This window comes from Anas platyrhynchos, chromosome 3 (assembly GCF_047663525.1).
Source record: "Anas platyrhynchos isolate ZD024472 breed Pekin duck chromosome 3, IASCAAS_PekinDuck_T2T, whole genome shotgun sequence".
Taxonomy (NCBI): domain Eukaryota; kingdom Metazoa; phylum Chordata; class Aves; order Anseriformes; family Anatidae; genus Anas; species Anas platyrhynchos.
In genome coordinates this window covers 51,697,429-51,953,030 of record NC_092589.1, presented here as the reverse complement: position 1 = coordinate 51,953,030, position 255,602 = coordinate 51,697,429, and the positions used below count along the sequence as shown (strand labels likewise).

General features: G+C 39.0%; 2 protein-coding genes across 4 annotated transcripts; both read right to left on the bottom strand.

The window, feature by feature from the left end:
- Positions 1 to 2,626: 2,626 nt before the first annotated feature.
- RAB32 (RAB32, member RAS oncogene family) lies at positions 2,627 to 21,078 on the bottom strand. The gene is made up of 3 exons (XM_005021551.6): positions 20,702 to 21,078; positions 5,654 to 5,931; positions 2,627 to 4,184 (listed from the first exon to the last, which is right to left on the bottom strand). Exons 1-3 carry the CDS (start codon positions 20,919 to 20,921, stop codon positions 4,035 to 4,037), a joined length of 648 nt encoding a protein of 215 aa, XP_005021608.1. The 5' UTR covers positions 20,922 to 21,078; the 3' UTR covers positions 2,627 to 4,034.
- Positions 21,079 to 61,798: 40,720 nt separating this feature from the next.
- On the bottom strand, positions 61,799 to 246,444 carry GRM1 (glutamate metabotropic receptor 1). Of its 3 annotated transcripts, XM_072035894.1 has the most exons (11): positions 245,884 to 246,444; positions 244,473 to 245,358; positions 211,276 to 211,525; positions 127,851 to 128,086; positions 107,310 to 107,556; positions 101,449 to 101,617; positions 99,700 to 99,826; positions 93,648 to 94,578; positions 77,023 to 77,061; positions 75,830 to 75,914; positions 65,496 to 65,629 (listed from the first exon to the last, which is right to left on the bottom strand). In XM_072035894.1, exons 2-10 carry the CDS (start codon positions 245,233 to 245,235, stop codon positions 75,854 to 75,856), a joined length of 2,823 nt encoding a protein of 940 aa, XP_071891995.1. In that variant the 5' UTR covers positions 245,236 to 245,358; positions 245,884 to 246,444; the 3' UTR covers positions 65,496 to 65,629; positions 75,830 to 75,853. The 3 variants fall into 3 exon arrangements, with proteins under 3 accessions (XP_071891994.1, XP_071891995.1, XP_071891996.1); XM_072035895.1 differs by lacking the exon at positions 77,023 to 77,061; XM_072035893.1 differs by lacking the exons at positions 75,830 to 75,914; positions 77,023 to 77,061 and having other exon boundaries at positions 61,799 to 65,629; positions 245,884 to 246,440.
- Positions 246,445 to 255,602: the final 9,158 nt, after the last annotated feature.

The following is a 255,602-nucleotide window of genomic DNA, read 5'->3' as shown; positions in this document are numbered from 1 at the left end:
TAGACAAAAACAGAGACATAGCGAGCTTACAGAGCTTTATAACAGTCACATATGATACAGACAGTTTCTTTAAAATAATCTTCATTAGATAAATCTGAATCTAGCACGTTCCTTATTTTCACTAGTGGGCTGCTGCAGAACAAAGAGTTCTGTCTGAAGTGACCTTTCACATACTGCCAAGTGAGTATTCCAATTCAGAATCATTACTTACATCACTGGCATTTTCCTAATGCACTTTTTTATTCCTGTCCAGTGCCACCTCATTTTCTTACATTTTTCAGTAATTCATTATACAAAGGATGAATGCGTATGCACATTTAGAGAACCATTTCCATAGCAAGTAAAGCGTTCTATAAAGGAGGAAACAAGCAGCCAGTTCTCCATTTTAGAATAAAGATCATTTAGATACTAAAAGCCAGAAGATAAAGGAACTCCATTTAAAAGAAAAGTATTTCACCATTCAACACCACAATTTTACTACAAAAATTCATTTTATAACTATTTATTCTTATCACCACCTATCAAACAGTGACTCAGGCACTAAGTCTGTAAGAATTGCTCAAAGTATTCCCCAGCAATTAATCACTAAAAATAAACAAGGATTTGCACACTTTGAGGAGACTGGATGCTATTAAGACTCAGTCTAACATTTTAAACAAAATTCCAAAACCTAGATCATAAATTAGCTCATACTTTTCTACTACTGCAACTAAGTGATCCTTCTCTATGTAAATTTTCTAGATGTAACTAATTGCTCCAAGTCCTTTATAGTTTTTTTCAGAAGTTATGAAGTCTCATTAAACTTCTTAAACAAATTAGCTGCACAGACAGACTGCACAACTACAATACAGAATGACTATTTGCCATTTCTAGCCTATATGAAATAAGATAATGGAAATATGCCAAGTAAGATATTTACTTGAAGCACTGGCTTAGATTTTTACTCAAGTTCTTTATCTCAAAATGATCCCTTAAATACAGGGACTACACACCAGGTACTTGCTCATTTAAGATTGACATATTTCAAATTGCAAGAGGTAATGAAATACAACTACACAGGGCCTCTGCTCATCTGATTAGATTGAGATGAATCACTATATGATATATCCTGTAGACATAAAACAAGTGTTTGATACTTCCTACTTGCCAGTCTGAAGTTAAATCAGGTCTGTCTAAATTTCAGATATCTTTCCAAAACAAAGATCTTAGGCAAATTACAACAGGTTTTTGTGCCTAGTCTAATTGATCTTTGTAGATTGTATTTCCTGAACATCACTCAGGCTCAACTTCTCCAGCCAGTGACATAATAAATCAAAATTACTGTACTCCACAGTTTGACAGTCATGGCCACTCTATATTCATATGGAATCTCAGAAGAGAGCAAGCCACGAAGATAAGGAAAGTGCTTAAACAGAACAGCAACAGCTCTTCAATCAGCAATTTAGACATTTGAAAATTGATCTGTACAGGATTACATTGCCAAGACACAGTGAAGATTCACACTCTACCAGAGTCCCAGAGCTTCAGTCTGGTTTTCATTCTGTTGCTGAATTTGAGAACTAAGAACAGAAAAGAGCAAGCACCATAGCTGCTCAGAAAAAAAAAAAAAAAAACACTTTACTGGCAATTTCTCCAATAAAAAAAAAAAGAAATTAAGGAACTGGACCATGAACTTACTACACAAACTTTTAATGACATAATTCTAGAATTCAAAAATTGGCCTTATACCATTAGTCAGTGTTTATGTTAATGCATTGGTCCAGTAAGCTTACTCATTTGAAACCAAATAAACAGAAATTTCATGTTTACTCAAGAATTTTTGTCATGTATCTTTATCTATTCAAGAAGTATAAAAAACCAGACTTCGCAAATGCTCCACTGGCTAGTTACCACATCTGTACAGATGTGCTTTAAGTAGTTTAGGAGATTAAATAGCTTTAACAAGCAAGTTTACAGTCCGAGTGGACTTGTAGAAGTGGCTGAACAGGGAGATTATGGTAATTCCAGGTTAGCTTGAAAGGCTAACAACCCATACAAACCAAGAGGCAAGAAACATGGTTGGGATGCAGCTTCCTTTCTGATGTGCTAAAGGCTTTCAGAGAAGTTGTAGGAAGCAACCAAGGTTTAAGTGTCCAGTTTTAAGCATCAAGTAAGTCTGCATGTCTAATAGATGCATCCCTCCTAGTGCTCCAGTGGAAGGATGACAGACCATGGACATAAAAATAAATCAAAGTTAGAGGTTCAGACTAGACAAATGCTCATGAGGATGGTTATGCTTTGAAACAACTTTCCCTGAGGTCAGTCTGTTGCTGAAGGTTTAAGAGCAGAAGGCCACATGAAGGCCTGAGCTACTGTGTATGACCTTGCTTGGAGAAGGATATTAAGCTTGACAACCCAAGAACCCTTTCACAACCTAGGAACCCTTTCATCTGAATTACTTTATAATCAGAAACTAGTTAAACCCTGTTTTAATTTATGCCAAACCTTACTATGATAAATTAAAACAAGCCTTTAACACAGTGACTACTAGAATACACAAACATTTTCACTGACATTTGAAAACAAGTTTATACAGGATAGCACACAGGAAATGAAGATTCATTCTCAAAAGCATACGCCAACAACATAAGATGCCCAAATATATTTATTGGTCTCTTAAAAAGTATGTTACTCTTTAGAAAAAAAGACAGCTTAGAAAGTTATAATGCAGATTAGAGTACATCCAGTCTGGCACATACTTCATGTGAATGTTTAAACATCAGTACCATCAGACCAAACAAGACAAGACTTCTGAAGCCAGTAGCAATAAGATACCAGGACAGAAGAAACCTTTAAAATTTAAAAGGAGCTTCAAAGCCTTTCAGCCAGGCAGAGCCAGAGTTCCAGAATATATTCAAGAACTGTGTCGTCTCTCTACTCCTTTTGATTTTCATTTGCTGCCAGAAATGCATGAGTTCTAAGGAAGCTTGAGCACAGAGAGCTACAAACTGGTAAGCCAGTTCACCAGCCCTGAGTAGTCAGAAGAGTGCAGCACTGTTCTAAAATTGAAAAAAAGGTAGAGCTTTGTGTTTGATAGACTACAAAGAATCAGTTTAACCATTTCTTTCATGACATCTCCCCTTCTCCTCTCAGTATTCAGAACTATCTCCAGGCAGAATAAAAAAGAAGCAAGTTGATTATCACAGGACAGTAAGATATTTACTTTATGAGCTCTTGCTAAAGTTTTCAGTGTTAGTGCATGAAAGGGTTTCTGAATGTTTATTTCTAGGTGTGCATATGGGTGAAGCTACCATGATTACAGTTGTGTCAGAAGTATAACTGTATTCACTAATGTGTTTCACAGGTAAAGCATTAGCTGAAAATTTTCTGCTTTAAGTAGCTGGAGATGCATTTTTGCTATTATCTTTAACCATGCCTTTCCCATTAAACAGTCATTTTTCCAGCTTGTTCTTACTCTGTGATAAAAGCAGTCTACTCCACTCAATCCTGGTGAGCCCACTGAGGATGATATCTCCTGTCTGTCATTGTCCACTTCAAGACTTCTGGAATGTCTTGATCCAGGAGAACTAGCAATGAGACAGACCCTCATGGTGGGGATAATAAATAAGGACAAGTGTGTAGGTGAGAAGTCAGGCTAAAGTCGGACACTACTGGTGACAAAGGAGAAGTATTCAGAAAAGGTGCAAGTGTCTGTTCAGCTAAAACCATGAGTGAGTCCTATTTGGAATGTAGCATATGTCCTAGAAGGAAAGTAGACACTGAATGTAACTTTATTCCTTTTTCAGGCGTGTAACCACTACCTTATGTTCTCAGGTAAGAAACTAATCAGACTTAGATGCAGCCACTCAAGCAAGTGGAGTGACAATTCATAAGTTCCAGGTTAAACAAGAGTATGTAAATGCCCACGTGAATCACCTGTTCAGATAACACCAGACACCCCATATGAATTGTCACAATGCAGCACCATAGCAGCAGTTGAATTTAAGGAACAGTCTTGCTGCTCATTCCATCACATTTGCTGAACAGCGGTAGCATTAGCAGCACTGTGATTTACTCTCTGCTTTCAATGGGTCTAGGTCCAGTTTTGGTTTTCCCACATCATTCTCTTCATTAGGAAAGGTTTTATAGTTGGCAAGGATGTTTTCCACCAAGAATCGAGCAGCTTCATCTATGTTGATGTTGTCCTAAAAATATTGAAAGCAAAGAAGTCAGTCTTATTTTAAAAAGGGTCATACATTCCTGTTAGAAGCTGTCCAAATACAAACTTCTCTACAGTCACCAGTATGATGCAAACACCTTAGATGCATGAGGTTATGGCTCAAACACTTGTTCTTTTGTAAAAGTCAGCCAGAAAGGTTTGATACAAAAGTTATTCACCCATATTACATATTACATTACAGAATACTTGGACTGTAATCTAGTGTGCAGTCTGGGAATAAGCTTCATCTACATTGTGAGAAGTCACAAGTGCTGAGTTGCATTTTTGCATCAGGAAAGACAGATGGTTACAATGCTCATAGTAGTGAGACACCTTCTAGGGTCTTTTCCTGTTTCTGCTGCAGTTTGGATTTTATCACTTATCTAAAAAGGACCTTTTGAATCAGCCTTAAACCCAGCTAAATTAGGGTGCCTTATCTAGCTACTCTACATTTTCTTATGCACACTTTGAAAAAATAATCTACACTCCAAAGAAGTCATGTATGCAGGATGCCTAGAGCTGTATTCCGGCCTGGTACCTCAGTTGCTGTGTACTTTCCTTATTTTAAAGGCAATCAGCTCTTACAGAGCTTTTAAGGAAAAGCATCTGAGCATCATGCCAAAAATGTCTATCACTTACAAGGTAACACTCTGCCAGTTTGTCAGCAGCAGCTAAAGGAAGTGGGCAAAACAAGGAAAGAAGGACCTTGAGGTTTAGCTTACTATGTAAGAGTTATCAGCCAGACCAGTAACTTGGTATGCCAGACACATTGTCTTCATCTAGAAGAAAAGATTCCATTTCAAGCAATCAGGTTTCTGTTGGATTTCACTTCCAACTAAGTTGCTGCAAATTTATATGTACATTGACCAAATTGGCAGAGTAAAAACAATGCAAGACATTACTCATTTGAGTTACTTATTTGAATAAAGCAGCTATCTTAGCTTAAGTTGCTACACTGAGTGATTTGCTTCTCCCTAGTTCAGTCTTGCTACTGCCTGATAAAATAGAAGAGTGGTTTAGTAACATTATCTGGGTGGGTAGTAGCAAGTGAGCAAATAGCTTGTTCACTTCTGAAGTCTTACCACTTCCTTCATGCAACACCAAAGAAGAGCTGCAATATGAAAGCCAGGACCTAAAGATAACTTGTCTTTTTCAGTAGTTCAATCAGGAGAATTAACATCTACTGAACAATACTGATCCTGACACACACAAGATGAAAGCAGCTTATTGAACTTGGTTAATTAAGGCTTCCAGTTAGTTTTAAGGCTCTGAGTTTATAGTGCAGTTCTAATTTAACTCATGTATGTTGGAAGCTTTCCGTAGCAGTAAGCTATCCTGCATACCACATCCAATTTTTGTGGAACAGTCACATCCTCTTATTTTTCTTCCCCACATGGCATTAGAAGAGATGAATATAACCAATACTTAACAGTTAAAACTTTAATTTATGCTTACCTTGGCAGATGTTTCAAACCACCCAACGAAGCCACCTTCCCTGCAGAACTGGTCCATTTGAGAGGGATTTTGGCTGCCATCTTTCTTCTGGTCACACTTGTTTGCAAGAAGAACAGCAGGGATGGGGCTGCCATTGGGAAGTAATACTTTACTGTCCAAATCATGCTTCCATTTTGAAACAGCCTCAAAAGTAGAGCCTCTTGTGACATCAAAGACCACAAAGGCACCAACTGCCTCTTTGTAGTATACTCTTGTCATATTTCCAAAACGTTCCTGGCCTGAAAAAGAAGGGAGTAGCAGTATTTATATTCATTACAGCTCATGCTAAAATATAAGTAGACTTCTGTACCAGGTTAGTATATATCAGTTTAGCATTTCACTCTAATAACCTCATCTCCTCCATCCTATGTAAGCTGATTACAACAGGGTCATTATGTACATCATACATGACAAGCCAGATGCTAAAAGCAGCCTGCAATTCCAGCTACCACTTAAACTTTTAAAACTTATTTGTTAAAAAGTGATTATAGGCATTACTACTCAAACAGCGCTATCAGCACAAGTACACAGAAGTTACTCTTTCCACAAAAGACATTTCTGCATGATTTATATAAACCTAGTGACTTCAGTTACACATTTCAGCAAACCTAGAGGCTTTACCACGGGGACTGATGCAGCTTTCTACAAGCTCTGAAACCTAATAGCCTTCAGTGGATCTTATGAAGGAATCACCTACATTCTAGATTTTTTTTCTTAGGGTCAAGCTTAGAAAGAGCTAGTTTAATAGTTCAAGCTAAACCTCTCAACTTCACCTTTCAAGTTGAAGACCTTCTCTGTAATAATTTCCAACTATAGGAGTCCTACAGCAGTCCAACAATTTGGTGCAAGGTGACCAGAATAGTTTAAGTACAATTGAACATAATAAAAATCTGGATGAAAGCCAACATCCAGTACTAAAAACCCTTTTCTTCATAAATACGGCTCTTTAAGTTAGTATGCTTGAGATACAGAATTAGAATACAGCTCAGCTTTTCTTCTGTTTGGAAGGTCACACTATGTTTATACCTGAGTGAGCAAAACAGTATCTAGTGCAAGCATGTCACTTGAAGTTTGGGCTACTAAACTTATTTTCTGCTTTGTTGAGAAGTCTCCAATGGAGAAAGCAATCCTTGCACTATACCACTTCATACACTGTAACACTACTTTAGCTGTTAGCATTTAGTTCACATGCAGTTTTAGAACAAAAGGATTTTAAATTGGGAACATCGCTGTCCTTTGTTTATAAACATTTAAGTCTGCCTTTGATTATCAAGGACAGTTTTATCTTCTCAGAAAGAACCAGAGATCACTAAGTAAAAGAACTGGTGAAGTTCTGCTGCTCAACAGGATGCTTTTCTAGCTCAATTGCTTCATTTTCGTGTCAGTACTTCAGATTAGTTCATTCTTTACAGAGATTTTCAGAACAAAGTATTTGCTAGAAATGCCTGAAACCAGCAGTAGCCACAAGCAGTAGCTTCCATAGAAGTAGTAGAAAGGAGTTTTTTTCCCAACTGTTCAACTTTTAAAGTGTAATACTGCATAAAACAGCATCACTAGCTGACATCCTGAAGAGAACAAGTTGCACATGAGTTTCTTACTACCAGCAGAGTATCCCATGTGAGAACAAGGAGCATGTATAAGGGGAAAGATGCACCAAGCCTGCATCTCAAACTGTCGCTGGAGGAGGCACATTCCTTACACACTGTTTAGGAAACTTGTACACAACTTATGTTGCCTTTCAAGCATATGAATAAGCCTGGAAAGGCGTAGCAAGGTAGATTTGGTATCACCACCAATTCCTGTTATGCAGGCGTGTTTCCCTGCTGAAGTGCTAAATGCTAGAGGGCTAAATCTTGTCTTCAGTTCAGGAAGCATATTCCTCTGCACCACAGGATGGGCTCACAAAACAAAAAGCATTCTCTGCATATTCTTCTGTAATTTAAGTTGCATGAAAGCAGACAAGAAGACACAGTGTAGTATTACAGATTAATACCTTTTTTAGATCAAATACTCCCATCTGAAAGCTGCTCTTTTCTAAAGTGGCCTCAACTCTAGAACAGTTCACTACAGAGCTGCCTTCCCCTCTGGAATTCACATATGCTATGCTATTAACAGACCTGTATACTAGCTTCTGACTGCTCTTTCATCCTGTTTGAAAGTCCTGTAAAGATGAGTAGGATCTTCCTATTCCATAGACAAACTAAAATGCATGGCCTGCCTAAAAGATAAGTTGTTTTTTCCTGTGTTAACAGGTATGTGGCATGAGGCAGGAATAGTTCAGTATAAGCCAGGTAGACTTTCTGTACAATTCTGGTACCACTGACAATGCACAGGCTTAAGCTTTCAAATATAAGAGGCTCAGGCTAAACAGGAATTTGACAGAAAACAAGTGCTTTTTTGCTTGCAGAAAAGCAAGCCATAGAATGCTACGAGTCCGAACATTATTCTCTATGTAAGTATTAAAACTGATTTTACTAAAATTTTGCCATGCTCAGTTCAGACAGGGATTTCTCATTTCCTAAGTCCAGCAAGATTTTTGCCATAGTAAACTTACACTGTGACAACAATGTTGCCAGTACAGAAAGAAGATTATATCCACAGAAGGGAAGAGGCTAGAAATGATCAGATGAAACTAGACTTAAAGCCTCTAGTACATAGAGTTGCAGAAGGAAAAGGACAGCAATGTAACTGCTTAGTACAGCACTGTGGAAAAAGACATTAGAGGATAAGTCATACTGATAGGTCTGTTGTTTTGCTGTAAACCTGGTGGTAGCACTGAGGTATCCTTTCTGTTTCAGGGGTTCAGGTTAAGTTGCAGGGCAGTCATGGGGATCTGAGGTTTTATCTGGGGGTACTTCCATTTATATGGAAGTAGCTGTGTGCAATGCAGAGTTCTGCATTCTCTAACCACAAAGTTTTCACATCTAAATGACTCAGCACATGTTGTCACTGTATTTTCCAGTAATTGCAAGAGCATCAAGTGAAATAATTGCATAATGTCCTGCACTGGGATCTAATGCAGTTCCCTACAGTAGCATCACAGGAGTGAAGTTCAGTTTAAACCTGCATCAGACCTTGGCAGCTTCTCTTGCTTCTGAGTTTACATCAAAACAGACCTAAAGCATATCTAGCTACTTGGGAAAAAAAAAAGTTAGAGCCTGGTCTGATATCTGAAGCTTTCTGTCCTTTACTTGACAAGAGATAAAGTTATCACCATAAGATTCGGGAAGTGCCAGCCTTGCCTTGAAGTTTATTTTTAAAAATTTCTACAGCAATATTTCCCAGTGCAAGGAATACACAAGAGTGTCTTGTTTATCATAGCAGCGTGACTTATCATTCTGGCTATTCTTGCCTTTAGTTAGTGGGAGATGCCCCACATTCCTACCATTATTGGAAGTCTTAATTCATGCTTATGAGATGGAAATCGAGGCTAGAAGCAGCATGTTAAATGTGCAAGTGACTGCTGGATATGCATGGTATTGGACATGTCTGGTTCCTTCCTCCAGAAAAATCCCCCCATACCTAAAGAGTTAATAGTGGTTAATATGAACAGGAACCTACTCACTGACAGTAAAGATGCCCATGTAAAATTTCCCCTCAGCTATGTTTTCTGCTAGGAAAGGAAGTTTGTTTTACCTCTGTCAATATCAGAAGTACAGCACAGGTTCCCCTACCTTGTAAGATCTACTCTTAGTCTACTATGAAGCCACACTACTCTGACAAGCCAGAGCTCTGTTACTTGCATTTAAACCCTTTTCTTGGCATGAACACTATTGCTGGAAAGAATCTAACCTCTCTCACAGAGAAAACTAACAGTTCTAACATACTCCAGGAACTGTCACTAATGAGGAAGAGATGTCAGGCTTTTATAACCTGTGGTCAACTGGAAGAATGATGAAACCGTTTCTCTTGTTGAGATCTGACAGGCTAATCAGCTTAATGGATGGCCAGAGCTCGAAATTTGATTTGAAACGACTCTGGCAGTTCCACATCAAATAATCCTAAACTGGAGAAGTAGGCTACAGTCACCCAAAAGTGAACACAACTAGATGAAGAGTTCTATTTCTAACTAACAAACAACTTTGAGGACCGCTGCCATGAGTTTTGCAGTTTTTCCCCTGGACACAGTAATACTGATTTGTCAGAATTGCAACATAGTCAAAGCCCTCAGTTTATGAATAAGGCCAAGCAGCTATTTCAGCATTCAGCTCTGTGTCCAGTTAGTTTAAAAGGCAGTTTAAGTAGTAAAGGAATATACCACACAAGAAATCTTTATAAAACCATGCCAAGAAATATCCAGCAGTACCACAGTAGCAAAGAAAGTGAGAGACCTAGTAAATCAAATTAGGAGAATTCAAGAAGCCTAGAAGTAGCATTCTGCTGAGGTCTTCCTTTTCTATCAACAGGTGAATCTCAACTACAGTACTATATATACACACTATATCACAGGATGCTTAATTAAATCATAATGAACAGTTGTAATTGATCAGTGTTAGTCTGGGAATACTTTAATGTCCTCCTTCCCTTGTGAGAAGGGTTATTAATGATCAGGTATTCACCATGACCACCAACAGTCAATAGGAGTCAAGCCAAAATTCAAGAAGGGTCACAAATGGCAGCCTGGTGAAAGGATTCCTCAGTTGTCTTGGCTGATGGTCTGAACATCAGGGTAAGACCCCATGCACATACAGAGAATTCTGGTTTCTCTCACCACAAAGAAGGAAACTCATGGTCAATGTTTAACAAGTCAGATTTGGAAATACATAAGTATCTCAAAGTTGATACATGCTTCCTTCAAAACAGAGAAGTCCAGTGCAAGCCACAAATGAAGTCCTCTAAGTAATGATTCTGCTCCACTGTTAGCATTTATCAGTGTTACAGGAGTTAGCAACAACATAGCCTAAAGTCTGTGAGGACACCAACAGGGGTACCTGCAGGGGCATTGCAGAACATCTAAATGCAAGTTGAAGACAACTTTTACTGAGGATAAGAGCTTGAACTGAACTATTTTGATATAAAAAGTGTAAACACATCAGGCTATGCTGCAGTCCATATGGGATGTTGTGTCCATGCATGAACAATAGACCACTGAAAATACTTCTGAAGTAGAAAAAATAAGTAACCTCTAATGAACTACTCAAGTTTTAACCCAGAGTTCTGTGAACATTTAGGATAGACTCAGACTGGCACTATGCTCAGGTTTTGGTACCTATCTCCCTTGGGGAAGTCCTAAGTCCTTTATAATGCACTAAGGATCTCAGATTTAGATCAGGAATATCCATTTCACTTCCTAGGTAGCCACTACATTTTGGCTGTTTGATGGCCCTACAGCTAGATGTTTGACACCAGATAATAAATAGTCAGGACTGCCCTGAGAAGGGACTGCCCCATTCTCCAGACATTTAATGTACATTTTGGCACCACTGGGTTCAGGTATGAGCTGTCTGGGGCTGCTTTTTAGTGATATACTGATGTTACTTGCAAGCCACCACTGCTGATGGTGGTTCCCCCACCCGCTCCCCAAGCCAGGACAGCTTGTCCCAGAACTGTCTTACCCAATTAGATTGAATTTGTTATTCAGCAGGAAGTAGGTTAACCAAACCACTATCAATATTACAGGACATGCTCAAGTGACTGCCTGCTTTTTCACATGGGCAGCTGTAGATTGAGAAAGAGGAGACAGACTCCAAAACTGCCAGTACTAGATGTCTTCCTGTTCCTCATCCTTTACCCACATAAGCAATCAGCGCAAGACTGTCAAGTGTTTAAACTACAAAAGGTGTTGAGCAAGATCAGTAGCATAGTAGGTATTAGGAACCTGTAAGAGTTGCAAAAGGCACATCGAGCTTCACTCTTGCTTTTCACCACAGTGAAAGTAATACTTGGTATTTGTGGTTCTGATGACAAATGCTAAGAGGTTAAAAGAACAAGAATGACATTTTCCTGTATTAGACAGTACTAGAAATAGTTCCACTGCAGCTCTTGCAGTTGATTAAACAAAGCAAGTCTCAGGTAACTTATGTGAACTGGTAGTGCCCTTTCTTACGAAGGGTGGTATGAGAAAGTTAGTGACCACTGGATGGGCAACTTATTGTCAGTAAGTGTCCCACACCCTTCAAAGAAAGGCTTTTCACTTTATAATTAGCCAGTCAATCTCTACTTGACTGACTCCCACTTCACTATAAGAGATGACCTTTGGTATTCTGGTTATGTTTACATTAGGAAGCAGGAAAGGTGTAATAGAAGCAACCCTGTTGAGCAAGACAGTATTGGAAGTTGGCATCCACAGTGTACCATATGCTACAGGTACAGTATGTATGAGAGTTGTTCCGGACTATTTGGGGTCATTGAAGTCACTGAATAATGACAGTTCAGGTGCAGCAGTATCCTGACTATTTAGATCAGGACTTGAAGCATTTTCACAGGTTCCTAGAAGGAAGTGTTTCTTTCTTTAACAGAAGGAAGTAGCTCGCTCTAAAGTTTCATTGTACAGCACAATGAGAATCTGAACTAGTCATTCATTTGCTAATCTTTCCATTTGAAAATTTGGGTAGCTAGCCTCACCAATTTGTTTGCTATTTCTACACCTCAGGATAAAGTAGAACCAATGCAACAGCAGAATCACCGAGGTGCAAGCACTCAGAAGCTGGACACCTGATTGCTATCAGGAAAACTGGCATCTGCCATCCTGATATATGTGGAATAGAATGGTGTGCTTTTCCTAAAGAAAAAGCTTACACATAGGATGAACTTTACCTCAAGAACCTGCACAGCTCACGGGGAGGTTTACAGGAAGACTGAAACTTCTCTTTGCTGCCTGTAGCCTTAGGCTAATCCAGTGATTTAAGACTGTCTAAACTAGCTTTAACAGTTTAATATCTTGTAATCTAAGATTACCTCCTCTAAGCTGAGACAAGATGCATTTGCAATTCAGCTACCTTTATCCACAATCAAATCTACTGTAGGTTAGAGTATGACAGTCCTGTTCATACAGGAAAGTTTCACAGGTTAGTTTTCACTTCTGCTTGCAACTTTGACAAATTGAGAAGTTCCCAACTAAGCAGTAGATTTCTGTCCATAGAAAAGTATAGTCCAACCAAACTAAATATTTTCTAACTAAACAAATAGAGCATGTATGGAAAAAAGCTCCTTGCATTAGAATTCACTCAAAGTTGACAGCCCAATTATTGCCAGTAACAGCATGAACGGGTAACTCAAATTTTGTTCTAAAAAGTCTTAAAATAAGTCACCTGCCAGAGTTAAATTACTTCATGTCCAACACCCCCAATCCATCTCCTTCAGTGCACTGCCATGCAGCCAGAGCTGTGCTGTGTACTTAGTGATGCTGCATGGCACTGTGGCATTTCACAGCACAAGAGAACAATTCTGAAGTCAGTTTGTCTCGAGATCAACTTTATCACGGGACTGAAAAAATTTTAATCTCTAAAACAGTCAATGTGTCATGGCACACTGTGTGCCACTGGAATTTTATATCAAGTAGCTGCCACTCTGCTCTGCCCAGCACTCTAGTTGGGGAGCGCTCAAAGAATAAGTTCCCATAGCTTTAACAGTGACACTCAAAGGCTTCTTTAAAAATACTTTTTGAAAACCTGCCAAGATCCACACAATAAGGGATATTGGTTTGCACTTACTGCTAATCTAGAAGCTGTCCCTACTGAAAGAGTGCTAGGGTTTTTCTAGTCCGAGATAAGATGTTTATTTCTAAACAACCTCCATAAAGCCCTGAAATCCTATAATTCTTCAAAGCAACACACCATCGCTTCTATTTTCATAATGTGAAATGTTGAATATTTTACCACAGGCAGCTTGAGAAGCATGCTGCACTTCAGTCACTGCTTATTGCCATTTATACTAGCTTTAACACCTGCAAAAACCTCAAAGAATTATTCCTATGCTTTCATAGCAAAATTAATAAATTTCCTTACTGCCAATCACTTCCTTTTGACCTGGCATATCACAAATTCTAGTCTGAGTACTTGGAGGGAATAACCTGCAAAGACAGATCAATAATTGCTGCTGCAGGAAAATATTTCCAGCAGCTCTGAAATTGAATCCCAGGATCCTCGCTCACTACTGAAGAGAATAAACTTATTTTATACAGCATGTTGGAGACTTTTGAGACAGGCTGCTAGGATTACCTGTTTTATGAAACACAGGAAAGAAAAGGAGTTTTGAACAACCCCTGTATAGCATTTGTCCACTCAAACTGTACTTGTGACCACACACTTCAGTGACACCCAAGCATGGTGTGCACATAAAGAAAACTGAACTGGTAAAAGGCCAAGTGTAGATGAATAAATAAGGCAAAATTACCAAGATTCTGAGCTGGAACACTCATGCAAGGCAAGTTGATAAAGGTCCGTCTCCATTCATGTAAGTTCACACGTTAAGAGAAAAGTGTGTATTTAATGCAGTCTACATTGGTTTCTCTCTGAAGGGTAATATACTTGTCAAGTAACTTCATTTCTTACTACCTGAGCTAGTATTACTGGAATGGCAAGAATTCAGACAATACTTGCCTCAAAAAAGCTTGATGATCAATGCAAGTTAATGGATTTCTGCACGGATTTCTAGTTTGGTTTATGACTTGACCCAGAATTCAGTTATGTTGCATGACATATGCTATTCTTCCTTGTGTCTGCCTTCCCTTTCCCCATTTAATGGGCCCATCCATCCTTTGCTCCTGTACCACAGTGCTACAGAACTATTTTTATGACCTTGTAAAAAATGTAAGCTTTCTGAACAACTGCTATAAAACATGAACCTTATCTATTTCAGAATAAGACTGAAGCTCCATTTAATCCATCGTGATTAGAAGCTCAATTACTAAGTGATGCTTTCATTGTGAATAGAAATTAAGAGTGATTGCAAAAATAAAAATCAATACAGTAATCTTTCCTTTAAAGGTGTACTAGATCAGATAGCCCCATTACATTTAAGAAACACAGAAAAGCCTATGAAGGAATTCTAAGCTTATTTCCAAGATACTGAAAGAACATCAAGTCTATTACTTAAATGAAACAAGTCTGATTGTGCAAGGTACAACTGTTCAGTTATTATACTAAAACTGCCTAACACCAATTTCAAGACTATAATATTTCCCATGTGCTTGTGGAATTCCTAGTTTTAAACCATCAGCACAAAGGGTTTGACAAGTTCAGTTTAGGACAACATACAGTGTTTGGTGCTGCTTAGTACTACATCATACAGCATAAGAACCTTCAGCAGTCCACACTGGTAGGACAAGGAAATTGCTTTCAGCCAAACAACCAACCATAGCTTGCTGGAGGGCATCTGACAAGCAACTACTTAAATAGAAGAATTCTAAGGAATAAAGCACATTGACATCCAGAATCTGTAGACCATAGAGAATCTTTTCACATCTGTGGTGCCCAGGGATGTCTGAAGGCTGAAGACACACCAAAAAAAAACAAAAACAAGTTTAACATGTTTAACATGTTTAGCAGCTACTTGGACCACTTAGTAGAAAAGTTCCAAATACAGTAAGTCATTCTCAAGTAAAAGTTCATAAACCTAGTTCTGCTGTTCCAGAGGAGTTACAGGAAAGGACACCCACACAAGATTTCCCACAGTGGGGTGGTTTCTGAAAGGAAATACATAGCACATCTTCAGTTGTTTCTCGTCTCTACTGCATTTCAAAAGCTTTCAAAACGAGCAGAACTACTTACCCCCACCACCACCTTTGCTAGTCCTGCAAGTTTTCAGCCAACATCATTAAATAATCCTTCCTCTATAAAATGTATGTTTGCATGTGCATGAAAGAAGCATCCAGAGATCAGTCCCAGGTCTTTCAGATCTTTGTCAGTCTGAACTTGATCACATGAGGGTCTGAACCTGACTTGGAGCTTTCTGACCTGCCTCAGCTGTTACCAGAGGGTTAGAGCTCCCACCTCCATCACCAGATGAACCAGAAAATAGCTTCAAATGATTTGCCTTTTTTTTTTTGAAATAAAAGTCTGAATCCATTTCTGATACTGCTATTTATATGCACATTTTTCACTCTTCCTTTTTCATTGCACTCAGTAGATTTGCTTACTAAGAGTGAGGAAAAGCATAACTGTGGGCATGTTATGCCTAGACTCTCCAGCCTCCATCCTATGCTCACCTTTTCTAGGCACACAACTAGGCAATTTCTTCACAATTTCTTTGCAAGACCTGCCATTTAAATCCCTATTCTGACCTTTAAAACATGTTGTGGGTAAGGACAAGTTGTTACAAGACTATTTATAAGGATTACCACCTCCTAACTCTATGCCTTCAACAGGCCTCTCTGAAAAATAATTGAAGTATGCCTCTCTGGCAGAGTTAGGTACATATGGGAAAGTTTTGTTACCCCCTACGGGTTTTCAGGGATGCACTAACACCACTTAAGGCTTACTTTAGACCTTATTTATAAAAAGGTTAATAACACAAGAAACAAGTTGTGCTCTAGTACACTGAAGCAGCTTGGCAGTCTTCAGACACCTCAGCAGCATAAGTACAGACAAAATAAAGTATACAGCTGCTCGAAGCTAGAATATTTCTCACATGGAAGCACACTATCTCACATACCCAAACAACCTGAATGCCTTTGAAACTCAGCCAACAAAACATGCAACAGTCCAAAGTTATTGTCCACAGGGAGCACATAGCTACTAGCAAGAACATTGCCTCTCCAGCAAGATGTTATTCCTCTGGAACAGGAAAGATTATTGGGTGCAGCCTCACTCCCCTGTATCTAAGCTAAAAGGTTTAGATTTTGCTTTGTCTTGCTTTGCAAATCCTCATTTCAGTTTAGGTTTTCTACTTTGAAATATGTTTGAGCATTCTCCTTCTCTTCTACCACATCCATTGCTTCCTGCACTCACTTTTCCCATTTCTCATGGTTTCCTATAGATGTGAACAAGTTAAGCTCCTGAATAAACTGAAGTTTTAACATCTACTTGCATATCTAAGATCCACTTGTCTTTATGGAAAAAAAGAGGGTTATTCCAGGTCTTCCTCAACTTAGTATTTGAGGAAGATATTTCATCCAATGTCTCCATCATCTTCAGCACTGGTTTACATTCTAACAAGATAGAGTTCAGATCTTTTCAAGTATACGGGAAATAACAAATTTGCATGCTACAAGTCTTATCCATCAGCTCTTGAAAGCTTTTGCATTGCATGCTTAGAATACCTAAGCACAACTGCTCCTCTTCTGTTTGTCCCATTCATTCCACAGCCACACTCCTACAGTTAGAGCAATACTTCATTTTTAAATACTTATGAAGAAATTTTAATCAAGTCCTGGAAGAAGGGTACTACTGCCAAAGTTAATGCAGAATGCCTCACTCAAAGCTTTTAATGAATTTGTCTACCAGTTGTCATTTGTGACATTTTTCAGGGGAAGCCAAACTCAGATGGTCATCTTTGACTTACCATTATTACCCTCTAGAGAGTTGCATGTTTGTATAGGCTGGTGTGAGAGACAATGCTGCTCTTACTAGTTCAAATCAAGAGTTTGATTGAATCAGGAGAAGTCCTTATGGTGTTCCTTCAATCAGAGTTGAAAGTTACATCAATACACTATATTCACCTCCTACACCGCATTGTGGTCAGTGTACTGATGAAGGGAGAGCATGCTTGTCAAGTATGAATCTCTAGTGTATTGAAATTGACTAAAATACTTCCCTGTCATTAAGATGCCTTTGATTTTTATCTCTTTAACACAGTGAGTCATTCCTATCTCCTACTTATTTCACCAATTATTTATGTCTTTTGAAGAAGGAGGTTAACCTTTTAACACTCCCAGAATTTATCCTGGAAGAGAAACTCATCATAGTTTTACATGCTGAGTTAAAAAAACAAGACTAATGCACGAGGGCAGCTAAGGTTTAGAAGTTTTGCTCTGTACAGACACGCATATGAACTGTTCCTCTTTTCAGAATACTTCACACAGCAAACAAGATTTGACATTGACTATCAGTATCTCAAGCCTTTTCACCTCCATTGTCCAAAAAGCTACAATATCCGTATAACTAAAATGCTTGAGTATTTATTGAATACATAAGTATATGCACAACAGTTCCCTTCTTCCCCCTTCACTATTTCACCACCTGCATCCCCACACACACCTTGATCCTGCAGCAGGAATCTGCATTACTTTGTACCCTACAATAGGAAGGTTATTCCAGGAAAAAAAAGAATTGGCAATGTAACATTGTCATGGCCTATTAGGTAATTATATGGATTTATGACTAAAAACCTGCACTAGCAGAGAAATTGAATCCATTCATGAACCTGCTGCATTGCAATATACAGCACAACATTCATCAGCTTGATGTTTGGCTACATTCACACCAGAAGCCAGCACAGTATCTGCATTATAATCCTCAGCTGATGGATTGAGCTAAATGGTTAGTTTTTAATCATTGATTTAGTGACACGACCTTAGATTGCAGCACACGGCTCTTTGAAGAAAGCTTTTTATGATGGACTTTAAGTACAAGCTTTGATCTTGCGGGGAAAAAAAATGCTTTACTATGTTTAAGGGTTTGACTTCAATTCAGAAGCCTTTTTAAAGGCATCAAAATCCATTCAGAGTGCCAGCATCATGTTGCTTGCAGGGAAGTCACATGTAGTGTTACTTACCATAAGATTTAGATCTCTTGAAGAGATCTAAAGCTGTTTGTCTGCACATACCAGAAGATAAAGTTATCTACATGAGCTGTTGAAAGCCAGAAGACAGTTGGGCTAATGAGTTAAGAGGGAATGACTATCACATGCTCAGATACTTCATTACATACTTTAATAAAGTGCTTTAGGGAACATAATAAAATGCTTTAGGGAACATATGCTAGGACTATGTAGAAGCCATCTTCAACCCAGTTCTCTAGAACTAACAACTTATACATAAACCTCATCCTCAGGTATTCAGAATGATTCATTAAGTAAAGAAAGCTGCAGAACACATTTCCAGCTCAATTACATTGGCAGTAGTATCTATGAGGGTTTCATGGTGTTAATAAAATCCCTTTGATTTTATTTTTAACACAAGTCTAAACTATTGCTCTCATACTAGCTGAGCACAGCCCAATCAAATATCACTAGAAATACAATTACTTCTGTTCTTGGTCTCATTTTTCTACTGGAGAAGGGCTCCCAGCCCCTTGGAAAGAGAACAGCCTAAGCCACCAGAGTCAGAAGAATCTGGATTGCAACTCGCAAGATTGTTGTATTTAACTTCATTTTTGAAAGGGAAAGGCTAGTGAGGAAATTCATGTGGAAGCATGTATCAAACTGTAAGACTGGGGAAGCGTTGCCCATTTAGTTTAGTAGGGCACCATCTGCGTAAGGCCTAGAATTGTTATGAATAATATATAAACAGTGACAGGAGAATAACAGAATTACTCTTCACTTTGTTGGCAATATTAGCACAAGCCTCTACAGATTTATCAGCAACTCCAAGATGTGGTAATGGCAATAATCAAGAGTGAAAAAGATGTATTCTAGGTCTTGAAATTAATGCATGGCTATATTATTAGAACTTCCCATAATATAAAATAGTTTGTTACAAGTACAGCTAAGTTTCTGCTTAGCCTGTTGAAACAGGTTGCTTTGGCAGAGCACCAGTCTGCCCGCGTCTCAGAAACCAAGGGCTGAGGAGAAGTTAAACAGAAGTGTGGCAGCCTGCCAAACACCAGGACCCTGATCAGCCTTCTCTCTTATCTTCACAACCCCAGACTTGCTAAATTACAGCCAGAGTGTTGTAGCAGCTTGCACCAATACTGCCAATTGACTGGGGAAAAAAAAGTTGAAAACTGATTTGAGAAGAGAACCTATCAGAAGAGAAACCCTGCCAATATTTCTCTTGCTCTCCAAAACAGCAATTAGAAAATATTTCAGTTTGCCCTACAGCAGAAAGATCTATTTTCTGTTTCAGCATACTGCAGTGAGAAGCAGACTTTTTAGTTTGAGGAATTCTATGTGAAGTGTTTTAAGACCGAGATGCAGCAGCTTTGTGTTACCCTTCCTGTTTCATGAACTTCCACTTAACAGAGAAGAGAGATCACGGAAACAGTAACTACCAGTTGTTACCCTAGTATCCTCCACTAAGTTTTAAAAACAGTAATTGAAGTTAACAGCGTACTTGTTTTCATATCTGAGGAAATATTCTGAAGATGGTAGAAAGGGAAGAGAACTGCAGGTTAATACCCAGGCCACACACAAACCCAGAAATGCTCTGCCAACTTCAGATGATTAACAACTTGAGGATACAGGCTTCTTACAAAACCACAGCAAAATAAATTTTACTGTGTCATTTAAAACCTCAGCATGAGCAGTTAACCAAGATATGTATGCAGTTTGATTCTCTAAGACACATGCTAGAGAACAGTTCTTAGTTATACACAGGAAAGGAATGCTGTGCTGTTTGGGCATGCCAACAGGGCTTTTCACCCTCAGCATGCTCAGAGTATCTTTTTAATACACAAACCCACAATCTGAGCGCAGAGCTAAGTGTGACACAAGTCCCCTTTGCTCACCCCATGCTGCAGGGACACAAGTTACATTGAAATTAAGTGGACGGCTCCAAACAATTAAAGTTTGAGCATGCCTTACATGAGGCCAATGGTAGCTATATGAGCACCTTGAGCCCGTAAGGCATGCCTGCTGAGCACAGCCTGCCTGGAGGGGATATGTATTTCCTCCAAAAGCAACATGGAGCAGGGGCCACAAGCAAGCTAAAGCAGCAAGCAGCTGGAGCAGGGGTCAGACAACTGCTAGCAAGCGGAGCAAAGCACAGCAGCTTTTTGAGGACAGCTGCAACAGCCTGGGACAAGCCAAGAGCCACCAACACCAGCGGGCAGAGGCACCTGTGGGAAGCCAAACCAACCTCCCTGACAGAGGCCTCGCTCTGCTCAAGCCTCAAATTTAGACGGGAGCTGCTGAATGCAGCAGGGAAGGGGAAAAACAAGAAGCCAGGCTTGAGCACACCCCATCCCTCACCTGCGATGTCCCAGAGCTGCAGCCGCACCAGGGTCTTGCTGTCCCAGTTGATGACTTTGAGCGCGAAGTCCACCCCGATGGTGGCCCGGTAGTGCTGGGAGAAGAGCTGGTGCACGTACCGCTTGATGATGCTGGTCTTGCCCACACCCAGCTCCCCGATCACCAGCACCTTGAAGAGGTGCTCCCGGCACTCGGCCACCGGCCCTTCCCCACCGGCCATCCCCGCTGCCTGCCTGGCCTCGGCGCGGCTCTGCTCAGCCCCAAAACTTTCCCGGCCGGGATCTCGCCTCCAGGCAACGCTGCCCGCCGGGCCGGCCCGCGCCGGGCGGCAGAGGGGAGGCCTCAACCACCTGACTGCAGTCACAGGACGCGGAAACTCCGCGCTTATAAATGCCCGGGGAGGGAAGGGGCGGGCGGCGGGGAGGAGCGGCCGGGACGGGCCCCGGGGAGCGGCCGCCAGACCCGGGAGAGGCAGCGGCGGTGGTGGCTGGGGCCGCGGTGCCATAGCCCCGTCTGTCCCTGTCCCTGTCCCGGCCCGGGGCCCCAGCGTCCCGCTCCCAAACTGATCCCGATTCGTTTCGTCCTCGGTCTGGCTGCGGTTCTTCTACGAGCCGCACCAGGCCAAGCAGTACATGGGCACGCACGGCCCTGAAGTCAGCAGCAAGTGGAGTGTCCTACAGAGCGCGTGGTGCCACGTCTGCAGGTTGCTCCTGCTGGGAAAGATCAGCAGCAACAACAAAATAAATAAAATAACAAACAAAACAAAAAGTCGTCTTTGGTAACTTGGAGCCACAGCATCCATCCGAGCCCCAAGGGAGGCAGCTGGGTGGCTCGGTCTCAGTGTCACGGCTGCTCCCCTACACCTGCGGCTGTCCGGGCACCAGTAGGGTTGGGAGCGAGGGGATGTCACCAGCAGGGTAAAAACCCCTGGCAGCTAATCTGGCAAGCAGTCGTCTGTCACGCTGCTTTTATACTGCTTTACTGCGTATGGTGATTCCTTTGCCATGCTTTCAGTTGGTGGCTTGAGTGAGACAAGCCCGGCTTCTTCAGTCAGCCTGGAGCATGCTCACTTCCTTGTCACACAAAGGTGATGCATGGAGTATAAAGGGAAGCAGGTGGAGAGACTGGCAAAGCGAGGCAAAAGAGTTCTTGAGCAAAATTTGTATTTAAACGTTTTGGTCTAAAATTATTAATTTAAGCTGTCATGCTGTATTAACCTGAAGACAATTGCTTTAATTAGAATTTACTTTCCAGCAGCAGCAATAACATCAGAATATAAACCAAGGACAGATTGGTACTCAACAATGAGATTATTATTTATTTTTTATTTTTATTTTTTCTAGTGGAGTGTGGCATGGAGTAGCATCGGTTCTCCGGCAAGAGGTGGGATAGACAAGAAACACAGTCATTAGTTAGGAGGTTGGTAGTGAATGCGGGAGACGTTACTTCAGGTATACACACCTTAACCAGCATGAGTTCTGGTAAACGTCTCTAACTGTATCAAGATTGACCTCTGTGTGCCCAGTTGTTCTCTGTTCAGGTTGGGATTTGGCTGGTTTCTCTCCTTCTGGCAAAATCAAGGTGGGATGGGAGTACATTGTCACATGCTCAGGTGGTGGTGTGGCTGGGGTTTAATATGGTTGCAGAGGCCTAGTTCCTCAGGTTGAGATACACACTTTGTGTCTTCATTCCCTACATGTCAGAGGGTGATTATGGTACTTTCCAACCTTACAGGAGCATTTCATTAATGGATTACTAGGCACACTCTGACATTATGTAGCCCAGGGTGCAGTGCTTGCTTATTCTAATTGCAGGCTTCTGATAATATTAGATAATTTGGTTTTGCATGCATAGATGGGATGGAACTTTAAGGCATTTCCTACCATTTGTTAGGCCTGCCTACTACCGTCTTTGTCTTACATGCCACAGAAATTCATTACTGCCATTATTTTCTTCATTCCTCCTCCTCATTTTGCAAAAGTAAGGGAACATAGATCATATCAGACAACTAAGTGAGCAACTATACTATCATTAAGAAGCTGAATACAAGTACTTCAGTATACTTGAAACTTGATATCAACAGTTCAAAAGAAGCCTGTAGGTTGTTGTTTTTTGTTTCCTTTTTTTCTTTCTTTCTTTTTTTTTTTTTCTCACGTACTGATTTTAAGCAATTAGAACCAACATCAGAAATAAAGAAGTCTGTAAAAGTCATGATCTGCTCACAGAAGACTCACAAACAGAAACAAGGGCAAAATGTGACTGATAATTTTACACAATTAATAGCTTGATCAGTTCTAATTACATTACAGCGTGCCAAACATATAGCAGTAGATCTTGCCTGAACTAGTAATTTGCCTTAATTTCATTATTATTCATTTCATTCAAGCTGGCTGATATCTATGTGGAACAGCTTGGCAAAATCCAGTCATTTGCAGTCCTGTTATTACTGTTCTGCCCCTCTATGGTGCAGTATAATCAACCATGCATGAGGTTATAGAATAAAGTATAATCACCATCTGCCTAGCACAGGGTAGATAATCTTTATTCTGTGAGTTAAATTTTGGTGTCACTTGGTCTTTTGCATGTAATTCTACTTTTTCATTGACTCCACTTTACTAGCTGAATGTCAGCAAAATTCCCCTACTGAACAAGGGTTGTTGGCATCATGGTATGGTAATTGGGATTACATTAAATTATATTGTTGCCTTCAGTTGCCTACACTGGCAGACAAGGTTATTATCGTGCCATTTTCACTAGCTTAGCTAGCTGGTTGCCTTTAAGTAAGGCTTCATATTTCAAATAGCAATTGTAAAAACTGCTTTTTTTTTCTTTCTTTTATTTTTTTTTTCTTCTCTTTTCCATGCACGGAAGATGTCAAAAATGAGGAAGAAGAAACATAAATCTTACAAAACAGGCTTTTGGTATATTCTCAACTTTAACACTGAAGGCCAGTCTGAATAAAAAATAGCTATTTTTTCTACCCTTACTGTTTCCTGAATTAGCCTTCCCATCCACTGAAGTTATTTGCTAAATTATCAGTTTATCCCCATTTCAGAATACTGTCTTCCCAACGCAGTGGGGTTTGAGGAGCTGGATGCACAATGGAAAATTTTTCAGACTTTTAGTAACCTAATGGTCATTACATGATGAATACCAAAGGACTGGTAAAATAAATAGCTTTACTTGTAATAAGACATTTTGGCCTCCTTTTTTTTTTTTTTTTTTTTTTTTTGATCCTCAATGTTTTTGTTTTTGTTTGTTTGTTTGTTTGTTTGTTTTTTGTTTTTTTTTTGAATCTCTCTTCCTTCAAGACAGCCTCTTCTAATCTTTCCCAGATATGTTAGTCTATCCTCTACTTGCTCTACAACATCATTTTGCCTTATCAACCTTCTATTTTCATCATACCAACAGTAATTCTTCAATATCTTCCTACTTTGTCTTTGTTGTTGCTGTTTTCTATTTATATTTCCTTTTCCCTTAAATGTTCCCTTAAACCTCACCTCAGTTTAACCCTTTAATTTTTTAATTTTCTGTTTCATGATTTCTCCCTTTCATACTCACCTTCCTGTTCTTCTGAGCTTTTTATTCCCTGAGGTGAATAAGGGCTTCTCCATATTTCTTTGTGTCAGACTGCAGTGCGGAAGGGATAGCAGGTTCAGCCAGCCAGGTCAAGAGAGCTGCAGGAGGTGCTTTATTACCTGAAGTGGAGGGATGCATTTTGATTACTCTCTCCCGTAGTTGCATTAGAAGTGAAATTTGTAGCTGAAGGGGTGGTTAGGAGCTTGAAAAGTGGAAACTTTGGGCATACAGTGCAAGGAAGATTTCTCCATGTCCAGACAAGGAAACACAGCTGCTTGGGTTTGAAGACTGGGCAGACTTGCACATAACATTATAGGTCTCCATGCGCTTCTTTGACCAGGTAGAGCATACTTCCTCTTTTCTGTGTAGATTTCCCAACAGTCATGAGGAAAGGAAAGGAGAGGAGAGGAGAGGAGAGGAGAGGAGAGGAGAGGAGAGGAGAGGAGAGGAGAGGAGAGGAGAGGAGAGGAGAGGAGAGGAGAGGAGAGGAGAGGAGAGGAGAGGAGAGGAGAGGAGAGGAGAGGAGAGGAGAGGAGAGGAGAGGAGAGGAGAGGAGAAGAAAAAAGAAAAAGAATGTGTTGTAAAATAATATTGCTATAAGAGACAGATTGCAGATTGTACTGCCTGGAGCAGTGTAGGTGACAACGTTTTCTTTTAACTGTGCTTTTCTAGGAAAATAACCCAAAGTACTACTCTTAGTGATAGTAACATACAAACAGCAGAAATCAAAAAAAAAAAAGGCACACAAAGCTGGGGGTTGGTCAGAAAAATACTGTGTCCAGTAATAATATGGCTAAAGCATACACACAAGAGGATTGAATTGAAGTTTCATGAAAATTACGTATGAGTTTACAATCTACAAACACATAGTTAGGTTTTGTCCACTGAAAATATTCTCCTTCAGTTATCAGAGAGCACCCATGAACATAAAGCTAAGATTATATGTAAGTGTTAGCCTCTCTGGGACTTCACTTCCTGCATGTTAATATGATATACTATCATCTCCTGACCACAAATGTAACTGTATTATGTAGACTTGAACTTGTAATGAGCACACAGCCTACATATATAGGACAATTCTACTTATACTTGAATGATGTGACTGTGGTAACACAGATGCCATATCTCTGTCAGTTGTAGAATGTAGCTTGGATTCCTGCAGGCAAAACTATTATTAGACAATCTTAAATGTATACTGGAAAATCTAGAAGAATAAAAATATTAAGCTTTTGTTAAAACCCATAAAATGAGCTATACGCCGAAGTAACAGATGAGTGCTTTTGTCTGGAAGAGGAAGAGAAACCAGCCACGAGGAAGCCATGTCAAGCACAGTCCTTGGTAAACCTCTGGAGAGAGGCCTGATGGTCTTCCAAAGTGGACAGGATATTCTCATTGAGACCAACTCCTTTGCAATCCGTGCAAATAAATGGTGCAGATCTTGGCCTGCCATGGCAATTGAGTGTGCTTGTTCCCCACTTACAAGCCTCCTGGTAATCAGGTTTTGGGCTATGTTTGTTTTACCATGAAGTCTGCTCTTTGAGACAGCCTTTTGTAATAGTAATTTGCAGTAGTCAGGAGGTGAATGGGTACAGTACTACTGGGGCTCGAAAAGAGACTGAGAGACTGTCTAGTCTTCTTGCTGTGACTGCTTCTGTTGATGTTGGGATAGGCAACAACAAAAATGTTAGTATCTGCTGAAGTTTTCCTTGCCTTCTTTTGGTAAATTTAAGTCAAGGTGGACAACAGAATAAGAGAAACAGATTTTGAATTCTCTCTACTGCATTTTTTTCCTCTTTGCATCCTTTGCTTTCATTACAGCACTCTGAAAAAGTTAGTGGTTCAATCCTCCATTGGTGAACCAGTGTAATGCTCCCCAAATGTCATTAACAGGCAGATTTGTGGAAAAATTGGAGTACTTGTAGATTATTACTGCAGGGCTGAAGACTGAGGACCAAGAAGGAGGAAAGCAATTGAATGGAGTTCAGAGAAGCAAGACGGAATAATTTATGAAATACTGAGGGAAATATTGTTTGTAGGGGCAGAAACCTCTTCCCATACTAACTGTTCTCTTCAGTTTGTACGGGGATCTTATTTCCCCAAATTCCCCCAAAACCTTTTCCAGTCTTCACTAGTCATAACACATGTTTGTCCTCAGTACTGCCAAGCCATGTGCTGGGAAGAGAACAGAAGTTCTTCCATGCAAGGCCCTTACTTTCCATCCACAATGCCTCTGCCTGGTCTCCTCCACAAAGTCAGGGTCATTTTGATCTCTTTTCAACACAGAACACTAGACGTTGGCCTACCTGATGGTGACTAATGGGACTTACAGCCAAATACCATGGCTGCAAGTAGCCAAAGGTGGGGTGAGGTGAGGAGATTTACCCTAGCAGCACTGGTAACATATCCAGCTGTGCAATGGAGGGCTCTGCAGTAGGCACCAACCAGACATGAACTGCCCTAGGCAAACACTTTTCATATGTTTTAAACCAGCTCTGATATTTGAGTTACCAGAAAGCAGTAGAAACTCCCAATTATTATGTTTACATTGATGAGTCACCATAATGTTTTGTGTCAGTCTTATCTAAAATCCTTATCATTCTTAGCTCTTCTTGGTTGCTAAGTGTACTTTTCCTGTACTGCACTGAACAATATCTGCAGCTGTAGAAGTATGACAGAAGTAAGCTATGACTTCGATACACAGATAACAAACCACAACCATAATTAATGCAACAAGAATGAAAACCAGACTCTACTATACATACATATTGGAAATACATATTGGTACACATTTTTAATTGTAATTTGTTAAAACTTATTTCACTTGTAACAACCCTTTAAAGCAGCGGAATTTGTTATGTATTACATGTAGACCAAAATAGAAAAATTGAAATGAAAAGTATGTAAACTATGTTAAGCTAACTCCCCATTCTGCTTGCACATCTAAGCACATGTAACACTTCCGACGCTGTGAGTCATCCCATAAGCTCCACTTTCTAGAGGTTATTCATGTGCATGAGATTCATCACATGCAGCCAGCTTCTTGTTTTTTGTGGTGAAACACCAGAGAATAAAGAAGATCAATATTACATAAACCAGACCTGCAAATATAGCTAATACACATGTAAGCATAAATATACATCATACTTACTCATCATGGATTCAGCAGAAAATGTGAGTGCTTTCCTCTGCATCCTTTGCTACACAGTTTCACGGCTATGATAGGAGAAATGAAGATGTATGACTGAGGTATAAAATAGTTTCAATGTAATTTATATAAAGATTATGATGGAAGTTAGGTTGTAACTGTTTCCCCTTCTTACGACCGATTTTAACTGCCAATCGCTAAAATAAATGTTCAGACTGAGGTGTCTAAGAAGCATCTGACCAATTTTGATATTTTTTTTTTAATAAAGATGTTAAATTCAATTTATACTACCTCTTTGTCAGTGTTCAAGATCCTGCTGCTTAGTGTGGGAGTTCAAACCTTTCCAGTAAAAAGAAAGGTTTTGTTTTTATTTTTGTGTTGTTGATTTTTCCTTAACTTGGGACAGTCATTTTTTTCCTCTAATTGAAATGGTTGAACAGGTCTTGCTGACAAGTTCTAGAGGTTTTCAGCCTGAGGCTGACACCTAGCATGGATAAAGCTTGCTTAACTTTCATTCAGCCTACACAGCAGTAATGAAGATTGCCAGCTTTCATCATTGGGAAAGCCAGTAGCTTCCTCTGCAACACCATGTCACCTTAAATCCACTGCTTCTCAGGGTTTTAGGTATTTGGATAGTGGTTTTGTAGGTGTGTCACCACTCCCATATATATACATATATAGAGATGAAACAACAACAACTTACCTGTTTCCATATTGCATCCAAATATTCTATCTGTTATTCTTTCTTCTTCAAAGACCTCCAGGACTGATGTATCTACATTAGCAAAATGTCGTCATATTAATTTTACATTCAGCATTCTTTAAGTGTGGAAATAATATATTTGGAATATAAATAAATTGTGTGACTGTGAGAATGAAGCTGGGTTTAACTCCCCAGTTGCTCTACGTGTATTTGGAGACAAAGCAGTCTACAGGCTCTATAACATTCACTGAATAAAGCACTTTTAGTTTGTTTGTTTGTATGTTTATTTTTCTTTTCTGTGCAGGGTTAGAGTGTCCTTGAAGCCATATTTTTTTCTTTTCTTGAGTGCATAATGCATCACAGTGCTCCAGTTCTTGACTTGCCCCCAGCAATAAGTGCCTTGCTTGGCAGATCCTTCCTGAGGAGCAGTGCCACTCAGTCCATGGAGAGCTGGAAGACAGGAACTGGGGCTGGGAGCTTCTGCCAGCTGGCTGATCAGCTGAGGGACAAAGACAATAGTTTATCTGGTTGGTTCCCAAGACATTCTTGTCCTTCAGACTGGCATGACTCTTGGATCCGTGACAACATTCATACTGTACTGCTGACCTATCTACATTTTGCTCTTTCTCACTATAGATACTTATCATTTTTCCATAATTTTACTTTCATTTGTGGGGACTATCCCAGACAGTGCTGCCTTTCATCTGCATTGATACAAAGATAGTTACATTTAAGCAACCATCATTTCAGCCTGCCTAAGGTGCAGCACTGTTCCCTCAACTTCTTACTTATTTTGTGGATAACTCATTGCCTATGCATTCCTGAACTGTCTGAACATAACAGAAAATAAAGAATTTACTCTAGGCAGAAGTTTTGGCAACTGGAAACCTGTGTTTAATGTTTACAATATATTCGTTTACAATATATTCTTCTAAAAGGTAACTGCAGGATTTTATTATTATTATTTTTAATAATAGTTGTACACTTTTCCATACCTAAGTTTTCAAAAACTCTGGTTCATTATTTTTTTATTTTTATTTTTTTGCTTGCCTTTTTTTTTGTTTGTTTAATTTATTGAACTCAACAACTAGAAGGTGAAAGAACTAATTAAACAAATTATTAAGCCTAATTTTTGGAAGCTGAATAACAGTTATGTAAGAACAAACATTAGGATGTAAATGTTGCTAAACCCATGAGCAGCAATGAGCAAGGAAAAGGGGATCTGGTTTATTGTTTGTTATGAAGTTATATTACAGATTATTAATGACTGATTATTTATGCTGGTTTTCAAACTACCATCAAGACAGTATGTAAAACTGCCAAGTTACGTTGTTCGATTTTAGGATTCCAACTGGACAATTAGAATCCTGACCTTGCTTTCCATCTCACAATAATAAGATTAATTATGTAGCAAATCTCTTTACTTGCAAATACTTTGTTTTGTGAATACAGTCAGTTTATGTCTGAGATAATGTTCTCAGGCTTTACACTTTACATAATTCACAAGCAATAAATTCAGCACAGCCATCTCACAGTTCAATCATAATGGTTCCCTAGCAGCCTATGAACAAGCTTTTGATTCGCTGCAAGATTTCCAACACACATTTGTCTCTAGGTTTACTAGAGGAGACTGATCACTCTTTATTAAGGAGACAGCAATTGCCTTTTAGCCTAGGAATCTGGAAGACAGTGTTTTCCTAGAGCTCTTTTGATGGGGGAAGAACCTTTCATCCCATAGTACTTCAGGATAAACCTAGGGCAGTTTAAAGGCCTAGCAAAATTTGAAAAGATAGCAAATATGATGAATTCCTAAATTTGGACCAACCAACACTGCAAACAAATATGGTAGAAATGGAATGTATTCAGTTACTGGCAGTTTTCAAGAAAATCAAGGGAAGAAAGACAGACAAGGGAGAGCAAAATAAGATAAGATGCACACTTATTCCTAATCTCATAATCTTCAATTTCAGAAAGTTATCATATTGTGAAGAGGGACCCAAAACACACAAATCGAACACAGAAATCAAAACCACAAAAGAGACAGAGACAATTGTACCAGGTTCCCAAAGAAAGTAGAAAGAGAACAAGATTTTTCTGTCACTCAGTGTAATTCATCACAGATTTAAAAAAAAAAAAAAAAAGTTATCATGATGTTTGCCTGGCTCTCAGTCCTTAATAATCTCTCATTTCTAGGAAGCCACCACAGTGTGAAATGTCAAACCCAGAATCTTGTTTAGTATTTTATTTTCAGCCACTATCAATTAGTCTGACATTTAATTTACAGAAACAAGAAGTTCTGGAATACTGCAGAAATTGTGCGGTGTCTGTGGTTTGTTCCCTAGTTTGTTTAATCTACTCTTCTAACTGCTGGTATCGATCTCAGTTTTAAGGGCATCTAACCACTTTTGTCAAAGAAAAACTTCCCAACAGCACACAGTAAAATCAGTGGGACAAAGTATTTTAGGCTGCAAAGCACAAACCCACTCCTTTCCATGCTTTGTGTCTAAGACTTGTCTCTGTGATGGAGATACTAAAATCTTTGCACATGGCTTCCAGATGACATACATTTATTTTTCTCCTGACAACAAGCTGGCTGCTTGTTGATCTCAGGTATCAGCCCTTCTTAAATACTTTTGCAGCTTCTTAACAAAGAAACAGGTGTAAAACATAAAAGAATCTGGTTCTTGGCAGAAAGAAACTTGCTCAGTTTTTTGCTTTCTATACAAAAGTTCCATTTATTACTAAAGGTGTTTATTTTAAATGGTCCAGAGCTGCACTCAGAATTATTTCCTTTTGCTGGACCTAGCAAATGGTTTCTTTCTTATTTGCTTACACGTGCCTTGCAGATCAGAGAGCCCTTCTTCAAAAATAGTTTCTCAAATATGTATGAAGTCTTAACAGCCATAAAAAGCCTTTTTACATAGCACATTGTCACATGACACTAGATACCAGCCAAGATGCCTTTTTTTTTTTTTCTTTCTTTCTTCTTTTTTAAGTCTTCTTGTTTGGTTTGGTTTGGTTTGGTTTTCAACTGACCTACTATTCTGTTTCTTCTCTCCAGAGAAATACCCAACATATTTGAAATTTGAAATGTTTAACCTAATAGTAATTTTGATTTTTGAAAATTACAATGTATTTTGAGATTCCTTATTTTAATTCCAGTGATTTTTCAGTTAATATCTATCAACTACTGTGAAGATCTATTCAAAAATATGGCTGGAGCAAATTCAATAGTTTTTGAAAACCACAAGGCTAACAAAGGCTAGTCTTGATCAAACAATATGTTTCCATAAGCTAGGTATTTAGCTATTTAGTTATTCAGGTAAGCTGAGGTGGTGCTTGAGACTCATGCCTCAAAGTTTACATGTATTTAAGTGCTTTATCAAATGACCTCTGAAAGAGCAAAGCCTACAGTTAGACCACATACAGCAATGGGTTTTCCTCCCATTTTACTCATTTTCTGGATTGAAGAATCTTTCATTCAGTGATGTCTTCACCTCTTTGTTGAATATGCCATTAAGTAGTGCCAATTATACTTAATGCAAATTCTAACCAATTGTTGTCACTTTAGTGGGTATTTTTCAGTGGACTTTGATGCACAGTACAATTGACTGAAACTCATTTTTGCTTTTTTATTATTTTTTTTTATTATTATTTTTTTTATATAGAAAATCCACCAAAAAACTTTAATTAAGAAATAAGGTTTCATTTGAAAAGTAAAGCTTTCAAAGTTTTGAAAAATGAGGCTGTTCATCCAACCTGAATTTGGAACCATATACGTACATTATAATATAGTCTTTAATAACACAACCACCTCCTTCCCTACCTTCCCCTATTCCCAACTTCATTCACTGTAGTAGGCTGTGCTTAGAAAGTCCTGCATCTGTTCAGTGTTTTTATCCATATCGCTTAACTAGTGGCTACACCATATAATGAATGCAGAATTATTCCACTCGTTGTAATCCTTTCTAGAGCATTCTTCACAATAGTGCCCAAGTGAATCATAAAATTTAATGATTATATCTCTGCTATGAGATGAAATGCATTTTATCTCTATTTACAGTCTGTGGAAGTGGAAAAAAAATCCCTCTCTGGCGGCCATGCAGAGAATCAATAGCAGAACTGGAACCACAATAGAGGGCCCAATCCAGTGCTTGTTTTCCTGGATCAAACCACTTTGCTCTAGGAACTGCCAAGAAGCCTCAGCTCTCATTGACTTTGCAGTTTTGAGCATTTGTAATGCCTATTCATGCTCACAGCACTGGTAATTTGAAAAAGGTTGACCAGAAAATAAAAGCCCTAACAGGTAAATTTGTACCTGAGCAACGAAAATAAATACTTAGACTAAGCAAGTTTTTTCAATGAACTGACGAAACTCGTTTAAGTTCTATGTTGTTGTTGTCATTGTCATAATGATTCCCTATTCTCATTTCAAAAAATGCAGTTCTTCCTTGTGATTCCTGCAGTGTGACTGCTGGGGAAGAAACCACATGTGCTAGGGCTGGCAGAGAACTACACTTGTGCTCTCAGGCCAGAGCAGATGTGACAACTGACCGGCACACCACTGACAAACTGAATGAGGGGTTGATGACCGTCATCTGCTTTTAATTATTTTTATTTTTATTTTTTTGGATCTAGGGCATGTACTCTGAATACAGTTCCTGACTTCCATGTGACTTTTCAGGACTTACCCCTGTAATGTCACTTCCCTTTTCTTCATTTCCATAAAACTAAAATGAACCAGCTTGTTCAACACCTAGCATGTTCAACACCATGAGCAAATGAATACATATACAATGTAAACATGTAAGATGTCTTTCTGTAGCAAGCCAGAAGCGATATCAATTTCTTACCAAAAATAAATAAATAAATAAAAATCTACAGTAAGAGTTTCTAGCCCTGAGAAGGCAAAAATATCTGCAGTCACATAAAGTGATTTTTTTCTTTCTGCCTTCTTTACATGGAGGCTGCCCATGTACTTGCAGGGATAACAACACTATAATGTTTTGGGGTAGAAAAATAAAAGTAGTTTTCTTTCAAGTCTTATGTTGCCAACCTAGACAATAGAGTGTTGTTTTCAGACATAATAAAATGACATAAATTGGTCTTAAAAAAAAAAAAAAAAAAAAAAAAAAAAACAGTCTAGAAACCAAAAGCTTTATACTTTAGTACCTATGACTGATGTCATGCAGTTTTTTAACTTTAGAATTTCTGATAAAATATTCCTTTTGATTCTTATAATATAGTTCAGTTAAGCTTTGTTAAAAATAAATATAAAATTTCCTATGATAATCTCTGTATGATAACTGTACAGTGACCCTGCATTTTTTTGCTAAAATGCGTTCCCCAGTGTGATTAGAGTTCATATTTTTCAAAGGAATTTCAGACAGTCAACACATTTCCTGGGCTTGTCTAGAATTTACATGTTCATGGCATAAGAGCTCAGCCAGAAAATTAGTCAACCCTTCATCTTTCTGGAAGCAGATAATTGGGTTTGATGTGGTATATGCCTGAGAGATTTTTCAGATGAGACATTAAAACTCAAAATCAGATCATATGTGCTTTGATTTCCACACATTTTTAGTAGCCGTAACGGTTACATAAAAGGAAGCTTTAGTGGAGACTGGCAACACTCAAGACCAATTCTGGCTGAAAGATATAACAAGAAGTGAAGTCATCTGGATCTTCTCCCTGTTTATCACTGACTAGCAGGTTCATTTGCTGTCTGTCTCATGCCATGGTCACTGCTCTTCCAAATAGTTCATTATGATCAAAACTTGCCACTGAATAATCATGGAATTGGATTCTGAATTTAAGTGCTTCATGTGCCATTAGATATTGCTCAAAGTTTGGATGATAACTCTGTTTGCCTTAAGCTATCACTGTCTTACTTTAGTATTTTTCTTTTTTCATTTCTCACACAAGAACTCTGAACAGCTGTGAGAACAATAATTTTGGGGCTACTGGTATCGCTACAGTATTTTAAACAGTCCAAAATGAAACATCTAAATCATTATTTTTTAAGTACCTGCAGCCTGTGTACAAAGAGTGGAACTAGAGACTGTAGCATATGTGTGACATATAATTAAACCTCTTTAGTGACACCCGCTAAGTTCTCAGTGGAGAAACACCTCGCAGCAGTGGAAATATTTTCAGTTGCAAGGGGAAATTGCTTGCCATTGTATCTGCCAAGAACATGCCGCATGCTTGCGCATAGAGAAGACAGCAAGGAAGGCAAATGTCCCACAGTACAAAGTCCAAAATCAAAACAAGGCCAATGCACAAGCAAAGAGGAACTACAAAATGATTTTTACATAAAGCACATCATCTATTATAATCTATTTTGCTTTGTTCTGTGTTTTGCAAAGTAATAAAAACTCACTCCCTTAGTGGAGGCTCATGGATATAATAGTAAAAAGGGAATTCTAAAGAGGAAATGTTCCCAAAGAACTTAAGCAGAGTATTATTTGAAGAGAGATTGTACAATGCACAAGGAAGCATTTAAAATAATTATCACACAGCATGACATGCAGATAGGTTGTTGTTCCTTGACAACTCTGACTATTTGCAATGAAATAAATCCATTCTGAACCTAATGAGCAAGATGTGGTTGTCCTTTCTTTTCACCTCTCCTTTCAGCTAGCAATGACTGTTAGGACAAGGAATGACTTTTGCTGAATTACGGAGCTTGCTTGACGTTATTCCTTGCTTGACAATGGGTTTCTTGAATTGTAGGGTTGCTGTGAAATGTAATGAGCAGACTGTGCAGATATGAAACTTCACACCAGAAGATCTAATTCCTTTATGTAATCATTCATTTCAACTCTGCAAGCTTTTGCTTGTACACCATGTTTCTCATCTTTGTCACCCTGAAATTAAAAACAAGCCTGCAGGGACCTATTTCTATTTAATAATGATCTGATTTAGATGAGTCTCATAAGGTATAAGTCTACAAAGAGTGTAAATCTTTCTTACATTTTAGTTCCTCTCTGTAAACTAATCACATTTTTTTTTTTTTTTACTTGTTAGAAGAGGTAGCTGTAGTTATTTGAATGAATCAGTTACTTCTTCAATTCTAAAGAGTGATGATAAACCTTGTTCATAATTTAAAGTACTTACACTACATTTTACACTAAAGAGCGTGGATCAATAAGGATATCATGTCTAATTGCACAGGCGAATCATTGTAAGGCTCAGGATTCTTATTGTCACAAATTCTTTCTGGTAATCTGATATTTTCTTCCTGTGACCTAACTTACAGAAGACTGAAGCACCAGTGACATATCTAATTATCATGTTATCATAGCACATTGTCATTTCATTACCTGTGTTCAAAGTCTGTGTGCATACATCCAACTCTTGAGCTCTAGTCGAGATCTAGGCCAGGAGAGCCATCAATTATTTTTTTTCCATATGGAAGCTGTCAGGCTATTATAATTTTTAATATATCTAAAACAGGTGGAAACAAACTTGTGCCTAATCATAATGGAATATAATAAATTAGAATCTATTTTCACTCTAACAACATTTTATAATTTATACTTCCCATTTCTGCGATTTTTTTTTTTTTTTTTTTTTTTTTCCCTGAGAGCAAGACAATGTTACTGAAAAAAGCAATGGCAGCATTAACTATGCACCGGTTTTCTTCCATTTTCCCATCTTTACTTCTGAAAATAGTGTAAAAGTTTTTATTTTTCTAGACTATTTTGAGATACATTGAGTCTCTAGCTCAGATTCTTTTTCCTACTTATTGACAATATACACAGAGGGTTTTTCCCTTGACCACACACCAAAAAGACACAAGATCTTCAGACAGGGGCATGGTTCCAGTTTTATGACCAATCATAGCAAAACTGATTTATAACTTTCTATTGTACGTATCAGAAAAAAAGTGTTCTTCATCCTGTGTTTTTTTAACCATCATTTCTTTGGCTTTATTCACACAGTATCAGTTTTGAAGAAAGGGATACCAGCATTTCTGTTTGATCAATGAAAATCTTTTCTAAACTATTATTTTACTTCACCTCACTACATTTTTTCCTATTGGCTAAAACAGGAAAAGGATCTTCTGCTGAAGCTAGGTCAGCCACTGCTGTGCTAAACAGCTCTTCCTATTGATGTATTTGAACACAGGATTTGAACAAAAATTTTGTGTTTTTTTTTTTTTTTTTTATGGGGTAAGTTCTAGTTTCACAGCAGTCAGGTCAAATACGTAACAATGATTTTGAGAATAACTAATCATTTATGGTTGCTGGTTTTATAGGCTGACTTACTCCTTTGCTGTGAACTACCAAGGTTAAAGATGTGTCTTAATCCTGCGGATGCAGAGAGATATGTCCAGACTGAATGCAGCTTTTTGGCAGGGCAGGTCTAGTGTGAGCTGCACAGCAGTGTCAGCTGGTGTTGCAGAGTTATACCACCTTGCTGGATAACCCTATGCAGCCAGCCTCTCCTGGCAGATGCACAGAAGGGAGTTTTTGTCAGCTCTACTTGTGTTTGTGTAGCTGATACAACCAGATCAGCAGGGAAGCTATTCATATATGCTCTGTTTCCTCTCAGGGGCGTTGCAGAAAGTCTTGCTCACAATTCAAAAATTTTGGTACTGCTTCTCCCATCAAAATCTGTGTGTGTGAAACAACAAGGATTGTCATGTCTAATTACATATTCACAAAGTATTGTTTGTATACATCAAGCCATCTGTTCTGATCTTTTTTTTTTTTTTTTCACCTATGTGTCAACTCAGAGCAAGACAAGGTTATGACTATCTTTATTTATAATATTACCCTCTTTTCTCTATCATGCTGACATTCATTTGTCATCTGACTTCCCACAATGCAAATTAGTTATAGCAGAAGGAACTCTGTAGTGTGAGCAAGAGATCCTTGCCACACTACACACTATTCCCAAGATCTGAGGGATGAGCAACAGCTCAGTCAACTCTGTGCAGCACATCTGGTGTGGAGCTTCAAAAAGACAAGAAAGTAGCCCATGTGGGAATGAGGCAGGAGCCGGGCCCTGGGTGGCAAAGATTTTTGACAAAGGCACTTTTCAGGTGAGGCTGAGCTACACGAAGATGAAAATCCATGACTTAGCATTTTGGGTCATTGCTTTTGTTATTGGCTCTATTATTATTTAAACTTTGTGAATAAAATTGCATACTGCTTCCTGCGAGAATAAATATTTGAACTTTCTTATTCTTAAACAGTCCAACTTAGGTATTATTTAGGAGGTTCCTGGACTCTGAGGGTATAATGGAAGTAATTTCTGAAGCTAATAAGGAGACAACTTGCCACAAGCAGTTGGAAAGAAAAGAGGGAGCTAAGGTACAGCAAGAAACAAGTACTGAACAAATGAAGTTGAAATTGTCTGAAAGAAGGGAGTGGTTGAAAATGTTCAGCTAAGATGCAGAGTACAATCTATGGTCTTTGCACTAAACCTATGCAGTCTTTGCACTAAGCTAGATCAGCTTTGTACCATGTCCAAAGAAAGAAATTGTGAACCAAGTCACCAAGTCACCTTCTTTTTCTTTTTCCTTTTTTTTTTTTCCCTTTTTTCCTCTTTTTTCTTTTTCCTCTTTTATCTTTTTTCTTTTTTTTTTTTCCTCTTTTTCTTTTTTCTCTTTTTTTTTTTTTTTTCCCCTTTCTTTCTGCTTTTCCACAGGCATTTTGATCCACTTAGTGAATAAGGTAACCCAGCAATGTCCTGTATACCGCTGGAGTTTATTTAGCAGCACACTGTGCATATCTTACCAAGAATCCACAAAGTCCATTCTAGTCTATAGACACTTATGGCACTGCAATGGGCACCTTAAAGAAGGTCTCAGAGACAGTCAATAAATACAGAACTTCACAAATGATGATAACCAGATTTAATCAGTCTTACCCTTTCACATGTGAATAGATTGGTATTCAAAATACAGAGCAAGTGTAAAGAAAATATGGGAGCAGGACACAGCCCCATGTTATAACCACTGGAAAATCACAAGAGGATCCAAGGATAGGCAGTGCTTGTGTCTTCAGGTGAGCTTTGTGTGTATGCCTTCTGGTACTTTTTAATATTGCTGCTTTTATTTCCATAAGTTGTTTACTGCTAGAGCTTATAGGCATGAGTGGCATTAAGAAACTGTATTTCTTATCAGTGGAGAGAATCTTAAAATTATTAAATAATTAAATATTGCTCTAAGCACAAAGAAATAAGTTTACCATGGAAATATTGTTCGTGCCATTGTGATACTTGTATCTCTTAACCTAAGGGAATCAGTTTAATAAAGTGAAGACTCCATGTGGTTTAATGAAAACCTATATGACAAAGTCTTAACTGCATTATGAAAATAAGGTCAATAGAAAGTAGCTTTAGTTTGGAATGGCTGTCTCAGGAGAAAAAATGAAAGCTTTATACAGTTTTAAATATACTGAGAATCTCTATGAAATTACATTTGCCAGATCAAATTTTAGGTTCTCATAATTACCGTAATTATTAACCAAAAGAGAAAGGCTTTTTTTCGTTTGTTTTTTTGTCTGTTTTTCTCCACTTGAATGATACTAAATTTATTATTATATATAGTCCAATACCACTTGCAAGATGGGCATCCCACTGTGCCAAGTGTGATACCTGGGAATAATGAGGAGGAGTCTCTCCAGCAAAGACAGACCAAGGGTTACAAGTCAGGATTGTTGTTCTCGTTTGATATGAAGAACTGAAAGTCAGATCACATTGTTTGCAGAAAACCAGCTCTCACCAGAAAAAAAAAAAGAAAAAAAAAAAAAAGAAAAAGATATTAAATTCACTTAAAGTTTGGACGAATTGAAAAAATGTTTTCCAGCAAAATAAAAATATGAAGATTAAAAAACAAAACAAACAAAAACAAAACAAAACCAAAAAAAAAGGAAAGAAGAAAAAAAGACTATTATGAACATTTAGAAAATTAAGTAGAAGATAATTTAGGGAAAATATCTTTATATCAGAAAGTCAGACTATTTAACTATCAGAAAATTAAGAGAAAGTTCTAACAGTTAGATAATAAATTTTCTTCTTAAAATACATTATGTAAAATGTTTTTTTCTGTCCTAATATTTGCTTCTTTTTCTTGGAGCAAATAGTAAACCAGTTAAACCCATATATGCTTATATAACATGGATATGTACCCAAATCAAACAATTTCACATCAAAAGTGTGTTTATTTATGAACAAGAGATAAACTTCAGTGCTAGGAGCTGAATGCCGTATTGACCTTCGAGTTCAAGGATGTCTTACAAACATGGTGTTTCAGCAAATTCTGAAGTTTATGTATATATTTCCTGAATCTTGATAATATTCATTTTTAGATAGCACTGACTGAGAACATATTTAAGAAAAGCGTTGTAGTTGGAAACTAATTAGATGTAACTGTAAGTTGATTAAATACTTTTGGTGAAACTTAGAAAGAAAAGAAAATAGTCAAGCCTGGGGGTAGCTTGAAGAAAATAGTCAAGCCTGGGGGTAGCTTTTCTGTCAAAAATCAGAATAATATCACTGATATATAATTGCCAGGGATTAGGTATAGGCAGCATAATATGAAGAAGATCCCCTTGATCTATAAAAGGGCCTTGACTGAAGATCCTGCACAGCTTATTATCATGTGATGAATGTTAGCCAAGGACTCGCCTGGGGATGAGTATAATTTTGTGTAAAAAAAAATCAGTAACCAAGTAACTAAAGATAGGAAAGACAGAGGTTTCCTTGTCTACTGGTATTGGTCGCATATGTCTTGTCCTGTCACTGTAACCAGAAGTGTTTTTTTTTTTTTGTTGTTGTTGTTGTTGTTGTTTGATGATTTTTTAAAAAATATTGTTTCATCTTAAATTTAATAAGGAAACTTCAAAAATGTGCACATGAGAAAACACAATGAATTTGGCCATTGGTAAGCGCTGGACTGTTCAGCACTAACTGCAAGTACAAAGCCATACAGCCCATTGCATGATATGGCTCAGAGGGAAAGAGTTGTTGCAATGAATTTCAACTTAATGCCCCTGCTTGTTGATTTCTAATCCAAGTATCTTGTAGGGCTCATTTAACTTGAGAAAAGTCTCTAGAGATGCTTTCTGTGGGCTGCTCCAAATGCACACTATCTTTGAACACTGAGAGACATTCACATGTCTTTGACCTCTACCTCTTGGAAAAGGAGCAGATAGAGTTTTGATATAGAAACAAACAAACAAACTAGTATGGGTAGTTTTTGCTGAAAATCCACACCTTTTGAGGCCAAAGGACAAAAAAAGCCCCCATGCTGAACCTCAGGCCTTGGCCTCATGACGCAGGTGTCTGGGCTGTGGGCCCTGGGGTAAGAGGTAACTTGTAAACATTGCACCTGCCTCCATGCACAGTCACAGGCTTCAGCTCGTAACTTCACAAAGGGCGGACAGGCTCTGATTTAGTTTTAGGGTAAAAGCTGATAGGGGGGGATCACTTTTTGCAAAATCACCAATGAGGAACGTTCAGAGTGTTTTATCCAAGCAGAGTCAAAAACAGGAGTATCTAATTGTGAGGCCTGTGTGTGCACCAGGCCTCTGCTGCTGGACACCACTGCTTTCCTGGCTGTGCCACCTCCTGCCCCTGTATCCTGGTCATACATGGATAATCTGTCCCTTACACCAGGCTTTCTTTCCTGCACTTGCCTCCCTTTCATACCTCCAATTTCTCCTATGTCTAGGAGATTTGTATCAAGCTGGCCACTTTTTTTTTTTTTCTTATTTATTTTTTTTTCCAGAACTTCAACCTCTTAACAAACCTTGAATGCCTGCAGTGCCAATAAAAAATATATCTAAGCAGCAATGTCCATGCATTAAGAGATTTATAGACTTTCAGGACATGGAGAGTATCTGATCAACTAATCTGGTCCTTGTGTAGCATCCACAGGTCATAGTAGCTTTTCAGTATCAAGCTCAGTAACCAATTTTGACTGGTTCAGAAAATAAACTGCTTTGCTCTTGACACCAATTGATTTGGAAGTGTGGAAAAGTGCTAAAATATATCTCCACTAAGGAGAGAAGAAAGCGTTAAAAGAGAGAGGCCTGGATAGCTCAGAGCTTGAGTAAGCACAATCTATAGCATTTCCAGCTGTCTCCTTTTTTTTTGTCCAGATGTCTGCCACTATCTAGGTCCTGCTGGCACCCTTGAGCTTGAAAATATTGTGAAATGTAAATGCCATTATTCTGAATGAAAATGATGCAAATGAGATAAGGCATAGATAGTGCCTGAAACTAGGGCCAGAATAAAGCAGGCACTAACAAACCACCATCTGCACAGCCTGAAGAATAATAACTCTGAAATGCTAATCTATGGATTGGTGTTGCTATCTGCTGTGGTTTCCAGCAAGCTTTCACTGAATTTTTCATTGCAGCTGATACCTATTGTCATGTATCCTTTAAAAAAGGCCAGTGATTAAGCAGAATTAAATTTTGATTTTGTGCATGACACTAAAAACACAGCAAAGTAGAGAGCATCATGTTCCTACCACCATTCAGGCACAGTCCTTTGCTCAGTTTGCTTCAGTGATTTTTGCATTTCCTTGGTTTGCCAAGCTCAAACCAACTAATTTAAAGGAATAAGGAACACTATGAGTTGGTTTGGTCATTTTTATTTATTTTTTTTTCTTAAGAAAAGAAATTAAGGAAGAAATCATTTCAACATTTAATATGAGAGCCTCTGGGAATTTTAAGAATATTTTATTTTTAAAATATTGAGCAGTGTAAATTAAATAGTTTCCCATTACTTTTCAGCATCAGAAAGACTTTATTTCCCTTTGAAATTTGTTCTTCACAGCACTTTTCAACCAGCTCAAATATTCTGTATAGCAGGCTCTGGCAGGGCTACAATTCTTTCAATCTACTGTGGGAGTTTCTGAAAGTAATCTGCGATGTGTTTTACTCTGCACACCTTTAAATCCTGGCTGCCATGGCTCACTTGGCACTTTTAAAACCGACAGACAACACCTTACGTCTGAAATTACTTCTTGGCATTACTGGGCAGCAGCAAATGCTTCAGTAACTTTTTTTTCCCAGCAGGACATGGCTTTCAACAGTCTCTGACTGGGGCTGAGCTTCCTGTGATGCAGCCTGTGCTGAGGCATTAAAAAGAAAAACTGGTGTGGCCATCCTGGATAAGGGAAAGGGGAGGCGGGGACAAAGACAAAAGTCCAGGAACATCCTGGCTTGGAGCAGGAGAGAGTAGTGCCAAGCTGTGGCAGATGAGCCTGTACCTGGGAAGGCTGAGATCTCTGCCTTCATCCCCTCCTGGAGCATGGTGGTGCAGACCAAGGCAAAGGCATTCCTCAAGCTATCCCTGAGCATGGGGCATGGGTCAGCACCATCCAGGAACCATTCCCCAAGACAACCTGAGTGCAGCTCCTTCATTATGGAGAGTAACGGACTTTAGCTGTGGGGCTGGAGTTTAGGTCTGAGTCAGGTCATTAAGCACCCCTGCATCCCTTCTTGCAGGGCAGAGAATGTTTGCCTGCTATGTGCTGCTCTCTGACACTTGGACCTAGTGAATGCAGTGGTTACCTGTGCTGCCTGGTTTCGGACAGCATGCTCTGAAAGCTGCTGGCTGGTTTTGTGTGGTGACTGTAGTGAGGATGAAATGAATTTGAGACGTTGTATGGTGCCACCTACACCAAAAGCAAGTCCACTAGAAGTGGTCAACCTTGGGCACTTGGGAAGAAGCAAGATCAGACTCATGTTGTCTCCTGAGCTCTATGACACTGATTCAGGAAATGCCACCCTCTTGCCTGAGACAGACTTTCTCCTCACCCAAACACAAGGGCAAAACTGAAAACTCATTTTCCAAGCGCAAGAAGAAATTGTCCTATAGGGTAATGTAGAGGGAAGAAACATGACTAAGAACACATGTGAAATCAGATTCTTCGAAAGCAGTTGGTGTGTAAAAGCTAATGACCCTTTTTCTACAAAAAAAAAAAAAAAAAATTGATTTGTCATCCTATGCTTTTTGAATCATGTTATAAATTGTTTCTTTTTTGGAATATTTGGAATCAGCATTCAGGGGATACTAACACCATTAATAAAAATGGTAGTTCAGATGCCACTATTAATTATGCGCTTTGATCTTCGACATTTTCATATTAGTATTACAATCTATTGAACTGACATTGCAAAGACAAAAGCTTTTGACAGCTGATTTTGTTCAGCTTGGATTCAAATGAAACAGTGTTTTATTAAGAATCCAAAGAGATCTGTGCCTTTTTTCAATCCTTCTGTGAAATTAATTGTCTTATAGCTAGCAGAAGCTGAATTCTGACTTCTTCCTCTTTTTTGTTTTGTCTTGTTTTGTTTTATTTTGTCTTACTAATCTGAACACAAAAATAATGGTTGAATCAAAAATTGAATGCTTGCATTGTGGTCTAAATTAGAGCACATAATTAAAACACACTCACCTTTAGTAAGACTAGCATTGAAAATTAGAATGCTAATAATTTATATTCTTTTACAGATTTTTTAGAATTATTTAATTTAAATTACATCAATGTTTTGAAACTTCATTTGTTAAACTAAAAAAAGAATGTGAAATTTGTTTCTCTCTACTCGTTATGCAGTTTGTAGACAGGATGTGTAATATTTGCCTCAGTATCTCACCATCAGGATCACATGGTAATTTAGTAAATATGACCGATGGTAGCTGAGGGTTCCAGTTAGATTAATCTCCAAAAGCAATAAGATCATCCATCATTTCTGCCTCATATTCAGGCTAGATTGGCCATTTATCTTGTTTGTTCTCAACAGGTATTCTATCTAATACTCTGTCAATAGTGTCATTATAAATACCAATTTCCAAGAGTTTACACAAAGACCATCTTTCAGTTTCTTACATCCCACAGATCTCTGCTGAATTTTATTTTCTGCTAAATCCATGTAGCCTCCATGGGCTGCTCAAAAACAGCAACACATGTTGGGGGAGAGATGGAAGATACCTCCTTTATGTTACCTAAAAAGTGGGGAAAGGAAATTGTGGCTTATCAGTAAGGTTCAGGTCTAGCTATGAGGCTTTGCCTGTAGAGAATACAGAAAGCTCAAAGCATGCAAACTACAGATCTCATCAGGTACAGACAGATGCAGACTAACAGCAAAACCCTTCTAAAATGAAGCACTCTGATAGTTTTTCCATGGAAAGTGATGATAGATAGCTCCTCAGTACCGAGGAATATTCCACATGGACAATTTTAATTGCACTGAAAATTCATTTTCCTCAAATTAATCAAGGTGTACTGTTCTCGGCAGCTCTTCTCACAGACACTCCCCTGTGCACTCTGTGCACCCTGTGCAAAGTCTGGACATATGCATGAATTTTTACAATTAAACATTTTAATGGAGCAGCTAGTGGTCTGCTTGGCCTGGAGCATTCTCTGATTTACTTATCCTTTCATTATTATATATATATATTTTTTTTTTCAGTTATCAGTATTCAGTTATTCAGTATTATTCAGTCCTATCTCATAAGAAAGTGGTAAAGTACTACAGTGGTATCTCCAAGTGTTATCATTTCACGGACTGCTCTTAATCTTCCCTTGAATATGTTCTTTCACCTCTCAGGGTTACAAAGGCATCCAAACAGGAAGGTCCATTTTCTATTTGTGTATATTTCAATCACAGACCTTGATCCAGTCTTCACCAATAGAAACTCTATCAGCTGTACTAAGTTCACATTTAATTTTTTGTCTTCAGTCTGACCCTGACAGAATTACTCCAATAATCTTTCTATGATGCTTTGCATAGAAAATCTACACAACTTAATTATTTGGACTAACTTTGATTACTGGAAAAAAACAGCAGCTCAAAATCCCTAGAAAACCATCTCTTTCCTTCAGCTGTTATTCCACATGCAGCTGTGGAAATGTCTATTGTGTTCTTTTGACAAAAGGTGCCTACCAGTGCAAAGATCTAGCTGTGCTGGTTTTACCAGCAGCCTCTTTCAAGTTAGTCACTGTGCTTAACAACAGAGGAGAGCTCAAGCCTCTAGGCTCAATTAAGAATACTGCTTGTTGCTGAATATTCAGGATATTGTTGGCTACTAATAATGCCCACCTACAGGAATAATTATTCTTTTATAATTCTGAAATGTCACATGATGAAATTCAACTCTTACTCGTTTCTTCTCAGTCACTCTGTGCAAGTTATTTTGCTAGTTAGCACCAATGTTCCCATCAAGTTTCTGAATTTTATTAAATCATCATGTGACTTGCAAGTGACTGAAGCACATGGAGCTTTTAATGAAGTATTTAATTGGAAGGAAAAGCTATTGCCTTTTCAGTCCCAGCTCCCACCCTTCTTTGCTAAATCCATGATCTCTCTCTCGTAAGTGTAGAGGACAGCAATTTAATAAAGAACTAGGTAGTATGATGCTAATGGGCTGCCATTACTCGGCAGCTTGCCAAGCTGGGCAGCTGTGTGTCCCAGCCAAAGACCGATTTTGATTAGTTACCACAACCACACTTGCTCATGCTGCCTAGTATCATTTTTATGAATGGAAGAACCACTCATGCCTTTAAACAGTATCCCTTTGTCAGACATCTGTGGTGTTGACTCCCTTTTCAGGAAAACAGGATTTTTCAGAGGTGTCATAGTAAAATGGCACTGGAAACTGAGTAACGGTAAAAGCAACAAGTGACTTCAGAACATACGTAGCAAATCAAAAATAATTAATAAATAAACTCGGAGCATTTTTCCAGAATTATTAAATCTAATAGCTGAAAAGTAGGCTCACGTGTGTTTGCAGTCTCTTTACCACTGTGAGAGATAAGCTATTGCAGGGTACATGTTGGCCTAAATCTGCAAAGCACTTACAAGCCTTGCTGGAAGAGATATCTCCAGTGCTGTGGTAGTATCACAGGAGATGTGCTCAGACCTTTGTGTTTACAGACATTGGGTATCCTCACTTCGGCAAAGTTTCTATGGACCTCAGATACCAGGGCAAAGCAACACTGCTATTGTGGGATTGACATCCTCCCTGTAGTCTTCACAGTTGTGTCAGTTTGAATCATTTAATATTACTTGAATAGGTTTTTAGATATACATTGGATATTTGTCTATGTATACAGATATTTTTATCCTACCAGAGACTTAATCCTTTGGCAGTAAACTCTAAAGTGCTTTGGAGCGCAGCCAAGATAATACTTTCTGAAATGTTTTTGAAGTTCTCCTTCTCTTCAGAACTGTGAAAAAAAAATAAATATATATATATATATATATATATATATATCACCTCAGACTATCTTTTCTTTCTTTCTCTTATTTTTTAAAGGATACTGGCAGCCTTGTCAGCTTTGCATTATATATCACCAAGCATGCTTTGTGAACAAACCCAGATGTAAAGACGTCTGGCATTAAACTGAGTGTGTACTTTGGCATCCTACAGAGAGGACATTTTCAAGGACTCCTTATAGATGACTGGGATCTGTGTGTATCATTGCAGGATAATAGAAGAGTAGCTTCTTTAATGATGTTACAACACCAGAGCACCTGATAGATGACCTTTTTTTATTAAGATTATTGAATGTCAGTGATTTACCTGCATCTCCCACTGACCCTGTAGACCCAGAGATGAGACATCAGCTAAAGTGGATTTGTGCAACAGACTTGGCCTTCTATCTTCCAACACCAGCAAGTTCAATTATTTGTGCAGGAATGAGCTATGCATTTATGAAATCAAAAATCTTCTCTGTCTATGGGATGAAAACTTGTGTTTCAGGGAGGAGAAAAGAAGGGAAGCAACACTTAAGCAAATGGCAGAAGCTCACGTTCTGGTTCTTTCTGATTACTGCTAGACTTCTCTGTTGCTTCTGGTGCTGCTTGCTGTGTTCTTACTAATTACATTAAATGCTTTTTCTTTTCTTTTCTTTATTTATTTTTTTTTAAATAAGGGGGAGGCACAGGGGCGACACTATTTAATTTCTTCCTATTAGATGATATATGCATCTTTTTAACTTCAAACATATAAACCAAGGGAGAGTTAGAATAATTATAAGCTCATGAAAGATTTAATTAAAATACTTTCAAACTCCTGATCTTTGTGTCTTATTTCAAATAGGTTGCTAAAGCTATAAGGAAATGGCCTAAAATACCAGATTTTTCTAATTATTATTATTTTATTTTTTTTCCAGACAGATGCTTGTCTGTCTTAACAAACACAGGACATGATTTATCCCACTTTTGACCAGAAGAAAAATGTACTTGGATTTTCCTTGTTTTCAGATTGCAGATGGAAAGAATTTTCATTTGCCATGGAGAAGCTCACTGAATATTATTCTGGTTGTGAGAAAAGATTGAGCTGGCAACACTAATTATTTGTCATTCATAAATGATTCATTACGGACTCTTTTATCACATTACATCTATCTGCATTAGATAAGAAGCACACCCTCACAAATAATGTGAATTAAGGGTTAAAATATTAGAGCTTTTTGATGTCCTCATAAATCTGCCTTTTATTCCACCCCCACACAGACACCGGAGACCCAACAGCCCCTCTGTGGCTCCTTCCCCCCTGCCACCCACAGCAGTTTATGCTCCTTTCCACAGAGATGTACTCAGAAAACTAGGCCCCCACCACACAAGTACAGATTTAAAAAATAAACGGACCTGGCACCAGATATATGACACTGTCCCACACAATATCCTTGTGTCTAAATTGGAAAGACATGGATTTGATGGATGGACATGCAGTGGGTAAGAAAATTGGCTGGGTGGTCTCACTCAAAGAGTTGTGGTCAATGGCTCTATGTCCAGGTGGAGATCAGTGACGAGTGGTGCTCCTCAGGGGTCAGTCTTGGGACCAGCATTGTTTAATGTCTTTGTCAGTGACGTGGACAGTGGGATGGAGTGCACCCTGAGCAAGTTTCCCAATGATGTGAAGTTATGTAGCGCAGTCAGCACACTGGAGAGAAGGGATGCCACCCAGAGTGACCTGGACAGGCTTGAGAGGGGGGCTTGTGCCAGCCTCATGAAGTTCAACTAGGCCAAGTGCAAGGTCCTGCACCTGGGTTGGGGCAATCCCAAGCACAAATACAGGCTGGGAGGAGAATGGATTGAGAGCAGCCCTGATATAAAGGACGTCGGGGTGTTGGTAGATGAGAAGTTCAACATGAGCCAGCAATGTGCGCTTGCAGCCCAGAAAGCCAACCATACCCTGGGCTGCATGAATTCAAAGAAGCATGGACAACAGGGTGAGGGAGGGGGTCTCACAAGACCCCTCTACTCTGGTCTTGTGAGACCCCACCTGGAGTGTTGTGTTCAGCTCTGGGGCCTCCAGCACAAGAATATGGAGTATTAGAATTAGTCCAAAGAAGGGCCACATGTATGACTGGAATCCTGGAGCACCTCTCCCATGAAGACAGGCTGGGGGAGCTGGGGTTGTTCAGCCTGGAGAAGAGAAGACTCTGGGGAGACCTTACAGCAGCCTTCCAGTATGTAAAGGGAGCCTACAGCAAAGCAGAAGAGGGACTCTTTGTCAGGGGATGTAGTGATAGGACAAGAAGTAATGGTTTTAAACTAAAAGAGTGGAGATTTATATTAGAGGTTATGAGGAAATTATTTACTATGATTGTGGTAAGGCACTGGCACAGGCTGCCCAGAGAAGCTGTGGATGCCTCATCCCTGGAGGTGTTCAAGGCCAGGTTGGATGGGGCTTTGAGCAACCTGCTCTTGTGGGAGGTGCCCTTGCCCATGGCAGGGGGTAGGAACGAGATACTCTTTAAGGTTCCTTCCTACCCAAACCATTATGTGATTCTGTGATATGGAAAGGGGCTGCATAGGTGCCCTGATAGTATGTGTGGGGAGATGCGGGATAGAATAAGCTTTCTCAGTCTTCACTGCATGTTTTTTGTATGTCCTTTGTTTTGTGTCTTGTATATTGTGTCTGGGTATGTGACACAATTAAAAGCTGCTATGGAATTGTCTTTGCTAAATTGGTGAGAAGTGACCTTATAATGGAACAGAGTATCAAAATTAGCACTGCCTAGCAAAGGAAGTTGCCAGATTTCTTAGATGAACTATAGCATAAGAAAAAAAATGTGATTGTCTCTCATTTGATTAATTGTAGTGGCAACAAAAGCCCCAAATAACACCATTTATATTGTCAAATGATTCCTTGATGAAAAACTTTTCTTTCATCTAAATAGCACACAGTCACAATAAATGTCAGGGGATAATGGATGCATCTAGATTTTCAGCAAGACAGGCTGCTTGACAGTGGCTTAGAACTGCAAGAAATATACTGCTGAACAGAAATCAGAACAGCAAAGGTGCTTTTCTACACTTATGAGTCTGGCTGACAGTCCACCCCAACACGTGTCACTGAGGACTGCTGCCCTGACACTGAAAGCTTTACGGCATCTAGTGATATAAGGCTTTGCTTGCTGCTGCTTGAATTTTTTTTTTTTTGAACTGTTTGGGCTGAGATTTTCCAACAGCCCAATTCCAATTTACTAAAATTTTAAAAGGCAGAATAAAATATTTCATTTTGTCAGTTAAAAAGAAAGTCCAGCAGCTTCTTTAACAAGAGCTGAAATTCAGTCTGCATTGACTATGGAGACCAGGCCTGCAAAGTGTGTGCCACAGGGATAGGACATAATAGAGATGGAAACTAGGACCCTCTCCCCTAAGCAGGGAAGTTTTAGGAGGTCAGTGGGGAAGGTGACAGATGTGTCAGGGAGATTAATTCTTCCAGAGGGAGCCAGAGACCTCAACACATGCCTGCAAATTCCCTGATCAAGTGTCCCACTACCTTTAGTTACTGGGGTGAGAACCCCTTTTTGCCACCTGGTTACTGTGAGAATTCTACAATGAACCAGCATATTCCAGATCACAAGCAGCAGCCTCTGAGGCTGTCACTGCTCTGCTGCTGGGTGCAAACTGCAGGCTGTGTTGTGGATTGAAAAAGATGGTAAATTCTGTCCATAGGAACAACATTAACATGGACCATCTGCAAAATTAAACTCTTAAAATGCATAACATTGTTTTGCTTCCTTTGCACATACGTGTGAAGACAGCTTTAAAAGATGGAGCAGACAGTATTTTCCCATGGGCTACTTTCTATTCAATAACAGGATGAACTTGTTTTAGGAATGAATAAGGTTCATGTGGTAAATGAAATGTGTGCACTAAATGATGAGGGATGATTAAGGTAGACAGAAAGACTGTCTTTCATCAACTTGAAATACTAGGCTTGATTTTCCAGCTTCGGGCAGTCATATGAAGTACTGAAGTAACTGGAAGCTGTGCTTTTATGTATGACTTCTATATAACATTATAATGTGATGTAAATTGAAGTAGGCTGGCCAAACTGAGGACCTAAATGGTTTGACCTTTCTTACCCTCTGTCTCCACTTTACATACAGCTTTTTGGGACTAAAAGTGTCCTTGTGTCTTACAGGAGAGTTCTGAAATAAAATTTATTTGGTTAATTTGAATGATGCATAGTAAAGAAAGCTTGCTCACATTCTCAACAGTGAAGAGCAAGAAAATATTGAGAAGCTGTTCACTATCTGAGCACAGTCCAACTCCTGCAATGAAAAAGAGATCCTGTAAAAATCAGCTGGTTATGTGGTGACGTAATTAAAGGCTTTGTCCCAGTGAATGTCTGAAAAGAAATCAGAACTATAGGTGAGTAAGCAGTCTGACTTTGGGCACATCTTATTATAGAATGCTAGCTGTGGGGCTAGATGGTACCAAGCTACATTACTGTAGCTTTTAATGTTCAAGATCAATATTGATAAATAATCATCCACAAGATGAAAGAGGAGAATCACTCCTGTTTCTGCTATGCTATAGGTCCCCATTTGTGCTACTGGATCCTTCTGTTGGGGCAGTAGTTTGACATATTTGCTCTGAGAAGCATCTAAATCTATTTGAAGCTAGATCAACAACAAAAATTTTATGCATGTGCTTAATATCTGCTGCTGCCATTAACTCCAGGAGAAGACGACGACTGAAACAGTATTATTATTTTTTTTCTTTAAATGTCAAAATAAGAATTTAGTGCTTAGCTTTAGGAAAATATTTGCAAATGTTGGTGTTAGTATGTGATGCATCAGCCTCCTCACCTGCCAAATGGGGAGGACAGTGCTACATCCCACACAAGCATGCTACATTGCAGACAGACTGAATCCATGATTATTTATGCTCTGTAAATCTGTAGGAGAGGAGCGCTTGTGGACATCCAGTCTTTGAGGAGCACAAGTCTAAGATGTTCTTCAAGGCTGAATAATGACATAGATCTCAGAGGCAGAAAAGACCTGTGACTAAGCTGCTTATACGTGAACGCAATATTTTGGAAGATACAAAGTGGTCAATTGAAAAAATCTTCAATGCATTTGTGAGAGAAAATGTAGATATTCATGAGGCTTAAATCTGTCTTGAGTAACTTCAGTGTTTCACTGGACATGATGGTAAATATTGGGTAAATATTTTTGCTCCTTCTTATGTTTTCCAATAAAAGTGCTGCTTACTGACAACCAAAAGGTGGGCTCATGTGTCTTAGTGATTAATTAAGACCAGTAACTACATTTTCTGCTTGGCTTGATGGGAATGTCGATGATGAAGACTGACCGGTACAACCATTAGCAACTGAATATTGTCTTGTAAATGTCAGGCTTTCTTACTAGAATGCAAAATCTCTCTTTCCCACCAGGGAATCAGCTTTACCCTTTTTCTTTCTGTAGGGCAAACATGTCTTGGAGGTGGTCTGTTGCTGACAAACATTGAGCATATTTGTAGGAAAAGATGCAGCAGGGTGTGTAATTTTTCCATGGGTTTACACACAGCAGTCCTCTTGAAATAAAGGAAATAAATCAAACCTACTCTTCTGTTAAGGACTATTTTTCCTTGTCTGAACCTGTTTCAATGCATATCAGCCACTCGTGACAGTTATGAGTTGCCAGAAAAGGAGCTAAAGGGAAAGTTAGCAAAACCGGCCTGACTGGGTGATTCACACCAGGCATTAACTCACTACATCAGGTGTTCAACCTCAGCCAGGCAGCACAGAAAGACTGCAGACTGCATCTTTAAATGGAGTTGTTTTAGTAGAGAGTCAAATATTACCAAGGGCCTCAGGAAAAATACAAGCGGAGAATCATCTCCATTTTCTCCTTTAAGTCAAGCAGTACAGAACAGGTGACCAACACCTGATGTAAGAGCTGTGAAACAATTTCTGTACATACCTGATGATCTTCAGGAGGCTTAGTTTTGCAACATGTAAACTAATAATAAAATAAGCATCTCAGTGCTTGAGAGAACCTTTCCAAATAGGGAGTGATACAAGTTTCCTTTGAAGTATTCTACAGATGCAGTGGTGCTTTCATATTTAGGTTAAAGAAGAAAAAGACTTTTTGCCACTATCATTCTATAACTTTCATATTAGAAACTGGATCCTGATGCCACTGTCCTGGCCACTTCACATTAATAACCCCTTTGAAACCTGGGGGTTTGAGTACCACTCAAAAAAAAAAAAAAGAAAAAAGTTCAGATTTCCTCAAAAGTGACAAAGATGAAGAAATCCTCAACACAGTGCTATTGCAAAACAAATATGAGATTTCTTGTTCCTTGATACCCTGCTAAACGTTGCTCGTAGTTTTTGTTTTGTTTTGTTTTGTTTTGTTTTCTGGACTGAACCTAAAGCGCTAGGAGGAGAATCTTGAAAAACAAACAAACAAAACAAAACAAAACAAACAAACAAACAAACAAAAAACGTAACTCTTCAGCTAATGAGTTCAGTATCTGATATGGTCCCTTTTAAGAATTAGGTCTTCTAGGCAAGAGATGCACTGCTTACACTGATAGGGCTTCTTCTCCTTTTGTGTTTTGTTGTCATTTCCAATGTGATCCACCACAACAGTGGGTACTAACTCAAAGAAAATCCCCACTGACAGGGCCATCTGAGCTCAGCCCATCAGGGACAAGACAGAAATGTCTGATGGACAGAGTGCACCCCTTCACCCATGCAACCTAGTCCAAACTCTAAATATTCATGATGTAGCCCTGCTTTAATACACGCCAAAGTGAAACAACTTGGAGTGGCCTTTCATGCAGCACATACAACCTCTCTCCCTTTGTTTCCACCTTTGTGCTGTCACTACAACACCCACATAGTGGCCAGCACCATTGCTCTCTATTCTCAGCTGGGACAGTGACAGCAGACCACCCACTGCCTCTTGTGACCTCAGGGGCAAGCAGCACTTTTGATTTTGGTTTGTGTTTTGGTTAGAAATGTTAGTTGCATTTTGGCCAGATAATGCATCAGCAGAGACCCCTGGAGCAAACAAAATAACCAGGCATCTTCACCCAGGGCAGAGGAGAAGCCACAGAGACCTCAGGAGCTGCTTGGGCTCCTGTGGGCATGGGGAACCCTCCTGAGGGATGGGTTGCACTTCTGTAAAACAGTGTTCCTGTGCCACCTGTCCTTAAGTACTGAGAAGACGTCTCTGCACAGCGTATCTTCTCTATTCCCTGTTTTTTCATTTAGGCTAGCTTCTTTGTGTTATAGGTGAAGTTATTTGTGACAGAAAGATGACACAGAGGTAAGGGAAAGTCCAAGCAATTGTACTAGGGAATTGAGGTTAAAAGGTAAGTATTGCTGGCTGCAGTGTTTTCTGCCAGCTGCCTGTTTTTCATGCTGTTGTGAGCAGAGGTGCTGAGGCTCCCAGCTGCCAGCAGAGCTTAGAGGGCTCCAGATGTTGGAGGAAAATGTGCACAACACAAATTTCTCAGTACAGTGTGCTGTGCAAGGCAGCTTGTTCTCTCCTTGGGTCCTGCTCCCAGGCTGCGCAGGGCCCAGTCTCTTGCGAACAGAGTGTGCCCTACCTTGCAGGAGATGACAACTGTCTCAAAAAACAGTAAGGAGAACAAAAAGGCTCTGAGTGTTTTGCAAGTGGTGCTATTGCAGCTGGCAATGCAGAGTTATGCTGTCTGGGCTGGAGCTGGGGCTCAAAGCCTAGTTCTCACAGGGAAAATTACTTCTCTTATACCTACTGCCTTTTCTGTCCTCTTGGGAGTTAACTGTGCTGTGGGTTGTGGCTTTATTTGATTATTTATATAGCTGCAGCACCTGAGCCAGCCCGAGCTGATACATCTGCTGTGTTTTGCTTGGTGTGGCCTTTTTATCCCACAAGTCTTCACAGACCTCCAGCGTCTTGCTTTAACATTGATCATGAGGTAACTGGAAACATGAATGAAAGTGAGGGATCTGACGTCCAGCCAAAACTATTGAACTAGGTGGTACGAGTTCTGCAGCCATGCTGTACATGCTGTTGAAAAAGGCTGGAAAAGGTAACTAAGAATGAGAAAAATTGAAGTAGCATTCAGATGAAGCTGTGAAAGAGAATAAAAGGGCTATGGAAACCCTAATGTCTTTATACACCCCTCTCTTGCATCTGGACATGAAACGGAGGGAAAGACAGTGGATGGTTTCTCAAAGGTGTCTAAAGGATTTCCATACCCAGCTTTTACTTGTATTATTTGTAAACTGCCATCCAGCTCCCTTGTTCAGCTTTGAAATACCTCTCTGTGGATGGATGGATGTCCTGAAGTCATTAAATGAGTCAACGGCTCTAATGGGGACAGAGCTTGTGGCCAGGCAGTGATGCACCAAATTTGTCCCCAGCAGCACGGCTGCTGCCATATATTAGCACCATACTAATGGTTCTGTGCAAATCCTGCTGTCAGGGACCATGGAAGGGCAAAACTTTCACATTCAGCTCCCATGACAGCTGCTACTCCCAGAGGTGTTTTTTACACATTTGCTTTAGTAGTTATGTAGTCTGTCCATCTGAGTGTTAGCTAGCAAGGGCAGGCAGAAGGGCCACCTCTTCAGATCTGTCTGAACACGAGTCACAGCAGCACAGGGGATTTTGTCAGATTGTAGGACCTAGCTGAACCTTTAGGCATACGCTCTGGTTCCCTCTATTCTCCTTTCCCATTAAGGAGGGTGAAGGCTACAGGTAGCCCTCTGGGCTGCTCAGACCTCCCAGCGCTGGCAGCTCAGAGGGCAGCAGGCGGGACATTCCCATTGAGTGCAGGTGCAGGATCTGTGCACATGCCACAGGCATTTATGTGGCAGCCTGTGCTGCTGGGCATTCGGGAAAGTGATGGTCCATCACCCCCCAAATGAGGAGAGGGGCAGACAGGTCTGCTCGGCTGCAGTGGGGGAGACTGGTCTCACCTCAGTCTTCATGGACTCTGTCGAAGGGAGCTGGGGAAACAGCTCTTGGTCAGATATTGTCTTCTTTTGAGGCCCTCCGCAGCACTGAATCCCCCATCATACATGGTGCCTGCAAAGAGAATACACTCTTGGTGCATTGCAAAGATGTGTACTGAAAACGGTGCATCAAAGGAGTGGACCAGAGCTTCCTCCATGCCAGCCAATCCCCTGGGCAGACCACCTCTCCGGGGAGGAGGTCCCCCGGGGCCCTACCCCAACACAGATGCAGAGCAGCACAGGGCGCTAGGAGTCCCACGCACCATACCGTGATGTGGGTGGGGGATGGATCTCATGCCACCTACACATTGCATGGTGTGCAATAAATAAGTAGGTGGATTGAATGTCATAGATGCATACCACTCCTAAACTCTTATCTGTCTGCACTGGTATCTGTGCCAGCTGCTTCTCCACCTACCTAGAGGCCTTCTGGTTATGGAAACCCACAACTCACAATGATATTTTACTTCTGTAGAGATACACTGTTTACGCCCACCCTTACAATTCAGTAGATAACAGATGCTCTTTCTTGGTACCCGTGACCTGCTTTCTCAGGTTGGAGCAGTCCTTTTCTGAGTGATTTACTGGAAACTGGAAGCCGAATTAGCAAAGACAAAGAATACTTTGCTTGCTTATTGAGTTGGATAGGATTTACCTGTAGCACTGGAAATGGCAACAAGTCCAATCATACTGTGGGAAAGCATTGGAAGTAGAAGGGTGCTGTATGGAGTCCTACACAAGAGTCTGTGACACTAAAGAACAGCAAAACAACCAGCAAGTGGATCAGGCTGCTAAGACTGAAGTGAGTCAGGTGGACATACACTGGCAACATAAGGGTGAATTATTTATAGCTCAATAGGCCCATGACACCTCAGGTCATCAAGTCAGAGAAGCAACATATAGATGGGGTCGTGACTGAGGGGTGGACCTAACCATGAACACTATTGGACAGGTTATTCATGATATTAAAGCATGTCCTAGAGCAAGTCGTATGGCGACATGGCACTCTGGAAAGGATCAAGTCAAACAGGATTCATTTCTGAAAAAAATTCATGGACAGCTGGGCCAGACAGCATGGCACTGAGTGGGTATATCACATTCCTTATCATGCACCAGCCTCTGTAAAAATCAAATGATACAGTGGACTGTTACAGCAACTACACTACACTGAGAGCAATGGGTGTGGGGACATTCAAACGTTGGGATACACGTTTCAGCAAAAGACACCTGGTTAACTAGTTAACACTAGGGGATCTGCCAATTGAGCTGGCCTTACCCAATCAAAACTCTTATGTACTACCCAATCAAAACTCTTATGTACTGTAGAAGGGAAAAAAGTCCCTACAGTGCACATAAATAACATGCCGAGGAAGACAGCTTGGTTTATTCCTGCCTCATGCAAAGATAAACCCATCCAGGGGATTGTTTTTGTTAAAGGACCTTGGTGCACTTGGTGGGTAATGCTAAAGGATAGAGAAGTCCAATGTGTACTTCAAGGGGGTTTGATATTGGGTGAGAATAGCCCATGATTTGAATTGTATGAAGTTAAGTGCTACGTAATACTGTATGTCATCACTACTATGGTTGCTATATGCCATACCAACAGTACTGCAGTAAGAATCACCCAGATTAATGAAAAATGAATTTTGACAGAACTGGAAAAGTGCAGCAGTGATGGAACCAGAACTGGCTTCAGCATTCAACAATCCAACACCACATACCTTCTCTCCTGCCCTGAAAGACTGTTATGACAAATGGAGCTCAAAGTCAATTCAACAGACATTTTAGGGGGGTGGCCCATAGACTAGGGGAACGATATGTGTGTGCATATATCAAAAGACAGAAAACATGGTGGTGATTAATTGGAATGTATTGGAAAGTCAAATAAAAAAGGGTCTAGAGCATGATGTAGATGGCACTGAAAAAGGGGTGGGTATTGTTCTGGTTTCAGCTGGGATACAGTTAATTTTCTTCATAAGGGCTGGTATGTTCTGCGTTTTGGATTTAGAATAAAAATATTGCTGACAACACACTGATGTTTAATTGCTGCAGAGCCATGCTCACACAGAGCCGAGGAGTTTTTAGCTCCTTGTGCTGCCCTGCCCACAAGGAGGCTGGGGGTGCACTAGGAGCTGGGAGGGGACAGAACCAGGACAGCCAACCCAGGCTGTCCAGAGGGATATCCCATGCCATGTGGCATCATGCTGAGCAATAAATTTGGGGGGGTTGCCTGGGAGAGGAAGGCATTTCTCAGGGACATGCTGGGTTTCAGTTGGAGGGTGGTGAGCAATTACATTGTGCATCACTTGATTTGTATATTCTTTTATCATTGTCATTATTATTTATTGCTATTATTTGCCCATCCTTTTCTGTTCTGTTAAAGTGTTTTTATCTCAACCCACGAGTTTTCACCATTTTTTTGATTCTCTCTCTCATCCCACTGGGGGCACTGAGCAAACAGCTGTGTGGTGCTGCATTGCCTGCCATGTTAAACCACAGCAGTTTTGGAGTTGTAGCTCTGGAAATGGCAACCAGTCACTCCTGCTCTCATCCACCATTTGGAATCTCATCCACTGTTTGGAATCTCGCAGCATTTGCCAAAACATGGGCTCAGGGCCAGCCATGGGGCCTGTGGCAGTACCACGCGCCTAGCTGCATGACAACCCGTCTCCATTTTTGCTAATATCCCTTTTGAAAATCTTTTGCAGATAAAAATAGGCCTTGATATTCACTAAAGAGTCTGCTTCTTCTTCCAAGTGATTTACAGACAGGTACTTGCCAAGTGTCTAGTGACTCATTTATTTGGAAAGAAAACCACCACAACAATACAATCTGCAAAACCACGCTTCTCCCACTCTCATGTAAGAAACATTTTCCACAGCCGCCCAGACCTTGGGCAGGACAGCTATTAGCAACCTGCTTCTCTCTTCTTCCCTACAGAGTGACAAACACAACTCCAGAGGCCAAATTCCCATTGCCATTTGCTGCTGGTAGCCTTTTTGTGAGAAGTGGAGGCAACACACTTATCCTGGGCCCAGTGACCCAGCTTACCAACAGGAGCTGAAGTCGTGTGGGCCTATCTGGTGGAGACTCCAACACATTGTGCTTGACAGGAGGCTGAGACTAAAGCAGAAACATGCTAAGCTGCTTTGCTGCTCCATGGTCCTGGACGATGATCTATTTGCTCAGTGCAAACCTTTTTTAGATGAGCTTTTTTGGCAGCTTGTGAATATTGTGTCCATTTCATCTGACCCCCCCCTGCATAGTAGAAGCCTAGCAAGTATACTCTGTGAATTCTTCCTTAGTTTGAAAACTTGAAGGAACTTTGCTAAAATCTCCTAGCCATCTGCTGCAGTGCCCAATTATCTTGACAATTCAGATTTGCTTATTTCTAATTGAAAGCTTTCAGATTTGTGTCTCCCCAGTCTTGTATTTCATTACGCCTTTTCTTAGTTTAGATTAAGAGAAGTGCGGTTGAAGGCATGTAACTCTGTTGCCTTTCTACCAGTCACATCACCTGCCATTGAGGCTGGGGTCAAAGGACTTTGGAAATACTATGTAGCACCAGAGTAGTCCTTTTCTTTGTCAGACTAAAGCACATTTAGAACTGTTCTGGAAATCTAGAGCCTAATAAAGCAGCTTTAGCAGGCTAGAGCATCTGGCCTTCTACATATTTTCCCTTAGCACTTCCACCAACTGTTGTTTGCTCATATCTGCTGGAGTCTGTTTACATAGATTTTGCCCAATCTGCTCTTTCTGGTAATGTTCATATCGTTGTATGTTTATGTGGAAAAATTAAAAAAATAATAATAAAAATGAGAGAGAGGGAGAGAGAAAGAGAGAATATGAGCTGAAATATTTATGTGGTCTAAAATGACTTCAACTGAAATGATCCTCATCCATGCTGGAGGCTCAAAGCACAACAATACAAAAACTGAAACTGTTGAAAAAAGTAAGACTTGCTGGGCTCATTACACTAGTCAGGCTGTTTGGAAAGCCATGCATAAAACAATTAGTACTAACCTCCTATGAGAATACTGCAATTTGAAAATGAAATCATTTGCACAGCATATGTGTAGCTAGTTAGAGACCAGATAACAATTGTTATAATATTTCTTAGATAATTCTCAGATGTTACCATCATGGTTATTCCTGCATTCATTGTACTGGGTTTACTCTGGATGTTGATCTAGTGACAGAATGAGTACAATTTAACATTCCTCAAGGTAAGTGAAAAAGGATTAGGCCCATGATTTCAGGCTGTTTTTTAAAATACATATATATTGAAGGAGGAGAGGAGAGGAGAGGAGAGGAGAGGAGAGGAGAGGAGAGGAGAGGAGAGGAGAGGAGAGGAGAGGAGAGGAGAGGAGAGGAGAGGAGAGGAGAGGAGAGGAGAGGAGAGGAGAGGAGAGGAGAGGAGAGGAGAGGAGAGGAGAGGAGAGGAGAGGAGAGGAGAGGAGAGGAGAGGAGAGGAGAGGAGAGGAGAGGAGAGGAGAGGAGAGGAGAGGAGAGGAAGGAAGGAAGGAAGGAAGGAAGGAAGGAAGGAAGGAAGGAAGGAAGGAAGGAAGGAAGGAAGGAAGGAAGGAAAGGAGGGAGGGAGGGAGGGAGGGAGGGAGGGAGGGAGGGAGGGAGGGAAAACTGCAACAAAAACTCCTGCTCCTAATTAAGCAACTTATATTTGAAAATGTTATATTCTAATGTAGAAGTGTAAGTATATAGTACTGTTCATTTTCATAGGCATTTCTACAGTAGTTTTTCTCACGGATAATACTCTGTTGTATATTAAAAGTATTAGGACCTTATCAAGTACAAGGAACTGAAGAGCTGATTCCGATACCAGATCTCTATGTCACATATGGTAATCAGCACTGAATTAGGTTTTAAGAGTTTTAGCATAGACAAGGTGAGATAAAAGCAAGATGAAGCATAAACCAGCAAAACCAGAGATGTGCATCTTCACTATTAGGCTATGTTTCACATATTTTCCAGAAATGCATTGCAGGAAGCATACTTTGTTGCTAGAAGGAGCAAAGGCTGTGGGACTGGTTGCTGCTTCACCACAAATAATTGCAGTCTGCAGGGGGTTTCACCCTGTGGGTACTGCAGCCTGTGGCCACCCCCCAGCCCTCTCTGCTCCTGCCCAGGAACTTCAGCCCAGCACAAGTCTCTGTCCCCAGCCCACACTTGCCTGTGAGTAGGAATAGCGTGCAAGGAGTGTGTTGGGATCCCATCCTGGGGGATGTCACCTACAGCCCCTGTGATTAAACAGCTACGTAGGAACAGCCTCCCCAAATGCTGCAGGTGAATACTTATACATGCAGCATGGACAGGATCAGCTGCTGTAAGCTGGCTCCCCCAAACTGCAACTGGTTGCAAGGGTGGTGCTGGCAGCAGACTGGGTGCTCCGGAAGGGAGTGGCTCTGCTGTGTTAGCCTGAGGATGTGTTTATTAAAAATCCACTTGATCATCAGAACCTTTACTAAGAAATAGATTGCCTACTCTTAAATAAATAAAATGGGGGAAAGGAAACAAAGCAAAACAAAGCAAAAAATTCAAAACCTCTATGTGAAGAGACCAAACTTGTTGGCACTTACCGCTGAGTCTAATGTCATTCTCCGTACTCCAGCAGTGCAGCAATCATAGGTGGACTGACTCCTCAGATGTGGGCTTCTGCAAGGCCAGATCCAAAACAGGGAACCTCTACAAAAATGCCTAGTCGCAAGCCTAAAGAGAAAAAGAGCTAGATTTTCTGTTTAGTCACTTGGGCCTAAAAAATCTCAGTTGTGCTCCTGAAATATCTTTTATACTCCCATGTTAGCGAGCCCCTAGATGAGGCATATTGCAGTTCAGGGGTCACCAAAATGCCACATTGTGTGTGTTGCAGAACAGGAAGGAGTCAAGAGTCCCAGTACTTTGCTCTAAACAGTGTCACTAAAGGAGGTACAAGATGTCTGGGATGGGTCAATGCCTATCACTTATAGCTGTCAAAAAAGCATATTCAAGCTTCTCTAATGGGAGCTGACATCACACAGAGTCAAACATACATAGAGGACTTCCGGCAAAGGGCTGATATTTCTCTACGTCCTTGGGAAGCAAAATTTCCTGTCATTTCCCATTGAATTTTCTTCCACAACTTGTCAGCCCAAATGTGCGCCTCTGTTGCTCTTGCTTTTTATGAGGAAGCCAAATAGCTGGTTTTGTTGTTGTTTTCTAAACAAAAATCCCCCAACCCTCCACTGTCTCACCTACATGTCATAATCTAATCAATACCTACCTGCATTTGAGCATCCCACCGTCTCTCTCACAGGATGCTGAAAAGCCCTGGAACAATGTATTACTACATTGTAGTAATGAAATTTCTATTCCATAGTTTGACTAGACATTTCTATTTTATACTTTGGAAGCAAAAATTAATAATCTTGGCATTCTATTTTTAAATAATAAATAGAAAATATTTATTTTACAGCATTTTCAAGATCATTTTGACAAAAAGGCAGTTTTCATCAAGCATTTGACAGACCAAAAGAAAGAACTTTTACAGAAAGCTTCATAGCTCATACAACTACATACACAAGGTGAGTTCTTGCTCTGTAGATATATTTATGTATGTGTATGTTTCCAGTTTCAACAGTTACAAACTAAAAGCTAATATACTGAATTTCAAGAAAACTCCTACTCATGATATAGTTACATTGCAGTAATAAAATCAGTGCTTAATATGTTCAAAGTAGACAGATATGAAAACCATAATACTTTGCCATGTTACCATCTCCTCACCTATATGAGCCTTTTATGTTTCTTTTTCTCCTATATATCATTTATTCAAAGATTGGCTTCCTATTACTATCCCTGTGCTACTGACAACATATGTTCTTGGAAATAGCACAAGATATCTTATACTAAGATTGTAAGAAGACAGAATTCATTGCCAGTGCAGTGATCAGCAAAGAAAATACAGCATTTTTCTCATTGTTTTCATGAGTAATGTGCATTAAATAAAAATAAAATAAAATAAAATAAAATAAAATAAAATAAAATAAAATAAAATAAAATAAAATAAAATAAAATAAAATAAAATAAAATAAAATAAAAAAGAAACAACAATAACACACACACAGAGACACACAAAAAAATAATCCCCCTAAAAGCTCCAAGCAGACAAAAATCAACCAGCTGACCCTCAGGTGTCTATAGTTCATAATAAAGTAGAGACATCAATCTACTGACAAAGACATAACTGTGCCTTTGGGCAAAGTCAATTCATACTTTCCACATAGGGTTGATGACAGCAAATGGCCACTAGTCATATTGAAAGGAGCAAACACTGTGAAAAGAGGATGAGGAAAAAAAGAATCCATCCCATTTTGAGAATCAGCCAAATCTCCCAGTACCACTATTATATTAGGTCAAAGTAAAGAGATTTGGATTTTAAGAGAAGAATTGAAGACCGGCAGCATGACTTATTACAATTCAAGTGAAAAGAAAGAAAAAGAGTAGATATATGATGAATTTAGGGAAAAAAGGTTGGAATACTTACAATAAACATGTTTTAAAATATTCCTTTAAAATATCTTTGGAAGTAAATTATAGAATTATGGAACATATACTCAGGTAAATTCAAGATCACAAAGTTCATAGCAGCTAAAATTCTGTCCTGAATATATTTAATATGTACATTTATAAATTGGGTAATAACAATTATGATTAAATTCAAGCTGCAGCAGTTAGATCCAGACTTTGAACATGCCAGCCATTAGGGAACTTTGGATTAGGTCCATCTCTAGGAAAATATATGAAGGATAGAGAAGGAGGAATGAATGGCAGAGTACAGCTCCCTCAAAGTCACCTTTAAGATACAAGATTGTATATTAAATAGAAGTGAACATGTATAGAAAGAGCACAAAACTGAACACAACAGATTAAAAGAATGATTTAGAACAAACCCTGGGAATTTATGCACACATTAAGCACTGATGAAAGTTCTTGTCCAGACATGATTTAATTTTTAATTATCTGAAGCAACAAAAATATTTTAAGTACTTCTCCTTTCTCACCTTTATAGACTTATACTGTTAAGTGCAAGATTCCTAAAACTTTTTGCTTTTTCTTTTTTTCCTTTGTTAACCACACTTGCTACAAACACATAAAGTAACAAGTTCTCAATGCACTGGTTATAAATACTGTAGGTCTACTTCATAAAATATCTGCAAAATAAAGCACCCTATTATAAGGGTAACAACTGTCTCAGCTTGTATATGAAAAAAATGTGTTAGCACAGCATACAAACCTCCAAAGATCTATTGAATATTTGTAACAATGAGATATAAAACATGATTGAAACATAAAAATATTCATAGTATATTTATAAGACAATCTTCCAGTGGTAGTTATTGGACATTACATTTCACACATACTGTACACACGCATACAGAGACACATACGCTCACTCTTGCTTCAAGACTGACTCTATAGCCCCCAGTGAAGAATGGCCTTTCTTTCAGAATAATAGTTTTTGCTCTAAGTATACAGCTATTTTCCAATGCATTTGATTCCAAAGTAACACAAAGGAATGATGTACTCACATGGCAAATATGATGTATTATGAAAAGTTAGTCAATAAATATTGTTCTGCTACAGTAAATGTTGTGTAACAGTTTAGCCAACATGGTTCGCAATTGTATACAAAAGGGCAGTTTTTCTAAGTCCTTATCATATTACAAGTACTACAGCAAGGGCTTTCATCAGAAACCTCTCAAGTGTTGGTGATATTCCTCCGTTTGTTCACAATCAGCCTTAAAAAAAAAAGCCCAAATCCCCCAAAAAGCAGCCTAGAATGAAGAATAAATTGTTCCAACAAATGTCTTTAAGAGCCATGTGCTTTCACATTATCTCAGCTTCCCTCTCCCTAACACGTTATGCATGCATACCACCTGCAGAAATCAGAAAAAGATGATGTATGCATATATGTGTTGTATACAAGGAGCTTTTTTCCTCCTCTCCGCACTCCGCCCTTCCAGCTCCTGGACCAACTGGTGGTGTAGCAGGAAGGCTGCAGTCATGAGATGCACTAGGGACTTCTCCCAGGTCACAATTCCCAGAGTCCTATTCAAGCATTGTCAAGAGAGGGTGTGTCTAAGTGTGATTTTTTTTTTCCCAATGTATTTATTAATTTTTTGCTATAGAAGTTGTCTTTTGGGTTTGTGCTTTGTTTTTTCCTGTCATTTTCTCAAAGTACAGTATTTTTAACAGCTAGAGAATTTTGAGCCCTCAGAATGGATTTTTTTTCTTTATTTATTCTTTAAGTGCAGGATAAAGTTTTTGCCCTGTCATATGTGACTTTGCTCTCCTCTCCCTCCACTGCCTCCGGGGAATACATCTCCCCAGGACCTAACAGCAGGCAGCTGCCAACATCCTTCCCATCACGTCTCTCGCAGTGTCTGTGCTCTACAGGGTGGACGAGCTTTGCTTATAATCCCTCAGGATGACAGAGGCATAGGTCATGTCTGGGGGGGTGCAGAGCACCGACTCTGACACGGGGGAGCTGGGCACGGAGCTGCCCGAAGCCACCGAATCCCGGAAAGGGGACGGGGGCGTCAGCGCCGGTGAGTCTTCCAGGGTGAGCTTGCTGGTGGCCGGCTCCTCCTCCTCCTCGTCCTCTGGGTTCTTCTCATAAACATATCCCTGAATGAGCTTCAGCTTCTCACTTTCTGCTTCCTCAGACGAGGGAGACAGGGGCTCCCCGCTGAAGGAGGATGCCTGGAGAGGTGGCAGGGGCGGCTGCTGAGGAGGCCGCACGCCATTCCCTGAGCCAGGCGTGGGGAGCACGGCGTTGAAGTCGGGGATGCCAGTGGCCAACTTGTTGACCACCCCTTGCAGCTGCTCCATGAGAGATCGAGGCTGCAGGGGCAGGGTCTTGGGGGACTGGTCAGGCAAGAAGAGGTGGGTCTCCTCCGCCGAGGCCTGCAGTGGTGGTGTCGTTGCCACCCGCCTGTGCACCACCATTGAGGGGCTGCCTGGCTGGTTGAGGCGGACGGGCTCTCTCTCTTCTTCCTCCACCACATTGTACAGAGTCTTGCTACTCATATCGGTAAAAGTCAGGCTCTTGGTTTGGCCGTGGTAGCTTTTAGTGAGGGGTTTGATCACGGCTGTCTGATTGCACCCTGTCTCCTGGCTCTTCACATGCACTGAGAGTCTGTGCCACATGTGCTCGCCCTTGGGAGCTTGTCTTCCACCTGGTTCAGACCATGACACAGACTTTCCATTAGAACTATGAATAAAATAAAGATGGGTTTATTTGCATTTACATTACACAGACATGGACAATACAGCAAACAAGCCTACATAAATCCAAATTGTTTTGCCTCTTTAACATGCTCCCCAACCCCCGCCCCTCTTCCAGTTCTTCATATCCTCCCAGAAATACTACAGAAGGAAACAACAGCATCTTTTAACAGCAGCAGTTACAGCAATTTTCATCCAAAGGAAATTACTCCACAATGGTTATGTGCCCTATGGCCATCCTGGAAAGCCCAGCCTATGGAAAGGGCTCTGGGGAAGACTGGCTGTGGTTTTGAGGACCCTTAGCCTTTTCATTTTTTATCTAGGTTTGCTGACTGCACCTTGCAGGGGAAAGAGAAAAAGAAAAATAACATCACAGGAAGAGCTTTAATTAAGCCTGATTTACAGCTTATAGGAAACATTTTCAAACTGCTGAAAGATAAACATCCCACAGCCTTAGCCTTTGGCACCCTATATAGCAGGAGGAAGCATTAATAACCCCTCTTTTTATTCCCTACTCCCCGTCACACTTGGGAACACATTAGCTATCACAGAAATGACAGGCACTCACCAGGGCCTCCTTCAGGTAGAAGGCAAAAGCATGCCCAGTTCCTCTGCCTGCCCATCCCATGTGTCAGCCCTTTTTCACCTTCCCATGTCCAAATAAAGCCCCAGACAATGCCCCCTACTTAGGGACGTGCTGACACTGCAGGGACCCCTTGCTGGCAGTCAGGACAGACAGAACACAGTTATTCCTCAGTGACCACTATTTACAAACCAGGATAAAATGTTGGGACTGAAAACAGTCGGTTTGTGTGGGCAGTGGGAGGAACAAGCAGCAACACGATCACAGTGAGTCGAACCCTCCGACTCCTCATGTGGGCTAGATCCCAGTGTTTGGATGTTTGGCTGAGGGGAAACTGAAGGGTCAGATCCGTAGCTGAGGAGTGACAGTGTTTTTACAGCTCCCTTGGCCTTGCAAAGAGCAGCACTCAAAGCAGTGATACCTCATTAGCAGCTGGTGGAACGCGGAGCTGAGCTTCAGAGGACCAAGCAATTGTTTAATTGCAGGTCAGGCAGTGGAGATCATTCATAAATTACAATATGCATCACCTGGGTGGAAACCAAAGACTAGAGAGAAATTCTGAGATTATGTGTATGAAGCAGCCTTATCTCAGGGTTTCATCCCTCAGGGGGCAGAAGTAAACAAAGGATTAAAATTCAGGCCCTGTGATTGCAGTGCAGGTGGGAGGCAGGGGTGGGAGGCTGGCACAGCAGTGCTGCCTCGTGGTGCTGCACACACCAGGGGAGATCACTTCCCTTACATACAGCCTGCAATATTTTTCTGAGTATTTTGCTTTTTCTTGCACTTCTCTTTCTCAGGGAGTAAATAATTACCGGTTGAATTTTGTGAAAATATTGTTGGCTAACTTTGTCGTAACTGGGAGAAATTGGTACAACACAGATAATGAAAAACTGGCAAAGGGGAAAGAAATGTATATAATAACATGGCACTTTTCTGCTTAGCAGTAAATATTCCTAGAGAAAAAGAGAATTTGTGCAGGATCCAAGCAGTGAGGTTCATCTCCAACTCCAGACTCTGGACCTATGACTCATTATCTTGGTAGGAACTGGTTCACCAGAAGAGGCCAATCTAAAAAATTCATAACTCCCCCAAGCACGTAGCTGGTAGGACCTGGAGATGTTTGGATTTAGAGCTTTAACATGGAGAAAAACAAAGTAGATGAGTTCCCAGCTGGCTAGAATGAAACCTCTTTATAGTTATTAATGAAAAGATAAGAATGAAGGTTTAGAAGCACACATTTTTGATCAAAATGAGGTCTGATATGACAATTTTTTGAAGTGCTATAGAGATAAGCAAATGACTATAGCTGTTGGGTGTGAAAGATTTTTAAAGTAATGTTTTAAAATATAGAGTTTTGCAAACTCTTCACACAGAAACATTTTGTCTGCTTTGAGTTCAAAACAAGTCTGTTCTTGTAGAGAGGAAAATAAGTCAACCGCTCTCATTGTATTTTTGCTGATGCTATTGCTTACAAGTACTGCAAAAGGCTTTTCTGGAAAAACATGATGATTATCTGCTGTCTCTTATGCTAAGTCCACTTCTGCATCATTTACTTCTTCATATCTAGCTCTGGTGCATCATCACACTTTCGAATCCCTCCTCACACCATCTGTTTAGTATCTATCTTACTTTGTTCCCAAGATCTTGTATTTTACATCAAAGGCAAGCGCTGTTATTTTAAGGAGCTCACTACCTCTGCCTTCAGATCTTCCTCCTATTCAGTTCATTTTCCTCCCCCTCACTCTCAAATCCTGCTCTCCTGACTTCTTTCTTCTGTAGCACTCTCCATAACATACTTAATTGAGCCCAAGTCAACAGCCGTACTTAAATCAAACTGTGCTGGGACTACAATACCCACCCGTGAACAAACCACTTAATCAGGTTTCATCTGTTACCAACTTGCTCTACAGGGAAAGCTGGTGCTGCTGGCACCTTGCCTCCACCTGCCAGGCCTCCAATAGCCTTGTGACAAATAGCTTTAGAGCCTCAGTGGCTCTTCACGGGGTCATTCAGGCGATTTCCACCAGGAAAACCTCTTTCTGTTATGACTCTCCTCAGTTTTTTGTTCTGGCTCTTTCCCTCAACTTACTCTGCTTGCTGTGTCCGTGCACCACGAACCTGTCAATGAGTTGTATTTCAGATGGAGTCAGGCGATTGTCGTGGCAGTACCTGGGCTCTATCTTGCTGGGCAGCAGGCAGGCAGTCATGCAGTTGGTGCATTTAGGCAGAATTAACCATTAACATACAAGAAAAAAAAAGCCTGCTATCCTGAAACAAAGACTAGTCACCTTGAATGGTATTAATTGACACTTAGGCAAAAAGTAAAGATGGGGCTGAAAAAGCTCTGACCAGAAGTGAATATTGGCTGGACATTAATCAGCTCACATGTGCAAAGCAATGTGACAGTCCTAACTGCATGGTCACCATTTGCTAAGTGATCATCACACTTTTTTTGAAGGCTGCACCAATGGAAGAAAGTTAAAATCAAAATTATCTTTCATAATGGGGGAAAGGATGCTTTTCAACACAAAGGACAGTGTCATGGCTGGGTTATAGAAAACATGATACTCTCTGCTCAGTGAAAACTGGTGTCTTCTTGCTTTTGTCAATAAGAGATGCCTATGCAGGTATTTATTTGCCTTTCCTAACTTTCTCTCTCCATTATAAAATTTCCTACAGAGTTTAGACTTCACACACAGTGCTTGGCAGTCTCAAGTGACATTAAGGTTTATAGTCATGTTTATCCAGCATAACTATTTCTTCATATCTTTGTATCTAGCCTAGATGTCTAGAGATAGGCCCTTGGATACCCTTTTAACACATAAGATGGGTTTGGTTTTACTAGATAGGAAACAACATATATGGATTTTTGCTGCAGTTTCTGAACTTTCTTCACAGCTTTGTCTAGAGCTTTTGTATTTTAGGGGAATAGGCATGAGTACATTACTGGTGTAAGTTTGTGTTACGTGTGTGAGTTCCATCAGCAAATCTATTGCTATTTTTCTTCAGTAATTCAAAGTGCTATTTTTAATACATGTACCAATTCTTACAATGTTTTCACTGCACGACTCTGGGCTAGTCACTTTCACATACTTCCAGCTGATGATTATAGACACTAAACAAGCCAGAAAACAATTTCAAACCTTAATAGTTACTTACAGAAAGTCTTTAAAAGAAATGATGTGCCCAAATCTGAAACAGCAATCCAAAATATCCCTGCCCAGCCATTCCTCAGCTGAGGACATGCCTACAGCTTTTTAGGTGGTTCACTGTTTTTTGTTAAGGGTCTCCATATGCCCAAAATCTTGCTCCTGCTTGTGACTAGGACTGCCTCAGTCTGAAGTTCCATCACAGTCAAAGAGGAGAGTCCTGCTCCTGATAGTGCCTAGGGTATTCGACCTTGTTGGCTTCCTTGGAGTGAAACCTGGGAACCCTGCAACAGTTAGTTCTTCCTCATACAGCATGGTCCTGAAGATGTCTTAGTTCAGACATTGGATGGCAAAGGTTTCTTCATATTTTAGAGACCGAATGTTCCTGAGGTAGAAGATGGTTGGCCCATCTCCAAATACCAGTGGTATATAGTAAACTAGTCTGTACAACTCTCTGATCCTATTACATTTTGCCAGTGAAGTTATAGCCTGAGACCCAGAGCATAAAGAATTTGGTGAACTTTCCATCCCGTGTGCTTGAACCTTTGTCTTTTTTGCCTTGATTTTTTTGTGCATAAAAATCCTTAAATGACACCATAAGGAAGAGTTAAACAGTGATATTCCCAGGTTGCTTCAATGAGGTTAGCTTTAGGAACCTATATGATATTGAGAAATGGCTCCTCATCTGATGTAGTGTTTGTCACTGCCAGAGTGAAACAGCTGGGGATGCAGTTAGGCAAAGTGCTTGAGGATGAAAAAGAAGGGACATTTCAGGAAATGCTAGATTTAATTCCTTGTTTCCTTTTGAGATACAAGAGCTTTGTTTGGTTACCTTTAGAGGGCAAATATATAGGATTGTTTGTTTGTTTGTTTTTTAAGCAGCAGTGGCAATCAATCAGCAGAAAAGATTACAGAAGAAAGAAGTTCCCTTTCTTTCATTGTCAGACTGATGTTTTGGTCAAACCTACCTCCTCATAATCACTATAGTAACTGTTTGAAATGCCACTGCTGGTAGGAGGCATTGGGATAACCTAGTGTGAAACTAAAATTTTAGGAATGAACAATAAATGCAAGGGGCTGTCAATTTTGTAAACAAAAATTAGGTCCAAACCAAACCCTAAACTATCTGATCAGCAACCAGATAAGGCCAGTGTCAAGTGCCGCCCAGTCAACGAATGATGCTCTCCCCTTCACAGATTACCCTCCTAGGCAGGGGAATTTCTGCACTGCCTACAGAAAGGCAAGTAGCCATTGACAAGCTTTCTTCAACTCTGCAGCCATGTAAGCAGCAGTAATGAGCCCAAGCAGAGCTCTGTCCCACTGCAGCCTCACCGCTCCCAGGACCCAAGCTAAATAGTTTGATTTAAGGCTAGTACCTGCACTGCAGCACACTGCAGTGTTTCGCTTCTGTCTCCAAGGTCTCCTCCATCATAGTATCCACTGCAGTAAGGCCGCTGTGGCATGAAATTTGACTTACGGAGTGAACTGGCTTTCATGCAGCTTAGGGATATCTCCCTGTGCTAAGGAGGACCCTCTCCTTCGGGCCTTTAAGCCAGTGGGAGCAGCCAGCCCCGCCACTCGTTAGCAGAGCAGGGCATGTTGGTTAACATGTTCCTGCAAGCCTGATTTTTAAAAGCATTCCTTCCAAGGGCTTATCTTTTTTTACTAACCCAGGTTTAACCTCTCTGTGGCTCACCCTAGAGTGAGGGGCCCATCACCCTCCCACCACACTCTGGGCATACACAGTCTAAGCATACACAATCTGGTGTATGCTCAGGATTTTTGCTGATAAATATCACTTTTTATCACCTAAAAAAAATAATAATAATCACAAAACAACTTCAGCGTTAGTCCATCTACAATGCAATCTCTGCTTCAGTGATAAGAGGATCTTACAACAGTTCTCACAGCGTGACTCCAACTCTTTCTGTGGTGCTGTATAATTAGAGCAAAGTTTAACCTCCCACTGGTGTTTCTGGAAATTCAAATTACTGAACTAACTTTTCTGTGTCGTTCCCCTCCCTTCCTTCAGGACAAAACAAATTGCTTGCCTTGCACATGGGACACAACGTTCTATGTAAATTAGAGAGCTATTTTAAATGTACCATGGAAGCAGCTACACAAAAAACAGGTATACACAAACTGCAGGAAAACATAACGCTGTCCCACTATACCACAGGGGCAGAGCCTGATGAGACCTGGGGTTGCAGTGGGTGAGCACAAGCCCAGAGCCACCTTTCTAATCCTCTGCCAGGCTTGTGTCAAGTAAATCTAACCTAGTTATTCCTTGTTACTCCACTGCAAGAGGTAAATGTTACTTTCATAATAACATTTCAGAGAATAATTTCAGAGAATAATTCACTGATAATACCAGCAAATGTAATTATAATTGCTAGTATTAATTTTTAGTCTCATCTGAAAATGCAGAAGCTATGTCACACTTCAGTCATCTATCTAATTATTAAAGACAAAACTTTTGGTTCACCAGTATGTTTTGCTACACAGAAATGATTAAAAATAAGTTACTGCAAATAATTTGGAGAAATATATTTGCAGAACTTGCAAAGTACTCCTGATCTGATAGCTTTGACATTATTAAAATGTCCCCAAATTGCAAAGCAGGTTGCAGCTTGCAAACTGTTCATTAAGTATTTTGAGAAGAATAACAAGTAGCTACTAAATAAATATGTGTTGCTTGGAGAAAACAACTTATTATAACAGATAATACAAAGTTCAGGATAATGAACAGTTTGTCCTAAACAGCAGGCAAATTCTTCCAGTGTTCAAGAAATGAAGATCAAAAACCTGCAAATCAAAATGAATTTAAAAAAGTAATCTTATTATTGAAAAAAATAATAATAATGAAATCTGTTTATTTTGTTGTTACTGATAATTTAAAAACAGCCAATATTCAGAATGAGTACATCCTACAGGATGACCATTGTATTGTTTTAAGGTTTTCAGAGTTAGTGCACAAGAAATGTGTGGTGTAAATCATCACAGATTCTCTGTGGAACCTCTATCAATGGAGAAGCACATTTGTATTACCTGAAGATGTGCCTCATGCTGCACACTTGAATAAATGTATACAGCAGTGTTGTCATTGACAATACCTTAACTGAAACATTTTTTTTTCAGATAGGCTTGAAAAGGAACACAGCTAATGCAACCTGAAAACTGAAAATTACAATGTGTTGAGCAAAGGAACCTGGAAAGCTGAGGAACACGGGAAGAAAATGATAGAATGAAATTAATTTAGGAAAAGCGTAGGCAGCAATAACTAAGACAAAATAGGCTGTAGAACTATAAAGCTATAAAGATCAACAACCTTCAAATACATTATTTTAAAAGAAGTATTGCAGAAAAAAGATTTAGAGCTGCTGTTGGATCAGAAATTAATGGGTTTCGTATACAAACAAGCCACAAAATAGTTGACAAATTTTGTGTTCCCCACTCAAAAGCACCATACCATGGTACAGAGATTCCTTTAGGAATGCGTAGGGAAGACCTTTCCTATAAATGCAGATTAATATTAATTAAGATTATGGTAGATTTTTCCTTGCTTTCTTTAATTCCTCTGTGGTTCTGTGGACACCACATTTTTAACCAGAAAGATATTGGCAAATGGGATGCCATATAGAGAACGGCAATAAAAAGCCCCATCGGGAACAGAGAAAATTCATGAGAGAAAGCTGAACTAACTGAATACGTTCAGTTTGATGAAAGAGCTCAGTAACAGATTTCAAACATCTGAACGGCATTAACACAGAGAATGGAAGATATTCCACATAATGAGTAGATGCACAGCTGAGAACCCTAGGTGAAGTTACAAAAGGGAAAATTATTCTGAAAATCCAGAATATTTCCTAGCCAATAGCTGTATCATGACAGGAATAAATTCCTAATGGTTGCTCTGGATATTTGTTGCCAAAAAGTGTGCAGCAGTTTTATAGCAGTAAATGAGGTCTTTCTTCACCATAACTTGGCAGATTCTCTGGTATATTTGTGAATAAAATAAACTCCCATCAGTTTAAACAGCATTCAAAGAGACACCAGACTTGTTGTAACATGCTGCTGGTGGGAGGGCCAGCGTTTCGAATGCAGCCTTAACCCAGTTGCCACAGGAAGCTTAGTCATGAGGCACCCCGTTTTTAATAGATCTAGCTCTAATATGCTGCAGGAGATAAACCAGCGAGCAAGGGCTGTGGCTTTTCTGGGTGTATCTGGACATTTCCATGGCAACGAACGTGCAGCTTCAGGAGAAAAGAGCCCTGAAGCTCAAAGCTGATGTTTCTGAGTTTATTAAGATGACAATCAGTTTTTATTATTCTATATTTTCATGGCTCTGCATTTTTCGCCTTCTCCAGGATCACACGGAAAATGGAGATCAACGTTAGCACAATAACTAATGCTAAGTATTGCGTGCATCAAACACAAAAGAGTTTGGGGCCCCTCCAGCTATCTGTCTGTAACTGGAAGGTGAGGGAAAACGTAACACCCTTGGTGATTTCTAGCATGTCGGGACAGCAAAGTGAGGCTTCCCCGGTGAAATCCAGACTGGCTGACTGCTGCGGTTTTGCTGGCTGAGGCCTGGGCATGAGGCCAGGAGGTGGTGATGGACATCCAGTGAGATGGCGGATGCCTGACTTTGTGCAGCTCAGCCTGGCTGCCAGGCCATGGGTTGCTGGAGGAGGATGCCCCTTCCCCTGGCCGCGGTGCAGCACTGCTGGGCCTCTGAAAGCACTGATTCTGCTGGAGGGAGAGGGAAGCCTGAGGGGCAGGGGAGGCGGAAGAAGCCAAAATAGCAAGCTTCATGCTCAGGAGGTCTGAAAAGCTCAGCTGCTTTTTAAAGCCTTTCTTATCTGTGCTGCTGCCACAAGTGTTTGAAGTCCCATGGACTGCTTGGCATTGCACCAGAGGTGCTTCTCAGGAGATCATGTGAATGAGGATTTTTTTTTTTTACAAACTTAAAAAAAAAAAAAAAGAAATCCCAAGCACTGTCATGCAAAGAGCATGAGCTTCAGCCTTCCCCATGCTCAGGAATTTTATTCTTTGTATCCATGCTTTTTGAATATAATCTGTTGTTGCATTTGCCTTTCTTTGATTCCTAATGGTCAGATTCCCATTTCATCACCCATTTCTGTCTCCAGATATACAGTTGGCAATCTGTGCCCTGCAAATCTGCAGCATTAGCTCTACACCAGAAAAGAAGGAAGCATTGTTAGACAGAAGTTAATAACAAAATGTTTGTAGTTCTCCTTACACTGGCTTTGCAAAATTTTTGTTTCAGGGAGGCAAATCTGGTTGCTGCCCAGGCCCTGCATAACCATCACTGCTGCAACAAGTCTATGATGTAGACTAACTCTGTTTCTTCTGATCTGCGAGTCAGAGGGGCAGATTTGATTGAATTAACATCACTGCTACCTGCTCACAAGTTGCACAGCCTGTGCATTCCAGAGGCTGGAATGTTTTGTGGCTGATTATAGGAGCTGAATGGCAGCTTGGGCTGCACAGGGACTGTGCTGCTCAAAATGCTGGGTAAGTGCCTCAGAGGCGGATTTCCACCTCATCACTGCACAACCTTCCCTGGGGCAGGGAGCAGGACTGCTTCACATCTGCAGTTTATCAGATGGAAAAGATCATAAATCTGTCCTGGAAAAAAAGGAGGCGAGGCCTTTCCGTTTCTGCAAGAGCAAGCATGTTTTCTCCACTGAGTTTGTGTATGCTTAAGAGAAGGCAGTATTTGCACTTTTATTTCTGAACAGCTGAACTTTGTTCCTGTTCACTGAATGGAGAATATTCAGAAGCTGAACGTCTTTCAAGAACTGTAACAGTAAAATTTTCTCTGCTATTCTTTAGAGATATGCTAGGGCAGCTCTTTGTTCCTGTGTCAGATTCTGCAGTTTTTATTTACTGCACATCATTTCCCTACTCAGTGAATGCCACCAAACCAGCGTTTTCTGTGTTCCCTCTGCTGGCTTTGGAGCAGCAGTTCACTAACGAGAGCAGTTAGTGAGAGCTGTGCACAGCAAAGGTATCTTGCTATGAAACAGCCACTGGATTTTTGTTTAAAGCACGCAGAATAATGTCATCTCCATGCAAAACTGTAAAGAAAAAAAAAAAGTTGGCTAAATGGAAAAAAGAAGATACAATTAGTACAAAAAAGGATGTATTTGCAAAGTTGCAAGCATTTACAAATAAAAGTGAAGGCTTTTTTTTTTTTTTCTTTTTTTTTTTTTTTTTCTTTTAAGTAAAAGCTGTAAAAAAAAATGTTGAGTGTCCTCTTCATCACATCTGGACAATCAGATTAAGGCATTGTGTGAAACAGGGGACATAAGCAAATTTCCCATCTTTAATGGCATGCACCACATTTGTCCCATCATTAGACATGATAAACCAATGAGAAAGAGAAAGCAAGGGGTAAAACCACTCTTTGTCATGCAGCTTCTCTTACACATTCACTGCAGTGTGGGATTTTTCAAAGCTGCACATGTGCCGACGGACACTGGCTGGTGGGCGAGAACTCTGGCTGCCTCTTCCTGAAGATTGAAAAGAAAAAGACACCCAGTGAGTGGTTATACACATGTGCACACATGGTGGTTTTACCACTCAATAGGGTGCCTGTCCCTGACCTACGTCTAAGGCTCACTGTGGTCCTTCCCATATTTTTTCTTCTTCCTTGGGCCAGTCACCTCAACCTCCATATAGGTTTCTCCTTGGCTCCAGCATGGTATTGTGTAAAATGGGTTCTCATGGTGGTTGACCCCATTTTGTTTGCTGAGCCCTGATGCACTTTATGCCCAGATGGCAAGGGCTGCTGTGCACTCAGCTGTCAGTGGGAATTCTCCCCTGGTATTCTCAACACAGGGTTAAATGATGAAAAAGGAGCATCTGCATTTCTCATCTTATCTACAAAAGCATCAGCAAATTTTTTGTTGGTGTAGTTTTTAATATATACAGCTCCTGATTTTTCTCTGTGTCTCTTATTCCCACAATATGGTTTTCTAACTGTTTGGATTTTTTTGTTTGTTTGTTTGGTTTGGTTTGGTTTTGTTTAGCTCTAGTTAAACCTAGTCACTAGGTTTCATTATATGTGATTTCATCGTATGTGTTTCTTTTTTCCTATTGACACATTGGCCTTTTTGAGGTAGACGTGAAATGAAGTCTCCCAGCCACTCTATTTCTGAAGATAATTCCAAAAAGGATTGCAGATTTCAGTTTTGGACATTAATGTAAGACAATTTCCACTATATTTTCTCCTCTCCCTTGCCCTATAAAGCGGATGCAAGCTCTCATTTATGTTCCCCAGTATCAATAAAAATATATTAACACACGCGTGCTTTAACAAAAATGTCAGGTATTTTTGCACATGAAATGTGTCAATGAATTTCTGAAAAAGAAAAAAAAAAAAAGTTGTCATTGTATTGCAAATAAAATGCAAATAAAACTCAGCATTTCTCCCCATCAAACAAATAATCATTGTGCATGCTTGCCAGACTTCTGTTTACCTCAAAACAACAGATTCATGGATGGTATGTGCACGTACTACATACTCAGTACAGCTGCCAATAAGCCAAAAAAGCCATTCTTTTCACCACATACTAAAGCACAGGAGCACAGCGTGATGTACACAGAATACATGCATACCCATTTTGGAGAGGTAGATGCCTTGAGATGACTTCTGAACTATTATGAATAAAACACAAATAAGACATACTGCTGAGCAATTTTGTAAACCTACTCATTTTGAAGCTTCTAGAATAATTAAATTCTTTACCAGGAGTAATGACATCTCTGAGATTTAACAGTTTAAAGGAGATACTAATTAGGAACTTATCTACTGTACTCTCTCCTACATCCTATTGAAGTTACAGAGATTATTAAATTTCTGATTAAACAGAACATCCAACATAACTACAGACCTTTGCTTTTCTTCACCTATTGACAGAACAAGAGCTTCCTACTTTCTGTGGTTGGTTTGTAAAAAGTTGAAATTAGTAGTTTATTCAGTCACAGGAGATAAATTTACAAAACATGTAGCAAGATGAGATTGATTATCCAAAAGAAAAATACCATTCTGAACATATTTCACATATACACACATGCTGTATGCACAACAGAGGGCACACAGCCACAGATAACCTTGCTCAAGGACCTTGGAAAAGGTGGAAAACTTCTGTTTCAGAGTACTTCTCTGAACCTGGGTCTTTGTGAGGCAACATGCTTTACCAGTCACTGTTCTTCAGCTAGTGCCATATGCTGCCACTTCTGGCTTCTTTAGCTGCATTCCTTGTTTCCCACCCTGTACTTCTTTTTATGCAGATACATCCCCAGAGTGAGCCCAGAGCATTTTGCTCTCCAAGCTCTGGGCTTCTGTAGGTCTTGTTTTGAAATCCTGCTATGTGAAAGGAAGAAAGAATCCTGCTTCCTTAGTCCAAAATGCTTCCTACCATTCAAAACACAGTGAATTATTTTCTTACTGTCATTGCAGATGTGCTCCTCGGCCAAAATCAAACACATATGTTACATATGTAGCAGCATGCAACCTCCTAAATGCCTTGTCAAGTTTGCATTTGGTGGGAGACTGCTGTTTGAAGTGCTGCCATGCTCCACCAAAGCAGTGATTTGCCTGTCGGTCAAAGTCAGGGGCATCCCCACATGGTGATACACAGGATATGCACTACAGAAATCATAATCCCAAGGTTCACACTTCAGTAGAATTTGGATTTGGATTTAGAGCGAAATTTAGATATATAGTGTTGTGGGAAATTCAGTGCACGTGCTAATTATACTTCAGTGAACTATTTTGCCGTAATTAACCATTGTCAGCTGCATAAGTAATAATAAATGCTCTTGAAATATTCAGTTTGAAGTATCCTCATAGGCTTGCTTGCTCTTACTAGTTGTGTGTGGCAATACTCTCTTTACTTTTTTTTCATCCTATTTCTAATTAGGATGTATCTCCTCCCTTCTTCCTCCTGGCTTTGCAGGCAGTGATGACATTTCACACATTCCTCTGGTTACCAAAATTCAGATAGCCTGCCCACCTTTAAAAATTCTGTTTAAAGGGCCATTTTGGGGGGCTGTCTTCTAAACAATAAAGGTAATTCCCATTGAGTCAATGACACTTATTTGTTTCCTGAGCCCAGAGGCAGGATGGATCTTCTGTGTGTTTGAATGAGGAGTTGCCATACCATAGCAAAAGCATATGAACCGCTTTCTGATGAAATCCTGGGTGCAGTAACAGGGAGTCTGCCAGGGAAAGCAGGGTGACAGTGCAGAGGGGTCCTGAAGGAAGAGGATTAATTACTTTACATTCTTTGAAGCAGAAACATGCTTCTAGACAGTTGGTCAGAACTCAGGCTAGGGAGCAGGGCTGTAGAAATCTGCAGTGAGGAAAGTAAAGGGTCTGAGGGAAAAGTCACTCTTGCCACTATGTTTTCTCTTAAGTGTAAATGAATCATCCCATGAGGCAAAGAGCTGTGTCAGGATTGTAGGAAAGTGTAAAATTGCTATCTATAGTGTTTTCTATCCGAATAACTATGAAACATTCACCTTCTGCCCTGGAATTACTCTCTCTGTCCATCCAGACTCTCCACACAGACACAGACTGAATGAATCTGTCTGGTATCCAAGATAATATAAATGCGGGATGCTGTGTTACCTATCATCTGAAGCCAGTAAAAGATCTTCCACACTAGATGTTGTCTGAGCCGTAAGAAGGACTTTCACATCTGATTCATAGTCAAAAATATACAAGAAAACACAGCTCCAGGTTTAACACAACCTAATTTGAAACAACTGAGCATTGATTACATTAGGAAGATAGTAAGTGGACAGAATTAAAGAGAAGTGATGGTGGCATCACGCTGATACTTACAGTGGCATGATTGCCCTGAATCATTTCCTAGTTTTTATTTTTTTTTTATTAATTTATATGTAACCTTTAACTTCAGTGGAGGGAGGGAGAAGGCTTGTGCCACCTGCCCTGTGCAGACTACCATCACAGCCTGGACTATTGCCTGCTCTAGCATTCAGACTGACTGCCCTCCTCACCCCAAAGGGGCAGCTCTGCAACAACACAAACTTTCCAGCCTGCTGTCTACTTCCTTGACTCTTTAGCAGCCTATGAGGTGGCTGGGGAGGTATGCAGACTTTGCATGTAGAATCAGATCAGTAAAGTGCTCAACAGAACACCCACCCCCAATTCTCTTGCCAATCTAAATCTAACATCTTCTGAAGCAGAAGCATCAGCTTCTGATGTTTGTGTCCTTTAAAGTTCAGGTTTTATGTATAGTTGTCATAGCTGGATCAAAAGCTATCCATTATAAAAGAAGCAAGCCCAGGTCCTTCTCCTGTAAGAAGAGGAGTTGAATTTCAATACCTTTTGCAGGAACCAGAATCTGATAGAAGATTTCTGCAATATTTAAAGCAATAGATAAAGTTGGGAAGATAAACTGGTTTTCAGTACAGATTCCTTTTTAAAACACAAACCCTGCCTTCTAACCAAGTGAAGGTTAGAAATAATTGCTCTGAGTTTTAACTTAATTATGCTAATCAATTGGACAGTGGCAGTTTTTGGAAAGAAAGAAATCATTAACAGCTGCAGAGCAGAGAGAGCTGTAAGTAGGAGGGAGGCTACATCATCATTTGCCCTTGCCAGGCAGGGTGAGGCACACGGGTAGTTACTACCCATGGAGGACAGAGGAGCAGGAGAGATTTTTGCAATGCATTTTCTCTGTTGAAGGGTGGGCATCTGCTGAAGAGGACAGAGGGGTCACTGGGCTGAACACAGTCCTAGTGAGATGCTCAGAAAGACTCAGAGCAGAGCTAAAGCTGCACCTCGTGTCACCCCAGGCCAGCACGAGCCAGCTGTGTGCCCAGGGAAGTATCCAGCCCTCCATGCCAGCACAGCCCTGGGTGTGATTGCTCAATGAACTGGCAGGGTATGATGGGGACAACTAATGTGGGTTGCAACTAAACCAAAAAAAAAAGAAGGGGGGGCTGGGGGAAAGATGAGTTCCCTGCTCCAGTTAACAGCATCCAGGCACTTGTCTCTGTGTAAGTGAAGGGGCAGCACGGGGTAAGGAAGGCTTTGTGTGTCATTTCTGGCTTAGGGCAGCTTAAAGCATTTGTGGATTTATAGGCTATGATAGTCCAAAGCAGCTGCAGGCAAATCTCTCAGCTGTCCAGGATGGCAGCAGGAGAGATTTCTGAGGTAAGATATAAAACTGAAGACTGAGCAATGTGTATAATGGACGTTTCAGAGAATATTAGAAAGTAAAGAAAATCCAAACTTCCTGTTGACTACAGATATCCCTGGGGCCATACATTGCACCTGCCTGAGTCAACACTTCCCCTCCACAAGGTCCCAGGGTGCAGAGGCAAGCCCCCGCTGTGCACACATGAGTTTCAAGGACCCTTGCGGAGCTGCTGGCCTGTCCCTGCACACCCATGGCATTAGCCTGCCACCGGGGCACAAAAACTGGTGACAGTACCCACGAGCCAAGAGCTCACAGGGCTCTTCCTGCAGTCATCTGTGCTGCTGTGTATACTTTCAAGCATAGCCCCTCATTGCTCCCAAGTCTGCTCAAGGTAGCTAATCCCTTCATAGGAGGTTACTCAGACTCTGGGATGTGTCTGGTTTTTGGTGGTGGTGGTGGATGGTTTGAAGGTATTTTGCTGCTGGGTTTCCTTGGCTGGTTTGGGGGCTTTGGGATGTACAAAAGGGATAATGTGGAGCAAGTTCCAGTTTCCAAGCCATCCTAGATCTGGGAATGTAGGGCTTGTAAATCAGCCCAAACTAGCTGGACCAAACCATCTGAAGGGCCCTAGGTTATGCCATGAAAAGAAATGGACATAAGAGAACACAAAAGGAAGAGTATTTTCTACAGAAGTAGAGTGGAAGACTACTGTCCTGAGCTTGAAGAAAGTGACAAGAGCAGAAATTCCTGCCTTTAACACACCCCAAGGATATGGAAAGATTAATATTTTACAGACAGCTCTGGGTTGAAAGGAGGATGGTGTTCTGGATGGAAGGTGGCTCCTGGATGGTCATTTACACCGAATCTGTGATTCTCTGGGGATACCTGGGACTGAATGGAGTGAAATTGTGAATACCAACAAACCACTGGCCAGTGAAAGGCTGCCAGAATCAGAGCTGGGGCACTTGTTTTGCTGGAGGGTAAGATCAGTGTTGACATCTCCAGCTGTGGTGCTGCAACAGAGCTGAGCTAACCTGCTGGTTTGCTGCTGAAAGGGACAACTCTCACCCATGTTACCCAAACCAGGGGCAGCAGGGACAGCCTCTCTGTTGCTGACATTAATGCTTATCTGACCCTGAGGAGATCAGGCTCAAGGACAAACTTCCTGGCAATGACTCACTTGACTCACGTTTTTTTCTTCTGTAAAGTTAATTTTGCAAGGTGGCAGAAAAATACATCCTGCACGCCACAAAAGAACCACACAACAGAGAAGGGGAAATGACTTAAGAAGAGATAACTGAAGCAGTAAGCTAGAAATGGTAAATTGTTTGTAATGCAGCAATAAGGATCCTGGAGCTTTTCTTTCTCAAGTGGGCTTTTAAGTGACAAATTGTGTGATTACTTCTAGCCTGCACAATTGTTCGCTGTTTATAGTGATAATGCCTTTTAACCTGTGCTTGTCAGGTGTGGGAGGCTGAATGCCAGAGCACATATATGCTTTGAAGAATTAGCTGACTTGTTATTTCAAAATTAAATACTCCTTAACAACTCTAATGTGGAGGCAGATGTTCTATTGATGCAATATACTTTGCTTTCAATTTCAGCCTTACTTAAAGTGGTTTCTTAAAGTCCTTTAGGTCTCTGAGAGAACATAACCCATGTTGTTGGCCACAATCATTAGTCATGTTTTGATAGTGGATGTCCTTCTGTGTGGACATTAACTCTGTCATAATGTCTGTTCTGCAGGCTTCCAGACTCGGGTCTGGAAACCCCAAGGAAATATCTGGTAGTACTAATTTTGCCAATTCAGAGTCCTCAGGATGCAAATCTAAAAACCAGGAGAACACAGAAGAACATGGTCATATCTCTGCTCTGGATGTAAATGGTACTCTGTGCACTTGGTGCTGATAGAGAACTGTATCAGATGGGTGGAAAACAAACCTTATTGTCTAGAAAAAGTATCAAAGTCAAGCAGGAAGTGAAGAAGGAAGTTTTATAATTCCTCACTATTCTGCTTACAAACTCTTAAATCACCACAAAAAAAAAAAAATCTACAGCCAAAAAAACTTCTCTATTACAAATAGCAGTAGGACAGGCACTTTAGCAAAGACTGCATCCCGATTTTAGGCTGAATAGTGCACCCGGCGTTAGCTTCTGCTTTGCCACGCATCATAACCAGCACAAATCTCTGCATCTTCTTCTGTGTTCAATGAAAATAAAATGAAGAATGTAAAACTTTTGGATGGCATAAAATGTCAGGGGAGGTAGTACAGTTATCTGTAAATAAATGTGTCTGCGTTTTGAAGTATTTTAGAAAAAAATGAGCTTCTGCAGGTACCTAGATAATGTGCCGTGGCCTGTCTCTGCAATAGCTGGAATTCAGCTGATAATGATAAGGCACAAATGTTTGGAGGTTGTGGTCTCACAAAAGCTGGTGGAATTGGCAGTGGTTTGTACTGCTGGGACATATGTAAGCTGAGACTACTTGGCGTTTGTTTCCAAAGTTTAGTAATACTCCCTTTGCCATAAATACTTGTAGCTCTGAGAGTACCATGTGGGACAGGGGCTGTGCTACTGCTGGTGAGATTTTTTTTCAAAACCTTCCCTGAGATGTGGAAGAGCCTTGGAGAACATCCTAAATTTACACTGATGACCTAAGTCAGCATAGACAGGTTTTTGTGTCTTGGTAACAGTGGGCATCATCCCGACAAATTTGCTCCCAAATACATTACTGATCAACTGATAGATCAAAGTGTGGACCTCTTTATTGCAGCCAACAAAATGTATGTGCTGGTTTCTTCCACCAAGGTCTTCAAAGAAATTTCTTTAATAAAATATAGAGTGATATGGTGCTGAGACTAATTCTTTATTATCAGGATTAAACCCTGCTCAGATTTCATTTCTAATAGTGTGGTAAACCATACGTGCTTGACCAGGGAATTCTACAGTCCCTTAGCAGAGGTGGACCATCTTCTCTCTCCAGGACTGTGATTCACCTATGCATTACAAGGACTTGATAAAAATCAGGTGCTCTGTCAGATGTTGCAAAAACATGCTGTAGTTTGCTTTGCAGCATTTAGCTATATGAGGGAGTCCTGCACTAAGAGGGATGCTCATTGCCGGCAGGTATATGTTTCGTGGACAGAATATGAGATGCCTTTTTACATCAGTGGAAGAGGTGGAACAGGTGACATATGAGATGTGGTCCTCTTTGTGGGCTCTCATGCTCATGTATCCACAAGCACTAAAAAGGATTAAATAAATTAGCAGCAGTTCTGCATTTCACACTAGCAACTTTGCACTAAATTATCATAGAATCATAGAATATCCTGAGTTGGAAGGGACCCTTAAGGATCATCAAGTCCAACTCTTGACACCGCACAGGTCTACCCAAGTTCAGACCATGTGACTAAGTGCACAGTCCAATCTCTTCTTAAATTCAGTCAGGCTCGGTGCAGTGACCACTTCCCTGGGGAGCCTGTTCCAGTGTGCAACCACTCTCTCTGTGAAGAACCCCTTCCTGATGTCCAGCCTAAACTTCCCCTGCCTCAGCTTAACCCCATTCCCGCGGGTCCTGTCGCTGGTGTTAATGGAGAAAAGGTCTCCTGCCTCTCGACACCCCCTTACGAGGAAGTTGTAGACTGCGATGAGGTCTCCCCTCAGCCTCCTCTTCTCCAGGCTGAACAGGCCCAGTGCCCTCAGCCGTTCCTCGTACGTCTTCCCCTCCAGGCCTTTCACCATCTTCGTAGCCCTCCTCTGGACACTCTCCAACAGTTTCATGTCCTTTTTATACTGTGGTGCCCAGAACTGCACACAGTACTCGAGGTGAGGCCGCACCAGCGCAGAGTAGAGCGGGACAATCACCTCCCTCGACCTACTAGCGATGCCGTGCTTGATGCACCCCAGGACACGGTTGGCCCTCCTGGCTGCCAGGGCACACTGCTGGCTCATATTCAACTTGCTGTCTACCACGACCCCCAGATCCCTCTCTTCTAGGCTGAAATTGTTGGAATGAATCAAGAATATTTTTCAGACTACATCTTAACTTCAGGGGAAAAAAACAAAAAACAAAATAACAACAACAACAAAAATTGTATTTACTCTAGACAGTTATGTATAGTGCCTATGCTTTATAGCTTTATCTTCATCCAGAGAGTATTAGAGATAGCAACTCTATCCTTCACTACCTGAATTTTTGTTCACCTCTACATTAGCTCAAAGATGTATGAAATTGCAAAGTGTCTCAGAGATCCCCACAGAATAAACACTTACAGAATATCCTATGTGTTTATTCTAGCAAGTATTTGTAAATGAATTATCATGTGTCCACGAAAAGTCACAGCTCAATTTCCTTCTGCTGAGGAAAGGTGAATAACTAAAGCCCAGGGCTGAAACATCACACCTTTGAGGATATGAAGGAGGTAAAATGCAATCTTGACTTAATCTTAAAATCTTAAAATTAGATTCTAGGAGACTTTTCATTTTAGTTCTTTATGCTGTTTCCATTTTAACATGCTGAATTAAATGGATAAACCTCTTATGCTTTTTAAAATGATATTTTAGTCACCCCCCCAAATATCTTTTTTTTTTTTCTTTTTTTTTTTTTTTTCCCCTTAGTATGTGCTTATGGGAGTTAGAGTCTGATATATGTAATACAAGGAAATATCTAGGGTTTTATGTACTTACCAAGATGCAACCTGCAACACCAATTTATTTACCTGATGCTCTGAACAGGAGAATATTCCTTCCTTATTATTCTCACTGAGAGAATTCTAACCAAAACGATGTGAGATTATGGTGCTAAACAGATGAACAGCATTTGCTTATACCTACAAGTGAAGGCAATTGTTTGTATCACTCACTACTGAGTTGGTGCATTTTTACAGCATCCAAACTGGATTGTTATGACTGCATTTCAGAATAAAAAAGCAATAAATAATACATACAAATACAAAAATACAAGGAAATGTAATAAGTGATCCAGTCAAGCAAGAAATTAAATTACAAGTGATGTTCCTATTCCTGTGTTTTATTCCAAAAAAGATACTATCCTCCCTCAGGCTTTCTGCAGTAGTGTGTTTGCTCCTCTTACAACAGGAAGCAGAGAAAGTGGTACATAGCTGCAAAGCTCCCCTCTGATATAATTGTGCATCTATGCATCATTGTGTTTGGATAGTAAAATTCATTATACAAGGCTGTCTGGTGCTACAGCAGTGCCCATAAGTAAAACAACATTTTATGATTCAGCATTTTGAGTGCAGCAAAATGAGACAAGCTGTAAAGTGAAATTCTCCACAACTCCTTTGATAAGAACCAGGCTGTATTCAGAGACCATTCCTTAGGTCTATCTCCTGTCAAAAGCCCCTGGGAGAACAGAGTAGTGAATATCCATGAAAAGAAAGTGGCAAAGCTGCCTGGGACAAGTACTTCTGAGAAAAGGAGGAAATCACAGAAAATCTTACACAACAGTCCTTTCACCTGAGGGAACTGACCAAATGTAGTTCTGACTGGTGATGAAGAAGCGGAATGCTGGATGGGAGCCCAGGGTACAGGTTCTGTGCTCAGTACACTGAATAATATATCTTGGGTTTTGTCTGTGGCTGGGCAGAGTGGGGAGGCTATCCTCACTGCCCTTACTGGGAGGCCACTGCAGAACCTCATAATTTTTCTATTTCTCTAAAATATAGTCTTGGCTAGCGTTTGCTTGATCACAGGAGTAAACCCAGAGGAATAAGCCTAGATCACCAGAACCCTTGTGCTGCACTGCATGTAAGCACAACTGTCCCAATGGTGTTGGATATCTGATCCTGTCCCCTCTCCTCAGGTTGTCTTAGGAGTGACTTGTAATTGTGCATGTGTTGGGATGTTCTTTAGCTGGGATAACTTGCAAGGAATACTTACAGTGACTTACTCAGCCTCCCCCTTATTTGTCATTAGAAGGAAAAGCTAAATTCTCTATCTTCATACTGGCTATATTACATATATATAAGCAGGTACATAGCTTGGTATATAATTTGGTATACACATTTGCCATGTCTGATTTTTAAATAAATATGATTTTTAGTATTTATTTAAATCACTAGGAAAAAAAATGTAAGTGTGGAAGACACATCTCTGACTTATTTATCACCAATTTTACGGTTTTTTCAGATGCTTGGGATAGAATTACATCATGTCTATTAAAGCAAATGCAAATTCAAGCTACCTAGCACAATGTTAGATATAACTATATAGCTCAAATTTAATAAACAATGTTTTAGCAAGGCTAGAAGAGATTGCTGTTGGATTATTAAGTTTCAAATTCCCTTATTCTGTGTTTCTTTCCAATTCTTTCACATCAATTGTAAGAGTCCCTTGGAAATAAGTAACTGTCTTCTGGGAGTTTTAAATATTCACTTAAATCAATACACTGACAAGGACTGAACAGCTTGACTGAGTTTGTTGAATTTTCTTATTTGAAATTCACATCACATACAAGAGAGAACAGGGTAAGGGCTGTTACCTGTCACAGTGCTGTGTGTCCACAAAATCATTAATGGTTTAATCCTAGTAAATAGCCCAGCAAAGCCAGGAAACATACCAACTGCTGAGAGAGAGGTTTGGCATTAAAAACCTTCAATTATCCCTGTGAGCCTGAAAGATGCTTTCCCCAAAAGGCTCTGTGACCTCAGAAAAGGGAGAAGGACTCAACTGCATAAGAATCTAGATGATCGTTGGGGAGGGCTGCAGTGAGTGCAGCAATGGGTGCAAGTTGGCCTGCAATGGGTGCTGCCTTCCTTCCCTGGGACAACTGTGGCACCAGGGAACCAGACAAGAGCTGCCACATCTTCATCACTGCTGTGAAGGAAGGTGACTGCTCTGTGATATTGCCTGGATGGGACGAGGCAGCACACTGAGAGCCCTGTGGACATGGTGCTCTGTGTCCTGACAGGGAGACAGGGGCCACACAGCCACATGCATGCTGCCATGGAGCAGCCCTGCACCAAAAACTGGGCCTGGACTACATAGTGGTTTTTGTTTGTTTGTTTTTATCTCTGTATTATTTCCCAGTTGCAGGAGCTTACAGCCTCTGCTGTTTCAAAACTCTCTTCTATAATCTGCCTTACTCCTCTGGGTAAACCTTAGCAGGATGGCTGTGCAGACACAGCACATTTAAAGACTTTCTTGTAAATGCCTTGGAATGCAGTGTATTCCAAGGTCTGTAATGGTCAAAAAAAAGAAAAAAAAAAAAAAAAGGCTGTTGTATTGTGCATGCAATACTATCACAGTATATGGAAAGTTTACCCACAGCATCAATTTAATTCTCTGAACTGCAAAGCAAGCTGGCGTACCACTTCCTTTTAGATTCAGTGATTGTCTCTGTACAGACCAGCTGTATGATAAGAAGGTAAAATTACAACATAAGTTATCTGTACAACAAATATTTAAAGATAACTCTTACAGGCTAGGAGTTGCAGTTTAGGACCAAAGAAAAAACTCTGTATTGCAGACATCTCAGATTGGGCTCACGTCCTAGAGTACAGAAGTTTATATATATATATATATATATATTTTTTTATTTTTTTTTATTTTTTTTTTTTTTATATATATATTTATTTTTTTTTGTAGGAGAAGGTACAATGCTTATTATTAGTCCTCCTTGCACTTTCCACTAAATCCTTATTTCGGATCTTTTGATGCATTTCAACCAGACAGAGTGAAATTCTCTCTGTACAGCTGTGCCAAGTTGAGATTGTTTTTTATTTGATTTCACACATTTTAGCCTGCAGAGGTCAGAACAACAGCCATTGTTTTCCTTACATTAAAAGTTTTTTCATCTTCTGTTCACACTTCTCTCTGCTGCCCCTTTGCTTCCGTAATACCCTACTTAAAGATAGCGTATTGGCTGCATGGAGTAGTAACCTGAGAATGAGAAAAGGGCATACTCCCACACATCTCCTCCTGTGATGAGGTGCTCCGGTTGGATCAAGTGAGAGGCTGTGAAAGATCTGCATTTGTATGACTGCAACTGAACATGCTGAACATTTACTCTCTGTTTCTGGAAGCTCCAACTCCTGCCATGCTGCACAGTGCAGTTGCCTCCTCCCACCACCATAAAAACAGTGAAACAAAATGTCCTACCTTCTGGCCATACTTATGCTAAGATTCCCCTCACTGCTTTTCTGTGGGAGGCTATGAAACGGAAGGAGCTGAAGAGCCCCAAAGCCTTTTTGGACTGTGAGTCGCCAAGTGAAATGCGTCCCAGAAAAACGTGGCATGTCAGCACAGCTTGCTCAAGATGAAATGGCAACTCAGCAAGTCAGTTTAAAGAGAAGGGGTAATTTAAGAATACCTGGAGAGAATTTTATAACTAGCAAGACAAAAAAGCAGATGGTTTCTAAGTCCTGGTAAGGGAGTACACGAGTTACTAGAGGTAGCTGAGAAACATATTTCCCAGCTAAATTTCCCAGTACACACAAAAAAAGGGTGAAGAACAGGAACAGGCTCATGTATAGCAAACCAGAGAGAATGTACTAGGAGATGCTGGGTTGCCTGACTCCCTTTTATTGGAATAAAATACAGCCACTTTGAAAGACTTTTGGCCCAAGTAACTGCCTGGACACTGTTTAGAGATGCCTGGGTGAGCAGACTAGAGGCATGGACAGCCAAAACAAGTCAAAAGCATAAATAAAAAGTATGGGCTTAGAAATATTAAAAAACAACCATTCATTTCTCAGTGCAGGCAGCTGGAGGAAAAATAACTGAATGCAAGTGTATTAAAAGGGTATACAAGGGTATACAGGTGGCTCAAGCACTAATGTGGAGTCCTGGCCACAAAGTGAGTCTTGCTAGTTGGCCTTCCCATCACCTCAAATTTTGCCACACGACTTATGCTGACAGCTAAATCCTTGCTTATTCTGATTCAAAATGCACTAAAATGGTGTCCAGACCTGGGCTCTTTACCAAAAATTTAAAATAATTTATGTGTGAGGACTGAGGCAGTAGCTCAGCATTACCACCAAAATGGCAGCTAATTACTCAAAGGTGCACAAAGAACTTAACTCCTATGTCCTCCTCAGCAATCCTCCTCCACTGATCCTTCTCTTGTGCAACCCACAAGAAGTCTCAGGTCTTGCTGAGTGTCTCAAGCTCTACCTGACATGCATGTGTGGACTACAGAAAAGCCATGCAAGAAACCCTACTCCAGCCTCCTGTACCTGACCAGCGTCCATTTGAAGCAGTGGCTGGAAAAGGCTGGAGAAGATCAGTATCTTCAAAATCACTGGCTATTTTTTTCTGCATGTAGCCCAGAAAGGAGCACTGCTTCCTTGGGGAGACATGTTGTAGGCTAGAAGCAGTTATGATGAGGGTGGAGGGAGCTCACTACAGAGTGAGAGACACACCAGGCAGGGCTGCATCCCACCTCAGCCCTTCCTCCCTTATATCTGCCCTTGATATCTTGCAGGCATTTTCTTAGAGTGCTACTCTTCAGGCTGATTGAGCCTCATAGACCAAAGTACGATTCATGGTCAAGTACTAGGCTAATGATCACAGCAAGACCCATATTAGAAAGTTCCAATCTCACAGCTGGAAAAAAAGAGATGAAAAAGGCTCTCCTAAAAATGCTGCTATGTCATCATCCTGTAACAGCCAAGATCTTATAATGCCACCAAGCTGCACACTCTAACAATAACTGCCCTGCCCCCAGCCTCAATAAATGCAGCAGAGATCACTCTCTCGATCTCTCCTGATGGAGCTGTTCCATTTTTTATAAATATTTAAATATTCATTTGACAAGAGGAAGAGACTGACAATATCTTAGTACTGAAGACATTCACAAGGGATCTCTCAGCCCCAGATTTGAGTTGTCTCACAGAATAATACAGAGTATTTCTCTAGGGTTTGCATTGGGATTTTTTTCCTCTTTTCCAGGACACATTGCTGGTCAAAAACAGAGAGAAAGGGGGAGACTTGCCCTGGAGCAATGTGTTGTCCAGCTATAGGACATTCATCTGGAATGTGAAGGAGATGTTCTTACCCTAAGTGAATACCTTAACTAGTGTCTGTTGGGGTAAAGATCCCTCACACCTTACCAATTCCTTCATCCCTACATGGGGAAAAAAAGTCATTCTGGCCCAGAGAGGATCTTTCCCATCAAAATCCAATTCTATGAAACATTTTGAGAGGCTAGAATTTTCTGATGGGAAACATACCCTACTGGAAAGTTCCCAGCAAGCTCTATTTAAAACAGTGTTGTCTGTAATCGCTCACAGTTCAACTCAGCCAAGTAAGAGAGAGTTCACACCTTCATGATTGCACACAGCATCTTCAGAGTGCCACAGATAATAAAAGCAGCACACTTTGTTGTTTATGTAAAGACCAATGTTACCGAACAATTTATTTTCATTGAAATGGTGTTGGTAGTTCAGCTGGGACAGCCATTTTCCAAGTTGACCTCTGTAACAGCACCAGATATAGCTGAAAGTTTTCTATTGACTAACAGATCCTATGTTAATGGATTTCCCTAGTTAATTCTTCTGCTCTACTTTACAAAGGAGAAAGGAAGAGCAGGTTGGCTGGCTCTACTTCTAAAGCTAGTAGTTAAACTAAAAACACAACATTAAAGATTGGTCTTTTAACAAGGTTTGCATAAGTTTGATTTGCCCTTGTAAATATAAACTAGCTTCCTCTATTAAAGTTAACTCAATTTAACTCTATATCTGCACACTAATGTAATTTAAATGGATGCCACTTCTCTGTTTAGAGGAAAGAAACGGAATTCACTAGATTAGCAGAGGAGAGGTTCAATGCAGACAGAAAGAGAAGGGTGAAAATTGAGGAGCAGTAAAAGAAAAACAATCTGGCAAGAGAAGGAAGAGATGACAAGAAAACTGAAAGTTTGTGAAAAACAGCTGGAAAACAGATTCTTTATGTGAAACTGATAGCCATTTACAGGGAAGGACATGTGGCTATATGGGCAGACAATTACAGTATCAAGAAACATCACCACACTCAGGGATCTGACTTATTGAAGGAAAACTAAAAAATAAATCCAAATTTCAATAGGAAAATAAAAACATTTAAAATCAGTCTGCAGGCCATTCCTGTTGGCATTAAGCATGTTTCAGTTCTTTCAAACCCTGTTTTAGGAAGGACCTTAACACACATTTTAGTTAGCTACGTGCTTGCAAAGCTCTAACACATTCTACCTTTTCCTTCTTGGTTTCCTCAGTGGCTCCCAGTTCTGTGCCTGTCAGCACAATGTCTTTAGAAACTTTGCAATAGTTAGGAGCTAAAATATCCTCCAAAACCCTAAAATGACCTTTTGTACTTCTTCGTGACCATGTATGGAGAGGTATGCTGTCCTTCCTCATAAGCAAGCCTAGCATGCCCCTACCTCTGTGTTGGTTTAGGTGAGGAATATAGCAGTAACTGTGCAAGAGGTTTAGATCAGAGATTGACATTTTGCTTTGTAAAACAGCTGGCTGCTTGACCTGAGACTAAAAAGCAAAATTCATAGTAACTAGGTTGAGAAGAGTACCGTAAAACTCTGTATTGGCTTTCTGTCTCTGTTCCATTCACTGGGGCTCATCAGAGGCCAAGAAATGCTTATAAAAATTATGCAACAAAGAATTTGATAAAAAGCTCAGGAAAGCTCCATTGTTTTATGAAGGTGACGATGCTTAGGGGAAGCTGTTTTTTCAAGTAGAAGAAATCTTTTCTTATATTGTGAACTGTATTTGAAATTTACTAGATTTAGATATTTTTAAGCAGAGGGTGGTTTTATTATTATTATTATTATTATTATTATTATTATTATTGTTTGTTTGTTTTTGTTTTTGTTTGTTTGTTTGTTTTCAGGAAGGTAAAAGAACAGTGAGGACTCCGTGGCACACTGAGTTGCATATTTGGGTTATTTATGTCTCCGTTCATTTTTTTTCCAACCCCTTTTCTGGTAACAAAATAAAATGTACTGAAGTAGCATAAAGGAGAAGTTAATTACAGCATCAGTTCTGTATGGTATTACCTTCATCCTTATCCTTTTCATCTCCAGGACATATGAAAACAGTTCTTATGCAAACGTAATCAAAACCAATACTCAAGTGACTCAGAGAAACCTACAGATCCTAAAGAGATGGAAATTAACCAAATTTTAATTCTCTCAGGAAACTCTCTGGTTCTTCGTTATTTTGATAAGTTTTTTCAAATTGTGACAAAAATAATCTAAGCTTATGTCTAGCCCCATGGTGCTTCTTTAAAGATTAAGAAGCAATAAGATAATAAAGATTGCAAACATTCTGACAGCTGCTCAGAGGGAGATGATGTTTAAAGTTCTCTCTCCCCCTCTGCTGCAGCATGGTTGTTTTTATTCTTTAACAAGGAGAATAACAGGCTCAACAGATGTGGATGCAAGCTCGTGTTCACCTTCAGTTGACCTCTACAAATTTTCACACCAACACTGGGTTTGGGAACATGGACAAGTTTACACTGCTGATGATTAAGAGACTTGTTCATAATTCTGAATATTAAATAGAGCACAGGCATAGTATGAAGGGTGCTTTTGGATGACAATCATGAGGACTGTAACAAAACACTACCTTACAAACTAATGTTCAAACCCCAACTTTCACACAGATCCCAATGGTCTCAGACAAGTACATGTGATTTACAACCACTCAGACACAGATTTCTGCTCCCCTTTCCCAAAAGGCTACGTTTGTACTTCAGTTTGGAGAGTAATGCAGAGCATCTGCTCATAGGGGTTTGTGACCCCTGTCTCATGAAGAGAGATGGGAGAAGATGGAATTGGAACTTGGTTACTCTGCAGCGTAACCCGCCTGAGTCACCCCAGAGGTAGAAGGGGTTGTGTACAGGGCTGCCTTTAGAGCAGGAGAGAAAATGAGAAGCAACATGTCAACATCCATCTAAGATTTAGATCTAAAGGATCATTTCTACCTTTTCTGCTACATGTGAGATGAAAAAACTTTACATACCTTACTATTCAGCAAACTATGGTCAACCAAGAGAGGATGGCAAAGAGAGGGACATAAAATACAGATAGATCTGTACCTGCAGTCAATCACTTACTTTGGATTTCCAGCCCCTGGTTTCTTTCTCCGGAATATGTTGAGGAAAGTGTTGGACTTGCAAGGTGCCTTGCCGTCCCCGACATGCATACGCACCACGTCTGAGGTGGTGAAGGCACTGCGGACATTCCTTTCGGGCTTGGCTATGATGATGTACATCTTAGGAGTGAACATGCACCCCAGGGCCACTGTCACACTCAGGCTCACTGCGAAACAAGTGGTGATAATCTTGTAGTTGCTCCCAAAATAGATAGGCACAAAGGCCAGCCAGATGATACAAGTGGTGTACATGGTGAATGCAATGTACTTGGCCTCATTGAAATTGGCAGGCACATTGCGAGTCTTGAAGGCATAGTATGTGCAGCTCATGATGAGGAGTCCATTGTAGCCCACAGGAGCCACAACTCCTAGGTTGCTGGTGTTGCAGATAAGGTAAACTTCCTTAATACTGGGGTAGGAGAGGATGGGCATCGGGGGCTCCAGGATGATCAGTGTGACCACCAGTGTCAGCTGCACACTGATCAAAATGGAGGCAATGACCACTTGGGCCCACGCACTCATGAAACGTGGCTTGCGGGTACAGATCTTCTTTTTGCTGCCTGCCAGAATGCGTGCAATGCGGTTGGTTTTGGTCACAAGGGCAGAATAACACATGGCAGAGGAGAGACCCACCAGAAGGCGCTGGAGGTAGCAGGATGTTGTGGTGGGTTTAGCTATAAGGGTGAAAGGGCAGACGTAACCCAGAAAGATGCCAGCAAGGATTATGTAGCAGAGCTCCCGGCTGGAGGATTTGACAACAGGGGTGTCCCTGTAGAGCACAAAGATAAGGGTGACAAACATGGTGACCAGGATCCCCAGGCAGGAAAAGACCACAGCCACAATAGACTCTATATTGCTCCACTGGAGGTACTTTACAGGGATGGGTTCACAGCCTGCAGTGTACAGAAAAGAAACAGAGTGTTAGAAAAGTATCTGCTTGAAGAAATCACATTTTTTTTTCTGGCTTCTAATATAATCTAAATATTAGCTTATGCCTATGTGCCATCGATTATTAAAACCATTTTACAAATGGCTGAACTGCAGCATGAAAAGGTTTAGATGAAATATGCTCAAAAACATAGCCATCAATTTTGGGTGACCCAAACATTTGCTTATGATGCTACAAAGGGAAATGAGATTTAGAAAATATCTTCTTATCCATGTTGGAAGGACTGCTGACAAGCCCAGCAAATCAAAGGCAGAACCCAACACCATCGCTTCATTTCAGCATGGATGGGATTATTTAAAGTCAGAATGGCAGCTTTTTAACCTCTTCAGATTAATTTATTTTAATCTGCATCAAAACAAGAATAAAAACCCGCTACATTTTTCTGAGGTGATTTTATAAAGAAAATAGAGTATTTAAATATCTTACAGGCAGAAAAATCATAAATCCAAAGTCATAATGGAACTGCACCATGGATACCATACCTTCTCATATATTTCTGCTTCTTTTCTTTTTTTCCTTAACATTACCTTATTTTCACTTTTTCTAACCCTCTGCTCTTTGTTTTTCATCTACACTCCTTTCATCAGCTCTATTAAATAATGTAATTCATTTCTTATGGAAAAGTCAAACCCACAAAACCTCTCTGCCTTTAGAAAATAAATGGAAAAGGAGTCCTTTATGACTAGTACAGATGTGCAAGTATAAGTATCAGTTAAAATGGTGCTTAACTGTCAGAGCTCTCTCCCACAGCTCTCACCACATAAAGGAATCTGTGCTGGAGATATAATATCATCAGAAAATATTACATAGCAAATAAAATCCTTTATGTTAATGGGATGTTGAGGTTGGGAAGCTGAGCTACTCTGAACTTTCATTCTGGCATTTCCTGATTTCTGTTCTTGACTTAGCAGTGTTAACATGTTTTATGGTTATTTTCTGAAGTTTAAAATAAAACCAGAATGAACAAGAGATCAGTACCTCCATGAGCCATTGGCAGAGCTGGGGATGTCAAGCCACCAGACTAAAGGTGGTGGTATTTACCTCGCAAGAGAAACACTTTTTAACTCGGTTTCATTGCTGAATCTTAGCAAGTGTCCCAGTATTGTGATGAGCAAGAGTCATGCTCAGCCTTTTTCTCTTCAATATGGAGTATATCTTCAGAAATCATCCTGTATGAGCTAAGAGCTTCTGAGGCCCAGAATTCTGTCCAATCTGAATGTATATTCCACATGTTGACAAAAATTTACCAATACTTATAACAAAATGTAAACTCCTCCCTTCTAAATACAGAATAAGTAAGCAGAGGTATGGATCAAGGCTGAGCAAACAGAGTTTTGCTGTAACCCCACCATGAGAAAGAAAAAAGTTTTTTTTTGTTTAAATTAAAAAAAAAAAAAAAAGAGTAAGCCTGAGGCAAAGTCCTGACATGGAAAATTTCTGCACGAACTTTTAATGTCTTCCAATGTCATACGAACTGAAACAATGCCTTATAATTCTGTACTCGTTTTATCTAAGAGTGCCAGGTTGACTTAACTACAGGTAATGCTATCGTCTGTAACATCAAAAACAACAGGAATAATAGTGTGTGCATCTGGGTGTCTTATTTTATAAAGGAAAGGGATTCTCTTTTGCTCAGAAAGATCTGTTCAAGACTCAGATGGGTGAGGAAAAACTATTCTTCCAATCAGTATGTTTCTGGTGAAATGTAATTAATAAAAAGCTTTTTATTAGAAGTAGGAGCCTCTGGCCATTAGCTGCAGCAGCCCTGAGCAGGAATTAGCTATTATTTTCATTTAATAGTGGACTAACAGTCAGAAGCTACTGTTCTTTGATTAATACATGCAGAGCTCTTTTCTTAAACCAGAAGAAGGTCTGTGGTTGCTGGAAGGCTTCAGTTTTAATGTGTGTTTTAAACTTAGCAACATAAGCCATACTCATATTATTCTATCTTAACGTGTTTGAAAACTTTGCCCTGATTCAGCATGTAGGTAAGTCTATTGATCGCTTTAAGCTTATCCTGTGCAAGGTTTTAGAAACCTGTTTTGTTATATCAGTGCAATTCCTGCGCACTGTCAAGCCCCAAGAGCCACATATGCTACAAACATTGCAAAAAACAGCCTGCACTGCTTATATCAGCAAACAGTTGTTGGTTGTCAGCATCTGTGAAGGTGGGTCGTTTCCCAGCTAAGAGACAGTAGGCTCAGGAAGCTTGTCAAGATAGGGGGAGGATGCTCAGGAAACAGTGTACTTACAAGTTGCATACATGAAATAAAAATAAAATAACAAAAATAATAATAATAATGATTTAAAAAGAGAGAGAATCATTGGCAAAAACTTCACAGTTAAAAGTTTCTAGTAAAAAGCTTTTTGGTAGTTTTCATCTTCTATTGCACTTTAACCATGAGTCATTTCCCAGAGCAGAAGGCTAATCAATTTTTCTTTTCAAAATTTTATTTTTATATTATGTTCATACTTCAAGGCCAATAAGACACTCCTAGATATTTTCTGAGGTCATTAACACATCCCAGGTAGCTGATAGCCCCAAACCTTTGTAACTCGTTTCATAATAGGTCTATAAAACTTCTTCTCTTATCTTGTTTTAGTGCTTGTTTAAAATGGAGAAAAGTGGGTTTACTAGCTTGACATTCATTGCTCTTATACAACTTCTATTACTATAAAAGATCTCTCTTCTTCTTTGCACAAGACCTTAAGACACTAGTTTTAGTGATGATTTCAGATCAGTTTAAATGTACAGTTTACATCATTTATGGTGAGAAATTTCTTTGTGCCTGCTGACTCCACTTCACTGAATGCATATTTAGCAGATGTAATCTAAAAAATATTTTATATTTAAAACTAACATTTAAACCTCTGGAAAGGGTTGCTGAGCAGCAGAGACTGATTTCAAATGGAGAAAATGAACATCTTGAAAAGTCTTAGGAAATAGGTTAGTATGCAATCCATGTTTCTTAAAAGGACTAAGGATTTTAAAACCTCCATCTGTGATGGAAAATAAGACTAAAATTGCACATGTGTAGCATTTATGACTTAAGGTAAAGGGAAAAACAATCTGGAATGCGAGATGTTAACGTCTGTGTCTAGATGCTACAGTGACTGGCAGGGTATGAATACAACACACAAAACCAAATTATAAAAACATATTTGATGGGGGAAATACTGGCAAGGAAAAAGAATTTCATACTAAATATCACCAACAGTGACTCAAGCAAAGCCCAAAAGTCAGAGTTTGTCTAGCTCAATTTCCCTTTCTGTAACCCTGATATAAGGGTTAAAGAATCTTTCTCCTCGATTAGAAGGAATGAAGAAGCTGTACAGAAACAGACTGCCATTTTGATGTTCTCTAGGAAATCAGTCGATGGCTATGGTGTCATTTGACTGATGCCACTGATTTTAGAATAGCAGCAGCCCAGTCTCCTTGCTGAGAAGAAACACAAATCAGCAGGTCACTTACTGATTTCATTAAAAGTTAATAGATTGCAACATGCCCCTGAGATTTTTTCCAGCACTCATGCTTTCTTCAACTCCTTTCGGCAGTGTCTGTCATTTTGACATGCCCCCTTTTGAGCTATTTTGGGCAGCTAGTAGCACTGAACCATATTCGCTCAAGTGCACATTGATCTCTCACTATGTTCTTGTTCTGCCTTATTGATTAAAAAGAAGTCCTAGTTTTCTTCCCTGAATAGTAGATACAAACAATTCTGTGAACCTCCAAGAATGTGGTTCTCTGTGGATATCTGCTTTAATATTAGCAGACATTGGTATCCCAGAAAGTGGGGGTTGAATCTGAGCTTTTCCAGTGATCAGGACATTTATAAAGGATGTTGTAGATTTTCTAGTGTCTAGAAAAACAATATGTTTTTCCACAACTGGGGCCCTTATGGAGGTGTTTATTAAAAATTCCTCTTCTTTCAACCCATTTACATGAAACTTAAAGGAACCGAATGATCGTTGAGATCTCTGTATCCTGATAAATATGTTTGAAATAGGTTCTGTTGCACACCACAGAAAAAGAGGGAAGGAGACTGTTGGAGTCAGAGGTATGGGGTACAGACACACATATGGGAACTTGGAGAGCTCCCAAAAGAAAACCCCTGAAAGTTCACTTGGCTTCAGTGACTAGCTATGTGTTTGGTGCTGTGGAAACATCCAGTTGCCCCCCAGTTATATTGAAGGACCATGATATGATAAGTTGTATAGTTGATCGTCAGCTAGGTAGTGAAATCGTTTCTCTGACTATACTCTGCTGAATACTGGCAGCAAAATTTTGCAGATGCAGCATGAGGCAAGGTCTTTCATAGATACAAAGTAAACCCCAAGGTCAAGGTGGTGCTTCTGAATGCATTATGTGTATTGTCTTGAGGTAATAGTTACTGTAAAGCCCAGAGCAGGTGTGAGCAGTTGACCTTGATAGGTAGAAAAGATCAGAAGGATGCCATAGCATACAACTCATTCAAAGCATATTCACAGGGGAGACAAAGTCTAATTTTCCCTTTCCAAATTTTCCCTTTCTTCTGCCAGCCTTTTTTAAGATTTTGTTGATGTTCCTTTTGCTGGTGGATGTAGAAAGAATGATCTTTATACAAAAGGAAATTCTGATAATTACTGCAAGCCTAGAAATCCCAAATAAATTATTACTAATTGCAAGATAGAACAAGAGGAAAGAGTATCATGCCAAACTGACAAAGATGCACCGAGCTCTTGTGATATTCACTGCTAAAATTGCAGCAAATACTGCTAAGTTCATTGGTAGTTTTAGCAGCTTTATTAATGCTTTTGCTACCTAAAGGGGAGGAACAGACAAAATATGTTATTTCTTCTTGGTAAAATTTCACTGTCTTTATTTTCACTGCTGTTGAACTGAACCAAAACATGTAGCACCTTTCACCCTAACCTACACTGGGATGTGTGCTTAAATATGTCCCTTTACTATCTTTGCATACTATCACCTTACTCTCCACCACATGCCCTGTTCTCGTTGAACAGGTCACTTAATTCTCGTTGTGCCCTGTCAAATGGGAATGCATTTGGAGGGACACATCCCTACCTGTCAGTTCAGCATTCGGCCACCAGCCAAGCTCACAGGCTTTACAGGTGAATTCATCCTGAACAAATTCATTCTCCTTGCAAGCAGTGCAAATCCAGCAGCAGCTCACTTCTCCTTTCCTGATCACCTGTAATGCAAAACATATCCTCAGCAATGAGCCTCTATAAGAGAACACAGAACCCCCCACAGCAAACAGGCACCACCTGCATTGTTTAAATGACAGGATTCCTGCATATGGGACATTGCAAACAATTAAAAAATGTGTCCTGGATTTATGTTTACCCCTTTGTATTAAAAATTGTGCTTACAAGTTCAAAGATAATCTCTTAGGACAATTTATTTATTTATTTTCCTGAATTGGAAGTGCAAAACCATTTTCCCTTTTAGTACAGTGTCACAGTAAGTGTTATATTTTCAATAAAACTTGAGAAGAGGTTTAGTCTGAGAGATGACTCAGGTTGGGACAAAGTCCTTCAGCTCACACTTAATATCTGTTGAATAGTAAAAAGCAGTAAACAAAGTCAAATATTAGAAAGAAGACTGATTCATGCATTTACATGTATATTTTATAATATTATTTAATATATTTTATATATTATTTAATATATTTTATATATTATGTATATATTATATATATATACACACACACAAGCACAAGCACATAATTTCTAATTTACAATAAAAATTGTAAATTAGATTCTGTCTCTGTCAGAAAGGAAGAATCCAGCCTTCTCTCCAGAATCTTCCTATCCATCTATATGCAGAGCTAAGAAAAATACAAAATGTTTTTGTTTTTTTTTTTTTATTGAATGATGTATATATATTTTTGGTTAGCATTTCCTCCGGCATTCTGTGGAAAGAGTCCAATAGACTTCAATGGGAGATGAAGCTGGCATTTTGTATGCATGTTGTTTACATATACACACATACACAAACTGCACAATCTCAAAAACAGAAAAGATATTTTGGAGGGCAGTAAATACCAGTACTGTTTCCCCTCCAAGACTGCTGGAGTATGTCACTAAGCCTTTGCCAAATCATCAATCATCTATGGCTCATAGTAGCAATATACAATTTAAAAGCTGCAGATATGTTTATTAAGTGAAATTAGAAAGGAGAATCTTTTTTAAGGTGATATTCCTGAATGGGCTTCTTGATATTTTAAACTTACTGTGTCCATAGCATTTTAATAGTGGTAAAACATGTCTTTATGTCATCCAGATATGGCAGGTGGCAAAGTACTTGTAGCTTGATACAAGTGCTACTGTTTGGTAAACAAAGAGTGATTTCATTTGTTTTTCCATACCTCCTGTTGTGAACATGAGATATAAATGTGCTTTTTAATTATTATTTTTTTTCTCACAGGTGCTATTTTTGGAACAAATTACTGGATTCCCATGGGTTACATTATTTTAAGGCCCCTGAGTGAATCCCAGCCACTGATCAGTGTAGGCAATGACTAAGTGAAAATCTTGTTCTTTCTCACATAAAGTGAAATTTAATTCAAATCTTGTCATACTGAAATATTCTGCATCAATGGCAATTTTAGAAAGCATGGGCCTTTATATGGGATTTTAAGAATAAAATGTTGATCTAGGAGTCTTTCTATAATTTCGGCTTTCCTGCAGAAAAGAATGTTCTAAGTAACACCCTCTGTTTCCCTTGGCTTGAAAGAAGATTGCTTGGATTTAGTGAAAAAGCACTGCCTGGTTATTCACATTTCTATGGAACAAAGGATCTGATGCAAACCTTAATTTGCCCCTTCAAGCAAGGCTCGCTGCACACTGATCGGACCATCCCACTCTTGTTCATCTGAATCCTGTAGTCATCAATGTTGAGCACACCCTCGTGCCAGGTTCCGATGAGGACATAGTCATAGCGGTTGGGCTCTATGTACTGCAGGTTCATGATGTCATACCTGAAAGGGAAAAAATAGGAAGCTAGTCACTGACCTGCGATAGAAAGGATAAAACTCCCTATGGACTAGGGTTTCACATTGTCAGCAAATACTGTGAGATTTGCAGTAAAATCATGGTAAATAACAATTCTGATTGTCACATAATTACTGATCGACTGCCCCATTCACATAAAACTGTGCGTAAAAAGTTGTGTGTCCAGGAAGAACTGTATACCAAAGAAAGCAAGCTCTGCTGAAGATTCACATACATGTATAAGCACTGTTTGGATGATGTGCAGTCTGGCCATTTTTCAGAACTTTAACATACACTTGGTGCCTACATATAGGTTGGTTGCAGTATTGCTTCTGCTGAGAACCGTGAAGTAATCATCCAGTATAAATATTTGAACTAACTAAACTGGTATGCCATAAGTTAACTGTAAGCACTAGTTCACTATTTTCCTTACCTAACTCAGTGAAACTGTCAGGAAAAGTTAGCAGCCCAGAAACAATATTTACTTCCTCACCCTAGGCATACAGCATAGAACTTCCCAAGGCTAATATAAAAGAACCATAAAACACTGTTACAAAAGCATGCAATTTCCCTACTTCCATCATTGTCCTCCATGTGATGTACCTGATGTGTGCACATCCCTTACTGCTAAGTGTTTGTCTCCTTCTTTTACCTACAGAATGTGCCTTGTGCAAAGCAGTAATTAACTATGGTAATTTCATAATAGGAAATAAGCAAGAATGGGAGAATGAATAGTGGAGAGAAGGGAAAAAAAAAAAAAAGAAAAAAAAAAAGAGGATGGACCTACAGGCTGGCCTCTTCAGACGAGAAGGTAGGTGACAGGTATGTGTGGGAGGGCTTTAGAAAAAGAGGATTGCAAACCAGAAATCAGTATTGGTGCTGAAAATAACAAAGCGTCTTCTGTTTTACAAGCCCAGGAATTAGTTACTACCTTGTTTTTCTCTACTGGATTGTCTCAGTCTCTGGACAGAAAATTCTTTAGGTAATAATGAGGGTTGCTAATCTGTATGCACACTAGGAATGAAAGGCAAGAAAAACATGAGCTGTAAATAAAACCAGGATTCTTGTTTGCGGGCAAAGTGGGAGAAATATCTTTTCCTTTATTGAGATTCAAAAACGCAAAATTTCAACTCTGCAGTTCACAGAGGAAAGGTGCTCAAACTACTCTCTAGATGCCTAGTTTTGGTAATTGAATCTTTGAGATCTCTCTAGTGAAAGATAGCTTAATGAAGTGCTTACTTACAACTGTATTTAGATCTCATTCTTGCCAATGTGCATGCTCAGACGATGTCAGTGCCACTGCATGGCTCCACTGAACCATGTAGGAAATGGGACTCTTGCCATTGACTTCAATGGAGCTCCAAGCAGGTGCTTAAAAAGCAGCTCTATAGCTCCATGGTTATCACCTGGGTCTTAACTGAGGAGTTGCTATGGAAAGGGGTTAATTTCAAAGTCACCAGGAAACAATTCCTTCTCATTTCACATCTCTTACAAAGGAATAACATAAAAAGTCATTCTTTTTTTCAGCATTATGAAGAGTCAGAATAGCAAGAAGCAGTAACAGCAGGGCACTTTATAATGTAGATTCAACAAACAGGAGTAAAATTGAGCAGGGGTGTACATGCTTCTTGCTAGCAAGCAGAACCTAATTGTTTTTTAGTGTGATGTTGAATTAGACCAATACAAAATCAGTTAAAATGGGCTGGAAAATGAATTCAGGAAGGGGAATAAAAGATTACTAAAACTTCATATTTCCTTAATGGAACTTTCTAGCCTACACAGATTGTTTTATTTTTTGCAAAAATATATTATAAGGCACAAATGGGCATTAATTTAATATCATTCAAGAGCTGGCAAATTCAGGAATATGATTTTATTTTAGGTTGGAAGCCATTCTTATGTTTTCCTATAACACTGTTCCCTTTTCTATCAGTTAACCATCAAAGAATAAAGTATGCAGTCTAAAAGATCTTAACACAGTCTTGCATATGACAAGATGTAGTACAATACTTGCAGCTTTGATATGCAGCTTGAATTTTAAGTGGAAAAATGTGATCTAACAAATATACTCGGCATGGAGGCATGCATAAGTTCTTTATCCTTTCCTTCTTTTCTTAAATGAAAAATTCCATCTTTGAGTAAGGACAAATTCAGTGCTTCAGTAACTCCCTGTCACCATTCCTCCAGCTACACATATACAACTTTAACACTTTGGGGCTGCGTCCAAGCTACAAATGATTATCCCAAAATAAGTGAATTTGACAAGAGTTGTGAAGCTCCAAGAAAGTGAGGACTGTGGAGGCAGCTGGAAGCCACACGCATACAGCAGCATTTACAGAAGCTATGAAAACATTCTGCACATAAGAAAATAAAACTTTATTTTAATGTAAGGATAAGCTCTAATGTATATTTGGAAATGTTATGACCAAGTCATTGAGGTCATATGAACAAGTTACTTGTGAGCCAAACTGTGATCCAGCTGGTCACAGACACACTCATACCCTGAGGTAAGTGCTGATTAGCCTGAAATAGCTGAAGTTACCTTTCTCCACAGCTGTAACACAGAGCTGGCAGTAAGTTCGGTATCCTGGAAGGGAGAATGGCAAACAAGATTGCTGAACCATGCTGGGATGTAACTTGACAAAACAACTACCCGTGGAGCCAAACTCCAGAACAAGCATGTATATTTGCCTCACAGTTCTTTATATACTATGCGTTTTAAGTCTCTGCACTATGCATTAATAATTTACACAAAGCATAACAGTTGATTAAGTCACCAGATTTGAAGCCAGAACAGCTACTGGGTAGAGTTACATGGGTCTATATCTAAGTTTAGTTAGGGTAAAATGAACAACAATACTTCTGTTAGCTTGTGAACACGAGCATTTCTCCACACATGAAAGGTCAAGCATTGGTGCTGGACACTGACAGCTCCTGTCAGTTGTCCCGTAGTATTTTACAGTCAGAGGCCTAAGCACATTGTTTGTCCTTGAGGCGTAAGCTTCCTCCTACTAGCCATAAGGTAAAAGTAAGCAGTTACTCTAGACCAGACAAGAACTTGAGATGTTCTGTCCTGAAATACATGGCTGTCCTCTGCCCATTGCATAGGCCCAAAGAAGGATGTGGTGTAGACTTCTTCATCCCTCACAGCTTCTCCAGCCATTTCTTGGAATTTTGGTTATATGATTAATACTGAGCAAGCAAATGGGATGTACTCTATGAAAGTCAAATGTTGACAAAGCTGTAAGGGATTCAAAACAAAATTTTATGAGTGTCTGCCAAGTATAACTACAGGCATCTCTACCTGATCTACCCACGACAAGCATAAACAGGGGGTTATGAGGATATATTGCTCAAAGAACCTTACTGATCTTGCAAGTAACTCCAGGCTTTTAAGAAGGAACATTGCCTTATTCCATCCTGTGAAGCTGATTTGTTTACATTATATGGTAACAAAACACTGAAAAACTGTGCATATTTATGATGCATTCTTTCACTGGCATAGAAAAGCCAACAAACCACATCTGTCTCTCTCTGCTTTATTTAGGTGTCATATGTGGTGTATAGTTTTTCATTTAGCTGAGGTACACAAGTTCTTTGGGGTATTCATAGAGTGGTGTGGCACATTCACTTACCCACAAAGAGCTTTTCTGTGTGGGACACTAGAAACACTAGGATGATTCTAGAGTGACATACTGATACATACAGTTCTACATGGGCTTAACTACTGCTGGTGTACAAAGACCTCACCAGCTGTACAGATATAAATGCCACAGACTGATACAAGGATTACAGGATGAATAACAAAAAGATTGTCTGAATTCTCTTGCCCAAACCAATGTTAACTTTCCAGCTGTGAAAATATATTTAAAAAAAAAAAAACACCTTTACCAAAAATAACTCATCAAATTCTAAATAGGCCAGGAAAGCAAGAGAAATGAACCTTGCTACAGACCAAAATTATAGAAGGGAGAAATTTTATCATCCTGACCTACTCTGGAAAATATCCTGATATAAACCCTCCTATATTTTGAATTCAGTAAGTGTTTGTTCTAATTCTGGAATTTATACTGATGAGAGTTGATGAGAGTCTCAGGTTACAAGATAATGTATAATATGGGACAAAATTGGAAAATGACACATAAACATCAAACTACATAGCTAAAAACTAGATAATGCAGCATATGCAAAGCTTGAGTAATGCTTTTATGGAGATAAATAGTGCATAAAAATTTTAAAGATATGCTAAACAGTATTTTCTCAATATTATCTAAACTATATGTACAAATATCTGATTTATACTTTTGTGTTAATAAGTATGTGCAAGAATGTAAGGGAATTGCTTGCCTCTAGTTTCAAAGTCTGACCTAGCTCATTTATACCTTTGACTAAAAAAAATACTGTATGCAGCACTTTATGAGAAACAAGACCAAACTGACCACGTTTTTCTTATTTTAAATGTAATGAGCTGATTAAATGTATATGCTGTGTTAATATAACAAGAAATGTAAATAGAAAATGGTAAAAAAGTTGGTCATTTTTGATAACAAAAGATAGCAAGAGGAGTAAGAGTTGCTTTAAGGCCACCATGTCTTGCAAATACTCTTTGAAGGCATACACCAGGCTGCACACTCTTGTTTATTCCAGAGCTCTCTCTTTGTGCAGTGTTGGCACTCAGATGCATTTATGCAATAAGCCCAAAGATGGAGTGAGAGAGTCTTTTATAACACTTTAATAACTCAGTAACAAAACTAACTTAAATGAAGTAACCCCTGAGTAGGATTCAGTTAATAATGAATCATGTACACCAGCAGCTGAATTAAATTTATTTAAAACAAATAAATAAATAAATTCATCTGGGAGATGCCTCACTTAAAAGAATTGGACAGAGTCCACAGACCTAAATGAAGAGGAAAAGATTTATCAGCTGGCTCCCTTAAGAGAAACAAAGGTGATGTCCAAGTTCACCAAATTGTTGTCTCTCTCCTTGCTTGGGTACATATTGTGTCTTCTAGGGAGGGGTAGACAGTAGCAACTAACAAAGCTGGAATTTACTGGACCCCAAATGAGTGAAACACTGTACCTTCTGGCAAACACTATTACTTATCCTGTTCTGTTGTGACCTATCTTTGAACTCTGGGACAGCTGAGCTTATTTGAAGCAAGATAAGGAAAGCACACAGGAGTTCAGCAAGCAAGACTAAATACTGTCTGGCACAGATGTACAGCTGTCTCCTGGGGCACTTGGAGCAGCTGAGATCCAGTTGGAAAAGGATGTGTTCTACGGCCCTACCTTCAAAACCTCAGCAAGCAAATGCTTCGTTAAATTCCAAAAAATTGCATTAGATCTTTTATGTAATAAAGCCCTGGTGGTGAGCCCCAGTGCTAGCATAGACACCAAAAGTCTGTGAGATACATGGTCCATCCTCTCCCAAAACACTAGAAATGTTACAGGGTTTATTATAACTCCTGTGTCGGTACAAGCTGTAGCTATCAATGCATTATGTGTTACCAGTGTTATTCCTACCTGCTAGTAAGACTAACCCAGATAACTCTGTTTCTGTCTCACAATATGCATGCTTTTAGCAAAGCAGCCAGAGAAATCTCCACCACCAAATCCAGGAACATTGCCTCCTTCCTAACGTTTGGTACAAATAATTGAGATAAAAAATCTCTTTACCTTCCAGGAGCATCTCCCTTTTCATCAAACCAAACTTCTTCTCCAGAAACACCGATGAATGTGGACTTCAGGAGAAACTCCAACAGCTTGCTGCCGTCAATTGGCTTCATAGCATCACACAGCCCAACGTGTCCAGGACAAAGGGAATGATGCATATTTTGGAGTCCGTGAGCCATAGCATATATAGCATTGATGACAAATCCCATTTTACTGTCCTGAACATAGTTTTCTTCTAGACTTTCATTGCCTATGTTTGTAAAAAAAGAAGTTTTAAACAAAAAAGGAATGTGAAATAACAGGAAATATGAAAAAAACAGTGAGAAATAAAAAAGGGATATCTTATTTCTCTTATAAAGTTTTAGATATTTAAAAAACATAAACAAGGTGCCAGCAAGGAATTAAAACAGTAATTAAAAAATGAAATAAAGTGAAATTGGCTCTTCAGAAAACTCCTTTTTAATCAAATTGTCAGCTTTAATTTGTTCATTCTGGAATTTTTTGCTTGTCATTCCACAATGTTATTTATGGATAAAAGGGTTAAACAGCCCAGCATCAGAATAACACATGTAATCTGGTAATCTGGTACAATTTTTGTAAGCAATTTGCTTAAAGTTTGATTTTTTGGCACATTTGAATGTTGTTTTTTTTTTTTTATTATTATTATTAGGGCTAAGATAGCAGTGTCTATTTCAGTGTAAGCAAGCAAACAATGTAAATCAGCATCACTTCTCAAGTTATCAGAAATAATCATGGTAGATAAAAGTAGTAGTAGGCGCACCAATTTGGGATTGCTACAGAAAGCCATACAAGGTTGGTCACACTAAGAGACATTTTATGTAACTGCGGCTTAGAAGATCCGGCCTGAGCTGGCATTGAGTCTCTGTCCATTGATTAGGAACAATGTGGCAGTGAAGGCTTTCCCTTTTCAGCCCCAATCTGCTGACATTCAGGCCCTGCCAGAGGGTGCCATTAGTGGCTGTATTCCAAGCCAGGGCCCGCCGAGGCTGGGCTGTCCCCGAGTTTCCCGTCACGAGCTGCTGGACGCTGCCAGTGCCAACCCTGAGTCACGGAAGACCTGAACCGCATGGGTCCTGCGGGCATAAGAAACCTCCCTGCTTTGTTTCCTTTCCCCTGAGTCATCCTATTTCAATATGCTCAAAACTGCAAGATGCTGTCATCTGTAGGCCTCCCACGTTACGCAGTGTTAACAGGCGTTTGCAACCCAGTCTCTGGTACTTTGTCTAAGTAACACCTTGTCTGTGCTAGGAAAGTAGGATGTGTGAGAGACTAGGTGTTAACTGACACTTCTCAAAGCCAGGTTGGAGAAGGTAGCTGTCATTTTCATATGAAGAAAAGAGGAAAAACTACAAGTTCACTGAAACTTTCAAGTTAAAAAACAGTTCCTTCTCCCAATGTAGATATTGTATGGCTTTCAAAGCAGGTAATCAAGACAATCCTTACATTCATCCTTGGAAAAGACTCTGATTTGGGAGGTCTTCTCCATTTGTTTGCCAGAAAGGTCATCTGGGGATTAGCACAGATTCTGGAGAAAGGGATTTCTAGGTTTTGTTCACTGGGTTTCCCTTGTGCAGGACATTGGTTGCAACTGGGCAAGGAAGTCCTGCTTCAGTAGCTATTTTCCAGATGAGCAGAGCATAGCAAGCAGTTGTGATGGTGAAGAAAGAAAGCATTGTGAAAATACACATAATCTGACTGACTGGGTTTGTATGCTCCTCACACTGAGATGCACTCGCTGCCAGTACCACCAAACAAGGAGCAGCCAGATAAATATTTCCCAGAGGTAACATATCTGCCACTTTCCTAGCAGGAAAAGATTCGTAACTCCCATTCAAATCACACCCCATTCAGAACCATGTTATAGAACACAGTGAGAATAGAAACCCTATATGTACACTGACAGAATATTTAACCAGGGAAACAAACATTATGGCACTGCATGTACTACTCACTTACAGTACGTATGACATAGTCTAGACATTTGTTCCCCAAACTATGTTATGTGTGGCCTGAATATATTATCTCCAGGTGTGATTTATCTGCTGATTAGTCCCTTAGGACTAACACAGTGTGAATTTACCACTGCTTCTGCCTTCTTGTAGAGGAAAATGAATGTAGAAAAATGAATGTGTTCTCCATCCTGACATGAAAGAGAGGTGAAAAGCCCCTGAACTCAGCACTTCAGTTCTCTGCCATGGTAGCCTCTTGATGGCCAGCAGCTGAAGAGATCACAAAATGACCGATAGGTAGCAATGGTTTTCTACCTGAGAGTTTATCTGAGATGCCTTCCTAATTTCTCAATAAATGAGAAAAGTATAGAAACATACACTTCAGTGACCCTTTCAAGAGATAATGGCAGTATCCATATACTTTTCCTGAGACGAGCATTCAGATGGCTGCCAGAGGTAGAAATGTTTTAAAATGAGACTATTTTCCTCAAGTATGTATGACCGCAGCAAACCACAGATTTGGTTTCTCGTATTTCGTTATAATATACATACCTCCTAAGAGAATAAATATTTGATGGTGGAAGGATTTGCTTTTGACTAAGTAGGAGTGAATAGCTTACATTGAGGCTTGAAACGTAGCCACACACTGCACAGGTGACTGCCTTTCTGCACTTGCAGAAAAAGTTGCACTCTAGTGGAAAGTAACATAAGAAACCTCATCTGGTAATGAATTGTCCACAGATCAGTAATATAAAATTCCCTATGTGCAAATAAGCTGTTTCACAGTAAATCCACCGTGAGAAGTCATGCTTTATCTAAATTTAACTTCCTGCTGGCAAAATCCAATTTATTTCATTTTCACCATTACAAGTTATTGATATACTCATGTATTTGGGCTTGTAAAAATTCACTTATGACAATAAGTAAGAACTGCTTTTTTAAGAAAGTGAGATCATGTAATTATGTTTAGCCAGAGATAATCAATGATCAATTACACTTTCACGGGGCAGCTTTTTAAGAAATGCGAGAAATATATATTGTTTGTTATGGGCCTTATCTATAAAGTTTCTATTTTTCCCCTAATATATCTTTGAAAAGAGCAAAGCAGAATTCTGGACTGTGAAGCTTCCACTTTAACTTCTCCTCTCTCAAAAGTATCACTGATCTGCAAAAACTAACCTGAACACTAGGGTGAACTAACATTAAAAATATAAAAGTATTTTGTTACTTTTCTTATTTATTTATTTTTTCAAGGGACATAAGTTTTTACTAAGCAAAGGAAAATTGTAAGTCATGTTAGTACCAGATTAATTGAATCACTTGAATTAGGACATAACCTTTCTGAATGACATTGAAGCATTCAGCTGTCCTGAATTTCACACTTATTTTTGTATTGGATACAATGCAAATTTTTCTTTAATAATTTCCTTTAAACAGTTCCCAGAAACAAATTGTGAGTCTTTCCTTTTACTGTAATGTGCTTCAAATGTAACTAAAATTATCTTCATATACTAGGTACTTATGAGGAGCTGAATGTAAAACAACCATGAATATAGTCTAGTGCCTTTGCTGTGTAGTAGATGTGGGACTATCGGTATTCTCGAGAGCAGAGAGAGTACTCATACAATCTCATTTGATACACTGAAATTAAGAAAAAATATACTATCAAATGAGGGCTAAAAGTGACGTAAACTTTAAGGTAGAAGGTAAAGACAGGAAAAGCCTATACTAATATTCAACAAGAAATTAAGCACGAATGATTATTTGTTTGTGGTCCTCAGAAAGGTTAGGGCAGGAAGGAATTTGGGATGGAAAGAAATGTAAAAACATTTTGGTTGGAGAATCGGATCAATACCTAGCCAGTTGGTAAATTTTGAACAAATATGCACATTTGATAAAGAACACAGTCTGTTCACAGATGACTCTTGATTAGAGTAAAAAGCCAAAATCTGTTGAATAAAATTGTTATAAATGCTAATGTTTGATCTGGAATAAGCAGATATTTTTATAGTTTATTTCAGACTCCAAAACGAACTGTCAAATGCTGAATATTTAATATCATATAAAAATATATTTTGTTCTCTTAGTCCAGTTATTATCTATTATCAAAGCTATCATCTTTTCTGGCAGTCATGACAGAGGGCTGAATATCTTATAGATGGTATACACTGCGTTCTTCAATTGTAGTGGTCCTTCCCAGGACTGAAATGTTTTGTGGGTAAACCATATGAGATTTTAGCTTTATTGCCAGTTGCATGGTGGGGGGCTACATTCAATATGAGTGCTCATTTAAGCAAAGAAATTATTTTGGAAGTACAACCAGGGCTAAAGTTCCCTGGGAAGACGTAAAAAAGAAATCTGCCGTACTTGGGCTGTGTGCAAAACAACCTGGCACAAAGCCACGCCAAAGACTGAAGAGTTCTTTCCCGACAAGATGCCAGGCAGCAGATCATGGTAACTCCATGATCTGGTAGAGTGGTACCCAGGTTTGCAGCAAATGTCCCCATGTGTTGGAGAAATTGTGGAGGCAGATTTCCCATCCTCTCTTTCAGTCCCAACATACACTGCCTTACCAATGACTCCAAGCAAACATGACCATCTGGCTCTGTACAAGTCTGTGAGTGACATAACTTGCCCTTGGCAAATAACAGAAGTCACATATCTTGCAGTGTCTCATAAGAGAAGACCTGACAAACTTGGACCACACCAAATTTGTGCCATAGGATCTTGCAGGGAGCAGGGCAGAAGGCCAACATACTGAAAAGTTAGGTCATTTCAAATCTGGGACCCCAACAGCAGCAGCTACATATTATTTTGTCAACTAAACAGCACATGAAAGGTGATGAACAGACTTAGCTCAGTGTTGTTGGCTGTGGCTTTTTTTTTTTTTTTTTTTTTTTTTTTTTTATGAATTTTAGGATATTTGTCTCCTTGGAAAAATTAGAGCACTCTTATTTGGATGCATAACTGTCTAATTAGAGCTTTATCTTTGGACATATAGGAGAGAAAAAGCTATTAACTCTACATTTCTCTTTTGTCACCTATTCCCTGAATATTTTTTCTTTTTCTTTATTGGGATGATTTTATCTTGTTCTTTATCAGGTTATTAAGAGACAAATTAAGATTCTATTAAATAACTTTTGCAAAAGGCTTCTTTTATTTAAGCTCATTTGGCATTATGGGTTCAGGTATTTTACAAATATTGCCAGTTCTTTCTTTCTCACATTCTATTTATAACATCTCTTATGTTATCTAACAACAAAGATAACAATATAATTGTTTAACAAAATTCACCTTAAGGCATTGCAAAATGGGTACTAAAGATTATAATGCCTCTAAATGTAATTAGTATAGAGATGATGTGTTCGCAACCTGCACACTAAATGGCTTTCTCTGCATATCATCTTTTTAAAAACAAATGCATTCTGTTCATTAATATTATATGGCAATGGAATCTGAATAAAATCTTTATCTATTGATGGTATAGAGAGGAATTTGTTGACTCCACTGCTCTCATTAAGTCCAAATGTAGTCAGAGCTAAGAAGTCAGATTCATAAAAGTTATTTCTTGTATACAAAAACATCCAAATGCCCATATGTTTCAGCCCACAATCAAATAAGCAGCTACAAAAAAAAAAAAAATCTGAAGTTGTTTTCAAAAGTAACTGCCTGTTATCCAGGCAATTCCAGCTGTAGCTGCCTGCCTGAGAAGGGGAGGCCAGTAAATGTTAGTGAGTGATCAGAACAAGTAATTGTGGATCAGGGCTGCAGGCTTTGCTTAGATAATTGTAATGGACTGTCTCAATGACCTTGGTGGCTCTATGTACAAGCTAATGCGACTGCTGGAAATTTGTGGAAAACTGATTTTGTTTGTTTGTTTCACCAACCAAAAATAGGATAAGAAAATAAAAGGCTTTGTTTCAATATGAATTTAAAAATTACTTGCAATTTTCATGAGACAGAATAATAGACTGAAAAATTTGCCACGGACCATAATAAATGTTTCATGTAACCTACAACAGATAATCCTATCAGAGTAAATTATTGTTTCAAGTATGGTTTCTGCCCCAGAAAGCAGCTCTTTTATTGTTTTCAAACAAAAGCGGACCATATGTGTAATGGTCACTTCCCACGTTGATGTCCGTGTGTTTGCAGCAGGGAGGCAAGTTCTAGAAGCAGCTAAATACAGAGAGATGAGAGGGTCCTGCCTGATAGGACACACAGGAAGGATGGTAGAAGAGCTATCAAAAAGACACAAGATAAAACAGGTAATTGATTCCCATTGTAATGTAAACTATTTGTTTGACTGGATGAAACTCTACTACTTGTCAGGTAAGGGTCAGGAAGGAAGTATTATTTAAGAAAATGGATCTTTCCCTAACTGCCTCCTGTCACCAATCTATACAAAACACTGCAGTGCTCTCAATAGAATAGCAAGTGGCTCTGCCGTTTGGCAAGAGTACAGGAAGCTTTCACCAGGTAAAAGAGGGGGAATATCTTACAATGTGAGGGTTTGATTTGAAAACACACCAATAAACATTGGAAATTTTACAGTACTCGTGAAGCAATAAATGGAGTTCACAGGGTTGCAGACTTCATTTTCAGGCTGTCATTAAATCAGAAGGGTTTCTCTTCCATTCTCCAAATGTTTTTTATTTCCCCAAGCAAAGAGATTCTGTTCATGCAATTATATTTGATGTATTTTTTCTTTCCCTGAAAAGCTAGGATACGATTAGTTACCAGTTGAGATACCCTGCTATTTTCTTTCTGAGCACAAGGAAACCTACAGGTCTCCCAGATACTACTGCTGCACCTGGTGAATGTTGCCTTTTAATTGGGATTGGTGTATTACTTTTTTTTTAGATAAAACTACAGAGAAGTGAAAACAATTCAAAGGCCAAGGCATTAACTGGATGCTGACTGCAGCAATATTTGTGTGCAAGTAGTTACATATTTTCACTAGCAAAGTTAGACAAATAACTAATAACTTTTTTCTTCTCCTGGAATAAAGCTGATCTGATGAATATATGAGGGTCTCTTTTTCCTTACTTTCACCTATGTATCTTTCACGGATATCAACTCAGTCACTAAAGAAAACCAAAATAAGAATTCAGCCATCAAGAGGTGCAGGTTCCTCTTTGGTGCAGATGTCTAACACTTAAACTTTAAAAGATCAGTCCTGTTTTTAGACACACTATACACCATTGGTGTCTTCAGCTTCCCTGCCTGTTTTTGTGAGGATGCCACATTATCCTTCAGTGTTCAAAAAGACGTGTCTTCCTTTTGTCTCTCCCTGTGTGTTAGAAGCAGTAGGGAAATTTTTAATTAAATTTACTTTCTTGGTTCTCCATATCACGTTATGTAAGCACATCAGAGCTTTAAGAGCTTAGTGTCAAAGACTCTAGAATGAAGCTGGCATACACAAATACAACAGTGCCACAGTGAAGCTGAAATGTTATGAGGGGAAATGTCTGCACAAGCTGCTGACTCACTCATTAATCAGATGCAGGAGAGTCTCAGAGTCACTAGGCTCTGGGCAGGGGACTGAGCAGCGCTGCCAGCCCTGAGCTGATGCTGAACTCACAGGTCCAGCCCATACACAACACAACTTAGGAGCAAAACAAAAGGAAACAGATCTCCTAACTGCGTTTGTCTTCCACAGTCTGCAAACTTTGCTAAGCAGGCACAGGAGCCTGAAGCTCCCTTCCCCTCCCTGCCTTTTCTGCCTCTCTCTATGGACATCCAGACTCTCACACAGCCATATCACTCCAGGAAAAGCAGATTTAAGATGTAAACACCAAGTGACAATGCACATAACTCATGCTCACACTGTGGGAGATGACAAACCCGTGCTCCAATGTGCCTGTGCCCAAGAGAGCAGAGAGAACTTTCCTTTTACATCTCCTCTTTACTGACCCACACAAGCTAGGCAGAAGATGAGACTCATTTCCCAAAGGCTGGCTGCAGCTTCACACAAAGAGGAAGCAGGGCCATGCCTGATGTCTGTACGTGACAGTGCTCGGGTGAGCAGGCAAGCATGCCTGGGTGAGATATTATACATTCACTGACACTTCCAGATGATGTGCAGCACTACAGCCTTTCTCTGGCTTTGGGAGAGGCTAGGGGGAAGCTGGAGACCTCTGAGCAGCTAGCAGCATGAATGTGCCAGCACTGTGTCACTGGAGAGGGAGGCAGGGGAGTGAAAAACAGGCCTGCAGTAGAGAAAAAGATCCTTTTCCCTTTCTCCATAAATCTGCATTGCCTGCCCCCTCTCTTGTGTTGGCTAGCAGAAAAGAGAGGGCTCAAAAGGAAATATAGTGTGCTACCTAAGGGCCATGCTAACAGCAGAGCTGCCTGTATGGCAGCCACACCAGGAGAGGTCTGCCCCCGGCAAGGTTGTTGCTACCAGTAAGAGCTAAAAGAACCTGGTCACACTGGTCACACACACCAAAAAAAAAAAAAAAAAAAAAAGAGAGAGAGAGAAAAATAACTTTCTCTACAAGTTAATGAATATGGCACGTGGTGTTAAATACAGGTCTGGAGATAAATCCTTACACCAGATGGCTTGAGAGAAGCTCAACAGCCTAATAAAGCTTCTGCTGGGGATGACAGTATGGCCCAAAGCCTCTCTGTTTCTTCCTTCTGGGCTAAAATTCTGTTGATGTTAAGAATTTTACTGAAGAAAAAAATTAGGGTATATGGCCATATGAGGATGACTTGCTAAGATTCTTTCTCCTCTAAACACATCTGCAAGGCAGTGTTTGAAACCTCTTCTGACACGACTGTACTTATCCACTCCTATAAGCTGTCAAAGACCTAGCAGGAAATCTTTGCACTGCTTCTCTTTGTTCCTAGCTTTTAGTAGAATGACCATCATGAAATAGCTCTGCAGTGATGACTGTTTTTTTTAATGAAACAGACTGATAGATGTACAGAGTATAGCTCAGTGAAGGGAAAAAGAAAAACAGGCTCCCTTAGCCCCCCCCCCCCCAACCCCCCCAAATAAAAAGGATCCATGCTCATGACCTTTGAGTGTGTTCTTGCGAGGCAATCAGCTTGAGAAATTCAATTCACATAATGTCCAGTAGTGAAGGAACATTACCAAAAATTGACAAGAAGGTTAATTTTTAAGGTTATTGATTACCCCATTTAGGCTATTATCTTAATTCTAGTACTTTGGAATTAATAGACTGGAAAACAACAGAAGAAAATACTTGTATTTATTTGAGATAAATCAATTTCTGTATCTTGGACTCCTAGGTAAACACAAGTCAGATTTTTTAGCATCAGTTCAAATGGTTTGAAAAGAAATATTACTTTGTATTTATGTGCTACCTTTTTCATGGCTGCCTTATGAGCCAAATTGAGACAATACATACAATTGCTACAATAAATATAAAATAATGAACTTTCATTTTTATGCATTTTCTAGTGATGATGATTGGAATTAATTCTATCATGAACAGAGTGAGCTGTAGATACTTAATCTATTCAATGGTTAGAAAAACATCTATATGTGGCCCTTCTACCTTCTGGTCATTCATCACCAAATGAAATACTGTGATCAACTATTGGAAGACTCATGGAATTGTCAAGAAATCTGGCATGAAATTACAGTGGCTTATTAGTACCTACGGTCAAACCCCAAATGTAGTGAATGATCAGATTCAAGCCTTAAAACTAGAAATCAATAAAACTTTCAATTCTGATCTTGGGGAATTCAGCAAGTTAAAAGCAGTTTAGGCTTAAAAAAAAATCTACTCTAATGCAGATAGTTAGGACATTAACACCGTGCTTGTTAATAACACTAATTGACATGTTTATTAGAGAAATAGGCAACATAGGAGATAAACTGAAGTAATTCCAGTGCCTTTCTTAGAGACAGACAGTAATTATTATTAGAGCTTGACAAATAATTATTATGATTAATTTGTTTTTCTTAAAAGCTGGACTGCATACAAACTGCCTGCAAAATGACCACAGCATGTTCTATTATTTATTCAAGATTATTATTTAACTTCTACAGCAAGTCATTATTTCTCAGCTCCTATTTTAATTAGAAATGAATATTTCATCTTATAAGCAGGAATAATATATGCAAGCAGATTTTTGTTGTTGTTGTTCCTTGATTGAATGGTTTGTACATGCAATCAGCAAAGACACTGATTTCAAATCCAGCTATAGCATTTGAAATCCATCTTATTATTTCACTAACTGACTAAAATTTAATGCTGACAAAGATATTTTAGCAGCCAAGCTCAACCTATGATTTTATAGGACATATGCAATAACAATTGTTTTAACAGAAGATTCAAAACAGTATGAATGGAAAGGAGGCCATTTACCCCATCTGATCCAAAACAGACCATACTCTGATCAGGCATCCCAGTCCCCCCATCCCAAGACATTCTTTGACTGCTTTTTGTTTGTTCGTTTGTTTGTTTTAATTCTTTTATTTTCTTATGTCCTGTTTCTTGACAGCAATTCAATTTGTTACTCCTACTGCATATTCTGTAGTTGCTTCTGTCATTCCCAGTCCAACCATAACCTGTCTCTGAGCCCCTTTTTCAGACTCTGCAGGGTTCCACGAATGCCCTCAATATGCACTCAAAGCCTCAGGCACCATTTTAATATGATTAGTTATTATCACAGAGACCTTGAATGCATCTGCTTTTCTTGCTTTCTTTACAAATTGCTCAGCTAACTTCTTCCTCTATTGCCATCCTGGATCCTGACACAGGCAGGATTCTACAGAGAACATTTTCTAAAAGACCTATGGAGAAACGATTTAAAAAAAAAAAAAGGAAAAAACAACCTTCAGTTTTCCCCTCTCCCTCAGGTAACTATGTAACTATGTAACCTTGCTGCCTTACTTGCATACTCCATTAAAGACATATTTAGAACTACTATTCTTAACAGGTCTGTTATTTGGAACAAGTCTAGCAGATAATGAGTTGCTGCTACTCTTACAGGAGGCAGGAATGAGCACACCAAATCTAAGTAATTTAGAAATCTAAAGAAATATTTGCAGATTTTGATGTTATTTGGCTAGCTCAATCATGATTTTCATCATTAATAAATGAAATTGTTGAGTCAGATGCCCTTACAGATATCCTATTATAGCATACAGAGAAGGAGCAATTGAAAAGGACAGGAAGCAGGACTGATTAAATCTCAAGTGTCATGCTATTCATACAAAGCCTGAGACTTATCTGCAAGAGGAAGACAAAACTCAGTAATTGTGCTGCAGCTTTCAGAACATTAACCATCCTGGATACTTAAATTAGGAACCTGAATACATACTCAGGCAACTAATTAATTGATGTGATTAATACCTGAACTTCTCTAGTTGCTGTTGATTTCTGTGGGAATTACAGGAGATCAGAACCTTCAAAATCAGGCCAATTTATCTAGGTCTCAGAGTGTGCACTTCAGGAGCCTAATTTTGAGCATGTTCATCAGAAAATGCAGACTCAGAGCAGAAAACAAGCAACTTTCATATAAAGCATAGAAGATATTACCACTGAACAGGGCAAAGAAGTAAACAAGAATCCAGTATCATTATATGTTAAATATTCTACACCAGTACAACACACAAACTACTAATCACAGTCTTTACATAAGGGTAGAAAAATATGATGAAATAATGAAATACATGTTATTCTTTAACCTATTCTCTCTGAAGATCTCTGCTCCAATCTGACATGGAGATGGCAAAACAGAAAAAAAAATGCACAAACTATTCTGAGTTCATTGATCTAGACCTGTAAATAACTAAGTTTTAGTTTCCAGTTGTCAGTATATGGGCATGAGATCCTAAGACCGTCAAAGGTGTGGGTCAATAATACATGTTAACATTGGGCGAAGTACTTCATACATGGTAGGAGACTCTGTGGCTGGCAGGCACAGAGTGGCTGGCCTAACAGATCTTTTCTGAATTTAAATTCCAGTGGTTCTGTGTGAGTCTGAAAAACAGTCAGGAGAGGTACCTAATATTTATCAGTGTTAGGGACTGATCACAGCCGCCATTCCCCATTCCCCTGTGCCGCTCAAGTAGAGGAGGTAGAGGAGGGTGGGTGGGCGACAGTGTTTCTGGTTGTTTTTTGTTTCTCACTGCTCTAGCTTGATAGTAATAAATTATATTAATTTCCCTCTGCTCTGTCCATTTTGCCTGTCACAATAATTGTTGAGTGATCTCCCTGTCCTTATCTCAACCCCTGAGCCCTTTCCATTGTATTTTCTCCCCCTTTCCCACAGCATATCTCTCATTGGCCAGTACTAGTGGTTTTCTTTTTTCTTTTATTATTACCATGAAAAAAAAAGAAAAAAAAAACACTTTTTCCTCATTTCTGTTCTTAACATTAAGGTGGTATTAAGAACACCATCATTAACTTACCATGAATAAATTAATGTGAACACCAATGTGTATCACTAATTCCCCGCATTTACTGATTATTTTTTTATTTTATTTTAAATACACCATTTCCTCACACAAGAAACCTCTTGTTTGTGGGACTGGCTTCCTAGGACCACACAGTTGCATGCTGATGGGTGGACTTCACATGTGCTAAGTAACTGCTGCCCACCCAGACAAGGCTGCAGCCCTGCAGCCACAGTTGCTCTCAGAGACTGCTGTTGTATCCTGCGATCACAGGCAGCTGCTGCAGCTGCTCTGGCACTGGGGATGAACAAAGTGTCCTCAGCTACCCTAACCAGAACCTAGTTGGATCATATTATAACTTAGCAGAGCACACTCACAGTTTTCTTTTTAAATTAAGGGTGGGTTTCAAATGCCTGGTAGAGATATCCAGATATTTCCTTGCAACTCTTGCAATATGCAGTGCATTAGTCACACATGCACAGATCGCAAAGATCCACTATATTTTCCCCTTAACAAGCCGACTGGACATATGCCCAGAGTTGTGTTTAAGTACCGTATCACAGAAAAAAATTCATTTTAAAGAAAAGCTAAGATTAGAAGCTTCTGAGTGACGTCTGCACAAGGACAATGCAGCACTGATTAGTAGCGAACTAGAGCTAAGCAAATCAGAAGACAGAATAAGTGGGCCTAATCTTTATTCATGCATTTAAAAAAAAACAGAAGCTGGTCTTTCAGATCTGAAAGATTTTCAAAAGCATTTATTTTAGTGCACCTCCTTTTTTCCTCAGTGTAGTCAGATATGACAATGCAGCAAAAAAGGTCTATCTAGCCCAGCCAAACCCAAATTACTAAAGTACCTGGCATTTCATAAGAAAACTGGTCCTCATGATGTGAACTCCTAGACAAAATAAGCCTGGAAAACTAGGCAGAACAAACTGGCTTTTGCAGAAAGTAGACGACACACTGCATAGCATGCTGCATAGAGTACTTTTGCTTTGAAGGGAATAGCCCTGAGTTTCTGTCCCTGTAAAGCTAAGTTTGAACCAAAACTAAATTAAAGGTTTGAACTTGCAGGTTCCTCCAAAGTTACTTTCTACTATACAAATCATAAAAATCCAAGCTGAAAGATACCTCTGGAAATCATCATCTCACACCTTGCTGTGCTGCAGTAGCCCTCTCTGGCTCAGTCAGTAGCCAGCCTAGCTCAAGAAGCTGTTTTCATTATTTTTCCCTAGTTCCACACTGGCAGAGTTCTTCACTTCCCAGGTCCTCCCAGTATGAGTGGAAAAGCAGCAGGTTGTTCTGGCAGTCCTACTCTTTGGAGCATGCATCTTCCATCAGATTATTCTCCTTATGGATATGAGTATAGTTTATTCTACTAGGAAGATTTGTAATTTTTATGGTTCACGTTTTAGTACTCCAGCTCATAATTTACTGTTCTTTACACCACAGTTCACCCAAGAGCTATTAAGAGGACCTTGTTCATTTTAAGAATTCTATTGCCTATTTTTTAGCAAATATCCTTGTGCACAAAGAGTCTCTCTGGGCTGCAGCCAGACGTGTGAGTGGATGGGTGCACACCTACACATTAGATCCTGCTGTATCTCCTTTGCACCAGTATTTATGGGGTAATGAATGCCAGTAATGAAAACCTGTAAAACTGCTAGCTGAGTTTAACAACTTTCCACCTCCAGGTAAATGAGAAAAGGGAAGAAACAATCTAATAAAATACCAGGAGGGCTGACAGAAGGCAGCTGGCCTTGTTTTCTGATCAGTTACTGTTATTATTTCATCAAGTTTATTTACAGATTTGGTTAAATGCTTATATCTAGGGTAATTGGTCTGATGTGTGAACTGCACAAAAAAATTGATTTCTAGGAAAAAGTCAATTAATTTTAATTGCGCTCTTTTGTCCTCCCGACACTGCAGATACAAGTTCAAAGCATCTGTGACAGTCTGAGCAGCCAGGAGTGCCCCTGTCACTCTTCAGGCACAGCAGACAAGAGCACAGAGGAGGCACCAGGGAACATGATTCATATGTCCTGTTTCTTTGCAGCTCCATCAGTTTACTCATGTAATGGAGAAGGCTGAATGTCACAAGCCTACCTGAGGACTGTTTTAATCCCAGAAGTGGGAACTTTGACTGTTAAAATCCACAATGGGAAATGTACATGTAAATATTAGAGTGAGAAAACTTTTGTGATATCCCACTACAGTACAAATATGTTCTGTAAACTGTCTTCTGTACTGTTACAGTGGCATACATATACTATTCTTTTCCTTTATTTGATAATGATCTCATTTTTTTATGGATTCCAAACAAAGAAAAATAGATATTGTGATTGTATTTTGATTGACAGCCTGGTTAAATTTTTTAGAAATATAGAATGTTGGATAAATGAAGCTACTTTCTTCAAAAAATAAGCTGGGAGCAAGTGAACAAAAACCTGACTTCAGGTAATGTCTTCTCTTAATTATGCCTATGATTTATCACATATATGGACATTATTAAACTTCCTCCTCTTTAAACCTTAAAAGCCATCTGTTACTTTGTCTGGGAAATAAAATAAGCCTCCAGCTCTCCTGTCTTATCTGCTTTAAAAAAGCCTTGACTAAAAAGTGTAGCAGCCATAGTTCTTTCAGATAAGTTGTCCTTAATATGCTTCATTATAGGTACCCAAGAGATTGAGATCAGAGAGTTTTGACCCCTTCTGTGTGATGAAGCTTAGATCTCCTGCCTTATACTGAGAACATAAAAAAAGAACTTCAGCTGCTTCTCTACTCCAGAGTATAAAAGTATGATAGAAATCCAAAGCAGTGGTTAGGAAGGGTGAGTCAGGATACATAAAGTACAATAGATCTTGAAGAAGTATGATATGTCAATAGCTTGATTCTATTGCTATATGAGGTACTCTGTGAGAGAGCTTTATAGGATTAAAGGAATTTTCTCAGAGAAGCACCTATGGACACCTCTGACACAGCAGAATGAGTTCTAATAACATCTGCTGGATTTAATTTGCCCAGTACACAACATAGCCTTAGACGTTCTGAAAATTATTCACATCAGCTCTCAGTAGAAAAGCATTCATGCTTTCTGCAAAGGATAGAAACAATCAAGTACATAGCCCGAAGTGTTTTGCTAACTGATATGAGAAAATGAGGGCTCCATGCCATCTCATATAAAATAATCAAAACTAAAATTGGTCTTGAGAAAAAGTTCATGATGAAGACAAGTTCTGAAGTTCCTGAGCTACCTTCCAGCCTGAGTGATTATGTAATTCTGTGACTTTGGCTGCACTCAATCTGATTGCTTGTCTTTCTCTTGTACCCAGACAAGAATTAGCAGATAAAGCAATCCTTTTGGCATGTCCAAGGTATGAGTAATCATCCAAGGGAACTTGGCCTGCAATCTCCTCTGGAATAAAAAAAAATCTACATTTCTTGTTCTTGTCTGCCACAAATAGGTTCACAGACAAATAATCCTTCTCCTCAAAGATCAATTGAATCAATGAATGAATCATGAATTGCCCACTTTGTTCCACTTCACTCTGTCGAAAAATGTCTGTGCTGATTGCCTGCCAATGTATTTTGTTGTCCCAGCAGATGAACTGCTGTGAGCATAATCTGATGTTTGCATCAGTTCCATAACCAATTTCATAACTGTCTCCTGTGGTGCAGAGGAGTACTCATCCCACCCAGTTCACACAAATGGCAGCCATTGTATTATCTGCCAAGAGGTGAGCAGGCATTTTGTAAATCAGCAGTTAGACCTCCACACAAGTGTTTGAACTGTAGTGAGTTCTACATCCTTTCCATGTATGTGAGAATTGCATTTAACTCTAGTCTATGTGGGCTCGCCAAGTCCAGCAGAGAAACATTTGTCACTGTAGTTTTGTGGGGAGGAAAGGACTTCTATTCAGGTTATTTCTACCAGATCAGAGAGCAGAAAACATCCTAAAGATCTGTTGGAAGGGTGTTTGTCACTTGATAGGTACAGTCTATCACCTAATTTCATTGTCAGCATACAACCTTCAAAACGTTGAAATGGCTGAGTTTGATGAACTGAGAGAAGTTGTGACTGCTGCTTGGAGCAATGCCTGAGGTTGAGCACTAAGGGAACTCAGTGTCAGGTCCATCCTGAGCTAGGTAGCTTCTTAGCATCTCAAATTCAGAAGCAGCTTTTTTCTGTTCATGTTAAAATGGACTACTCTGTTCTGACTTTTCATCTGAAGGGTATGAAGAATATTGTGAAGTTCTAAACCTCCCATTGAGTCAGTGGTCCATACAAAGATGCAGGACATGCTTCGTTTCCTGAAGAATGTAGTTACTAAATGGAAAACAGTGAAATACATTAATAGCATAAACAGTTGAAGAAAAGTAACTTGGTACTGGAAGTGGTTTTGGCCTTCTAGAAATCAAAGAATCTGCAAGAGAAGATCACACAAAAATCTCTTTTCTATTTACAAGAAAAATTCTAGGCTTGAATCTTTTTGTGTTGAGAAGAGTATCTTCTATAGCCATGAGAAAGAGAGAGACAGACAGGTAGACACTTATGAGAGGCATTTGGCTATAACATTAACAAAGAATGAGTCAAAAATAGCTCCCACTCATTTGGCTGCCACCCAAATGGGAAAAGTAGTGTGTTGTTGTTTTTGCTGGTTGTTTTCTTTTTTTTTTTTATTATTATCATTATTATTATTATACAAAAGAAAGGAATGATCCAAAGGAGCAGGTTGTCTTCTCTTCCCAAGAACTTGTGCTGCTACTACTACATAGTACTAGTATACCCAGATAAAATATTTTGAAAATATGGTCAATTTTTAGTCAGCCCTCAGACTTCATAAATAGAAGGCATTTGGATTTGCTTCCTTCCAGTAATTCTTAGCCCACATAGACTTTTTTTTTTTCCCTAAAAAAAAAAAAATTGCATGTACAGAGTTAATTGCAACATGAGAATTCCTGAAGAAGAACATCAGTTTTCTCAGGGACTGAGTGAGAGAATTCAAGTAGTAATTCCTGTCATCAGGGAAGGGCGATTTCTAGGAACTTCTTTTTCCTTGCTTCCTAGAAAGCCTGCAATCCCAAGCTAGTGCTGACTTGTCAGTAATGGTGTGTGAGAACTTGCAAATGCAGCAGCTGTAATTGCTTGAAGTCCTTGCCTATCCATAAACGTTAGAAATTGAACTCCACATTTCAGTGGCAATTCTGAATAAATTACCCAATAAAGTGATTAGGTTGTATATGAGAAAATTATACTGGGCAAGCAGTAATTGAAGACGTTCAACCACAAACTTCATAATTATATTTTCAAACTGTATAGATCCAAGGGTTTTGAATCTTTTTGAAAAAGGTAGTTGGAGAAAGACACTCTCATCTCTTTTTTTTGTTTGTGGTTGCTCCTAGGGATCCCACTGATGGGTAGCTACAAATACACTATGATCTCTTAGACAACAAAAGTATCTTTTGCCCTCGGTTTTCTTTTACACTAGGTAGCTTCCTGACATGATAACTCTCCAGTGCCTGAAGATGAATCTACTACCTTTGAATCAATTCCTGTTTATACAAAAGTGCAGGTGTGCTGTGTTCTCAGTAATGACTACCAGTGCACTTCTGGAATACAGAACAGATCAGGACCAGACATAATCACGATGTATGCTAATAATGTACATGGAGTTCTGGGAGTACAGGGGACTCAGCTTTTTCCATAATGCAGGACCCTATGTAACTTGTTAAAGGAATACTGATGGCATACTGTGAGATGAGAGTGAAAGCTCTCAAATATAATGCAGTTGAGGAGCTCGATACTAGTGTTCAATATTGATAACTTTCCTGGGGTGATGGAGTAGGACTTTAATTTGTAGTACAACAAGGAAGTCAGAACTTAGTCTGTTGGTACTTTTAATGGATTTCAAATCCTACTGTTTATTATTTATTGAGCAATATGGATTCTCTCCTTCAAATCTGTGCATGGAGACTTCTTTTTGAAGGACAGAAGAGGCAATTCAGACTTTTTTTTTTTTTTTTTCCAGAGAACTTGTGAAGAGGCCTGTCTCCAAACCTGTGATAGGTACAGAAGGCAGTTTCTTGGTGCTGCCATAGTAGACCTTGGAGATTAAGGCTTCATCAGCAAGCATTGGAGCTGCTAGTATTTGGAGTAGCACTCAACCCCGCAGAAAGGTTAGGCAAAGGTATGTGTGTAGAAAACTGGTGGTACCAGACAGTCACCAGCCAGCTCTGTGCAGTTAAAGAAAAATACAAAAAAAAACATTGTGTTGATCCCATACTCGCTGGGGACATGCATGTCTCCTGGTTCTGTAGATATACTGTTATTAAGAATAGATGCCTTGTAGTGTTTCCCTTTTGTGATCTGAGACATTTATGAATTTCTCTGTTCTATGTGATAAGCCTGAGGGTTATCAGTGGTTCATCCCCAATTGAATTGAATGCTTTTCAGAAAAGCCTAAGTATCACCTTTTGAAGTTTCACGCAAAAACTTACAGCTTCTTAGAGGAGGGAATCAGGGTCATAGAATGGCCTGCGTTGAAAAGGACCCTAAAGATCATCTAGTTTCAACCCCCCTGATCTTGGCAGGGTTGCCAACCACTACAGCAGGCTGCCAGAGCCTGGAAAGATTTTTGAGTGCCTGAATTATGACTATTAACTGTCAGAGTTTACCAATCCTTTTGTATTTCTGTAGTATTATCCAAATTAAACCCTTCCTGCCTCTGATACCTGTTGCCTTGAGAAGGACAAAACACCTGGGCAGGCATATGATACTTCTGCAGCAACCTCTCCGATGTCCACTGCCTTCAGCCCTGACGTCCTCAGACAGATTGGTGTGTTATTGTTGTTTTTTCTTCCATAAAAAAAAACCCTCATTCATTTGTTTGTTTTTCATAAAACAGCCCTTATTGGTTTTGTTTGTTTCTTTGTTTTTTCATGAATTTATTTAACTGCTTTTTGTCTCCAGTACAAATTTAGAGTCTATAGCAACCCATGTCTAACAACTCATTTGCATGTTCTGTGAAGAAGTACCCCGTTTACTCCAGTTTGAACTTGGCACCTGGTATTTGCCTTTGATGAAGTGGATGAAAAATGACCACGCTGGTTCTGACTAAAGTTCATAGTTTTATAACCAGAAGCTGCAAAACTACCTGTGCTTACAACAGCCACTGAGATTCCTCAAAAAAAAACAGACGTTTTTGTAGGATATCAGCTTGAAACTTATTTTTGTTAATGGAAAGACCAAAACAAAGCAGTTTTAGAAGTAATTTCTTAAGAAAGAAGGCCATGTATTTGCATTGTGTGTCCATCGTTCAGTCTCCCCTTTGCAACTTCTGCCCTTGTTGGCCTATATTAGCTTCTTTGTCTGAAGTGAAGCAGTCTCAAAAACAATTAAATATATATAACATGAAGGAACATTTTGGTATAATATGAAATTAATTATTCCTTTGAGGGAAAAAATATCAGTGCAAACTCAATAATTACTTAGCCAGTATGCCTTACCACTAGCCTCTAAGCACTCAGATGTGCCAGCCAGTCAGCATGTCAGACCAATTTTGAGTCAGCCACAATATTTTTGATATGACTCAACTGTAATAAGAGAACTGAGGGGAAACTAAAGGTAATGTGGAAGGTGTTGTTAAAAAGTGCCACTGATGGAGAACAGAAGAACTAGAAATACTGTGGGCAGTCAGCTCAGGGAGCACATGAATACCGGTGGAGATTAATGTCATCACATAAAGGGGATGGAGATGGAAAGAACAGGACAAAAATCCAGGGGAAGCCAGACTTCATAATTTTTGTTTATCATGGGTAACTTCCTTACTATCAAAATGTACCTTTTTGACTAGAAATGAAATATTTACAAATTACAAACTAAAGGTTTATATTTGTTCCGATTTTTGTTAGAATGTAACTGTTACTTATTTTATCTCAGTCGTGACCAGGTAGCCATATTACACTCCTCTCAGTCTCAACATAGCTCTAAAACCTGAAAGGGGAACAATTTGCTCTATGACAGAGCAGATCTATATTGAGAGGAGGCTGTGCCAGACATATTCGTATGAGAGTTCAGATTCATATCTGCACAATTTGGGACTGTTACTTTTCACCGGTTATTTAAAACAAACAAAGCAAAGGCAAATTTTTGCCTGACCACAGATTCAAATAGAAAAACAATTGACAGGTTACCAGTGCAGTTCTTCTGGAAGTTGGGATTCTCTAGTGGGTGCCCTGGGATGCGACACTGAAATCTGTGTTGCCAGAACTCAGGAAACCAGGGGTTGCGGGTGTTGGTGTCCAGACGCAGCTTCAGATAGTAGTCATCAAAAGACAAGACCTCTGGAGATTGCAGTTTGATAGTGATGCCTCCATTTGCTTCAGGTTCATAGCCTTCAATGACTTCATCTCTGTCTGCCCAACCATCACTGAAAAGAGGTAAAAAAAGCTTTATTATCCAGAAACAGGAAACTTGTTTTGAAAAAGTAACTAGCCACAGGCAGGCCAGCACCCCCGGAAACAAGCAATTCAGGAGGAATTTAATGGCACATCTAAAATTCAGACTGAGTGGGAAAGAAGAAAGCACAGCGATACAGACTTGTAATGAGCAGTCTGACTGACTTCATGCCAAGCCCTCATTAACTCATCTGAAATGAAGAGGATTTAGTCTTGTCCCTCTGGAAAGCTTTTTGGGCATAGCTTCTAGTGTGATCTTTTTATGACTGAATCTCTTTGCCTTATTTAGGCTATCCTGTGAAGGTAGAATGAAAGAATTAACGTCAATGGAAAGGAAACTAAACCAGGATCCTGGGTGTTTTGCAGAAGAGATCTGAACATGTATGGATTGTACACCTAGAAGAGTAATTGAAATTAAACATAAAGTGAGGAATATATTGTGTTGGAAGAGAATTGAATACTCTATTTATCAAGCATACTTGATAAAGTTGAACAAACTGAAAAGAAAACCACACGCTATTCTCACACTGTGTAGGGATGTGATAATGTTCTTTCTTTTTTTCTTTCTTTCTTTTTTACTCTTTATTATTAATATTATTATTATTATTATAAACAATGGCTTTCAATTTTACTTCTCTGTTTATTCACTTAGAGACATTCCTCAAAATCTGAAGATAAAACACTTTCTTGAAAACATTATTCCATGGAACATCTATTTTAACAGGTTTAAACAAAAGTCAATTTTGCTTAACATTTGAGTTTTAGTTAGTTCTTTTAACTAGAAGTCCATTGATTTAGTGTCATTCTCTCATTCTTATTAGGGTCCCCTAAGAATAGTGGTATTATGGTCTAATTTAAGTGCAAACATGTCAGCCATTGCTTAGTTTTCACACACTGGACATGTCATTAGGGAAATATATTACTCTGGCATCTCAGATCTATCTGTATCTGGTCAGAATCGAAACAGCAGCACTGCTGCTGTGAAAATCAGATAGATGAAGCACTTTCAGCATGAAAAATATGACTGACTACTAAGAGAAATGCCCTTCTTTCACTCAAAAGTGTCTCTGCATCCTGCACTCCAGGCAGAAAAAAAAAATGTTAGGAGGCTCTTGGGCAAAGCATTGAGAAGAGCATCAGAATGCACAACACACCAACCAAGGGCTTTTATGAGGCACCTGGCATGGATGTGACTGGGAGTCCTAAATGGAAAACAGACAAGATATGAAGTAGCAAATTCTGTCACAGTCCTCATCAAACAAATGTAGAGTGACTACGCATTGGTCATGTGGGAGTCTTTGGTCCCTAGCCACCAAACTGAGCATATGCATGGTTTAAGTGGCTGGGCTGCAGGCATCTGGAAAAAAAATAGCAGCTCTCCATGGAAATATAGGAAAACCCACGTACTGAGTGATTTTCACACAGAACACAAGACCCAAGCCTTTATTACAGGAAATAATTTAAGATAGGGACATCTGGCAGCACTCTTAGTGAGTGATCAACACATTCCTTTCTACCTGGGCTGGGAGTTGCCACACTTGAATACAGCACTACACGGCTCCTTTGAGCCAAGATTTCTTCTTTGTTTCACCATTTGCCAAAGCCTTGCAGTAGAACTGGACAAAATTTCTGGACTTACCTACCACTGACCAAAATCCTCTTACAGCCAAGCAGCATAAGATACATACATAGTATGCATATTGTATCTCATATGCAGAATGAGATCAGAGAGCAGGAGAAGGCACAGGGAGCGGTTCATGGGAAGGAGGCAGCAATGGCTTATGAGTCCCTTTATGAAATGGCAGTGGGCATGAGACTGAACCTCAGAGACCATCCTTCCTGCAGGCTGAAGCCAGCAGCACCTGCTGGGTAACTTCCTCCTTCAGCCTGTGGGTTGCCTGGGTCCCTTCATACCAGCACAACCCTAGGGATAACCACGTGGCATGGCCTGGGCCTGACAGCTGCCTTTGAATGTTGTGGAAGTGCACAAGAGTTCAAAAGCCACGAATTGCCCATTTCTGCATCCTGCCCCACTAGATTGTCTTGAGATTTGGAGAGGGAAAGAAACCACAGCTCAGCCACTCCTCACTTGTCCACATGCTCAGTGCAGCTAGTAAAATGTACAGTGTGCCCCCTTACTACCTCATAGCAGGACACAGTCTAGATAACAAACAGGTAAAGGTAAAACCAGGAGACCAAGCTTGCAGAATTTCACATAATTCAAGCCAGCAATTAGCACCAAAGAGAAGAAAAAGACACGTTATTTATTTTTATGCGGGGGAAAAACAAGCAAGAGGTCACTCTTACAGCATAAGTTACTGAGTCCTAATTGCATGATTACTTCATTATTTGTCACAATGTTTATGGCTTGCAAACTCTAGACTCAGGCAAAAACATTACTGAGTCAAAAAAGATTAAGTAAATCAGGACATTTTTTACAAGATTTTCTAGAAAGGAGGTAGCTTCACTAGTGGTTGGACTCCTACCAGCCAAACATTACAAGTGATTTATTTTCTCTCCCCTCCAAGTTTGCCTTGGAAAAATGCCACACTCTGAAGGCAAAGCAGAGAAATTCTGCAAAGGCAAAAGAAAGTGTATTTCAAGATCTTTAAGTGCAGCTGATGGAAAAGTTCCCCTAAATTGGAACATGGATTGTCACCTAATGTTTCTTCCTCTCTTCCTAGCCTCAAATGTTTTTTGTTCTTTCTTCAACTTCCTCAAATTATTAAATCTCTCTGTTAAGTTTTTGTTCTGAACCAAATGTGAAGAAAAGGCACTGGAATCAGAGATAAAAGTTCATATGTGTTGGATATCATACAGAAGCTTTGCTCTACTTTCAGTAAAGTCAAGAAAGCAAAAAGGAGTCCTCTGGTCTCTGAGGGCACCCCTGCCATCCTGGCTGGCTGTGCCGAAAAGTGCCCCAGGGGGGCCATGCAGCCCAATCAGCAGCAGTGGGAGGAGGATTATCAGAGACCTAAGGCCTTTTTTCAGTCTCTAATTAAATTCCTTTTTACTGTGAAAAAGAAACAAATAGAAAAAAATGTCTGGAAACTGTGCATAAAGATGCTATATGAATAAATGGGCAGTACTGCAGAAGGCAATGTTAAAAAAAAAAGAAAAGCAGTGCATGCTACTTTTTTATTGTCAGAATCCAGTATTTTCCACCTACGTTCCTTTTTTATCCTGCTGAGTACAAAGCAGCACTATGTGTTACCAATGCATCTCTCCTGTGTGCCTCTACTGCAGATTTCAGGATGTGGCCCAATGTCCTTCACCCAAACTGCCTGCCCCTGGGACTGTCCACTGTGGCTATTGTGTGACTGTCAGGTTTCCTGTGCAATAGTTAATCAGAAGCTCTGTGAAAGAGTTTAAAGCATGAAGACATAAACAGTGAGGGACAGAAAAGTGTGGGTTTCAAACCACTCTGTTCACTGTTATGAGGAAAAAAAAAAATGCTTTTTTTTTTTTTTCAGTTTTGAGGTGTATATCACAATTGAAATGGCCACTAATATTTCACAAGCTACTCAGTCTGAGTCCCATTCCAGAGGTCAATATTCATGATGCCAAATCCAAATTTCAGCATTCAGTCACGCCCACCCCCCAAAAAAATCAGCTTCTGGGAAAAAAAACAGTTACTCTGTCTAGCTTTGGAAGTCCTATTTCCCACTACCACAGACTGAGTTTGAAGAAACTCAAAAGGGAAGGAATGTCATCCAGAGGCACCTAGGCAGGCTTGAGAGGTGGGCAAGTGTGAACCTCATGAAATTCACCAAGGCCAAGTACAAGGTCCTGTATATAGGCTGGGGCAACCTCAAACACAAATAGAGGCTGGGTGGAGAATGGATTGAAAGCGGCCCTGATGTAAAGGACTTTGGGGTATTGGTTGATGAGAAGCTCAACATGAGTCAGCAATGTGTGCTTGCAGCCCAAAAGCCTGGGCTGCATTAAAAGAATAATGGCCAGCAGGGTGAGGGAGGGGATTCTGCTCCTCAATTCTGCATTTAGCTCTGAGGCCCAGAGCGCAAGATGGACATGGAAGTGTGTTAGAACAAGTCCAGAAGAGAGTCACAAAGATGCTCAAAGGGCTGGAGCACCTCCCCTACGAAGACAGGCTAAGGGAATTGGGGTTGTTCAGTCTGTCAGTCTGGGGAAGAGAAAACTCCAGGAAGACCTTATGGCAGTCTTCCAGTGCCTAAAAGGAGCCTACAAGGAAAGTTGGAGAGGGTCTTTTTATAAGGGCATATAGTGATAGGACAAGGGGCAATGGCTTTAAACTAAAAGAGAGTAGATTTAGATTAGATATAAGGAAGAAATTATTTACTCTGAGGGTAGTGAAGCACTAGAACAGGGTGCCCAGAGAAATTGTGGATGTCCCATCCCTGGAAGTTTTTTAAGGGATGGACAGGGCTTTGAGCAACCTGATGTAATGGGAGGTGTCCCTGTCCATGGCAAGGAGGTTGGAACTGAGTGATCTTTGAGGTCCATTCCAACACAAACCAATCTGTGATTCTATGCTTCTATGAAACAAAGCTATTTTTTTCTTAGTTAACTTATCATGCTATTGCTGTATTATAATGGACATTTATGAATTGTGGCTTAAGTTGAATTGTTGAACTGAAGTCATGTATATTCTTGTGACTGAAATACCAGGAGAAATGTAATGGATTTCCCGTTTCCCTTCTCTTCCAATCATGAACACCATCAGCTGCTTTTCACAAGGGCTGATGAGACAACCAGCAATCAAGCACTCTATTTTCGTCTCCCCAGGACTTAACTCTTAAACCATGATGCAGCAGTTCAACTCTGCTTCCCAGCACAGTACTCAGAGCATTACTGTTCCAGATGCTTTTTCCAAATAGGCAAATAAGTACACAGAAAAGAAACATGCTATTGCTTATGAAAACTACTTGGAAGTGGTTCTTTGATTTTTGTGGGAGGTAGCATCCTTTCACAGGAAAGGAAAATAACACATTTGTCTGTCATGGAAACTGACTGGGACTTTGAACCCTGCACCTTTATAGGGCTTGATTTGATGCACCAAAGGCATAGAGGGCAACTGAGGTGTGCTCTTGTGTCTGGAGTATGGCATTGTTGACAGCTTTGTCAACGCCATTTGCATTGGTGTAGGTGATGTTTTCTTAAGTCTGCATTCATAACTTTTTTTTTCCTGTTGTGTTGGACAAGTCATATAAAATAAATTAAAGAAATTAAGAGCACAAAGCCCTTTATAAATGTCAAATAAACTATTTTCTGCAATAATCCTTCTGTCTGGGACAGATATTCTTGTTATTATAAAATGAAATGAAGCAGATATCCCTCTCAGGTATGGCAGTCTCAGGTAACCAACCATAACTGTCACACAAATGGTCAGAGTCTGTATTCTTGCCTTTCTCTCCTTTCCACAAAACTAAAGCACATGTCAATATACTCTCCTTATAATGTCAATACACAGCCTTACAGGGCACGTTTCTAAATGCCTTTTTACCATTGCTCTCAAGGCTGCCAGCTGGCCTGCTGCTATGTTAAACTTCTAATAGGTTTAAATATGAGGACAGCACCACTTAAAGAATTCAACACTCAATAAAGTGCCATGGCCATTTTGTTATTTATGTCAATAACTTTATTTTTAATGAAAATCATTATATGCTGCAATATTTTGATGCTTTATTTGGAAAGTGCTTTTTGCACACTATCTTTCTGTGTGGTGAACAAACACCACTTGTTTAGATTTTCAGACACAACTTACTTAGAGGCATTTCAAAATGTTACAACCCTCCAAATAGTGATAAGTGGAGTTTAAATAATTTGTAACTTGGTTCTGATAAATGCCAATCCTCTCGGTGGATGGTCAGACCCAGAAGCCTACAAATTGTGTTTCTCTATCTCATTATAAAAATCTCTTCTGATAGTGCCCTAGTGGAAAATCCAGCACAGATTCTCACCTTTGGCTGCAGGAATATGATCCTAACAGCCTCTGTGTGCTTTTCTGGAAGAACATAAGGAAATGTAGAGCTCAGCATAAGAGCAGTCCAGGGAGTACCAGTGTGTCAGGTGGGGTAATTTCACATGCTCTTCCACCAAAAAGTCAGTGTTGATTTGATATGAGCAAAGGTGGCAGAATCAGGCCCAGAGTAATTTGCAAACAGCATTGCAACTGGCTACTCAGCTGCCCTCTTCTGGGAATAGACTTCAAAACAAACAAACAAACAAACAAACAAAAAATCTTAATTTTGCCAGCCTGATGTACTGGAAAGAAAAAAAAAAATAGCTTATTGTGAAGGAGGATGAAATTATTCTCTGGCAATAAGGAGCTCTATCTGAGATACTCAGTGTTTATGTAACAAGACTCAGAAGATGTCACATGAAGAACATGGAAACTACCCAATATTCACAAGTCAGCAGCTAGCAAAGTGATCTTCTTCCTTCAGCTTATGCATTGTGAGTCAATCCCACTGGTCACCAATATTAGCTGGAAGGTGCTGAGCATTACTGTTAATAAGTATTAGGTCAAGCCTGAGAAGTAAAAGGCCATTTTTTTGCACTCATTCATTCAGCTAATTCAGCGGTACTACATACATGTATTGGAAGGTGGGAGCTTTCCTCAGTTGCAAAATTATAAACTCTTAAACATAATCTTACTTTTACATGTTTGATGAGTCCTGACAATCTTGTAGATTAGTCCAATGGCTACAGTGAAGCTTGTATCTCACTGCTGCAAGATCAGACTGAAAGGCTGTCTGTTATCATGCTATAATCTGGTGTTGCTGAGCATTGTCTGACCTCAAAACGAGAAGAATCAAATTCACTACCTCTTGTCAACTGGAAGAAAAAAACAGGGTAAATAGGTCAGTACTTTTGCTTCTGCAAGCATAGATGGAGGTGGGCAGGAGGCACCACTTTCCCAAACTGCCTGTCTTTTACAGAATGCATCAGAAGGTACTGTGGGATTTGTACCCAGTCCCTTTCCACAAGCTGTATTGGGCTGAAATGTACCTTAAATTCCAGCCTTTAGATTTTTCCTAGATGTTGACCTTCACAGGTCAGTCCAGACTCAAATCAGCTGAAAGCATTGTGAGAATATCAGCTCTGCAAACTGGAAACAGGACAAGAAAACCACTGAAGCATCTTCTTGGAGAGCAATGGAAAGTAAAAGGGAGAGAGAAGATCACTGCCTTGACAATCTCCTCCATGCACAAGAGAAGGTACAAGAGGAGCAATTAAGGATCATTAGGTGCCAGACTGCAGTTACCAATTTTAGACTCATAATTCACATGGTGCTAATATGCCACCTGAGGTTGTAATCTTGTCATGGACTATTAACTGAAGAACATACCAAACTTGGTCAGGACTTGAAAGATATCTCTAGAGAGCACCAATGTGACTCAGGAAAAGCCCAGTGTGATTTATCCATTAACTTTGATGCCTTTGAGTATGGGTTACCTATCAGGGTCTGAACTCTGACACCCCACAGGAGGTACTATTTTCTGAGTGAAATTGAAAGATGAGGTCTAAAAAAATCTCCAGGGCCACTTTCTTCAAGCATTTAGTCATAATTCTTAGTAAATTTTCTGTTCTTGCCAGTTTCATTTCATAACACTGCATATACAATTTTTCACTTCCTGTCCGTTATAACTGATGCTGCACAGTTGTAGTAGCACATTACTTCTTATCTTTTACACCAGCACAAACTGTTGGTAGGAGCTTCCAATTTTTATTTAGTGAATCAGTGGATTTTTTGAATGAATGAGACTCTGTACAGAACCAAAGTTGATAAATGATATGTCATTATGTTTCACATGATTATCATCCACTTCTGTGTGAATTTTAAGAGTTTTTGCACCATTCATTTTTAAAATGTAGATTATAACCTCATGGACCATGGCGGATTGTCTATTTTGTAAATATGTATTTAGGAAGGTTTTAATTATCATATGCAGTGCATATATTTACATGTCATTTACATAATGAAATTTAACTGTCTATCATGCAGACATCTATCTTGGGGAGTCATTGCTGTGAAGATTTGTGACATGGTTGGCATGTACACCTTTTTGTAAATGTAGTGGCTGCTTTTATGCAGGAAAGGTTTTACCATTCTCAAGGGTGCACAATGGTGCATATCTTGGAAAATCAGCAACCATACATAAATTCTCTAAGGTAATAGCTGATTTTCAGAAGGTGTACATATGCTTCCACCCCAGACTGTCAAGAGGATTGAATCCTTGCTCTGCATGTTTGAAATTCACAACATGAGGCAATATGAGTGCACAGTATCTTTTCCAAGTCAAAGCATATGGGAAGGTAGGGGGAGACAGTCCAATTTTAAACAAATACACAAATTTAGGAAGCCGTAATCTTAGCATTGTGCATCACATAAGGTGATCCTGGGCTCTAATATGTGCAACTAAATCCAAGATTTTTAACAATTCATTAATACACCCCAATCTGAAAATAGAGAGATATTTCTTTTATTCTCTGTACCAGTTCCTCCGGATTTCTTTTTTATCCCCTTGGTGCTGCTGTACTGCAAATTACATTCAATGAGGCTCAATTGCAGAATGAATACTGATAGTAAGGGGTAGTTCCTGCTAGGCAGAACTCAACTGTAGCTCATTTTCAGGGAGAATAGTAATATTCCTGGTAAGACTTCCATTCTGTTTGAAAGTCTTATAGACTGAAGTTTTTTTTCTGTCCAACTGTGCAAAACATAAAGGGGAATAGTAGAGTGGTTCCTGCCAGTGCTCCAGTCACCTACAAACTACTCAAGTCTCAGGGCTAGATCTGAAGAATTGGAAAGAGAGATCCTTTATGGAGAGAAATTCATGGCCTAGAAATTCATGGAAATATATAGAAATATATACAAGAATGAGAACAGGTGAAGACATGGCCCTGACTACTTAATCCCACTCCAGTAGATCTTACTGAATGTTGGGATGTGATTCTGTTGTGCTTCCTACAAGATTACCATAGATATCTTCCTTAACCACAAGCAGTAAAAGTAGAAATATTTCCCTCCTTCTCTCCTTGTTTTCTGTTTTGAGATGCTGAGGAACAGGGAAATAGGAAGTATCTTAGAATCATATTTTCTTCTCTGTTTTTCAGACAAACTGTGCTGAACTAAAAAATACCTTGAATTCCAGCCTTAAGCTTTCCCCAAGAGGGTGACTTTCATAGGATAGTCCAGAATTTTCCTTCAGTGGCTTATATTCTTATGATTCCCTCAAGGTATCCCTTAATGTAACCCTCTCATATAACAAGGCTTAAGAGAAATACATACGGAGTTTGTATTTTTCCAAATACAAACTTTTTCCAAATCAAATTTCAAATACACAGATCTAAAGAGGACAGCCTACATCTTACATCAAGTTGCTACTACTGGTTCACATATGTCCTATTTCAATACCTGTACAAGGTTTCTGGAATGTTATTTCTGCACTTGTGTGAAAACCAAACCTTTAAACACTTTTATGCAAGAACTTCTCATTGTTTTGGTAGCTCTTAATTGAAATAATTTATATAGAAGAACCGGTAGTGTAGATAAAAGCATACTATCTGCTCCGTACCAAAGCATACTGCTATGGGCTTTGAAATATCAAATCGAATAAAGTGGAAAACAAAAGCTGAAATATTATGAAATGTGATAGAATCACAACAGTTGTGAAGCTGTTAATCAAAGCCAAATATATATCAGAAACAAATACTACAACAAAGCTAAACAAATATTAGAAGGATATTTCCACAACAGATTTTTCTACAAAAGTTGTTTTAAATTTGTCCTCATCTGCAATCCTTCCTTCTTCACCTTTCATGGATACTTGAATGCTCAGGTTAGCATGATTGTTTATAAATAAGATATTCTCCACTCACATATTCAAAACTTGTTCATTTGAAGTTATATATTCATAAGTAAAATATCCAATTTATACTATACCAGTGAGCCACCTAAGCATCTAAACCTTTCCAGAGAGAGAATCAATACTTTAAGGTTTTTACAGAATGAACAAAGCAAAATCATTAGACTTGGGTAGCCTGCTAGCACAGCATTGCACTGTGTCTGCAACAAACAGCAAATGAACCATTTGCAAACCAAGAAACTGGTGAAAAATGTGAATAAAGAATTCACCTGAAAATCACACAGAATCACAGAATTTCTAGGTTGGAAGAGACCTCAAGATCATCGAGTCCAACCTCTAACCTAACACTAACAGTCCCCACTAAACCATATCCCTAAGCTCTACATCTAAACGTCTTTTGAAGACTTCCAGGGATGGTGACTCCACCACCAAATCAAGCAATCTATTCAAAAACGGTAACTGAACATAAAAATAGGTGTAATATCTTGAATAATATTTTTTTGAGTAACCCACTTTGCTCAGGCAATACTGTTATAATTGACCCAAAGCAGCTATTATAGAGTATTTTCAGTATACATAAAAGCATTATAAAAGCATTATGGATTTACTTTTCTGCACTTAATGCTTAAAAATAAATGTTTATTCATGTAGCTACACAAATGTGAAATAAGAAATCTAAGTACAACCTAAGTACAATGCACCAAACTTAGCTCAATATCACCAGCTAACCTCTACTCCTTAAGAGCATTTGCCTTATCAAGCAGATGTACAGTAGGATGCTAGCAGCTTTTTAGGTATTTAGGTGTATGGTATCCAATCCATATTAAAACAAAATACGCCCAGAATACATCTGGAAATGATCAGGTATTTTGCTTGGAGGAACCACTGAAATGCACCATCTTGCTTAAATGTTACTTATTTACTGCTGTTCATATTGTTCAAGCGTGACTCATTCTATGTATCACGCTGGCATTGAGAGCTAAGGTGACATATAGTCTCTGATGTAAGGAAAAGGTTCAAACAGAATCCTGCTAGCATGCGGTAGCTGAATATTATCACAGTGCATCCCGCAGTAACCTCATTTTGTAGCATCAGGGGCACAGAATAGCTGTAACGAGGTGAGTGCTTAAATACAAACTTTGGATACAGCAATACCACCTTACCAGTCTGGCTATCTAGGAATTAGAAAAAGCACTCATTGAATCATTTTATTCTATGTTAAAAATAATAATAATAAATATATTAAAAAAAAAAAAAAAAAAAAAAACTACTGTGCAGACCTATCCAAGTGCTTGAGAGAAAATTATGTTTTCTAAAAGTTGTAGGTTTCATTGTAAGTTATATTAATCAGGAAAGTATACTGGAGATATATTCTTTGTTATTTCTGTACTGGAGATTGTGAGGGCAGCTTTTTTCCTTCAAGATCTCATCTTGTGTTTGAATTGGAAGACCTCTGGGCAATCATTACAGATATCTTTTCCAGTATTAGATGTTTTCTTTATGGTACCAAGAGTGCCGTGTGACTTTATTTAAATCCTTGAATCACTGAGTAACCAATCCATGAGTAGTTTGTACCCACATTTCACTCTCCATAACTCAGGGGTTACCTCATGCTGTGGGGCTGGGGTGCTTCTGTGATATACAAAAGTGTCCCAAACTTCACATACAGTAAATATCCCCTTCTACCATCTTGCCTACCCATATTGTCTTGGTGACAGATTTTCTTAATCTGCCACTTTCTAAGCTGTCCTCAGCCAGTTTCTTACTGGACAAACATTCTTCTTTACTTTTGCATGCTTCCTTTAATATGAATTTGGGGAAAAATTGAAATACTTTAACTGCAAAATCCAGAACATCTACAATTAGCAAGTTCTGTTTCTGCAATCTGGAAATACTTGGTTTACATGTACAAGCTCCATCCTATGTATCACACCAATCCCCTGGGCCTTCTGCAAATATTTGTGGGATTTTAACAGACACTTGCCTGGTTGAATGTTCACAATATAATGGTTAAAAAAACTGCACAAGATTTGAACTAAAAATGCAACATGCATTGTATATGTACTCTTAAATACCTATAATGTGGTTCAACAATTAGTTTTGGTATTTATTGAGGCAGTTCTGACTCTGACATTGCCTCAAGGACCTCCAGGTATTTCAGTCTGAACACCAGGGCACCATGGGGACCAGCAGCTCCCTGGGGGTGTTGGAGCTGCCCGTGGGTACATCAGGGCAGGGCCTGGCAGCTTGTCCCATCTCCTCACCCTACCAGGAGCAGGGCACTAGGGGCACCAGGGCAGCACCAGCCCTGGCACCAGGCATCTCCCTGGGGACAGGGACAGGCTGAAGCTGGGACAGGCTGTGGGTCTGTGGCCAGTCAGGACAGCATTGGGAGATACCAGGAGCAGCTCTGCCTGGATGTGCCCCCAGGAGACCAGTCAGACCAGGGCCTGTGAGCATGCATCCCCAGGCCACTGAGGAAGTCCACTCTCAGCTGTGCCCTCCCTAAACTGTCTTTGAGTCCATGCTGACAGAGGCCAACAGGGGTGTGCCCATGGCCATGATGTTGGCCTTCATTAGGCCCTCAGGCATGGCTGAACCATCAGGTAGGCCCAGACAGCATGGTGTCCTCAGAGAGGGTGGCCAAGTGGGGCCATGAAATCACACTGGCTAGTCCCTCAGTACAAAGTGTATTTGTCACAGCTTTTCTTCTGATTACTATGGGTTTAAATCTCACTAAAGCTACAGTAATTCTTCCTTTCCTCTCTCACTCACACAAACAATCCGTAGAGCATCAAAAGCCTGATTTAAAAGAGAATTAGAAACACATAGTCACTGGCAACATAACTGAATCTTAAGGGTATCCCTTGTTTTAAATGACAGATGTAGAAGTTCAGGTTTTAGCTTTAGTGAGCAACTGACAATACTGTTTTCCTACAGACAGACAAATTCTGTACACACTGGCAGAACAAATGCTATGGTCTTCCAAGCAGACAGAATGAGGATAAAAAGCTCATTTTCTGTTCTGGAGCTTCCATTTTTTATGATATATGTATGTTCCTACAGCCACTGATCCCCATACTTGGTTCTTCAGAAAGCCTGGTCTCAAACCATTTGATTTAAGAGGTAGTTGGAGTGTTTTACCTCCTCTTGATGCTCATCTTCACCAAGAAAGGGATGGGAGCTTTGCTTCTAATGTGGGGCTATGCTATTGTACTTTATTTATGGAATCATGGAATGCTTTAGGTTGGAAGAGATACTTAGAGACATGACATTTCATCAAGCTATATGGTCCATGTAATCTCCCTTCAAGTAATTTGGCTCACTCCTGTCATTGTCTGTAGGTCTTTATAGAAAATGTGAGTCACGTAACAAAGGAGACAACAAATCTGCTACTATAACTTAAGCTCTATGCTTTTAATTAGGGAGCCAAAACTTCTTTTACATTTTTTTTAACCTATTGAGCATGAAACAAGTAAAGAACTCCTAGGACCAAATTTTAATAATGATGATGCCACAACTTACTAATGGAAAACTGAAGTAAGCTTTTTCAAAATAGAACCTGTTTTTTTTCCAGCTTTTGTCCACAGGCACAATGGGGAAAGAGCATGTGCACAGCCTTTCCTCTTACATGACACAGTGAGGTTTAAATATTTTACCTTTTCTACTCATGAACATTTCAATCATATATAGCTTTCCCAGGCAGAGAAGAGGGATGGGTGTGGATCCAGATAAGATAAATAATTGTTTCATGCAGTAGTGGGGAGATATAAAAAAAATAAATAAATAAATCTGAAAGACACAGTGCAGAAACTTCCCTTCAGTAAAACTGCTGGGACTTAAACTTTAATTTTAGTAAACTTTACTGCTGGGCAGTAAAACTGCTTTCCTTACATGCAAGGAAAGGTGGAAGAGTGAAAGCCAAGGGACATCCCCAGGCTGGGCAGGGCCCCAAAACAGGGCTGACTGTGCCCAAGTGAGGGCAGCCAAGGAGAACTAATGGTCATGGTTGTGCTCAGCCAAGAGATGAGATCACTGGGCAGAGCATCTGAGGGTATTAATCCAAGATCCTACAGTGAAACCTTCCTTTCTGTTTTCAGCTTTTATTTAGAGACTTTTTAAATCTCTTAAATAGAAACAGGAAATATGCTTTCTCAATATTTCTCTTCCACAAATACAAAATTGCCATAAGTCATGACAAACATGCAACATGTGCAGACAGAAGAGAGAATGATCCCACAACAACACATTGGACCAAATGCCATTTTCTAGTGATCAGAAAGAAAAGAGAATTAAAAACCATGGAGGAGTTTATAAGTCCCCATTGTCATTATTTCCTTTTCCTTTATGTCTGAATAGCATGTAAGAATACATCTCAAAGGAAATAAACATAGTCTATCTGCATCAACAAAATCTAAAAGCAATATTTAAAATCCATGTTTATACATGGGAACTGGAAATAAGCAGTTAATTCTTGAGAAACATTTAAAATAAAAAGCTTTTTTTTTTGTATTTTTGTATTTATCCATTGGAAAACCAGTAAAATCTACAGTCCTAAAGAGAAGTCACAGGTGTATTTTTAAAAAAATGAACAGTGGAATAAAGAAAGTAAAATGTCTTCTTCACCAAAAAATACTGTTGTGGGGCTAATGTAAGAACAGCAGTCTGAATTTTTTAGTAGTTTGGATACAAGGACTCATGTTCACAAAAAAGATAGAAGAGCTGAGGGAAGAAAAAATATGGAGAGGACAGAGCCAAATAAAGAGTTCTACACATTTTGTGTATTATTTTCTATGAGTTTGCATGGTTGGCACTAACAGGAGAAGCCTGGGATGTGATTAAAAACTAAACAGGCACAGTGTTTGCAGCTGCTTCCAGCTGTGTTAGGAAGGAAAATTGTTTAAGTTTTTCAAGGTTCCTTTAACCTTCTCTTGATTACACACTGTGCTTAGTCTTCTACTTTTCTGTGTACTTGAATCCTGGTGCTTTAAAACTCCTTGTTTTGCACCCCACTGGGAACTGAAGTGTGGGTAGTCTTAATGTATACATGTAAAATGAGTGAAGATGGAGGAGTCTTATAGTAGCCTGAGTCCTTTCTGTTTGAGGGATCAGCTATTTCCCCTCTAACTGTGGTCTGGTAGCACTTGTCTGTGTGATACAATTAAAAATAAAAGATATTGCTCAGCGTTAATAAATATTGGTCAATTAGAGAAAGATACGCATATGAAGATAATTTTGCCATTTAGCTTTTGGAAAATCCATCACAGGCAGAACACACAACTGTTGATAAAGGATGTGGATGAGAAGACATTCGGAGAGTTTTTAGGAAGAGTGTAACAATCAGATATATAAGGACATTGGCAAAACCATAATTTCCCAAAAGACGTTAAAAGTAATGGAGGAGAAGGAGAAGGGAAGAAAGGAAGTAAATTACTACAGGACAGTCAATGCTTTTTGAAATAAAAACAACTCATAATCTATCCAATAGGTATTAATCTTATTTCTGGTGTTAAGAAATGAAAATTATTTAGCCCAATGCCCATTTTGACAACATTTAGGAAATAATGTTGATGAAAAGAACAGAAAATCGGTGTTTTGTTTGTGGTGTTTTGTGTTTTGTTAGTTTTTTTTTTTTTCAATATCTTATTGAAATGCAGAAGTTTTAGTTTTGTTTTTACTTACATTAGAGTAGAAATGTAACTCTTCCGCAAATAAAACCTGATTTAAAATCAGAATATGTTTACTAATCAACTAGAAATAGTTGTATATTTTCAAACTTTAGCAGTGAACTTCACTCTGTAGTTGTTACTGGCAAGAGAAGGGTAGCTGTGCAAATACAAAACCTGTAGTAGCCACAGATATAAGCCAAAGGGGAATTCACATGAATGGGAATTAACTCTATTTGCCAGTCAGTTTTCCTCATGTGACACTTGAGGAAACTTGCCTTCTCACTTAGAAGGACACTTTCCCATGCTGTGATATCGGGCTGGCTGTCTTCTGCATCATGACTCCTGCTGTGGCCAAGCAACCCCTTCTCACCCCATTCTTTTCTCTTTCCCATCTGCTTGTCTGTTATCTCCCCATTTACTCATCTTTTCTGCACTGCACAACCTCCAACATTTCACATTGTCCAGCTAACGGGGCTTCCTTTGAAGAACCCCCCTGGATATTGCCATAATGCAAGTGATTGAGAAACATAAAACTTCACCAAGTATGAAGAAAAGAACATTTTTTATTAGTTACTATTTTTTATATGACATCTCTATATGCACAGCCAATGACCGCATGTTGGAAACTATGTTTTAGTCCCCACTGAAATACAATAAAGTTGAAATATGCCATATCACTTAAAAAGAATTATCTGTGAAAGAGTATCTGTGAAGGAGTGGCATTGTATTAATGATAACTATGTAGTTTTGGCACAGGAAGAATAGAACTGTTCCTGGAAGACTGACTAAGTATAAAGAATGAGATCACTACAAGAATGTTATTTATTTCATTTGATACAGTAACATTAGCTGCACTACAAGATGCATGAACTCCAACAAATGTATTAATTTTACATTTGCCTATTGCTAAGATTGGTCTTATAATAAATACACATTTGCATTCTAAATTTAAACAATGTAAATACATCTGTTTAACAAAATTAGAATTTGGTCCACTACTCTAGAAGATGCTTGAACTCTCTAAAATATGAGTGATAGAACATCATAACACTTTCACTGAGAACTCAGTTAGTACTTGGAAACCATATTTTTTGCACAGAGAATAGAAGGAAAATTGGAACTATGTCATCAAGATGGAACTGAAATACCATTCCCAAAAAAAGACACCCTTCTGTCATATTATAGTCATGTATATATATTATATATGTGTGCCAAGTAATTCTGCTAGGCAAGAAAACAGGAAAATAAGAAAGGGTCTGGGGAAAAAGCAATGACATTAGCAGATAATGAAAGCAATATTTGCTAGCTATGTTTTCATTGCCCTTTTGGGGAAGCCTCTACCTCAGGACTCAAAATCTACAGGCATCAATGAATTCAGGCTTGGGAACACATTTTCTAATATCCAAAGAAAGAAGAGGATTTTCTTTGTTATGTGCCTGTCTAATCAATGGCCAGAAAAATAGCAAGGATTATTTTGCAGGGAAGGTTTGACAGGGAAGTGTCTGATGGGAATTGGTTTAATAAGATAACCTTTTAAAATTGTATATTCAGGAAATCCTTAGAGAAGCACATACCAATGTTAATTTGACAGCCTTTTCTGTAGATTTTTTTTTTTCTTAAAAGAAAATAAAATAATGAAGCTCAATAGGGACAGATTTGTTTTTCTCTCTTCTTATTTTTTTTTAGTAAAATCCCAGGGTATAATTAACCAAACCTGTTGTTTGTTGTATTGAAACATAAGCTGTATTTGAAACATAAAAGGCGGTTTAACAGTGATGGAAAGGGATACTGTTGCTCCTTTATCCTTCTCCCAGACCATCTCATCAACATAAACCATCCATCGCATTGATTGTTAGCTGTTTTGCAAATATTCTATTTTCTCATTTATTAAATCCATATGAAATCAGGAAAAAAATCCTCTTTTTTACCGCCTCAGAAATTGAGATAAGGGTATTGAGATAAGGGTATATCCTACCTGTGACACAACAATAACTTCTGTCTCTGATCCAATGTACAGTACCCAAAGACACACTGATTCATCCTTATAAATGTTGCATACAGAATAGGATATAAAGCCTGTTTATTGTCAACTCTTCACATCTTATTCAAGTATATTGTCCCTGTGATTTTTGCATTGCCATTAACCTAAATATTTGATGAGTAGACTATAAAATTGCAAGGTGTTCACAAATTAGGAGATATTAAAATATACAATATTTTCAGAGACTTTTTAGAACCTCATGATTTACATATTTCATTCTTTGAAGCTTTCTTTGAAAACATACAAGTTAAACAATTATTTTAAGTTAAATAGAAATCAAGTTTCTTATACTGTTCTATGCTTTCAGGAACTAGACCTGAATAGAAATATAAAATAATCTATAAATCACACACACAAAGTAGCTCTGCTCCTCCTACCAAGAGCAAAGAGTCATACTTAATAAGCAAAGTGCAGACACACAACACTAGGGCTAGGAAAAACTAGAGTGTTTTATTCCACAGTTTGTTCAAGTCTATTTTCCAGAAAATCTATTCACAAATAGCAGAAAATATTCATGGAAGATATATCTGCTGACCTGTACTCATAATATAAATTCATTCTAAATTTAACTTAGATTTGCATCTTCATAGAGCAAAGCAACTTGGCTTCTCAGACTGGTCCTACAGACTCATCACAGGTTTTTTCTTGTTTCAGAAAAATTCTTTGGAACCAAGAGTGCATGTGAGATCTGACATCTAAGGAGTATGCAGGAACACAAAAGGAGAAGAAAATATTGTTAGTGATCATTTTTACTCTTCAAAAAATGCTGCATGATGTAAAGTTTATGCTGAAAGATTTTTGTTGATTTCAAGCCTCACATTCATGTAGAAATGCATTTAAAATTCTTCTCATGCTATCTTTATATGTATTCTATCCTCAAATTATCTCCTTCACTATATGTTTTTTAATGTTTTTATACACAAAACGTAAATTTTCATCTCTCCTTCTCCTGCCTAACAGTTTACATCCTTGACATTTGCCTATTTGTTCATTTCTATATTTCATTTTTTCCCCTTACATCAACAGCTATATTTGAAATGCCCTTCAATACTTTTAGATGCCTGTGTGCCTCATCTTCATTTCTCTTGAGACAAATTTAAACAGCAGCTAGTTTAGTCATTTTAAACTCATTATTTTCTATCTTTATTCATGAGTTTATTTCCTTCCTGCTTTTTATTTTTCCTCATTGTAATTTTATAAGCCTCTCTGATTTCTCTTAACACAGTAGCTATCTCCTTCTATATGTGTTGCAATTTCCTTTCCTTGCTCATTGTTCTTGTTTGGCTTACTGTCATATCCTTCCACTTGGCAGAAAACAAGAATGCTCAAATAGCCAGGCTGTACAAGTCTTATTCTGCAGAACACATAGCACCTTGTTGATATGCATTTCTTATATACATTTTGAAATAATTGCTCTTGTAATTTATACTGCAATTTCTGAGAATAGAAAAAATCTCTGTCTTTGGAATTTCAGTATTTAATTTGAAATAATGCAAATCAGAAGCAACGCTTCTAATACATATTTCATTTAATCTTCAGACATGTATTCCTGATTCTGTGTGTTTTTTATGCGTTTGGATTACATATTTCTACGCACCTATATTTAATTTAAAAGAAAGATGAAAATGTGTTACCTACTTACTATTGTCAGTCGTTTCAGAACAGCCCCTATATTCCCTACCTGCACAGAGATGTTTCAGGCCTCCCCTCTTCACTCAGCTCTGCTCCTCCTGGAGCTCACCCACTACCTGCCCTGGAAGAGTCGCCAGCACACATGCTGCTCGGCTTACACCAGGCACAAATGGACCTGCTCTTGCCTAGGAGACCAAAGGAGGAACTACAGGACATGATTTCTGGCAGCTAGTCTATTTCCAACACACACCATGCTCCAGCCAAAGCTACAGACTTTTAACCTTCTCGGTTAAATAAACCCTTCTACTCAAAATTTACATTAAATTCATCCATGCATGAAGAGATGTGTGGGCTCACAGGGAAAGGAGTAAGGGAAGGCAAAAAAGCTCTGGACTGAATGTTCCTATGCGGGCACTTTGCTTGAAGAGGTACTGTGCATGGGAACTGGGAAATGGCTGCCTGTGGATTCCTGTGGATTGAGTGAAATCAGTTCTTTGCTAGTGTTAAATAGCTTTGAAAAATGAAGTGACTGGCTTTGAATATTTTCTCTTCAGAACTTTGGTCACTGAGCTGAAAAAAAAAATTATTAGGATAGCGCTGTGCTCAGAAGGAACCCATACCCTTTCTCTGTTTCTTTCCTGAGAAAGACAGAAATCAGACTGGGCTGGCTGAGTTGTGGGGTTCCAGCTTATCTTGCCTCTCTATGGCATTTAAGCAGAGAAACTCAGAAATGAAGAGAAGGGGAGAAAATGGCACTGGGTACTGGCAGGGGATACGGTCTTGGGCAAAGGTATTACCCAAACAAGATCCATTCCTGTTTACCTTTCTCTAGTGAAGAGCTTGTGTTCTTATACGTAGCTGGCTGTGGATGGTATAGATCTTTTATACTTAGCAAAAGTATACATTTTATACTTAGCAAAAGTATACAAAGTTTTGTATATCCTTATACCAAAAAAAAAAAAAAAAGTACGTGTCAGACCCAAGTGAGCAGCAGCCATGTGTGGTAGAAACATTATTAGGACAAGTGAGCATAGGGCCCTGGTTACACCTGCATCCTGACATCTCCAGCTGTAACGAGGTTGGCTGCTACGTAGATGTATGTATATCAAAAGTCTAAATCAGTGAACTCCAAAATATTACAGATTTTGCCTACAGTGTCTTTTGAATGTATGTATTGCCACATGTACTGGTTATCTGGTGTGGCTTTTGGATAGGCTGTTCTTAAGTGTGTGGACCCCAAGGCTTCCTCATGACATTCCCAGTCCTGCTCCTTGTCAGATATTTGCTCTTGCCCCCAAAGTACTTGGGAAACTACTTGTAAGGACTACTGGAAGGTGCTTGTAGGGACTTTTTAATGGGACGGTGTCTGTGGGCCAGTGTTTGTAACAGGAGAAAGAGTTGGAATTGGTAATAAACCCAATAAACTTCAGGCATTGTATGAAAAGGTTATAAAAAGAGAAAGGGGGGGAAAAAAAGAGAAAGGGAGGAAAAAAAGAAAAAAAAAGGAAAAAAAAAAAAAAAACAAAAAAAAAAACAAAACAAAAAAACAAAACAAAAAACAAACAAAAAAAAAAAAAAAAAAAAAAACAGAATAAGAAACCAAAATACCTAGTAGGAAATCCAGTAAAACTGAGAGATTATAATGGGAAGCTAAAAAGAGAAACTGTATGGTCTTTAACTGAGAGTCAAAATGAAACTGATTCAACTATAAGATCAGTGGGAATAAATATTTTGATCTAAAACCAATTTTCTATTTTAAAATATGTTGCAGCCAGCAGAGGCTGTATGTGGTGAAAGAACCAAGAAATGGTAACGTAGAAGACCAGTTATCCTTATCAGCATGTGTACATTGGTCCTTGATCCTGTTCATTTAGAAACCTCTAAGCCAGAAATAGTCTTCTAGTCATGAGACAAACTCAAAGACAAACTCGACTGTTTAGTTAACAAGTGAAGAGAATAGAAAAGACCATTGAACATCTACTATTAATATTGTTGAACATCTACTATTAATATTGAAAGAAAGTCTGCATTACTCAGTTTGTGTTTAGATCTAAGATAACTAAATAGGTTGTTAAACTTTTTTCCCTGAATGACGTGTTAATCTTTTAACTACATTAAATATATCTGCCTTGCTCTTACAAATCTCCATGGATAAGAGGAGTTCAAGGCAAGCCACTTTCAATACACTATGCAGGATGTGGTACTTTCAAAGCTTCCATTGGACTTAAATATAGTCCTGAGAATTTTCACTACATATTATCTAAAGTAATTGAATCTATCTAATGAAATGTATTGATGATGTTCTGACGTGAAAAAACAGCAGCAGAACATCATAACAGACAAAAAAGTGCATTTGACAGGACTGTGGAATAATACCCAAATTATAGAACAAATGTAAACCTTCAGGTTCTAGAAAATGTTTGCAAGAAGGGCTAAAGAAGATGGTACAAAGAAGAGTGTCAACTCCAGGCTATTCCAGACTTCAAAAATTGAAAGGCAAAGGAGCGTGCAAAATGGGAGGGATGGTAGAATCTGTGAAAAAAAAAAAAAAAAAAAATTGTATGAAACTTGACAGTCTTTATTAGTAGTTGTCAAGTGCTTGTAAAGAAGACCATACAATGGAACTCAAATGTCAAGTTGGACAGAGACTTTCAAATCTTACAGCATTAATAAAGTTCCTATCTTCAAGCATTTTGTTACCAGTACACAGACCTTTTTCAGATACTTTGGAAAACAGTTAAATGATAGGATTCCTACAGAATATGCAGAATACCAGACATTCACCAAATTGCAATGTCCCTATGCATTAGCAGAGAGAAAAAGAGTAGGTGTAAGAAGTTTCACATATTCACTTATGGAAATGTATCAATTGCAGGAACTAGTCACATAACATTTGTCCCCATAGCAAGGGTGGCACTAGTTATAACTGCAAAACAGAAGCGGGCGGGGATTGAGGGGAGAGTCTTCAGTATATTTGCTAATATAGCATATACCAGGAACAATACTGATAGATATTACCTAGTGATGGATTAGTTCATAATGGAGTATTACGCATATGGGAATGGTAAATAAAGTCCACCTCAGAAACTATACAGTTGGATTATTATTTGTGGTACCATAAGGCTACATGGAGAAATTTGTATCAAAAATTATCAGGGGAAGCATTAAATCATTAAATCTGTATTTGTCAGACACAGAATCCTAGAAATTGTTTTATCTCATCATGGTCCACTGCTCAATGGATGGAACAGTCACAGAGGATTATGGATTTCAACACATAACATATCAATTCCCAAACACCCTAAACTGAATGGTCTAGTGGAAACAATATTAATGTAGGTAAAAGGTTTTCCCAAGCAGCTCTTTGACAGATATATGCTTACTGCTGATGAGTGTATGAGCAACGTCTCTAAAATGATCTATCATTAGTTAAGGTTTTGTTTAACAGAAAAATCAAGAGCTTAGTCAAAAATACAATGGCAGACAAAGCTGGTCTGAATGTCTTTTGCTTTATGCATATAGGACATCAAAAACACCAAGAGTGAATATGCTTGCTACTTGTAATAGAAGAGTATAATTTTGAATACAGCTACAGTTGCAGAGCCATAGTTGCAAGTAGATGTCTGACTCCCCAGCAGCCAGAACAATTGTAGCCACATCAATAACTTCCCCAATACCAGAGTACAACAAAGATTTCTTGGGGGGTACCTCGAGCTACACTGATGTGATATTACTGGATGGTATAAGACAGCTGTGGAAATGTGAAACTGGTTGGATAAAAAAAAAAAAAAAAAAAAAAAAAAAAAAAACAAACAAACAAAAAAAAAAAACCCGCAATAATTATGCAGTTGGTTCTCATTCAAAAATACTAGGAAATTGAAACTTCTCATTATCTGTAGAACCATTTTAACTCTGTGAACTCTGTGTCCAACATGGAAAGTGAATTCTCACCTCGCTAAGACTACAGTTACCCTAGAGCCATTGAAACCAATCGGGACACAGGACAATGTAGTGTAAAAAGTTTCAACAGGATTTACATCTATCTTCATAATTGGACTTTTGTTGTTTGTTTTTTTTTTAATTTAGACTTTCAAAAGCTTCTTGAGATGACAGTGAAGCAATACACCGGGATGGTATTAGTCCCTAGCATTCAGCTGCACTCAGGATTAACCTGCTCTCTGGTCTGCCTCTGCTCATGATAGCCCAGAGCCAAGACATAACACAGTACAGCAAGCTGGTATTCAAAGACAATAAACTGAGATGGGCTACTGTTGATGGCTACTGTTAGTGTGTCCTTTTGGCCTGATCAGGCATTTAAAAACACCTTTTCCCATAAACATGACATTTCCTTTGTGGAGAATATATGCGCAGGTTATCGGGGGATATTGTGTTCATGCAAAAATGTGTAGAAGAGCAGATATACAATCATGCTATCTTGAGAAAATGTCTTTTACTATCCTGAAGAAGTATATTAAGTCTCAAAGCAGAAAAGAGTAAAAAGTGAGATGATAAATAGAGAAAGACCTGAGAATATGGAAGACTGTAACCTTAAGCCAAGAAAAGAATCTACCCATGTTACTTGTGGCATCATGAAAAATAGCAGCTAGACATACAAAAAGGAAGAGAGGTAGAAAAAGCTTTATTGGGCAGTGTCAGAATGAGTAAATGTCAAAAAAATAAAAAATAAAAAATCCTCACCCAGTCTTCATAAAAGAAAAGATCAGTATTTAAAAAAAAAAAAAAAAAAAAAAAAACATTTCCCAGAGGTTGAAAATAGCAGGATAACCTTACAGGAATAAGTGTCCCACTTTTCTGAAAGTGACCTGTAGCATGAATTACTAAGATTTTAGCATAGGAAGCTGAAGATTAGGAAGACAGCATGTAACTATAACTGAGCATGTACAGGACTAAGGATCTTAAAATATATGACTGAGGAAAGTTACAGAATAAGTCATAATCCATTTAATAAGCTTCAGATGTGAAAGGGCAGCAGCAACAGGTAGAATATCTATAATGTGATACTATATTTAAAGCTAGATAACAAACACAGTAAATTAAGGGAAATTTTTATTCCCATATGAAATAAGGTTATGAAATAGAATTATGAAATATGAAATAGAATTCAAAGATAGTTTGGCCCATTTAAGATCCAATAAAGGCTGTAGCATCATATGAAAGGGGACAAATTAAAAATAAAATAATAAATAAATCTGATAGTGGATTAAAACTAAAAGAAATTCAGAAACAACTGTATTTAGAGTTAGTTCTACTTTCAGACTTTACATAGATACATGTGCTTCTCCTAGTTTTTGATTTTCTTCCGGAGTATGACAATCTGGTCAGCAAATGCTCAACCCTGGTCCCTCTTTCAGCTGGATCTTCTGTAGCCTGTGGAGTCTGTACCTGAAACAGCTTGCTTAATCCAGTTCTGCTGCTTTTCAAGGAACAGTGCTAACTTTGCTATCTCAGTGGTGTCTATGCTCCTATCATTAAACTGAAAGTGTTTCCAGAGGTCGGCAGGAGTTTGAAGACTCACCAAAATCCTAATTGTGGTGTCAAGGAGGCCTCGCAGTTTTAACCTGGAGAAGGCTGCAAATTATAATCATCTCATCATTAAGTCTGGAATTAAAGGACTTAAAACACAGTTACTTTATGTCTTCTCAGCAGGAAGTCCACAGAAAGGAAGTAAAAACACAACCACTGAGAGGAGAGAACATTACAATGTGTAATGACCTAGTGTGTCCTGCCCAGTCCTAGGAAGCATCACATTAGGTTATGAAGCACAGCATATGTACTTAATCTAGCCACTGAAATGTGAAATTGAATAGAAAGCTTACTCGAGAAGAAGAGCCTTCTTGACATTAACATTAAAATAGCCTGGAGTAAGTACTGAATATGTGCATGTTACTGGTTATACATGTTTGACTAAATGAATTGAAAACATGTAGAGCACCCATACAGTTTTTCAAAGGTGTTAGGGCACCATATGATTATTTATGTTTTCATCTTTAAATGGAACTAAATTCCCAGAAAGTAAATGTGTGAGATCTGGATAGAGACAGCGTCATTGTTCCTTCTACTTCCTCCCTTCATTTATTCCAGAACACGTTTACACCAAACTCTTTTCTGAAAAGCTGTTAGTAAGAACTTTGTTGAGTAATAAAGGGAATTGCTACAATTTTCAAGGCTGCATTAATTTATAGTTAAAAATAAAGCCCTATTTGACAGTGCCAAGGACCAGGTAGAACACAAATGATATACATAGCTGTTCATTAAAATCTCTGGTAGGTATATGATAAAAAATAGTCACATGTATTTCCTTGGATTAAAGTTTACCACAGTAATGCAAATCTTGTAGACAGGGTCTCAAAATCTTATCAGAGGAAACTGAACTTTCCCAGAACATCCTTTTATAAATTTGATTAAAAATATAGCAAAGTTACAGTTCTTTTTCAGACATGTTCTGATTATAAGCAGTATTGCAGAGACATGCAAATAATGCATCATTTAAAACTTAAAAATATTTCCAACTTTGTAAGGACAAAAATGTGTAATCAATATTTAAGCTGAACTATTTTACCAATCCCTACTCAAAAATCAATAGCAAATGTATCCTCTAAATTTCTTTTTTAGAGAAACAAACAAGCAAACAAAAAACAACTCTCCAGATCCAAGAAGCTAACAGAAGGTAACACAAAACAGCTGAGAAAGAGATATCTCTGCAAACAACACAAAGCAGGTGTCCTCAGGTCTGAGGTGATAAAATCCAGTCAGCTTTTTTGGAGCATAACTACTAGAGGTCTTTTTCTAGCATATGTTCAGTATGATATTTCACATCAAATCAAGGTAAAGATTTTTAAATGGTGGTAATGTGTTAGGACAGTAAAGTGCCACTAAGATTTTCAAATACTGTCACTTTTTATAAACAGTATTTTATAAACATGATCACAAAGACCACGTAAAAACAGATTTTTCTGAGTCTAACCTTTGAAAAAACAGAGCTCTTAACTGGCTCACAATGTCGTTTTTAACCACTGGGTATTTCAGTTTGGTTTTGCAACCCTTCATATCACAGAGAATAGTAAACCTGAACTGGTAGATTCACAGTCAGCAAAATATGATTACAGCAGTAACATATGAAGAGGAAATCATGCATAGAGAAGAGCTCTAGAGAAAAATCCTCATATATAGTCAGAGATGTGTAATCTTATTTCTGTTATAAATTTACAAAATTGTGGGACACACATAGTTTAGCACAATGAAAGCTCACCATCCAAATACATCATAATAAAGTCTTAATGTGACAGAGCAGAGAAGTTGTGACGTTAATTGCTATTTTTAATGCTGCATAGCTGAATCTGGTAGCAGAATACAGAAAATACAGGAGCTAAATAGAAGGACATAACCTTTCTGGCAAGCTGCAAAGTAAAGCAGGGATCTCAGAACTTGAGATGTATCCAACCATTTCAAGCCCATGAAATACAAAAGATGCAAATAAACCATAATGAAACTGGATTATAAAAGGAATGGTCTACAGACATATAAAAAATGCCACCTAGCAGCAGTGGAGAACAAGAAACTTTCCATCACATTACCTACTGAGGGAAAGAAGAATCCAAAGTAAAAGAGTCTTGTCTGCTTTTTAACATAATGACGTATTTTCAATTTACAGAAAAAAAAAAAAAAATCCCACATCTTTTATGCTTCAGGTCATTTGATGTTCTTTATTGTCTTCAATGTTCATTTCAATAAAAGCTTATGAAAGAAGTCTTCCCTTTCCAGTATGCCTGCCAGGGTAAGTGTCCCTGGGGATTCATGCAGTGTTGTATGTGTATACATACCTAGATCTGCTGTAACCAGTGTGTGTGGGAAGGTGGCTAACTAGTGGAACAGAGAAGCATAACAACATTTGCTGAATTTATCAAGCTGTATTCATGATAAAGTTCTTATGGTTACACACTTCAGAGGTTTTCCTGTCTGCATCTCCTGGCAATTTCACCTAATCACATGAGCATTTGTACTGGTATTGGGAGCCAAGCTTTACTCAACCTGTTGGTTTTTATTCAGGCTCTCATTCCCGACACCTCTCTCATAAATGCCGAGCTCATTTTCCCTCTGGATCAGGCACCAGTAACTTTTCCCATTCAACAAGATCTCATTTTGAGCAACCTTAAATGAAAAATCTACAAGCAGTCCAAGTAAGGAGATTGAATGAAAATTGGTAAATAAACCAACTGACCAACACATCTGGACTCAGACCTACCAAAATGACAACCATTAAAGCATGCAGATTGCTTGAATTATCTTACACTTTTTAATCCCACTGGAAACGGCTTCCAGCAAATCCTTTTGCTCAGCTTGCACATCCTGAATGTTTACTAAAACTTGGGCTGATTTCTCCGCTTATTACTAAAATTGCCTGTTACTTCCTAGGGTAAGATTTTGTTTACAGTAATTTGTAACTTGCAAAAATACCTGTGTGGATGGAAACTCTCCTTTCCTGCTGTTTTCCTCCAGCTCTCCTTTTTTAAATACTTTTTAAAACGTCATCCAGAACAGTTTTGTAGTTTCTAGGATAATGGCTGGGGAAACAGATAGTTTTGGCTTTGCAAAAATTCTCTTATGACCTTCTGAAAAACTCTTGCAAACTTCACCTTGAAATTTGCAAGGGGGTACACTGCAAAAATGCTACTGGGGGTACGCTGCTCAAAACAGGGCCAGCTCTGAGGTCAGACCTGCCTGAATCTCATGGGAAGAAGAAGCTCTACGATCAGGGTTGGATTTCTGTGCCAGATCAATAGGCTTCTAGTTCCAACAGTGACCTCCACAAGCATCCATGTTATTTTTATGTGGGGTGGCATTGCTGCTTCTGGGGTTTGTTGGTTTACTAACACATAAGAATTAAATCCCCTTCTCCCATCAAAAGAATTTTTAAAAGAACAGCAATATCAATGCATCCATTAGATAACGAGTTATAAACTCTTAAAGACATCACTGCCCATTTCAGGGTGCACAACTGAAATGCTGCTCTGAAGACAGAATGATGACTTTTCCAGCAGTTAGGCATTAGAGAAAAAAAAAAAAAAAAAGCATTTGTCAGTTGTGTCGAGAGTATTCATCAAATCTTCACAAATTTTTGTTTTTGATTCCCCCAAAATGCCAGCTTTACTATAAAAAGGGCCTTCCAACACTACCTATGCATTTTTCCCATTGTGTAACTACAGAATATGAGGAATTTCTTAACAGTGAATTTATCTTCACAACACCCTTGCAAGAGGAGAGGGTTCAGCTATCACTTCTTAATAGAAGCTGAGTTAAAACATGAGACAGTAAGACAGTAAGTACAAAGTAATTCAGGCATCTGGTATAGACACCTAGGACATGATCTTTCAAACTACATAGAATAGTGTATTTAAAAAAAAAGTTCTGTATGTGTTTTCCATTGATTTTGATTATAATTGAATGCACTCAGCACTTTTCAAAAATCTCATTCTAAGAGTTCGGTGCGTGGCCACCTACTAAAATCTTATTCTAAATTACTTGGTCAGCATCATATGGAAAAGTGATGACCCTTATCTTTAATACTGTCACTGAACTGTTGAAAGCAACAGACTCTCCGTCCTTGTCCTATTTTCCTCTTTTTTATTTACTACATACCTGATATTTTCCTCCATGTCCCCTGAGGCAGAGTTATTCCCAACAGCACTTGCCTTCTGACATAGCCTTGCCTGTCCCCAGCAGAGGTCTGCAGCATGTACTGAATAAGGCAGCCTCTTATGGAAAAAGAACCTTGTGGTTAAGTAATTCAGTATTGCTTCATTGCACATGTGTAGACAGCCTTAATGCTGGCACTTCTTAACTTCAAGGTGATTAACGTCATAACTTCAGGAATAAACTTTTAAATTAATTCCCCGTGGGTGCATCTGTGTGTGTGCCTGTGTGCACATTATGGATGTCCTTTTCTACCAATTATTTCCTTTCTTTTTAAGGAAGCATTTTCCAACAACACTATATAATAGCACTTAACTAGCTGTATGTTATCTCCCCTTCTGAAACCGTATCAAGCAAGAAAAAAATTAAGGATTTGAACACTGCTTTGATGATTCATGCATCTTTCCATTCCTGCACAGTTATGTTCAAAATCCTTTTCTTGCTTTCATTATTTTTACAAAATAAGGAATGATCCTCATAACAAGGAATCAGGCCAAGTATATGCAGGCCAGCATAAATAAGTGTATGGCATTGAATATGTAGATTTTGCCCCATATTCCATGGGGAATCCATTTGATCTGTAAATATAATCATTTGGTGAACAACATCAGTTTTGACAGTTTAGAAAAATTAAAATGGAAAGCACGTGAACTGTAAAAATGTCTATCAGGATCAAATAATAATCTCTTTTTTGCATGAATGAGATGCCTCCAGAGGTCCTGACAGGTACTGATATGCCTGGGGGAAGGTGTAGGTAGTAGTTAATCCCTATCTTTTTGGATAGCATCTGCTCACAGGCCAGCAAGGAGATAATGTTAGGTTTGTTTTTGCTTTGTTTTTTATTAACCATGGGGCATTTGATTGTCAGAGATTGCTCCATGCTAGCATTATTAACTGAGTATTAATACACTTCTATAAATGCACTAATATGGTCTTAGTAGCATGGCCATATGGGGCCTCCTAAGGATTCTTCCTAGCCTTGAATACACTGCCTGCCTAGAAGTGAAATACAGTCCCTCTAGGAAGACAGATCCTACCTAAATGCAGGTTCTAACATAGTCTAGTATGCTCTTTATGCTTTATGTCAGTGACATAATATTTCTTCTCTGCCATTACAAGGTGGATGTTTATTGCTCCCTATTATCAGTCTAAGGGCATCCACTATTCTCAGATCTAATCCTTTTTTATTATTTATTTATTTATTGTTCATACCAGAAGATATCTTCAAAACTCTCAACAGTACAGTGTGAAGGAAAAGTTCACTGCCACTGAGGACAGGAAAGCATTAGCTTGGAAAAAATATGCAAAATGAAATGGGAAAATAGTGCTATGCAGAAGTAAATCTCAGGTCTTAAACTCAGGAGGTTTAGTTTCATGTTCTGAGTTAGACAATAAAATTCTCAAGAAAGACTGTTGTTTTTTTTCCTCAAAATCTACACAGTTTAGAAAAATGTTTATTCTAATTATACATGTGAGAAAGACGGAGGAAAGAAAGTATTGCTCAGGGTATAGCAATTAGGAAAAGAATAGCATTGAGTTTTATTTGTTTTTTTCTTTTGACTTCCTTTTCATTGTTGAATCTTGATTCTCATTAAAAAATTAAACAGCCATTTTCTTCAGTGCACAGTAAGGAAGAAAAAAGAAAATCCATTTCAATCCTTGATGTAGGTTAAAGTCTTTTTTTATCAGCTCAGAGCTGATAATGCAGTGGGGGCCTATTGTTTTCAGATCAAGTCTGACTACCACAGAGGTTAATGAGCAGATTCTTCTTTTTAATAGGACATAGGCACTGGAATACTCACTGAGATTAGCAAATTTGCTTTCAGATTTTTCTGTACAATGTCTGCTGAGGCTTTACCAGCATTTTCTGCTGCTTTGTGTGTCCTAAATGAGTATCTTTTTTTAAGGAATGAGTGAAATGATCACTTTAGTAAATGACTGCAAAATAGATATTACAATTAGGCTGATAAATTTGCATGCTAATTTTGCAAATTCGTATTAAATATGTATTAAGTGGCAATGTCCAGAAATATTTTTCCATTTGTGTGGTTTGACTACTAGAGGCTGTTTGCATGACTTTGTTGCTATGTTCTTCCGCCTCCTCAGCACAAATTTAAAGCTGCTGGCCTTAACTCACAGTAATATTGTGAGAAGAAAATCAAATTCCAGCTTCTTTCATCAATACTTAGATATTTAAGGAAGGGATCCAACAGGAAATTACAGCTGATAAATGAACACCTTTGACTTACTGCTTATGGCTATGATAAAGAAACTGATGCTCAGGTGAGATCTGTAAGTGAACAGTCTAACTCATTAAAAATAGCAACACACACACATAATTTATTGCTTTCTTCTGCTCACTGTAAACCAAAGTTTAAAAAATCCAAGTAGTTTCAGTATGCTAAATGGTGGCTTGTACTATTTCAGCATCCAAGCAGCAGCTTCAGCACCTCCTTAACTTGTTCCTAAACCAAAATGTGGACAGTATCTGATGATACATTCAATTCTTAACAGTGAAAATATGCATATTTTTTAGTTTTAGGAAACATTTAGAATGGATAAAAGTCAGGGAAGGATATGATTGCAAGGATGAACTGCTTATGTACCACTCAGAACAGAGCTTATGTTTTGATTTATTTTTTTTTTCTCTCACTGACCTTCTCTTTTTCTCATGATAATGGGCATAAATCCACTCTTGATAACAAGAATCACAAGAACTAGTAATTTGAATATATCCTATTGTCTAGCAAATTGGTTTCCTCCTATGTTTACCACTCAGTCTGTAGGGATGGGTTTTCAAAATAACACGTGGAAAATAAAGAAAAATTAAGCTATTGTACTTCCATTAAAATCACCAGGAGTCAAAGAGCTAAAACCTTGGGCACTGTTTTCAAAATGTCAGGGTGAGAATCAATTGAGAGGGTACTGCTGATATCTGGCAAGGGATCTGGATTTCAGCATAATTGAGACAGCATGGGTTCTCTCAACAGTAAATTACAATGGGTAAAATTGGAGATCACCCACTGCAATAGCCATCCCACAAAATTAGCTTTCAGGACGATCCCAAGTATATGAACTCTCTTCTCTGTGAACTCTGTGAACCACTCAGCAATCAAATGACTAAAACACGTAGCACTGTTGTACTCTCTGCAGTGGTCTTTGTGAGCCAGAATCAATTTATCAAATGGGATAAGTGTATAGAATTGTCCAGCTGATGAAAATGGTTTCTGGACAATACCAGTACAGAGAGATATTTATTGCTAGTTATTCCTTTCTTTATATGGGGAAAGAATAAATTGAAAATGAAGTCCCAGGAACCATTAGAGAGTTCTCCAAGAAGGACTTAGCCTTGCAAATATTTCTCACATGAAAAACTAGAAATTACTTTCTGCGGATGAAAGAGAAAGAAGCCTGTAGTATCTCCTGTTTCAGTTTGGACATTCTTAATACTGAGATGATTCTACAGTTGTGAAAGAGATTGCCTCTCCCTTGAAATACTCTCACTCTGTATGCTGGCACACTATAATATGTGAGGAATATGCAATAATGAACAATAACAAAACTTATAATAAAAAAACAGTGCACCTACAAAACACACCTTGCACAAGGTTTGAAAGTGCTATGTACCAAAAAACAAATAATACACCTGGGTAAAGTTCTGCAATATTTTAAGAAGAATAATTATGCCCTTTCTGACTGCTCCACAAAGAACTGAGACTTTCTATTAGCCTTTTTAAAGTATTAATCACTGAAATGCTGGAATCTATAAATAATGTGGCTTAAATAGCCATATTCTAGACCTTTCTCACCAAGGGAATATTAGATATCTCTTTTGGATGTACATTCTTCCCTAATTTATACAAGTCAAGATTTTTTTAAAATTAACTAGCAACAATGTATAGTTGGAGAAATCATAATGCAACAGTAGTATCTAATCAGGGGCAAATGCTCAAGAACATGAAAATGTTGAACTTGATTCAAAGTGCGTATGTTTTTTTCTGGTGATCTCAGAGAGGTCTGGATCAGCTTGAGAAACCAGAAGCAACCTAGAACTAATGAATAGAAAGTGACATCCACATTATGGAGCTGCTGGTAAAATGCATGGAATGAAGTAAAAGAAGCAACAGCAAGGAAATTTGAAAAAGAAGGGTAAAATAATAATAATAATAAAAAAAAAAAAAACTACCAATAATAGTTATACAATTGTAAACAATACAGTTTGCGATACACCAGATTTTCCCTCTTTTAGCAGTTGTTGAATGCAAAAACTAAAAGCAGGATATTAAAAACAGGGATCTCTGCTGAATCACAACATGCCACAGCTGCAACTGGTACCTACCCTACAGCAACAAATTTAAGAGTCAGAAAATATTAGCATGTACAGAAAAACGGGAAGCTTCAACTACTGCCCAGTTGCACTCAACCAGTTTAAATGTAAATGTCTCATTTCAAGAGCAGCTAAGTTTGCCCCTTCTTCTTCAGTAGATTTGGAAGAAACAATCGAGTTATCTGTGCAATTGTGCCTGAGAATGTATGTATCACTCCCTTAGAGATAAGGCTTTTATTAATAAATCTCTTAGTTAAAGGTTATCGATAAAGATTGTGGTTTATGTGTATATGCGCGTAGATTATAAATGTGTCAATGGGTTTGCATATCAGAAATATAGAGGTCATTACAACACTTCAGAGGAGGGCATCTCAATGGAATACACTGAGTACGTTGTGTTTCTGGTTCCTGCCCGCATATTTGTATATGTGCATATACAGAGGAGGGAGGAATAAAAAGTAGAAGAGGAAAATGAGTAACTGTTTTCAGTGAGGCATCTTTGAAGAGGACAATGAAATAAACCTGCAGGTTGGGGTCGGTGTGTTTCAGGAGACACTTGTGTGGAGTGCCAGACAGAGGAGGGGCTGGGCAGCTGCCAAATGGTTTGAGGTGGGACCAGATGGCAAGAAGAGTTAGGGTTTGACCTTGTGATGAGGGCAGTGTTACTCCATTTCCAAAAACTACTCTAGAAAGCAAGAGGTAAATAAATAACACACTTTCTCACAAATATTTTCCTGCTATGGGAGTGTGTGTTTGTAGTAGGAATACAACAGTCTACAACTTCCTCGTAAGCAGTCTACAACTTCCTCGTAAGGGGGTGTCAAGAGGCAGGAGACCTTTTCTCCATTAACACCAGCGACAGGACCCGCAGGAACGGGGTTAAGCTGAGGCAGGGGAAGTTTAGGCTTGACATAAGGAGGGGGTTCTTCACAGAGAGGGTGGTTGCACACTGGAACGGGCTCCCCAGGGAAGTGGTCACTGCACCGAGCCTGACTGAATTTAAGAAGAGATTGGACTGTGCACTTAGTCACATGGTCTGAACTTTTGGGTAGACCTGTGCGGTGTCAAGAGTTGGACTTGATGATCCTTAAGGGTCCCTTCCAACTCAGGATATTCTATGATTCTATGATTCTATGTGTGCATATTTCTAAGGAATTCTCATTACAACATTTGCTCCAAGTATAGCTATTTATTCCTACAGCAAATATAAAACATTTAAAATTTCTAAGTACGAGTACTAAGGCATATATGTATTTACACCTAACTGAGGAGTTTTAAAGATACTACTACTACTGATATTGGTCTAATCCTGCAAAAAAAAATCCACACAAACCTTTATGGTCCTGCACAGACTCGCTGATTTCAGTGGTTTCTCTACAGGCCAATTCAATAGATCATTATTACATTACAAGTTCAGGTCTCTGTTCAGCAGAATATTTAAGACCACACTTAAATCCGTACTTGTTCATCAGAGCACTTACCTTTAGGCATGGACTCAAGCCCCTCCAGAATCAATTTGACTTAAATGCTTTACTGATTGTGGGTAGATGTCTCGGCTGGGGCATTGTGTGTATACGCCAGCACATTGTGTTTCTTTTCTGCAGCTAGTAATATGTAATATTTATTGATACTGTGACTCATACTACTAATAATGTTGCATTTGGTTAAAAAAAATATTAGATGATATTTGACCTAATATATTTATGTCTTTACTATTCAAGATATTTATTGAAAGCATTAGTCTAATAGAGCATTTCTATGATGGTTTTCACAGGAATTCAGCATGACCACACTTTCTATTACATTGACAAATTTGCTAGAAACAAATGGAAAGATGACCCACCAATTTTCACTGTCTAGCTAGCCCCAAAATTAATTTAGACAAACGTGCATACAAATAGCTAAGAAACTCATAAAATATGATTCTTTAAGCTGATTCAATGGTGATTTGCTCTGGTTTTAAATTAGAGTAAGCGTTCTGAGAGCTGAATATCTGAGGCAGAAAACACAGTAAGATCAGAAGTGTTAACTTGAAACCATTGTCTACGATTAGTTAAATACTGAATAAAAATAAATCTCTTTTCAATTTTTAACTTGAACACTTTCTGAAAGGTTGGTAGAATAAATATACCCATGTAACTTATTTAAAATAAAATATGCACCTCCAAACCTAGAGGTTGAAAGAAAACATCATTATTTCTGTTGATAAGGGAAGTGGAAGATACATAAAATACCACAATATTTATTTTGTGGTTTATATATTTTTAATACAATTGGATTGTAGCCAGGGGATAAGGATGCTGCATCAGTTTGTGAAATAGAATGAGCTTTGGAAAGACAGACCAAAAAATACAAGAATTTTTCAAAACAAATAAACTGCAAACCACTCAAAATGAAGGAGTCTTTGATTTTAATATGATTCAGTTAAAAATTGAATGAAACAGCCATGTAATCAGAGTATAAATAAATAAATAAATAAATAAATAAATAAAGTTCTTTGTTCAGAATGTCAAAAGCAGTTATACTCCTCTATGTAATGATAGTTGAAGTCTCTACAAAAATCAGCTGCATCAGTTACAACACATAGCAAAGACCATTTTCATCTCTTTTCTTGCCACAAACTTCCCAGTGAAATAGTTCTGTGGACTTCTAAAATTGCTATCAGCATTTCAATGTGTCTTTTTAGTTCTATAAAGTCATTTATAATGTTAGCATTTTGATTGTGTTTCAGTGGTATGTCAGCTGTAGTTGTAATTGCAGCAGTGAGTAATACACAGTACTACAACTTGCCTGCTACTGTTACAACACTAACGTAGAATGTGAAACAGTAGAAATAGCCGGATAAACTCATTTAAAAGCAGCTACGGCCCATAACTAGTTAATGCTGAATGCAGGTTATCTTCTTGTTTCTCTTGCTTGTGTTGGAATGAACTAGGGCAACAACTGTATCTGAGTGAGACAAGAGACCCCATACCATACATGCTGACCAGCAGCCAGAAGCAGACCCCACCAGAGTCTCCTCATCTGTTGCTGTGTGGGTGTCTGCAATTGCTCTTTTCCCCTTCCCCAGAACAGACAGGTAGCTTTGTGTAAAATCTGTACATAATATTGTTGCAATGTTGAAGACAAAATCATATTTTTTGAGGTTACTGAACGTATTTATACATAAGACAATGTGCTTCGATGTTTGCAAAATAGGGAACAGCATGCAGACGTTGCAAAGGACACAGTCCCTATCATTACACAAGATGAATACCTTTCCCCTGCAAGCTTGAACAGAGTTAATTACCAGTTTTGCAGTCTGCAGGTACAGCTGAGAAGTCATTAAGAGACCAGGTTTTCTAGCCAATATTACACTTGCAGCAGAGGGAAAAACCTTGGTTTCTCTTAAACAGCATTAATAGCAGAAGTGAAGCCATACAAAGTCCAGGCTCTCTTCTCCCATGCAAGGGGCTGAGGCAGTACCTAGCTGTGCGCTGGCACCACTCAGGGAACAGGAATCCTCCCTTGCTTGGGGCAGCCTGCTTCCTCCTGTGGCAGCCCTACCAGAACTGTAGAAAACCTTAACCATGTTAAAATCAGTAGCAGTGGCTGGAAACTTAGATATAAATGGCAGATTTAATTCTCAGAAAGACAGCTGAAGCTCCATATCCACAAATTATTTTAGACATAAAACTAGCAACATTGAAAGTCTTTTTTTAAAAAAAAAAATAAATAAATAAAATTATTTTGACCTTTCTGTGAATGCATCAGTATTGAATAGATAGTTTATATAGGCACAGAAGAAATATTTGTCAAACAACTAATATGAATTTATTTGCCTTATCTATGTGAATTAACTTCCCAGAAGACTTGTGTTTATTTTTCATAAGTATTGTTCTAACACATAGGAAGAAACTAAATAATTGATACAATAAATTCTGAGAGACTGTCAGTATTTCCAAACCTTTGCATTAACAAGATGCATATCATTTTCAATGGTGCAATTGTGAAGTTTTTAACAAACTAATCACTGAGTTGTTCTCTATAGGAGTGACTGAGTATTGCCACAGAGAGGCTATGGCATCTCCCTTCTTGAAGATCTTCAAAAGCCACTTGGATGTGGTGCTGGGCAGCCTGCTCTGGGTGTCCCTGCTCGAGTAAAGGGTAGGACCAGAGGATCTCCAGAGGCCCCTGCCAACCTTAGCCAGTATGAGTTTGATTCTGTGGTAGGTCTTGAGTTTCTTGTTATTCCTACTCCCCTCTTTATCCATGAATATTTGACTAAACTTTTCTGAAATAAATTATTAGACAAAAACTTATTCATGCAATACAAATTCAGCCTTTGAATACTATTTCATGTCCTTTTTCGCTAAGCAGAAAGCAGTCTAAACCTACAGATGCTATAAACAATATGGAATGACTCCTCAGTCTCTTAAGTTGCTTTTGTACTGACAGCAGGAGGCGTGTCAGCACAGTGCTTTCTGAGTGCTCCAAGAAACCCCTCCACCAGATTGCCAAGTAAGCTTGAATAGTCTCTCAGGCTCACATCTGGATGATCTCCTTGTTGTTATTTGTCATGTTTAGATTAGGAACTACTCCAGAAGTACTAGCAAGCCACTCAGAGAAGTCATTTGGAGAAGGCATCAATGAGGGCTTTGTGCAAAGTGCAGTTCACCTTGAAATGACTGCAAAAAATCTTATGACTGAAACAAAAGGAGGCACCAAGACAGTAATGAGCTTTTGCTTCTTGTATTCTACAGACAAAAACCTGTCTCAAAAGAAAGAAGAGCAATGAGCAACGTCCATCTGGTCCCTCTGGCCTAAGGTTTTGTTAGTCTTAAAATATGCCAGGCAAGTCCCTCAGCTTCAGTGCTGAGAGATGGGACAAGTGCAATCCAACAAAGAATTGTGCCATTCTGTGTGGCTTCCTCTTGTGGAAAGGAAAGCAGAGGGGGCTGACAGTAAAATGAAATTAAGAAAGGAATTTTTCAACATAGCACTGCTGACATCAATAGAAAGCACTGTGCAGCCAAAGGAAACGAGATCCTTTTACTCCTCTACAGTCCTTATATTTCATTGTTTTCTTTCTACTAATTTGAAGACTCGAGGCCTTGACAACCATCCTTGTTGAATAGCTCATTGTTGAATCAGTCCAGAATGGCTAAAAACTTGCCAGGACCTGTAATAAGCTCCCTCCCAGCTGAAATATACTTTAAGTAGATGCAGTAGACAGCTTTTAGTCATACACAGAAGCAGTACACAGCAGTTTAAATAGAGAAAACAGAGAAGGAAAATTACACTCAATAACAAAATTCTAAAGACGTTCAATATAGCTACACAAAAAGTTCAGATTCAGGTAGTGGGTTCAAAGAAGACTTTATAGGCTCTGTACAGGCTTGTTTCACTCTGCAAGGAACAGCAGAAAAACTGCAGATCAGAGCATAAATCTGGGACACTTAAAGCTCCACCTGAACTGCAAGATCCAGGAGTGCCTTCAAGCTCTTGGGCTCGGGTCAATGTGCAGCTCGTGTCCTGCTCAATAGTGGGGATGAGCATGGACCTTAGCAGGTGTATGCCACCAGCTTAGACACAGCCTAAGTTGTCCTGTAAGGTTATGTTGCTTTCAGAACTACAGGATCAAAATAAATAAATAAATAAATAAATGAGGGGAGGGAAAAAAAAAAAAGCCTAATGAACACTGAGCACAGGTGAGAAATGAGCTCTAGGGGCTGTGCTCCGTCTGACATTAAATTTCAAAATTTAAGTCTGCAAGATTCACAATGATTTGGCAATGAAGAGGTGCAGGGTGGGAATTTTACTAAGCCAGGTTATTAAACAGCTGAAAAGTACGTCAAAGAGTGCTCATCAGCCAATGGAATACACATAGGCAGAAAATAAATGAATTTTGTCCTGCTCTGCCCTTTGGAAAGGCAAAATCTCACAGACTAACATTTGCTTCTCATATTCTGATGTCTTTGCAATACGTAGGTTTGAGTCACCACAATTACAAGACTGGATACAAGAACTGTCCACATACAATCACATCTACATCAAGAATTTTTGTGCTGGAGTACACGGGTTCTCCTGGAAGTGCCATAGTCAAGCTCTTTTCTCACATTATTTACATCTCACATATTTATGTTTTTGTCTAGAGCTCTTCTGAAAGGCTTCCCATGCCAAAAACATCCAACTCTATGGAAGAAGCATTCTCTACCATCGACAGCACCCAGCCAGCTCCTTTGAAGCATCCCAGAGTGCACAAGGTGCTTGGGTTTGGTGATGGGGAAAAATACATGACCCAGAGATACAAGCTCAAGTGCTGAAAACTGCTCAGAGCCTACCAGCACTTACAGCTCCCAGAAGCAGTCATGATTCACAGCATTTCTTGGGCACTGGCATGCAATTTTTATCTTCTGTGCATTTGACTGGAAAAAAAAAAAAATCAGTAGTTTTGCTGCTTCCACTCTCCAACTTGTCGTAAACAAGTGAATTTATGAAGAGAAAATAATCCTCCTTTGTTGGACTGAACTTGTTGTTCCATGGCATTAACAGGCTGCTCCACAATGTGTAGCACTGTAAGAGAGACACTCTGTGGTACCAAAAATTTATTGAGAACTACAATAACTAGTCTTCTGTATCTCTGGTATTTCAACTTTATTTTGGGGGCTGGAAGGGGAGGGCTCGTTGCTGTTTGGAGCTTCGTACAAATGCAGCACCCACCAAAACTGTAAACGGGGGTTGCTTGGCAACTGCTATAACGAGTGTTATTTGCTCTCAAAGAGACAAGCTGTTATTTCTTTCCTTTTAAAACAAAAACATACAAGAAAGAAAGAAAAAAAAAAAAAAAAAAAAGGACTCAGAAAAAGAAAAAAGGAATAAGGTAATTGCTTCACCAAATAATAGTGTAAAAGGCTCCATTATGCACACACGGTAGTGATGTGCAAGGTCTTCCTTGTTACCATGATATGATTTCCAACAGAGAACCTGCAGCAAAGAAGTTGTTTTTACAAGAAGTGCAGTCAAGTGAAACTGATATCTCACAGCAAGTCAGAAAAAATATATTACATGCAAGCTGATATATTGAGAGATGATATATTGAGAGATCATTGGTCAGATCTGTTCAAAATTCTTTTTTTTTTAACATGCTTGCTAGGAACTGCTTCTGGAAAAGCTGCAGCTCCCCCCAGTCCTCAATGCCTCCACTCAATGGTTAATTTCCCCAATTTAGAAAAAACAATGAATTAGCAGCATGCTCAGCATTGCTCTAACGCTGGGCCCACAGGGCTCATGGGCTGGATGCAGCAGCAGAGTTAGGATGAGGCCATTGCAGACAGGAGCGTCCTCCAGCACAGTGTACGCAGGCCTGGCACAGGTACTCCCTGCAGCAGCATTACGAGAGGCAGGACAGCCCTGGGCTCTCCAAGGAGGACACCCCTCATCCAGAAAGCTTTCCCAGGCTTTCACACATCCTTCTATCCATGCCTATCTACACATCTGTTTCTATGTCATAAAAATACCCCAAGCATAAGAGATCTAAAGCATTGACTCTTCTCTCCTCCAAGCCTTGTGGTGGAGATGGCCCTAACCCTGTCACAACAGATACAACCAGTATGGAAGTAATGCATTTAATGGAGCAGCAGCTACCAGTTGTACATCAAATCCCAGTATCCACCTATGTTGCCTGCCTCAAGCCATCATCTGACAGCAGCAATAGGAGCTCCTAACTTGATTTAAAATGTAATAGATGGATAACTCTCTGACTTCTCATCAAAATAATCCAAAGACTGTACATGGGTTTTGGCATATGTGATATTCTAAAAAATAGTGGAAAAACACTAAAATACAAGTATTTTTTAAAATACTTCCACTAAAGTGATCTTTTGTCTTTACTCCTTCTTTGGCCTTTTCTATAAATATTAATTCCTTAGAGCTCACTGCACTTCTTACTTTTGCAAGCAATAACTGACAAGGATCTGTTCTAATTATACTCGACATCAAGAAGAAAAAAAAAATATGCAAATAAATTTGCATAAATATTTGCAGGAATATAATAAAACTTAAAAAGAGTAAAACATTACTCGTTTCTGAATCTTCTTGGTAAAAGCAAAATATTGCATGCAAAAGAGGGTATAGGTAATATTACCAAGATCCTTTTATATGTTTACTTTACTTCCTTACTTGCCATAGCAAGGCTGCAGTTCAGAATATCACCCCCCACCCAATGCACAGCAGGAATCTGATGTGATATTTGGGATGCTTCCATGTGCAGAAAGAAACTTCATCACCATGCTGGTCTTTTTTTCTTTTTGTGTTAATTCATGCTGTTTCTAATGTGCAGTTGAACATTACAAGTAAATGCTCACTGAGTAAATGAGATTTGCCATAAAGCCTGATAATTGTGGCAAGATATCATGTTTTTTTATAGTTTACATGAAGTGAAACAACTTCATTGGGAGAAAGCAAGAGGGCAGGCCATCTCATTGCCTGTAAGACAAAACATGCAAGTTTCTGCTTGGATTTCATAAGCACGGCTGGACTTCATCCCTGAAAAGAGCACAATGCCCCAGTACAAGAAAAGTGGGAAATTTGGTTTACACCCCTTTCTGGCTCTGACATGTCTTGTCTCTCTCTGACATGTGTAGAGGTAGCCTGGTTAGCCTTAGGTGACTGATCTAACGACTGGGTTACAAGAAGCCTTCTCAGTTCACCCTGGCTGGCTCTTGAATGGTAGCTAACTCCCCAAACATTTCAGTCAACCTGAAATTATCGATCAAATTTAGCTCACAAAACTTGAATCAAGCCTAAATTAATTTTGCAATGACTGAAACCATGCTTTCCTATTCAGCTTATAATTTGCTGAACCCTAGAGGAGACTGGCAGTGGTACAGCTCTACCACTCATGGTTTGTACCAGGCCTAACAGCATCACAATTATTTGAACAACTGAAAAATGAATTCTGTTGTTGGTCACGAGAAAGACCCTGCTATTGTGTCATACTTTGATCACTGCTGCAATGATGCTGGAGAATGTGTGAAGCCTGATTCTTTCTCATATTCCTTGTGCTCAGGTTATGCCCAACAAATGCCACTTGAAATTGAAGCCCACAAAAACAAATTATCAATGACTGCTCAAGACAAACATGTTGCATGTCTGTAGGCTCCACAATTTCCATCTGCCTCCCTTTTCCTCCTTAGCAAGTAAATGACATCTTGAAAATGCCTTAGCTGAATTTTGCATGACTTCTCATTGCTCAATGAGCATTATATTACATCTTAATAGCACTACTATGGGTTATCACTTCATTGTGTAAAAAGACAGATAATTTACAGAAAAGAGGCATGCTGAAGAGACCATGAAGATATTAAAATAAGATATTTGCAGATTTGCTTGAAATACTCAGTTTGGATTGCAGTGTGGCATGACAGAATGTGCAGTTCATAAAGAAAACACAATTATTTTGGACAAATATTGTTGTAGGGTAGAGGTCCAGTTCAGACAAAAGAGTTTAACTTTTCTAAAGAAAGCACTCTAGGTACATACATGCCTTCAAGCGGTCTTCAACACAAGGATGTATATGTGTTTGTTTGTTTTGTCTACTCTGAACAAGCAAGCAACAATCAGCTATCTGAATGTCTGCACAACAAATAGCAAGGCGGAGAATTACTGATAAAATTAATATGTATGTTAGATAGCTTTAAATTTGTGGGCTACAGCTCTTAAATAAACTAGCAAGAAGACGGAATATACAGCAGCTTAATATTCTTGTAATACTGACAGATGACTGGAGGTTAATAACAATCAGCTTTTTGTTAAGAATACCCTGCAGACGGTGAGAGTTCCCAAGTCAAAATGCAACAACTAGCTCAGCTAGTCTTCTGAAAGATTGAGTCACTTGAAAACACTGTATGACTAGAGTTTGCAGATTTCATTTAATCTACCTAGAAAGCTTTGCACACGGTGAATTTTAATATCTGCTACCTAGCAAGAAAAAATGTGTAATAATGGAGGCATAGGTAGAAGTCGATACAAAGGCCAAGACTCATCAATTAGGCCTGTCTGAATACTTTACATTACAAAGTATACTGATTGTGTTGCACCAGAGAAAATTTGTATTCAAGCGACGGACCTGTATCATTCTCAATTCTAAAGCTGGGCCACTGCAGCATAGGTCACTTTGACTGCATGAGGATTTATCTTCATTTATCCTTTTTCCAATAACTTTTCCTGTGTAAGAATGCACTTCTAGAGGCTATCTATCTATCTATCTAGATGCTATCTATCTTAAATATTCTGTCGTGTCTGATGAACACCAAACCAGAGCCTGATTCCCATGTATTATATTCTCAAACCAGATTTTGAGATGACATTTTAGGATAAAATTTACTCCTGCAGAGGGGAATTAAGATGTTCTCACCTCAGAAAAAGGATTATATTAAATGTCTTTCCTGATCTGGTTCCAACAGTAGAAGAAAGAACATGTTCTCTGATATACACTAGAAAAAGTTCTTAAATCAATGACCTTAGAGATTTGCCTATTTTATGAAAAATGTAAAGGAAGTCCAACAGCGCTATTAAAGTGACATCAAACATGTACTTTTATTCCAGGAGGGTGGGATTTTTGTTTTGTTGTGTTTTGTTGTTGTTTTGTTTTTGTTTTTGTTGTGGCTTGTCATTCAGAGGTATATTTTCTATAATTCTTTTCTCAGAAAAAATGTTTCACATGACTACAAGAAATAACAGGAAAGGTAGCTGCATGAAGTTATATAGCTTTGGTCTTTCACAACCTCTTCAGTGCCCCACCAGTGACAACCAGAAGTAATATTACTAGAACAGCTCTTTGCTGCCCCTGTTAATAGTGCAGAATCTGCAATCATCATTGCCAACTTTTAATTTGTTGGGGTGTCTTGTAAGGACTTAATGATTATACCAGACATTAGCAAAATGTAGCAGTGCATACGCATCAGATGGGCAACTGAGCAGCTGGCTAGCTGCCAGCCCTCTAAACACAGCAGTGGTAAAGTTACAAGGACGTTTCAATTCAATTTTGTTTTAATCTAAAGCAATATGCAAGAGAGGTGCATGAGGGACTGTGGTGAGAAGTAATAAACTGCTTTTCCTTCTGTGCAAGTCATAACTGATTCCAATAAAGCCAGCAGTGCTTCGTCGCTGTGATCCTAGTGTCAGTCAATCAGATGGCAGGCACCTTAGTCTCCAGACAGTTTTTTTCCTCATAAAACTGTCAATAACATTAGGCAAAACATAATATGTGCAGTAGTTACTTTTTCAGAAAGCAATTTGTATTTCAGGCTGCCAGAATTGGCTCCAGCAAGTTACAGAGTTCCTTCCCAGTGCTGGAATTACAGTAAATATGTATCTCTTCAGACTGCTCAGCTCTTTATAACACATGTACTTTATAATGTGGGCCAAATTCAGAGCACTTATCTGGTCATTCAAATTCTGTTATGCAGGGAGAGGAAAAAAATCAGAGCAATTTTAAGTGCACAGGTTAGACACTGTATACAGTCAAACAGAGGTGTGAACACCTCTGCTGGGCAGTTGGAGGCTCCTTGACTCATCCTGACCAGGAATGGGCAGGCTGGTCCTCTCAGAGGATTCCTGTTTCAGGCTTCCTCAGGTGGGCAGGACCCACAGCACCACTTTTAGAGGTCAGGACTAGGTCTGAGCAGGGACAACATCCACCTTTCCGCATCAACCTACCAGTAAAGCCACTTACGCAAGTAGTGACAGAAACCCAGGTTCATGTTGTTTCTCAGTCTAAGGATATCTTAAAGGCTGTTCTCTCCTGGTGTGTATCAAGCCATTGGTGAAGCCAACGTGCACATTCAATTGCTTCAGCTAGAAGCTTCAGCTAGACCAAAGTCTGTAAAAGAAGCTAAAAATGAGAGCATGCAACAGAGGCTATTTCCTGGAACTGGGCTAATAGAGTGAGGGGCAAGAAAGATTCTCAGCTTTCCATCTCTCTTTCCTGGACTCCTTATGCACTCTATTTTACTGTTTGTTTGTTTGTTTGTTTTCCTCTTACAAACAAGACACAAAATTCTTAATTAAAGGTATTCCATGTTGAACATTACAATTACATATTCAGTTAAGCAGAGTGAGAAAATCAGATAAATTATGGAACTCTCTACACCATGGGATTTAGGGCATATTTTTAGGAGGTGGAAAATGTGCCTGGGTATAAGATTCAGTATGCAAGCAGGTAAAGAATAATCTGCATCTGCCACACACAAAGCAAGTGACCTAAGTACCGAGCTCTTGGATGCAGTGGTCATTCAGATGTCACAAACCAATCACTGGCAGGGGGGCTTTTTTTGTGCGTCTTTTGCTGTTAGCATGTCCCCAAAGCAAAAGTGCAGAGCGCAAGATGAAAGTGTTTAGACAGAAAATTTCAGAAATTCAATTTTCCTCTTGCCTGAAATGATAAATCTGACTTGATGAGTTACTTTAATTTTTTTTTTTGTATGTTTGTTTTGTTTTGTTTCGCATTGCTTTCCTGTTAAGCCAGAAGTGTTTTGAGATTAAAGAAAATATTACAAAATGGTAATAACTTATTCTTCAGTAACATAGGGGTAAAGTTGCTGATCTTTGTACTTTGTTTTTGTTTTGTAAATATTTTCATTGGACAGTGTTTTATTTCTGCTCAAAAACTACACTCTTTTCTCAAGTGGCACCACCAGCCAATATCTGGGGCTTCCATATTTCTAAGGATTGCAGCTAACCTGCTGCAGTAGAATTATAAAATACCATCCTCGAAATTAAAAGATTACCTCAATGTGCGCTACGTGCCAGCTCCAACATATTAACATTTATATAAATTTATTAAGTAATTGCAGTTAATTTAACCTTCTTACCATATGAGACACATCTATTAGCAAACACATTCTGTACAGTTTCACTGATTCCATCCAAGGCTTAAAGATCTTAGGTCTTGATACTGTTTTGAGTTTTGGATGACATTCAGACTTTAAATTAGGTATTTTTTATTGAGGTATCTTCCCTGTCTGTAAGCAGGCAGCTGTATTTATTATCTTTCCAGTAACAGTCTATATTGAACATGGATTTGTACTTCAGTTTAAGTAAAAGTTAGTAAGAGACATTATCTGTTGATAATGAAAAAATACATATAATGAAGAAAGATGCTTGAGTCAACACAATGCTTGAGCAATAATCTACAGTATGTATGGTTCCAAAATACTGATTGCAGGGATAGAGAGGGAAAGAAGGCTGACACACCCCTCAGCTGATCAGACCCTTTGAAATGCAGCCAGTCCTTTTTCCTTCATCTTGAAAAAATAAGCCAGAAGAAGCTGTTTCCAGCCTTCCAGGCTGATGTTTCATCAGACCAAAGGAGGACGCTGTCACAGTGGCATGGCCCCTGCAAAGGAGGAAACTTCTAACTTCTGGACCAATTGTGACAGCCCTGAAAGGAAGCTTCTCTGATTACTTTCTCTTTTGTGGATGCCTGTTCTTTTTGCAGTCCTCCTTTCTGGATCAGAAGCAGAAACTACAGGGACCCTTTCCAGCCTTTACATAATAAGGTCCCTTCCTTCCCTTTTGAAACTTTGCTCTCCCCTCTGAAGACACACCCCAATCCCATTTGGTTCTCCCAGACTTTGGGAACATCCAGACACCTCTCAACTCTAAGCTTGGCTCTCACAGAGAATTTCAGCACAGAATTTGCAGAATTTCAGCACAGCCCAGAGTGCAGCAAGCAGGATGAAATAATAAGGTCCCTTCCTTCCCTTTTGAAACTTTGCTCTCCCCTCTGAAGACACACCCCAATCCCATTTGGTTCTCCCAGACTTTGGGAACATCCAGACACCTCTCAACTCTAAGCTTGGCTCTCACAGAGAATTTCAGCACAGAATTTGCAGAATTTCAGCACAGCCCAGAGTGCAGCAAGCAGGATGAAATACAAACACCTCTTCTTCCTCTCCTACCCATCTGAAATTTTTACAGCACGTACAATGCTTAGCAAAATAGGAATAAACAACAAAGCATAGACTGCTCAAGTGGACAACAGTATGACTGAGTGAAAATAACTAAATTAGGAAACTGTCTGTAGAAGAATTTAAATGAAAATTAAATACTTGGCAAAGCATGGGCCTTTGATCAACCTGAAGCATCTTTCGCTGAAAACAGCTGCTGCTCATTTTCTGTTCCACTCTGGAATAAAAAGCTGCTGAATGGCTCAGACAAGCAGAATTTCTCCCCTTTCAGTTCCCCATTGTAAAGCTAATTGTTAGAAGTTCTGTTAAGGTAATACTAAAAAAAGACCACACAGGTTTTTCTTAACTGTATTTTTTGCCCTGTCAGGATGAGCCATTCAAGAACATGATGCTGCTGCTTCTCTTTTCAAGGATTTTTCCTGTTGACAGGAGCATTTACATGAGAATACAGAACAGGCATTGACTGACACTATGTTGAGGTTCATATAACTATCAAATTATGCTAGATTAGAATAAATGTCATTGACATACAGGAACATTATACGCTCAGTAAAGCTTCTGCACTAACAGGTTTGAATATTTACTGAAGACTATTTAAAGGTAGTACAGCAATCTCTTCAAAATTAAGAGGTTTTGGGAGGGGCTTTGTTTGTGTGTTGTCGAGAAAGGGAAACTATCATTTATTTAAACTATTATGACAGGTGACATCTGATCAGTTTTGCCAATCTCACATTCCTGATGAAGACATGATTGAAAAGTATGCTGAAAAATGTATTCTAGAGATGAGGAAGGTATTTCTCTCCATACTTTATTATTTCCTGTAAACATATACATACACCTATTGAATGTGTCATGTGCAGAAATATAAAGAACAGTACCCAAAGAATAATGATAAACAGTTTACTGAGTATGAACTGAGTATGATGTAAGACAGACAGAATGGGTCATTTACCAGTGGATTAATGCACTAAATGCAGAAGGATGTAATGTTTAATGAGCAGGAAAAAATAAGTCTACGACTTCATTTCTAACGAGGTCCATCCCCAGATCTCTGCATTTAACCATATCATCAGAAAGACCAGAGAACTGGAGGATAATGTAAAGAGATGGAAAAATAAACAAGCAAATAACTAATGATAAAAGAATAAATAATTACATATGAACACAGCTAGACTAAGAGATAGCTACAGTTTGGAAAGTTTCAAGAACGTACCTAATGCATACATACACATATATTCTAAACAATAATTTCAGTTAAAAACCTGTGGCAATACTGAGCAGTGGAAAGGAACTGGCTAAAATTAAGTCCGAGATGTGTATCATGAGCATTGGACAGTTCAATTCATCTGGCTGTGGAACAGATCAAAGGAAATGGCAGAAACCAGCAAAGCCGCTGCTTGCAATACTTCAGCCAGGTTTGGCAAATAATAAAAATGTGCTGTGAGCAACATTTCCTTGCACTAGCCACAAAATGGACTGCATGATTTACAGAGATTTTTCAACTCTAAGTTCTATGATAAGATCTACAGCTCTTCAAACTGCAACAAAGCTATATCATTCTTGGTGGAATATACTCTAAACTTCACAAAAATAGCTGTCTTTTAAAGTTATGTGGGACCTTATAAGATTTTTTTTTTTCTCTTAGAAAGATAATCCATGATTATTATAAAAGGAAAAAATTTGAATTAATGAGAAGGAACATCATATAAATAAATGATATGGAAGAAATTTATAACTTGTGTTTCGTAGTCAGAAGGCAATCTCACATAACTAATGGCAATATAGCATCTGAAAATATAAAGTGTCAGGCAACAATCGTGCCTGGTCTCTCACTGCTTTAAGAAACACTGATGTTTAGCATATGAATACACACAGAAAAGAAAATATCCAAAATTCTAATAGTTTTCCTGGAAAAAGAAAGAAGTTTTGAATCTATTATGATGTATCATATGGTTATCGCTACCATCCTTTTATTAATTTTGTTGCATTATCAGTTTTGTTCATTTGTTTTTGAAACATCCTTTATTCTTAATTCTCTTGTACAGTTTTAAACATGGTAGAAACTTATTACCTCTTCACAACTTTCTCTGAGTTTTTGTCGCTGTTGTTCAATATGGTATTCATCTTCATTTCTATTATATCCTGTTCTGTAATGGTGTAAGTTCTGAGCTTTCACTTCATGTGATTTTTCATTCTAAGAGAATTTCTGGAACAAGCAAGAATTTAAGGATTTCACTGGAGATTACGAGTCACCAAAGCCATAATAATTAGCTTTTTTTGATTTAGGAATACATGTGAAATGCCACACTATGGGCTTGTGTGGCTTTTGATTACTCAAGGTTTTACCAGAGAACAAAATAAGAAAATGTACCTGAAAAACAGAGTATCTTCAAGCAATGCAGTCCACAAAAGTACAATTGCATAGAAGTATTTCTACAAGTGATATAACCCAAAATACTGAAAACTCATTACCTGAAGCAATTAGCATAGACGATTCTCACTTTACCAGTTGGGTAAACCCTGCTCTGATTTAGAAGCACAACAATGTGCTTCTAAAATATTTGGAAAACACAGAAAATTTGGCAGAGGTCAAAAAGCCCAATCTCTAGATGATCAATTCGCCTTCAGAATGGAACACAGAAAACTTTTCTTGTCTGAGTTTGTGCTCAGATCCATGAAGACTTTTAGTCTGGGATTTTTAGTGTAATATGCCTTTCAATGAGAGAGAGAGGCTCATCTTGAGCATAGTATCAGCAATGAGGGAGGATATATAATAGTATACCTCCCTGATATCTCACAGAGAGAAACACATAAAGCATCTGCTTAAGGTAAGATAGTAGCCTGAGCGTAAATTGTAAAGCCGGTATGGACAATTTATATCTTGACTATCTAATATAGAAGATATGATGAGCTTCCTCCTGAAGCTCCCTGTTCTCCCAACATCTGAGTCTGATACTTGTCCAGAGGAGAAATATTTGCCCTACTTGCTGAAGCAATTAGGAGGACTAAATTAAAATGTCAGCACTAAGAAGGATATGCCTGTTACCTATCTTCAGCTTAAGGTAAAAACAAGTGTGATGAATTTCACACAGGGAAAACACCCAGTTTCATATTAAAAAAAAAAAAAAGTGAGATGATGTAAAAGACATAAGACATACTGTAAAAAATGACACTAAATATATTTCTCTCAGAGCTTCAGTCTGCAACATGCTGTAAATAGCAGTTTTTGTGATTCTGTAAGACTTAAAAGTAAGGCTACAGTTTGGATTTTAAATATTTAGAAGGTGTCTGGTTCTTTAACACACTGAGAAAATTATAACATATATCAATGGGTTGCTTGGGTCTTCAATGTACAATGCATGATTTTAATGAGCAGAAAAAAATGACAAAAAATGGCAGTCTTCACTACTGCAAAATGAGGTTAAACAAGAATATAAGATTCTGTTTTGAGACATGAAATTGTTGACTATCAGTCTAAATATACATGATATGATTGAGAGCCACTACCATTCTGAGTTTAAAATCCTTGTTATTTTTCCCATTTTAGTGCTTATGTCTAGAAAAGTTTGTCCTGTGGACAGCACAAGCTCCTCTTAGGCTGGTTTAAGAACAAAACAAACCTGTTATCCATGGATGCCCATTTCCTGAAATGAATTAGGACCTCTTCGGAAACTTTACCTGGCAGGTAAGGAAGGGAGGCTCTGCCACAGGAGCTCTGTTCTTTGTAAAGGATGGTATATATCATCAAAGCACTGGGTCACTGAAACGTGTAAAATAGCAATCCACAAAGTTTTCTGATAAGAACTGGGTCTATGCTTGTCAGATAACTTTGTTTTCCACAGTAGTCATTCATAAAAAATATTTTGTGATGAGATCTAGTAACTAACAGAACTCATGCTCAGCCTAGGCCAAGCTCACATTCCTAAGAAAGTGTGTGGGAAGAAAAGTAGTGGTATTCTTTCTTCTATACAACCAGTATTATTGCTAACATGATCCTGAGGTTATCCTCAGGAGCATGTATAAAGTAAGGACAGAAAATGGAAAAAAAAAAAAAAAAAAAAAAGAAGCAGCAGGACATGAGGGTTGTCATAAAATGAAAAAATGTTACTGACCATAAGAGCCTCTGTGAGCATACCCAGGCCCTGTCCTGCCTGCCCTTCATTCTCCAATAGGAAAGAGCAGGCAATGGACCTATTTGCAAATACATTCTTAGTCCAATTTGATTTTCATAGCACTGTGATGCCAGCTAAAAGTAGTATAAACATGTATCAGCAACAGAAGTTGATAAGCAGTAGCTGTTGCTCAGAGAGCATGACCAAGTGCTGATGAGACACAGTTAAACCTTCTGAAGGCAGTGAATGAAAAGGAAGTGAAAATCAGCAGTGTGGGGATTCCTTCTTTGTCTGATTATCTCATGGATTTCTCCTTTTGTTCTTTCATTTCCTTTTTTACTTCCATTCTTTACATATCTCCTGTAACAATGTCAATAATTTACCAATCTACCACTTAGATCCCAACATAATTCTTTCAATTCATTTCCACACCTCAGTTTCCTTAGAAATTCATTTGTACACCTCCCCAGAAGTTTAAACAAAATGTAGTGCATTGATTTCTAGCCTTCTGCTCCCCTTCATTCCTCCTATCACTCTTGACCCCAGTAGCCCTTTCTTTGCAGCCCCAGTTCCCAATCTGTATTCATTTTCAACTCTCCCCTTTACTTTTCTGCTTCAATAACATTCTTAAATGTTGAGTTTGTGTATGCTTGCAGAGCTCATGTCTTGATCTGACTGTTGCTTTTCTTTTTGTTTGCTCCATTCAATCAAAACTATACAACAGAACCTTTCTAGTCAGTTGATTTAATCAATTTTCTCTAGTTCCTCTACATTAACTTTCCTTATGCCAATTTTCATTTCTGTCCCTTGCCATATTACCTAGTTCTTTCCCCTCCACCAGATTTCTCCACACTTACTTTTCCACAGCCTCTTCTCTGCTTTTTCCCCAAGGCTCACTCTAACTATCCTCCTGCAAGTGTGCTGCCTTTGCCACTCATGTGTGTTCACAATGGCCCATTTATGGCTTGACAAGTGCATACAGCAAATTGTAACATTTTCTGGATACAGGAAAAAAATACTTCCCACTGTTCCATGACCTTGATAAGCAACCAGATTTTACAGCTATAACATCTCTGTGTGTCATCTCCATTCTTCTGGTCGCTTTCTCTATTATAGCATTTTTTCTCTTTTAATAAGCCCTTTATATCAAAGATCACATCATTATATTTGCACTTTGCCATTCTTGCTTATATTCTCTTCCCAGACTAATGCAATAATTGGAATTATTATGGTTGAAGTAGTCATAGAAAAAAAGTCCAGAATCACAATATTAGGGTGATTAGGGTGTAGGTGGGGTAGCTGTATTCAGTATTAAGAGTAAGAAACCAAGGCAGGTCTAGAGACAGATGCTGAAAAGCCAAGCTGCATCAGAACAAAATTGCTGACTTACAGCTAGGATGAGAACACAAACAAAGAGATATGGAGATGAAGCAAATTCAAAGGAGAGATCAAAGGCAAGAATAGACAAAAAGCAAGATCAGGAAATTTAGACTGAAAATGAAAAGAAGGAAGAAGAAAAAGTAGGGGAACAGATATCTTGCTGTGGTGAGAGGCAAAGCTATGTACCATTATACACTTCAGCCTCTCTGAAGCTCCTTCTCTGGGATACTCAACAAAAACACAGCAAGACAACTAAGGAGCTTGTGTTTACCCTTCCCTACTGTGAAAGGAACAGAATTCTTTGACAGAGAAGTAAAAGTCTGTCCAAGGGCCACATATCTCTTCAAATATTTATAGTCACTGAGCATACTGAGGGTACTAGTGATTAATCAGCAAATTAATTTACTCAAAATGAAAGCACAAAAGGAAGAGTCAAGCAGGTTTGATCATAAATGCCAAGATTTTTCTTACCAGACTTATAGGAAGAGCTGAGAAAAGAATGATAATGTCAGATACAGAAGTGTAGGTATATGGCAGTGAACATCTACCAGAAAGATTTAAACTTTTTTTTTGAAGTGTCTGTTTAGAAGAAGAGGCTTAAAGATTTCTAGCCCAGTCTCAGTTGCATGAGAAGTGGCTGGAAATTGTACCCAATGGTGAGAGAGAAAATTAAAGATGAAACCCATAACTTAGGAAGAGAAGAAAGCATTCCTAATAAAAGTCTTACACAGCTCTTCTACACAAACTTAGCAGAAAAGTGTTCAATCATCTTGCTACCAAGTTAATAAAGCATGTTAAATGTTGTTCTAAATTTTGACTGATTCTTTCCACTTGTCCACTTGGCAATAATAAGAGGAGAATTATAGTTTCACCTTCCATAAGCAAAATATCTCTTTCCAAAATGTGAGGATAAACTGAGATCTTAAAGGGTACCTGGCAAAGGAGAGTATAAAGCATCAACTCTTGTGTCCAGTGCTGTGCTTGCACATCATTTGGAAAGCTCCACTCTAAAAAGCCAGGCAGATGCTGCTGTGGCAAATGATTTAGTTTGAGTAATTATTTTCATAGGCCTTTTTGGCTAAAGATACGAATACTTCCCAGAATTCACATATATAGCAACCCAGGAAGTTTTTCAAGTTGACTACAAACACACACACACACACACACACAAAAAAAAGTAATTCTCTATATTGCACATACTTGAAAAGAACACAGTTTGACAAAAAAGACATTTCCCCCTCTTCCAAATTACTGTGTGTGGTTACTATTTTGACCAGTCAGGTATGAGCCCTTTTCTTCCGTGTAGTAAATTGTTGAGGAAGGTGGGAGCACTATTCATACTAGCAATTAGATGATTCAATGTTTGTTTGTACCCAGTATTTGCAATAAGGTGATTTGCATTTTAGCTGGTTGTTGAATGATGACATCATTAGTGGTCCACTGCGGTTGCCATAGAAACACAACTGGATTTTTCACAGGCCAGGCAGTTGAAAAGCTTTAGAGATGTGCTTGTTTCTGGTTTTAATAAATGGCTTGTCAGTCACAGCGTTAACGTCTAATACCTTTTACTTTTTGGAGAATAGAAATAGTGAAGAGTAAGTTATCTATATCCTAAGAAGTGTGGATTTGATAAGACGGATGCTAAATGATAAGTTTCTCTTGCAGTTCAACCCTATAAACAGACCACAGTTCCAGCTGTGGAAGAATTGTACCCAAAGCAAGCAGAACAATCTCACATGTAAGCATCCTCACTCTGGCTTAAACAGGAAAGTCCAAGTCATGGTTCTTATCTTATACCTCTCCACTGCATCATTAGATGTTACTAGCTGTGTTTATTACATTACCATTGTAATGTAAAAAAACAAACAAAAAAAAATGCCAAGCCCAAAAGTGAGCATTCAGACAGACATCCTCCTATTTAAATCTCCCATGAAATTGGAAGTACCTCAGAGACCATTTGTGAATTTGACTCTGCCACCATACCCTGAATTTCTGCAAAGCTCACATTGCATATTCTTCAAGGCTATATTCCCTGAGCATGACACACTTTGGGAGTATACAACATTCGGTATTTGCAGTTCAAGAGAAAACCTGGATTGACCCTTTGTAAGACATGTTCAAAAATGAAAGCATACTTTTATGCTTGCATGGTTCACCATAGCAATGCTAATCATAGCTGTGAGAGGAGGCAATTATACAGGTGATTTCCCAGTTTACTTTTGAACTACGTAGGTTTTAAATTTAAAAACACAAAACATTTTGAATTTTCTCTTTTCAATAAAATAATGTTTAATTTTGGTTTAGATATTTTGTAGTAAACAGTAATTTACATTTTTATAGTTGCTTTGAAAAGAAAACCTAAGAGTCCATGATTTCATAGAATGTGTAAAATTGTCATTTCACCCCATCAGCCTCTTGAAAAATCTTTCAGAAACACTTTTCATCAAAAACAGTGCAAACTTAATTCCTTACGTTGTACTGACTGCTACAAATTTCGAAATAGACATGCTGGTTGGGATTCAGACTCACAGTATGAAGGCCTAATTTATGAGTGTACATGGAGGCATGTTTACTCATATGCCTGTGTGTGAGGTAGGTGTCAAAAGCTGTCACTGCAAACAAAGCAAATTCAATCAAACGGAGACAACACGGACTAGGCAGTGGTTTAGACAGCCAGGCAGTACATGTCTGCTTTAGGGAGACTGAACCTGTTTCTAGGCTGTATCGACTTGTTCTCCAGTAACTACAATGGGAACTTAGTCAAGTGGCAGACACCTACGCAGAGCTGCTTTAGTTTAGATGTCAATCTGTAGGTACATCTCCACCATATATTTAAAAAATATTTTAATCCTTCCATATTGAAATAAACACAATAAAGAGGGCAATGGTAAAGTAATGCATTGTGTTCTCACTTGGAAAAGCAAAACTTGTGTATAAGTGCATGAAAAAGCGGCCTCCTACACAGGAGGAAACTTAGTGTGGATGGCTTTAACGAAAAGAGGGCCTAACTGGACTGTTAAAGAAATTTGTCATGCAATGAACAAGCTACTGGAGAGCCTTGTTGTCCTTATCCACACCATAACAGCTCTGGCCAACTCATTTCAACCCTAGGAACATTCATTTGCCTCCACAGCTCAAACTAGTTTAAAAAGGAAGAAAATCAAGCACTATATGTTTCAAACCTTTATGCCTTGACACTATTCAAACTTACTATTTTCCTAAAATAAATGTTAAACAGACTTGCCAAAGTACATTTATTTTCTGAGGAAAAAGTAGAATTCCAGTACAGACACTGGCATTTGTCTGTTCCAGAAATGAATCCTAAACCCACAGGAAACTTTCAGCAATTAAAAAAAACAGCCATCCTAGCATACCTGTACTATCATTACTTAGCTCACAAAGGTTTCAAGGAAAGGCTGTATTTCCTTTTTATTACCAAGTATAGATACTCACGCTTGGGACTGAACAAGCAACTTCACATTTCTTTTAATCACTGTTACTAGAAAGCAGCTTATCAACATTTTAAAATGGAAAAAAGAAAAAAAAAAAGAAAAAAAAAAACTTATTACAGTATGATTTGCATGCCAGAGTAATAATGTTCAATGGTTTATTAAGGACTCTCAAGCTTTAAGCTGTTCTGCAAAAAGCATCAGGTAATTACTTCCCTTGCTTAAGGAGATTATATAAGCATTTATAAAACTGTGCAAAGAAATATATCCTATATTAAATTCTGTTGGTTATAATTTGTTATTCTTTCACTGAACAATTACATGAACGTTTCTACTGAAGTCATCATGACCACTTCAGTAATGAAGTGTTCATCTAGATGACTAAGGGAAAAACTGCATTTTATTATTGCATTATTGTGAATAAAGTCTGATATTCTGTCAGATTTTTCTACTATGAATATAACAATATAACCACTTCTGTGTATACACAGAAGATGAGAAATTTTGTCCACTAGGATTTCAAAAAATGTTTTCCAAGTGCCTACAAAAGATTTAGAGAAAATACTAACTCTGATGTAATTACAGTGATGCCGCTCCTGTGTATCCATGTATCTGCTATGGTACTTAAGCAGTGGTGCCTCCCAAAATGAATAGGATGGAGCGGTATAGTACAACAGCAGATAATAAATAATAAAAATAATTCACCATTCAAAACCCTTTTGCAAAACATGTTTCCTCTCTACTTTAATTATAACCATCCTAATCCCAGCATTTCCATTTTTCTAATTGTTCACATGTTTTATTTAACACTGAAATCTTTTATTTATACAGGGTTGTGTGGGTAATTTATTTATGACAGAGGTTACTTAACTGAACCAGCAGTGAATCGTGCATAAGAGCACCTGTGTCTGCAGGGAGCTCAAGTGAAGCCACTCAGATCCAACACAGCTCAAAGATCTACTCTGATGCAGTGATGCTTTGGGATGTGACCTTCCTCAAGGCACTTAGCTTTTCCTTTTAATAGAGTGTTAAAAGGATGTTGAGGTGCAGAGGGTGCCAAGAGATATATGGTGTCCACCATAGCTATGTGTTTCCCACTCCCTTCCAAGTTACAGGTTTGTTAATTCCGAGTTGTAGTTCTGGAGCCTCCAGTACCAACCTCTGCCTGTGCTTTAAGATCTCTGCTGTCACCCCGTGGCTTTTCTGCTCTGCACTGCAGTTTATTCTACACTTACAGGCACTTCATTCCACATAGAACAAATAATTATCTGTTAGCTGCAAAAATAACAAGAAGCATTGCAACTGCACAACCATAGAGAACGAAACAAAAGCTAAACAAAGTAGGTAATAGTCACCTGGTCATTAAATAACTGGATAATTCGATTTAACTGCAAGCTAAAACATATCACCAGGAAGGCCAAGGCAAATCTGGCAAAACCTTGTGCTTTAGCCTAGCAGGAAGCCTATGGCCCTTTACAACCTGTAATATCACCACATTTACTAAGCTACAGCATTATGTATGTCATCATCAAGGACACAGGTAAACTTAGCTGATGGTCTCTAGGTCAGAGAAAAAAAAAATCAGCAACAGTTTTTTGTTTTTGTTTTTCCCTGTAGTAAAAATGGATCTGGAATCTACCTTTGAACACCGTATGTGATAAAGCTGACAGAATAACATGCTTGAAGTTAAGTCTACCGAAGTTATGAGTTATACAGAAAATAAGGTAAGACTTTTATCTGCTTACAGATATACATACACAGGAGAGTATATTTATATGTTTAATTGTCTGTATTATACCCCAGAGTAACAAGCCACATATGTATAATGTGTATATGCCTAGTCTCTCTCTAGTTCTTCCTGACCTGTCTGCTCAGCCAAACAATCCAACAAACAAATCCCAAAGGAAACATCTACAAAAGGATTTTGAACCCTGCCTTCAGAAATCTTTAAGGAGCATCACTGTTCTAATCTTCTATTTAATCCTACATGGTCACCACAAACCCAACACATTTCACTGCACGATGTCACCTGGGTGATAGGAAATTTTTCATTCTACAGTGTGACAGGCAAGATCACAACTTCTCATGCAAGGCTTTTCTTATGTTGATCACTATATGTTGTTGATACCATCATGTGACTACTTCCGTATGTGATTGCTTCCTTTCTGCTGTTTGCATCACCTTCCATCTATGTTCATCTTTATCTTCACTGTTTACACATTAAATTTTAAAAACAATCCCATTTTAATCTTTGTCTTTTAATAAAACTTTTATGAATATTGCATAGATGCTATGGGAACCAAAAAGTGAAGCAATGATTTGTATATCCACCGAGTTGGTGAGCAAAGAAGCATCTTTTCCATTATATGCTGTATGACTGAAGGAAAGATTTAGGGAAGATGTATTCCCTATGGGAAGGAAACCTATAGGTGGCAAGGTAAGAATAACTTGCTCAAAGTTATATGAAAGCTTTCTGTTTCAATACAATTTTGAGGGGGGGGGGGGGGGAGGAGCAAGAGTGCACGGTGAAAGGTTCCACTTCCTTATATCAAATTGTTCCGTATTCTATTCACACTATCTGAAAGAAACAGTTTATTTTCACATTATGGTATTGTCCTTTATAATATAGACCTTCACAGAAGGTGATCTGAAAAGGGAACAGGAAGCCAAAAATATTCAAAGGAAAAGTCCTTCACATTTGAGACATCTATGTCTAGCATATTTGAAATTTCAAGCGAACTGTTGGTATGGCAACAAAAACATTCATAGTTCAAAGGTAGAATTGGTAGTGTGAGATATGCCACAAAAATACATCTTAAAGCCTCTGTTATTTGATTAGTTTTAAGGACAGATGCTCCTTGTTACATATTTTCCAAACAATAAATAGCAAAGAAAGATATTTTAAAATAATGATTGTAAATGATTACCATTCCCTCCAAAGCAACTAGGAAAACAGTTTCCTGACCAGTCTCATATAACATAAGTTGATCATACACATTTGTGAACATAACTTGTGTGTTGGTGGTGGTGTTTTTTTTTTTCCTTCTCTTTCCTTTGGTGCAGTTTCTGAAGTTTCACAGCAGGGGAATTTGACAGTAGAATGAAAAAAATAAAATAAAATCAGATACAGCACAAACAGGCACCTTGTAGATGCAAAGATGTAATTTTAAGTATCAAGCAAAAAAGGCATTTATGAAAACCAGCCCTCATCTCAAATTAACTTCAGTTATAGCCTCACTTCCAAAATCCTTTTGATATGATAAAGCAAAAGATTCATCTAGACGTTCTCTGAAATACATGACACGCGGGAGCTGGCTCTTTCTTGTACCACTTTGTCTGCCTAGTTTGCCTATGCATGTTCTGAACATGCTTCGCTAGAAGAAATGTTGCCAAAGGTATGATTTAGCCCTCTTACATTAAAGAGCAATAGTCATTTTATTGCTTATAGCTGTACTAAGAGCACATACAGACAGATGCTTAGGCAGATGTGCTCATTCTCCCTGCACAAAATTAAAAACTGGTATAAGGCACCCAGGCATCTATCTGATGTTCCCCACATGATGACCTTAGCCAAAAACATTCATCATCCATGAGCAGAGAGCATTCAGCACCCCACTTAAATGAAGCTACACTGTGCCGTTTTTAAGGATGGTCCAAAAGGCTGTGTCACTATCCTTTCTTCTCAGTGAATGAGAAAGCACCTGTAAGAGTAAAATCCAGCATCTGAGTTCCACCTACTGTGACAGAGCATGGCCAGATAATTAAATCTGTGAACTGCATCTATCATGTCCAAGTACGCTGGTAAAAGGGATCCCAGAACTGTCTTCTACCCTCTTTACAGAAGTAACTAAACACCCCTGGTGTAGCTTTTTACATGTCCTTATCCACCTACTCTTAATGAAAGCATTATCAATGCCACAAAAGGTAACCTCATGATCATCATATATCACCAGTAACTGTCTATCTCATTTTCATTCACTGCAAATGTTTCACCTCACTGATACATTACTAAAGCATATTAGATCAAGCAGATAATGTGAATTTGCTGTGTAGAGTACTCCAGTAACGTAAACACTCCAAGAAAACTGGCAAAAGGTATAGTTTGTGACACTTGGCAAGAGAAAGCAGTACGTGAAAGCAACACATCTTCAGAGAAAACAAGCAAGCAAACCAACAACAGGCATTTCATTGTTTTCAGTACTTTCCTCTAAGGCATTTACTTCCACTAACTGTATAGTATCCATAATAGAGAGAAGGAGTGGAGGGAGAGTCACTACAGCAAGCTTTCTGGTAAACTCTGCTTCTGTACTATGCTCTGCAATTTAGCCAAATCCTTAACTGGAATTCTGTGATGCAAGCCCTCTTGAGAGTAATCAACCACTGGCTTTATTAAATCATATTTTAAACGTATGCTAGAGTGGGCAGATACCATTTCTGAACAGTCAGCAAATCTCATTTATTGTGTCCAAGGTCACATTTTCTACTGTGAACTAAATAATCCATCTCTACCTTCACTTTGGCCAAAACTGTGACTGTGCTTAATTTTAGTCTGTGTATACACCAATGAGTTTCCTTCAGGTTTAGTGGCCTTTGCTAAGCTATTTAACTAATAACTGTAAAAAGAAAGAATTTTCCAATTTTTTGAAGGGTTAAGAGTGTTTACAACCAAGCTCAGTATCCACTTTTTAGGAGTGCAAATGAAATGTTGGAAAGCTGAAGGAATAGCAAACTCCATTTGCAATGCTAATTGCATTACATTAAAAGAACAATACCATTTTATCTTTTCTTATATCCTCTTTATGCCAGAATTCCATGTGGTGTTTTTTTTCAGATTATGCAGTGAAAAACTCTTTTCTTAATGGATATGCAGTACTAACTCATTTATACAAATTTATTTCAGAAACAAATCAGTTCCACAAGCATCACAACTAACAGAGCATCAATTCCCTGCCTATCAGGGTTCTGCAATCCTAGACAGCTCCCCCAAGGAATACCTGCAGATTTTCTGCTACTTCCTTTTTTTCTGTGACCTCACACTCAACAGAAGTACCTCTGGTCCACCTTTACTAAGCCCTTTCTTTGTTTCTTCAGCTCCTCCCATGGCTACTGGCTGGGAAGGAGTGGGGTCAGCACTGTGTGCTGCTTCCAAGCCCCATCCATGCTACCTGCCTGGCCAGGGACAAGGTATCCTTGGAGAGCTAGAGGGCACAAGTGGCTATCTGAGCTCCCACTGTGTTCTTCCCTCCAGTGAGGGCACTGCTTCAGCATTTCCCCTCTGCACAGATACTGGTTGTGGTCAGGCTGGTAGGGACTTAAATCCTGACGAACTCCACTTCTCTGCCAAATCTCTTTGGAACTGCCAGGAGGCTCAATACTTATTCTAGGCTGCCTGGTAGGCAGGCAGATGGCCTGATCAGCCAGCTTTTTTCATCTGTAGAAGCTAGGTCAAGAAAGAGAGTGAATTTCAGCTGAATTAATTCCCTTTCACATTCACTTTTCTAGCTAAAATTTTGTAACTACATTTGATTTTCCATAATGTAAAAGAAAACCTACCCTCAATGTCTTCCATTTGAAAGGTTCATCTGAACATGAGCTAACCTACTGCTAGCAAAGCAATGGCAGTGTCTGCACAGAGGGATGGGCACTGCAAATACCTGTGTCAATAGATTACCTACCCCTTCTTCCTCCAGTCTGCCACCTTCTCCTAGATGCTATTAACCACTCTATTAACCACTCCTTCCTGACCCACAGGAGTTAAAATGAGCTGCTGCTAGTCACAGACTCTGCTGGAGCTAAACCCACATTCTTTCAATGAAACAGAGCAGGAAGCATTCAAATTATCAGCTCCATCAGTAAATCTGCAGGCCTGCAAAGTTGTGGTGATGGGCCAATCAATTTTGTTCTCAGTATATTCAGATTCAGCAGATCTCTCTCCACAAACCTACACTATATGAGCTTGCATGAAGCACTGGAAGAATCCTGTAAAGAGAATATCAGTGTAGGGATGGTGGTAGTGATAATTTCCAGCTGAGGGAAAAAGCAGTTGAGCAGTGGTAGTATCATTTGCTGGCAGAACTGTAAAGCAAATACGTACAATATCCTATATATTATTTTAAAAGCATGCAAGAGTATTTCTGAGTTTTTTTCTTGTGAAGGGGAATTTTATGTTAAGTAAGTCTAGGTAATGAAATGCCCCAGATTCTAAAGCTTCTCCAGGACACAGTCAACTGTTTTCTTAATTATACTTTTTTATTCTTACAGACAAATAGATTACAAATGTTTATGTTTCTGTTTGTATCTCTCTCACCTTCTTCAAGAGTCATATCCTTTTTATTTCACACAGAGTATTTCTTATTACTGACTAATGGTACATTTCTTGCTAATGTGAGACACTCACTTCAGAAACAAGTAGCATATCTATATTTTTTCCTCCCTCCTTATTTTTTTTTTCCTTTCATGAAAAAGATATTTTTATTTTAAAATATATGATTGGGAAACCTTTGAACATTGCTGTGGGTGACAAAGTAAACTTAGTGCTTTCAAATAATTTCTTTAAAAAATCAATATCCATAAGACCCAGATAGTTTACAGAATTGGGATGTGAAGCTTTCTATCAGCAGTCATGTTCAGTCTTACTGTAGAGAAGTAGAAACTTGTTGAGTAGATCACCATATCAGCGACTGCTACTGAAGGTTTACTGATGTGAATCCATTTTTTAATGAAAAAGAGTACCGTTGAACCACAGACACAGCTGACGTCAATTGATGTCAGCATACAGAAAGCCAAAGGTGGTTGTCCTCTTTAATTTTGAGCATTACTTTGTCAGGTGCTACACTATATCTGTTTTGTACATAAAGGAAAGATTTCTTGCTGATTCCCTTTAGTATCCCATGTAACAACTATCTTCACTTTTTTTTTTTTTCCAGAAATAATTTGAAAAAGGAATTAATATATTTTGATTAGATAGCACACATTTATCCCCCGTGATCTCCCTTATATAACCAAATTGTCATTTGACTTTCAGCATGTTTTTACTTCAGGACAACCGAGAGAGAAATATACAGGAGCAATCAGTATTCATAGGTAACACCTGATTACACAGAGCTCTTCTAATCTGTAAAGCAACAGTAAATCATTAATACATTAATTCTCTCAACATTCCTGTGGATATGAAAAGACAAGAAGGCAATACTAGACCCATTTCACAGACTGCAAAAAGACCTGGCATTTACAGGGGTGATTTATGCAGGGCCACAAAGCAGAAAGAATAATAACTCAGCGTTTTCTTCATATCAAGCCTCAGCTAAAGATGACTATCTCCCTTCTCTAAGCTGAAAATAACATACAGCCCCTAGTCTGCAATCCATAACACTAGTCAAATAGAAGTAGCAGTACAATCCTAATTTTTCCTGGAAAAAATGGGCCAGTATTGTAGCTCATATCCTAGTACAATTAGAAAATTAGAATAATTGAAGGTTACTGCTTTAAAAGGTGCTGGGAAAAAAAAAAAAAAAAAAAAAAAAAGCAAAGAGCAGGTGTTTGTGCTGACAGGGATCCATATGAAATTCAATATGCTTTTCTGTTCTCTTGGTAACCCCTACTTCATGATTTTTCATGTCCAATTTTAATGACCCTAGATTTTGTGAAAGTCAGCTACGCCAGAAATGTGAAGCAGTGATTCAAAAAGCGTTCCCTAGTAATGCAGCAGCACCTTACCACAAAATTCAGGATTCAAAGTGTCTCATGACTCGGTTTCATATAAAGAAAATACTACCCCTGTTTGTCAGTCACCTCTTAAACAAGTAGAAGCCACAGAGCATGAACATGTCCATAAAGACCAGTCTCTAATAAGTGTGTTCTAATGTATTATTTTTTTTTTTGTAAAGTACATTTGATTGCACTTGTTCCCTATTGCATAGTTGAATGGTCTATGCTGCCATAAGTGAAACACTTGCCAGACTGCAAGGCAGTAAGATTCTTTATGAAGCAAGCATGCATTATCCAGGATAGCCAGTAGCTGTTCCTTAACTTTGGTCTATTAAACACGGTAAGTAGTCCTTACCATGTCATAACCAACCAGGAGAACAAGTCTGCAGCTGTGTTCCCAGGACAGCGCTGCAGTCCCTCCTTCACCACATCCACTGACACATCAAATACATCATCTGGGTTCAGCAAACTTTGCATCAAGTCCTGCTTATACATGATGGTCTGGTGAAAAAGAAAATTTAGGGAACAACTCATCTGTAATAATCACAATTGTGGAAGAAACTGATAGTTATCTAAACCTCGGTGCCTGAGATTCTTGACAGGCTCGCTCCATTATTAGAACATGTTAATTAGTGTACGCTCTCTGGTTTTCTCCCTGCTACTCTTCTTGGCATGTAGGAAAAAAAGAAGTTGAAAATAAGTGTTAATTCACCTTATAAATTAACACAAACCCAATAGAGAGGTGTTATTTGACTATTTTCAGTTTGACTAACTTCATAACACTTTAAAAACAAAAACAACAACAAAACCTGCATGAAATTAGCTGCCAGTAAGAATCTTGTATCAAATATTACAGCCACAATGTGTTGATGAACAGGGTTTTTCATTTTGATGCAAGTATGGAGAGTGTCAGCTGGTAATCAAGAAAGTGCTTAGCAAGATTTTCTTTCTTGCACTAATTTCCAGAAGAGAAGGGAGGTGTCTGGTGTGAGACAAACCGAGGAGGAAGAGAGAGGAGAAAAGAAATTCCTGCTCATCAGCAGATCAGAAGTCTTGAAAGATTCAATAATAGTAGCCAAGATAGTTCCCAGCTTCTTTTAGGACAATGTTCCTGGTGCTCTGTATCCAGGCACCAGGTTACTTCTGGGCCTTTCTGATAGCTATTGATCTTCCTGCTCAGAGCAGAGCAGTTCCCAGTGTAAGAGTTATGGTAGACTTTCAAAAGAACTAAGCACACGGAGAAAAGTCTAGCCTTGTTTAGGAATGCTGAGCAGTTCTGAAATCTTTCCTGCACTGCTAAAATCCTGACCAGCATGACATGGGTTAGATGGAAAGTGAAGGAAGGAAAACTGATGGCTTTCCTTCTCAAAGTAGAACAGAATTATTCTGAAGTATTTGTGAGCCAGCCATATGTGCCTAGCAAACATGTCTTTTGACTCTGGAGTCAAAAAACATGTCTTTTTTGACACCAGAGAGAACCCTGCAGAGAATACCAACCCAGGGCAAGGGGACCTTGCCTGGGGATGTGGGACCTGGACAGGTTGTACCTGGACAACAGTGCCAAGTCACTGATAATTAAAATGGCATCGACAGCTTTTATGCAAGTGGCAGCTTGAAATACGCTTTAATACATTGTCTGTGAAAGTCTTTCTGTACGCAAAAAGAAAACAAAAAAAAAAAAAAAAGAAAAGAAAAAAAAAAAAAAAGGAAAGAAAACAACAGCAATGTTTTCCAGATTTTGCTTGGTGAAATTGTAATTCTGAAGGACAAACCGGAAGCAGTTGCTGCTAACTACAGAGATAATCACACTGATGATATGCTGTCTTTTGCTGTAAATATCACCCTTTGTTCCTCAAAATAAAGGGCTGCTATTTACTTGTTTGTTGCAGCCAAGGTTCAGTTTCTCCTGTAGGTCAGAGCAGAAGATTACTTAATTACATCCTTTTATGACAGAAAGTCACTGATTCACATCTGCCTTTGTATCAGAGTATATCTGCCTTTCATCTAGTTATATTAATTGCATCAAATATACAGTCTTCATGCTGGTGTAAATGAAAAGTGCATCTAATTTTCTAATACAAACAATAGATTCAGGAAATTAGTCATATTTTAAATTGAAAAGTTAGGACGCTGTTTTGTTAAGTAATTTGAAATGTGTTTTCATACCACAGTTGATTGTCAACATGAAGCCAAATTACATTTCTATTACCACGAATACGAACTCAATCTTCAAGCATATCCAAAGGGCAACAAAGCTGGTGAAGAGTCTAGAGAACAAGTCTTATAAGGAGCAGCTGAGGGAGCTGGGGTTGTTTAGCCTGGAGAAAAGGAGGCTCAGGGTAGACCTTACTGTACTCTAAAGCTACATCAAAGGAGGTTGTAGCGAGGTGGGGATTGGTCTCTACTCCCAAGCACCAAGTGACAAGAGGAAATGGCCTTAAGTTGATCCAGGGGAGGTTTTGGTTGGATATTAGGAAAAAAAATCTTCACTGAAAGGGTTGTGAAGTGTTGGAACAAGCTGCCCAGGGAAGTAGTTGAGTCGCCATCCCTGGAGGTCTTCAGAAAAAGTGTAGAAATAGAACTTAGAGACATGGCTTAATGGTGGACTTTGCAGTGCTAAGTTAAAGGTTGGACTTGATGATCTTAGAGGTCTTTCCAACCTGTATGATACTCTCCCGCTCTTTAAACCTAAATGTAAATTAGGTCTTCTTGTCTGTCTAAAATAGCCCTAAGGTTACTTATAGCAGTCATTAGCTCTGAAAAACTTCCAGCACTAAACTTTAGAAGCTAGTATTAAAAGCCTAAAATTTTTCAAGGAAAACTGAATTGTAAGGAAGCTGAACACACCACGTCAGTGACAAGTTCTATATCCATAGGTTTGCAACCTTAAGGAGCTCTCTAGCTTTTAGTACATAAGAGAAGTTGGTTGTTCTGTGACACTCAGTGGAAACCACAAACAAAAAAGGAGTCTAGAGGTATCAAAGCAGTTGTCAAGGCCCCGGAGATTTAAAGAGCTCTCAGAGATTCCTCTCTTGAGCTTCTGCAAGGACAGAAGAGCCTCCAATGCTGTTGGCCTTAGCTACAGTCCCATGTCTGAACCAGCACCCTTGGGCCAGCTCTCCTCACCCTAACTGTGCCAAGCAAAAAACTCACTGGAGACAAATTCAGGCTTTTCTTTTCCTGTAAGTCCCAGTTTCAAAGTTTTTCTCCTCCCCAGGGTTTGCCAAGTACAACTTAATCACCTTGAGACTCTTATGCCTTTGGAAACAAAATACTCCCATCTCACAACTAAATTTAACATTAATCAGGACAAAAATGTCTCAGCATTATAACTCTTTGTTTCTGTACCAATAAAGAGCGTGTGTGCTACTGTAGATATGACAAAGACGGTATGTGAATTGTACATATTTATCTTTTCCAACATTAAGCTCATTTTATGTAGAGACATAAAAATGTAGATAATATGAAGTATAAGGCTGGAAAAAATGACAAAGAAGAACATAGCTGCACTGGCTGTTCTACTAACATAAATTTATACACTTGCTAAAAAAATGTTTTGATGTACAGACATCCCCTTCTCCTCTGAAAACATCATCACATTTTTTAGCCACAAGATACATGCTAGAAACGAAGAGAAGCTGAAAGTTCAGTGAACTTACCTCTCAGAAAACTCAGTTCTTAAATCATAAGACAAAATGAAATTTAAATAAAACTTTAAACACAGTAAATGGTGAATAAATAAAGAGCAATTAGATAACTTTTGTCGTCGTGACAAGTATATCACACATTTTAACAGTATGAAATACATGATTATATAGACACTGTAAGAGAAAGAAAAAGATTAGACCAAAGTCAAATTCTACTAATATAACCTAGTGAATACTGTTTTCAGAAGCCTCTTCGCTTTTTAACATTGACATAAAACTGCATCACTCTCTTCCATGACTACTTTGTTGTATGAATACTTAGTTATCCTTGAATATATAAATTAACAAACCTATGTCTATCAAGAAGTCATTTTATGCCATACAATTGTTACAAACACATCTGCTAGCTTTCTGATCAAACTTATTTCCTGACCTTTGTGACTGATATGTCTCAGCTTGTTTTTTGTTTCTGAATTTTTCTGCCCTTCTTTGTTTTCAAGTCATCTTTAATTAGAATGATTAAAGCTAATCTAGAGGTATTTTGGCCATAACCTCTTTGCTAAGCCACTGTTACTGTAGGCTGCTTCTTAAACTATAACATAATCTTATTGCTAACATTTTATACTTGTAATAACTTAATTAGTAGTCCAGAATATAAGGTTAAATTATAAGTGTATGGTTTTCATCATTACCACGCAACTTCTTGAAGCTCTCTATTTACCTTAGCCTTTACAAACCCTTTCAAAAAATCAGCATTAAACACAGACCATGTGTGCTCTGTAATATCTCAGTTAAATCACCATCAAGGTCTCACTTTTTTTTTTTCCCCCAACAGTAACCAGACAAACATTTTCTAAAATTTTATTCTGTGGAATTTCAAGTGCACAGCTGAGAGTTTTTCTGGTCAGTAGCAACATCATCTCCTTAACCTTGATCAAGTTCAGGTTTAAGGGTTATTTTTTTTGTTTTTTTCTCCAGCTTCAATATTTTTGAAATAAGTATTTCCAATGGTGCTGGCATCTTCATTGCACAGAGAAGTATCCCTCAGTATTTTATTCTACTTTTTAAATATATATATATATATATATATATATATATCAGCAATTTAGAAGTCAATATGATGTACAGGCTGTTTTGAAACAACTGCAAACAGAATCAATTTTCATTTGAGGATTCAAAATTCAGTTACTGGTACATCCAGCCTTCCAAGGGCCAAAGACTACGCAAGAACAAGTTCATAGTACCAGCACCTCCATTAAAGTGCTCTGTATCCTATTTCAGTCTGTATACAGTCTGACATCATTTTAACATCACTGGCATAAGAAAGCAAGAATTACACAACTAGGACACTGTCTATCAACAGTCTTCACAGGTTTCTGCACTGCAGTGGCTGTAATAATATCAGAACTTAAGTGTGAATCAACATGAAAGTTTAGCATGCAGGATGCAGGCTTAATAATCTGGATTTTGTGAAGTGGAGTGAAGCCATGGAGTTAAAAGCAGGCAGCTGTAACACAAGAGTTTTATATGATGTAAAATAAAAGAATCTTGGGGAAAAAATAGGTTACTGAAAGAGCACTGAGTCAGAAAACAAAGTGAAAAAGACCAAGTCAACAGAGTATACAAACAGACAACAAAAGGAAGTAAAATAGGGCATGGGAATATTCAGCAAAATCAAAAATTGGACATGTTGTTTAAGTGCCTTTTTTTTTTTAAAAAAAAAAAAAAAAAGCTATTCAGAACAAGAACATTGCCCCTACTCTAACCTGTACAGCCCCAATAAGAAATGCAAGGACAGAAATAGGAAGTCCACGTGGGACGAACAACCACATTTCCCAGAAGACTGAAGTGACAGAGAACAAGTAAAACTACACCAAAACGTGATCTCCAGCTCACACCTGGTTTAAAAGGGACCCTTCTGGTAACAGAGGGTGGGAGAAATTAGGTTGTTGCCTCCTCACTGAGGACCTTCCCTCCCTCCTCAGCAGCATACCTGCTGCTGTCGACACAGGATTCCTCCCTGCCCTGACAGGCAGAAATCTTTCATGGAAAGCCTCTTTCTTCCCCATTCTATAAATGTCTTCAAATCCCCATGTCAGATGTAGGAATTGGAAGTCTGGTTTTCTCTTGCTTAAGAGAAGTCTGGTTTTCTCTTGCTTAACTTTGGATACGTGTTTCCCTGGTAACCAGTGGAGTGGCAATAGGAAGACAGAGGAAGGACAGACAGACAGCTGCCCTCAGGGAGCAGCTCCAACAGCTGTAGGGAGCTCACAGTCACTGCCTTATCAGGCAGTATAGGAAAGAGCCGAACCTCCAATAGGAGGACTGTGGGCCTGAGCAACCTCCTCTGAGTCTATTCATTCTCCAATAGAGTACTGTGCATATATATATATATATACACACACACACACACACACACACATATATATACACATATAATCTTTCTATGGAGTTGTTTGTTTAAGGGGGCATTCACTATTTTTATCAATATTTATGAGAGAAGCCAGCACTGAAGTCATATATGTTACACTCTACATCTTAAGGCCATTCTCGGACAGACGTGCTGCATTTTGCACAAAACTGCTTCACACTGTTACAGAAAAAACTTTTCTGCCATTTGGGTGAAGGCACTGGCCACTGGTTTTACCCCAAAAGGGTCTGGATGCCTTGTAGATAGGTTTGTCACAGATCATCAAGTTCCTTAAGGATAAAGAGAAACTGACCTTCAGTAAGAATTTTGAAGCCAAGTCACTATTCTGTGGGAAGTCAATGCAAATAGATCGATGGATTCGATGTGCCCATGGTAACCTGCGCTGCTGAGGAAGTGTGTCACAGTGTCCCATACTCATAAGGACTTGAGTCTGTGTAATTACATTGTGTTGCAGTAGTTCATAAAGCAAAAATTTTAAGGTTTATATTACTATCATTATCCACAGGAACACGATGGAGTCTCAGACTACAGAAAATGGTGGGAGATTTTGGTATATGGAGTCACTATCAGCAGGGATTTCAAAAGCATTATTGAAACTACAAAGAAATGGATGAATAATACATCTGCTTGAAATTACACTTGAGGGGAGATCAAAATTATTCACCAATTTGGAAATCATGGAGGGTTAAATATTATGACAATTTATTTTGACATTCTCTGGAAGAAATAGTTTCAATATTTTCAAAATAGGAACATTCTGACTTTCTATTTTGAAATAGCATATTTGTTTTGAAATTGACACAACATTGTTTTGGATTTAACAAAAATGTTTCAGGTTGGCAAAGAATAAGATTATTCTTCCTGCTGGGAAAAGGAAACAAAATATTAAATTCATTTAAAGTTGTTTCAACTTACTGTTATAAGCATCGCCTCCAAAGTGTTTAGTTCAGCCACTAGACTTTCAAAAAGATCAAATGCATCATTCCTACAGCTCTTTGACAAAAAAAAAAAAAAAAAAAAAAAAAAAAAAAAAAAAAAACAGCAAGCAAACAAAACTGGAGATGTAGACCTTTAAAGGACCCCAGTTGTGTGGCATCTTTTCCTTTGACTACTATCCCACTGCCACATAAACTGAGATCCTATATTTTAAAACCAAGATAAGCAGATACCTAGAGTACTGTACAGCAGTTTGTCCCACTGTACGTTTGCCCTCATAATTTAGCTCCCCTTGTACTCCATAATAGTCAATAGACTCTGGCTCCTTCAAGAAGGATGTAAAGGATGTAAATCTCTACCTACCTTCTGGGGGGATTTCAGTTACACAGCGAGACTCCTGCTTGCCAGACTAAAAAATTGTGGCAATTTCATTTAAATGAATCATAGAGCTTTATATTAAGTTACATTCGTGGGATAATGCAGTCAATACAACAGTTCATGTCTTATTTTTATGTTAAATTCAATTTATTCTAACAACATCTCCACTATTTCAGCTTTTTAACATGCTGCAGACTTAGGCATTAACAATGCATGAAGTTTATTTTAGAGACTGCCAGGAGCATTGGAGAATCTGGGCAGGTAAGAGGCAGATACATGAAGCCTTCCTTGCCTGGGGACACATGAAAGTGATTTAGGGTTAACAAGAGAAGTAAATTTGAATCTGGTAAAATACTTGGCAATGAAACAGTGACTCTAAGATTGTAAAGCCTAGTTCTGCAGGGAACCGTGGTCTCAAAGTCAGACTACATAGAGCTCTGAATATTACTACTGACTCAAAAATAGTTTTCTCTAACAGAAGTATTCTGGAATAAGGAAAACTTGAGTTTTTAAAAGATGAAGGAGTAGATTCTGTACTATATCTCTCCTTGGCTCAAGCCAGGGAAAGGAGGAGGATGACATAAGGTAGTTCTCTGTCACTTTGCAGTATCTGTTTTTGGAGCTCTGTCAGAGAAACTGAAGCTTTACTCAGTGCACCCATACAGTCTGAAAGAACTGTACCACAGAATACAGATATTTTCCTTTCCACTTTCCTAGCAGAACCTTTGAAACAGTGCATTTACTCACAAAGATATGCGAGGACAAACATGATGTTATGTCTAACAAACGATGAAAATAAATCCAAGTAGACTCCTGTTCTATTTCCCATTAGGAAGACATGATTAAATTTAAAGCCAACAAATGTAAAGTACACTGAGGACATACTCTTATATTCAGACTAATGTGTGGAACTCACAGACGCCACTGAGTTTTTGTGGAAGTAAATAGCTTGGGATGCTCTAAACAAGAATCAGGTATTAACAAACAAGCATGTCATCTCTAATTTCCATACCAAGGATGAAAATTATAAGGTATGTCAGTCATCTGGCTTGAAACAAATCAGCCAGTCAGCAAATACACAGGAGATGTTTTGTCACAAAGGAGAAAAAATGGAAGTGAAAGATCTTCCTTTGAATCAGAAACACTGAATATTCACCTCTGATAAAAACACAGGCCTAGAAGACATGGACAATTTTCTCTCTTAACAAGCAAGCACTATGTATCAAAAAGTTATTCTCAATTCACACCCACCTTAGCAGCACTGCTGACCAGACAGTTGTTCATGATTCACAGCATCATGAAAACAGAATTCATCCCTTGGTGCTAGAGAGCTCTAGTAACAACAGCAGCGTTCCTGTATTGAATTCTGATGGGCTAACAGCACACTGCTTTCTCCAGTTTGGAGTCATGATTCTGCTTCCCTTACTCGGAAGCGTAATTTATAGAGACTCAGTTTGTTTCACTTATCTAACACATCTCAGGTTTGATTAGCATTGACAATCCTTGCCTGAAACCAAAACCCTACCACTCACCATCTCATTACTTACAGAATACTGTAATTCATCCTCTCCCACTTGCACATTCTATTTGCCTTCTTACCTACATTGTGTGTTTTCTTTCTCTCATCTTATCACCACCTCTTCTCCTTTCTAAGCCTTTTATCTTTCCTACTTTTCAATTCTGTCTGCCTCTCTCTATGATTGCAACTCTTACCACTGCTAGAGTAGTAGCTTGTGCAATTACTTAAGTTTATGCTTCCCATCTAAAAAAATTTTCCAAAAAAACACACTGGCAAACAGAAAAAAGAAATCGGTCATATTTCAACAACAGAACTCAAGAGATACTTTATTGTGCTCTGTCATCCTCTATTTCTGTTCTCATGATTACCAGAGAAATGGTGGCAAGCTTCTTATGAAGGCTTTAAACTCTCCATTCCCTTTCTGGGTTCATTTAACATACATTGTAATCACACTGCTGAGACAAATTCATTTGAAATGCATGCAGATTAACGCATCTAATTTTGTACTCTAGGTGTTCTAGCCTTGGCATTGGCCTTAGCAGTGGTACTTTCAATAACATGCAGTATCTCATTTGTTTGCTTACATTATAATACCTCTGAGTGAGTCCTCACATTTACTCAGTTTGCAGCTCTGAAAATGATCAACTGCCAGCCTGCAAAATCAGAACAACTGTCTAGCCTTTCCCTTTATACCATTGCCTATCCTAAAAAATCATTTTAAAATGTTATAGTAATGTGTGAGACCAGCCACCCATATAGCATTTCAGGTCTGTAAAGACAATAGTGCTTAAAATGGTAAAGGCTTCATGCTATATTTTTCTCATGGCAACAGTGATACAAGGTCCCATCAAGAACAGTTGGAAAAGGTCTTACATAGCTGCAGAGTTACTTGTTTTTTGGTTTTCTTTTATATATATATATATATATATATATATATTTATTTATTTATTTATTTGGGGGGGGGGGGCGTAGAGAGAGGTCTTTCTTTTTTGCAAAGAACATAAAGCAATAAAGAGGCGGAGTAAAAGCACATATTCAGAGATTTATTAGGGGAAAAGCAGAGAAAATGTAGAGATTTCCCATAAGAAATAGCAGTTTACAATGATTCAGTCTTCTGTGAGAAATCAGCTGAAACTGTAACCGGAGTCACATACAGGTTGTTATTCCTGCATATGGGTATTTAAATCTGACCTATTATGCAGGCTTCCTAATCCTCATGTTAACATGAAAGAGCTGATAATCAGCCTCTTCCTTGTGATGCCTTCATCGGAAATCAAAGAATTCACTTTTATTAAACAGAAGTTAAAAAAAAAAAAGTATTAAAAAAGTATATTTAAAAAAGTATATAAAAATAGTATTACAGCAATTTATTTAAAGCAGAAGTATAACACATTCCATTTCTGCCAAACTAAATAACAGTAGGGTTTTTGTTGTTGTTTTTCTAGCTAAATTGGACTTGTATTGAATCCCTGAAGTCCTTTAGGCAAAGAAGGACAGGAGAAAAACTTACACTTACTCCCCACAGCACTGATAAATACAGCCAAATCACCAGCATGGAAAATAACTGCATGAGCCCTAGGTACCAAAGCTTACCCACAAATAGCTCATAGTGAATAATGCATACGGCTTAAAGCCAGTTAAAATAAGTGCCAGGTCAGTTATCAGACAGCAGTGAATTTGCAAGGCTTTGAAACAAAATTCTTTTTTTTTTTTTTTTTTTTTTTTTACCTCCCTCTCTGAGGTACAAATAACTGAACTAAGATGCAGAGAATAATGACTGAAGTGGGTTGTGGGCAAGAGTTGGCCACTCAGTAGAACTGGAGTGTTTCAGTCCTACATCAAAACAGACTGGTGGTGCTGAAGAGGCAATAGTAACATGAAAGAGCCAGCTTTCACTCTGAAGTGAGTTCTTGACATCATTTTGGGTCCTGAAGAATTACCATATCACAGAAATTGAAGGAATTTGTCTTGGACGAAAATTTCAGCAGAAAAACAAGAGACTAAGGATCTATCACTGTGAGCCTTCGTTCCAGTTTAATTTCAGCTTTAAAATCACTTTTTTGCTCAGCAAGATTACAACATGTGAATGATCTGAAACTTCCAGTTTGTAAGTTCATACCAATGAGTTATGACTAGACTGAATTCACAGGAATTCCACTTCTCTGAGTGCTGAATGCTGGGCATGTTTTCTAGCCTTGGAAAGGCACCAAGGTTTGTCCTGCAAGGCCATTAGGCTGAGGACATTCATAAAAAACAATAGACAAATAAATAAATAAAAATAAAAATAAACCAGGAAATATGTGGTCTTTCCCCACAACATTGTAGCCTGCTCTTTATTCTGCCTTCTCTGTCAGAAACATTTCTATCTGAGCACTGAAACAACTCTGAAAGTAAATCGCAGAAATTCCATAGGTCACGGCATTAGGATCTTGTTTCAATTGTTGCAAGTAGAAATATAACTGCTTAGTTTCCTAAACGTTTATAAGGAATTCTAGTCTTACAGAGGCATGCCTGAAAAACATTTGGCCTCTAGCAAATTATGCAAAGATCCTTGATGTAACATCATTCTGTGTCATTCATTCACATAAAATTACAAAATATTCTTCCAGGTGAGCAACAACAACCCAGCTATTGGTTTCTACAGCTGTTTGGTAAAACATGCATTATCTTATAAATAAACCATCAACAACACAGAGCACAATGTATACGTATTAACTCAATGATTCTAATGTCCATACTAATTCATACACAAAATGCAGCCGTTGAGCTGTTGCACTTTTCCAGCACTGGAAGATTTTTCAGAAAATGTAAAGGTAAATATATTACTACCAGGGATGTTCTTTCTTGGCATTTTGTTACTAGCATAGATAACTCTTTCTGAGGAATCCATCCCAAAATCATCTGGAACCACTGAACCTGGTCTTAGCTTTCCTTTGCTAAGCAAGAAACATGAAGTGCTATGGAATCATCTAAGTTTTTACCAGAAATCTGGAAACAAGAATTTTTTCCCCACAAGTTTTCCCGTTGTCAATTTTAAGCTTTGCATTTTGTGCCACACTTCAAGGTACTTAATTGTCTGCTAATTAAAACTTAGACTTATACTTAATTCAATATCATCATCACTAAGCAACAGCCATGTTTTCTTTGCTTTAAGCTTTTGAACCACTACTAGTTTTCTCCCTCAAAAAAAAAAAAAAAAACAAAACACCACAGCATATTGCATTCCAGTGGTTTGGATTACATGCATTTTGTTATGCTGGATTACTCCATTTTCTTAACACCACATTTCCACTCATGGCAAGTTGACAGAAAGGACTAGCATTAGCAACACTGTTATATCTATTTTCACCAGATTTACAAGGTTCAAACCTATCCTAGAGAAGCTAGGCTTGCACAAGGCATTTTTCGCCCATTGCCATCATAATGTTAGCCATAACTTATTTCTTTTTAATCACTTACATACTTAAAAAGAGACAATATTTTGGGAGGAAATGGATTTAAAAACATTGGCCCTGCAAAACATTTCAACTCCTTCGGGTAAGGTTGACCCTTCTCACTGATTTTTCATAAACTTGGGGCAGCCCCTGCAGTAAATGAAGACACTGCATTAGAGTACAGAATGTTTCTTTCAGCTAGTCTAACTTTAACGAACAGTAGCACACTCAGATGGTCATCTTTATGAAAAACTTTCCAATCTAGCAGTAGTATATTCTCAGACACTTTGTAGGTAGTGCATGAATCACTAGCACCAGAAACTCATCTCTGGGGAAGAGTCAAGTAGTCTTTTTGGCTAGATATAGAAGGTGATACTGATGACACTTCATGATCTTTATGATATTTCTGATGTTCGAACCGAAAGAAAGAAAGAAGAAGTGCCTGTCATTACATTGCTGGCAGTGCAGTCCATGTCATCTGTGGTGGGTTAGCCTTGGCTAGCAGCTAAATGCCCACTCACAGCCACTTGTCAACTTCCCCTTCTCAACAGCACTGGGGTAGAAAATAGAATATAAAAAAAAATCTCACCGGTCAAGATAAAGACAGGGAGATTGTTTAACTGTTACCACCACAGGCAAAATGTACAAAACTTGGATCAAATTAAATCAATTTGTTACCATCATTAATTTATATGACGATCCATGAGGGGATACTTCGCCATCACACTTGACAAGAAATACCTCCAGAAGCTGTGGATTGTTGCCTCTCTACCATTTTTTTTTGTCCATCTTGCCATTCCATAGCAAGCTTACCTTTTGATTTCTGATTGTCATACTCAGTATCCCAATATCAAAGCAGCCAGGCAGCAATCCATTCACCTGGCTAACAAATGTAATCTTTCTGCATATCCCAAAGTTCACTCAGGGTCACTCAGGTGCTTTTTGACTGTTAGGTGATTTCTGTCACTTCCTCCTCCCATTTTCTTGCCAAAGGACCAGCTTCCTAATTCGACGCTTCCTCCTTTTCCCTTGCTAATGTATGGACCTGTCAATCTCTGCTTTCAGTTTTTCTTTTTGACTCCTGGAGTGATTACTGTAGGTAGGTTTTGTGTCCCTCTCTTAACCTGAGGTGTCTTCAGATGCTGAGGCCCTTCTTCCCCTGCTCTTGTGATGGAGGTGGAAGGAGGCTCAATAATCACAGGCCAAGCCCCAAATCAGTGCTATGAATTGGTAGGTCCCAATGGAGTAGGCAAGTCATCTGTCTGTCAAATGGTTCCCAATTTCAATGGGATTACATGTCTCTTCAGCCATAAAATTGCAGACTATCAAAGGTAATAACTGCCCTGCATACCTGGTCAAATCCTCCCATACACCTTGTCACCCAGAGATTGTGCTCCGAATGGCACATTTCTATGTTGCCTCACCAACAAGTCGTTCACTCTTATATCAGGTTGATGAAATCAGGTTCCACATACCCAATGAAAAGCCAACAAAAGTAAGATAATGGGACTAAACAGCTTTGTACAGATCTACAAAAACCTCAGAAGCCCATGCAACAAAGCTAGGGACACCAATGCCAAAAACAAGAAGGGAGGTGTAATCCCTCATTCTCAAGATAGCTCACCCAGCAAAAGAACACGATCCATGCCTGGGCCATATGCCAGCACAAATGCATGGCCTTTTTTTTTTTTTATCAACATGGTCACAGGCACAACAAAATAGAGTGATAAGCAGCCCAGAGAACAGCAAAATCCAGAAGTGACCACTAGCCTCTAGCTTTAAATATACAGTAAAACAAGCAAACTCCATGACCAGCACAGAATCCTGCCAATTAACAGCCACAACAGCTACAGCACACAATCGGATCAAAGCTGTTGTTATCTCAGGCCACACATTAGGCACCAAAAATGACTGTGGTGGGATGACCCTGGCCAACAGCCAAACACCCAGCCAACCTAAATCCCCTCTCCCACAAGACAGAGGGAAAATAGAAATTTGTGGATAAAAATAATGAGAGTTTAAGAAGGCAAGTAAAAGCTGAGTGTATAAGCAAAGTGAAAAGAGGAATTCATTCCTCTCCATAGACAGGCAGATGTCCAGTCACTTGCTGAAAAGTAAAGCATCAACACACATAAAAGTTGCTTCAGAAGCATCATAACCACAAATGTCCCCCCTACATTCTCTTTTCACTGAGCTTGTACTGCTGAACGCTTCATCATATAGAACAGATTATTCCTTTGGTCAGTTTGGGTCAGCTGCATCCCCTCCCAGTGCATTGCCCACTCCCAGCCTGCTACCTGAGAGGGCTTGGGAGGAAGACAGAAAAACTTGATGCTGCACAAACACTGCTCAAGAGTCAAAACATTGGTATTATCCACACTGTTTTAGCCACAAATGAAAGCACAGCACCATACAGGCTGCTGTGAAGTTAACTACATCCCCACCAGACCCACCTACGTCATTTCATTATATTCCCCGAAGCTGTCAAGGGGCTGATGAACAGGAGTGGTGACAGAACTGAGCCCTCAGGACTTTTCTGGGAAGGAAAACCTGCCCATCATGCCCACTGGGAAGAAATAAGTGAAACCAGCTTAAGAAATCTCTTAAATCCTACCAGGGCATGCTGCCATGTCCACGGGACTTTGTTATCAATCACAGAAATTTAATAATAGGCCAGTATTACCTAGGCTGCATCTGATCTGGCCAGCACCAAAAGCAATTCATTCGTAAGTTTTGCACTGGTGTTTTGCCTTGCAAAGTAAAATTGAATTGGGTCCAGCATAGCAATTAGTGAGATCTCCTAAATTACATTTTCTTGAGGATGCATTCACTTCCACAAGAAACCAGAAAACTGTTGGTTGTTTCTGAGTGTCTCCATATTTAATGAAATGCAGAGACCAAACTTCAAAGACTTAGTTGTTAGAGTCTCCATTTCTGTGTCCTAACAGAAAATTTTCCCTGGTCACTGGTGTCATATGTGACCATGAAATTGTTTTCTCCCCTGCTGAACTTGAAAACCTCAGCAACATTTCAGAAAATGTGCAGTTAAATGCCAGAAACACCATCATTAATACTGCCTTATGAAGGGAGGGCAGTCAAGGAAAATTTCATCACACCATCCACCTTGAAAACTTTGTCACCCTATGCTAAAAGAGCTTTATTAGGTAGAAAAAGAACTCACTTTTCCCTCTGAAAATGTACTAAGTTCACAGCAGAGATGCCAACCGTATCTTCACTGCCAAACGTTTAAATCTTCATAAGACATCACCCTACCAGCACTTAAAATTCATGGTTCTACAACAGCCTATAGAGCAATACAAATGAATACCATAAAACATCGGAAAGCCTACGGAAACAAAGCAATATATATTCCACTACTTGGTGTTATATTGAAAATGCAGGTACACTAACGTCTCTCTTTCTTCCTAAAACTCCTCATACATTTACACAAACTATTTTGTGTAGGAGTCTAAGAAATTTTGAAATTACAAAAGCGCATTTTGATTTCCAACTGTTTATCTAACATGTCAATTCTTCATTGATCATAGAGTAACTATTGAACTCTGGGATTTTGTTTGCATCTTTCATTTGCTTTGCATTACTCACAGATGCTGGCAAGTCAGTTACATGCTTTGACTTGATGCATCATTTCAGAGGATGTACAGATTCATCCATCTTGAAAGATTCTCACAAGGCCTAATTTATGCTTATTAAGTAATATAGAAGCCAGTGGTCTATGTAAACATAATTAGAAGCATAATGTTGAGCATCTTTCTATGTAGTCACTTCATATAAAAACTAGTCTCTGTTAAAAAACATATCACCTGAATTTTCCTTAAGAAAGGGCTTAATTTCTTAATAGAATTTTTGCCTTTGATTACAGCAATACTGTTGCAATCACCATTTTTAAATAAAGCCATTTGTTTTTTTTTTTACTTCCTTTCCTGTATATTATCAACCTGTTGTTTTTTCAGCTTTCTTGTCCTTAATTTTATAGCTTAATAGTTTTTTTTTCTAGATTCTTCACTACATTTGGACACTGTATTAGTTTCAGAATCATCTGCTATTCTCCCTCAAGTGGGATTATAATCCCTTCTCCTGTCATGTTTTACCCTTGCTTCCTTCCAGATTCAGAAATAGAAATTCCCTTTACAACAGACTGTGTTTTCCAGTGGCAAAGTAGACTGAACTTCTACTCAGACCTTTGATCTGAATTTAGGAACAATTGCTTAGATACGGCACAAATAGGCTCCTAACTCCATGCCTGAGAATAGTCAACACATCCTGGAAAATTCCCCCACATCTGACAAACCAGTCCCAGTTCAGTGTAACCCCCTATAATTCCCATTGTATCATTCCCAATTTAAACTAAAGTCAAATTTAGTTCTCAGCTCTCTTTCTGATACCTTGGATTTAGTTGAGTTTGTCAATGCCTGTCTGCTTTCACCAATAGCAATACTGAAGATACAGCAGGAAGAGCACTATTTAGCCAGGTGTCCTTTTGTAAAGGCTTCCTCTTTACAGTGAGTCAGAGTAGATTATGGAGTTGATATAGTGTAGCTGATAATGAACCTGTGGGCAAATTAAAGGCTTTGTTTAGCTCACTATTGCAAAAAGTCTTGATTTCACATTCAGTCCCATTTCCCTCAATAAAAAGAATGCTCTTAAAAGGCTTTTGGTTTTTTGCTTAGCTGGGTACTTGAGTGAGAATGACTAAACAGCATGTCAGAGCAATGTTAATACATGCCTCAGTTCCTGTTTGTGTACAGATGACCAAATTCATAGCACTGCAGTTTCACTGCAACTTACTTGTGAATAAGTTTGCTAGATTTGCCATTTTTTTAATGTCTTAATCAGAACAATTCAAAGAAAATGTCTTTTCTTTTAGTTCTGCAAGCATTTAGAAAACATGTGCAAGCCCTATAATATTTTTTATTTCAACCATCTGTTGAGCACTATCCGGACTGTGCACAGCCAGTCTGTTTTACAACCAGATCACCTAAAAAGGCAGATCTGACCCAGTCCTAAAAATGATTCTCCCATACTCTATTACCAGCATAAAATAAGACTATGTTGAAGCCTATCTGAAAAACATATTTGTGAAATTCTATTATTAACATTTAATAGTTGAGAGGTTCTGACAAAGTGCAGAGCAATGTTTTTGGGCAGATTCTAAGAAAAACAATTGAACCAGAGCATCATAATGTTTTTTAAAAGCTTTTAGTCAAATTTTGAAGCTAAAATGTTTTATATATTATCCATAAATAAGGGGGATCAAGTAAATGACCTAATAAAAAACTGATGTTTGTACTACCATCATACTGAGTTTTGGTGCTTGAAGTAAGAGACTTATTTCCTTTGTCTCTTTTGTAGAGCCAGAGAAAAGCACCAAAATCAGGTGAATAATAAGACACCACTACAAAGCAACAACACATGAATACAGTACACTGTCTAAAGCTGCCAGGGTATTTACAGAATGACCAGGGATGCCATGATCCAGACTAATTTTATTATAGTCAGGTTCTTCAATTCACTGAAACAGTCCTGAAAGGTTCCTTTATTCATTGCATATTGAATGATGCAGGTGAAAAGCACGTGCACAAATCTAAAACAGAATATCATTTTCCATACTACTTTCATTTTAATGCTGAAGGCTTTCCAAATGTGTTCCATCTTGTCTACACACTCTTCTAGAGACACAATCTCTGCTTTAAACAGATTAGAATCAAAAAATGTAACGAAAAAAGAACAATGAAAGGAGAACCATTGATTGCTTTCAGATGATTACTTAGGTAAAGTTAGCTATCTGATTTATGGGAATCACAATTGTGATTTTTGAGGAGTGATGCAAGAAAAGAGCAATATTATAGTACAGGGCTATAGTAAAGGACGACATTGCAGCCACAAGACTGACAGACAAAAACTTCAGAGAGAGAAAGGGACAAAAAAGTTTGATAGATCAGAATGACAACAGAATAAGAAAACAGAAGCTGAGTAGTTAAGACTGTCAAAGACCTTGAAGGAATGGTGTTTAAACAATAGATAAGAGAAATACAAAGAGTGAATAGAAGGATTAAAAAAGACATTATCAATCTAACAGACAAGACAGAAAATGTCAGCCCTCATCATCAAAACAAGATTCACTGAAATGGAAAACCAGACATAAAGACATTGCAAAAATCAAGGTACAAGTCAGAGAATCCTCAAAATAAGAGTTATCACAAAAATGGCAATGTGGATAGATCACATATGATAGAAATAAAATGACCATATTCCAGTGGATATCTAATAAAGAACTGATAAATTCTAGAGGAAATAAGTCAGTCTTTGCCTGTCCAATACACATCAGCATTGTTCAGTATTGTAAGTGCAAACATATATACTGAGTTGGCCATCGGCAAGATTGATATTTTAAAAAATAAAGAAATCCTTGTAATCTCAGTGCCCTAGCTCTAAACAGCAAAGCTCAGAATAAAGTATACAACAGCAAATGCCAGTTTCTAACCTTAAGGCTGTGAAAAAAGTTCAAGTGATAAAAAACATTTGAAAATTTTTGTTTTCTCAAATTACCAAAAGATAGTCAGTACCTCCTTAGTAAAACCACATGAAATGCTATCATGTATCACATTTCCAGCTCACATTCTGAAATCAGAATTCTTCATCCCATATTTTGCTTCTAAAATCTGCAGATGAAATATTTCTCCAGAGCATGTGGAAGCATAAAAATGCTAATATCTTATGTCTATAAAAAACAGATAATAATTAACATTTACTTCAGCAAAAGTTAACAACACCAATTAAGTTGCCATGCATCTTCATATCCTTTACCAAGATCTGCTCTACCATCTTGCCACTTCTTTTCATTCATTAGAAAAGTAAATACGAAAATTATGAGTAGCCTGTATTGCAGAGTTATGAAACAAAGGACTGCCTGCAGGATGAGATGGAGAAGAGCTGCGGTGAAATCCACTCAAAGCCTTACCTTCCAATTAGCAGAAACTCCCCAAGCACTCCCAGGCGTCTCATGGCGATGAGGATCCCCCTCACTGTCATTCCCTCACAGAAGCAAACCACCACTCTAGCCTTGGGTAACCTTTCTCGTAGTTTGCGGAGCAGACGATCAAAGCTCTTTTCCCCAGCGTTGCTGTAGATTTTGTCAGAATGAGCAATGCAGAGACCCTCTTGGGCAGCCAGCTCTTTGAAGGCCTCCATTCCACTTTCCCCATAATTTCCTGTTTTAAAAGAGAAAGGAAAAAAGGTATTAAATCAGGCATTTGCCCAATTAAGGGTGGGAAATCAACTACAAAAAGTAAAGGAGGTCCTCCAAAGTGAACATGCTCAGAGTTCAGTGAAATAATGATATACTTGTGGATCAGTAGGTCTTAAGTGACCGGGAGACTGAAGGTTTCTTATATTGATTTACCAGTGGATATTCAAGACAAATAAGGTGTGGAGAGGTAGAAAAGTGGACAAAGAGTTTAGACAGTACATTTAACATTCTATTAACATTTTTCTTGCAATTATCACAGCTGTTCTACTACAGGAAAACCGTCACAATAAAGAGAAAAAATAAAATTATTTCATTCTAATCTGTTGCATACCACATGTATTCCCCAGTAGTAAAAATGAATGAAAAATGATTGCAAACATAAAACATCCTGATCTGGTTACATTTTAAAAGCCGTTTGCACCAATCTGACTGACCAGTGTTCATGACAGTTAAAATTTAGACCTGATGTTTCTCTTGTAATAGGAGACCATCTGTAAGGACTTCCAAAACAGCTCTTTCTAATACAGAAACATTTTGACTTTGTGGTTCAGATAATACACAAGTTGATTCTAAAATTCTTTTTTTTTTTTCCTTCTCTTTTCATATATTTTTGAATCCCTAAAACAGCTTTGTAAAACTCAAACTGCCTTCAGCTATGGAGACAGGTGAAATCTCAAATTTTCTTTGAATATTTTATGCCTGCCAAGAGCACAAGATTTATGATGAACATCAATCAGAGAAGAAGAGCAGATGGATTACAATAAATTGTCTATTAACAGCAACAAGAGATCATTCAAAAAGAGAAGCCCAATTTTTTCGCTATCCACATTTGTAATACTTGCTCGGTTTCTTGAGGGAGTAACATCAAATATGTTCAATACTTCCAGACACAGACCTTTCCAAACCTGTGGTAACTGAAGAGATGCAACTCCCCTCTTTGCAGAGACAGTTTCAAATAGCAAATTGCAATGAGGAGCACTTCTGAATCAGCCTAATTCATTCACCAGAAAAAATGTACAACACCCCAAAATGCACAGCTACAGGACAGAAAATTCATCAAGAGATAGATCAGGCATTCTGTATAAATCAAACAAGAATAGTACAGTTTTTCCAGAAATTTGGATTCTTTACTGCAGATCCAACAAACTGTGCAGTTTCATATAGTCATAATTGTACTAGGATATAGCCAAACCTTCCACATCTATTTTCAAGCACAAAATGCAAGTTTCAAAGTCTTTTGCACTGAGCTAACCTAGTTCCTCACAAATTTGCAGCTCAGCGGCATGGCCTCTTTTCCAATCTGTGACTCAATGACAGATACAGCACGCAGGTCTGTCTGCTCTGCTGCCTGTGAACCAGACGTACTCCAGAACGGGAGCAAAGCCATGGCCCTGCACGGCTGTGGGGAAAGGAGAGGAAGGGCTGTGCCTGGTGGGAATGCACCAGCAAGCAGCCCCACACTGCTCAGCCCTGTCCCATGCCCCTGTACCTGGGGAAGCACCATTGCCTCTCACAGGGGTTGTCACACTGGGATGGATGCTCAGAGGAGACACTGTCAAGGTATTTCCATATATTTGTAGGACATAACTCACAGTCACCAAAGAATTTACTGCAGGACCTGAGGCTGGGCAGTTTGAGCTACAATGCTTTTATGACCTGTCTCGGGCCCCAGGCTGCAGCAGGACAGCCTTGCTGCCGACTTGCATTAGCAAGCACCTCATACTTTGGAAAGAAATTGGAATATAATGCCCAGTTTCACAGAACTGTAGGGGTTGGAAGGGACCTCAAGAGATCATTGGATTCCTCCCCTCCCCCCCTCCAGTTTCATATGGAACTTCATGCAACAAGTAAACTCATTTGAAGTCAGTGGGATTATTCCTGAAGTAAAATCTTACCTAAGCTGAGCCACTGGAGTAAACTGAATCTTCTTAGATATTTAGGCAATGTGTACTACAAAACAAATATAATAAGTTTCCTACCTAATTTAATAATGCCCTAAATGTAAGGGTAGAATGGGATTTTCTCATACATCAATACAACACTAACTCTGTTCTAACCGAAGCTAATGATTTCAACAAATACAAAATTAAATCCACTTAGAATGCTTTTTTCCAGCTTTAATTTGATGGAATAACAATCATCCCAAACACACAGCCACATCTGCACTAACAGTAAAACAGCGTACAAAAATTAGGCTAATAGGAAGTAGTGTTGCCTATACATTCAATAAAGGCAATTAAGAACCTAAAAGGTATAAAAGCTCATTAAGATCAAGAACCACACACACAGAAGATCAAAAAAGCAAAAACAAAGCAAAAAAAATTGAGGCTGGAAACGAAAACTTTCTAACCTTTCTATGAAGTTGTGAAACAGCTTTCCAATAGCAGTAAAAGGAAAGGCATCTTATTTTAGAATGGAGCTGGTAAGCTCACAAGAGCATTACATAATGTAGATGTCTGCAACAGACGGAGATGAAACTTGATGAAACAGGTCCTTTTGAAGCCTGTTTCCTGCACTCCCCAAGCAAGACAGCACACTGCACACCTTCCTCCTCCAGGGGAAATGACCAAGAAGAGAATGAACATGTGGCAGATGTTAGACCCATTGTTCAGTGCACTCAGCTACCGGGGAAAGCACACTGTAAGGGTATATACAAAACAGAAAACACTAATTAATTCTGTGCAACAGCCAAGAATATATCCATCTGTACCAGCTTGCTGGGTACATCAATTTCAATCAACACATGCAACAGCTGAGAAGGGAAACGTGTAATGAAAGAAATCTGCACAAGATGGCAGTCAGTGAAGAGTTTCAACAGGATCAACAATTGCAACACCACCATGAACTGAGGGTCATTTTTCCTTTGAAAGAGCAATCGAAAATTCAATCTCATTCATAACTGCCTTTTTGTTACTAGAATAAATTGGGAAATGACTACGTATTTATTATCTGAAGGCCACAAACAACCAAGTTTCATTCTGAACTGTAACCAAATGCTAGCTGTGCCAGGAACATATTTTAAGCCCCATGGTACCTTGCTAACTTTTTAAAAATATTTGCTGTTTTGTTTTAAAATCCCTCATATAATAATAATAAAAAATAAAAATTCTATTCAACTTGTATCCTGTTCAGAGAATGAGATATTCTCCTTTCATGCTTCAAGTAGAGTCCATACAGCACTGTAAAGGCAAATTCTAACCCTATCATGACTACAATTGTACTAAGAGCACTGTCCTCTCAGTGACAGACAGCTTTGCTTCACCACTCCAAGAATCCTACATAAGGCTATTCCAAATGAAGGATCCAAGTACCTGAAGATGCTGGTGAGAGCTATGCATAGTGAGAATTATTCTAAATCTGTGTTTTATGCAGTTAAGTAACAAAAATATGAAGATGAAGCTGTAGTAGAAATCAAAGATGTCAGCCTAATGAAAAGAAAAAAGACATTTTCACTTAACAATCAACTTGTATAACTCTTTGTTTCAAAGCCCCCTAAAGTAATTCAAAAATTTAGCTTCATAAAATGCTCCTGTGAGACATTCAAGTCAGAGCTGCCAAAGGAAGTTACACTATTTACTTGTATTAGCACTTCAGCAGTGTGGGGAGCTGAGCCCAGGAGCTTCATCTAAAAGGTTTATACTGTCCTTTTTATTAGAGTTGTCTGGCAATTTTACTTCCATTCTCTTTGTCAAGAGAGACATTTTTTTTTTTTCCATGTATGAAATGAAGCGGAAATGTAGCCTTAACAATCAGATGCTTATGAGAATCCTGGATATTGTCTTTCTGAGGGATGCACAGAGTATGGATCCACCTGAGCCATGTGAAAAAGTGCTGCATTTCCAAGGAGCTATATTCTATATTGGGTTATAACCGAAACAGAGCATCCCATGTCCTTCAATGGCTGATTTCATTCAAGGATAGCAATTATCTGTGAGGCAGCATAAGGCAACATGAACCGCTCATATTTGTGCTACAGAAATATATTCCCAATATATTCCAATGGCTGTTTCAAAAAAAAAAAAAAAAAAAAAAAAATCTAGAGGCAATGTTAAATATAACAATAACTGTACAGTTTCCAAATACATGCCTGGAAGGTTTTGGACTACTTAACAGATTTAAAATAAAGTTTTTTTCAAAAGTGTCAGTTTTCTCCCCTACAAAATCCACTATTTCCTTTCACCATCAGGGTATCTTTGAATAGGGTCAGTTAATGAGAAACGATTGAGTTGTCTCATTTTAATGTTTCTTATCAGTCAAACCATATTAAATAAGCGTGTGCATACTTCTAGTCCATTGCAAACTAAAATTAAAAAGGCCAACAATCAGATTTAAATTAGCATGTTTGCAATAGGCTGGGAACGTATACACCATTGGCTAATGTGGCTCAGCTGATAAGCACTCAGTTTCTAAGCTGTAGAAATTCAACCCTTTAGACCCATTTTTCGACACTTTTGATCTACAGAGTTAAAAATAAAAGCCTAAGTCTAAAGCCATTCTATCAGTGCAATAGATTGGCAAAAAAATGAGATGCTGAAGAATGGATCTGCCCACCTATCTTATTTCTGTACTTCCCATGTGTAAGTATTATACTTACAACAAGAGTAATACCTTCTTCTGGGGAAGCAAAAGCAGCCCTGTTGGCACAGGGCTTCCAGGACAATTGTGCCAACACAGCCCCCCTCTGATTTCCCTGTCACTGTGGAAAGGGTAGAAATAAAACACTAAAACATTTTTCTCTAGAAAATCTTTTTCAATGTTAAAATCACACTGTTGTCAAAGGGGCTACATTTTATGAGTTATCAGTTATTCCAAATAGAATTTGTATTTTGTTTTCACTGAACGTTCTACACTTAATGTTGACTTCAATGCCTAAAGCCCTTTACCACAGTTTCTTTTCAGAGTTCAGATAGCTTTTTCAACACCACTTTCTTCACTGAGTATATTTCAGCTCACATGTTTTTAAGAGGAAACTTCAAAGCAGAAGAGTTAGGCTACGAGAGTACTTTAGAAACCCTAAGGGATCAGCCACTTTACAATAAGAACACTGCATGGATATGAGCTCCAGTTCTGATATCAGTCAGAACAGAACAGTGGAGAAAGTAACAAAAGAAAAAAAAAAAAAAAAAAAAAAAAAGAAAGAAAGAAAAAAAAAGTCAGTAAACCTAAAACCCCACTCTAACACTCAAAGTTTAAAAGGAAAATCCTACCTCTTATTTATTCTAACTAGCTTGCAAATAAATCAGCAAAGAAACAGATTTTTCAACAAATAATGCCAAAGTAGCTCTTTCAATCTCTCTAAGTACAATGGTGTTTGGAGACCAGCTGGATTGCCCACTACTCCCTGAGTGCCTTTCACTCATTTCATGTCCCAGCTGCTTGGTTCTAAAGTTGCTTTTAGCAATGGGTATTGGGGACCTCCTTACCACCAGTATGCATCCCAGGCCAACTCATGAATCTGTGGAAGTCAGACTTTCCCTCATGTTTCCATGCTCATTTTTCTTTGACAGCACCTGAGAGATTTTGCATTGTGTGGAGGCCTCACTCTCTTTTCAGTGACAGAGGGGAACTCATTATCAGAAATTGATGTAGTGGTGTAAACACTCCACATTCTTTTAAAGTACCTTGGCAAAGTTTCCTGTGCTTACCGTAGGTTTCAAACCAACAGTACTCCAGCCCGATGAAAGCCAGAAAGATGCATTAAATGAATGAACTGAGTCATCTCTGGTGCTCTACAATACTCTGCCATCTGTGCTTATGGCCTATTTTCCTCCAAACTTCAGGCCCTTGTAGAAATGCAGAAAGGGAGCTGTTGAGTCAAGACTAGTCTTTTCATTTTCTGAACTCAAATAAAACTGAATACAAGGGAGAAAATAAAAACAGTAAATGAGAGGTTGGCGTTTGATGATTGCTGTAGCCATAAAATAATACAGCATTCCTATCATAGTTCAGTTTTTCAGAGAAATAAAACTATATTTCAGGTAAGAAAACTCCCATTATTTTATTAAATGCTAGGTTACCTTCTGTCATTAATTACAAAGTATGCACATTCTGCCAACAGCTCACCGTAGCTATGTATTATTTCCATAAAGTAAACCCAAACATAGGTAAAACATTGCTGTCAGATGAAATGGTTATATTTAAACCTTCATCTTGTATGAGGCACGTGCATCATCTTGAACAACTAATTGATATTCTTGTCAGAAACAGAAACACAGGTGAAGTCAGTCTTGATGTGGTGAGAGTAGTGCTAAATAACATTTCCAAAACAAGAAAAATGCCCCGAATTTTTATTTTTTTCCCTAAATTTATTCAAAGGATACACCTAGTGCTTATTTATTTCATTTATAACAAGGAGCTTTAGAGATTTATTTATATTCTAATGGATCTTTTTCATATAAATCCTTGTCTGATATACAATACTTGTAAAAAAAAAAATTACTCACTGATCCTATTCTTTTGTTGTTGTTCATGAGTTATCAGTAGCTTCCAGTTTTCTTTAGAATTTAGTGAAAATAATCCAATGACCCCTAACATTAACCATTGGTTAGGGCTGTTCTTTGGCAATGATTGGACAGTGGTCACAGATGTTTTCTCTTTCTTGATAAGACAGAAGAAAGTAAACACAGAATAAGTTCCAGTGAGAACATTCTCCTATGAATAATCTATTGTTTATTCAAAGTTCTCTGTAATTATTACAGTTGGTAAAGTTATTTGCAAAAATACTTCTGGAAAGAATACTCAAAAGGCACATCAAAGTAGGAGAACCGTATTCTCTCTCTTATTTTATTTTTAAATATGAGCAGATGTTTCAAAATGAAAGAATGAAATTAATGCTTAGTTCTGTTCATGCTTCGGCAATTATGCAATTAGTTTAGCTTACATTTCAAGCACAAGATTTAAAATACTGATGACAACCCTGAGCAATCAAAAATTACACATGTACCCTACTATGAATGAAGCTTTGAACATAAAAAAATTAATGGAAAACTAAAAATAAAATAAAAATAAATAAAAATAAAATAAAGAGACATTTCTACTGGCTGTCTAGTTTCTGAATCTGAGGGCACAGAGAAATCAGTTTATTAATTAAAAATTATTAATTTTTAAGAGGGACAAACTATTCAATTTTATTACTTACTGTCTGTTAACATTGAAAAAAGTATATCCAAAAAGCTACTGACCTCATCTATAATACCATATGTAAATATTCACTGCACCAAGCCTGTCTGAATTTAAGAAGCAATTGGACTGTGCACTTAGTCACATGGTCTAAACTTTTGGGTAGACTTGTGCTGTGCCAGGAGTTGGACTTCTTGATCCTTATGGGTCCCTCCCAACTCAGGATATTCTATGATTTAGAGCAATTTTGGCTTATATATTATTTTAGACACCTATATTTTCTGTTTATGGGAGCCACGCCTCCTGATGTTAATTATGTCAATTTTGGAATACTATGTAAGTGATAAATCTTAGTGTTGTGTGTAAGAAGCTGTACCTAATCACAGTTTATGCATCACCAGAGAAATTGTTCATGTAGATGGAATAAACTTCTGGGGTTTATTGCAAATGAGAAGAAAGACTTTTTTGATGCATGCTTAATCAAATCCCTTGATACTGTAACATAATTATTCAGAAGAGAATTATGTAATTTTAGAAATAATTGTGTTTTAATTTAAACTCACTTATGAAAGAAAGTTACTGCTTTGCCTATTATGTCCATTAAAGAATTTGATGAAAATAAATATAATTTTCTAATATTATCTGAACTATCTACTCTCACTCAAAGACTACTTTTGACTTTGATTACTATGACTAATCATCTGTAATAAATATCAGCACAGCTGGAAGAAACCCAGAATAACTTATTTAATAATTCTGCCTCTTAGATTTATACAAAAAGAAACAAAGAAACATAAAAAGGTTTAGATGCTGAGTCTGAAATCTAGAAATAAGGAGCAAAACCACATTTTTAATAACTTAAGAACAAGGCCTAGGAAAAGAGAACTGCATAAGCAAAAATAAAAATTATCTAAACAGAAGTGTTTCATTTTTAAAGAATCAACATTTTCAAAAAGATTGTATTTAACTTCATAAATAGTTTTCAGCAACAACCCCCCGCCAAATAAAACATTTAGTCAAAATATTTCCAATTACCTCTAAGCTGAAATCCATGTTCTGCAAACACTGTCACATATGGTGATTCCAGTACTCACAGTAATGATTTAAAAGACTTACAGCAGAACAGTCGAATACATAGCAGAAGTGTTTGTAAGATTTGCGCCTAACAGAAATAAATTGAAAACAAACAAACAAAAGAATAAAATCCTAATTTTGAGTAGTTCTTCCATCAATAAAGCTGAGGTAAGATATTGATGCCAACATTTCCAACCGAGTTAATAACCTCAAGGATTAACACAATGTAAATGTTTAAATTCCACAGTGTTAAAAGGCGTTTCTGATGCTGGTTGATGAAATGTTTGAAATATCTTTCTCTACAGGCTACTGTAGTATCTGCAGGTGAAAAGGTGAATAATGCTGAGAATCTAGGCAGCCCATACAGGGAATGAATGTACAACCACAAGGAGAGAATTATTAGTTTACTTTGTGTAGCTCCCACTGTGGTGAATTTAAAAGACTGAGTTTCAGAAGGGCACACTTGTGAGATAGAAAAACTGGCTAAATGCAATTAGGACAAAGTTATAAAGCCGAAAATGTGAGATATTATAGAAACTTAAAATACTACTTATGAATTAAATGCAAAAATGAACAGTTCATCTTCTCTTCTCTGAATTGCCATTAAGCTACGGAAGCATAAACTGGGATTGAGCGTAGGCACTGAGTTAGACAAGTCCTAAAAGAACAAAACTGTCACAACTGTCAGAAAATTAACAACAAACTCTATGACTGACAGCCTTGCATTCTTGACTGGTTTGCTTTTATCTCTGTCTCTTTATCACCATGTTATTGCTAATTAGGATCAGAATAACAAACATAAATATTCAGGAATTTCAAAGTAAATTTAAAACCTTCAGTGCCAGTTCTCCCCTACTGGAAAATATTTCAACTGGGAAGAAAATCCTAGGTGAGCAGCATAACAATTTGATGCATCAACATCACTGAAGTCCTATGACACTTGCAAGAATGCATCTCTCTCTTTAGCACACACCTCTTTGGGGGGGGGGGGGGGGGGGGAGGGAGGGAGAAAAAAACAAAACAGCATTTCAGTTATTCACAGTTTCTGATTTCTGAAGGCTGAAAGAAATGTGTCATTCATGAAGTTCTTGAAGCCAGACACACCTGCTATCCCATGACTTTTTTTTTACTAAGGCAAGTACCAAGCAATTGTTTGAACTGATCCCCTAGGTGAATGAAGAAAAAGCAACATTGCCAAGTCCCTCCTGGCTTTTTCCTGTCTTACAAGAAGAATGAAATCTTTTTTGTGCTGGAAAAAAATACAAAGATACACAAATTTCATGAAGACAGACAAGAGAGATGCCACCTCAGCAGGTGCTCCAGAACAATCAGATACCTTTTATTTTATGCCCTCATCCTGCCTCTTAGCTGTCCTATTTGCACACTACTATTGATAATAAAAAGTCAAGAAACATGTAAATTAAAGATTAAGAGAGATTAAATGTGGATTTATGAAATACTTGGCTTGTTTAATTCAGTAAGTATGAGGTAGGTCTTTTCCTGCATTTTTATTGATAGGTTTCTTGTAACCTATTAGTTGTGCCCCTCCCCTCCCCCCCCCCCCCCAAAAAAAAAGAAAAAATAGTTTTTATTCCTCCTTTTCTGCTTTCACACTTACTATTTTCACATCAGAAATACCTACCTCATTCATAGTCTCTTTCTTTCCCTGATATTTCTCACTCAAGTTTCCCTAGATGCTAAGGAAAGGTTTTAAAGAATAGTGATCCAAGAAAAACTTGGAAAAAATAATGAAATGACCTGACTGTTATGCAAATCTGGCAGCCAGGAACTACAGGCTGCCTGCCAGAGCTTTGAATACCAACCTAGAAGTGCAGTGGTCCTGTGTACAAGTGGGTTCTTCAGGCTGTGCTTCAGCAGGGACACCTTGGACCACGCAAGTCCTCTGGCATCTGCACCTGGTCACAAGGACACTCCCAGATCACCTCCAGCACCTTCCATTCTGCAAATTGGAAGGGGAGAGGCTTCTGGGATGAGGCCTTTGCAGCACACCTTATGAATGCCTTCTCACATTGTGTGTCTCACAGAGATGTATGTAACACTGCTATACAGACCAATAAGACAGCTGGTTGGAGGGAGAAAGGAAAGACTCTTTCCCAGGTTTTAAGGCAGAAGACAATGCATGAACAAAGCATTAAAGTTGTTTGTTTGTTTTTTTCCCCTACACAACATGAATTTGCTTTCTTCACACTCACAGCACTTTGGCTTACAGACAGCTCTTGAGGTACGACATCTTGGTACTCAACAAGGAGTGCTGTTATCCAGAAGGCCCTCGCAGCCTCTTCACTCCAGTTTAAAACAACATGAACCCAAACACATAACTCAAGCACAGCTTCATCTGCTCACTCTCCAGGTAAAAGTTCCCAGAAGGAGACACTAGATGAAGAAACCCTCCGCTGAAGTCCCATGAGCTGACTGCAGTCCCCTTAGTCCTGCGCTGGGTGGTGGGCACAACGGAGGGAGGGTATAGCCCTGTGTGCTCGCACTGCCACATCTTTTCCCAAATCACACCCATGGGGGCTGAAGCACTCAGAGAAACTAAGCACTAGAGAACAGGGCTGGCAGAGAGGCCCCTGCCAGGCCCTGAAGATAAGGCAGAGCCCCGAGATGGGCTTCAGGCTTGTGTGGCAGCAGCCTGTCAGCCCTGCTGCCCTGTTTCCTGGAGGCAGCTGCCAGTGGGGTGGGTGTCTCAGCTGGGCCTCATCTGGTTAATTGGCATGGTGACTCAGCTGAGAGGAAAATGGGGAGAGAAGGAGGGCTTGGGTAGGCGGGTGAACCTGGACAGCAGGTTCCTGGTGAGGATGAGCCTCTGGTGGCTGGTAGAAATGTGAGGAGAGAGGCTGATGCCAAGCACAAGCTGAACACATCCAAGCACAGCAGCTGCTGAGGGCAGGGCAAGCTATTCACATACCCCTCGCTGCATGTGAGCTCTCCAGGAAGACTGTAATTAACCACTGTCAGGGCAGGCAGTGAGATGGCAGACCGCAAAGCAGATCTGGGCTGTTACCAGCCTCAGCGCTGGCACCCCACTGGCAGCATGAAGCAAGGCTCTGGCAGAGGAGCCAGCTGTCTGTAAAAGCTGACAGGCTGCTTCAGTGCAGCCTCTACAGCTCTCACAGCCGTGGGAATGAGAAGAAATCTGCCTGCAGACATGGTACCCGCCTGTCTTCTTTCTGGTGAGACTCCTCAGCAAGACCAGGCCATTGCTCTGGCACTGTGAAGGAGGGCAGCCCCATATGAGGGATATCTTTGACAAGAGTCTCCATCAAGGATGTAGGGGGGCAATGGGGCTTTTCAGGGTGTCATACGTGTCTGCCTTGGTGGAATCAATAACTGTCCATGCAGAGGCTTCTTGTTCTTGTGACAGTGAGTCTGGTGGATCTAATCTGTGCAAGCATGGTACTAAAACACTCCATGTATTTCCATCCAGCAATGAAAGACCTACTTTTAACAAAAAGGAATACAGAATCTCAATGGATGCGCTTCTACAATTGCAAATATTAGAAAATCAGTCCCCAAGGTCCTGACTGGACACCACGGGTATGTGACCCAAAAAAAATACAGACTTCAAACTCTATTTTGACATTGTATAACCCAGCATCGTTAACATGCCTCTGGTATAAAATAACATAATGTTCTGTGACAAGATGTAAGCAACACAGAGTGAAAAGATACCAAATTCCTCAGACACATAGAATGTTTTCAGGCCAGATATCATCTGCCTCTTGTATCTAATCCAAATATAATCGACTAAATTGAAGCTGATACCAAAACACATGCGAGTTCCAAAATAAACAAATTTTTAGTTGCTAATTACACTGGACAATTTCTTTCTCTTTCTTTCTTTCTCTTTTTCTATCATTCTTTCTTTGTTAAAAGAACAAAATAAACAACCAGGTTATTTATGACAAAAAGCTCATGAAGGTTTCATAATAGTGATAGATACATGGACAGGCAGAATAACTCTCAGAGAAAAAAATCATCACTGCAAATTCTGTATACCACTGAAGAGCCACATACACTCCTTTTCTGCTCATCAAAGTATATCCAGCACTAAAGTGAAGACCTGGTAGTCCTTTGTATGAGTCTCACATAACCTCCTCTTCTCCAAAGTAAGCAAGATATTTTAAAAAAGCAAGATATTTAAGTTAGATTTTAAGGTTCTTAGTACAGTATCAAGATTTCACCAAGAGAACAAAAGTATGCTTCCCACGTTTTATAGAAAAAAGATGATTCTTCATAATGAAGAGATACACCAGTCACATTCCATTTTGTCTGGCACTGATATATCCCTTTTATTGATTTTAATTTTTCTCTTTCTTATTACTATTTTTCATGCAACTGAGTAGTTTGTGTGGTTTGCATGCACTTTCCCATTTGAGTAGCTGATCATAATGCAGTGATCCTACAGGGCAATTTTAATTAAATGAGATTTGCCTTAAAGAGGCTGTTTTGAAGAACACTCTCCTATTAGACCTCCTATGATGTTTCTCTAAGTATGTGATTCTATATAGAAACAAAAACACAGATGATTGAAATAGGGAAGTTCAGGGCATCTGTGAACCTGTATTATATAAGAGCAGAGACACTCAGGGACTGAGTAAAGCTCATTTTCATACTAAGGAACTATGTAGAAACTGTTTAGCTGTTACATTAGCAGCAGGATTTCTACTGTTTCTAAAATGCTACTATGAATTCCACCATAGAATTCAATAGAAAAGCTAACTGGTTTTATTTAAAATGCAGTCTGAATGCAAATCTTTCTTTATCTTCCTTGAAACTGTTTGGAGCCTCAGAAGGTTATACTGAAATTAGCCACTGCTCATTTCCTTTGGTGCCATCAGGATCCAGTTCAACACTGTTTCTGGTTGCATAGATGAAAAATATTAACAGCTCTTGATAAAGAAAACTATACACAAACTGTGGTCACAGATTTCAGCATATTTCCCCTATGGATTCAGCTCATAACCCTCTAGGATGCTTACACAGAAGAATAAGGAGATAAGAAAGTCTATCACGTATACAGTGTGCACAACTTCCACAAGCAATGCAAAGCAACTAATTCTATGCTGTTACTCTTCTGTATGGAGAGGGAGGAAATGTGCCCATCAAGAACCATCTGACCCTCACTCTATCCTTTTGATGCAATGGTTTCTCCTCCATCACCACAACAACCCCACAAAAGAGGGTTTTGATGTGTTTTTGTTGCATTTGAGAGGGTGAGTACAAATGCAGAAGGCTGCTCGTGAAATATCAGCCTGTTGACAGGAATTACTGGCACAACTGTGAGCAAGCTCCTTCCTGCAAAACCTTTGGCAACAATGAATATCAAAATCATGGACAGAATTTGTATAAATATGTATATCTTCCGAACATTTGTTATATTCTTCAGTGGTCTCATCTCCTTTATAAGAGTGGTTAGGTTAAGTTTTGTATTTTATGTGCATGAGATTTTCTGTCTAAGATCAGTTTTATCCTTAAAAACATCTCCTGCATTGCTATGGTATTTTCAAAGGAACTACAATCTTATCATATACATCTGTCCAGGTTTTAATATAATCAGAAAAGCATATGGTTATGCATATTAACATATTATGAAAAGGAGATGCTTTAGGCAGACCTCAGTTTTCAGCTTTATAATTTGACTTTTTATATGCCATTGGAAAGCACATTAAATGATACAGTGAGGAACAAAATCTACTCTGTGAAACTGAATTTCTATGGATTTTATTTTCAAAAACAGAGGTTCAAGCAAATGATTGCTGATAAAATCGAGGGTTACTAGTTTACATAATACCTCTGAGTATTTTTACAATATAGAATAGCAATATTTCTGAGCCATCTTATTGCATCTTCCTTAGCTTACAAAGAAGGCATATCAAACCAATAAGACATGCTAGAAAGAAATGAGGTGATAAATAAAATAATAATAATAATAATAATAATAATAATAATAATAATAATAATAATAATAATAATAATAATAATAATAATAATAATAATAATAATAATTAATAATAAAAACAGGATCTGACAAAAAATGTAAACCACTAGACTCTTCCAGAGGTAAATTTAACTTTTTTATTATAGGTACTATTTAAAGGTAGTGTTTTTTAAGAAAACACCTGACAGCTTACTTAAATAAAAAAAGAAAAGGAAAAACAGGAAGATCATTAATTTACTGAGTTAATATACAGGACTTGATGATCCTTATGGGTCCCTTCCAACTTGGGATATTCTATGATTCTATGATTTTCTGAAATAAATATGTTTTTGCATAGCGGTCTGTAGTGAAAAGAACCATATCTGATGACTCTTTTTCCTTTCTGTCCTCTGCTCACTAAGATCATTACTCATACATTCAGATGTCAGCGGGGAGGGGGAAACATGTTCAGAAAGACAACTGAGTAGCCAAATACTTATTGGAACTAGGACTATCTTTGGTGGTGGCACACTGCTAATACACATGCCCAAAGAGAATCACCTCTCTTCATAAAGGCATTCATTGGTCCCTAACTGATGCAGTGGCTGTTCGGCTTTTTGCCCTGTACTGCTTGCTGAGAGTAGTTGTGTTTGATGCTTTCTTTGGAAACACTTTCAGTTCATAACTATTGGAGATGCTTCATCATAACATCTAAAGAAAATCTCAGGAATGGCAGAACCTTGATCAGGACATAAATCTTTTTGGTATAATGAGTCTTTCTGGGCACTTCTTGACTGCAGCAGAGATTAGAGTTTATCAGTAACCAGCAAAAAAAAACAAACCTTCATGACTGATAATTAGATCTAAAATACTTTGCTGGAATACCTCTGAAATATCTTGCTGGAACACATCTGCCAACCTTGCTTTCAACCCTGCATCTCATAGACAGCTGTAACTAAAGTTTTACAAGAAACTGGCTTGCAAGTGTTCCCCTCATAGCAATCTATCTTGTTAAATCTCATCAACATTTATAATAAGATGTTTGTATCTCCAATCAAAGACTCCAACTTGAGACAGAAAAGGCTGTTAACAAAAGTCATGCTTTAAAATGTCACCTCACACATTGCCTAGGAAAAGAGGTTAGACATTTCTATTTTCTCTGGCAATGTTAATCAAATCAATTACTTAATTTTGTGTGTAATCTAAGAAGCTACTGTTTTCATCGCTTTTGTAGGTAGATATCTATCCTATAAAAAATGATAAAAAATAAATTGATTTAAGAAAAGAAACCCAAATGTGAATTATATATGTCACTGACATCATAGAGCTAGGAAAAAAAAAAAAAATTAAAGCGTTGCTTCCTGAATTGCATCCACTTTAGTCACATTTTGTTATAGGTGTCAACTCTGTCAGAATATCATCTGTCAAAACGAATTAGTGGAAAATTTAGTACTTCACTTTTAATGAAGAATAAGATTGTAATGCATTTTCAATTTTCCTTCATCCTCTTGTTAGCACTTGATAAATGCTCCTTCTGAAGCACTGCTGCTCTTCTGACATGATGCCTGTTCTCTCATCTAGCAAATCTAAAGAAAGTCAGAAGCAGAAAGAATTCTGGTTTTCTTAACATTTCATGAGATCTCTGCAAGCTATTTTCATCTTGATTACTTAATTTTAAGTAGATTATTTGCTTTTTTTTCTCCCCTATTAAATAATACCTTTATTTTGAGTGGATAGCCATGTTAGCAGATATTAATGAACAAAAAAAAATATGTAAATAAAAACATCTGAAGCATTTCAGTATGTTCATGTGGGTATATTCAACAGAAAGAAGATGAACTATATTGTCTTTTCTTAATGGGGTGCTGTGAAGAATTTTGATTTAATCACAAAGGACCATTTGCCTTTTTTTTTTTTTCCAGGAGTTGTGGTTCATTATAATACTACATGGGGAATAAGCACTTTCCTTCATGATGTTTACTGTACTTATTATCACTGAGAAACAAAAGATATTTTTCTTCAATGCAACACCCATTGTTTTTTTCACTTAGTGATTGAAGTGGCTCAAATGTTGGCTGGGCAACCTTTCTGGTTGATGCCATGAGACATTTGCCTTCTTCTGGCAAAAAAAGGGGAGGGGAGGTTGGACCTGATGATCTTGAGGTCTCTTCCAACCTAGACAATTCTGTGATTCTGTGGAAGGGACGGGACGGGACGGGACGGGACGGGACGGGACGGGACGGGAAGGGACGGGAAGGGAAGGGAAGGGAAGGGAAGGGAAGGGAAGGGAAGGGAAGGGAAGGGAAGGGAAGGGAAGGGAAGGGAAGGGAAGGGAAGGGAAGGGAAGGGAAGGGAAGGGAAGGGAAGGGAAGGGAAGGGAAGGGAAGGGAAGGGAAGGGAAGGGAAGGGAAGGGAAGGGAAGGGAAGGGAAGGGAAGGGAAGGGAAGGGAAGGGAAGGGAAGGGAAGGGGGAATGCTGATAAAGGATTATGATGTTGTGTCACTGCTGGAAGGGACTCTGCAGAACAGGAAGAAGCATTTGGCAAGTTTTTATGTTCTGTATTTTGTGAAAGACACAGACAGTGTATACATACCAAAAGATGATGATGGTGTTGATGGTGATGATGAATAGATAATTTGCTTTCCCAGCTCAGAAGGAAATGAAGTGGAAGCTCCAAAAAGCAGGCATTTTAAGATGCGTATGTTCAGATAACTTCTGAAAGAAGAGGCTGATGAGTTCTCTGAACTTCTAGAAATGACACTCAATAGCTATTGGAAGTCTTAAAGTGCTAGAGGATTGCAACAAAGGCAGTGTTGTGCAATACTTCAAAAGAAAAAGTGAGTTAACCTGAGTAACTACTGATCTGTCAGCCTGACATCCATTCTGGACAAAATAACTCAGCAGCTGATGCAGAACTTCAGTGATAAAAAATAAAAATAAATAAGAATGGGAACATGATAATGTAAGAGGTGCCAATTTTGTATATGTGGAAACCAGATTTTTCAAATTCGGTTATCTAAAATATCTTTAATCCATGGATTTGCAAGTTTGGCTATTAAAAGTAATAATGCAGGACATCTAACTTTATTTTACATTACATATTTTCTATGGACCTGAAATGATAGGAATCAATGTTGCATGCATGAAATAGATTGAAGTCTGTATGTTAAGTTTCAACATATACTAGCATTGAAGGAACACTCATAGACTGGTTGTCTTTTTATTGTGTCCCACAAGAGTCTGTTCTTAGATTTTACTTGTTAACATTAATCAGTGACCTGGAGGAAAAAAAAAAAAAAAAAAAAAAGTTTAAGCACATTATCAATAACACTCCCAAATTACAAAGATTGGGAGACAAGTTACTAATACATCATGATCTAGGTCATTCATTAAACTAGGCTTGACCAAAAAATTATGCAGATAAATACACATACATATAAACTCCCAGGAACTTAAAATTCTGTACACAAAAGATATTGCATCCCATCATGGGACAAAATTACTGGCTTGGGAATTATAATATATAAGCACTAAACATAATGCTCCGACTAAATATATAGAGAGATAATTGTGTTGTTTTTTTTTTTGTTTGTTTGTTTGTTTGTTTTGTTTTTGTTTTGTTTTGTTTTCATGTATGTAAACAATACAATACTGTAACAACAGAGAGATCATACTACCTTCATTCTATTTGGCAGCAGTATGACTGCTTCTGCAATAATATCCAGTACTAAAAGATATTGAAAAACTGGTGAAGATTTAATGAGTACCCATCAAGACAATGCAAGAGAGGAAGATGTTACTTAAAGTAAGCTATTCCAGGATTCAATCTCCTCAGATCAAAACAAGAACACAAAGCATTAAGCAGCTTTTAACCGTAGGTAGAATGAAATTCTAGGACAACATTCCAAGAGAAGCATTGGTATTAAGGAGCCTACCAGGCTGGATTTTAAAATGGGTTAAGTATACACACTTCATTATATCATGTGGGAATTCTGTGCAAATGTGGGAATAATTGCATGAGTTTGAGTTGGACTGTATCTTCAAAATCTCAAATGGCACCAAAGCTGGACCTCTGCCTTTACTCTGCATTCCTAAAATATGTATCCTATTTCAAAACGCTTGAAGTTCTCAATGCAAATGTAATATGTCCTTAGCTATAACATGTACCTATAACTTCTCAGCACAGTTGTTAACATGAATATCCAGATTACTACATCCAAGCTGGGATCTGTTCAACAGAGTGCTCTATGTGGTAAATCCAGATTAAATATTACACTTCTCAGTACTTGACTAGCTACATTCTGTAAGGCTGACGCTACTAACTCTAACAGGTTAGTTTTGAAAGCTTCAGTATGCCAACATTACAAATTCAATGAGGGCTCTGCAGACATAAAAGTTTAAGTCAAGCAGTTCAGAGTTTAGAGCACTCATCAAAGTGGACAATACACTTCACTTTTGACTTTCTCTCAGGAAAGTGACATAATCACTGAAATCACTGAAATGGATATTCCATATTATATTACATGCTATCATGCTCAGCAATACAAACTGAGGTAGAAGAGGGTTCGGGTCGTTGAATAAGGTAGAAGATGGTTATAGTTTGGAGACTGGCAAGGCATAAGTCTGACTACCTGAGGTGGTGAGAAATTTCCTTTGTTTTGCTTGTTTATTTTTGTTTGTTTGTTTGTTCACTTTCTTGCATCTATTAAGTTGTCTTCATCTTGACCCAAGAGTTTTCTCATTTTTTTCCTTCTTATTTTCTCCTCCTGTCCTGTTGGCATGGGATGAAGAAGAGTGAGTGAGTGGCTGTGTGGGTGACTGGTTGCTGTCAAGGGTCAACCCAGCACATGGACCAATGTACACATTAAAACATCTTGCAGAACACGGCCGTGTAATATTTGACAGTAAAGCTTCACAAAATGATATTCCAGTCTTCTCAGAGGAAAAAATGACCCAGAATCTCCTCCAGTTAGGCTGATCTGAGATAATGTTTCCCTTCCTGCCTAGCTTTTTTTTTTTTTAAAGTACCCCAGAATAAAACATTTTTAATACTGCAATAATTCATTTTCACTAGTCCAAAGCACTTTTTTGCACAATTAATACATGAATGAATGTATTCACTGACTCTACAGCAGAGCCAATCACCCTTTCAAGGTGAATTAGGATTAGGGCAAAATGTCCACTTTTTTTGTTTCTCTCGTATAACTGAGTATACTTGGATCCTTCTTTTCTACTAGATCTATTCCCTAATTAGCAGTGAAGCAGAACTCCTTGATGCATAACTTATATGCTCTGAGTAAAATTACTGTTGTAGAAATTAAGGGTAAAACATCTGTGTTTGCAGGTGTGCATCATCCCCACCCTCTTGTTGATTAAAATGTATGCCTTTGTCTATTGCTGCTCTTGATTACAATATATCAAACACCCTTTCCGTTTATTCTAAGCAACAACAGCCTTTGTCACCACAAAGATAATTAGTAGCAGCATAAAACCAATTTTACCTGAGACTGAAATTCAAATGTGCATTGCCATGAAGAAATTCTTTGTAAAGATTTACATTTTTTATAATGTAACCCGGGAATACTTCTACATAAGAGGAAGGCAGATTGATGAAATATTGTTTCTATTAGTCAGATATACAGGCTTTCCCTTAGTTCTCCTCTTTTTCTTAGTGTTTTCCCTCAAATATATATAGGGACATACATTTGCATTGGAATTGTGTAATAATTATACCCCAAACCAATTCCTACAGAAATCAGTGGCAAATCCATTTACAACAGTGGAATCAGGTTGAAGCACTTTTCTACTTTTAGTTTAAAATATCTTATGATAATGAAGCTAATTATGATCTAACTGTAATGAAAACTAAACCATTCTCAAATTCTTTGCCTCTGCCTGCCTGAAAACTAAGCTTGTATGTCAGCTCAGATGGATTTTTTTCCCTAGTTAGAAGAAAACATATTTCCTAATGACTAATGATAGAACATCAATTCTGTATGGTTCAGGGATGCTTACACCTGGCTGTTTAAATTAACATAATATTTTTCTTTGTTTGTTTTGCTTTGTTTTTTCAATAAAAACCTGGAAAGAAAGAACAATACTGAAGAAGAGAGATTTGTTTTCATAATTCTCTGAAACACAGAATTCTGAGGCCATTTGGTTTCCCTCTAGCCTAACCTACTACACAGACATTAACAAGGTTTCTAAATACTAATTGTATCTGTAGAAAGCTTGTCTTTAATGTGAGATAAAGCACCCAGTGCCTAAGTTTGTAAAGCGCTGGACACTTCTGTGATATGACCAATACTCAGAAAACATGTCCTGTAAGTATATGGTTAATTCTTGTCTTCCATAATTCAAGCACTTGGAGTTGAGTCAGTGTTCACATGCCTTTTTGGATCAAGCAAGAGTGTTTTGCACCTTGAAGTTTCTCCTCATAGAGTCAGATGCATGGCTAAATTTCAGTCAATAGCTAATCTCCCATTGACTTCATTAAGGCAGAATCATAGGTCTGAATGTAAATACAGATGTATAGCCAGAATTTTAAAGAGCATTTTATTATTCATATGTCCTCAGGATATGAACTATAAAAAGCAGTGATGTGTCTTAGGATATTTGTGGCACCAGCACATTTCTGCTTCATACTTTACGGGCAACACCATAGCTACGACAAAAGTTGAATACATTTTTTAACATACATTTGGACTCAGAAGAATAGACAGAAGTGGGTACGACAAACTCATTAAGATTTCAAGCATGACTATACTTGAAATTGCCTTGTAAGAGCACATTAAGATGCTCCTTGCATGAAGGGATAGCATCTATAACATGCTACTTACATTCTGGAATAACAGAAGGCATAATGCCTATGTATTGTCTGTTAAAATTACAGGACATATTCACAAAATTCACTACGGCATTCCTTTCTAGAAAAACTGCTGGGTAAAAATGTTAATTGTCCTAGCTACCAGTTTCTTGTTTTCATCCATGGTGTTTTGTTTTGCTGTGTTACTTAGCATGTGCTGTCAGATTAATTATATCATTTTAGATTCAATGTGGTGTTCGAATTCATGAGACCATGAGAAAAACGTCACTGCATCCTTTTAGAAAACGTGCTGTTTTTTTTCTCTCACAAGGGAAATATTCTGTCATAGGTAAGAGAACAGGGCAGTATAAAATTTGCATGAAAACTGAAATTTCCACCAAGCAAACAAAAACAGTAAGAACTAAAGGGCTCTGTAAACTGAGGGTAAAATGTATAACAAAGCACCAATTACTCGTAAATGAACAAATATTGACTCAAAATAAAGGATGGAAATTGGATCACTGGACTAACTTTGACTAAAGGTGTTGTTTAGTCCTAAATTTATTTTCCCATAGGATCAATATCAACAGCACAGGATTCTTTTAATTTTCCAAGGCAGCTGAGACAACTAGTGAACACATGAATGTTAAGGAACTCTTTAAATTAAATGTTTCTCCTCTCTGCTTACATAATCAGAAGTATCAATAAATGCATAGGATTTAGTGTTAGAAAGAACCATCAGCTCATCATACCTGACCACCTGTATAGCGCCAGCTATACTCTGCGTGAACTGTGCTGTGTCCAGTGATTTGCATTTGCGTAAAACTGGTCTGGAACATCTGCAGCAACATTTTGGTTAGACAACATTGAAAGACTGTAAATGTATCATTTTCCTCAGTCATTTGTCACAGTGGTTAATCATCTTCAAAAGTACAAGTGTTTGTCTTGTTTCTAATTGAAGTTGTTCACCTACCAGCATTTGGCACTTGCTATGCATTTAACCATTAGGATACAGAGCCTTTCGTTCCTACTGGTTTTGTTTGTTTGGAGGAAATTAAACATTTTGGGGGGTAAAATAGGTTGCTTTTTATTTTTTTTTATTTTTTTTTTTTGCAAATCATAGAATAAATGGTTTTAGTTTCCTTCTATAAGGCATTCTTTCAGCCCTCATATCATTTAGAGAATTTTATCCTTATCTCTTTCCAATATTTAACTTTATTTCTTCCTAAAATATTGATAACAGAACTGAACAGAGAATAGCAAGGTTAATAAAAATAATCCTTAGATTGAGGCCAAATTCCCTCTCTCTCAAGAATGATATTGGCTTTTTGAATCTTGAGGTTGTTTTGTCTTATTTTTGATGCAGCTTCTCTGTAACCATACACTGTATTTAAGACTCCTTTCAGAGGCACAATTCTTTTCCTGTGCAAGTGGCACATGTGCCTTAATCCTGCATATGTGGTTGGCATTTGACTGTATTAGCATGTCTTTTCTTAGACTGGGCCTAGCTTCCCAAGAGATATGAATCTTTCCTTTTCTCCCCAGTACTTATCTTTCCACAAACTTGTATATCTTATCAGCAATTATGCTTTTTATATCATTGATGAAGACAGCGAGGCATTAGACACTGCTGATCTCTGTGCAATGCAGTTTAAATAACCCCATTTGATGGGGTCACTCTCCACTTACTGTGGTCAATGTGCTAAGTTTTAATTTATGTGGTCTGTTTTGCTGATATTTCATAGTGTGTTTTTAATCAAAATATCCTTTGATACTAATTCCAAAAATCCAAGATACTCCACCTGCACAGTTACCTTTAGTTACCAAGTCTGCACTTTCATCAAAGAACAAGATCAGGTTGGTGTGATACCTATTTTCTGCAGAGTCACACTGATGGGCTATAATTTAATTATATATATATTTTTGTCATTGGAATCCTGAATCACCATCTTATTATTTTCTGAAGATCGCTGTCTTGGTACCCAGAGTTGTCTGGGATAGCTCACTTGAGTTTTGCTTTGGGATTTTTGGCACAACTCAACACTATCCATTTTTGCCTTTTCTGTAATATAATTAAATCAATATTCATTGCCTCTCTCAACTTCATAACATCAGTTTTTGACATCATTCTCCTTATGCTGCAGACTCACACTTACTACATCCTACCTTTTCACAGGATGCCAACATTGGAGGACATCATTATGGGCATGTTTAGGGATAGATTTAAGAGCATATCAGCCGTCTCTTTCTGAGGTCAGTGACAAATCCAGAAGGAGATCCTGGAAAATCTTCCCATTATTTCTGTAACTCCGCTTGGGTTGGCGGCCACTTGGGAAGGTGGAAGAAATCTGGTTCTGCACTGGGTGACTGACACTGGTGCTGTCACTTAACACACACAAGCTAAGCAGTTGGATGTTGTACTCCTGGCCAAATCTGGCAGTGAACAAAGATTGGTTTGACACAGCCAAACATCCACATGAAAGAGAAAGACTAATGCTATATTTACAAGGTAATTCAGTGACACTTGACGACCACGATCCTAGCGTCTTAAAGAGGAAGGGAACAAGAAATGACTAATGAAAAGGCACATGGTTTAGGCTGAAGGACCTACTGAGTGGTAAGCTGTGGCTGAGTGATACCCAGGCTGCTAAGGCTCCTGCCTGGCTCCTTCCCCTTTTTAAAATCTTGAACGCTTTTGCTCCAGCATAGTGATTTGACTGTCCCAGCACAGCACTTCACTTCACATAGACATGGATTTTTTAATCTGATCCTGAATATGAGTTCATGCTCCCAGGGAATTGTGGCCTGGCAAATAAAGGCATTCTCTGAAAGAATATTTTTGGCCCAGGGCTGTAACCCATTCTACCCAGTTCAGTATTAGTGGATTTCAACTTTCCAGTCTCTCACATTATCCTACCAGCTTTAGCAATGCTGATAATATAGCATTCCTTTACAGAGCTGTCAATATTTCATTTTTTTGCTGCTCAGGCAAGAGACAGAGATTTATACATGTGGAGCCTGCAGTCAGAGAAATACATTCTCACTAGGAGAATTACCATCTTTCAATATCCAGCACTTAACAAAATCGCTACTGTGGCCTACATGCCAAATTTCCTTGCACTCAAGCCTCTCCCAAGCACCATATGGGTAAGATATATAAATAAGCATGAAATGTTTCCTCAATTCCTCATAATTAATGATAATTATCTTTCATATTCTACTCTACATTGGACCAAACATTCAATGTTCAGTTGAGCCTAGCCAGATGTTTTAAGGAAGTATTTATGAATATCTATTCAGATTTCCAATGACTGTCACTTCAGCACTTTTCATGCCTTGTTCTTATTGTTGTTGCCTGGATGAGTTTTGTCTGAAAAAAATGTTTGAGGAATAAGGATGAAAGTTGATAGTCAAACAACTGCAAATTGTGACTGCATTTAAGAAAATGAAAGTTTGTCCCACTAACAATGTGCAGAGAGAAATAGTTAAATTCACTGGAGAATTTGTATTTAAAAGTGAACTAGATTCAGCCTTCTTCCAGTTGGAAGGAAAACAATATGTATATGAATGTCTTTTAATATCTATGCAAATTCAGTAAATTGTTTGTCTTCACACAGTTTTACACTACATTCCTTTAACTATGAGATGCTTCTGACTGCAGGATTCACAAGCCCTGGGGATTTTTAGTGCTCTCTGAGGAATGACACTTCCGTAACATGAAAAGATAATATATGATAGCGATGTTAAGCCCCATTCAGGATCCACTGAACTCAAATAGAGGACCATCAGCCAACTTCAATGAGCAGTGGATCAAGAGCCCTAAAGCTGCACTTACTCTCTGCACCAGCACAGGACACAATGTATTCTGCTTTGTCTAGCAGAACTGTCAAATGCCTTTCCTTACAACATTTCTATCACATTTCAAAGGGATTTATAAACCATTGTTGTCTGTTAATATAATGCAGATATTCTTTAAGTAATTCATTTGTTCAAAAACATTCAACAGAGAATACAAATGGAAATTGTTCAAAACGAGGACCACTGCACTGTATAACAAACATCATGACTTTTCAGTAAAATGAAACATCTGTCATGCCAGTTCTTGATAGACACAAGCCATCCAGATAGTGGCAGGTAGCAAGAGGAAAGGACAGCTTGTGATAAACAGTACTTTTCATTAAAAAGCACCCCACATGTCACAACACACTATTAACACACCCTGGATCCGTATGCAGTACTGCAAAACTGTAGGTTAGCTAATGGAAAATGAAGGCAAATCTTACATGTTGTGTATTGATTTACTTTTCATGTGTGTGTTGACTCATCTGCTCACTGAACTCACAAAAGAGTAAGCAAGTCTTGATTTAGTCTTGAGAAGTATACAAAGCCTTATTAAGACCTAACTATATTAGAAAAAAAAAAAAAAAAAGTGTAAGTCTGGCTCTATTAATATTTTGAAAGAGCTGTGAGTGAAATAAAAATCAGTTACGGTAGTGTTTGATTGAAAACAAAATAAATTATAAAAAAGGAGAAACCTAATTTCAGGGAAGTTAAAAAGAGAAAAATAAAATACTATGAAATTACATGGAAAATACTTAGAAATATATAAGAGACCAAGATGTAAGAGGCTAAGAGCACTTTTATAAGCCACCACTCAAAAAAAAAAAAAAGTTCTGAAAGGATGAAAAAAGCCAGCATGATAGAACAGAAAAGTAAATTTCCTAAAGCTATTAAAATAAAATAAAATAAAATAAAATAAAATAAAATAAAATAAAATAAAATAAAATAAAATAAAATAAAATAAAATAAAATAAAATAAATAAAATAATAAAAAGTGAAGTGGAATTTGTGTACTAATGAGGAAAAGAGAACAGAGCATACCTTGTCAAATAAAATATAAAACCACAATAAAACAATATGAAACACTTTGAGACATAAAGATGTAGAATATAATAATCCACCATTCTGTAAATATTCCAGAAATGGGAAACTTGCCTGATATTCAGTGATAATCAGATATATAAAAAGAGCAGTCATGGAAGATAAAACCATAGCAGAGAAGTTAAATTAATTCTCTGGATCTGCACTGTCTGTGAAGGGGGATAGGATGGTTCTCATAGAAAGGTCATTCCTTTTGTAGACAAGTCTGAACAGTTGTCTCAGAGTGTCAATATTTCATAACAAATCCATAACATGGATTTGACAAATTGCCAATACCAGCTAATTTTCAAAGCAGAATTCTGCTGTGATGCATCGCCACCCATTAAACTGGCCTTGATACCAAAACAGATGGCAATGATAAGGTGGAAAAAGTAATTTTATATTTTCACATATCAGCTTTAATTATTTAATGGAATTTATAGAGAATTTATAGGCATGGGGGGTAACAATGAACAACAGACTTGGGACATTTCTGCCCAAAGCTAATTGGTAAGAACCATAACAAAAAATGTATTAATGCATACATAAATAATTATGCCATATTCAGGAAGAACCAAAACAGCTTTTACAGAGAAAATACGTGCCTCAGAAGATTACTGGCCTCGTTTGCTGGAGCAGATAACCATTGAATGATACAAAAACTATGAAGCACTTGGAATTTAAGAAAGCTTTTGATGAGGTCCCTGACTCTCACAGAAGCAGAGGCAATATAGAATAAGACAGAAGGTGCTGCTATGGATTAATAATTGGCCAACAGATAGGAACAAAACTGTAGGAAATATATTGTGTGTTAACATATGGAGAGTAACGCACATGAGTAAATTCCTGAATATGATGGCCTCTAAAATAGGCTCTACCATTTAAGAAAAAGTCTTTGTGGTAATCTTAAAATTTTTTCTGATGGCATCTGTTCAGTGCATTGTGGTAGCTAAAAAGGTAATGGACAGCTAGAAGTTTCTCGGGAAAAGTCTGAGAGCAATACAAAACATTACGTCATGAGTGAGTTTAACCATGGTGCACCCCTGCCTCAAACACTGCATACAGCTCTGTTGGCTCACACTTCCTATTGAAATTAGAACAGGATAATGATCAGGATTAACAAACTATGATAAATTTTGTACAAATATATGAATGTAATGCAGGCGCTAAGGAAAAGGTTTAACTGAATAACAGGAAACACTTGTTCATACAACATATGATTAAGTTATAGAGTTCTCTGTTATGAAACTAGGGAGTCTGCAATATAAATAGGTGCAAAAAAAAAAAGGATGAGACTAATTCACAAAGGAAAGGTCCATTGGTGGCTGGTAATCTGGTATTTGGGAAGTTCCTACAAACAGGAGCTGTGAAAGTGTGCTCTGTGCATGCCCTGCTCCTGCTCCTTTTAATATTCACCCTCTACTGAAGGACCAGTACAGCAGTTTTAATATTTCCCTATGTGTTAACGGAGTCCTCAGCCGATGACAGTTTATTTTTAAAGAACCTCTTTAAGTTATACATTAATAGTAATAATAATGCAATATCAGGTTTGGGAAAAGATCCAGTCTGACAAGTTAGCCAGCAAAACCAATCTGGTGATACATTGGATGGCTTTCATTTGTTGTGCATATCTTCCCACCCACCTTCGGCGTTACTGCTTAGCAAAGAGATGGAGGGATGGTTTCCTTCAGTGAAAAACTGTTCTAGTTCATGTCCGATCAGTCTCAGGCCTTCCTGATCAGACTGTCAGCACAGGTGTTAATTAGTGTCATGGGTGATGGTGGCTTATGCTGTGAACACCTGCCACACAGAAAATATACTGAAATTGATGGTTTGTTTCATGTGGTCCAGTGAGCACCAGTTATAATGACTTTGACCATTACTTTTCTGGATTTTGTCTGGCAGGTGCAATGCTTCTGGTCTCCAACAGTTACCAACTCACTGGTTCATCAGACCCCTGAAAAATCTTTCTCAATGGGTGACACTACTCCTAGTCATATTACACATCACACAGTTTTTGTTTTTCTGTCTGAGAAACCTAAGAACAAGCACCTTCATATTATGAACTACAGTTCAAAGCAATACTATAGAGGTATTTTTATGTGGCCTTTTGAGAAAATACAGTTCATCTTCTTAAAACAATATTCACTGCGACAAGTACCCTGCAGGAGTTTCCAAGAAATGTGGGACATACAAATATGAAAACAAGGAGATAATGAAAAAAAAAAAAAATAGAAGCACAAATGAACATATGGTATCTACTGATAAATATGAACTCTAATAATATTGCTAGAAGGCGGGCATCGAAGTTAGATGATTCTTCTGAGGTGATTTAACTCATGCAGCTGCCAGTTGTGCAGTTGAAAAGTTCGATTATTTGTGAATTTAGGAGTACTGCAAAGCAATATATTTTCCAGAACAAATTTCTCTTGCTCCTCTATGGCATTTGCCACCTGCAGTAATTTTGTCAACATCAATCAATGTAAACGATTCTCCCAGCACTTTCTAATAAATACAATAAATTTGTCCAATACAGGGAATACTCTAGTCCCCACTTGCTTTTAAATTAATTTCTATCCCCATCAGGACATTTCTCTCTCATTTTTTCCTCATCCTGAAGCTTCTGATGAAGGTAGGTGAAGCAAGTTAAACAGAGAAAGAAATAGATTGGGGTATTCATTTGTGACCACACATCTCAGGCACAGTTCACAACACTTTATGAGGTTTAAGAGAATTTTTATAGCTGTTGATAGAAACACTTGTAAACTCTGAAATTTCAAGCATATGAATTGGAGTTGCTGTTCACTATTGCCTGACCATAATTTTATCAGAAAGTATCAATCAGCCAGTAATGCTATGGAATTAATAATGTACCATTGCTAGGAATAACTGCAAGAACAGCTTGTGAGAAATTAAACACAGCCCTATTATATGAAAATTATTCCTTTGAACCATCTGGTGGATATTGCCCCACTTATCTTTAAACGGGAGTATTATTTTCTAGCACATCTAAAGCTACTTTAGTGAGTCCTACCAAAAGAAATTATTTCCTGTGAAAACTGCAATTAAGTGCAAGGCTTACATCCTGCCGTTCTCATTCCAGCATATATGACCATGCATATGAGTTCCCTATATGTTACTACAATGCAGTATGTGGTAGTCAGATTATCAAAAATCATTACGAAGATGACTAAATACCCTACTGTCTACTTTGAGCTGAAAGCCTTTACAGTTGTGCCATCTGTTTCATCATAGTTCATTTCAAGCCTTTTACTCAAGCAAAAGGAACAGCCTTGTAATACATATCTGGCAAATTTGATCATGACCAGAAACATCTCAGTGTTAACAGTAAAATTAATCTATAAATAATAAGAATTTGGTGCAATTAACTTTAATAGTCCATTTACAAAGATATTTCTACAAAGTCCACATGTCAATCTGCTAGAATTAAAATTTTATTTGTAAAGGGGTATTTGTACACTAAAGTGCAAGAATAGTCCATAAATAGACAATGGTGGTCAAACAGATCTATTCTGCAAATCTGTATTTTGCATTCACAAAATTAAAAAAATCTTACATACATTTTATAAGGCCAACATGTATGCCATGATTGAAATGAAAAGCGAGGCACGGGCATGAAGTATTTCTATTTGTTTCTTCAGAGGTGATCTCCTTGGAAAATGAGATGATAAAAGGACTTCTTACGCCCTCATCTTGCCTGCTTTAAAGGTGAGGGAATAAAGGTGAGGGAATTGCTGGAGACTGTGTGCTGGTTACCAGCCAATGTGTAGGCGTCTTGTGGTTTTGGATGGTGGTGTAATGCACCGTAATCTCATAGCTGCTCTCTGCTTTCTGGAGACAGCCCTGCTACCTTCTGTGCCTTCAGAGTCACACAGCACGGAGGTGGTGCTCGCCATCTCTGCTCAGCATTTCTGGCCTTGTCCCAGGACAGCTGAGGGGCTGTTCTCTGGCCAAGGAAGAAGGTAGCCCCCATCATTCTTCCCAGTTCTACCACATGTAGAACCAGTGGCTGTCCAGTGAGGTGAAAATAATACCTGTCTCTGAAGGTATTTCATGTAGCAAGTAACACTTAGCAAGCAAGACTCCTTCTGCCCTGATCACACCCGCTATGTGTGAATACAACCTGAATTCAGGAGCACCCCTAGGATTGTGCCTAGCTCCATGCAGGTGCTTTTAATCCCTTTGATTTCCACAGGATGCCTTGGCTTGGCATTAGACATACACTTATCTGCATTTCTAGATAAGGATGCCTTCCAAGCCTAAGAGCTGAGAAGATGTACCCATGCCAATAGCTCCAATACTGAAGGACCTTTGAAGATTCCTTAAAAAAAATAGTAGTCTTGGAAATGCCTTGCAGCTACTCTGTCACACAGCCTTCCACAGGCAGACGCACAGATTTCTCACATCATTTCATGACTGCTGCCTACTCTGAAGTAAATGCACTCTCATGATGTGTAACTCTGCTCAGCTGAGATACACAACAACCAAGCATAGTAACTTGACTTTGTTTTTTTCTCCAATGTGGAGCTCTATGTGCCAAGTTTAAATCTAAAAGGAGTTATGTGGGCCTTTGAAAACAGATTTTATTCACTAACTGAGAAGTTTCTAACCAAGTGCAATGTTTATGTATCTTAATAAACAATGGTGAAAAGAAAAAGAAATGGTATGGTATACCTCCATGCAATGTCATGCAACAGTATGTGGAGATTGTGTATATTGTTAAATGTGGTCACCAATAATGGCATTAACACAAAAAGAATGAACCTTCACGCCAAATGCAAAGGATACTGAGGACTACTTGAAAGACATCATGCTACAGATTGGGTGACTTTACTGTCCTGATTCTCGTGGCATGTGTAGGCTCCATGTTAAGAAATGTACGCACCAAATAGTGTGCTATTTAATTGTGACTTTCATTAGAAGCATATTTCTATAGACTAGTGTTGTTCTGGGCATTCGGATAACTCTAGCCAGAGTGTTGGAGCAGAGGAAAGGGACTGGAGGAGTTGAATGGTTCAGACTGCCTGAGTAAGAGCTCATCACCTCTGGGTTATTTCTGTGACCCTGCCGTGGGTCAGTGTTGACTGAGGAGCACTGCTGGCTGACACAGGTAGGAAAGTTTGTGGTCTCATTGCATCCCCTTGTGGTTGGGTGGCTACAAGAGCTGAGGATTGTCCACCCCATGAGAACGAGGGACTGAGTGGAGACACTGGTTGGATGCTCCAAACCCATGGTACCCTGGAATCCCTCCCAACACATTTTGCAGCTCACAGTATGGAGGCCTGTGAGTAAGTGTGGAGGAGGAATGTTTCCAACTACACTTTATTCCTGTATTTCCAAACATAGCATGGCTGGAGCAGCTCCGATGCAAACAGGCTACTATTCAGAGTGGCTCTGTGGTATCTGTGAAGCATGAGCCCACCTTTAGCACACCACCAAGCAGCAATCTCACAGTGCATGCACAGAAATTCAGGCAACAGAAATTGAATAATTCACGCTGATTTTCATGTGTACTAATTTCACTTCACATGGGGGAAAAAAAAAAAAAGTCCTTGAAATCCACCCAACAGCAATTGCAACAGGGGTTAATGACATCTCCCTGAAAGGAATAAAAAAGTTGAAGTTTATTAAATATATTACCAGTGGAATCAGTATCTTGACTCTAACAATAAAGGTATGGCAGATACAGCTTTTTTTAAGAGACCAAAAAGAGAGAGAGAGGGGGAGAGAGAGAAACTTGAGCTGCATAATCTGCAAAATCCTGATGACACTTCCTAAGAGAAGACTGTTACCTTGTGGGGTAGAACTGATCCACTATCTTCAAAAGTATCACTCTAAATCCTACAAAAGTATCTTGCAGCAAGCATTTTTCATCTCTTGGGAGCTTATTTATAAAAACAGATATTGAATTAAAATTTCTCACAAGCAGTGAATAGAATTGCTACGTATAATGATCTTAAAAAAAAAAAAAAATGAAGAAATAACTTTCATAATCTATTGTCTTTTCCAAAAGAGAGAAGTCCCACTAGTGTTAATGATAGTTACATCTACAGAGACAGAAAGGGAGAGCAGATCCCTTAAGGCAGATCCTCAGCCAATGTGAATTAGCAAAGCTCCCAGGAAGTGCACTGAAGGGAGATGTGGCAATTTACATCCACAAAGAATTTACCCCTTTGATGTTTATTTTTCACCCTGGCCTGCCACAAGATCTAATCCTATCTGTCAGCAATAGGGAACCTTAACAGCTCATATATGCAACTCTATAGCAGTTCCTTTCCTCATCTGTGACAGGGCAGAAAATGAACTGCAAATGTCAGGTCATTGCTTCCTTCTCTTGCATAGGCTTTTCAGAACTGCTGCACTTTGTCTTTTAAGGGTCCAGTTTAATCCATTTCACCTTTGCATGTTGTATACACAACTCTTAGTGGAGACTCTTATTTAATCATAATAGGGTATGTTCTTAGCACTTCTTACTTTGCCATCTCTGTGAGGATAGAAGGTGTGGAGTCAGCTCAGAAAGCAGAGGAGGGAATCGTTAATCAAACCCAGGAAAGAGATACACTTAGATAAAGCGAATAGGTGCACAACTGCAACAGCAATACCCCCAGCTTTGCAGTTTCATACTTTAAAAATCTCCTTTTAGGGCGATGGCTGGACTACAGAAATGCCACAGACAGATGTCAGGAGAGCTCGCCTTTCCCCAAAAGACGAATTCCTCACTTTACGTCGGTGCAGCTCGCCCGGCTGCAACCCCCGGGCTCCTTTCCGAGCATCCTCAACCTCGGCGCCCCTCTCGCCGCCCGGAGCGGCCGCGACCTGTTGGGTGCCGGCGGCAGGACGGGGGCAGCGCCGCCGCCGGCTGCTGGGACCCTCGTTTGGGGGCTGCTGGAGCCGCCCCCAGCCCCGGAGCCGCCGATCCCCGGGGACCCTCCCGCGGGCGTGGGGCTGCGCGACCCCGGCTTTCGCCCACTTGGGACCCTGTCTCGCATGTCTCCCAGAGGGGAGCTGCGGGGGCCGCCCCGCACCTACCTTCCGTGTGGACGGCGGACACGTAGGTCCAGTTGTAGCGCTTGACGATGTCGAGCATGGCCCGGGCTTGCAGCGTGTCGGAGGGGACCACCCGCAGGAAGTACTTGTAGAGGGTTTTGTCGCTCAGGTCGATGCTGGTGGCCGAGTAGGCGATCTGCGGGATGTCGAAGAGCTGCAGCAGGTTCTGCACCTGGATGGCCACCGAGCTGGAGCCCGGGCCAATGACCCCCGCGATGGGTTTTTTCAGCCTGCTCTGGGGCTGGGGCTGCGAGTCCGAAAGGCAGCGGCTGCCGCCGTCCCTGTCGTCCCTGATGGAGATGAGGGAGTCCCGTATGAACTCGATGCTCTGCTCCAGGGCCACCGAGGAGTGCCAGCACGAGTCCCGGATCTCGCTGCCCAGGGTGATGTTGGGCAGCAGGACCGGGTCGGCGTTGATCTTATCCAAAGTGTGGAACATGGCTTCCACCCGCTGGATGCCGTACTGCTCGCGGATTTCCCCGCACTTCCTCTCGGGCACTTTCTCGGCCGGGGGCTGGTGGTGGACGGAGAAGAGGGCTCCGATGATGACATCCCCGTCCATGCGGGCCACCGAGCGCTGCGAGGAGGCGGCCGAGAGCAGCGCCCTGCGCCCCGTGCCCCGGGGCAGCACCTCCGCCTCCAGCAGCAGCGCGGGGACGAAGACCAGCAGCACGCCGATCATTTTGTTGCAGGACGTCGTCCAGACCCAGGCGACGAATTTCAAGGGCTCTCTTTGCCTGCACATGGCTTAAGGGCGTGTAGGAAATGGCATCCGCTCGCCCCCGCCGGCTCCCGGCTCGCTCCGAGCAGCATCACAGCGAGGTCTCTCTCGCAGCGCCAGGCAGCCGTCAGCCTAGGGACTTCCAACCTGGTGGCACAGAAACGGGGGACAAAACACGCTAGCGGGGGGCGCTCTCAAACCCCAGCCCGGCGGCACATCCCCGCTCCGCCACTCTCCCAGACGCCCGGCTCAACCCGCTTCATCCGAGGCTCCCGGGAGCAACTTTCCGGAGGGAGATGGAAACAAAGCGTGAGCCTATTTCCCTCGGCACGCCATCGGGCACACCAGCACGCGTGGGGCTGGGAGATCCCATTCCTCTTTGCAGCCAATGCTCCCGTTTCGAGCCCCCCCCTGCCGGTTCTGCCCCGCTCCCCCCAAGTTCGGAAGTTTCCCCGGGCACCCGGCCTCGCTCGGCCCCGGCGGCAGGAGGCGGCGCTGCCCTCCTCGCCTTGGGGCTCCCCAGAGGGGTCTTTCCCCGGCTCGGGGGGGTCCTCTCCCAGGGGAGACAAGGGGGTGGGAAGAGAGCCGAGGAATCTGCCCCGCCGCCGCCGGGAAATGTCATTTAAAGGTCAGCGGAGGGAAGGAGCGGGAGGGAGCCCCTTTGCAGTTTACCTGAACTTTTCCGTGCGGAAGGGGCGAACCCGTAATGCAGCCGGGGACACACACACACACACACACATGCCATGGGGAGGTGGGGGGGGAGATCCATGCTAGTTACTACGGCAACGGCGGGCAAAGTCCCGCTGCGCTTTACCGGCACGCCTGCCTCGCAGCCAGGCTCCGGGCCGGGAGAGGCGGCGAGACCGGCGGCGGCGAGCGGAGACCTCGAGAGGGACGGGCGGCGAGACCGGCACCGGCACCGGGAGCCGGCAGCGGGGAGCGGGGAGCGCGGCCGGGCCGGGTCCCTGTTGCTCGGCGGCGCCGTCAGCACCCGGGACAGCGCCCGGCTCCCGGTGCCCCCGCCCCTGGCCCCGCATCCCGGGCGCGAGCACCCCTGGGTGCTTCCCCCAAACTTCTGCCCCTCTGCTGCCGCGGTCCCCCGCATGCACCGACACCCTGACACCCCGACACACGGACACCCCGACACGCCGACACACGGACATACCGACACCCCGACATCCCGACACGCGGACATACCGACACACGGACACACGGACAGCCCGACACCCCCGCCACCCCGACACACACCCCCCGGTGCACGCAGCCTGTCCGTCCCTGTGCTCGTCCAGCCGGGCGGGCAGCCCCTTTGGGGTGAGGCTTCCCCCGCCTGCAGCCCCCCGCCGCCGCCCGGTGCCGGTGCGGGCCGTGCCGGGCCGGGCCGTACCTGTCCCGGTGGGGCGGCCGCTCCCCGGGCGCCCCGAGCAGGCACCGGCGGCTCCCCGGGCGCCCCGAGCTGGCGCGCTGGCGGCGGGGCGACGGCTGTGGGCTGGGCGCTGGTGCCCTCTGTCTTCAGCGCCGCTCCACCGCAAGGAAAAAAACAGGTCATCCCGGGCTCATCCATTATCTCACACGGAAGGCTCAGGCATTTTCTCCCCCTCCTTAATTTCTTCCCCCGTTCGCCTCGCAAGCGAGCAAGGGAGCGTCACCCGGAGCACGCAGCCGCTGCAAGGGGGGGTCTGTCTCTCCTCCCCCCCGGCTCTTTATTTATTACCCGCTGGCCACAGTTAGCAAGAGCAAAGGCGAGGGACGGGGCCTCGAAGGCGACCCCGACCACGCTTGGGGGACTCGAGACGGCGAAATGTGCCGAGCTGCCTCGCAGGCACGGTTTCGCTATTCAAACAAACACACGTATATTTACACACACATGTATATGCATATATATGTATACAAAAAGGTACTGCATCGGAATAAATCACCTGTAAGGATAAAGGCATTGAGATTACAGTTTTCAGGTCAAGATGAAGCTAAATGAAGCACGTGAGAGGCATGTCAGATTAAAATAATACCAGATTGAATAATCATAATTCAGACGACCTGCTTGCATCCCTCACGCGGGTCTCGGGTGTTTTACTTCACTGTACGAAAGTTAAAGTTAGATTACCTCCCCGCTGGGAACTCTATAGATATTTGTCCTACTTTTGAAAGAAAGAGGCAAGGACAAACATTTAACTATTGCTCATTCAGCGAAGGGTTTGCAGCGAAGGCTGCCTCAGGGGTGTCTTCTCCCTGTGTCAATATTTGTGCTTTCTCTCCTGTCACGCAGTTAGTTATTTGCCTGCCTCGTGTGTTGATCCATGAGGCACGCTCATTGCAGAAGACTCAGCACGAGGCTCCCGCAGGGCCCCCAGGCCCAGCCCAGGGCAGTTCCACCAGCACCAGGCCTGGGGGCACGGAGCTGTGTGGAGTGGCAGCAGGGAGGGGAGCTGAGGGGATCTGGGGCTCCTGTGAGGACACCTGGGGTGTGTGGAGGCTTTGGGAAGTGCTCCCCAGATCCCAAACAGGGCAGTGGGACCGCAGGGGCCTCAGTTTGCCTCTTCTTGCTGGCACCACCCTCGCAGGCAGCCTGGTGTGCCCCAGAGTCCCCAGAAGACTAGCAGAGCAGGCTGTATTGTCCTTCTGGTGTTGGTGCTCTGGTCTGCATGGTGTCACCCTGTGCCACCCTGACCCTGTCACTACCCACAGATCCAGCACTTCTGCCCTCACAAACAGCCCGTGCCCCCCATCTCACTGTCTCCTCACATTTCTGAACACACGGGACATTCACCATACGGTAACCATCCTTGGGGCACTGCAGAGGACTGCATTTTTTGCAGACCTATGAGCTGCCATCAGATGAGAGAAGGATCAGGGCAGTAACAGAGCACGGGCTGTAAGCAGTACTTACTTTCTGTGGAAAACTACCTGGTGTGGAATATTATTCGTTCATGAAACAGAGGAAAAGTGAACAATTTCCAGTCTCCTATGAAACACAATTTGAAAATCACTTGGAGGTTGATTGAAATATTCTATTTTGATAGCATCAAAAGTGTTTTGTTCTTACTTCAGTTTAAACATTTTATACTACGTAGCACAGAGTGTCATTATTTTTACTTCAAATGAAATCAATCATCAGCTTAAAATGGAAGCTCTTTTCCAGTATTTCTCCAAAGGATATATTTTTGTCTGCAACAGGCATAATCCTGTTAAACGTTTCTTTTTTAGCAACATGGGTGTTTTGCATCAGAGAATCTATAGGAAAAGTTCTGGTCAGCAGTAAAGAGAAAGGCCAGCATATTACAGAAAACATTTTGAAAGGCAACTAGTTTGGGGTAGCAAGGACTTGGTAACTTGGCTTGCTGAGACCCCATTTTGGTCCTCCCTCCTCTGCTTTCTACCAATTCAGATTGACTGTTTAATTGTGCAGACTCTCCAGCAACATTACTGGGCAGACTTAAAGCTACTCTGCAAGGATCAGTGCCTCTAAAATTATGTGGTTTTATTCTGCCTTGAAAACAAGAGGAATTTTCATATTTTCCTGTTTGAAGTCAGTTAACACATATACACTAGCTATGTCATAAATTCTCAGTAATCCTTTCCATTCTGCTCACTCAAAGGCTTTCCTTTCATGATTTACACAAGCCACCTACTATATATACAGAGTATGTATGCAAAACATGCACAGGTATCCCTCTGTTGTAGTATTTCATCTCAGTATCGTGTTTGCTTGTGAACAAGGATTTAGAGTCATAGAATCATCAGGCAGGCTCGTTCTGTAGAAACAAGGATTTTAATCTTCCTAATATATTCAGCATGTTTTCTCCTCTTCTCTTAGCAAAGCTAATGCTTCTCATTGGTTCCACTTAAAAAAAAAAAAAAAAAAAAAAAAAAAAAAAAAAGTGCCAGCTACAGCACCATTTTTACCCTCTTTCTTATATTTAAGCTATGAAGTCACCCTTTCTGTTAAGATGCAAAGAAATGGCATTTTAAACAGTTTGATTACTTACCCTTATTTGCTTCAATTGCTAGGAAGTGAACATTAAAGGATCGATGTCAGTATATACAGAGCTTCATAAAGGTCTGATTGCTCAGCTGTTCCTTGTACCAGTAGATCCATTAAAATTAAGTAGGATTAACCCATGAAATTTAGGTCTCACTTCTGTGATATTTAGCATCCACACAGACCTGCAGTTTTATTGGGCTACTGTCCCCTGCTCTTTTCTTTTTTTTTTTGACAGGCATACACACCCCTCAACCACCAGGATTCCCAGATATATGAAAGCTTCCATTGCTAGTCGTCCAACTCCTGCTTATCCCCTGTCTCAAGTCACAGCATCCTGAGCACATTTCACGGGCTTAGAAGATTTCACATCCTTTTAAAATAACCAAAATACCTCCTCAGAGATTTAGTCAGGAGGTTATGATTTCAAACATCTTTCAAATAAGTGTGAGATCCAAATCAGTGCAAAACTCAGCACTTGGAGACGTCTTGCAGATTTTTGAGACTCTAAGGATTATAGGCTTCGTGATGTGATGAGCAGACCAGATTTATTCGTACGTTCAGCAGTTTCAATCTCTGGCTAGCAGAAATGTTAGTAAACCAAAAACAATTCTTTTTGCATTTTTAAGTAAATGATTGGTTGCTTTAAAAGGTCATATCAAAAAACAAAACAAAACAAAACAAAACAAAAACAAAAACAAAACAAAACAAACAACAACAAAAAAAAAAAACACAAAAAAAAACCACCTCTCAGCCAAAGTTCTTCATGAAGACTGTCAAGGAGAGGGATCACACCACCATGCTCTCGAAGGGAAGAGGCCTGGGTTTTCCTGAAGCTCACCTCTCAAGTTGTTTCTCAGCGTGAACACGTGCCATCCAAACAATGAAATGTGATAGCCAAAAGCACCCCCTTTCCCTTCACCACAAGAAAAGCCACATGCCCCAAAGGCTGCATGACTGCCCTAGGTCTCCCTGTTGTGCAGGTATCTCAAGAATTTTGTCCTTCTGGTCCTTGTGGACATGCTCACGATGAATGAACGAGAAGCCAGATGAACGTCCCCAGCACAAAGGAAGCTGGATACTCAGTCCTGGATAATGTTCCAAGCCATCTCTGTATTTATTTATTTCTTAACTGCAAAAATGTACTTATGGTGCCCTCTAGACCAAAATGCTGAGCAATATTTACAATAAATTCTTACACACACCAATTCTATCTGGCTTAATTAGTTTTGATTAAGCTCTCTTGCCTTGAAATCCTCTGATTTCCCTGAAATAATCCACTAAGAAACAACCTGAGCAAATAGATAAATCTGTTCTGGGTCCTGCATATCAGCAAGCTTGTGTTACAACAGGCCAAAGAGAAAAATGCATTCCAAAGTCAGAGGTCCACCATTTCTGAGCTTCAGACTCCCCTTTTAAAATATACAAATCTCTCAATACATTTGGAAATGTCAGTCTGAATCTCTCTGGCAAGACTCACTAGATAGGGACTTACATTGTGTGAGTATCAAGGGAGAGAAACTACCTTTGCAATATGGGGTTAATTCGGGTTAGCTAGAGGCATCTGCTGAGCTAGACTACTAACAAATGGAGCACACAGTTTATCTGGAAGTCCCTGTACTCTATGGAGAACAATTTAGTGCTCTGTTTGTGAGAAGCCTGACAGTTAAAGCATCTGCAGGCTGGAAATTTTCAGTGATTTTCAAGGACAGTTCTGCGTAAAGCCACCTGCAGGAATCCAATCTGGTGCCACAAAAAATGGTAAAATCTGCACATGGAAAGAAGGTCTTTGCAGTGCAAGTGAGAAAATGGCATTCCTGCTCCTTCTGCCATCCAGACTTTCAGGCTGGACCTGTGGGTCAGTAAGTGCTTACACTGAAAAATTAAGTCACAAAAGGAAAAAGTAACTCAAGAAGAGCAAAAGTTCACTCAGAGTACTAATTTCTGAAAATTCCCTAGTAACTATGGTCAGCACTGAAGAAAACAGCTCTGTATTTACCAGCTGATATTTGTGTCCTTCATTTCACCACATATTTCCCTTCCAGATATTTTGTATAACAAAAAAGGGTAAGAAAAAAGTCTCATTAAAAGTCACAAATGTCAGAGACAGAAAAGGCTATCCGTCTTTCCAAAACAGGATCATTTTACACTTGACTAAAGAAACAATGGAGGTTTTGCAAATGTCATTTTAGCAATCAAACCATGTGTAAGAAATCTCTGACACATTTTTAAGAACTTATCTAATGCTCAAAAAATAATAAATAAATAAATAAATAAAATGAATGGTTCAAAACTGGTACACTGACTTAGGCTGATTATCCCAGGCAGTTGCTTTTGCCATTTACAGTCTATTCCCACTTACGTAGCACTGTGTACAAGAGACATTATCATCTTCCATAAGTACCTGTTTTTGAAGTCTTTGCAATAGCAAATAAACGTAAGAATGGAAAACCTTAAAGATAGGTTGGGGTTTATGATGACCTTTAACTGAAATGATCTCATTTTCCACCTTGCACCTACCTTCTTTATGCATTTACATTTGTTCAGAACGGATGAAAAATATGCCTGAAAATCACTGACATCAGACAGGTTGCTGTTATCCATTCTCACTATACATGGGTGTAAATGAACAGAGAGGAAGAAAGTTTAGAAGAAAAGGTGTGTCTCAGAGTGAGCTACAGAGATGTGAGTGGATTCAAATGGACTGAGGTGTCATGGCTTTCCTCTGAGGTTGTATTGGTCTTGCCTGCATTACATGAAACATAGTGTATGAACACTATGGATTGAGAAGAGCAAGTGAATTGATTAACGGGCTGAAGAAAACATGTTTTGGATTCATATTATGATGAACCAGAGAGAAAGAGGTATCAGAAATGCACCATATCCTGTAAGCAGCAGTAGAAAAATACCTCCTGCCAGGAAAAGGAAAGGGGAGCAGCTATGCTTTTTTATGAAATCCATATGGCTGTCTGTAGCCAACATATTTATATCTGTGCAGTTTACATGCTTCCCATGCTTTAGGCTGAACCTAATGGTTCAGTGAAGGAAACATGACAAAATATTAGGCAATACTGTATTTATTTTTAATACATAGTTGTATTAGGTGACTTTAAGCATAACTTACAGAATAAAGAAACTGATACCCAAGTATGATGTACAAACTTTATTATTTGCAAACTGCTTGATTCATTTGTTCAAAAAATTGATACATTAAAGCACCACAACTGCAAAATAAGATGCCTGTTCAGAGAAAATACAAAGCAGTTCTTATTAAGTGTTTACATGTCCTGACATCTTCTTTGCTGTCAAAAACAAACAAGAACAATATCTGAGTACATATGTTTCTTTTAAGTACTTCTTTTATTTATAGCCCTCATGAGGAATTGCCTAGATAACAGGATTTCCATACAGACTTTATCACTTTGACTTTCCAGCTAGGCAAAGCATTTCTGGAAGCATTTCATTACTTCAAGATCTATTAGGATCATTGTAATAACTCTCTTTCCTTTCACTTCCCTGACAGTGTGCTGCTGTGGTTTGGTGACACATTAATTGCTTTTTCTCTGCCATTTCTTTCTGGTCAAGTGCCTGCACTGTCTCACAGGCCCACTGCCATTTCAGGGATGCCAAGTCCTTGCTCCTCACCTGGGGTACCTGGCTCCTTAGCCATGAGCTGTAACTGATTGGTCCTTACGGTGCTTCATATCCCAGTTACTCCAGAATCAGACGTTTTTACTCTTGCCCAGTTATGCAGCTATACTTAACATTGGATTTATCACAAAATTGTCTTCATTAAGGTAGGATAAGAAATGTCAGGTATAACACCACTATTGGTGATGACATGGATGAGGCCCAGGTGATGCTTGAATGCACTGACTGTGAATGATGGTTTCACTATGTATATTCAAATGTTTTCTGGCTTACATTTCTATCAGCTATTTGCCTTTTGCTACCCATTCTCTAACTAGGTGATATTTCCTTTATTTCTCCAGTCCACTTATGAGTAATGGATTGTATTTGGTTCATGCATTAGGTCACACAGCTTCAAACACCATACTTTGATTTTTGCTCTGCTGCGTATCCTCCTCATACAATTCTCTTTCTCATGACTGATACAGGTTTCCCAGAGTTTTTGGATTCCAGACCCCAGCAGTTCATCCTGCTGTGATTAACTCTGGCTCAAGTACTTCTCTGAAGTACCTCATAACCCCTGCAGTACCATATTGGTACATGATGACAGTTCAGCTGTACTTTAAATCCCTGTAAAGGATCAGTGATCCTCTACTGTGTTAGAGTTTGCTGTATAATTCCTATTCTAATGAATACTATTTTTTGACAGCATATCTTCGAAAATTACTAGAGCTGAAAACTTAACTCTACATAACTCTGAGAATAGTCTCAGGCAGACCACTTCCTCAGGCAGACTTCCCCCTGGATAAAGGGCGGTAGTCACCCCCTAAGAGGGCAGCATTGGGACCAAGCTACACCACTGCTCTGAGATGTCCAGTGGCAGCCTGTAGGTCTTGGTAAGACATTTTAGATCATTTTAGATGTTGGTCTACAGGTCCAAAGAGCTGCCTACTGTAGGAATCATTTTTCTCCCTATGCTATGCTGCTACAGAGGGGATCAAGATGTTGCTGAAAACAGGAAAGGTACACTCTGTAAAGTTGCTGAGATATTAGAACTTGTAATACACATTTAGGGCAATTTTCAAGTTACAGCACAGAAGACATTTGTTTGCCATTGCCTCTGGAAGGGACATCATAAATAATGAAGGAACCAGGTGGTGACTTGGGTGACCTGCTGAAGTTCTTTGTAATCAAAGCTGAAGCAGTCTATATTTACTAACTAAATAACTGCAAAGCTACAGAACCAAAAGCCTGGACACACATCAATATGGTAAAACTAAATAAACTGAAGAGAAGACAAGTTATTTGTCTTTTTTAACATGTCATTGGAAACTGTTGATAACAAGCAAACCTGTCCATTTGGAAACTTCACAGTGCTTCTTTGACCGTTGTAGTCTTGTAATTTAAATTATTCACCTATGCCCAGAAGCATATTTGATTTCACATTTTGCTGTTCAATTTTTGTTGTTGTTGTTCTTGTTGAGCAAAACATACATGTAGTTATCAAGACATAAACTGGTCCTGATTTTCTGTAAACACTGGAATAACAATGCTCTGAAATTTAGATCCCCTCATATACTTTGAGTCGGACATTAAGAAAAATGATGCACCTAAATTCATTATTTTCTTTAGGAAAACTTACTGCCTGTATCCAGGGGGTTGAAATGAAAATGATCAAAAAGGGAAGCCAGAAGCATTGAACAAAACCCAAAGAGTTTTGTTCAACCTCACATATTATTAATTACAGAACATTTTATCTTAGTTGTCTAAGCATATAAAAGCTGCTGTGTTTGCTCTGCCTACTGATGTAACCCTCCTCCCCCAAATACCAGTAACTATTCAGTCTGAAACTGGAAAAAATAACACTGAAATTTGAAAAAGTCTCAAAGATATGTACATTTGTTCAGCTGTTTTGAAGGTCCATAGCTGACTAGAAGTAGACCTGTATAAATAGCCATATTGGAAGAGAAGCAGGCAAAGCAACACCAGTGACAACCAAGTGCCCAGTTGGCATTGTGTTGGGCCAGCCACAGAGTGGGATTTCTTTGCCCTGGGGACTAAAGAGAGGTGACTACCAGAGTTTGGAGTGATCATGAGGCAGATGTTTCATATGCACATGATTACTAGAGTTGGGTATGAAGGTGGGTTCTTCACAGAAACACTAATACCCTCATGTGTGTAAATTGTATTTATAGATTATTAATCATAACTCATAAGGTGACTCTAGAAACTTAATTCACGATGGATGAAGGGACAGGAAGAATACATGATTGAGGTGTTCTGCCATCATACTATAAATCAAAAAGCATTTAGGTAATCAATATTTGCTTCACTGAATTAAGAGAACTCACTTAAAGGAAATTTTCTAAATATCAATTAGTTGTATTATTTAGAGAACATCTGCATATTCACAATGATGAGTTTAAGGTAAAGTGGCCTTGTGGTTTTCAAAACATCTGTATATGCCTATTGTGTGAGCACATATTATTTTAATGGTATATCATTTTATTTGTATTCTGGAGGACATTATCTTGATAACTAAAGCATGCACTTGTTTTTGTTTTCCTCTTGGCAACAGCTTCTGAAAAGACTCTTTTTCATCTTCACTGCACTTTTTCTTTCTTTAGCTGAAAAAACATAAGAACCTAATAAATTACCTCAAACCAGCTCAATTGATTTAACAGCTGCTGCTAACTGTCACTACAGGAATGGGCAGTGATTGATTTCCATGTCATTATTTAAATTCAACAGACGCTTGCTAGTGCTGCATAGGAAACATCTTAAT

What these genes read in the sequence shown, in the direction of transcription:
- RAB32 (XM_005021551.6), bottom strand. Translation starts at nt 20,921, where the DNA reads ATGGCCGGTGGGGAAGGGCCGGTGGCCGAGTGCCGGGAGCACCTCTTC. An exon ending in GCAGCTCTGGGACATCGCAG is followed by an intron (nt 5,932 to 20,701) that starts GTGAGGGATGGG and finishes CTTCTTTTTCAG; the next exon opens with GCCAGGAACGTTTTGGAAAT. An exon ending in GGTTTGAAACATCTGCCAAG is followed by an intron (nt 4,185 to 5,653) that starts GTAAGCATAAAT and finishes CAATATTTTTAG; the next exon opens with GACAACATCAACATAGATGA.
- GRM1 (XM_072035893.1), bottom strand. Translation starts at nt 245,235, where the DNA reads ATGTGCAGGCAAAGAGAGCCCTTGAAATTCGTCGCCTGGGTCTGGACG. An exon ending in AAGGGAGATGCTCCTGGAAG is followed by an intron (nt 101,618 to 107,309) that starts GTAAAGAGATTT and finishes TTTCCCTTTCAG; the next exon opens with GTATGACATCATGAACCTGC. An exon ending in GCTTGAAGGGGCAAATTAAG is followed by an intron (nt 99,827 to 101,448) that starts GTTTGCATCAGA and finishes TTTGCATTACAG; the next exon opens with GTGATCAGGAAAGGAGAAGT.